Genomic DNA, 279,076 nt, shown 5'->3' with positions numbered 1-279,076 from the left:
CCAACAATGATTACACTTCAAAAAGTACTTCCTGACCTGTAATGCACTTTGAGATGTCCCTAGGCTGTGAAAGAGTTAAATGCAAGTCTGACTTTAATTTGTTTTTTTTTCCCAAATTAATTAAACTTTTCAGCAATGATTTATGTGGTTCATATATGTATCTAGCGTTTCCAACTAACAGAATTTCTGTTATTCTTTTTTTAAAGTAATTTTATTAAACTTTTGTAATTTTATACAAAAATACAAACAACAGAACACCAAAACAAAAACAGAACACAAGAACTAAAAAAGAACACAATAATCTAATCTATGCAACTCTCCCCTCCCCGCTCTCGAAACAACCCCCCCCATTTGCTCCCAACCCTGCCCCGCCCCCTACCCAACTCTAGCAGCTAACTGTGACCAATTCCTTGAAATATAATATAAACGGTTGCCATCTCGGTAGGAACTTCTGTTATTCTTAACCAGATGGTTCAGAATCTTTATAAAAATCACAATGGATGCGATTTAATGGTCGCATTGCACTTGAGCGAGAGCACGATGTGGCCATTAGATTGGGGGAGAGGCCAAAATCGAGAAACGTGGCAGGCGCCGATCGGATTGCGATCTAACCGGCCCGCTCCTGTTGGCAAAATCAGGATCCCACCTTGGCGTGGTGAGAAACCAATAATCCCCTCTTAAGGCCAATCTCCATACAATTAACAGGAACCCCCCCCCCTATCTAATGGCCTCCCGTGATCTAACGGCCTCTCAGCAAGTGGCCACACCTTTTTAAAAATGTGAAGCTGGCAGATTGACAGCTGCGGGGACCCGAGGAGGTGAGGAGCCATCTTCGCTCCCAGGCAATCAATCCGGGTGTGATGAACGGTTACTGTACTACTGTACCCTTATCATGTAAGGTGATGTCCCCTTCAAGACCGGGCTTGGAACCCTGGGGGACTCTGCCTCCGGCTCCGCCCACCTGTGAGCCGTATATAAGGGGCCGCCTTGTGGGCGGCACCCAGTTAGCACCCGTCTCGGCACCAGTTCTTAGCTTATTAAAGCCTTCTTTACCGTTTTACTCTCTAAGCGTCGTTATTGAGGGTACAACAAATTAATAAGCTAAACTACATCAGGATGGACGCAGGCCTAAAACCAGAGAAGCTCAACCTGGAAGCACGGACACCGGAGGCAAAAGAACATTTTAAATACTGGTGTCGTGTTGAGTGTTCTGATGCACAAATGATCCAACACGGCTGTAGATGGTACAACTCTGTTTTATTGTCTAATCAACGGTAACAACTAACTACTGGCTTGGGTACGTGCTTTACCAGCTAACCTGTGGACCCAGCCCTATCACTATCTTAGTGCGGCACTCAGCACATGGTCTATGTCTGAGTGGCGTGCTGTGAGCTCTGTGCTATCGCCTAGTAGAATGAGCAGGAACTGTGGTGTTCCCTGTTTTATAGTGCGTGTGCTCTCACTGGTGATTGGCTGCGATGTTATGTGTGTGCTGGTTGGTCCAACTGCCTGTCCATCAGTGTGTGTGAGATTGCACCATGATATGCTGATCTGGATATCATGACATCCCCCCCCCTTTCACAAAGGTCATTTGCCTACATGATAATAAATAGAAATGTGTACTGAGTGCATCTGAGTATGTACATGAGGCTAAACTATATACAGAGGAAGGTGTCAGGTGCAACAGAACAACGAGGTTGTACCAATAACAGAACAAATGCAATCAACAAACGACGAGAAAAAACTCTGGAACAATGAACGACAAGATAAAAAACTCGTGAACAGCACTGTAAAACAATTTAGTGAGTCCAATGTGCTAACAGGCTCATAAGTCAAGTCTCTCAGGTGGGCGACGAATTCGGGTTGACCGCCTCAAGGGTGGGTCAGGATCCACCGGCTGAGGAATGGGCCTGGCCACGTGCGAGTGAGGAAGAGGCAGAGTGGCAGGAAGCTCAACAAAGTCGACATCAGGGACAACAGGAGGGCGTGGCACCGGTGCATGATCTCGTAGCGAGCGCGGAACCAAACGAAGGGCCCGCCGATTACGGCGGCGAATAGAGCCATCAGGCATACGAACAGGAATGAGCGGGGAGCCACGTGGCGGAGAAACTCGGCGGTTGCCGACCAGCCACCCTCTGGTAGGTGTATGCGGAGATTGTCTCCAGGCGCCAGGGCAGGAAGATCAGTCGCCCAAGCGTCATGTGCCACCTTCTGCTGAGCACGCTGTTGTTGCATCCTTCGCAATACTGGAGCATGGTCGAGGTCAGGAACATGAATGGACGGCACAGTGGTCCTGAGGGTGCGACCCATCAACAGCTGAGCTGGCAAGAGGCCCGTGGACAGTGGGGCCAATGCGATAGGCCAGCAGGGATAAACAGAAGTCAGATCCGGCATCAGCAGCCTTGCAGAGGAGCCGCTTCACAATGTGGACGCCCTTTTCCGCCTTACCATTCGACTGGGGATGCAAGGTGTCATGATATTCAAACATACATCATAACACATACATAATGATAGACAGACCAACAGACCAATTAGCACACATAACACGACAGCCAATCACAGACAAGAGCAGACATAGTATAAGACAAGAAACACGACACTTCCTGGCCAGTCCATCTGGAGACAGCACAGGGCCAGGACCTCATTAGCAAGACACTCACACAGTCACAACATGCTGAGTACCAAGTCAGATGTGTAAATAGTTACTTGGAATAAAACTGCGTTGTACCAATCACAACCGTGTTGGTTCGTCTGTACCTCAGAGCACCCAACACCTCATGGTACCAGCGAGTGAATCGATACCTACCGGCAAATCTGCCATCCTGAGCCATGGACACCCGCAACAAACCGCAGCCGTTGCAAATCGCTAGGAACCTGGGCACAAATTGGAAGCTCTTCAAGCAGCGATTCGAACTGTTCATGCAAGCCAATGAAAAACAGGGTGCCTCGGACGAAACAAAGATTGCCATGCTCCTCACTACCGCAGGACATCACGCCATCGATGTATACAACTCCTTGGTGTTCGCGGAAGGCGAGAACAAATCTAAGTATGACACGATCCTCCTCAAGCTCGACAAGCACTTCAACGTTGAGGTCAATGAAAGCTTTGAGAGGTATGTCTTTCAGCAGCGCCTGCAAGGTAAGGATGAGCTCTTTCAGTCCTTCCTGACACACCTCCGCATACTCGCGCAGTCCTGCGGTTACGACACCACCTCAGAGTCCATGATCCAGGACCAGATCGTTTTTGGCGTTGCCTCCAGTGGCCTACGCCAGCAGCTTCTAAAAATTAAAGGCCTGTCCTTAGCATCAGCAGTTGAAGCCTGTGTCCTGCATGATGTTGTATGAAGTGGCAAAGGAAGATCATTCTTGATTCGCAAAGCAAGGCCCATTGTCAGACATGAAGGTGAGCGGAATTCCATGGCGAGCAAAGGTTTCTTTGCATGCCCCGGTGGCAGCTGATGACGTTGTGTCGTGCAGGCGTATGACCTCCGGATAACTTGAGAAGTAGTCAATAAGAATAATGTAGTCCCTGCCGAGCGCATGAATGAGGTCCACGCCCACCTTCGCCCAGGGGGACGTGACCAACTGATGGGGCTGAAGGGTCTCAGGGGGTTGCGCCGGCTGAAACCTTTGGCAGGTGGGGCAATTGAGCACCACGTTGGCGATGTCATCGCTGATGCCCGGCCAGTACACAGCCTCTCGGGCCCTCCGCCTGCACTTTTCAACTCCGAGATGGCCTTCGTGCAGTTGTTCGAGGACAAGCCGGTGCATGCTGTGTGGGATCACGATCCGGTCCAACTTCAAGAGGACACCATCAATGATGGCCAAGTCGTCCCGGACGTTGTAAAATTGTGGGCACTGCCCCTTGAGCCACCCGTCCGTCATGTGGCGCATCACACGTTGTAGAAGGGGGTCAGCCGCAGTCTCACGGCGAATGTGGGCCAGACTTTACATCAGTGGCCGGCAGATTGGCCGATGTGAAGGCTACCTGTGCGTCGACCTGACAAACGAACCCCTCCGAGTCGGGCGGTGTGTTGACGGCTCTAGACAGAGCATCTGCGATGATGAGATCATTCCCCGGAGTGTAGACAAGTTGGAAGTCGTACCTCCGGAGCTTGAGCAGAATGCGCTGGAGGTGAGGGGTCATGTCGTTGAGGTCCTTCTGAATGATGCCGACCAAGGGGTGATGGTCGGTCTCCACGGTGAATTGCGGAAGACCATATACATAGTCGTGGAACTTGTCGATGCTAGTCAACAGGCCTAGGCCCTCCTCCTCAATCTGCGCATAGCGCTGTTCTGTGGGGGTCATGGCCCGCGACGCATAGGCGACCGGAGCCCATGATGAGGTGTCGTCCCGTTGCAGGAGTACCGCCCCAATGCCAGACTTGCTGCCGTCAGTTGAGATCTTTGTTTCCCGTGTGGATGCACAAATGATCCAACACGGTTGTAGATGGTACAACTCTGTTTTATTGTCTTAACAACGGTTACAACTAACTGCTGGCTTGGGTATGTGCTTTACCAGCTAACCTGTGGACCCAGCCCTATCACTATCTTAGTGAGGCACTCAGCACATGGTCTATGTCTGAGTGGCATGCTGTGAGCTCTGTGCTCTGAGCTATCGCCTAGTAGAATGAGCGGGAACTGTGGTGTTCCCTGTTTTATAGTGCGTGTGCTCTCACTGGTGATTGGCTGCGATGTTGTGTGTGTTGGTTGGTCCAACTGCCTGTCCATCAGTGTGTGTGTGATTGCACCATGATATGCTGATCTGGATATCATGACAACTGGCTCCGATGTTTCAAGGCCTATCTGGACTCCTCAGAGACCCCCATCCTGGGGCCACGCAAGCTGCGCCTACTCCACGAGTCACAGAATCTCCGCCACGCTTGAAAAGGCGACTACTTATGACGAGGCGGTCGAATTACTCCACAAGCTCGTCAAACCCATCAACGAGGTACATGCCAGGCATCTGCTCTCTATCTGCCGGCAGCGCTCGGGGGAATCGCTCGATTAATTCGTTGAAAAACTCACCGCACTTGCCAGGGACTGTGACCATCAGGATGTGACAGGGGAAACCCATATGAATCTGCACATCAGAGACGTGTTCGCGTCCAGCATCCGCTCGACCTACATCCGGCAGCGGCTACTTGAAAACGGGGCAAAAGTCCTCCAGGACAAGCTAATGCTCGCCTCCTCGCTGGAGGTGGCCCGACATAATTTGGGTACGTACCCCGCGGACTCTGTGAGCCCCTCTCGGACTTCCTCAGACTCAGCCACGATACGGGCCTGCGCTGTGCGGCAACGCGCTCATACTAGGGACACACCGTGCTACTTCTGCGGGCAGGGCCAGCACCACGCCCGTGCTGCCCAGCCCGCCCCACGATCTGCAGCGACTGCGGGAAGGAGGGGCATTTTGCGAGGGTCTGCCTGGCCAGGCCCAGGGGCCAGAAAAACAAAGAACAGCCGGCCCGAAAACCAGGCTCTCAGGCCTGCAGGCCTCGCAATGCGGCTGTGCACCGACCCGATATGCCCCTTTCTGATGCGTCATCCGCCTCGTGCGAATCATGGGAGTGGCCATCTTGTCGGCGGCCATCTTCTCGACCCGACACGTGCAACCGGGTATCGTCCAGGGGACCTCAACGAGCCCCCAGATGCCCTGTCCCGCGGCACGTGCGACAACGCGCAGGAGGACCACCTGCAAGCCATCCACAATGACCTCTGCCACACGGGGGTTACCCAGCTCGTCCACTTTATCAAGTCCCGCAACCTACCTTACTCAACCAAGGAGGTCAAGGCCATGACCAGGGCCTGCCAGATCTGTGCGGAGTGCAAACCGCACTTCTATCGGCCAGACAAGGCTCGGCTCGTGAAGGCCTTGGGGCCCTTTGAGCGACTGAGCGTGGACTTCAAGGGGCCCCTCCCGTCCACCAACCGCAATGCCTATTTCGTCACCGTTATCAATGAGTTCTCCCGCTTCCCATTTGCCATTCCCTGCCCCGACATGACCTCAGCCACGGTGATTAAGGCACTGCACAGCATCTTCACCCTGTTCGGTTTCCCTGCTTATATCCACAGTGACCGGGGTACATCATTCATGAGCGATGAACTGCGTCAGTATCTGCTCAGCAAAGGCATCGCCTCGAGCAGAACGACCAGTTACAACCCACGGGGAAACGGGCAGGTGGAGAGGGAGAATGCAACAGTGTGGAAGGCTGTCCTTCTGGCCCTACGGTCGAGAGGTCTCCCAACTACCCGCTGGCAGGAGGTCCTGCCCGATGCCCTACACTCCATTAGGTCACTCCTCTGCACGGCCATGAATGAGATCCCTCACAACCGATTGTTTGTCTTCCGCAGGAAGTCTACTTCCGGGGTCTCGCTTCCACCTTGGCTGACGGCTCCGGGACCTGTTCTTCTCCGGAGGCACACGAGGGGCCATAAAATGGACCCCCTGGTCGAGAAGGTCCGATTACTACACGCAGACCCCAGTTATGCCTACGTCGAATACCCCGACGGCAGGCAAGATACGGTTTCCCTCCGGGATCTGGCACCCGCTGGTTCCCCCACTACAGACGCCCCTTCCCACGCAGCTCCCCTGCAGGACCCAGCACCCACTACAACACCCCCCCTCCCGGCCCCACTACCCGTTGGTGGGCACCTACCGCGCGCGCCCCCTAGCGCGTCCCCTCTACACACCCCGTCGGTGCCGTCACCGCTACCCCCAGCCCCACCTATTCTCCCCGCGCCCCGATCCCCTACCCCGACCCGAACCAAGGCTCCGACCACCGTGCTCCCGGACGTACCCTCAACTAAGATGTCCGTGTCCGCCGCACCACTGCCCGAGCAGAGGAGGTCGATAAGGACGATCAAGCCACCGAGATGAATGGACTTATGATAGCATGTCTCCCCTGCCCGATTTTTTTAAAAACAGGGGGTGAATGTGATGAACGGTTACTGTACTACTGTACCCTTGTCACCATGGAAGGTGATGTTCCCCTTTAAGACCGGGCTTGGAACCTTGGGAGATTCCGCCTCCGGCTCCGCCCACCTGGGAGCCATATATAAAGGGCCGCCTTCTGGGCGGCACCCAGTTATTACCCGTCTCAGCACCAGGCTAGTTCTTAGCTTATTAAAGCCTTCTTTGCCTTTTACTCTCTAAGCGTCGTTATTGAGGTTACAACACCGGGGACACTGGGGTTGCTGCCCCAGTGCTCGGGCGGGGTTGGGGGTTTCCCAGGGGCCAGCCACGGTCGGAGTGGGCAATCATCGCTGGGGGGGGGGGTTGCCCTGAGCTGGGCGGGGGAGGGCGAGTGCCTCAGTGCCCACGGGTCTGCTATGCCATTCCCTGGGTCATGTGTACCCATTACGGGGACAACCCCTGCTCTTGCTGGTCTGGGCAGCAGAGCTCGACTAAACTACAATCTTCTACACTTCCTGGGTCCGTATCCCTCTATTCCTATCCGATTCATGTATTTGTCAAGATGCTCCTTAAATGTCCCTATCGTCCCTGCTTCCACCACCTCCTCCGGTAGCGAGTTCCAGGCACCCACTACCCTCTGCGTAAAAAACTTGCCTCGTACATCTACTCTAAACCTTGCCCCTCTCACCTTAAACCTATGCCCCCTAGTAATTGACCCCTCTGCCCCGGGGAAAAGCCTCTGACTATCCACTCTGTCAGTGCCCCTCATAATTTTGTAGACCTCTATCAGGTCGCCCCTCAACCTCCTTCGTTCCAGTGAGAACAAACCGAGTTTATTCAACCGCTCCTCATAGCTAATGCCCTCCATACCAGGCAACATTCTGGTAAATCTCTTCTGCACCCTCTCTAAAGCCTCCACATCCTTCTGGTAGTGTGGCGACCAGAATTGAACACTATACTCCAAGTGTGGCCTAACTAAGGTTCTATACAGCTGCAACATGACTTGCCAATTCTTATACTCAATGCCCTGACCAATGAAGGCAAGCATGCCGTATGCCTTCTTGACTACCTTCTCCACCTGTGTTGCCCCTTTCAGTGACCTGTCGACCTGTACTCCTAGATCTCTTTGACTTTCAATACTCTTGAGGGTTCTACCATTCACCGTTTATTCCCTACCTGCATTAGACCTTCCAAAATGCATTACCTCACATTTGTTCGGATTAAACTCCATCTGCCATCTCTCCGCCCAAGTCTCCAATCAATCTAAATCCTGCTGTATCCTCTGACAGTCCTCATCGCTTTCCGCAATCCACCAACCTTTGTGTCATCTGCAAACTTACTAATCAGACCAGTTACATTTTCCTCCAAATCATTTATATATACTACAAAGAGCAAAGGTCCCAGCACTGATCCCTGTGGAACACCACTGGTCACAGCCCTCCAATTAGAAAATCATCCTTCCATTGCTACTCTCTGCCTTCTATGGCCTAGCCAGTTCTGTATCCACCTTGCCAGCTCACCCCTGATCCCGTGTGACTTCACCTTTTGTACTAGTCTACCATGAGGGACCTTGTCAAAGGCCTTACTGAAGTCCATATAGACAACATCCACTGCCCTACCTGCATCAATCATCTTAGTGACCTCCTCGAAAAACTCTATCAAGTTAGTGAGACACGACCTCTCCTTCACAAAACCAAGCTGCCTCTCACTAATACGTCCATTTGCTTCCAAATGGGAGTAGATCCTGTCTCGAGGAATTCTTTCCAGTAATTTCCCTACCGCTGAAGTAAGGCTCACCGGCCTGTAGTTCCCTGGATTATCCTTGCTACCCTTCTTAAACAGAGGAACAACATTGGCTATGTTTAAACAAGCTGCGGATAACGGAGAGACAATGCCAAAGATGGCTCAGGATGTCTGAAGAACAATAGCACCAGTCACAAACTCTCAATCCCCAGCTGAGGAGCAGTACAATGCTTCTCATGGTTTCTCAAGAGTTATAATAGTAACTTTTGTATACTGAAAACGAGGTCCTGCTGCCTGGACTGCAGATCGGTGGGTCTCTACACTATAGACCTCAAAAAGCGTCAAGGCTTATTCATCGTCTGCTGCGCCCTGCTGTGCCTCACGCAACTGCCAGCCACAGACATGAAAGAGCCACACTCCTCATCAGACAATAATGATAGGGAGGATGCCTTGTAGCAGAAACGCCTGCCTCTTGGGGCATCAGATCAGGTGAGACAGCCATGGAAAGATGCACCAGGGAGGTCTGTGGGTGTCTCATTCTGAACACTGACAGCAGAAATGAGGTCCTTGATAAGCAATGGGGTGTAGGCTTTACATCTATATGACCCCAGTAATGCTATGCAACATCAAATCCCCAATGAACACTGACAAGTCACTCTATCCAATTGCGCTCCATCTGTTTTCTCTCAGTATAGTCATCATCAAAGCGATAGAAGACACCGTCAACAGTGCTATGAAACAACACTTACACAGCTACATTCTGGTCACTGATGATCAATGTGGCTCCACCGGGCCACTCAGCTCCTGATCTCATTACAACCTGACTACAACCATGAACAAAAGAGCTGAATTCAAGAGGTAAGGTGAAAGTGCATGTCCTTGACATTTAGGAAACATTTGACCAAGTGAGGCAAAATTGAAGGCAATGGCAATTATGGGGGGAACTCTCCATTGGCTGAAGTCGCAACTAGTAAAAAGTAAAATGGTTGTGTTTGTGGGAGGTGAATCACCTCAGTCCCAAGACATTGCTACAGGCATTCCTCATGATGGTGGCCTCGGCCCCTCTGTGTACCCGAAGGCGCCTGAGTGTGGCGACGAGGGGCTTTTCACAGTAACTTCATTGCAGTGTTAATGTAAGCCTACTTGTGACAATGAAGATTATTATTATTACCTTCCCTACATCATAAGCTCAGAAGTTGGGATGTTGACTGATGATTGCACAGTATTCTGCACCAGTCACAATTCCTCAGGTACTGAAGCAATATGTGCCAAATGCCGCAAGAACTGAAACCATTCAGGTAACATTTTTACGACACAAGTGCCAGGACTGACCATCCGACAAGAGAGATTCTAACCATCCACCCTTGACGTTAAATGGCATCACCAGTACTGAATTCCCACGATCAACATCTTGGGGATTACCATTGACCAGAAACTGAACTGGACAAGCCCTATAAATACTGTGGCTATCGAGCTGGCCAGAAGCCAGGAATTCTGTAGTAAGTAACTCACCTCCCGACTGTCCAAAGCCTGGCCACAATTAACAGTGCACAGGTCAGGAGTGCGATGGAGACTTCCGGGTGCGGCGATGACCAGCTAAGTCGCACGTTTCGGCAGCTCCCGTTGGAACGGACTTTTGGGCTCTTAATAGGAGCCCCAACGGCAATTTAAACGGCCAAAAACACTGTGCGGTAAACCAGAAGGGAATCCCCCCGGACACGCATGGAAAAGGGAGAGGATAGCGGCCGGATTGCGGAGGATCCTCTGGAGCAGCGGCAAGGAAGGGAAGCTCAAAGCAAGATGGTGTCGGAAGGTGGCCGTTTGTTATGGGGCCCGGAGCAACAAGAGTTCCTGCGGCGCTGTGTGGAAGAGCTGAAGAAGGAGTTGAAGAAGGAGCTGTTGGCCCCGATATTACAGGCGATTGAAGGGCTAAAGGAGGAGCAGAGGACCCAAGAGCTGGAGCTTCGGGTCGTGAAGGCAAAGACTGCTGAAAACGAAGATGAAATACAGGGCCTGGTGGTGAAGGCAGAAACGCACGAGGCACAGCATAAAAGGTGTGTGGAGAGGTTGGAAGTACTGGAGAATAATTCGAGGAGGAAGAATTTAAGAGTCCTGGGTCTTCCCGAAGGCGCAGAAGGGGCGGACGTCGGGACATATGTGAGCACGATGCTTCACTCGCTAATGGGATCGGAGGCCCCGACGGGCCCTTTGGAGGTGGAGGGAGCCTATCGAGTTCTGGCGTGAAGACCAAAGGCTGGAGAAATACCTCGAGCTATAGTGGTAAGGTTTCTCCGCTACAATGACAGAGAGATGGTCCTCAGATGGGTGAAGAAAACCCGGAGCTGTAGGTGGGAGAACGCGGTGATCCGCGTATACCAGGATTGGAGTGCGGAGGTGGCGAGAAGGAGGGCAAGTTTCAATCGGGCTAAGGCGGTGCTTCACAAAAAGAAGGTCCAGTTTGGAATGTTGCAACCGGCGAGATTGTGGGTCACACACCAAGGGATGCACCACTACTTTGAGACGGCAGAAGAGGCGTGGACATTCATTGTGGACGAGAAGCTGGAATAGTCTGGCGAGAAAAAGAGCTTTTGGGACAAAGTGGTGGGGTGATTATGTGGGGCGAGGAAGGGGAAGGGGAAGGGGGGGGATGATTTTTCAATTTGTTAATTTTGTGATCCTGTAACTTTTCTCTCTTCCCCATGTTGGGGGGGGGAGTATGAGGAACTGTGGGAGCCGGCCATTAGGGGCGGGGCCGAGTGGGAAACGCGGGCTTTGTTCCCGCGCTATGGTAATTATGGCGGGAACAGGGATGCAGGAAGGAGGGGGCCGAGGACAAGGGGGGAAGCCGAGGTCAGCCAGAGTTCGCTGACTTCTGGGAGCAACATGGGGGGGTGCAACTACGCTAGAGGGGGATCTAGCGGAGGGGGGGGTTAACTGGGTTGCTGCTAAGGAGAAGGGGGAGCTGTTATGGGATGGGGTGGTCGAGGCTGGAGGGCACTGTCGGGGGGATATACGGGTACGTGGGACCGGGTGAGGAGCTGGGTTAAAAAAGGGGGTGGCTAGTCGACAAGGGGGGGGGGGGTAAAGAGCCCCCCAACCCGGCTGATCACGTGGAACGTGAGAGGGCTGAACGGGCCGATTAAAAGGGCACGGGTACTCGCACACCTAAAGAAATTAAAGGCAGATGTGGTTATGTTGCAGGAGACGCATCTGAAACTGATAGACCAGGTCAGACTACGTAAAGGATGGGTGGGGCAGGTGTTTCATTCGGGTTTAGATGCTAAGAATAGGGGGGGTGGCTATCTTAGTGGGGAAACGGGTACTGTTTGAGGCAAAGACCATAGTGGTGGATAGTGGGGGTAGATATGTGATGGTGAGTGGCAGATTGCAAGGGGAGGCAGTGGTTCTGGTGAACGTATACGCCCCGAACTGGGAAGATGCAAATTTTATGAGGCGTATGTTGGGACGTATCCCGGACCTGGAGGCGGGAAAGTTGGTAATGGGGGGAGACTTCAATACGGTGCTTGATCCAGGGCTGGACCGGTCGAGGTCCAGGACCAGGAGGAGGCCGGCAGCGGCCAGGGTGCTCAAGGACTTCATGGAGCAGATGGGAGGGGTAGACCCCTGGAAATTTAGTAGGCCTAATAGTAAGGAGTTCTCATTTTTCTCCCATGTTCACAAAGTATACTCACGGATAGACTTTTTTGTCTTGGGAAGGGCACTGATTCCGAAGGTGACAGGGACGGAATATACGGCCATAGCCATTTCGGACCACGCTCCACATTGGGTAGACCTGGAGGTAGGAGAGGAAAAGGAACAGCACCCACTCTGGAGAATGGATATGGGCTTATTGGCGGATGAGGGGGTGTATTGAAAGGTACTTGGAGCTTAATGACAATGGAGAGGTTCAGGTGGGAGTGGTCTGGGAGGCGTTGAAGGCGGTGGTCAGAGGGGAACTGATATCCATAAGGGCACATAAAGGGAAGCAAGAGGGTAAAGAAAGGGAGCGATTGTTGAAAGAACCTTTAAGGGTGGACAGGCAATATGCAGAGGCACCGGAGGAGGGACTGTACAGGGAAAGACAAAGGTTACATGTGGAATTTGACCTGCTGACCACGGGTAAGGCAGAGGCACAGTGGAGGAGGGCACAGGGTGTACAGTATGAGTATGGAGAGAAGGCGAGTCGGCTACTGGCCCACCAATTGAGGAAGAGGGGAGCAGCGAGGGAGATAGGTGGGGTGAGAGATGAGGAGGGAGAGATGGAGCGGGGAGCGGAGAGAGTGAACGGGGTGTTCAAGGCATTCTATGAGAGGTTATATAAGGCTCAGCCCCCGGAATGGAAGGAGGGAATGATGTGTTTCCTGGATCAGCTGGAATTCCCGAAGGTGGAGGAGCAGGAGAGGGCGGGACTGGGAGCACAGATTGAGATGGAGGAGGTGGTAAAAGGGATTGGGAGCATGCAGGCGGGGAAGGCCCCAGGACCGGACGGATTCCCGGTGGAATTTTATAGGAAATATATGGACCTACTGGCCCCGCTTTTGACGAGAACCTTTAATGAGGCCAGGGAAAGGGGGCAGTTGCCCCCGACTATGTCGGAGGCGACGATATCGCTCCTTTTGAAGAAGGAAAAAGACCCGCTGCAGTGTGGGTCCTACAGGCCCATTTCCCTTTTAAATGTAGATGCTAAGCTCCTGGCCAAGGTGATGGCGACGAGGATAGAGGACTGTGTCCCGGGGGTGGTCCACGAGGATCAAACTGGGTTCGTTAAGGGGAGACAGCTGAACACTAACATACGGAGGTTGCTAGGGGTAATGATGATGCCCCCACCAGAGGGGGAGGCGGAGATAGTGGTGGCGATGGATGCCGAGAAAGCATTCGACAGAGTGGAGTGGGATTAGCTGTGGGAGGTGCTGAGGAGATTTGGTTTTGGAGAAGGGTTTATTGGATGGGTACAGCTGCTGTATAGGGTCCCGGTGGCGAGTGTGGTCATGAACAGGCAGAGGTCTGACTACTTCCGTCTTCATAGAGGGACGAGGCAGAGGTGTCCCCTGTCTCCGTTACTGTTTGCATTGGCGATTGAGCCCCTGGCCATAGCACTGAGGGGCTCCAGGAAGTGGAGGGGAGTACTCAGGGGAGGAGAAGAACACCGGGTATCTTTGTATGCAGATGATTTATTGCTGTATGTTGCGGACACAGTGGAGGGGATGCCTGAGATAATGCAGACACTCAGGAAGTTTGGGGAATTTTCAGGGTACAAATTGAATATGGGGAAGAGTGAGTTGTTTGTGGTGCATCCGGGGGAGCAGGGGAATAGATGATTTACCGCTGAGGAAGGTAACAAGAGATTTCCGGTACTTAGGGATTCAGATAGCCAGGAGTTGGGGAACCTTACATAGGCTTAATTTAACAAGATTGGTGGAACAGATGGAGGAGGATTTTAAGAGATGGGACATGGTGCCCCTGTCACTGGTGGGTAGGGTGCAGGTGGTCAAAATGGTAGTCCTCCCGAGATTCCTTTTTGTGTTTCAGTGCCTTCCGGTGATGGTCACTGTGGTGTTGGGTGCTCTGGTGCACTGATGAGCCAACACAGTTGTATGTGGTACAACTCTATTTTATTTTAACTCTTATATACAGTTCGTTCTGGATACTCTGCACGTGCTGTCTCCCTGAGTGTGTCGTGTAGCAGGTCTGTCCTTGTCCTCGCTCCAGCTAATACTGTCCACCAGTGTTGTGTTTGTGCTTTTTATATGTTTCCTGTCTTTGTCTGTGATTGGTTGTGGTGTTGTGTGTTCTGATTTGTCTGTTGGTGTGTCTATCATGATGTGTATGTTTGAATATCATGACATCCCCCCTTTTTACAAAGATATGTGCCTACGTGGTTATAAATATAATCGTGTCGTGAGCGCATCTAAGAGTGTGTGTGTGTGTTGTGTACAGCGTGTGTATATGACGTAACTATTTACATGGGGCGATGTCGGGTGCGTCACACTAACAAGGTTGTACCATAACAAAACATGAATGCGAGAAAAAAAAACTTGAACAGTGGTCCGGTCAGACGATATCTGGAACGATAAACAACAACAGGTTATAATACAGAAGTGTTTGACTTTTTGAACGTATGAACAGCGTTATAAGTCCAGTCTAATGGGTGACCGCCTTAAGAATAGGCTGGTCCTCAAGCCGGTTCAGCTGTGGAGATTTGGGTTCACACTGGTTCACCTTGGACTGTTGGAGGTGATGCTGTTGCCGAAGTCTCTACTTTTCCATTTGTTGTACTTCGTGCAGTGCTTGGTTTTTCATTCGTGCAAATTTAACATTCATCATCTTTGTTAGTGTTGCCTTGGCTGTGGTTTGGTTCACTAAGTTTTTTGCTGGCCAGGTGAATATTGTAGCGCGTTCTAACAGCCTGTAACACAGTTCCTTCGTGTATTTCTATGTGCTGAGATGTTACTGTAATTAGTAAGGCCTTAATTATCTGCAACTGAACACCTTCGTCGGTTTGTGGTCCTTGAGAACAACCACATATTGTCTCTATAATTCTATCAATTAATTTCTGTAAACAGTCAGATGATGTGCTGACTATGCGGGGACATTTCGACTGGCATGCCAACTCAAAAGGGAGAAAATACTTGTCTGCTTCAATAAAGTTTGCCCTGGATTTGACAGGTGGCAAGGTCCCAGAAACAGCCTTAGGTTCTGCATGGGGAGGATTTTAGCTGCTGTGGCCTGGTCACGGGTGGCAATGGAAGGGGCATGATCCGTGGCATCTCCATGAAGTCATCCTTGGGAACCAGTGGAGGATCCGGCGTGTGTGCACGGTTCAGTTGCGAGCGTGGAAGGCGGCGCAAAGCTCGCTGATTGCGCCTATGCACCAATCCATCCGCCCTGCATGCCAGGAACAAGGTGGAGTCTTTTTTCTTTTTATGTTTGTGGTGGACGGCATCTTGTAGCCGATGGGTTGTTGCCATTGAAGAAGCACCATCACCAATATCATGCAAGGCGATGACTGTGCCAGATGTGGAAGTTGGCCGAGACCGTGCACGCTGGTTCCGGCCACCTGCTGTGCCGGAAGGGCGACTCCGCAGAGAAACGTCGAAGCATGTCGCCTTGGAGAGAGAATTGCTGCTCGCATCAACGTCTGGCGATGGCGCGAATTGGTGTGTCCGTCTTGGACCGCCGGTGCTGGTCGCCACTGCCGACCCGGTGGCACTGCCACGCGATCCATTCCCTGTCGCCGTGGCATCCGCCGTCACCCTGAGCATGCCATCACCGAGGCCGCGACACCGCCCGTCCGGAGCAAGGTCTGGCGTGCGCGAATCAGAGTCGGCGCTTGGCTGCTCCCCATCTGGAGTCCGGTCTGCCTTCCGTCGATGCTCCCCGTCCGGAGTCCCAACAGATTCATTGGAGGCAGCCGAGATTCCCTGAAGCTGCACTTCTGGAGTCGGAACATGCAGGAATGCACCGACCAGTGGAGAAGCTCGAGCCATCGAGGGTGGAAGCGGTGCGCCGCCACCGCAGTCGTCAGTGGTCCCACCGTGATCGTCGAGTGCCTCGGTACGCGCTAGGCGAGGTCTGTCACCTTGCACCTTTTGCATGGGAAGTGGGATGCTGTCGTCACTCATCTCACATCCCGTGGATAGATCGTCATTAGCAGCTTGCTGTTCACTAGGGTTGGGTGAATTGTCAGAGTTTTCATCTGGTGGTGCACACCATGTCGGTGGACTGTCATTGTCTTGCCGTTGTCCTTCATTTGGGCTTTTCTTCTTTAGAATTTTAAATCTTCCCCCAGACATTGCAGAACCGTTGGCCGCCGTGAATCCCACCCCCGCCGGTTGCCGAAGTCTCCGAAGGGAGAAAAGTCGGCGGGGCGTTAATGTCGGTAATGGGGGGGGGTCCGTGCCGGGGTGGAGGTTGGGGGGGGGTCCGTGCCGTGCCGGGGTGGAGGTTGGGGGGGGGCCTGTGCCGTGCCGGGGTGGAGGTTGGGGGGGGGTTCATGCTGGGGTGGAGGTTGGGGGGGGGGTCCGTGCCGGTGTGAGGTTGGGGGGGAGGTCCGTGCCGGGGTGGAGGTTGGGGGGGGTCCGTGCCGTGCCGGGGTGGAGGTTGGGGGGGGGTCCCTGCTGGGGTGGAGGCTGGGGGGGGGGTCCGTGCCGGGGTGAGGTTGGGGGGGGGGTCCGTGCCGGGGTGGAGGTTGGGGGGGGTCCGTGCTGGGGTGGAGGTTGGGGGGGGGTCCGTGCCGAGGAGGGGGATGGGAGGGCAAGTGAGTTGGTCCACCTGGCCAGGTGCCAGCCTCCAACAGTTGGACCCATGCGGTCCATGCTACCTGGCTGGGGGGAGGAGGGGATATAGGCAATGATGCCATGTCGTCGTTCCCCTCCCCCCCACCAGGCCGTCATGTTTTCAGATCATCCAGCGATGTTGGCCGCCGTGGCGGCAGCCGCTCATGTCTATGTTGCCCTGGATGAGGAGGAGGAGGAGGAGCGTGCCAGAGAGGCGGCGCAGGCTGCCGCAGGGGCAGGCGGCAGCCGCCCAGGCTGGAGGGACACCTGACCGACAGGACGAGGAGGGGGAGGAGGACGTCGCGGCCCCACGGCAACGGAGGCACCCGAGGGCGCCCCGTGTGTACCGGCCCCGGCAGTAATACCAGGACCTCACGGACCGGGAATGCAGGAGGAGACTCCGGATGAGCCGGGAAACCGTGGCACACATCTGCCACCTGCTGGCACACCTGTCACCGCGTGGCACTGGCGGGGGACACCCTTTCCCCGTTTCCGTCAAGGTTACGGTGGCCCTGAACTTTTATGCAACGGGGTCATTCCAGGCACCGAGTGGGGACCTGTCCGGCATATCGCAGACATCGGTGCACCGGTGCATCCGGGCAGTGACAGATGCCCTATATGCCATGGCGCACCGCTACATCCGCTTCCCCGTGGACCGGGCCAGCCAAGATGCCCGGGCCGTGGGCTTCTCTGCCGTGGCCGGGTTCCCCATGGTCCAGGGTGCGATCGATGGGATGCACGTCGCCGTGCGGCCACCTGCAGATAACAGGGCCGTGTTCACTAATAGGAAGGGGACCTATTCGATGAACGTACAGGTGGTCTGCGACCACCGCATGATGATCCTGCACGTCTGCGCTCGTCACCCAGGCAGTGTACACGACTCATACGTGTTGTCGCGGTCATCCATCCCCAGCATGTACGAGGGACGCCATCCCCGGCTGAGGGGCTGGTTGCTGGGCGACAGGGGCTACCCATTGCGATCATGGCTGATGACGCCTATACGGAGGCCACGCAATGAGGCGGAGAACCGCTACAATGATGCCCATGTAGCGACAAGGGGAGTGATCGAGAGGTGCTTTGGCGTGCTGAAGATGCGTTTCAGGTGCCTGGACCTCTTTGGGGGCGCCCTCCAGTATCGGTCAGATACGGTCGGCTGCATCATTGTGGTGTGCTGCGTCCTGCACAACATAGCCCAGCAGAGGGGCGATGTGCCGCAGGCAGAGGAGGGCGGAGTGGAGGAGCAGCAGGAAGAGGCCCAGTCCTCCCCAGATGAGGGGGATGGGGGCAATGGTCAGGGCAGACGGGGTAGACACAGGCGGGTGGCTGTCCACCGTTACCGGCTGGCCCAGCGGGCACGGGACAGACTGATAGACGCCCGCTTCACTGACTAGATGGGCGTGGGAATCGGGCAGTATGGCCACAGACCGCACACCATGGCAACAGCCGACCACCCCCACCCCCCACCCATCCACCCACCCAGCACCCTCACCCCCCTCCCCAACCCCACCCACCCCACCCGCATGCACACCACCCCCCCCCATTGCCGATCCACCTGCGGCAAAACGGGCCGGGCTCACACAGTTGCCGGTGGACGCGTGTCTATCGCAGGCCATGGAGGATGATGACAACCCGCCCTGCGGTGAGCTCCTGGCTCTACATCGTTGGACTATGTCTGACCCATGGCCACAGTACCACCATCCACCCGGACCATCCCTGCATGCGGCTGTGACACTGCAGCGCACGGTCCCGTCCTCTGCCCGGGGCATGTTGATGGCGGCCCAGGGGGAAGGGGGCAGACTCACCTGGGGCTGAGGTAAGACCACCCCTCACACACACACTTGCGCTCAACGTACATGACACCCCCGCACACTTTGGACAGAGCACAAATGCAGCTTTGGTAGGTGTAACATTGACTTTAATAACCAAAGGAGTTCATGCACGTGCCCTAGCCCCTAAAACTCATCTGTGCCCTGCACCCGTGCCAACTTACTCAGTGTCTAATTGTTTGGCCTTACGGGCCCTTTGACTACTGGAGGTGGACTCCTGTGATTCCTGCCCTTTGACACTGGATCCCTTTGGCGGCCGTTTCCTGGGGCGTCCTGGCCTAGATGGGCCAGGCTGCGGCCCGGGCGACTGGGATGGCGAGCTGCCAGCCTGTCCTGCCCGTTGCCCACCCGATGCACCTGGGACGGAAGGGGGGGAGTCCGAGGTGTCGCGGTGTACCGGGACCTCCCCTACAGAGGGAGCCGGGACGGACCACAACACCTCCTCGTCCCTCGGGGTGCCCGATGGCCCCCAGGCCTCTACATGGGTGGGGGATGCGAACGGACTGGCCATCCGACGCCCCCCCGACATCTGGCGCTGCCAGTCCTGGAGGCCCGTGCTGGTATCGACAGGGGTCTGCAGGTTTGCAGCCATGGAGCCCAGGGGGTTGGCAAACCCTGTCTGTGACAGTGCGACGCCGGCTCGCACATGGCCACTGGCGCCGATGCCTTCAGCGATGGCCTGCAGAGACTGGGCCATGGCCTGCTGAAACTGGGCCATGGCCTGCAGAGACTGGGCCATGGCCTGCTGAGACTGGGCTATGGCGTTGAGCGCCTCTGCCATCTGGCGCTGGCACTGGCTCATGGCCTCCTGTGAGAGGGCAGCCATTTCCTGGGCCACAGACGCCGCCTGCACGGAAGGCCCCAGGCCTCGCAAACCGTTCCCCATGTCTGACACCGTCGCACCCATTGCCTCCACCGCGGACGCCACCCGTGCGGTGTCGGCCTGGGTGGCACGCATGACCGGCACCACTCCCAGCCCCTGGACGCGGGTGGACTCCTCCACCTGCGACCGCAGCCGCCGCAAGCCGCCCGTCACCCTCTTCGCTCGTCTCCGGGTCGGTGGTTGCATCGGATCTATGTGTGGGTGTGGTAACTGCAGGAACCCGGGATCCAGCTGGGCGGCAGATGTTCGCTTGGGCTGGGCTGCCCTCCGACCGCCCGGTCCCTCTGCTGCTCCTACCTCCACGTGCTGTACCGGGACGGCTGTGTTGTGCGCACCAGTGAGTGTACCAGACGCCTCATCACTAAAGTGCCCAACCGTGGTGAGTGTTTCTGCGATGGTGGAGGGTGTTGGTGACAGCAGTGGCGTTGTGTTGTGCTCTTCGTCCCACTCTGGGTCCATGGCACTTTGGGGTGGGGGTTCGTCTCCACCCATCCACTCTGAGTCACTGTCCGGTATTTCGTCTTCCTGGGTAGTGCTGTCCCGGGTAGGGTTGTCCTGGGTAGTGGTGTCCTGGGTAGTGGTGTCCTGGGTAGTGGTGTCCTGGGTAGTGGTGTCCTGGGTAGTGGTGTCCTGGCTCGGATGTGACGGGGGCCTGTGGCTGCCCCCCTCGTCGCTGGGTGGTCGCTCCCGCACGTGACGGGGGTGTCGTCTCCCTGTTGCTCCAGGTCTCTCCGTCTCCCGTGGTGTGCGAGGGGCATCCTGCGGGCGTCGCATGCTGGAGGGTCCGGGTCTCTCCGTCTCCCGTGGTCTCCGAGGGGCATCCTGCGGGCGTCGCATGCTGGAGGGTCCGGGTCTCTCCGTCTCCCGTGGTCTCCGAGGGGCATCCTGCGGGCGTCGCATGCTGGAGGGTGCGGGTCTCTCCGTCTCCTGTGGTCTCCGAGGGGCATCCTGCGGGCGTCGCATGCTGGAGGGTGCGGGTCTCTCCGTCTCCTGTGGTCTCCGAGGGGCATCCTGCGGGCGTCGCATGCTGGAGGGTGCGGGTCTCTCCGTCTCCTGTGGTCTCCGAGGGGCATCCTGCGGGCGGTCTGCATCTGCGGGGATGGGTGCCTGGACGTTTGGTCCTGCGATACACAATGAAGCATGCATGGTTAGACATCAGGCAGTGATCAGGTGATACGGGGGAGGGGGATATAGGGGAGGGGGTATATGGGGACGGGCTGTCGGTGGCTCACTCGCTAGTACGCCCCCTACCTCTGCATCAGCAACCTCCCGGTCCTCAGGTCCGCCAGCCAGTTCTAGGGCCCTTTCCTCGTGTACGGTCAGTGGCCTCTCATCAGCGGGCCCTCCTCCAGTCCTCACATGCTCCCTATTGTTGTGTGCGCGCTTCTCCTGTGCGGGGGGGGGGGGGGCAGGGGTAAAAGGCAACAGTGTTAGGCAGGTATATGAATGCACGCCATCGGTTGCGCGTGCATTGCAGAGGTTAAGGTTAGGGCTGGATTCACTTGGGGATATGGGGGATATGGGGGAGGGGGGATATGGGGGAGGGAGGATATGGGGGAGGAGGGATATGGGGGAGGGGGGATATGGGGAGGGGAATATGGGGGAGGGGGGATATGGGGGATATGGGGGAGGGGGATATGGGGGATATGGGGGAGGGGGATATGGGGGATATGGGGGAGGGGGATATGGGGGATATGGGGAGGGGGGATATGGGGGACATGGGGAGGGAGGATATGGGGGAGGGGGGGATATGGGGGAGGGGGGATATGGGGGAGGGGGGATATGGGGGAGGGGGGATATGGGGAGGGGGATATGGGGAGGGGGGATATGGGGAGGGGGGATATGGGGGAGGGGGGATATGGGGGATATGGGGGGATATGGGGGAGGGGGGATATGGGGGATATGGGGGAGGGGGGATATGGGGGAGGAGGAGATGGGGGATATGGGGAGGGGGGATATGGGGGAGGGGGGATATGGGGTATATGGGGGAGGGGGGGATATGGGGGAGGGGGGATATGGGGGAGGGGGGATATGGGTGTGGGGGAGATATGGGGGAGGGGGATATGGGGAGGGGGGATATGGGGAAGGGGGGATATGGGGGATATGGGGAGGGGGATATGGGGGATATGGGGAGGGGGGATATGGGGAGGGGGGATATGGGGGAGGGGGGATATGGGGGATATGGGGGAGGGGGATATGGGGGATATGGGGGAGGGGGGATATGGGGGATATGGGGGAGGGGGGATATGGGGGAGGGTGGATATGGGGGATATGGGGGAGGGGGGATATGGGGGACATGGGGAGGGGGGATATGGGGGAGGGGGGATATGGGGGATATGGGGGAGGGTGGATATGGGGGAGGGAGGATATGGGGGAGGGGGGATATGAGGGAGGGGGTAATGGGGGAGGGGGATATGGGGGAGGGGGGATATGGGGGATATGGGGGGATATGGGGGAGGGGGGATATGGGGGAGGGGGGATATGGGGGAGGGGGGATATGAGGGAGGGGGGAGATGGGGGATATGGGGAGGGGGGATATGGGGGAGGGGGATATGGGGTATATGGGGGAGGGGGGATATGGGGGAGGGGGGATATGGGGGAGGGGGAGATATGGGGGAGGGGGATATGGGGGAGGGGGGATATGGGGGAGGGGGGATATGGGGGATATGGGGGAGGGGGATATGGGGGATATGAGGGATATGGGGTGGGGGGATATGGGTGAGGGGGGATATGGGGAGGGGGGATATGGGGGATATGGGGGAGGGGGATATGGGGAGGGGGGATATGGGGGAGGGGGGGATATGGGGGATATGGGGGAGGGGGGATATGGGGGAGGGAGGGATATGGGGGAGGGGGGATATGGGAGAGGGGGGGATATGGGGAGGGGGGATATGGGGAGGCTCACCCTGCCTGCTCTGACGAGGTCGTTCACCTTCTTGTGGCACTGGGTGCCTGTCCGTGGTGTCAGGGCCACAGCGGTGACTGCCTCTGCCACTTCCCTCCACAGACGCCGGCTGTGGCGTGGGGCAACTCTGCGGCCGTGCCCGGGATACAGGGCGTCCCTCCTCTTCTCCACCGCGTCCAGGAGCGCCTCCACATCGCGTGACTCGAACCTCGGGGCTAAGCGACGGCCAGCCATCCAGTCGGGTGTTGCGGTCGGGTGTTCCGGTCGGGTGGGGGGGAGCAGCGCGGCCTTATGAGCCGTCACGCCGTGCAGCGTGTATGACGCTGCATGCGTGAACCACTGCGCAAGCGCGGATCCCGTTACGTCGCTGCTCGCCCATTTCGGGCCGGAGACTATCGACCCATTTTTCCGACGTGACGCAAGTCGGATTTGCGCCGTTTCTTGCGCCGATCGGCGGACTTTCTGCCGATAACGGAGAATTTCGCCCCTTGTTTATTACCCTCAAATTCTCCCATATGTATGGTCTCGAATATAGGATCCAATGTTTCTATCGACATTGTACTATTTTCCAAAGAACATTCCGTTTGGCTTTTCTTCTCAGGTATCTTCAAAGATACATATGTATCTTTGTCTAATGTACATGCCTTCATGGTCTCTGGGTCTGATTTTGCTGGGACTGGCATGGTCACAGTCTCTCTTTTACTGTTCTCAATTGCCCACATTATACTCCCCATACATAACTGCTTAATCACTGGGGTTAGTGTGGTACAATGGATAATCGGGTCGACCTTATCTGCATCTTCACCATTAGTGGAAAGCACACTTGGTTCACTTGAAACTGCTGTGGGTTTTAAGTGCTATATCTGGCTACTCGATGTCGGTGTCCTCAGGATTCTTGCTCCAATGTTCTGCTCATTTATCAGTGGAGTGTGTATAGGTTCAATGCAATTAATGTTCCCCTCAAGGTTTGAAGAGTCATTACTGACTAACTGCTGGTCTCCGAAGTTGGGACTTTGCGGCGTTGTGTTGAAGGGAGACATTTGTCCCTGCTGTAGATATGATTCAGTTTGTGTTATTTCCATTACCTGAGGATCGATGTCTTGTCCATTTTTTCGATCCGTACTAAAACACTGGCAATTCTCAGTCTGCTCCTTGCAAGTTAAACATTCAAGTAATTTCTTTAGCAAATCCTCAGCATCCTTCTGTGACCGTGCAGCATTATTCATCTCTGTTCGGCTATAATGATCCTGAAGGTCAGCGCATAAATCTTTTTTCTTCGGGCTTGGAAGAGGCGATTCCTTTGGCTTGTCTTCAGTTGGGCTTGAACAGTCTTCAGCGCTGTGCCCTTCATTGTAGCATGAGAGACCGTCATGGTCATGCTGCTGTGTAGTGAGCATGGTAGGCGGTTATAGCCTTCTTGCTGTTCACGTGAGCATGGCAGACTTGTATCGTCTGCCGCTGGTTGGTCAGGAGAGGTTGCTAGACCCTCATGGTCTTGTTCCTGCAAGGACCGCACATTGGAGTCTTGCGTTGCTTCTATCATAGAGTCGGGAACGTTGAGCGGGACGTGGACCACGCTCTGTGTGGCAGCAGGGCGCTCTCCGTGTGCTTGCCCCGCTCCCTGTCTGTTAATGTCAGGCTGCAGCATCATCCGGTACTGATAAGTTGGGACGTCATATCTGCTGGGTTGAAGATCCTCAAATCCGAAAAATGAATCCGCATCTGCGTCGGATTCAATGTGGGGGTCGCCAATGTGCAACACGAAAGGTTCGTCCGAGTCATAGTCGTGTAGGACCACGGAGCTATCATTGGGCACGCGAGGTCCTGAAACACTGTAAAGATCGTCATCAAAGTATTCGAGGTCGGAATCATCGGCTTGTGCGTAGATAACTGCTTGTCGGAGGGTTCTTTGGAGGTCAAATTCATCTTCTGGGTCAATTTGCGGCAATGTGCTGTCATTCCAGGTGAGGGAAGGTTGTTTTACAGCTTTAACAGATTTTTGTTTTTTTGATTTGGGACGTTTCCCTTTTAAATTGGATTTGGGACGTTTCCCCTTTAAATTGGTGCGGTCTGGGGCCTCTGACATCCTGACGCTCGGTATGTAGCACGTAGGAAGCGACTGCGCATGCTCAGATCGCTGTTCCTTTACCGATGGCCGTTTTCTTGACTGCGCATGCGCAGCATCTCGCGCATGCGCAAACGAAACTTCCGGTTCTGCGCACTGCTCGCGCAACTGTGCTAGCGTGATACCTTTAGCAAGATGGCCGCCGACCTCGACCCAGCCCTCTCTCAGGCCCGGGATTTCGGCCTCTGGGAATTCGGGCTCCGGGATCCCGGCCACGAGGTGAGTACTGCCGCTTTTCTTACCTTTACTTGCCGATTGGATTGCGTTTTCTTCACAGTACTTGGAGAATTTGTCCAGGACTGCCTGGTAATCGTACTTTTGCTGCCTCCTGAAGAACCTGAACCTTGTGAATATTTCTCTTGCCCTTGCACCGGCGATGGTGAGGAGAAATTCAATTTTTTCGCTATCATCCAGGTCTTGGAGTTCAGCTGCCACCAGGAACAATTCGAACACTTGCCGGAATCGCCGCCAGTTTTTGCGGAGATCGCCGTGGCACTGGAGCGGCTGCGGAACCGGGAGCTGTAACATTTTCCCTGGGCACTGCTGGTTGTCTCTGTACACTGAGGTATGCCGGCAGGTATCGATCCACTCCTGTACCATGTGGTGTTGGGTGCTCTGGTGCACAGATGAGCCAACACAGTTGTATGTGGTACAACTCTATTTTATTTTAACTCTTATATACAGTTCGTTCTGGATACTCTGCACGTGCTGTCTCCCTGAGTGTGTCATGTAGCAGGTCTGTCCTTGTCCTCATCTCCAGCTAATACTGTCCACCAGGTGTCGTGTTTGTGCTTTTTATGTTTGCTGTCTTTGTCTGTGATTGGTTGTGGTGTTGTGTGTTCTGATTTGTCTGTTGGTGTGTCTATCATGATGCGTGTGTTTGAATAACATGACAGTCACGAAGGCTTTTTTCAAGAAAATTGAAAAAAGTGTCATGAGTTTTGTGTGTGCCGGGAAGACTCCGAGAGTGAGGAGGGGGTTCTTGCAGCGTAGCAGGGATAGGGGGGGGCTGGCACTACCGAGCCTAAGTGAATACTACTAGGCCGCCAATATCTCAATGGTGTGTAAGTGGATGGGAGAAGGGGAGGGAGTGGCGTGGAAGAGATTGGAGATGGCGTCCTGCAAAGGAACCAGCCTACAAGCACTGGTGACGGCGCCGTTGCCGTTCTCCCCGAAGAAATACACCACAAGTCCAGTGGTGGTGGCAACGCTAAAAATTTGGGGGCAGTGGAGACGACATAGGGGAAGGACGGGAGCCTCGGTGTGGTCCCCGATAAGAAATAATCATAGGTTTGTCCCGGGGAGAATAGATGGGGGATTTGGAGCATGGCAGAGAGCTGGGGTTGTGCAACTGAGAGATCTGTTCGTAGACGGGACGTTTGCGAGTCTGGGAGCGCTGACGGAAAAATATGGGTTGCCCCAAGGGAATGCATTTCGGTACATGCAACTGAGGGCTTTTGCGAAGCAGCAGGTGAGGGAATTCCCGCAGCTCCCGACGCAGGAGATTCAAGACAGATTGATCTCAGGGACATGGGTGGGGGATGGTAGGGTGTTGGATATATACAGGGAAATGAGGGACGAGGGGGAGATCATGGTGGATGAGCTGAAGGGGAAATGGGAAGAAGAGCTGGGGGAAGAAATTGAGGAGGGGCTGTGGGCTGATGCCCTACGTAGGGTAAACTCGTCGTCCTCGTGCGCCAGGCTAAGCCTGATACAATTCAAGGTTTTGCACAGGCGCATATGACCGGAGCAAGGCTCAGTAAATTTTTCGGGGTAGAGGATAGGTGTGGGAGATGCTCGAGAAGCCCAGCAAACCACACCCACATGTTTTGGTCATGCCCGGCACTGCAGGGGTTCTGGGTGGGGGTAGCAAAGGTGCTTTTGAAGGTGGTGGGGGTCCGGGTCGAGCCAGGCTGGGGGTTGGCTATATTCGGGGTTGCAGAAGAGCCGGGAGTGCAGGAGGCGAAAGAGGCTGATGTTTTGGCCTTTGCGTCCCTAGTAGCCCGGCGAAGGATATTGCTTATGTGGAAGGAAGCCAAACCCCCGGGCGTGGAGGCCTGGATAAATGACATGGCAGGGTTTATAAAACTAGAAAGGATAAAGTTCGCACTAAGGGGTTCGGCTCAAGGGTTCACCAGGCGGTGGCAACCGTTCATTGACTACCTCGCAGAACGATAAAGGAAATGGGAAGGTAACAGCAGCAACCCGGGGGGGGGGGGGCTCGAGTGGGTCCTCAGGGGTGTTTTTGTATGGATATTTGTACTTGGTTATGTATATTGGATTGTTTGATTTTATTTCTGGAGAGTTATTATTTTTGTTATGGCAGTTGCCATTTAGTTTATATATTATTTATTTATTTGTTAAAACGGTCACTGTTATTTATATTGTTTTATTGGTGTAAAAAGGAAAACCTTTGTATTGTTTTGTTTGGCCGAAAAATTTGAATAAAATATATTTTTTTTAAAAAAGGAGTGCAATGGAATATTCTCCACTTGCCAGGACGAGTGAAGCCCCTACAGCACACAAGAACAACACACCACACACCAAAGCAGCCCATTTGATTGGCACCCAAACCACTACCTTAAACATTCACTGCCAAAAATACCTTGGCAACAATGTGTTTCATATACAAGTTGCACTGTAGCAACTCACCAGGCCTCCTTCAACAACATCTGCTAAACCTGTGAAAAAAGAACCTAGAAGGAGAAGTGCAGCAGTCGATTGGGAACACTGCCTTCTGCAAGTTCCCCTCCAAACTACACAAAACTTCCTGCTTTGGAATTATATATTTTTTTATTTGTTCATGGGATGCAGGTGTCTCTGGCAAGGCCAGCATTTGTTGCCCATCCCTAATTGCCCTTGAACTGAACAGCTTGCTCGACCATTTTAGGAGCAGTTAAGATTCACCCACATTGCTGTGAGTCTGGAGTCACATGTAGGCCAGGCCAGGTAATGATGGCAGATTTCCTTCCCTGAAGGACATTAGTGAACCAGATGGGTTTTTAACGACAATCGACAATTGTTTCGTGGTCATCATTAGACTTTTAATTCCAGATTTTTATTGAATTCAAATTTCTGCATCTGCTGTGATGGGATTTGAACCCTGGTCCCCAGAGCAGTGGTTAGCACTGTTGCCTCATGGCGCAGAGGACCCGGATTCAATCCCGGCCACAGGTCACTCTCCGTGTGGAGTTTGCACATTCTCCCCATGTCTGCGTGGTCTCACTCTCACAACCCAAAGATGTGCAGGATAGGTGGATAGTCACTCTAAATTGCCCTTTAATTTGAAAACATTTTAAAAAAGGATCCCACTCAGCCAGTCTTTCCCACCATAAGTGGAAGTTTCACCTACTTCCAGATCTGCTGTCAGGACCTGTGCCACAGAAACAAAATTCCACCCAAGGAGTGATTCTTCCAGTGAAGCCTGTAATATGCCAAGATACTGTCCCGTTGACCACTGGATCACCCCGACAGGTGCCTCTTTTAGATAGAAGTATTAAATATTCACCTGTTTCTGCTCATGAATAACACTTGTTTACTAAAATGATAGATGCAACACAAGTAATAATCTTGTTGATCAAAACCCACTAATTAATTAGCCTGCAGTTGCATGTGTAGATATTTGGATACACCATTTCTTCTGACCATAAGAAAGACAGCTATTCTGTGTGAAATCAGAATGCTTAAACAAAGACACTGACAAACTCTAGTTTTCGGACCCTGTTCTTGGTGTCCTTTTCGAAAAACATTTGAGATCCAAGCTTATTCAGTATCAGGTTACATGCACACGAGGTTCATCAAACAATTGAGTACTCTGTAGATCAATGTAGATAAATCCAAAAAGCTACTATCATATAGCCAAAAGAGAAAATGCTGGAAAATCTCAGCAGGTCTGGCAGCATCTGTAGGATGAGAAAAGAGCTAACGTTTCGAGTCCGATGACTCTTTGTCAAAGCCAAAGACAGAGAAAGTGGGAAATATTTATACCGTGGAGTGAGAATGAAAGATGAGTCATAGCCACAGAAACCCAAGGAAACGGGTGCTAATAGCCACAGAAAGCAAGAGGGAAGAATGCTAATGGCAGTCCCCAGAGAGAACAAAAGGCGTGACCTGCTGAGATTTTCTAGCATTTTCTCTTTTGGTTTCAGATTCCAGTCTCTGCAGTAATTTGCTTTTATACATTTATATAGCAATGGCCTCCATATGTGTGAACCTCTGTATCTTAATGATCAACCGGTAGAGGTTGTAGATGCTTCAAGTATCTGTGAAGTATCTGGGAACATATAGACCTACAAGGAATACCGGCTGTATCTTTAAATATTCTAGTCAGCGTCTGTTCTTTATTAGAAAACTGGAAGGGTGTGGAGTGAGTCAAATGTTTTAGAGAAGATATACAAAAGTCTGGTTAAGAAAATTTTCACAGTCAACATGACAGTCTGGAAGAGTAACCCAAATGTGAAATGTAAAAGTGACCTGGCCAGAATTGTCAACACTACAGATAAAATCATTGGTACACAGCAGACATGCTGCATAATTTATTTAACAATGCAGTTAAGAGGAAAGCACAGGCCATCATCGGTGACCCCTCTCACTCTTTACATCATCAATTTGAAAAGCTCCCTTTGGGCCGGCCCTTTAAAATGTTTATTGCGGAAAAGAAATCTGGGGCGTCATTCTCCGACCCCCCGCCGGGTCGGAGAATGGCCGTTGGCCGCCGTGAATCCCGCCCCCGCCGAAGTCTCCGGTACCGTAAATTGGGCGGGGGCGGGAATCGGGCCGCGTCGGTTGGCGGGACCCCCCGTTCAATTCTCCGGCCCGGATGGGCCGAAGTCCCGCCCAGAAATTGCCTGTCCCGCCGGCGTAAATCAAACCTGGTATTTACCGGCGGAACCAGGCGGCGTGGGCGGGCTCCGGGGTCCTGGGGGGGGGGGGGGGCGCGGGGCGATCTGACCCCGGGGGGTGCCCCCACGGTGGCCTGACCCGCGATCGGGGACCAACGATCCGCGGGCGGGCCTGTGCCGTGGGGGCACTCTTTCCCTTCCGCCTCCGCTACGGCCTCCACCATGGCGGAGGCGGAAGAGACTCTCCCCACTGCGCATGCGCCGGGAAACTGTCAGCGGCCGCTGACGCTCCCGCGCATGCGCCGCATTTCCGCGCCAGCTGGCAGGGAAACAAACGCCATTTCCGCCAGCTGGCGGGGCGGAAATCCCTCCGGTGTCGGCCTAGCCCCTCAATGTTGGGGCTAGGCCGCCAAAGATGTGGAGCATTCCGCACCTTTGGGCCGGCGCAATGCCCGTCTGATTGGCGCCGTCTTTGGCGCCAGTCGGCGGACATCGCGCCATTGGGGGAGAATTTTGCCCCTGTTGTCTGTTGAGGTCTTTTGTTCCCAGTGCCATTAGCTTACTGAATAACGTAATGTAAATTTAACTTGCTGTTTTTATCTATTATAACTGTACAGTACTTCAATGGCAGAATGCAATGTTTATGCTATGGATGTATGTGCAATATGGACAAATGTATGAATGTAGGTATATGTGAAATATCTACTGTTTTTAACATGTGACTGTGTGATTGAATGTTACACTGGAGGTGAAGACAAAGACAATTTTCACCTTTTGTGTGGATAATAAGGCTCTATTCTATCCTACGAAGACTGCTTTGCTAAAGATTCTAAAACAACTCTCCGCAGAGAAGGACATATATTTGGAACGTATACATGTGGAGAGAAAATACAGCCCGACTCAATGCACAAACTGATGGAGAGCACAGTTCAATTTAATAGCACAGAGGGCAAGGGGACAATAGCTCATGTACTAAAACTTCACCAAAGCCAAAAATTCTGGAAGAAGATTATGAAACAACTGGCTTAAGGAAAGCTATCAATGTCAGTGAAAATGCAGGCGCTGCAAGCTTTGACTGTGAATTAAATGAATACATTTCAGTGTAAAACCTTAAAGGATCCCAAATCAAGCATCAGAAGGCAAAGTTAATCACTCACAGCCAAAATATATAAAGGATGTGTTATATTACGATATTGTAATATATATTATTCTTTTTGTCTGGCCGAGTTGTTGAAATATAGACATAGTTTTCCAGTGATGATAAAGTAATTTAATGAGTAATATGAAATAAACTAATGAGTTCTTTTTACTTCAATATTGAACTAGTAAACAAACAAATAACTGCAGATTAAACTATTAAATCAGATAATGCTATTGATACACCTTCAATTCACCGAGAGGCAGAGAGAGCGAGTGAACATTAGGCTTTATTAGTCATGAACATGCCTAGCCAGAGTCGGTTGTACAGATGAATGCCGCCCACAGGTGGCCGGTGTATATATGGCTCCGGTGAGGGCGGAGCCAGAGGCGGAGCCTACCGGGGTTACAGTACAGTACCTGGAAGCAGCTCGTATTACCACTTCCAGGTCATAGGTTACAGTATCATGCATGCATTAGGTGAATACATTTACCACAGCTATGTACTAATATCTATTAACTTCTTCTCTCTAGCTGTCTCCCTCCTGTACTCTCCACACTCCGAACACACTCTCCTCTAGGAAAGAGCGGGGAAACCTTTTTATAGGTCTTGGTAGTGTGGCCATCTAGTGTTCATTTGCCTGTACTTGCTTAACATTACCTGATTATGAATTACTACATACAGAGATCACTACAGGATGTCCTACTGAAGTTGGGTGATTTTCCTTTTAAGCAGGTCTCATCATATTTGAGCATATTAACAATACAGAAAGACTAGTGTATTATTTTAATAGATTTAGTAATTAGGTCTTGCTCTAATATGTATTCATAATTTATTAACAGAAAAACATTGCATTCAATACATTACATAGTAGCTTCCTGCCCCCCAACATTCAAGAACCTGACTGTCATTGAGTACAGAACAATGGCATTCATCACCAGAACTTGCCATGCCCCTAGCCAAGCTGTTCCAGTACAAATAATGGAAACGGTCCTGAAGGATAGGATTTATGACCATTTGGAAAGATGCAGCTTAATCTGGGATAGTCAACACGGATTCGTAAAAGGTAGGTCCTGCCTCACAAATTTGATTGAATTCTTTGAGGAGGTAACTAAGTGTGTAGATGAAGGTAGAGTAGTTGATGTTGTATACATGGATTTTGGTAAGGTGTTTGATAAGATTCCCCATGGTCGGCTCATGAAGAAAGTAAGGCGGTGTGGGATAGAGGGAAATTTGGCCAATTGGATAAGTAACTGGCTATCACGTAGAAGACAGAGGGTGGTGGTGGATGGAAAATTTTCAGGCTGGAGACCAGTTACCAGCGGTGTACCACAGGGATCAGTGCTGGGTCCTCTGCTATTTGTGATTTTTATCAATGACTTGGAGGAGGAGGCTGAAGGGTGGGTCAGTAAATTTGCTGATGACACCAAGATTGGTGGAGTAGTGGATGAGGTGGGGGGCTGTTGTAGGCTGCAAAGAGACATTGATAGGATGCAGAGCTGGGCCGAAAAATGGCAGATGGAGTTTAACCCTGATAAGTGCGAGGTGATTCATTTTGGTAGAAAAAAATTGAATGCGGATTACAGGGTCAACAGCAGGGTTCTGAGGAATGTGGAGGAACAGAGAGATCTTAGGGTTCATGCCCACAGATCTCTGAAGGTTGCCACTCAAGTGGATAGAGCCGTGAAGAAGGCTTATAGTGTGTTAGCATTTATTAACAGGGGCTTGAGTTTAAGAGCCGCGGGGTTATGCTGCAACTATACATGACCCTGGTGAGACCACATTTGGAGTATTGTGTGCAGTTCTGGTCACCTCATTATCATAGATTATCATAGAATTTACAGTGCTTATAGGAAGGATGTGGAAGCATTGGAAAGGGTGCAAAGAAGATTTACCAGGATGCTGCCTGGTTTGGAGGGTAGGTCTTATGAGGAAAGGTTGAGGGAGCTAGGGCTTTTCTCTTTGGAGTGGAGGAGGATGAGAGGCGACTTAAAAGAGGTTTATAAGATAATGAGGGGAATAGATAGAGTGGATGTTCAGAGACTATTTCCTCGGGTGGATGTAGCTGTTACAAGGGGGCATAACTATAAGATTCAGGGTGGGAGATATAGGAGGGATGTCCGAGGTAGATTCTTTACTCAGAGAGTGGTTAGGGTATGGAATGGACTGCCTGCTGTGATAGTGGAGTCGGACACTTTAGGAACTTTCAAGTGGTTATTGGATAGGCACATGGAGCACACCAGAATGACAGGGAGTGGGATAGCTTGATCTTGGTTTCGGACAATGCTCGGCACAACATCAAGGTTCGAAGGGCCTGTTCTGTGCTGTACTGTTCTATGTTCTAACTCCAAACCAACATCTATCCGGCAATGTTGAAAATTACCCACTTATGTCCTGTCCACTAAAAGCAGGATAAATACAACCCCGGTCAATTACTGCCCCATGAATTAACTCATAATCATCAACAAAATAATGGAATGAGTCAGAATGAGTCATCGACAGTGCTATCAAGTGGCACTTATTCATCAATTACCTGCTCGTGTAATGATATGTAACCCATGTAACCAATGAGTAATCAAAACTAGACATGTAGCCATGGGTAATCAGAACACCCAGCTGTGGCATCACCACTAGAGGGCATTACATGACCACTATAAAACACAACACACAGGCTCTCCACCTCACTCACCCTGCAGAGACTGGAGTAACAACAGGAAGATGGTTGTGATTATCTGAGATCAATCATCTCAGTCCCAGGACATCATTGCAGGAGTTCCTCAGGATAGTATCCTAGGCCCAACCAACTTCAGCTGCTTCATCAATGATCAATCATCATAATATTGTGAGAAGTGGGGATGTTCGATGGTGATTGTACAATGTTCATCACTTTCACTACTCAGATACTGAAGCAATCTGGGGCCACAATCAGCAAGATCGAGACAACATTCAGGCGTGGGCTGTGTAACGAAGCTCAGATCTCACTATATGTTATAAAATATATATACATCGATCATAGGGCTAATTTATATATTTTTTTAAACGTTCTACTTTAAAATGATTGAAGCTGCGGCTGGCTGTGACTTCCAAACAAAGGGGTTGTCCTAACTGTCAGAGAAGCTGACACTTCGTTATCTCTTAAAATATGCTAACAACCTTATGAGCTGCAACAACCAACTGCAGAGGGAGTTACACAAAGTCCATCTACATTTTCTAAATTAGGTCTGGCCAATAAAGACTACTAGTCTGCTAGATCAAAGGACCCTTCAGTCTCCTTTCACATTATTAATAGTCGAAACATTCGCAATCTCAAGCCTCCAAAGGAATATACATTCCCTGATAAAGTCAAAGTGGAGAAGTTGGCGACGTGTCACATGACCCCGTCTCCCAGAACCACTCTCTTCCTGTACTGCCAGTCAGTCTATCATCTTCCAACCAAGCAGCGGCACCAAAAAGGGCTCTGTCCAGGTTTAAAAGCCTGTCCCCCATCTATACAGTTTCTACAAGAACTTTGAAACTCCGATACCATCACCTACAAGGCTAATTCATCTCTGCGTGCCTATCTCATCGTCGAAGTCATCTAACCAGCAATAGTTTTCAACCTGCTGACGTCTGTGAAAGAATACACCATTGGATTTTGATTCTGAACTCATACGAAACAATAATAATTTTTTTTCTATGGTCGTTGTATGTAAATATTTCTTTCTCTATCCCCCTCTTTTATTGTATGAATGAAAAGAAGCCACATTTCTACCCTCCTCCTACATTGAAACTTTGCAAAATAAACTAACCTTCTGTGTTCATCCTCTCATGAGTTTACTGTCGGGTTATTAATAGAACTTGGATCACACCAAATCCCAGGGGCTAGGTGATAGACACAGCTTATAAAGGGGGGAAAACACCTTTCTGTTTATGGATGGTAGGTGAGAAGAGAAATCAGGCCTGTTTAAATGAAACTCCCCTTCGTGTATATTACAGCTGTTAAGTGGCAAGTAGCCTTCACGCCATACAAGTGGCAGGCAATTGCTGTCTCCAACAAGAAAGAACCCAACCATCTCCCCATGACATTCAATGGCATTACGAATGCTAAAACCCCCACTATCAATACCCTACGGGTTGCCATTGACCAGAAACTGAACTGGTCCAGTCACATAAATACCTTGGCTACAAGAAAAGATCAGGTGCTAAGAATCCTGCAGCAAGTAACTCATCTCCTGACTCCCCCAAACCTGTCCATCGACCGCAAGGCAAAAGTCTGGATGTGTACCATCTAAAAGATGCACTCCAGCAACTCACTAAGGCTCCTTCAACAAACCTCCAACCTCTTCCACTGAGAAAGTCAAGGACAGCAGACACATGGGAACACCACCACCTGGAAGTTTCCCTCCAAGTCACACACCATCCTGACTTGGGACTATATCACTGTTCCTTCACTGTCACTGGGTCAAAGTCCCGGAGCATATTCCCAAACAGCACAGTGGGTGTACCAACACCACACGCACTGCAGCAGTTCAACAAGGTAGCTTTGCCACCACCTCATCAAGGACAATTACGGATGGGCAGTAAAAATGCTGGCCTAGCCTGCGGCGCCCACATCCTGTACATTTTTTCTTAATTACCTGATAAAACAAGGTGATACCTGGAATGCCCTTAATCTTGGCTGATGCTAATGTATGAAGAACAAACGGTCCTAGATATGTAGGTATGATTGCCCAGAGTCAGGAATATCAGCATTCGGGTTCACTGTGGATATTCAAGAGTAGACATGAGGCGACAATCATTCTTGGAGCAGTTACTTAGGTCATCAATGATATTGTGTGCCCACATCTGCTACTCAATCTACCCATGGGCAAGGCATTTGAGAAACCAAATGGCCAAACATTTGTTTAAGGATTATAAAATGACACAAATAGAAAACTTCCACAATCCCCATAAAAACTTAAAATGCAACCTAAGTACAAGTAAATCTTGTCCTAGAGCAAAAGGCCCCAGATACTGTGGTAACATTTGGACACCCAATTTCACTCCTATATCTTAATTTAAGAATGATCATTAGGAGTAGTATCTCCCAGAAAGTCTTGGTTTGGGGCAACAAGACAGTGCTCCAACTGAAAAACGATAAGCAAATGGTAGGAAATATTTTACAACACATGTCAACACACCTTGGTAAGAATGGCCTCAGCAGCTGTAATGCTTGCTCTATGCCTGACCACAATGATGTGTTATTTCATGTCTCTGAAGCATCCATCAAACCGTCAAACCAATAACCTCAGGGCAGCATGGTGGCGCAGTGGTGGCTGCCTCACTGCGCTGAGGTCCCAGGTTCGATCCCGGCTCTGGGTCACTGTCCGTGCGGAGTTTGCACATTATCCCCATGTTTGCGTGGGTCTCGCCCCCACAACCCAAAGATGTGCAGGCTAGGTGGATTGGCCATGTTAAATTGCCCCTTAATTGGAAAAAATGAATTGGGTACTCTAAAGTTATCAAAGGTGAGAGCTCAAATGAAGTTTTCTCTTGCTCAAGATGGGAAGTATATTAGAAATTAAGATCATTGAGTCATTCAAGGTACTGAAGGAGACCTAACAGCCCAGCTTGTCCATGCTGGCTCTTTGTGGGGCAATCCAGTTCATCCAATTCTCCTGCCCCTGCTTTAATACCATAGCCCTGTAAATTTATTTTCTGCAAGTGCTCATTCATCCTTTTGAAATCATTAATTGTCTTTGCTTCCACCAACTTCGTGGGCAGTAAATTCCAGGACATTACCACTCACTGCATCAAAAGTTTTGTTGCTTACATCTTCCCTCAATCTCTTGCCCAAAATCTTAAATCCATGTCCTCTAGTCCCTGTACGATTAGCTGATGGGAAGTTTTCCTGTCTACTTTATTTAAATCTGTCTTAATCTGGTGCGCCTCCATAAAATCTCCTCTTAATTGTCTTTACTCCAAACAACAGCATCTTCTCCAGCTTTACCCTACAGCTAAAATCCCCCATCCATGTAATCATCCTGGTAAATCTCCTCTGCACCTTCTCAAAGACCCGCACTTCCCTCCTAAAGTGTAATGATCAGACTTAATTGTGACCCAGCCAGAGCTTTAAGGTTAGGCATAATTGTGCTTCTTTTCTACTCATCGCCTTTATTTATGAAGCCCAAGATTTAACACGCTGTGCTAACCGCCCAATATGTTCTGTCACCATCAAAGACCAATCCACATGCATCCCCAGGTCCTCTGTTCCTGCACACTCTTTAAAATTGTGTCATTAAATCAACACAAGTGGAATTTGTCACAAACAGAATGCTGCCGTCTGCCTCTCACACAAATGAGTAATGTGATACATGAATTTTAGTGCCAGTGTGATGCTAAGTATGTAGGCTATATGTCCTAAGCAACTATTCACAATGATCAAGATACAGACTGTACAAAACCAGTCCATGCTATCAAAACTAAAAACATTGTCCAACATTAGATGTGATTCCATGATTGGACAACATTTTCTAAATAATCTTCACTTGTGCTAAGAATTACGCTGACAACCAATTTACGGTTGTCAGTTGGACTCGCAGTGTGTAGCATGAGTGTATTGGAAGCGATATATAGTAATACACAGGGCCCTGTTCATGGCAGACAGAAAGACACACATTGTGCCTCTTTCAGCTAAGCAGAATAAGTTATAGCCATTCACTGGTTCATTGCTTAGGGAATTAGCAGAACCCCTCCTTTGCCCCCTCAGCTCAAACCTCACCTTCTCCAAGATCAAAAACTCCAACAGGTCCCCCCGCCACGCGAGGCACAGGGTGGAGAAATGGACCTCCACACCAACAGGACCCGCCCAGACCACGCCCCTCCCAATCCCCCCCCATGACCCAATCCCTGAAAACAAAGACTCAAACATAACCAGTGCACAAAAATCGCACCGCAGAAAATTGGCATGACCCTAAAGCCCAATATTCTCATACCCACTGTAGCCCATAGCAAGGGTACACTACCCTTACCCATCAACCAACCCAAAAACCAAACCCCCAATTGTCCCACCCACAAATACAAAACAAATACACATGCTGAACAAAGAGATAAGGCTGTATCCAACATTTAACCCCCCCCCCCCTTCAGTCCAAAGCCAATCCCCAGCCCCATCTCTAATTTCAACCACAATCCTTCTGCCTTCTCGAACGCCTCCACCACCTCCACATCTCAGAGTAGAAGTTTCTCGAGTTATAGGTCACCCTCAGCTTCACCGGGTAGACCAATCCGAACCTCACGCCATTGCTGAAGAGTGCCGCCTTCACTCGACTGAAGGCCGCCTGTCTTTTTGCCAGCTCCACAGTTAAGTCCTGGTATATACGAATACCAGCTCCTTCTGTAGTAATATAATTAGGGCCTAGTTTTAAGGCCGATTAAATTGGATATCTTAAATGAAAGAATTTGGCACTTTAAAAACCACAGTCTGCAGAAGCCCGCAGAATCCGAATATACAGAACAGGCTGCCAGGGCATGTCTGGAGCAGCCCCTGATAGGCTCAGGTGCCCTGTCAATAGGTCATCAACTAGATCAATGGGCACTGAGACCCTGCCTCCTGAGACTCCATTCGCCGAAGACCAAGGGCAGGTGGAGAAAGGAGGTGGGTGGCAACAAGGGGATAAAAATAGGCATCTATGGAGAAAAGACTCAAAGCAAAGACTCGGTGTGTGAGGTGATCTTGACCAGACCAGAAGGAAGGAAGGAGGCAAGCAAGGAACAAACAGACAGCGAGAATCGCCTTTGCAAAGAGGAACCAGAGGAACTTGGGGATCGGATCTACAGCTTCCCAACCACCTTTGCGGGTAGTATAGTTGAATCCTGGGTGTTTCTTGTATGTACAGTGGGTAATTTATGGGTTAACTATATTTAATAAAGTGTGTTGCATTATATCGGTGCCTGTATTTTGTTCTACTCATAAATAAAACACTTGGCTAAACGTTAATTAAGGAGCTGGTTGAAGTATCTGAATTGGACAGATACAACGTTTTGGCACCCCAGATGCTCCTTCGAAAAGAAGCGAAGTTGCTCTGAAGTCGAATCTTCAACCCAGTATTCTCCAAAACTCCATCTGAGCCTGAATTAAGAGGGCAGATTGTCCCACGTAACGGCCAGTCTTAAGTGAGTGGAGGACTAACACAGATTTCGACCAGTAAAATTGGGCCATAAATCAGGGGCAGGATTCTCCCGCAATTGGCGGGATGGCCCGATGTCGGCGCCAAGAACGGCGTGAATCACTCTGGCGTCAGGCCAACCGGAAGTTGCGAATCCTCCGCACTTCCGGGGGCTAGGCTGGCGCCGGAGGGGTTGGTGCCATGCCAACCCGGGCCGGCGCGAGTTGGCGCATGTGCAGAACCGCCGGCATGGTTCCACGCATGCGCAGAGCAGCCGACGTGTTCCTGCGTATGCGCAGGGGGGTTCTTCTCTGTGCCAGCCATGGCGGAGCCCTACAGAGGCCGGCACAGAAGGAAGGAGTGCCCCCACGGCACAGGCCCACCCGCAGATCGGTGGGCCCCGATTGCGGGCCAGGCCATTGTGGGGGCCCCCTCCGAGGCCGGTTCCCCCTGAACCCCTCGTGGACTCCACTAGATGGCCTACTAGCCAGGTCCCGCCATGTGGGACCATGTCCATTTCACGCCGGCGAGACTGGCCAGGAACTGACAGCCGCTCGGCCCATCGGGGCCCGGAGAATTGCCGGGGGGAGAGCTGCTGCCAACGGCCCCCGACCGGCGTGGCGTGAACCCCACCCCTGCCTGAAAACCGGCGCTGGAGAATACGGCAACCAGCATCGGAGCAGCGGGGCGGGTTTCCCGCCGCCTCCGGGGACTCTCCGCCCCGGCGGGGGGGGGGGGGTCGGAGAATCCCGCCCCAAATGTCTGTAACACGATGTGAACAAACTATGTATTTAGATCTAGGATGGTCAAGGGAGTGGGGTAAAATCTGTGGGAGGGATATTAGTGAAAGCCGGACCCGTAACCCAGAGGAACCCCACACAGCTGTGACAAACCCCAGGGAGAGAGAGAGAATACGACGAGTAAAGAAATGGCAGAATGCCCAGAGTGAGGAGTGACCCAAGTGGGTACTACAGTAAAATAGAAAGGGTCTGAGACCTAAAGGTCAATAAGTAGAGGTCGGACCCTCGAGGTTAAAAAGCGCAGCACAGTTGCATCAGTGCTCCTCTCACAGGGTGGTGGCTGGTTTACTCATCCCCTCCTGTACTGTTTGGTAGCGTTAACCGTCCTGTAGTCGGTAAGTTCGTTAGTATTGACGTAAATCTGGCGTACTTTCCGCATCTGTACTGATGAATAGTGACTGTAAAAATTAGCGAATGGGACCGAGATCCCTAAAAGTCATGGAAGAAGGAAAGGATATTCAAACCACCTTGTGGAAGGTGGCCAGTGACAAAAGGCTCCTCGAGGGATACTTTGTGTCAAAGGGGGAAGGGAGATATGAGTTTTCGAAGAAGTGAGTGTGGAAATATGAGTTTTTGAAGAAGTCAGTGAAATATGAGTCAGTATGGAAACATGAGTTTTAGAAAAAGTCAGTGTGGAAATTTGTGCTCTGGATAGTCTGGGATTATCCTGAGAAAAAAATAAGAGGCTAGTGAGTCTTGGTACATGAAGTTTTAAAAGTCAGTGGAGATCGGTGCTCTGGGAGCACCTTAATGTTAGAAGTTAGGAAAACGAGTTTAGCGTCTCCGGTCTGGAGAGTTTCCAGTCTCCGTCCAAAGGGGTATGATGTGTGCTTTTGAGGAGAGGGACAAGCTGTAAAGCAATTATTCAAGCAGAAGAGTTTAAACTTACTGTATATATTTGCGAGAGAATTTACCTTTTCTCTGAGTTTTAATTACAGTTTGGAGAAAGAACAATGAAGACTACTGTCTTAATCCGCTTCATTCGTTTTCTTTGAAAATTCTAATTATTTTTCCGTTTGTTGAGATTGAATGAAAGTATAATGCTTTGAATTCCTTTTGTTTGAATGGAGGCCTCCATGGAAGAATGAAGGTGTGTGTGTTTACTAAAAAAAATGGTGAATTTCCTTTGGTGGTTCTAGTTTTCACGGGCGTCATTCTCCGACCCCCCGCCGGGTCGGAGAATGGCCGTTGGCCGCCGTGAATCCCGCCCCCGCCCCCGCCGAAGTCTCCGAAGGGAGAAAAGTCGGCGGGGCGTTAATGGCGCCGCTGCCGCGGAGAATGTCACGGGTCTGCGCAAGGCAGCCAATTTTCGGCCTGCCGATATTCTCCCTCCCGGATGGGCCGAAGTCCCGTCGACGTGATGACCGTTCACGTCGACGGGAATCAAACCTCCTTTTCATCGGCGTGACCCGGTGCTCCAGGCTCACGCCGACCAGCGAGGAGGTGAGTGACGGCCTGGGGGGTTGGCTCTGGGCAGGAAATGGCGTGGCCGCAGACTGATTGCCTGAGGAGAGGTGTGTCTCGGCTTGTGTGTGTGTGCGGCGGGGGGGGGGGGGGGGTGGTTAGAGTAGGCTGGGCTCCGGGGGCGTGCCGGGAGGGGGTCCGTGCCGGGGTGGAGGTTGGGGGTTGTGGAGGGGGTCCGTGCCGGGGTGGAGGTTGGGGGGGGGGGGTCCGTGCTGGGGTGGAGGTTGGGGGTTGGGGAGGGGGTCCGTGCCGGGGTGGAGGTTGGGGGTTGGGGAGGGGGTCCGTGCCGGGGTGGAGGTTGGGGGGGGGGTCCGTGCTGGGGTGGAGGTTGGGGGGGGTCCGTGCCGGGGTGGAGGTTGGGGGTTGTGGAGGGGGTCCGTGCCGGGGTGGAGGTTGGGGGGGGGGTCCGTGCTGGGGTGGAGGTTGGGGGTTGGGGAGGGGGTCCGTGCCGGGGTGGAGGTTGGGGGTTGGGGAGGGGGTCCGTGCCGGGGTGGAGGTTGGGGGGGGTCCGTGCTGGGGTGGAGGTTGGGGGGGGTCCGTGCCGGGGTGGAGGTTGGGGGTTGGGGAGGGGGTCCGTGCCGGGGTGGAGGTTGGGGAGGGGGTCCGTGCCGGGGTGGAGGTTGGGGAGGGGGTCCATGCCGGGGTGGAGGTTGGGGGTTGGGGAGGGGGTCCGTGCCGGGGTGGAGGTTGGGGGGGGGGTCCGTGCTGGGGTGGAGGTTGGGAGGGGGTCCGTGCCGGGGTGGAGGTTGGGGGTTGTGGAGGGGGTCCGTGCCGGGGTGGAGGTTGGGGAGGGGGTCCATGCCGGGGTGGAGTTTGGGGAGGGGGGCCGTGCCGGGGTGGAGGTTGGGGGGGGGTCCGTGCCGGGGTGGGTGATGGGAGGGCAAATGAGTTGGTCCACCTGGCCAGGTTCCAGCCTCCAACAGTTGGACCCATGCGGTCCATGCCACCTGGCTGGGGGGAGGAGGGGATATGGGCAATGATGACATGTCGTCGTTCCCCTCCCCCCCACCAGGCCGTCATGTTTTCAGACCATCCAGCGATGTTGGCCGCCGTGGTGGCAGCCGCTCATGTCTATGTTGCCCTGGATGAGGAGGAGGAGGAGGAGGAGCGTGCCAGAGAGGCGGCGCAGGCTGCCGCAGAGGGGCAGGCGGCAGCCGCCCAGGCTGGAGGGACACCTGACCGACAGGATGAGGAGGGGGAGGAGGACGTCGCGGCCCCACGGCAACGGAGGCACCCGAGGGCGCCCCGTGTGTACCGGCCCCGGCAGTCATACCAGGACCTCACGGACCGGGAATGCAGGAGGAGACTCCGGATGAGCCGGGAAACCGTGGCACACATCTGCCACCTGCTGGCACACCTGTCACCGCGTGGCACTGGCGGGGGACACCCTCTCCCCGTGTCCATCAAGGTTACGGTGGCCCTGAACTTTTATGCAACGGGGTCATTCCAGGCACCGAGTGGGGACCTGTCCGGCATATCGCAGACATCGGTGCATCCGGGCAGTGACAGATGCCCTTTATGCCATGGCGCACCGCTACATCCGCTTCCCCGTGGACCGGGCCAGCCAAGATGCCCGGGCCGTGGGCTTCTCTGCCGTTGCCGGGTTCCCCATGGTCCAGGGTGCGATCGATGGGATGCACGTCGCCGTGCGGCCACCTGCAGATAACAGGGCCGTGTTCACTAATAGGAAGGGGACATATTCGATGAACGTACAGGTGGTCTGCGACCACCGCATGATGATCCTGCACGTCTGCGCCCGTCACCCAGGCAGTGTACACGACTCATTCGTGTTGTCGCGGTCATCCATCCCCGGCATGTACGAGGGACGCCATCCCCGGCTGAGGGGCTGGTTGCTGGGTGACAGGGGCTACCCATTGCGATCGTGGCTGATGACGCCTATACGGAGGCCACGCAATGAGGCGGAGAACCGCTACAATGATGCCCATGTAGCGACAAGGGGAGTGATCGAGAGGTGCTTTGGCGTGCTGAAGAAGCGTTTCAGGTGCCTGGACCTCTCTGGGGGCGCCCTCCAGTATCGGTCAGATAGGGTCGGCCGCATCATTGTGGTGTGCTGCGTCCTGCACAACATAGCCCAGCAGAGGGGCGATGTGCCGCAGGCAGAGGAGGGCGGAGTGGAGGAGCAGCAGGAAGAGGCCCAGTCCTCCCCAGATGAGGGGGATGGGGGCAATGGTCAGGGCAGACGGGGTAGACACAGACGGGTGGCTGTCCACCGTTACCGGCTGGCCCAGCGGGCACGGGACAGACTGATAGACGCCCGCTTCACTGACTAGATGGGCGTGGGAATCGGGTAGTATGGCCACAGACCGCACACCATGACAACAGCCGACCACCCACACCCCCCACCCATCCACCCACCCAGCACCCTCATCCCCCTCCCCAACCCCACACACCCCACCCGCATGCACACCACCCCCCCACTCCCAATTGCCGATCCACCGGCGGCACAACGGGCCGGGCTCACCCAGTTGCGGGTGGACGCGTGTCTATCGCAGGCCATGGAGAATGATGACAACCCGCCTCCGATGAGCTCCTGGCTCTACATCGTTGGACTATGTCTGACCCATGGCCACAGTACCACCATCCACCCGGACCATCCCTGCATGCGGCTGTGACACTGCAGCGCACGGTCCCGTCCTCTGCCCGGGGGATGTTGATGGCGGCCCAGGGGGAAGGGGGCAGACTCACCTGGGGCTGAGGTAAGACCACCCCTCACACACACACTTGCGCTCAACGTACATGACACCCCCGCACACTTTGGACAGAGCACAAAGGCAGCTTCGGTAGGTGTAACATTGACTTTAATAACCAAAGGAGTTCATGCACGTGCCCTAGCGCCTAAAACTCATCTGTGCCCTGCACCCGTGCCAACTTACTCAGTGTCTAATTGTTTGGCCTTACGGGCCCTTTGACTACGTCTACGTGGTTCCCCAGACGGTACAGCAGAACTGGAGGTGGACTCCTGTGATTCCTGCCCTCTGACACTGGATCCCTTTGGCGGCCGTTTCCTGGGGCGTCCTGGCCTAGATGGGCCAGGCTGCAGCCCGGGCGACTGGGATGGCGAGCTGCCAGCCTGTCCTGCCCGTTGCCCACCCGATGCACCTGGGACGGAAGGGGGGGAGTCCGAGGTGTCGCGGTGTACCGGGGCCTCCCCTACAGAGGGAGCCGGGACGGACCACACCACCTCCTCCTCCCTCGGGGTGCCCGATGGCCCCCAGGCTTCGACATGGGTGGGGGATGCGAACGGACTGGCCATCCGACGCGCCCCCGACATCTGGCGCTGCCAGTCCTGGAGGCCCGTGCTGGTATCGACAGGGGTCTGCAGGTTTGCAGCCATGGAGCCCAGGGGGTTGTCGAACCCTGTCTGCGACAGTGCGACGCCAGCTCGCACATGGCCACTGGCGCCGATGCCCTCAGCGATGGCCTGCTGAGACTGGGCCATGGCCTGCAGAGACTGGGCCATGGCCTGCAGAGACTGGGCAATGGCCTGCTGAGACTGGGCCATGGCCTGCTGAGACTGGGCTATGGCGTTGAGCGCCTCTGCCATCTGGCGCTGGCACTGGCTCATGGCCTCCTGTGAGAGGGCAGCCATTTCCTGGGCCACAGACGCCGCCTGCACGGAAGGCCCCAGGCCTCGCAAACCGTTCCCCATGTCTGACACCGTCGCACCCATTGCCTCCACCGCGGACGCCACCCGTGCGGTGTCAGCCTGGGTGGCACGCATGACCGGGACCACTCCCAGCTCCTGGACGCGGGTGGACTCCTCCACCTGCGACCGCAGCCGCCGCAAGCCACCCGTCACCCTATTCGCTCGTCTCCGTGTCGGTGGTTGCATCGGATCTATGTGTGGGTGTGGTAACTGCAGGAACCCGGGATCCATCTGGGCGGCAGATGTTCGCTTGGCCTGGGCTGCCCTCCGACCGCCCGGTCCCTCTGCTGCTCCTACCTCCACCTGCTGTACCGGGACGGCTGTGTTGTGCGCACCAGTGAGTGTACCAGACGCCTCATCACTAAAGTGCCCAACCGTGGTGAGTGTTTCTGCGATGGTGGAGGGTGTTGGTGACAGCAGTGGCGTTGTGTCGTGCTCTTCGTCCCACTCTGAGTCCATGGCACTTTGGGGTGGGGGTTCGTCTCCACCCATCCACTCTGAGTCACTGTCCGGTATTTCGTCTTCCCGGGTAGGGGTGTCCTGGGTAGTGCTGTCCCGGGTAGTGCAGTCCCGGGTAGTGCTGTCCCGGGTAGTGCTGTCCCGGGTAGTGGTGTCCCGGGTAGGGGTGTCCTGGGTAGTGGTGTCCCGGGTAGTGCTGTCCCGGGTAGTGCTGTCCCGGGTTGTGCTGTCCCGGGTAGTGGTGTCCCGGGTAGGGGTGTCCTGGGTAGTGGTGTCCCGGGTAGGGGTGTCCTGGATAGTGGTGTCCTGGGTAGTGGTGTCCTGGCTCGGATGTGACGGGGGCCTGTGGCTGCCCCCCTCATCGCTGGGTGGTCGCTCCCGCACGTGACGGGGGTGTCGTCTCCCTGTTGCTCCAGGTCTCTCCGTCTCCCGTGGTCTCCGAGGGGCATCCTGCGGGCGTCGCATGCTGGAGGGTTCGGGTCTCTCCATCTCCCGTGGTCTCCGAGGGGCATCCTGCGGGCGTCGCATGCTGGAGGGTTCGGGTCTCTCCGTCTCCCGTGGTCTCCGAGGGGCATCCTGCGGGCGTCGCATGCTGGAGGGTTCGGGTCTCTCCGTCTCCCGTGGTCTCCGAGGGGCATCCTGCGGGCGGTCTGCATCTGCGGGGATGGGTGCCTGGACGTTTGGTCCTGCGATACACAATGAAGCATGCATGGTTAGACATCAGGAAGTGATCAGGTGATACGGGAGAGGGGGATATAGGGGAGGGGGGATATGGGGACGGGCTGTTGGTGGCTCACTTGCTCGTGGGGCCCCGACCTCTGCATTAGCAACCTCCCGGTCCTCAGGTCCGCCAGCCAGTTCCAGGGCCCTTTCCTCGTGTACGGTCAGTGGCCTCTCATCAGCGGGCCCTCCTCCAGTCCTCACATGCTCCCTATTGTTGTGTGAGCGCTTCTCCTGGGGGGGGGGGGGTGGTGGCAGGGGTAAAAGGCAACAGTGTTAGGCAGGTATATGAATGCACACCATCGGTTGCGCGTGTATTGCAGAGGTTAAGGTTAGGGCTGGATTCACTTGGGGATATGGGGGATATGGGGGAGGGGGGGATATGAGGGAGGGGGGATATGGGGGAGGGGGGATATGGGGGACATGGGGAGGGGGGAATATGGGGGATATGGTGGAGGGGGGATATGGGGGAGGGGGGATATGGGGGAGGGGGATATGGGGGAGGGGGGATATGGGGGAGGGGGGAATATGGGGGATATGGTGGAGGGGGGATATGGGGGATATGGGGGAGGGGGGATATGGGGATATGGGGGAGGGGGGATATGGGGGATATGGGGGAGGGGGGATATGGGGGAGGGGGGATATGGGGGAGGGGGGATATGGGGGAGGGGGGATATGGGGGAGGGGGGATATGTGGGAGGGGGATATGGGGGAGGGGGGATATGGGGAATATGGGGGAGGGGGGATATGGAGGATATGGGGGAGGGGGGATATGGGGGAGGGGGGAATATGGGGGATATGGGGGAGGGGGGATATGGGGGATATGGGGGAGGGGGGATATGGGGGAGGGGGATATGGGGGAGGGGGGATATGGGGGAGGGGGGGGATATGGGGGAGGGGGGGATATGGGGAGGGGGGATATGGGGGATATGGGGGAGGAGGGGATATGGGGGAGGGGGGGATATGGGGGAGGGGGGGATATGGGGGACGCTCACCCTGCCTGCTCTGACGAGGTCGTTCACCTTCTTGTGGCACTGGGTGCCTGTCCGTGGTGTTAGGGCCACAGCGGTGATGGCCTCTGCCACCTCCCTCCACAGACGCCGGCTGTGGCGTGGGGCAACTCTGCGGCCGTGCCCGGGATACAGGGCGTCCCTCCTCTGCTCCACCGCATCCAGGAGCGCCTTCACATCGCGTGACTCGAACCTCGGGGCTGAGCGACGGCCAGCCATCAAGTCGGGTGTTGCGGTCGGCTGTTCCGGTCGGGTGGGGGGGAGCTGCGCGGCCTTATGAGCCGTCACGCCGTGCAGCGCGTATGACGCTGCACGGCGTGAACCACTGCGCAAGCGCGGATCCCGTTACGTCGCTGCTAGCCCATTTCGGGCCGCAGACTATCGGCCCATTTTTATGACGTGACGCAAGTGGGATTTCCGCCGTTTTTTGCGCCGATCGGCGGAGTTTCCGCCGATAACGGAGAATTTCGCCCCACATGTTATATTCTGCAAAACTGAGTTTTAAATAAATTGGGAGTTGTAACCTGGATTTTAATTTTCTTTTAAATTGACAGATACATCGAAATCAAATTAACTAATTTGGCTCCAGGCCGAGTGTATCTTTGTGCTTTTGTTTAAATACAGGTGAATCACAAGTCACAGCCAACGATTCTAGAGGCTTCAAGAATTCCAAGATTGCTCTGTCACAACATAGTGACAATGGGGACATTTTTCTTTTGTGGAAAGAGTTAACTCATTCAGACTTCACTGTTACCCTTTGGACTAGAGCTTGTGAAGTGTTACATTTACATTCTACACCAATTGCAATGTCTGACGATTTGACTTCTCTTAAAACTACCATGCCGGGATATAATTGTTCTCGAGATCTAATTGATTAAATGATAATTAAGGGAAAATAGTAACTAATATGGAACGAATAATTAAAAAGTTCTAATTTTGACAAATAAAGGGCAATAGGAGTTAGTCTGTATGGGTTGCTGAACTTCAAAAGCCTTTCACTGTTTGAAAGAAGGTAAATTAATCATTCTCAGTTTACAATGTCACCATTTGAAACTAGGATATTTTATATCAGTAATATTCATTTTTGTGTGTGTTGTCAATATCGAGTAAATGTTAACTCAGGTAATGATTATGTGAACATGCAGAGTCCTGGATATTTAACTACAAATAGTTTCGAAATTAATGACCTTCTGTACAAGGATAAAGGCTGTTACGTGTTCATGAGTGAGGTGATCTACAGGTGGGGAGATAAATGAAAATGAAATGGAAATCGCTTATTGTCACAAGTAGATAATGTTAAATTTGGGAAGTGTCAATGAAGCTGCAACAGATGGTGGGATTATTCAATCACTTAATCACCTGGGGTTAGGGAATGGGAGTCAAAATTTAGAAGGAAATAACAATATTTGAAATTGGGGTCTGGCTAGAACAATGGCCAGTGGTGGGCGTACACCTATGATCAATCCAAGCTTCCCAGCACAAAGAAAGGAACCTCCAACAGATCTTGAGTGATAACGTGGGAGTCTCCAGGCACAATCATTGCAAGAAGAAAGGATCCTTGGTTTCAAACCCAGAGAAGATATCAACATCAAGTGAATGTAGCCTGCCAGCCTCCTTTACTAAGTGCGGGTAAAACCTAAAGCTCAGCTGTGAGTCTGAATCATATTTTCTTGAGTAATAGAATTGTGAATCGAATTGCGTTAAACTGTGAACCTGTTTTGTCCTTTGTTCATCTCGCAAATAAGGGCACCTGAGTAAAACGTTTAAATAAACTGGTCAAATGTATCAGAGGTTTTAAAGGTACAACATTTCCCACTTCACCTCATGCCTTTGCTTCGCCCAACTCAGGACCGTTTCCTTAACATGGAGCTTGTGAAAATGAATTATGACCGCCCTTGGTGGTTCGTTTGCCTTCTGCTTGTGCCTGAGCGACCGAAGAGCCTTGTCCAACCCATATCGGGAGAGTTCTTCCCCCTCCCCCAACAGCTCCGTCAACATCTTTGTGGAGTACTCAGTCGGCTTCAGGACCTCCATCTCCTCAGGCAAGCCCACTATTCTAAAATTCTGCCGTCTTAACCTATTCTCTAGGTCCTCCACCTTGGTTATGAGTCGTTTGTTGGACTCCACCACCCTCCGCAGCTCCTCACCCATCGAGGTGAACTAGTCACTGATGTGTTGGGTGTTCTGGATCACAAACAGGCCAACAACACTGGAAGTGGTGCAACTCTATTTTATTATCTGGTTAACTATATTAACATACTCGAACTGTGGGTAAATGCAATACCAGCTTTAACTGTTGACCCTGTCCTATCACTAACTAGGTGAGGCACTCAGCACATGGTGAATGTCTGTGATGCAGGCTGTGAGCTCTGTGCTCCGAGCTGGCTGCTACTAGAATGAGCGGGAACTCTCCTGTCCCCTGTCTTTATAGTGCGTGTGTTCTCACTGGTTATTGGCTGTGGTGTTGTGGATGCTGGTTGGTCCTACTGCATGTCCATCAGTGTGTGTGTGTATGACTGCACCATAATATACTGGTGTATATTATGACAGTCACTGTGCTGCGACAAAGCTTCTTCCACCCCCTTCAACTTCTCTCCTTGCTCCCGTATCTCGGCCTATGTCTTCAACACCGCAGCCTTCACCAGGGCCATCGCCTCCTCCAACAACTCCTTCATCTCTGGTATAATCTCCTTTCGCATCACTTCCTTATGCTTTGTGAACGACCTCTCAAATTCTCTGGACATCACTTCGGTCAGAGTTTCCATTGTGAGGGGAGCGGCCCCACCAGCGATCCCACCTCCGCCATCTTCCCTACTGCCGGCTGACCCGTTCACTCGATGGCGAACCTTTGCTCGCACCCTTCTTCCCAGCGGCTTTTTTCTGGGTCTTCGACATTCCCCACTTTTCTTTTGTCTTCCTATTCAAAAATTGCTCCTGGAACCGGGCATTAAACTCCAAAAACCAGAGCCTGGAGCAGGAGCTACCCAATGTGAAACTTCCACCTGCATGCCACCATCCTTCACTTCTGATTCTCCATTCTTGCCTTGCACTCTCTCACTTCTCCTTCCTGTCTCCCTCTCTCACTTTTAAAAATGTATTTGTTCATAGGATGCGAGCCTCACTAGCTAGAACAGCAATAATTGCCTTCAAGAAGGTGGTGGCCTTCTTGAACCACTGTGTCCACATGGTGTAGTAGTACACCTATAATGCTATTAGGAAGGGAGTTCCAGGGTTTTGACCCAGCAACAGCGAAGGAATGGTAAATAGTTACAAGTCAGGATGTTGTGAGGCTTGGAGTGGAACCTGAAGATGATGGTGTTCCCATGTATCTGTTGCCCTTGTCCTTGTTGGTGGTAGAGGTCAAAGGTTTGAAAGGGGCTGTTGAAGAAGCCTTGGTTAATCCCTGCAGTTGATCTTGTAGATTGTACACACTGCTGCCACTGTTCGTCAATGGATGGAGGGGCTGAATGTCAAGCTAGTGGATGGAGTGCCAAACATGCGTGCTGATTTGTCCTGGACAGTGTTGAGCTTATTGAGTGTTGTTGGAGATGCACTCTTCAGGCAAGTGGAGAGTATTTCATCACATTCTTGATTTTGTGGAGAAGCTTTGGGGAAGTGAGTTACAGACTGCAGAATTCCCAGTTTCTGACCTGTTCTTGTGGCCATAGTATGTATATGGCCGATCCAATTCAATTTCTGGTCAATGGTAACCCCCCTTCTGCCCATCCTGAGGATGTTGGTACAACCATTGTATTTCAAGGGGTGATGGTTAGATTCCCTCTTGTTGGAGATGGTCTTTACCGAGCACAAATGTTACTTGCTACTTATCAGCCCAAACATGGATATTGTCCAGGTCTTGCTGTGTGTAGGCCCAGACTGCTTCAGTATTTGGGCAGTTACAAATGGTGCGGAACATTGTGCAATCATCAGCAAACATCCCCACTTCCGTCCTTTCCGTCCAATATTGAGGAAAGATATTAGCACAGACGATGTGGAATCTGTCTGGGTCGAGTTAGGAAACATCAAGCTGCAAAAAACATTCATAGGGATGGTATGCAGACCACCAAACTGCAATGGTAATGTTGGGAATAACATTAGACAGGAAATCAGATATGCATGTGAAAAAGGAACATCTATGATCATGGGTGACCCATATAGATTGGGTGACTCAAATTAGTCACAGTACAATAGGGGAGAAATTTCTGGGGTGTATACGGGATGGTCTTCTGGACCAGTATGTTGAGGAACCAGGGGCGTCATTCTCCGACCCCCCGCCGGGTCGGAGAATGTCCGTTGGCCGCCGTGAATCCCGCCCCCGCCGAAGTCTCCGGTACCGGAGATTGGGCGGGGGCGGGAATCGGGCCGCGCCGGTTGGCGGGACCCCCCGCTCAATTCTCCGGCCCGAATGGGCCAAAGCCCCGCCCAGAAATTGCCTGTCCCGCCGGCGTAAATCAAAGCTAGTATTTACCAGCGGGACCAGGCAGCTTGGGCGGGCTCCGGGGTCCTGGGGGAGGGCGCGGGGCGATCTGACCCCGGGGGGTGCCCCCACGGTGGCCTGTCCCGCGATCGTGGCCCATCGATCCGCGGGCGGGCCTGTGCCGTGGGGGCACTCTTTCCCTTCCGCCTCCGCCACGGCCCCCACCATGGCGGAGGCGGAAGAGACTCTCCCCACTGCGCATGCGCGGGAAACTGTCGGCGGCCGCTGACGCTCCCGCGCATGCACCGCATTTCCGCGCCAGCTGGCGGGGCAACAAACGCCATTTCCACCAGCTGGCGGGGCAACAAACGCCATTTCCGCCAGCTGTCGGGGCGGAAATCCCTCTGGCGCCGGCCTAGCCCCTCAATGTTGGGGCTGGGCCCCCAAAGATGCGGAGCCTTCCGCACCTTTGGGCCGGCGCGATGCCCGTCTGATTGGCGACGTTTTTGGCGCCAGTCGGCGGACATCGCGCCGTTGGGGGAGAATTTCGCCCCAGTAAGGGAACAGGCCATCTTGGACTGGGTGTTGTGCAATGAGGAAGGATTAGTCGGCAATCTAGTTGTGAGAGAGCCCTTGGAGGTGAGTGACCATAATATGGTAGAATTCTTGACCAAGGTGAATAATGAGGTGGTTGATTCTGAGATCAGGGTCCTGAACCTCAATAAAGGTAGCCATGATGTGGAGATGCCGGCGTTGGACTGGGGTGAGCACAGTACGAAGTCTTACAACACCAGGTTAAAGTCCAACAGGTTTGTTTCGATGTCACTAGCTTTCGGAGCGCTGCTCCTTCCTCAGGTGAATGAAGAGGTATGTTCCAGAAACACATATATAGACAAATTCAAAGATGCCAAACAATGCTTGGAATGCGACCATTAGCAGGTGATTAAATCTTTACAGATCCAGAGATGGGGTAACCCCAGGTTAAAGAGGTGTGAATTACATCAAGCCAGGACAGTTGGTAGGATTTCGCAGGCCAGATGGTGGGGGGTGAATGTAATGTGACATGAATCCCAGGTCCCTGTTGAGGCCATCCGCACTCTCAAGACCAACCGCAGCATCGTCATCAAACCAGCAGACAAAGGAGGGGCCACTGTCATACTGAACAGAACGGACTACTGCAAAGAAGTATACCGACAACTGAACAACCAAGAACACTACAGACAGTTACCCACAGATCCGACCAAGGAACACATCCGCCAACTTAACAGACTGATCAAGACCTTGGATCCAGATCTTCAGAGCACCCTACGTGCTCTCATCCCACGTACTCCCCGCATTGGAGATCTCTACTGCCTCCCAAAAATACATAAGGCCAACACACCAGGTCGCCCTATCGTTTCAGGCAATGGGACCTTGTGTGAGAACCTCTCTGGCTACATCGAGGGCATCTTGAAACCCATCGTACAAGGTACGCCCAGCTTCTGTCGCGACACGACGGACTTCCTACAGAAACTCAGCACCCATGGACCAGTTGAACCAGGGACATTCCTCGTCACAATGGACGTCTCGGCACTCTACACCAGCATCCCCCATGACGACGGCATTGCTGCAACAGCCTCAGTACTCAACACCGACAACTGCCAATCTCCAGATGCAATTCTGCAACTCATCCGCTTCATTCTGGATCACAACGTCTTCACCTTCGACAATAAGTTCTTCATCCAGACGCACGGAACAGCCATGGGGACCAAATTCGCACCCCAATACGCCAACATCTTCATGCACAAGTTTGAACAGGACCTACTCACCGCACAGGACCTTCAACCGACGTTATACACCAGATACATCAATGACATTTTTTTCCTTCGGACCCACGGCGAAGAATCACTGAAACGACTACACGATGACATTAATAAGTTCCATCCAACCATCAGACTCACCATGGACTACTCTCCAAAATCAGTTGCATTCTTGGACACACTCGTCTCCATCAAGGATGGTCACCTCAGCACTTCGCTTTACCGCAAACCCACGGATAACCTCATGATGCTCCACTTCTCCAGCTTCCACCCTAAACACATTAAAGAAGCCATCCCCTATGGACAAGCGCTCCGTATACACAGGATCTGCTCAGACGAGGAGGAGCGTAACAGACATCTACAGACGTTGAAAGATGCCCTCGTACGAACGGGATATGGCACTCGACTCATCGATCGACAGTTCCAACGCGCCACAGCGAAAAACCGGACCGACCTCCTCAGAAGACAAACATGGGACACAACCGACAGAATACCCTTCGTCGTCCAGTACTTCCCCGGAGCGGAGAAACTACGTCATCTTCTTCACAGCCTTCAACACGTCATTGATGACGATGAACATCTTGCCAAGGTCATCCCCACACCCCCACTACTTGCCTTCAAACAACCGCGCAACCTCAAACGAACCATTGTTTGCAGCAAACTACCCAGTCTTCAGAACAGTGACCACGACACCACACAACCCTGCCATGGCAATCTCTGCACGACGTGCCTGATCATTGACATGGATACCACTATTACACGTGAGAACACCACCCACCAGGTACGCGGTACGTACTCGTGCGACTCGGCCAACGTTGTCTACCTCATACGCTGCAGGAAAGGATGTCCCGAAACGTGGTACATTGGCGAGACCATGCAGACGCTGCGACAACGAATGAACGGACATCGCGCAACAATCACCAGGCAGGAATGTTCCCTTCCAGTTGGAGAACACTTCAGCAGTCAATGGCATTCAGCCTCTGATCTCCGGGTAAGCGTTCTCCAAGGCGGCCTTCAGGACGCGCAACAACGCAGAACCGCCGAGCAGAAACTTATAGCCAAGTTCCGCATGCATGAGTGCGGCCTCAACCGGGACCTGGGATTCATGTCACATTACATTCATCCCCCACCATCTGGCCTGCAAAATCCTACCAACTGTCCTGGCTTGATGTAATTCACACCTCTTTAACCTGGGGTTACCCCATCTCTGGATCTGTAAAGATTTAATCACCTGCTAATGGTCGCATTCCAAGCATTGTTTGGCATCTTTGAATTTGTCTATATATGTGTTTCTGGAACATACCTCTTCATTCACCTGAGGAAGGAGCAGCGCTCCGAAAGCTAGTGACATCGAAACAAACCTGTTGGACTTTAACCTGGTGTTGTAAGACTTCGTACTGTGCTCAATAAAGGTAACTCTGATGGTATGAGGCATGAGCTGGCTATGATGGACTGGGAATCATTACTGAAAGGAAGGACAGTAGACAGGCAATGGCAGGTATTCAAGAAATGAATAGGTGAACTCCAAAAGTTGTTTATTCCGATTTGGCACAAGAGTAAAAAGGGAACTGTGGCCAAACCCTGGCTAGCAAGGGAAATTAGATTCAAAGAGGCAGACAAATTGGCAAGAAAAAGCAATAGACCTGAGGACTGGGAACAATTTAAAATTCAGCAAAGGCAGACAAAGGGATTGATTAAGAAGGGGAAACACCATTTGAAAGTAAACAAGCGGGGAACATAAAAATTGGCTGTTAAAGTTTCTATAGGCATGTAACGAAAAAAAATTAATAAAAACTAATGTAGGCCCCTTACAGTCAGAATTCATTACAGGGAACAAAGAAATGGCTGAGGAATTAAATTTTTACTTTGCTTCTATCTTCACAAAAGAAGACATGAATAATGTATCGGAAGTCTGAGAAACACAAGTTTCAGTGAGGGGCTGAAGGAAATTAGTGTTGGTAAATAAATGGTTTTGGGAAAATTAATGGGATTGAAGGCGGACAATTCTCCAGGGCCTGATACTCTTCATCCCAGAGTACTTAAGGAAATGGCCTTAGAAATAGTAGATTGGCAGTCAGTGACTAATCGGGTACCGCAGGTGTCTGTGCTAGGACCCCAACTGTTCATATTATATGTTAATGATTTGGAAGTGAGTGGGCACATGCATGGCAGATGCAATATAATGTGGATAAATGTGAGGTTATCCGCTTCGGGAGCAAAAATAGGAAGGTAGATTATTATTCAAATGAGTGTAAATTGAGAGATGTGGATACTCAGCAAGACCTTGGTGTCCTCATGCAACAGTCGCTGAAAGTAAACGGGCAGGGAGTAATAATAATAATAATAATCTTTATTATTGTCACACGTAGGCTTACATTAACACTGCAATGAAGTTACTGTGAAAATCCCCTAGAAGCCACATTCCGGTGCCTTTTCAGGTACACTGAGGGAGAATTTAGAATATCCAATTCACCTAACAAGCACCTCTTTCGGGACTTGTGGGAGGAAACCGGAGCACCTGGAGGAAACCCACGCAGACACAGGGAGAACGTGCAGACTCCACACAGACAGTGACCCAAGCCGGGAATCGAACCTGGGACTCTGGAGCTGTGAAGCAACAGTGCTGACCACTGTACTATGTGCCACCCATGATAGTGAAATGTGAAACGTGTCACAAGTATCAGAACCGACAAGAAAAAGAACCAATGAACATAGCTCCGTGGCAAAAAAGTGTAATGGATTTATTCTACCTCAATGGCAAGGAATATCTGATAGTCATTGACTAGATTAATGCCATACTAAACATGCCCCAACCTACGGATAAAAAAGGAGTACTACGAATAATGGGCATGATCAAATTCATGGGGAAGTTCATTCCCAGTCTCTCAGCCAAAACAGTGTGTCTCAGCGACATCCTACGGAAAGTGAATGATTTTGTTTGGGCAGAACAGCATGAGCAGGAGTGGCTCCAGCTAAAGCAAGCTCTTACACTCAAGCCCAGACATCTCGCTTATGATCTCTTCCCTCTGTGGAATTTGATAATGCTCCCTTTTTAAATGTTTGCTTTCAAATCCTTGAGATCCATACAAATCCTGGGATCGTTATTCTTCTTTTTCACACACACCATTGAGTTGACCCAATCTGTAGGTTCTTCTATTTTCCTTATGACTCCGAGTTGTGACATCCTGTCTAACTCAGCCTTGAGGCGGTCACGCAATGGTGCGGGAACTCTTCGAAGAGTGTTTATCACCGGTTGAGCATCCTCTCTTAATTGTATTTTATATGTGAAAGGCAGGACACCAAAGCCCCTTGAATATTTCCGGAAAGACCTTTACAATGGACTCCACTGAGCCACTGTGTGCACTCAGTGCAGTCAGTGCTATAGACTCTTCACACCAATTGAAAAATGAAATGGAAATCACTTACTGTCACAAGTAGGCTTCAATGAAGTTACTGTGAAAAGCCCCTAGTCGCCACATTCCGGCGCCTATTTGGGGAGGCTGGTACGGGAATCGAACCATGCTGCTGGCCTGCTTTAAAAGCCAGCGATTTAGCCCAGTGTGCTAAATCAGCCCCTAGAATGCCAGTGCCTTTCACGCTTCATCACCCAATAATGATTCACGACCTTCAGCAACAATTGAGGACTTCAGCTTGTGCACTTAGTTTTTTACTTGCACGTCTAATTCGCACAGACCCAAAGTGTCAATCTTCTTACCATTGTAGTCTTTAAGTAGGACCGGTTTATTTTGATTTCTCGGCTTTAACTGCATGGTCTTAATATCACTTATACTGATTAGGTTTGTAATCGCACCAATATCTAATTCAATAGTAATTAGCAATCAATTGATAATCAAATGTACAGTCCACTTGTCCCTTGTTACTGCTGCAATATCACTTTCATCACTCTTTATACTTGTGGGCAGCATTTTATTCGGTTTGGCGTCGTATGCTGTGTCTTCATCCGACACCAGGCCAACAAAAAATGTATCACTTAAATTAGTATCATCGATCACGTTAATCGACTGCCCAGAAATAATTTTCTTATTTGAGAAACAATGTTTTTCAAAGTGATTCTTCCCTTTGTACTTCATGCATATTTTGCCAAAAGCTGGACATTGCCTTGGTAGGTGCTTATAACCACGTTGTTTACATGCAATGGCTGTATGTTCAGACCTTTTAAAATGGCTGCAGAGACCACGTTTCTTTTCTTCGTGTGCATCGCTTGCAATATTCGCGCCAAAACCTCAGGCATTAATTCTCCCCATGTCTGCATGGGTTTCACCCTCACAACCCAAAGATATGCAGGTTAGGTGGATTGGCCATGCTAAATTGCCCCTTCATTGGAAAAAAAAATAATTGGGTACTCTAAATTAATTTTTAAAATCTTCTTGCATCGAATGTATTAACATGTTACGCAGCTGGTTCGCTAGCATGGCAAATTTTTATGGCATCTTCTAATTGGAGCTCATTTTCTCATAAAAGGCGCTCTCGCATCTTAGTATCATGCAATCCAAAAACAATTTGATATCTAATCATGGAGTATTTCAGAGTCGCAAAGTTGCACATCTGTGCTTTCAGCCTAAGGTCAGTAAGAAAACTATTGAATAATTCGCCAGTCTTCTGCGAGCCCATTCGAAAATATTTCATTTTTCTTAGATGTACAATGCTCGTCAAATTTTTGGTCACAGAATCAAATTTCTTACTGTCTTCCTCTTGCTCATATGTGAATATGTTATATATTTCAATCGCCTGCGGGCTTGCTACCGTGAACAATAATGCAATTTTTCTCTGGTCCGGCTGGGCCTGCAACCCAATAGCTGAGACATACTGAAGTGCTGCTTAAACGCGTGCCAATTTCCATCCACATAAACAGTAAATTGAAGCTGTTCTGCAGCTTTCAGACCTTCCATTTGAAGAACCACATTTTTCTTGCAGGAATGTTTTTTCTTTGTTTGATGACTGTGCTGTTCAAATCACACCTGGTACCATGTTATATTTGTGTACAATGATAATAAGTGAATCAGTGTATGACAGAACACCTAGTTCAAGATTAGTTATTTAATGTTGAATAAACTGTGGGTAAACTAAACTATTGCTAACCGAACTGTGGATCTTTATAACCATGATGCTAACAGCTTCTGTAACTCTGATCAAGACTGGCTCTGTCCGGTTTCAGTGGCATCTAGTGGTCGGAGGCTATATACACTGTTACTGCATATCATTACAGAGAGTGGTGAATCTGTGGAATTCACTACCATACAAAGTAGTTGAGGCCAAAACGTTGTGTAATTTCAAGGAGGAATTAGATATAGTTCTTGGGGCTAAAGGGATCAAGGGATTGAACTTGATGATCAGCCATGATCATAATGAATGACAGAGCAGACCCGAAGGGCCGAATGGCCTCCTTTTGATTATATTTTCTATGTTTCTATAAAGCAACCAAAGGTGTTGTGCCGAGAACACTACCCTGAGGAACTCATGCAACAAAATCCGGGGATAAAATGATTGACGTCCCAACAACCACAACCATTTTCCTCTGTGCTAGGTATGACCCCAACCAGTAGAGCATTTTCTCCTGATTCTCATTGACTTCATAGAATTTCATAGAATTTCCAGGGCAGAAGGAGGCCATTCGGCCCATCGAGTTTGCACCAGCTCCTGGAAAGAGCACCATACCCAAGGTCAACACCTCCACCCTATCCCCATAACCCAGTAACCCCACCCAACACTAAGGGCAATTTTGAACACTAAGGGCAATTTATCATGGCCAATCCACCTAACCTGCACATCTTTGGACTGTGGGAGGAAACCAGAGCACCCGGAGGAAACCCACGCACACACGGGGAGGATGTGCAGCCTCCGCACAGACAGAGACCCAAGCCGGAATCGAACCTGGGACACTGGAGCTGTGAAGCAATTGTGCTATCCACAAGGCTACCGTGCTGCCCTATTTTTTATTAGTGCTCTTTACTGCCATACTGAGTCAAATGCTGCCTTGATGTCAAGGGCAGTCACTCTCACCTCACCTCTGGAGTTCAGCTCTTTTGTCTATGCTTGAACCAAGGCTGTGATGAGGTCAGGAGCTGAGTGACCCTGGTAGAACCCAAACTAAGCATCCATGAGCAGGTTATCGCTGAGTAAGTGCTGCTTGATAGCACTGTCTTTATCAGTTTACTGATGATGGAGAGTAGACTGATGGGGTAGATAATTGTTCGGGTTGATCTTTGTGTGCAGAACATACCTGGGCACTCTTCCACATTGCCAGGTAAATGTCAGTCTTACAGCTGTACTGGACAACTAGGCTAGGGGCACAACAAGTTCTGGAGCACAAGTCTTCGGTACTTTTGCCGGAATGTTGTCAGGATCAATTGCCTTTGCAGTATCCAGTGCCTTCAGCTGTTTCTCGATATCAGGTGAAGTGAATCAAATTTACTGATGACTCACATCTGTGATGTTGGGGAGCTCAAGAGGAGGACAAGGTGCATCATCCACTCGACACCTCTGGCTGAAAGTTATTGCAAATGCATCAGCCTTGTCTTTTGCTGGACTCCTCCATCATTGAGGACAGAATATTGTGGAACTCCTCCTCTATCTGTTGTTTAATTCATGAGAGGTAGAATTACAGTGCTTAGATATGATCCATACAAACAAAGAAATTCAGAGCAGGAGTAGGCGGTTGTGCCCCTCAAGTCTGTTCCACCATTTAATAAGAGAATAGCTGATCTGATTAATCTGACCTCGAGTCCTTATTCTGCCAATCCTCAAACACCTTTGACTCCCTTGTTGGTCAAGAATCTATCTACAACTACCTCAAAAATATTCATTGATTATTCCTCCACAGCTCTCTGGGGAAGAGAGTTCCATAGGTTCACGAATGTCTGATATAAAAACGTTCTTCCCATCTCCACCTTAAATGGAAGACCCCTTATTTTTAAACTGTGTGAACTACTTCTAGACTCTCCAACAAGGGGGAACACTCTGTCAAATTATTTTAGGATCTTATATGTTTCAATACTATTTGCTGGTTGGCTCAAAGGAAGATGGTTGTGGTTGTTAGAGGTCAATCGTCTCAGCTCCAGGACATCACTACAGGAGATCCTCAGGGTAGTGCCTAGGCCCAAACACATTTTGCTGCTTCATCAATGACCTTCCCTCCATCATAAGGTCAGAAGTGGGGATTTTCACTGATGATTGTAAATTTTTCAGTATCATTCGCGGCTCTTCAGACACTGAAGCAGTCCATGTCCAAATTCAACAAGACCTGAACAATATTCAGGCTTGGGCTGACAAGTGGCAAGGAACATTCATGTTCCAGGCAATGACCATCTCCAACAAAAATAATCTCTTGATATTCAATGGTATTACCATCACTAAATCCTCCACTATAGTGTAGTGTCCAGTTTCTGCATGGGGGAAACAGATAAATTTCTGCTTCTGGTTGGCAGGGACATCCGCCTGGGTGCAAGGGTAAACCCATTCCTGAAATTAATGGAAATAAGAGTCAGTGATTGAGATCATGGAATAATTGGAGGATGATGAGAAGAGGGGCATTGAATGGCAATTATTTTTGGCAAATTGACAACAGATGCCATATGGTTCCACCTCAGGTCGGCTGATAAGTACTGATACCTACTGGTGACTACTCAGACACTGAGGGCGGGATTCTCCACTCCCACGCCGAAGTGGCCGCGCTGTCGTGAACGCCGTCGAGGTTCACGACGGCGTGGAACGGCCCAGGTCCCGACCGATTCAGGCCCTGACAACGGGCCAGGATCGGGGCCGCGTCATCTACACGCGCCAGGCCTTGTCGCCCGCGTAAAAGCGGCGCCGCATAGATGACGCGGCCGGCGCCGCATAACGGGCGTCATCTGCGCATGCGCGGGTTGGCCGGCGCCAACCCGCGCATGCGTGGATGTCGTCCTCTCTAAATCCGTCCCGCAAGAAGATGGGGGACGGATCTTGCGGGGCCGCGGAAGGAAGGAGGTCCTCCTTCAGAGAGGACGGCCCGACGATCGGTGGGCACCGATCGCGGGCCACCCACATTGCAGGTGAAGCCCAGTGCAGGATCCCCCTCGCCTCCCCACAGGCCACCCCCCCAGCATTCACGCACCGCCCACGACTGCAGCGACCAGGTGTGGACAGCGCCGGGGGGAACCCGCCGTTTTGGCCTGGCCGCTCGGCCCATCCGGGCCTCAGAATAGAGGGGGTGCCGGTGAATCGCCATTTTGAGTGTCTCCGGCGATTCTCCGGCCTGCGGCCCGCGAAACCCGACCACGCCGTTCCCGCCACTTGGGAGAATCGCGGGAGGGCGTCGGACTGGCACAAACAAAACAAACATTCAAACCAGAAGATAGATACCTTTTACATTTTAGTCTTGTTTTTCCATACATCTCCTGACCGGAATGCTTTTTAAATTATTTTATGGGATGTGGGCATTGCTAGCTGGGCCAGCATCCCTAATTGTCCTTCAACCAAGTGGCTTGTTAGGACATTTAAGAAGGTATTTAAGAATCAACCACATTGTTGTGGGTTTGGGGTCACATGTAGGATGGCAGATTTCTTTCCCTAAAGGGCATTAAAGAAACAACAATAATTTCATGGTCATCATTAGACTTTCAATTCCAGATTTTTATTGAACTTAAATTTTGCCATCTGCCCTGGTGGGATTTGAACCCAGGTCCCCAAGGCATTATCCTGGGTCTCGAAATTACTTGACCAGTGACAAACTCTGTCACTGCCTGCTCTTTCATTCTTAAATGAGTGCCAAGTGCTGGACACCTTCTCCCACTATCCCCCTCCCCCAATTCCCCTTGTCCAATCACCCCTTTCCCTCCACCCAATCCCCCAAGCCCTGTCTTCACCCCCCTCCCTTTCAATACCTTCCCCAACTCAATCTCCAATCCCCACAATGTCCTCACCCAAGTGCCCTTTCCTGGACCCCCAATCCCCCCTCTCTCATCACCCGCCCAACACCCCCACAATCGCTCACCTCCAATTCCCCTCACCTCAACGTGATAATTCTCCCTCATTCCCCTCCCCTATCCCCTTGTGCACCCATCACCTCATTCCCCCAATCCCCTCCACACATCCACCCTCTCCTCACCTCCAATCCTACCACTCCTCAGCCCCTTCCCTTCATCCATGCCAACGCCCCTCCCTTTATCCTCCAAATCTCCCTTCAGCTCTTCCAATCATCTGCCAGAACCCCTCCACTAATCGCCCCCATCCTCAATCCCTCCTGACCACTGACAATCTGCCGCTCCCCTCATCCCTCTCAATCTCCCATCCCATCATCCCTCCATTTACCCACCCTTCCCCTCATCCATCCATCCCCTCTTCTCATCCCCCTTATTTCTCCAGTCATCCCTCCCTCCCCTCATTCCCTTCATCCCCAATCTCTCTTCTCCTATTTACCCTCATCTTCCTGTCATCCCCTCATCCCTCCCTCGTTGCATTACCCTACACTTAACTGACCCAATCACCCCTCATCCCTCCAAACTCCTTCTCATCCCCCTATACCCCCCTCACCCTTCCAGCCCTGCCAATTTCCGTCTCCCCCACCCACACCCCAATCTCCCTCTCGCCCACCCACACACCAATCTCCGCCCACCCATACCACAATCTCCCTCTCCCCCACCCATACCCCAATCTCCCTCTCCCTCCATACACACCTCAATCTGCCCGCACCCACAACTCAATCTCCCTCTCCCCCACCCACACCCCAAACTCCCCCTCCCGGCACCCCCACCCCAATCTGCCCCCACACACACCCCAATCTCCCCCAACCACACTCCAATCTCCCCCCACCCACACCCCAATCTCCCCCACCCACGCCCTAATCTCCCCCACCCACGCCCTAATCAACCTCTCCCCCACCCATACCCCAATCTCCCCCCGCCCAAACTCTAACCGCTCCCTACCCACTCCCCAATCTCCCTCTCCCCCCACCCATACCCCAATCTCCCTCTCCCTCTATACACACCTCAATCACCCCGCACCCACAACCCAATCTCCCTCTCCCCCACCCCAATCTCCCTCTCCCGGCACCCCCACCCCAATATCCCCCCACCCACCCACACCCCAATCTCCCCCCACCCACGCCCTAATCTTCCCTACCGACGCCCCAATCTCCCTCTCCCTCCACCCACACCCCAATCTCCCCCACCCACACACCAATCTCCCCCCACCCACACCCTAACCTCCCCCCACCCACACCCCAATATCCCCCCACCCACACCCCAATCTCCCCCCACCCACGCCCTAATCTCCCTCTCCCTCCACCCACACCCCAATCTCCCCCACCCACACCCCAAACTCCCCCTCCACCCACACCCTAATCTCCCCCATCCACATCCCAATCTCTCTCTCCCCCCACCCACACCCCAATCTCCCTGTCCCACCACCTACACACCAATCTCCCTCTCCCACCACCTACACCCCAATCTCCCCCCACCCACACCCCAATCTCCCCCACCCACACCCTAATCTCCCCCCACCCACACCCCAATCTCCCTCTCCCCCCACACATACCCCAATCTCCTTTTCCCTCTATACACATCTCAATCTCCCCGCACCCACAACCCAATCACCCTCTCCCCCACTCACACCCCAAACTCCCTCTCCCGGCAACTCCACCCCAATCTGCCCCCACCCACACCCCAATCTACCCCCACCCACACCCCAATCTCCCCACCCACACCCTAATCTCCCCCACCAACGCCCTAATTTCCCTCTCCCCCACCCACACCCCAATCTCCCCCCACCCACATCCCAATCCCCCTCACACCCCAATCTCCCCCCACCCACACACCAATCTCACCCCACCCACACCCCAACCTCCTCCCTCCCACACCCCAATCTCCCCATCTCACCCCAATCTCCCTCTCCCCCACCCACACCCCAATCTCCCTCACCCACCACCTACACCCCAATCTCCCCCCACCCACACCCCAACCTCCTCCCTCCCACACCCCAATCTCCCCCCATCTCACCCCAATCTCCCTCTCCCACCACCTACACACCAATCTCCCTCTCCCACCACCTACACCCCAATCTCCCCCCACCCACACCCCAATATCCCCCCACCCACACCCTAATCTCCCCCCACTCATACCCCAATCTCCCTCTCCCTCTATACACATCACAATCTCCCCGCACCCACAACTCAATCTCCCTCTCCCCCACCCACACCCCAAACTCCCTCTCCCAGCAACCCCACCCCAATCTCCCTCTCCCTCTATACACATCACAATCTCCCCGCACCCACAACTCAATCTCCCTCTCCCCCACCCACACCCCAAACTCCCACTCCCAGCAACCCCACCCCAATCTTCCCCCACCCACACCCCAATCTGCCCCCACCCACACCCCAATCTCCCCCACCCATGCCCTAATCTCCCCCACCCACGCCCTAATCTCCCTCTCCTCCACCCACACCCTAATCTCCCTCTCCTCCACCCACACCCCAATCTCTCCCCACCCACACCCCAATCTCCCCCCACCCTCACCCCAATCTCCCCCCACCCACACCCCAATTTCCCCCCACCCTCACCCCAATCTCCCCCCACCCACACCTCAATCTCCCTCTCCCCCATCCACACCCCAATCTCCCCCCACCCACACTCCAATCTCCCCCACCCACACCCCACTCTCCCTCTCCCCCACCCACACCCCAATCTCACCCCACCCACACCCCAACCTCCTCCCACCCACACCCCAATCTCCCTCTCCCCCACCCACACCCCAATTTCCCCCCACCCTCACCCCAATCTCCCCCCACCCAATCTCCCCCCACCCACACTCCAATCTCCCCCCACCCACACTCCAATCTCCCCCACCCACACCCCACTCTCCCTCTCCCCCACCCACACCCCAATTTCCCCCCACCCTCACCCCAATCTCCCCCCACCCAATCTCCCACCCACCCACACCCCAATCTCCCCCCCACCCACACCCCAATCTCCCTCCACCCACACCCCAATCTCCCTCCACCCACACCCCAATCTCCTTCTCCACCATCCACACCCCAATCTCCCCCCACCCACACTCCAATCTCCCCCCACCCACACCCCAACCTCCTCCCACCCACACCCCAATCTCTCCCCATCTAACCCCAATCTCCCTCTCCCCCCCACCCACACCATAATCTCCCTCTCCCACCACGTGCACCCCAATCTCCCTCTCCCACCACCTGCACCCCAATCTCCCCCCACACACATCAACCTCCGTTTCCCCCACTCACACTCCAATCTCCCCCCACTCACACCCCAATCTCCCCCAACCACACCCACACCCCAATCTCCCCCCATTCACACCCCAATCTCCCCCCACTCACACCCCAATCTCCCTACACCCCAATCTCCCCCCACCTACACCCCAACCTCCCCCCACCCACACCCCAATCTCCCCCCACCCACACCCCAATCTCCCCCCACCCACACCCCAATCTCCCCCCCACCACACCCCAATCTCCCCCCACCCACACCCCAATCTCCCCCCATCCACACCCCAATCTCCCTACACCCCAACCTCCCCCCACCTACACCCCAACCTCCCCCATCCACACCCCAATCTCCCCCCACACACACCCCAACCTCCCCCATCCACACCCCAATCTCCCCCCACACACACCCCAACCTCCCCCCACCCAAACCCCAGCCTTCCTCTCCCCCAGGTGGGGACAGTCCTATCCATGGGGCTGCTCTAATTTCAAACAAGCCCCGGCTAACTGCCGGCTCGAGCGCCTCCCCACTGAAGAGCGAGGCGTTGCCAGTGTCAGTGACAGCGAACCCGCCCGTGAACTTCGCTCAGCTAACTGACAAAAAGCATAAAATCAGGCTGGGTCCAGGGTAAAGAGAACTCGAAAGGCAACCTCCCGCCACTCTTGGTGCTTATAAGTCGTTCGTTTGTTTTTTCAGTGAAATCCTCAGTATCCTGAGTGATTTTAATCACCACAATGATAAAAATTGAAAAGACCACAAAGAATGTTTTAATTGTCAGCTTCGGATTTTTGTTGCTGTTTACAGCCTTTGGAGGACTTCAAAGTATCCAGGTAACTTTTCAACACAATAAATAAACATACGTTTCAACGTGATTTACAATTTGGAACTTCGCAGTTCAGAACAAAATCAGGAAATACTGGACAGTCTCAGCAGGTCCACATCAACAGATTCTGTCAGACCTGCTGAGATTGTCCAGTATTTTCTGATGCTGTTCCAGATTCTAGCATCCTCAGTAATTTGCTTTTATTACATTCATGGTAATTTTTTATTTTGATATGACCGTTCTGCTTAAGATGTCTTTATTTATAATGTCAAACATGTTTAAGAAGTCACCGGGTCCTGTTGCAGAGTCCAGACTATTTTCAACACTAACGTGGTTATATATTTTTTTCCACCCCAAAATAGTGTGATCATTCAATCTAGGACACGCATTGTTGTAGCTATTGATACCTGGGTACTAATTGAATGGTAACTACTAACCCTAATACTCTGTAAAGCGAGGAATTATAATAATAATCTTTGTTGTCACAAGTAAGCTTACATTAACACTGCAATGAAGTTACTGTGAAGTTTCCATAAGACCATAAGACATAGGAGCAGAATTAGGCCACTTGGCCCATTGAGTCAGCTCCGCCATTCAATCATGGCTGATATTGTCTCATCCCCATTCTCCTGCCTTCTCCCCATAACCCCTGATCCCCTTATTAATCAAGAACCTATCTATCGCTGTCTTAAAGACACTCAGTGAATTGGCCTCCACAGTCTTCTGCGACAAAGAGTTCACAGATTCACCACCCTCTGGCCGAAAAAATTCCTCCTCATCTCTGTTTTAAAGGATCGTCCCTTTAATCTGAGATGGTGTCCTCTGGTTCTAGTTTTTCCTACAAGTGGAAACATCCTCTCCACATCCACTCTATCCAGGCCTCGCAGTATCTTGTACGTTTCAATAAGATCCCCTCTCATCCTTCTAAACGCCAACGAGTACAGACCCAGAGTCCTCAAACTTTACTCATACGACAAGTTCTTCATTCCAGGGATCATTCTTGTGAACCTCCTCGGGACCCTTTCCCAGGCCAGCACATCCTTCCTTAGGTATGGGGCCCAAAACTGCTCACAATACTCCAAATGGGGTCTAACCAGAGCCTTATACAGCCTCAGAAGTACATCCCTGGTCTTGTATTCTAGCCCTCTTGACATGAATGCTAACATTCCATTTGCCTTCTTAACTGCCGACTGAACCTGCACATTAACCTTAAGAGAATCATGAACAAGGACTCCCAAGTCCCTTTGTGCTTCTGCTTTCTGAAGCATTTCCCCATTTAAAAAATAGTCTATGCCTATATTCCTCCTTCCAAAGTGCATAACTTCACACTTTTCCACATTGTATTTCTTTGCCACTTCATTGCCCACTCTCCTAGCTTGTCCATGTCTTTCTGCAGCCCCGTTGCTTCCTCAATACTACCTGTCCCTCTACAGATCTTTGTATCATCTGCAAACTTAGCAACAGTGCCTTCAGTTCCTTCTTCCAGATCAATAATGTATCTTGTGAAAAGTTGTGGTCCCAGCTCAGACCCCTGAGGCACACCACTAGTCACCATCCGCCATCCTGAAAAAGACCCCTTTATCCCCACTCTCTGCCTTCTGCCAGTCAGCCAATCCTCTATCCATGCCAGGATCTTACCCTTAACACCATGGGCTTTTAACTTATTTAACAGTCTCCCATGCGGCACCTTGTCAAATGCCTTCTGGAAATCTAAATAAATCACGTCCACTGATTCTCCTTTGTCTAACTTGCTTGTTACCTCCTCAAAGATCTAACAGATTTGTCAGACATGACCTCCCTTTGACAAAGCCGTGCTGATGCAGTCCTATTTTATCATGCACTTCCAAGTGCTTCGCGATCTCATCTTGAATAACAGATTCTAAAATCTTACCATTGACCGAAGTCAGGCTAACCGGTCTATAATTTCCAGTCTTCTGCCTCCCTCCCTTCTTAAACAGTGGTGTTACATTAGCCAACTTCCAGTCCTCTGGGACCCTTCCTGCCTCCAGTGATTCCTGAAAGATCATCACTAATGCCTCCTGTCATGTGGGAGTACCTTTAAGAAATGGATGTTTATAAATGGGGGGCTGCATAAATATCTGTAGTGAGAGTACCTTTAAGAAATGGGTGTTTACTACTGCAGTGATGATGTCAGAGAGTGGGTGGAGTTGGGCTGTCTGTCAGCTTCTTACTTTCGTTTTAGGCTGTTTGCTGCAGGGTGTGTTTTAGTTTCGTTTTCTGTGTTGGAGCTGAAGCCAGACAGAGCAGGTGTACTGTTCATCTCTCTGCCATGAAAAGACTGTCTCTTGATCATTTGGTGAATTCAGAATTATAAATGTTCTCAGTAGTGAATGTAAACCTAATGTGCTTCTGTTAAAGGTTATGTTTTTTGTAAGTCTTCTGGATGTTAAAAGGACAGCGTACACATTACTTAGTGTTGTATTCTTTGGGGGTTGTATTTGAATTGATGGTTGTTAAGATGTTTACTAATGTTTTAAAAAGGTTAACTTGAGTTCATAGAATAAACATTGTTTTGCATTAAAAAATACTTTTCGATTTCTGCTGTACCACACATGTAGAGTGGGCCGTGTGCTCCCCATACCACAATCTATTAAAAGTTGTGGATCAGGTGAACTCCATGATACACTTTGGGGTTCTCTAAACCCTGGCCCATAACACTCCACAATTTCCTCAGCTATCTCTTTTCTGACCCTGGGGTGTAGTCCATCCGGTCCAGGTGACTTATCCACCTTCAGACCTTTCCGTTTCCCCAGAACCTTCTCCTTAGTAATGGTCACTGCACTCACCTCTGCCCCCTGCTTCTCCTGGAGCTTTGGCATCCCACTGATGTCTTCCACCGTGAAGACTGATGCAAAGTAACTATTTGGTTTGTCTGCCATTTCTTTGTTTCCTATTATTACTTCTCCAGCCACATTTTCTAGTCGTCCAATGTCTATTTATGCCTCTCTCCTACCATTTATATATTGAAAAAATCTCTTCCTATCTTCCTTTATATTACTAGCTAGCTTGCCCCCCCTTATTGCTTTTTTAGTTGTCCTCTGCTCGCTTTTAAAGGCTTCCCAATCCTCTGGTTTCCCACTAATACTCGCCACTTTGTATGCTTTTTCTTTAGCCTTTATGCTGTCTTTGACATCCCTCGTCAGCCATGGATGCCTTGTCCTTCCCTTAGCATGTTTCCTCCTCCTTGGGATGAATTTCTGTTGTGCCTCCCTAATAACCCCCAAAAACTCCTGCCATTGCTGTTCCACTGTCTTCCCTGCTAGGCTCCTTCTCCAATCAACTCTGGCCAGCTCCTCCCTCATGTCTTTGTAGTTACCCTTATTTAATTGTAATACTGTTACATCTGATTGCAGTTTCTCCCTCTCAAACTGCAGGGTAAATTCTATCATATTGTGGTCACTGTTCCCTAAGGGTTCCTTCACCTTAAGTCCCCTAATCAAGTCTGCCTCATTACAGAGCACCAAATCCAGAATTGCCTGTTCCCTAGTAGGCTCTGACACAAGCCGCTCCAAAAAACCATCTCTTAGACATTCCACAAATTCCATTTCTTGGGATCCACTACCAACCTGATTTTCCCAGTCCACCTGCATATTGAAGTCCCCCATGATTATTGTAATATTGCCTTTTTTACCTGCCTTTTCTATCTCCTGATTTATTTTCTGCCCCACATCCTGACTACTGCTAGGGGGCCTGTACATAACTCTCATCAGGGTCTTTTTACCTTTGCGATTCCTCAACTCTACCCACAGAGATTCTATGCCTTCTGATCCTATATCACTCCTTGCGATCGATTTAACTTAATTTCTTACTAACAATGCAACCCTGCCTGTCCTTTCGATAGGACATATATCCTTGGATATTTAGATACCAGCCCTGATCCCCTTGCAGCCACGTCTCTGTGATGCCCACAACATCGGACCGGCCAATTTAAATGTGCGCAACAAGCTCATTTACCTTGTTCCGTACACTGTGCTCATTTAGGTACAACACCCTCAATCCTGCATTGGCCACCTCCCTTTTCACACTCTCCTCAGTCACTGTACCCTGTACTGTGGCCCTTATTGATTTTTGACTATTGCTTCTCTGCCTTACACTTTCCCCCTTACTGTTTTTTGTTTCTCCGTTTTACTTCCCTCCGACTTCCTACATCGGATCCCACTCCCTACATCGGATCCCACCCCCCTGCCACGTTAGTTTAAACCCTCCCCAACAGCTTTAGCAAACATCCAGTACAGACCGTCCGGTTTGTACTGGTCCCACCTCCCACAGTACCGGTTCCAATGCCCCAGGAATTTGAATCCCTCCCTCTTGCACCATCTCTCGAGCATGCATTCATCCTATCTATCCTGACATTCCTACTATGACTAGCTCGTGACACTGGTAGCAGTGATCCTGAGATTACTACCTTTCAGGTCCTACTTTTTAGTTTAACTCCTAACTCCTGAATTCAGCTTGTAGGACTGCATCCCGTTTTTTACCTATATCGTTGGTGCCTATGTGCACCATGACAGCTGGCTGTTCACCCTCCCCCTCCAGTTTCCACGCTGGAATCAAACCTGGGACCTGGTGCTGTGCAGCAACAGTGCTACCCACTGTGCTACCCTGCCACAATTACTGGTAATGCACTTGTCAATGTGCAACCAGGTATATTCAGGTTTAGACCTCTTGTTTGCCTTGTTCGCCTTGATTGAGTTGATCTCAGGATGCCTCAATTTGTTTTGATGTCCTCGGGAGTGGGAGATGGAACCAGCAAGGCTGGCTACTCCTGACCCTGATCTGGACAAATGACTGTTCCTCATAATGTTTAGGTTGACATGTGAAAAGGTTACCTCTTCGGCAAAGTACTGGAAGATTGTTTGTACTCAGGGGATGATACGTCAACAGAAGCAAAGGAGAAATTATGTTTAGAGAACAAAATTCCATTTCGAAGCAAGCTACTGAGCAGAAAACAAAGACACCAATTCAATATACACATGTTAATCTGTAAACATGTATCTTATCGCTTCTTGGCTAAGATGGGCATGAGGTCAGGTGTAATGCCTGGATCTGGTATGTCTCTTTCGTGGAGACCATGAATTGGATTCAATTTGAACTGGTTTTTGGAGCAGGCAAGGAGCTGGATTAGGGGTTTGCCCCTGTCCACACCCTGAGCTCTGGCTTTGTATCTCTGATAAAGAAATTAAAAAAATAAAAAATCTTTGAATGTATCTTCCTATTGCAACTTCAGGTTTTGATTCTGATGATTTGATTCTGAGGGCAGTATTTTTCAAACTTTTTTTCTGGGGACCCATTTTTACCAACCTTCGGGACCCACGCCACCCTCCTTCGCAACCCATGCCGGCTGACCTTCACGGCCCACACCGACCGACCTTGTTTGCTGCTAACAAAATGGAGGAATCGCAATTGCGCCCAAAGCACGTGATGTCGATGTTCGGGGGGCGTGACCTGCTCTCTGCCTTCCTTCAGGCAGGAAGATTACATAGAATTTTTTTTTAAATCTTCTGCGTCTCCAATAGCGCAAATTTGTGGGCAACAGCTGCAGCAGCCGGCTTTTAACGATGCCGGCTGCGAGCAGCCTTCAAAAAGGCTGCGACCATATAAATAAAATGCGGCAACACTGCACATACGTGCCTGCTCATCGGTGCGCATGGGCAAAACTCTGCGCATGCGCACCAATGAGCGGGCACGCATGCACAGTGCGGCTGCATTTTCTTTATATGGTCGTAGCCTTTTTGAAGGCCGCTCACAACCAGCATTGTTAAAAGCCGGCTGCTGCAGCTGTTGCATGCAAATTTGTGCAATCGGGAGCGCTGCAAAGAATTAGGCAAGGAGTTAAAGGCGGGGTTGTGGGAGGATGCCCTGAGTAGATTTAACGTGTCCTCGTCGTGTGCCAGGCTTAACCTAATACAATTCAAGATGGTCCACAGGGCACATATGGCTGTGGCCCGTATGAGTAGGTTCTTTGAAGGGGTGGAGGACAAGTGTGGGTGGTGTGTGTGAGGGCCCGCAAATCATGCCCACATGTTTTGGGCATGTCCGCGGCTTAGGGAGTTTTGGCAGGGATTTGATGATGTCATGTCAACGGTGTTGAAGGCACGTGTGGTTCTGATTCCAGAGGTGGTGTCGGAAGGGGTCGGAAGGGAGTCCAGGGGGCGAGAGAGGCTGATGTTCAGGCCTTTGCCTCCCTTGTAGCCCGGAGACAAATCTTATTGGCCTTGGAGGGACTTGAAACTCCCCAAACCGGGGGTATGAGTCAGTGACCTGGCCGGGTTTCTCAGGTTTGGGAAGACCACGTTCGTCCTGAGAGGATCAATGCTAGGGTTCGCACGGAGGTGGCAGCTGTTTATCGACTTCTTTAGGGAAAATTAAGCTGGCAGCAGATATAAGGGGGGAGGGGGGCAAGGCAAGAGGGAGGCATGGGGGGGATGGACATGGTGGGAAATAGTTCCAGGGAAAGGGGGACTGGGGAACTGTGTATGTAAGCCACGTTGGTTGGGTGGGTTTTATTTGTTCTGTTGTTTTTTTCCTCTTGAAAATTGTTAAAATTGTATATGCCTTAATAAAATATATATTTTTAAAAGATGATGCAAAGATAGATCCATAGAAAAGATAAAGTGAAGAAAGAAGTTGTTCAGTTAATCATGTTCGCGCCGGTTACAAATATGTCGGAAAGTAAGTTGTGAAGCGGAAAGTAAGTTGTGAAGGGGGCATGAGGAGACTACAAAAGATATAGATACGTTATGTGAGTGGGCAAAGATCTGTCAAATGGAGCATAATGTGGGAAAATGTGAAATTGTCCATTTTGGCAGGAAGAATAAAAAAGAAGCATATTATCTAAATGGTCAGAGACTGTAGAGCCCTAAGATGCAGAGGTATCTGGGTATTCTATTGTGAATCACAAAAGGTTAGTATGCATGTACAGCAAGTAAATAGGAAAGCTAATAGATTTTATCATTTATTGTGAAGGGAATTGAATATAAAAATAGGAAGGTTATGCTTCAGTCGTACAGAGCTCTAGTGAGACCACATTCTTTTCTCAGGAAAGATGTAAATGCATTGGAAACAGTTCAGGGAAGGTTTACCAGACTTATACCTGGAATGGGCTGGTTGTCTTGTGTAGCCACCTGGGTTGGCCACTTCCTGACTTAAAATGGAGATCCGCAAAGCCTACAGGGAAATTCAGCTAGGCCAGGAAAAACTAGCAAGTGCAAAGTCTCCTGTGTATTAGAACTTGCAGAATCCCAGACAGCACTGAAACTCACAGCCATCTGCATACTAATGAGCGATCCCTGGGAACAATTGAAACATGTAAGGTGAATAAGACCAAGCCAGACTCCTCGGCGCCAGCAGGAGCCAACACAAAGGAAGGCCAACGGACAACTCGGGACCGCCCAGCGATCAGGGAATGGCTCCAGTATTGGAGAAATCGATCCAAGTGATCGGAACGTAGTCAAATCACTTGGAACCAGATACGGGGTTCGCCTCGAACGGCGCGAAGCCCCTGGGGACTATAAAGTAGAGCCCCCAAGTTCAAATCGGTCTTCTTGGCAGGGTCACTCAGCAGCGAACCAACCCTTGACAGTGAACTGCCTAAGCTGCCGCATCAACCAAGTAAGTCTCCAGTCAACGCACACTATGAGATAGGCGCTCCTAGCTACCAGTCCATACCAGCTTTTGAATCCTGCAGACTCAGAATCGAACGAAAAGCCATTTGTTCCTCTGACCTGGTGGGCCAGTTGAAGCTAAGTATAGGCCTTTTAGTGATAGAGATAGCCTAGTAAATAGAGTTTTATGCATGAGTAGTGATTGACTGTGTTTACTAAATGTGTTTTGATTTGAATCTTACTAATTGGTGTGTCAAGTTATTGATCAGCACTTGAACTTGAACCTCGTGGCGGTATCATAAATATACCTGGCGACTCTAGAGCAAAGGTTATAGAAACAGAGCAAATTAAGTAAAGACACAATGGGTGACAAGTTAAGAGCCAACCAAAGTTAGCAACACTTGTTAGGAAGGATTAGACAGGCTTGGCTTGTATCCAGGGGAATTTAGAAGAGTAAGAGGTGAATTGATTGAAACATATAAGCTCCTGAGGGATCTTGAAAGGGTGGATGTAGAGAAGATGTTTCATCTTTTGATAGAATCTAGAACTAGGGGTTACTGTTTAAAAATAAAGGGTTCCCCATTTAAAACAGAGATGAAGATAATTTTTTTTCAGAGAGCCCTGAATCTTTGGATTCTCTTCCTGAAAAGGTGGTGGAAGCAAAGTCTTTGAAAATTTTCAAGACGGAACTAGATAGATCCTTGGTGAGCAAGGGGGTGGTAGGTTATCGGGGTTAGGCTTGATGTAGATTTGAGGTTACTATTAAATCAGCAACGAATTTATGAAATGACAGCAAGCTCAATGGGTTGAATGGCCTACACCTCTATTCTATGACTCTGCGACTCCATTATCTGCTCCTTGTTCACACGTATGTATGTAGTTAGGGAACAGGAAGGCAACGTCATGAGGGTCACAAAACAATACCAATATAAGAAAACATCTATTTTTTATTTTCATGTATTTTTATCAAATAAATGAGTCAGCAGTAATCCCGAAGATGTGCTTGTAAATATCCTGCACTTTGCACTACATGCAAATTGCACTAATTCCAATGGAACAAATTTCCACCAAGCAGATTCTAGTGTGCGAGGATAAGGAAGTTGGTTGTTGATCACTTTCAGCCATTGCACACTGAAAATTCCAGTATTGGACTTCCAGTGGCGGCCATGGTGTGAGTGGTCGCACACAGGGCAGCTCCTGCTTGAAGGCACAGGAAAGAACCCTATATTGGGTGGAATTTCGACGAAAAGGTGTAGTTGAAAGTCGGAGGAATAGTTTCCCCCAGGAGTGGCATGTCCGCTGGTTTTCACACCCTGCAGAAGACAGTGAGCGACCTGGCCAAAGAGTTGGAGGAAACCTGTACTGCAGCAACCGTGGAAGGATGGTGGAGGGGGAAGGGCTGATACATGGTGGGAAGCCCCAGATGGAGCAGTTGATGGCTTTGATTAAGGAAGAATTCCGCCAGCAGAAGAAGGAAATGCGGCAGGATTGCTTGAAGGCCATTGAAGGAACAGGTGGAGAAGTGTTTGGAGGAGCAGGGATCGCAGATTCTGGAGATCGAAGGAGTGATCTCAGACCACAGCGATCATGTGGTGGCTCTGGAGGTGGAGGTTGGGTTCCTAGGAGACCTTTGTAAAATGTTGAGGCAAAGGTGGAGGAGCAGGAGAATACCTCAAGAAGCCAGCACCTGCGAATAGTGGGTCTGCCAGAAAGAGTGGAAGGTGTGAGGGCCACAAGGTACGTCTCGAAGATGCTGGTAGGGCTGGTGGCAGAAGGGGTGAGGCCCTTGAAGTGGACTGCGCGCACAGGTCCCTGAGGCAGAAGCCTAGAGATGGGGAGCCGCCACAGGCGGCGATTGTGAGACCCCACAAATTTGCGAAGCACGTTCAACAGGCTGAATGACCTTCTCTGGCTTTTATGTTCCTGTGTTCCTAACAGATTTTCTCTGCACCCTTTCAGGGACCCTTACATCCTTCTTAAAATGCGGTGACAAAAATGGAAGCAATACTCCTGTAGCCTAGCCAGAGCTTTAAAATGGTTTAGCATAACTTCCCTGCTTTGTATTCCACACAATGAACAGTACAGCACAGAAACAGGCCCTTGGGCCGTCCAAGTCTGTGCCTATCATGATGCCTATCTAAACTGAAACATGCCGCACTTCTGGGTCTGTATCCCTCTGTTCCTTTCCTATTCATGTATTCGTCAATATGCCTGTTAAACGCCGCTATCCTATCTGCTTCCTGCTGTTTACTGTTATCAAGCCAACCTTTTATCTAAGCTGATGCTGTCTTTTCTATTCCATGAGTCAATTTTGTTCATTGATCTTTTATGTGGTACTTTGTCAAACACTTAAAAAATTAATTATGGACAACATAATTCCCTTCATCAACCTTCTCATTAAAAAAATTAAATTAGATTAGTCAAACATAATCTGTGTTGTACAAATCTGTGCTGGCTCTCCTTAATTAACTTAATCCTCTCCAAGTGTCCTTTGCCCCTCACTGTCGTCTCTAAAACCTTAAGTTTATTATGATTTTTAAAAAGAAATTCAGGGTTTGATTCTCCGATTCTGCGGCTATGTCTGGAGGATGCGTCTGGTCTTACGACCAGAAAGTCTGCCGTCCCCGTGTTGAATCCTCAGTTTCTTTACCCATCAGTCTGGCCTCAATAAAAGTCGAGATGGATTTGCAGGTACAGCATTAGTTATTTTATTAGACTTGCAAGTCTTTCTCAGTTCACAGCAGTACAGAACGCCTCTTGCTCTCTGTACCTCCGGAATCAAGTGAGGCTATCAGACAAAGAGCTCTGTACTGATACATTCAAATGGCATCAAGTTTCACATACTCGACGCCCATAGGTCATCCTATGTCCCTCCTGACCTGTTTGATCTATTCTGATTGGCTCACTTCCAATCCCTTCCTCTGGCCCCTATTACTCAGCATCCTTTTCTCCTACTTTGGTGGACACACCTCTTCCTGCTTTTCCATGCGGTCTGAAATCCTTTGTCTGTGAACTAACCAGAATTAGGCTGGCCTATCTCTACATTACATTAACTAATATCTCTAAAGTAACTATTTTATATCACATTCGTCATTCCCTCCTTTTATCATTCCATGATAACCGGACTATCCAATCCATAGCTACAGTTCCTCATCTAAAAAGATCCGTCGCTGCATTTCCAATTCCTGGCTTAGCCCCCCCTCATCTGCTGTACCCTCATGGATTTTAACAGTTAAGTTTTTAGGGGCGTTGATCTGATCCAGTGCACCCCGCATTCTACCCATCACACATTTAAGGATGGCCAGGCCCACAAAGATGCAGCCGATAGCCACCACTAAATACATGGCCATATTTATCAACCAGTCCTTCCAACTCCCAAATCCCCAATTACCCCAAGAGCCAGTATCCTGCATTCCGTCCAGGTGATCCCGTATGTGATCCATAAATTTAGTGATGTTAGCGGTCAAGTCCTGAACTCCCATGATACACTTGCCCTGCACTATGGCGCATACCCCACCGTCACGGGCCAGAAGATAGTCAAGAGCATACCGGTTCTGCATTGCAAACAACCATAGCTGAGACAATTCCTTGGTTATTGCCCCGAGGGCTCCCAAGGTTTCATTTCCCAAGATGGTAAGGCCACAAATAAAATAATTCCTATCACTGACAGCCAAGGAACCCCCCACACCTCCCAGTGTCAATACGCTCAGAATCCCCCACCCGGCTGAGTGGCCCTGGTTGGGTGCAAGAACCTGAGGTTTTTTCCAGTTCTCGCAAAATTCAGCAGAGACTGCCCGGCGTGCTACCTGATTATGCAGCTTCCACGCCGAAGGGCAGGGGACTGTGGTAGGGACTAGAGTCCCTATAGCAATTTGGCGGGGAAATGGGGGTGACAAAGTGTTGGTCGCTGTACCATTAAATAAAAAGTAGTATCCTTGCTCCGTGTGCAAGCTCGCATCACAATCAGTATATCGGTTGCGCAAGGACCCCCCAGTAGCCCAGTTTATCCAGCTTTGAAACGCCCATTCGGGCCGCCTAGCAATGCGGAAAGCCCTAGTCCCAACAGTGATATGAGAGACATTCGCCCAGCCACAAAGGAGCTGGAGGCCAGCGTTCAATGGAACGCAAGTGGTGTTGTAACAAACGCATTGGCCAGACGCCTGGGTGATATGGCACCTCCTGTCCGTACAGGTGGGGAACAGACATGTTATATTCGTGTCCACCTCTATCAGCAAACAGCCGTATCCTTCACTGCTGAAACAATTCTCGTACGACCGGGAATCCCTATTGGGAGTGAAGTGGCTAGGTATGTACGCCCTCCACCGTTGCAGCCTATCATACTGTGAATGGGAATTATCCCGAGGAAGGGGAAGGCAAATAGCCGGTGGTGCTGAACCCGGATCGTAAGGAAGAGTGACTTGCTCGGGCAGTGGCTCGGAATGCTGACAATGAACCACCGTTTGGGGAGTGCCCCAAAGCGGTGAAACAGAAAATAACCTAGACACCGCTGCGGGGTTCGGGTAGCAGACAACCCGTCCCTGGCCATACAAGCGGTGGTAAATCTGGTAGAAGAGATTCATACTACCCGGGTTTTCCTCAGTTTGGCCTTTAACTAACTTAAGTGTATCTCCCGGTAACCTACGTTCTAGCTATACTTCCCTTCTCACACGCTCCGTCCTCTCTCTAGTCCCTCTCTCTCTCTCTCTCACAGCCTCTTCTTACGCTCTTCTGACGGCCTGATGTTACCTTTATTGCACCAATCTTAACACATCCAAAATCGACTTTACATGTATTCCAAAAACAAGGCAATGTCCATATAATATTCCCTTCCCATCGCCGGGACCGGTGCAATTGCTTCATGAGTCCTGCATTCTCCTTAACTTTGACGACCTTCCATGAGTCAATACCATGTCCTCGTATATGGGGGCAGCGAAGAACATCACCTTTGCATAGGTGATGTATCCTTGTAGATTGGTTGGGGTTACAAATATAAATAATATTCCCCTTTTCCATGTCCGTCGCCAATAACACTCCAAGCGAAGTGAGGCCAAATATCACACAGATGGTGCGTAGCCCCTCCATCATGCTCCACACCTGTAAAATAGCACTGGAGAAGAGAGGCAGGTTAGTATCCGACCTTTTACAGTAGTGGAGATGGACTCAATTTACAGTGATGTAGGTGGACCCAAGCACTTCGCCCCTCCACTTTAACTGCTGTGGGGGTGGTAAGGAGAACTTGGAAGGGCCCGTCCCATCGCGGCTCCGACCCCTTCCTAGTCCAATTTTTGACCATGACATGACTGCCGGGCTGGACTGAAAGTGAGCCGGGTACTGGGGGCGATGGCTGGTGAGCCGCGCGGACCTGGCCATGGAGTTCCTTGAGCACTTGCGTGAGGGCTAGAACATAGGTGGTCATCTCTTCAGTCATCTGGTGAAACTGAACCAGTCTGGGAACCTGCAGGCTCCAGGGAGTTCTAAGAGGCCTGACATTAAGAATCGCGGCAGGAGAGAGCCGGGCCGGTCCCGCAGGTGTAACCCGCAGCTGGAAGAGGGCAACGGGGAGCAATTTAAGCCATGTCAGTCCCGTGCCTGCTCTTAATTTAGCCAATTTAGTTTTGAGGGTCTGATTGTGTCTCTCAACCAACCCGGCCGCCTGCGGTCTGTAAGCACAGTGTAACTGCTGGCGTATGCCCAACTGGGAGCAAAACTCCTTGTTAATTTGTCCAATAAAATGAGGCCCATTATCAGAACTTAACTGAGCTGGTATACCGTACTGGGGAATGATTTCCCGCATCAAGACTTTAACCAGAGTAGCAGCTTTACTATCGATAGTCAGATACGCCTCGACCCATCTGCTGAACACATCCACAATGACCAAAACATATTTATAACATTGACACCTTTCCAACTCAATGTAATCCATTTGGAGCATCTCAAAGGGACCACTGGGCAACGGGGTTTGCCCCATCCCACAAGGGATACCTTTTCCGGTGTTATATTGCTGACCAATCAAACACCGATTACTGATACTTTGGGCCAACCCCTGCATTTTAGGGTGCCACCAAGTGTCCAGCAACAAATCACTAGTCCCTCGAGCCCCACAATGAGTTGCAAAGTGTACACATTCAATGACCCATAAAGCCAGTACATCAGACATACAAGTCTGATGTGCTGGCGTGGTCCATAAAGAGGAAACAGAATCATATGTACAACCTAACCGTTTCCACATTTGTTTATCACTCTCAGGAGTGTCCTCCTGTAACCTTATGACGTCTTGGATGGTTGGCATTGACTTGTCAGAAGCAGACATATTTATAGTAGATCGTTTAGTCTGACTTAACATCTTAGGCACCATCACTTGCTGAATTTGCGCGGCTGTTCGCGCTGCACAATCTGCTCGTTCATTACCAACGTCAACTGGGGTCCTACCATTCGTGTGGGCAGCGCATTTAATAACGGAAATCTGCGCGGGCATAAGGAGGGCCTACAGTAAGTCATTAACTAAACCCCGGTTGGACATTTCTGTGCCTGCCGAGGTAAGGAATCCCCTATTCTTCCAGAGTTGTCCGAAGTCATGAACTACCCCGAAAGCATATCGGGAGTCAGTGTAAATATTTACCCGACGATCTCCCCCAAGTATACATGCACGGGTGAGGGCAAAAAGTTCGGCTTGTTGAGCTGAATAAGGGGTCTGGAAAGCTGCCGCTTCTAGAATCAGACCATCCTGTTCTACGATTGCATAACCGGACAGTCTCTGGCCAGTGGGGCTTACTAATGCACTGCCATCAACATACATAATCATGTCAGGTTGTTCTAACGGAATATCACTCAGTTCGTCCCTTATTGTTGTAGTTTCCTGAATCAAGGCTAAACAGTCGTGACCAGGTGCGTCCTCATGGACAGGGGGACCGCTAAGAAAACAGGCTGGATTGATAGTGGTATAGTATGTAAATGTCAGACGTGGATTGTTCAAAAGGTATATCTCATACCTATTCTGACGAGCTGCGGTAAGATGCTGAGTCTGCAGTTACCCCAATACTGGGATTACCGAGTGGGAGCTATACACCGTAATATCCTGTTGGAGAGTGATATTGGCAGCAGCCTGCAAACTATTGTATATCGCTGCCAAGATCTGGGTGCAAACAGGGTGGCCCAACGCCACTGGGTCGAGTTTGGAAGAGTAATATGCTACGGGCCGGTGCTTGTCCCCATGTTGCTGGGTGAGTACCGCTGTTGAACATCCTTCCAGAACAGTACAGTATATCTGGAATGGTCGGTCGTATAGGGGCCTACTGAGTGCCGGTGCTTGTAACAAGGCCTGCTTCAGGCAACGGAAGGCCTCGAGTGCCTCGGTGGTGAGAGTAAAGTTCCCCTCTTCACTAGTGTAAGGCGTCAGCAGCTTTGTATAGACAGCGATGTTTGGTATCCACTGCCGACAATAATTCACCATACCCAACCAATGACGAACCTCCTTGGCTATTGTAGGGGCGGGGAATTGGCATATTGGTTCAATCCTACTGGGTTCGAGACTTCTTTCTGTGGCTGTAAGTAAAACTCCTAAGAACTTAACTTTTCTCTGAGCCACCAAGACCTTTGCTTGTGAGACAACATAACCCAACGAGGATAGGTGGTTCAATAATTGGATCACATCATCCCTATTACTGGGCTCGTCAGGACTTGCCACCAATATGTCATCTACATACTGCACTAGAGTGGAACCATGCTCCAATGTCAAGGCCTGGAGTTGGGTCTGCAGACATCTGGAGAAGAGTGTAGGTGAGTTGACGAACCCCTGTGGCAGTCGGGTCCAGGTATACTGCTGCCCATTGTAAGTGAAGGCAAACAAATATTGACTTTCAGTCGCAAGTGGGAGGGCAAAGAAGGCGTGCTGAAGGTCAATTACGGTGAAGACCCGGGCTTGAGCTGGAATTTGAGCCAGTATGTGGGCAGGGTTAGGGACGAGAGCATGTAACGGCTGTGCGATGGCATTGATTGAACATAAATCCTGTACTAATCGGTACTGGTCTGGTTTGGCTGGTTTAGGCACAGCAAGTATGGGGGTGTTACATTCTGATTGGCAAGGGACCAAAATACCCTGTTTCAACAGCTCTTGAATTAATTTGTCTATTGACGGAGCAGCTTGGGATTTCAGGGGGTATTGCCCAATGGAAGGTAGCTTTACATGATCCTTAATCATTACCTTAATAGGTGTAACATTTGTCTTTCCCACTTGTGATGGGTATTCCGCCCAGACCTGTGGATTGACATATTCCAACACATCATGTCCCCTGTGATGCTGCAGTCGAGTGTTAATCGTTTCAGGGACCTCAAAATATTTTATGGTAGTGCCGTCCGGCATGTCTTGAAGTGCGTACTCTGTTGGATCCGAATGATCCACTGCCCTCCTTACCATTCGCCCCATATCCCTGGCATGGTACTGGTCGTGGTCCTGACGTGTAATATGAGGGCTTACCGAAGCTGACTGTGGCCATAAATGTGGTGATATTGTAACAAAATCGGCTGTACCTTCTTTTCCCGTGACTGTGGCTGTAACCTTGACTGGCCATTCGGTCCCAGTTAACGGCCGGTATTTGTCCTCCAACTCCCTGTTTCGTCCAGTTCTGTCATAGGCCAGGGTAACGTGATGCAGTGACTGTTCAATGTCCAACGTCCACCACTGGGGGGTGATAGAAATATAGCACTGTTGTCTCATCCTCCATGATTTAACCGTTACCCCCTCATCTCCGCACTCTAGCTGTAGCTGGAAGATACACAGTAAATCTCGGGCCAACAAGTTACAGTCCAATCCAGTAGTCACTACAAACTGATGATCTGCAGACTTATCCTCGTAAGTTCTGATTGCACTGAAGACATGGCTGCTCCAGTGTCGATTACAAATGGGTGATGTTGATCTCCTATCTGCAGAGAGATAATAGGTTCCCTGTCCGATTGGAGAGTCCTTATGACTACATTAGCTAGTCAATCCTGTGTTGGGAAAGGGTTTTCCTGGGAGAAGTCAGTGTATCTCGTCTGTCCTCCCCTTGGTGGGTACCCCCTCCTTTGGGTCGGATAGTCTCCTTCTACTGCCTGTCTTTTAAAGGGGCATTCCTGTTGCCAGTGATCTGCACGGCCGCAATTAAAACATGCATTGCTCCCTCTATATCTGCCTCGTCCTCTTCTCCCAGTAGACCAATGGCCCCTCAGAGGGGGCTGCGGTTGTAAAGCTGTTGATGCATTCGGTGGGCCATAAAAAGGAGCTGAGGGTCCCTTTGGGTGGGTTTGGTATCCTCCCCCTCGCTGATCCACCCACCCAATGTCACAATATTGGGGCTCCTGCTGGTAAACTACCATTTCTGCCGTTTGTTGGGGTCGCAGATCATCCTTTTTCATTACATACTCAGTCTTAACCTTTGTAACTGAGCCTCCTTCCTGGCCTACACCCTCCTTTCAATAAAATCTGACTGCCCTTGCCATCTGGGAAGGGTCGTTCTCTGTCCAATTCATGTTATTACATTTCACAGCAGTAGCCACAGAAGGTGGTAGGCAATGCATTAACATAGCACAATATTGAGGGAAATTCTGACCATTGTGATATAGCAAATCGCCTGACTGCCCAGGGTAGATTTCATTAAAACGCTCCAGAAATTCCTCTGGCTCTTCAATCTTCTTAGGTTTTAGGTCTAAGATAACAGAAAGATTTATGGGCTTTTGAAATGTGCTATTCAACGCATTCAGGATCTGTGTCCTTCTATCGTCGTTTAACGCATAGGCCTGCTGAAGTGCGGCATGGCTAACATAATTCAAGTGGTTAAGATAATTGCGGTACTCTGCTGGGGTTAAAACCTGCTGGACTAGGGCCCAGAGGTCCCTAGAATCAGTTTGATAAATTGAGATGGTAGTTCTCAAGGAATCCATGAAAGCAGCAGGAGATTTTTTCCTATCTGGGATTGTAGCCATAATAGCCATCATCTCACTGGGTGTCCATGGGAAGTAAACGTCTATCGTGGGTTGCGCTCCCGCAGTCGCCGCGTCAGGGTTTCGCATCTTCCTAATCGTTAACTGTCTCCGAATGTCACCAGGGGGCATTCTAGCTATTTCCCCTGGTTGTTCCAAGACTTCAACGTCTCTCCCTGTAACTAGGGGGAGTTCTTTCTCTTCAAAATCATCTGTTGCAGTTTCCTTTGTTCCCGAACCTTGTGGTTTCTCCTTAGTTTGGAGAGACCTAGGTGGTATACTTAATTGTTTCTGGTGAGGGTCAAGCCCCTCTCTCGCTGACCGAGATCTTGTCCTAGAGCTAACTGGGCTTGTGGAACAGAGCTCCTCTTGCTCTACTGATCGTGAAGATGTTAAATCAGGACCCACACTATCACCCAAAAGGGCTTGAGTTAGTGGCATATTTGGAATCTGGGGAGCAATGACTGGATATATATTATTATACTCTGGTGGTTCTGGAATGAGTGCAGACCATGCTACAGGTGCAGTCGGAACTTTCAGTGACTTTTCCAAATTATTGAATTTATCATTTTCTGTCAATTCAAGGCCAGCCATTGAACTACGTAGCTCATCTCTTGTTTGACCCGCATCTTTCCTGTCTCTACTTGCGCGTTTTTTGAATGCACATTCCTTTTTCAAGACCTGTAATGTTTTTACGTTACCCTGTTCACTAATTGAAATTCCCATTTTAAGGGCATTGTCCTGCCAACTCAACAACATGATCTTATCTCTTTCCTCTTGACAATATTGCCTCCATAATCCAATTAATTCTTTTGCTTTCATACTTTGACTCTTTTTCCAAATTTGTCCCTGGATTTTCTTAACCATTTCTAGGTCTTTGGTGCCCCCTAGTGGCCATTCATCCCCCATTTTACTTCTTAACTGTGCTGACATTTTTCGAAAATCCTTCGCTTTATCCGGATACTTATCACATAATATTTGCAGTGGCATGCCTGGATCATTTGTGCTATCCAAGGAATTCCCCATAATCTCAACTAGTCCTCGGAACTGCGTTTTTCGCCACTACAGTCCAAGGGTACAATTTTAGCTTAATCAACTATATATTTAACACACTCACACATAGAGTTGAACCATTTTCAATTTCAAATGTTGCATCAACCCTATAACCTAACCCAAACCGAATTAACTCACACATGGAGTTGAACCATTTACAATTTCAAATGTCGCATCAACACCATAACCTAACCCAAGCCGAATTAACTCACACATGGAGTTGAACCATTTACAATTTCAAATGTTGCATCAACTCCATAACCTAACCCAAGCCGAATTAACTCACACATGGAGTTGAACCATTTACAATTTCAAATGTTGCATCAACTCCATAACCTAACCCAAGCCGAATTAACAATATGAAATCCCATCAATTAAATTGCTAATCCCCAGACTGACCTTTGATTTCGTCGAGACGATCTTTCCGTACCAACCGCGAGTGACCAGACTAATCAGACAATAAGAAGAGGGGAAAAATCAATGTGCGGTCATTTTCCAGCCGTACATTGAGGGCCCTTTTTTCCCCATCCTCCTGTTCATAATCAGTCTAATTCTGATTTCGCAGTTGGTCAGAACCGTCTTGAGAAATCCGGGTTTACAGCACCAAATGTTGAATCCTCAGTTTCTTTACCCGTCAGTCTGGCCTCAATAAAAGTCGAGATTAATTTGCAGGTACAGCATTAGTTATTCTATTAGACTTGCAAGTCTTTCTCAGTTCACAGCAGTACAGAACGACTCTTGCTCTCTGTACCTCCGGAATCAAGTGAGGCTATCAGACAAAGAGCTCTGTACTGATACATTCAAATGGCATCAAGTTTCACATACTCGACGCCCATAGGTCATCCTATGTCCCTCCTGACCTGTTTGATCTATTCTGATTGGCTCACTTCCAATCCCTTCCTCTGACCCCTAATACTCAGCATCCTTTTCTCCTACTTTGGTGGACACACCTCTTCCTGCTTTTCCATGCGGTCTGAAATCCTTTGTCTGTGAACTAACCAGAATTAGGCTGGCCTATCTCTACATTACATTAACTAATATCTCTAAAGTAACTATTTTATGTCACATTCGTCACCCGCACCGATCCCCCACCCGGTGGGGGGCTAGCAGCCGTGCCGCGTAAAACCCCCGGATTTACCTGCAGGTACAGCCGCAGAATGGCCGGGTCCATTGCCGTGCATGCGCATAGTGGCGGCCTGCGGTGGCTGCGCTGTACTGCATGGCGCCGGGCACACGTGGACCCAGCCTGTCAAAAGCTGACTCCTTGTAACCCCCCTCGCCACTCCCTTGCCATCCCCCACTAGTCCCCCAGCCCCTGCTGTAGTCCCCCCTGTCAGCGGAGCGGCTCCACCCCCCCAACTGCGGAGTCTCTGGGCACAGTCCGCAGCTGCCACGCGAGGTCCCTGAAAGTTGTGAGGACTCGTGTCCCACACCGTCGGGGACTCAGCCCATTGGATCGAGCATCGGGGAGGGCCTCAGGTGACGTCCTGATGTCGTCCTGATGGCGTGCGGCGTATCGGAAAAACGGCACAGCCCCCGATTCCAGCGTAAAAGTAGATTCTCCGGCCAATCGCCAAACGCGGTTTTGGCGTCTGCAATCAAAGAATCCAGCCCTCAAACTCCCAGTTATTAACTGAGAGAATTGCAATACAAGATGTCACATTATAAATAATTTATTTTATTCGCCAAGAGTTGAACAAAGCAGGTACAGGAACCGGACAACCACATCGCAAAATTTGGAATCAAAGCTGGCAACACTCCCACCCTTGAAACTACCGTAAATCCCCATCAGATATTGCTCTCCATTATATCTTTTATTAAGAAAGGGCCAATATACAGGATTCCATTCATGGTCCTAAAATTGATTATTCTGCCACCCAACCCTGGAATTAATTCGTAGTTTGACAGTTTATTTTTAAATTTGTAAGATTTATTTTGTATGATGTACTGTGGGGGAGGGGTACTTCGGTAGCACGGTAGCACAAGTGGATAGCACTGTGGCTTCACAGTGTCAGGGTCCCAGGTTCGATTCCCCGCTGGGTCACTGTCTGTGCGGAGTCTGCATGTTCTCCCTGTGTCAGCGTTAGTTTCCTCCGGTGCTCCGGTTTCCTTCCACAGTCCAAAGACGTGCAGGTTAGGTGGATTGGCCATGATAAATTGCCCTAGGTGACCAAAACGGTTAGGAGGGGTTGTTGCGTTACGGGAATAGGGTGGAAGTGAAGGCTTAAGTGGGTCGATGCAGACTCAATGGGCCGAATGGCCTCCTTCTGCACTGTATGTTCTATGTTCTGGTATGCGAGCTGCTCCCTTGCTCTTTGGGTCTGGCCTTATTTACTTCATATCCGGATTAACAATGCGAAAGCTAGCCTGGTCCACTCCTCATCCCTTCCCTTCCTGCCATGATTGGGCCTGGCTTGATGGAGAAATCAGCCTGGCTTTAACTTTTAATTAATGGTCATCCCATCCTATCTGTTAATGCCATTGTCAACTTTGGATTCAATGTTCATGAAAGGTATTTTCAGGTCTTTGGAAAATGATGCTTTTCATGTGATGGTTTGTGAACCGCACTTAGCACTGATCATTGTGAAGGTGCAGTAAGTGAATGATTTAGTTTCTGGGCACTCCCTCAATCACTTCTTTTCAGATTCATGATTCCATAGCCATCAAACAGAGTTGGTATCATGTTTAGGCTTGCGTAATGAAGATGTTATTCAGCAACTTTTCTTCAAGACCAGTAGGACTAACTGCCGGCAAGGTATGTTACAAAAGATAGTTTGCTGAGTTGAGCTTATCTGGCTGATACTCAACTCACACTCTTACAGTTTGAGTTTCCAATATGTTATTTTAAATGGTGGTTTGCTACATGGATTGTTAAACAAGATTACTCGTGTCTTCAGGAGGCTAAGCAGGGGTAGTGCAGCCACTGCAACACCAAGTGCAGCTCTCAGACCCAGAATCAGAGCCTCCACACCCACAGACTGTGCAGCGAGGGCCCCTGGGTGAGGGTGGGTTTACTATTGAAGCAATGGTGCAGCATCTCCAACATTCCAGCTGCTGCTTCCTGGTTTCCAACAAGACCCACATCCCTAAGTGAGAGGATTGCAGGGTACTGACTTTAACCAATTACACAGCCTGAAAAAAACATTCCCGAACTTCCTCAGAGTGGGAATCACAGTGGATTGCCACACCGGAGGGACTTTCCTCTGGTAGGATTGCAAAGTCGCTGTCTCGCCTGACCTTTCTCACTCAGGGAGGGTGAGAGAGGAGCAGCGAAGTGCCTCCCAGCTGTATCAGTGTGATGCAAATGGAGTGCAGAGAGGAAGGGCATGTCCCCTTTTTATGGCAGCAGCTGCCAGAAAGCAGGTTTTTAGAGGGATTCTTGAGAGGGAGAAGGTAAGTTTCAAACATAAGGGTGTTCAGACTGTAGCCTGATGGGTATCCGTGAAGACACCAGCAAGCCTGATGGTTAAAAAAGCATAAGAATTGTGGGAGCAGCATAAACGGCTGTGATGTGCAGCCAGAGAGTGGGCACGGAAGCTGATTGCGCAGTCACTTCACATGAGACATGGCTGTTGCTCTGCCTCGAGTGGGCGGTGACTGAATGCAAACATCAGAGTGGATGGGCTCAGAAATACGACCTCCTGAGAGAAACACGATTTCCTGAGGAATCGAGACCTAAAGACAGTGATTAATTAGTGCCTGTCCTGTGAGTACGTGACTGAGAGCATGGTCAATGCCAGCAGGTTCTGGATAAATAGGAACCCAGGCTCAGACCCAGGGTGCTGCTTCACAATGTTCTACTGGAACAACCATTGTGAAGCAGCACCCTGGGTCTGAGCTCAAAGAGGATATTAGGATCCACCAAGAGGCAGACTGATTAACTCACCTCTTAATGGGTGGTTTTAGGTCCAAGCTGCTAGTTTTGATACCTTTGTAGAACAGAGTTTTAATATTTGGTATATAGGACTTTTGATATTCTTTATCATGGAGTTTTGATACTTGGTACATAGGACTTCTGATATTCTTTATCGTGGAGTTTTGATACTTTTTGGAAACCAGTAAGGTGCAATATAGGGGGTTATTGTACAATAATTTCAGTGCTTTGTCCATAAAGCAGTTGACTTCTGCTTTGGTTGACCTCATATCCGAGGTGTAACATTTGGCATCCCTGGGTGTACTCGGTATTCAACAAAGTTGACTATGTGTGATACTTAGACCGTACTAAATCTTAAAGCTTTCTGGATGTTGAGTTTTGAACTCTGTCACTGCCTAAGCAGGGGTCCGGGACCCATAGATGTAAGATGTCATGAGAATGTCACTTAGAGAAATGTTTGTCTGCTCATGTTACTGCAGTGATGTCAGAATGTGGGTGGAGCTGAGCTCTGTCTCTGCTTTTTAGTTTCACTTTGAGAAAAGCTTGGGTGTATCTGTGTTTTTTGTGGTTTCATTTCAGTGTTGTAGCTGAAGCGAGACAAAGCAGGTGTACTGTTGTTCTCTCTGCCATGAAAAGACTATCTCTTGATCATTTGGTGAATTCAGAATTATAACTGCTCTCAGTAGTGAATTTAAACCTGATCTCTGTGTTAAAAAGGTCTTTTGTCTTTTGGGTGTTGTTTGGGAATTTATTAAGGATTACTTAGTGTTGTATTCTTTGGGGGTTGTATTTGAATTAATGGTTGCTAAGATGTTCCCTGTATGTTTTAAAAAGGTTAACTTGAGTTCATAAATAAACATTGTTTGCTTTAACAAATACTGTTAGATGTCTGCTGCACCACACCTGTATTGTGGGCCGTGTGCTCCCCATACCACAATCTATTAAAAGTTGTGGGTCAGGTGAACTCCATGATACACTTTGCGGTTCTCTAAACCCTGGCCCATAACAAAGAATGGAAGGAAAGTAGTCAAGAGACAAGGGTAAACGCCATAGGCAGCTTTGAGGAGTGCATAGCGTGTCTCCTGTGCGTGACTTGGAGGGATCAGATGGGAATTTAGTGAGAGAAGACTGGTGATGAGATTTTGATAACGAGGTTTGTTTCGGAGACAACCTACCTCTTGTGTGCAGCCCGCCGCAGAGCGGAACTATTGGACTCCACACCCAGGCACTTCCTGTGTCGTTTACAAGGTCTAAAAGTATTCAACTATCTTGTGGAAGGTGACCAGTGACAAAGGGTGTTGTGGGAGGAATGGGGGGGGGGGGGGTTGCGGTAACAGATGTGCGAGATTGTTGAAACTGAGCAAGTGATATTGGGATAGTCAGCGATTATCCCCAGGAAAAAGAATCTTGATGGTGTGGGTAATGAGTTTTACAAGAAGCCAGTTTGGGAGTACCTTAATGAGCAGAAGTAAGTGTTAGAGGAAGATAAACAAGTTAAAATCTACTCTCAGTCCAAAGGGGTATGATGTGCAGTTAAAGACTGATAAAGACTATGTTGGGGACGGAGAAATAGATTGTGGAGGCATGGTGGATGAGTTTGGAAAAGCTAATTAACAATTTGGAAAAGAGCTTTCATCACTGAATTCTGAATGCAAAATGTCCGATTCAGGGAATGATTGTTTTTTATTGAACGTAAGGGGCCAGATTCTTCGTGTTGACGCCAAGGGATAATCCGTGGACTTTTATGACAGGGGAATCGGTGCTGCACCTGCACCGATTCTGCTACAGGTGAGGGGCTAGCACCGGAGCCATGTGGAACTTTATCGAATCCCATGCAAAAAGCGTGCGGGACTCGGCGGGTCTGTGATGTGTGATGGACACGCGCAGGGCTGACAAGCTGCAGCCGTGCATAAACAAACACCCCTCTCACACACTGATTGAGGCTAAAAGGATGGGACAGGTTATGCTAGAGCACCCATACAGATGCTGGGTCGGCTGGGGCCAGAGGGTACCCAGGGGGTTGCATCCGGGGAGGGTCACCTATATCACCCAGGGCACCAGGCTTAAAGCGGGCTGTCAGCGGCAGACACAGCTGCATGGCTACCTTGTCGACTGTGGTAATGGTGTTGCGTACCCGTCCACCCCGACCCTACAGCCCACCTCCTGGCACCCCGCACTGCTCCCCCGGTCTGGCAGATGCCCCCCAGCCCGCGGCACAACTGTCGGCGAAGTATGTTGGTGCTGGACACTGTCCATACGCCATCTCTCTCTCAGCACAGCAGCTACCATGTCAGGTTCACGATATTTGAGAGCACATGTGGACTGCACTGTCAGGAACTCAGCCCATCGGAGGCGGAGAATCGCAGGTGGGCCCACTAATGATATGCTGTAGCCACCTAAGTTGGCCAAGTCCCGATTTAAAATGGCGAACGGCAAAGGCTGAAGGGAAATTCAGCCAACACAGGCAGAAACCAGCAGGTGCAGGTTTGCTGTGTATTTAACTCTGCAAAAGCCCAGACAGCATCGATACCAGTGACCATCAGCATAATAATGTAGCAGCCATCTACATACTAATGAGCAATCCCCGGGAACAATAGCAACATTTGGGACACATAAAACTAAGCCAGACTCCCCGGCGCCAGCAGGAGCCAACACAAAAGAGGTTAACGAACACCTCAAGACCGCCCATCGATCAGGGAACCGCTCCAGTATTGGAGAAATCGAACCAAGCGATTGGAACAAAGTCCAATCATCTAGAACCAGGTACAGGGTCCGCCTCGAAAGGCGGGAAGCCCCTGGGGACTATAAAAGTTAAGCCCCAAGTTCAAATCGTTCTTCTTGACCGGGTCACTCAGCAACGCGAACCAATCTTTAAACTAAAGATTGGGGGGGAAGGGAAAGTCAGGGAACCAAGAGGTGAAGTAATCAGTGGGAAGCGTAGCTGCTTAGGAATACAAAAAAGCACGAAAAGACAGAACTCAGGAGAGGTTACGATTGTCCCCATCCCACAAAATATGACACAGTGTATGGAAAGGCTCAGTAAACCAAGGTCCACCACACTAAGAAAACAAAAAGGGACGGTCAATAGAGAATTAAAGGTGCTATATTTAAATGCGCACAGTGTACGGAACAAGGTAGATGAGCTTGTGGCCCAGATTGTGACTGGCAGGTATGATGTGGTAGGCATCACAGAGACATGGTTCAGGGGGTTCAGGACTGGCATTTAAACATCCAGGGATTCACAACCTATCGAAAAGACAGAGAGGTGGGCAGAGGGGGCGGGGTTGCCTTGTTAATTAGGAATGAAATTAAATCAATAGCACTAAACGACATAGGGTCAGATGATGTGGAGTCTGTGTGGGTAGAGTTGAGGAACCACAAAGGCAAAAAAACCATAATGGGAGTTATGTACAGGCCTCCTAACAGTGGTCAGGACCAGGGGCACAAAATGCACCACGAAACAGAAAGTGCATGTCAGAAAGGCAAGGTCACAGTGATCATGGGGGACTTTAATATGCAGGTGGACTGGGTAAATAATACTGCCAATGGACCCAGGCCATTCTGGACTTAGTGTTATGTAATGAGCCAGACTTGATTAAAGATCTTAAAGTAAGGGAACACTTAGGAGGCAGTGATCATAATATGGTAGAATTCAATCTCCAATTTGAAAGAAAGAAGGTAGAATCAGATGTAAAGGTGTTACAGTTAAATAAAGGTAACTACAGGGGCATGAGGGAGGAACTGACGAAAATCGACTGGGAGCAGAGCCTAGTGGGAAAGTCAGGGGGCAGAGTTGAATATGGTAGCCATCACAAAGGAGAAAGTGCTAGAGAAACTAAGAGGTCTAAAATTTGATAAATCTCCGGGCCCAGATGGACTACATCCTAGAGTTCTAAAGGAGATAACTGAAGAAATAGTGGAGGCGTTAGTTATGATCTTTCAAAAGTCACTGGAGTCAGGGAAAGTCCCAGAGGATTGGAAAATCGCTGTTGTAACCCCCTTGTTCAAGAAGGGAGCAAGGAAAAAGATGGAAAATTATAGGCCAATTAGCCTAACCTCGGTTGTTGGCAAGATTCTAGAATCCATTGTTAAGGATGAGGGGCGTCATTCTCCGACCCCCCAGAAGGTTGGAGAATGGCCGTTGGCCGCCGTGAATCCCGCCCCCGCCGCCCGCCGAAGTCTCCGAAGGGAGAAAAGTCGGCGGGGCGTTAATGTCGCCGCTGCCGCGGAGAATGTCACGGGTCTGCACAAGGCAGCCGATTTTCGGCCTGCCGATATTCTCCCTTCCGGATGGGCCGAAGTCCCGTCGACGTGATGACCGTTCACGTCGACGTCAATCAAACCTCCTTTTCATCGGCGTGACCCGGTGCTCCAGGCTCACGCCGACCAGCGTGGCGGTGAGTGACGGCCTGGGGGGTTGGCTCTGGGCAGGCAATGGCGTGGCCGCAGTCTGAATGCGTGAGGAGAGGTGTGTCTCGGGTTGTGTGTGTGTGTGTGCGGCGGGGGGGGGGGGGGGGTGGTTAGAGTAGGCTGGGCTCCGGGGGAGTGCCGGGAGGGGGTCCGTGCCGGGGAGGTGGATGGGGGGTCCGTGCCGGGGTGGAGGTTGGGGGGGGGGTCCGTGCTGGGGTGGAGGTTGGGGGGGGGGGGTCCGTGCCGGGGTGGAGGTTGGGGGGGGGTCCGTGCCGTGCCGGGGTGGAGGTTGGGGGGGGGGGTCCGTGCCGTGCCGGGGTGGAGGTTGGGAGGTTGGGGGTTGGGGGGGGGTCCCTGCTGGGGTGGAGGTTGGGGGGGGGTCCGTGCTGGGGTGGAGGTTGGGGGGGGGTGTCCGTGCCGGGGTGGAGGTTGGGGGGGGGTCCGTGCTGGGGTGGAGGTTGGGGGGGGTCCGTGCCGGGGTGGTGGTTGGGGGGGGTCCGTGCCGGGGTGGAGGTTGGGGGGGGTCCGTGCCGTGCCAGGGTGGAGGTTGGGGGGGGGTCCGTGCCATGCCGGGGTGGAGGTTGGGGGTTGGGGGGGTCCGTGCTGGGGTGGAGGTTCGGGGGGGGTCCGTGCCGTGGTGGAGGTTGGGGGGGGTCCATGCCGAGGAGGGGGATGGGAGGGCAAGTGAGTTGGTCCACCTGGCCAGGTGCCAGCCTCCAACAGTTGGACCCATGCGGTCCATGCCACCTGGCTGGAGGGAGGAGGGGATATGGGCAATGATGACATGTCGTCGTTCCCCTCCCCCCCACCAGGCCGTCATGTTTTCAGATCATCCAGCGATGTTGGCCGCCGTGGTGGCAGCCGCTCATGTCTATGTTGCCCTGGATGAGGAGGAGGAGGAAGAGGAGGAGGAGGAGGAGGAGCGTGCCAGAGAGGCGGCGCAGGCTGCCGCAGAGGGGCAGGCGGCAGCCGCCCAGGCTGGAGGGACACCCGACCGACAGGACGAGGACGGGGAGGAGGACGTCGCGGCCCCATGGCAACGGAGGCACCCGAGGGCGCCCCGTGTGTACCGGCCCCGGCAGTCATACCAGGACCTCACGGACCGGGAATGCAGGAGGAGACTCCGGATGAGCCGGGAAACCATGGCACACATCTGCCACCTGCTGGCACACCTGTCACCGCGTGGCACTGGCGGGGGACACCCTCTCCCCGTGTCCGTCAAGGTTACGGTGGCCCTGAACCTTTATGCAACGGGGTCATTCCAGGCACCGAGTGGGGACCTGTCCGGCATATCGCAGACATTGGCGCACCGGTGCATCCGGGCAGTGACAGATGCCCTATATGCCATGGCGCACCGCTACATCCGCTTCCCCGTGGACCGGGCCAGCCAAGATGCCCAGGCCGTGGGCTTCTCTGCCGTGGCCGGGTTCCCCATGGTCCAGGGCGCGATCGATGGGATGCACGTCGCTGTGCGGCCACCTGCAGATAACAGGGCCATGTTCACCAATAGGAACGGGACCTATTCAATGAACGTACAGGTGGTCTGCGACCACCGCATGACGATCCTGCACGTCTGCGCCCGTCACCCAGGCAGTGTACATGACTCATTCGTGTTGTCGCGGTCATCCATCCCCAGCATGTACGAGGGACGCCATCCCCGGCTGAGGGGCTGGTTGCTGGGCGACAGGGGCTACCCATTGCGATCGTGGCTGATGACGCCTACACGGAGGCCACGCAATGAGGCGGAGAACCGCTACAATGATGCCCATGTAGCGACAAGGGGAGTGATCGAGAGGTGCTTTGGCGTGCTGAAGATGCGTTTCAGGTGCCTGGACCTCTCTGGGTGCGCCCTCCAGTATCGGTCAGATAGGGTCGGCCGCATCATTGAGGTGTGCTGCGTCCTGCACAACATAGCCCAGCAGAGGGGCGATGTGCCGCAGGCAGAGGAGGGCGGAGTGGAGGAGCAGCAGGAAGAGGCCCAGTCCTCCCCAGATGAGGGGGATGGGGGAAATGGTCAGGGCAGACGGGGTAGACACAGGCGGGTGGCTGTCCACCGTTACCGGCTGGCCCAGCGGGCACGGGACAGACTGATAGCCGCCCGCTTCACTGACTAGATGGGCGTGGGAATCGGGTAGTATGGCCACAGACCGCACACCATGGCAACAGCCGACCACCCACACCCCCCACCCATCCACCCACCCAGCACCCTCACCCCCCTCCCCAACCCCACACACCCCACCCGCATGCACACCACCCCCCCCCCCCCCATTGCCGATCCACCTGCGGCACAACGGGCCGGGCTCACACAGTTGTGGGTGGACGTGTGTCTATCGCACGCCATGGAGGATGATGACAACCCGCCCTGCGATGAGCTCCTGGCTCTACATCGTTGGACTATGTCTGACCCATGGCCACAGTACCACCATCCACCCGGACCATCCCTGCATGCGGCTGTGACACTGCAGCGCACGGTCCCGTCCTCTGCCCGGGCGATGTTGATGGCGGCCCAGGGGGAAGGGGGCAGACTCATCTGGGGCTGAGGTAAGACCACCCCTCACACACACACTTGCGCTCAACGTACATGACACCCCCGCACACTTTGGACAGAGCACAAAGGCAGCTTCGGTAGGTGTAACATTGACTTTAATAACCAAAGGAGTTCATGCACGTGCCCTAGCCCCTAAAACTCATCTGTGCCCTGCACCCGTGCCAACTTACTCAGTGTCTAATTGTTTGGCCTTACGGGCCCTTTGACTACGTCTACGTGGTTCCCCAGACGGTACAGCAGAACTGGAGGTGGACTCCTGTGATTCCTGCCCTCTGACACTGGATCCCTTTGGCGGCCGTTTCCTGGGGCGTCCTGGCCTAAATGGGCCAGGCTGCGGCCCGGGCGACTGGGATGGCGAGCTGCCAGCCTGTCCTGCCCGTTGCCCACCCGATGCACCTGGGACGGAAGGGGGGGAGTCCGAGGTGTCGCGGTGTACCGGGACCTCCCCTACAGAGGGAGCCGGGACGGACCACACCACCTCCTCCTCCCTCGGGGTGCCCGATGGCCCCCAGGCCTCTACATGGGTGGGGGATGCGAACGGACTGGCCATCCGACGCCCCCCCCGACATCTGGCGCTGCCAGTCCTGGAGGCCCGTGCTGGTATCGACAGGGGTCTGCAGGTTTGCAGCCATGGAGCCCAGGGGGTTGGCAAACCCTGTCTGTGACAGTGCGACGCCGGCTCGCACATGGCCACTGGCGCCGATGCCCTCAGCGATGGCCTGCAGAGACTGGGCCATGGCCTGCTGAGACTGGGCCATGGCCTGCTGAGACTGGGCCATGGCCTGCTGAGACTGGGCTATGACGTTGAGCGCCTCTGCCATCTGGCGCTGGCACTGGCTCATGGCCTCCTGTGAGAGGGCAGCCATTTCCTGGACCACAGACGCCGCCTGCACGGAAAGCCCCAGGCCTCGCAAACCGTTCCCCATATCTGACACCGTCGCACCCATTGCCTCCACCGCGGACGCCACCCGTGCGGTGTCGGCCTGGGTGGCACGCATGACCGGCACCACTCCCAGCTCCTGGACGCGGGTGGACTCCTCCACCTGCGACCGCAGCCGCCGCAAGCCGCCCGTCACCCTCTTCGCTCGTCTCCGGGTCGGTGGTTGCATCGGATCTATGTGTGGGTGTGGTAACTGCAGGAACCCGGGATCCATCTGGGCGGCAGATGTTCGCTTGGGCTGGGCTGCCCTCCGACCACCCGGTCCCTCTGCTGCTCCTTCCTCCCCCTGCTGTACCGGGACGGCTGTGTTGTGCGCACCAGTGAGTGTACCAGACGCCTCATCACTAAAGTGCCCAACCGTGGTGAGTGTTTCTGCGATGGTGGAGGGTGTTGGTGACAGCAGTGGCGTTGCGTCGTGCTCTTCGTCCCACTCTGAGTCCATGGCACTTTGGGGTGGGGGTTCATCTCCACCCATCCACTCTGAGTCACTGTCCGGTATTTCGTCTTCCTGGGTAGTGCTGTCCCGGGTAGGGGTATCCTGGGTAGTGGTGTCCTGGGTAGTGGTGTCCTGGGTAGTGGTGTCCTGGGTAGTGGTGTCCTGGGTAGTGGTGTCCTGGCTCGGATGTGGCGGGGGCCTGTGGCTGCCCCCCTCGTCGCTGGGTGGTCGCTCCCGCACGTGACGGGGGTGTCGTCTCCCTGTTGCTCCAGGTCTCTCCATCTCCCGTGGTGTGCGAGGGGCATCCTGCGGGCGTCGCATGCTGGAGGGTGCGGGTCTCTCCGTCTCCTGTGGTCTCCGAGGGGCATCCTGCGGGCGGTCTGCATCTGCGGGGATGGGTGCCTGGACGTTTGGTCCTACGATACACAATGAAGCATGCATGGTTAGACATTAGGCAGTGATCAGGTGATACGGGGGAGGGGGATATAGGGGAGGGGGGATATGGGGACGGGCTGTCGGTGGCTCACTCGCTAGTACGCCCCCGACCTCTGCATCAGCAACCTCCCGGTCCTCAGGTCCGCCAACCAGTTCCAGGGCCCTTTCCTCGTGTACGGTCAGTGGCCTCTCATCAGCAGGCCCTCCTCCAGTCCTCACATGCTCCCTATTGTTGTGTGCACGCTTCTCCTGTGGGGGGGGGGGGGGGGGGGTGGTGGTGGCAGGGGTAAAAGGCAACAGTGTTAGGCAGGTATATGAATGCACGCCATCGGTTGCGCGTGCATTGCAGAGGTTAAGGTTAGGGCTGGATTCACTTGGGGATATGGGGGATATGGGGGAGGGGGGATATGGGGGAGGGGGGATATGGGGGGAGGGGGGATATGGGGGAGGGGGGATATGGGGAGGGGGAAATGGGGGGTATGGGGAGGGGGGATATGGGGGAGGGGGGATATGGGGGATATGGGGGGGATATGGGGGAGGGGGGATATGGGGGAGGGGGGATATGGGGGAGGGGGGATATGGGGAGGGGGAATATGGGGGAGGGGGGATATGGGGGAGGGGGGGATATGGGGAGGCTCACCCTGCCTGCTCTGACGAGGTCGTTCACCTTCTTGTGGCACTGGGTGCCTGTCCGTGGTGTCAGGGCCACAGCGGTGACGGCCTCTGCCACTTCCCTCCACAGACGCCGGCTGTGGCGTGGGGCAACTCTGCGGCCGTGCCCGGGATACAGGGCGTCCCTCCTCTGCTCCACCGCGTCCAGGAGCGGCCCCACATCGCGTGACTCGAACCTCGGGGCTGAGCGACGGCCAGCCATCCAGTCGGGTGTTGCGGTCGGGTGTTCCGGTCGGGTGGGGGGGAGCAGCGCGGCCTTATGAGCCGTCACGCCGTGCAGCGCATATGACGCTGCACGGCGTGAACCACTGCGCAAGCGCGGATCCTGTTACGTCGCTGCTAGCCCATTTCGGGCCGGAGACTATCGACCCATTTTTCCGACGTGACGCAAGTCGGATTTGCGTCGTTTTTTGCGCCGTTCGGCGGACTTTCCGCCGATAACGGAGAATTTCGCCCGAGATTTCTAAATTCTTGGAAGTGCAGGGTCGAATTAGGACAAGTCAGCATGGATTTAGTAAGGGGAGGTCGTGCCTGACAAACCTGTTAGAGTTCTTTGAAGAGATAACAAATAGGTTAGACCAAGGAGAGCCAATGGATGTTATCTATCTTGGCTTCCAAAAGGCCTTTGATAAGGTGCCTCACGGGAGACTGCTGAGTAAAATAAGGGCCCATGGTATTCGAGGCAAGGTTCTAACATGGATTGACGATTGGCAGTCAGGCAGAAGGCAGAGAGTTGGGATAAAAGGTTCTTTTTCGGAATGGCAACCGATGACGAGTGGTGTCCCGCAGGGTTCAGTGTTGGGGCCACAGCTGTTCTTTTTATATATTAACGATCTAGATGCCGGGACTGAGGGCATTCTGGCTAAGTTTGCCGATGATACAAAGATAGGTGGAGGGGCAGGTAGTATGGCGGAGGTGGGGAGGCTGCAGAAAGATTTAGACAGTTTAGGAGAGTGGTCCAAGAAATGGCTGATGAAATTCAACGTGGGCAAGTGCGAAGTCTTGCGCTTTGGAAAAAAGAATAGAGGCATGGACTATTTTCTAAACGGTGACAAAATTCATAATGCTGAAGTGCAAAGGGACTTGGGGTCCTAGTCCAGGATTCTCTAAAGGTAAACTTGCAGGTTGAGTCCGTAATTAAGAAAGCAAATGCAATGTTGTCATTCATCTCAAGAGGCTTGGAATATAAAAGCAGGGATGTACTTCTGAAGCTTTATAAAGCATTAGTTAGGCCCCATTTAGAATACTATGAGCAATTTTGGGCCCCACACTTCAGGAAGGACATATTGGCACTGGAGCGGGTCCAGCGGAGATTCACACGGATAATCCCAGGAATGGTAGGCCTAACATACGATGAACGTCTGAGAATCCTGGGATTATATTCATTGGAGTTTAGGAGGTTGAGGGGAGATCTAATAGAAACTTACAAGATAATGAATGGCTTTGATAGGGTGGATGTAGGGAAGTTGTTTCCATTAGCAGGGGAGACTAGGACCGGGGGGCACAGCCTTAGAATAAAAGGGAGTCACTTTAGAACAGAGATGAGGAGAAATTTCTTCAGCCAGAGAGTGGTGGGTCTGTGGAATTCATTGCCACAGAGGGCGGTGGAGGCCGGGACGTTGAGTGTCTTTAAGACAGAAGTTGATAAATTCTTGATTTCTCGAGGAATTAAGGGCTATGGAGAGAGAGCGGGTAAATGGAGTTGAAATCAGCCATGATTGAATGGTGGAGTGGACTCGATGGGCTGAATGGCCTTACTTCCGCTCCTATGTCTTATGGTCTTATGGTCTAACCCCTGAGAGTGAATGGTCCAAGCTGCCACACCCCTGAAGTAAGTTTCAAGTCGATGCTCGCTACGAGATAGGCGCTCCGAGCTACCAGTCCATACCGGCTTTGAATCCCGCAGTTTCAGATTCCGAACGAAAGGCCATTTGTTCCCCTGACCTGGTGGGCCAGTCCGAAGTTAAGTATAGGCTTGTCAGTTGTAGAAGTAGCTTAGACGTAGAATTTGTGCATGAATAGCGATTACTGTGTATAATAAATGTGCTTTGATTTGAATCTTACTAATCGGTGTGTTGAGTTATTGATCATTACTTGGACTTGAACCTCGTGGCGGTATCATAAAGATACCTGGCGACTCGAGAGCAAAGGTTATAAAACAGAGCCAATTGAACCAACCAAAAGTTAGCAACAATGCAAACGGTGATCAAAGTAATAATAATCTTTATTGTCACAAGTAGGCTTACATTAACACTGCAATGAAGATACTGTGAAAAGCCCTTAGTCGCCACATTCCGGCGCCTGTTCGGGTACAGAGTGAGAATTCAGAATGTGCAAATTACCTAATAGGCACGCGTGGCGTGCGGCGCATTGACGCCATTTTCGAGGTGACGGAGCATCGCAATTTGGCGTCAAACCGGCGCCTGCCACGATTTTGGCATCGGAAGCTATTCTCTGCCCGATCACACACCCCGATTTCGGCATCGGCTAACGGAGGATCCCGCCCAAGATATTTTGCAGACTTTAATCAAGTCACTCAGATCTGCGGTAGCTGAGTTGAACAGGAAAACTCGTGTTTGAGTAAGTTGCTGTCTATGTGATGCAGTATCTAAATGTTTTTTCTTGTCGGTGAGTCTGTTTCCAGTGCCTTTGTCACTGAATTGTATTAGTTAACCCTCTGTGGTCAGGGTCTGGTTCTGTTAGTTATTTTAAAGTTGTTTGGTAACGTGTGTATGTAGTTGTACTTTGAATTAGGTTGAGTGAGGAGAAGGATAACCTGGGATAAAATGATAGAGAAGTTGGAGAGTGGTGATTCCAGGGCAATGAAATGTGATGCTTCGGTTTACCTTCAAAGATGTGCTCAAGGTAGAGTAATAATGATTACCATTTTAGAAGTTACTTTGAACACAATTCTCAGAAAGTAAACGGAAATTTTTTTAAAAATCAAAATATATACATTGGAATTTGGAAATAACCAGTTTGAGCTTGGAATAATCCTGGGTGCTTTTAGTCCAAATTGTGGGGATGAGAAACATATCAGCCATGGTTGAATAGCGGAGCAAACTCGATGGGTCAAGTGGCTGAATTCTGCTTCTATGATTTAGTGCTCTTTATTTAGGGAGACCATGTGCTCCTTTGTTCTTTTGGTTTTTTTAAGGGTAATGACCAAAGAACAAAGATAAATACAGCACAGGAACAGGCCTTTCGGCCCTCCAGGCTTGTGCCGACCATGCTGCCCGTCTAACCTACAACCTTCTCCACTTCCAGGTTCCGCATCCCTCTATTTCCATATTATTCATGTATTTGTCAAGGCGCCCCTTAAATGTCACTTTGCACCTGCTTCCACCACCTCTTCCGGCAGCGAGTTCCAGGCACCCACTACACTCTGTGTAAAAACCTTCCCTCGCATCTCCTCTAAACTTTTCCCCTCGCACCGTAAATCTATGTCCCCTAATAATTGACCCCTTCACCCTGGGAAAAAGCTTCTGACTATCCACTCTGTCCAGACTCCTCATAATTTTGTAGACTTCTATCTGGTCAACCTCCGTCGTTGCAGTGAGAACAAACCGAGTTTATCCAACCTCTCCTCATAGCTAATGCCCTCCATACCAGGCAACATCCTGGTAAACCTTTTCTTACCCTCTCCAAAACCTCCACATCCATCTGGTGATGTGGTGACTAGGATTGAACACTATATTCCAAGCACAGCCTAACTAAAGTTCTATGCAGCTGCAGCATGACTTGGCAATTTTGATACTCAATGCCCTGGCCGATGAAGGCAAGCATGGCTGTATGCTTTCTTAACTACCTTCTCCACCTACGTTGCCACTTTCAGTGACCTGTGGACCTGAACACCCAGATCCCTCTGCCTGTCAATTCTCTTCAGGATTCTGCCATTTACTGTATATTTCCAAAATGCATTACCCCATATTTGTCTGGATTAAACTCCATCTGCCATCTCTCCAGCCAAGTCACCAACCAATCTATATCCTGCTGTATCCTCTGATAGTCATCGCAATTCCACCAACCTTTGTGTTGCTTGCAAACTTACAAACTTGCAAACTTAAACAGACCAGTTACATTCTCCTAAAATCATTTATATATACTACAAACAGCAAAAGTCCCAGCACCGATCCCTATGGACCACCATGAGTCACAGCCCTCCATTCAGAAAAGCACCCGTTCACTGCTACCCTCTGTCTTCTATGACCGAGACAATTCTGTATTCATCTTGTCAGCTCACCTCTGATCCCATGTGGCTTCACCTTCTGTACCGGTCTGCCTTGAAGGACCTTGTCAAAGGCTTTACTGAAGTCCATGTAGCTAACATCCACTGCCCTACTTTCATCAATCATCTTTGTCACTTCCTCAAAAAACTCAATCAAGTTAGTGAGATACGACCTCCCCTTCACAAAACCATGCTGCCTCTGGCTAATACTTCCACTTGCTTCCAAATGGGAGTAAATCCAGTCTGGAAGAATCCACAGCAATAATTTCCCTACCACCCACTGACGTAAGGCTGTAATTTCCTGTATTATCCTTGCTCCCCTTCTTAAACAAAGGAACAACATTAGCTATTCTCCAGTCCTCTGGGACCTCACCTGTAGCCAGTGAGGATACAAAGATTTCTGTCAAGGCCCCAGCAATTTCCTCCCTTGACTCAGTATTCTGGGGTAGATCCCATCAGGCACTGGGGACTTATGTATCTTAATGTTTTTCAAGATGCCTAACACCTCCTCCTTTTTGATCTCAACGTGACCCAGGCATCTACACACCCTTCCCCAGACTCATCATCCACCAAGTCCTTTTTAGTGAATACAGATGGAAAGTACTCATTTAATACCTCACGCTTTCCGCTGGCTCCACGCTTGATTCGCTCCCCTGTCCTTGAGTGGGCCAACCCTTTCCCTGGTTTCCCTCTTGCTCTTTATATCCGTATAAAACGCTTTGGGACTTTCCTTAATCCTGTTTGCCAATGACCTTTCGTGACCCCTTTTAGCTCTCCTGACTCCTTGCTTAAGTTCTTTTCTATTTTCCTATATTCCTCACGGGATTCACCTGTTCCCAGCATTCTAACCCTTGCAAATGCTTCCTTTTTCTTTTGGACTAGGTTCACAAAATCCTCATGATCCAAGGTTTTAAAAAAATATATATTTTTATTCTCCTTTTTCACATTTTTTCCAAAATTTACACCCAACAATAAACAATAATCAGTAACGAATACAATGTCAATCCTCATATCAATAACACCGATCTTATCCTCCCACCAAACCCCCAAACATTAGCCCGCATGTTAACATAAACAAATGACAAAAAAGAATCAGGAATCACCCATAGTCACCATAACACATACAATCCCCCTCCCCCCAACCTTCCCAGCTCCCCCGCTAATGTTCGATGTAATCCAATTCTCGAAAGTGCATAATGAATAACGCCCATGAATTGCAGAACTCCTCCATCCTACCCCTCAGTTCAAATTTGACCTTCTCAAGCATCAAGAATTCCAGCAGGTCCCCCGCCACGCCAGGGCACAGGGTGGGGAGGCTAATCTCCACCCTAATAGGAGATCGCCTTTGGGCGATCAACAAGGCGAAGGATACAACATCTGCCTCCACACCCGTTTCCAACTCCGGCTGGTCCGATACCCCGAATACGGCCTCCTGAGGGCCCGGATCCAGTTTCACGTGCACCACTTTAGCGATTATCCTAAACGGGCTGGTTTAGCACAGTGGGCTAAACAGATCGCTTGTAATACAGAAAAAGGCAGCAGCGCGGGTTCAATTCCCGTACTGGCCTCTCTGAACAGGCGCCGGAATGAGGCGACTAAGGGCTTTTCTCAGTAACTTCATTGAAGCCTACTTGTGACAATAAGCGATTATTATTATTGTTATTAAAACCTCTATCCAGTGATCCTGCAGCTTTTGACAGGACCAAAACATATGAACGTGGTTCGCGGGGCCTCCCGCGCAACATTCACACACATCTTCTACCACTCAAAGAGCTGGCTCATCCTCAGCCTTGTGAGGTGTGCTTTATACACCACCTTCAGCTGCATCAGCCCCAACCTCGCACACAAGGTGGAGGCATTCACCCTCCGGAGCACCTCACACCAGAACCCCTCCTCCATACCCTCTCCCAACTCTTCCTCACACTTTGCCTTTATCCCTTCCAGCGGCGCCTTCTCCTCTTCTAAAATAGCCCTATAAACCACTGATACAACCCCCTTCTCCCTCGTTTCCAAGGTTACCAAAACTTGCCATACTTATCCTTCTTCCTTATAGGAACATGCCAGTCATGAATTCCTATCAGCTGACATTTGAAAACCTCCCACATGCCAGATGTTGATTTACCCTCAAACATCCACCCCAACCTACATTCCAGATACCATTACATTTGAAAACTTTTATTCTGTTTTCCACAACTGGAAGATATTTTCCTATTTTCTTTTTAATTCGTTAGACATTTAATTTGCTGCTCAAGAAATTGACAAGATACATCGAGACCAAATTAACTAATTTGGCTCCAAGCCGAATATATCTTTTGGTTTTTAAAATAGATGGATCATGAATCACAGAAAGCAAGCAAGTCGAGCAGTTGAAGATTCTAGAATGTTTATTGTAACATAGCGATAATCGGGGACTAAAGGCTTTGCTGTTTGTTAAAAAAAGTGAACTCATTTCGATTTATCTGTTATCTTTTTAGCACGATTTTTTTTGTAATTAGGTTGACTTAACTTCCAATTGTAAGCGCTACTTCCATGCCTGGATATAGTTGTTCTTGACATTTAATTGACTGAATAAATTGAGTACATGGAATAACAACTCCTAAAAGGTTTAAGGGGATAAACAGATTTCAATCTTTGACAAATGGGCAACGGAAAGATATTATATATGTGTTTTGAGCGTCGAAGAAAAATAAAACTTTTATAGTTGTTTGAAGAGAGATAAATCAAACATATTCTGAGTTTATGATGTCACTATCTGAATCTGGGATAATTTTTAGAAGAGCAATATTTGTTCTGTTTTTTTGTGTTACCTATAATGAGTAAGTGTTATCTAAGGTAATGCACATGTGAACAAGTAAAATCTGATGTCCTAATTCAATGTACTTAAATCTTACTAGGTTAGGAATTCATTAATTTATGTAAGAAAGGATAATATAGAATTGGAATTAATGACTTTCTGTGAAAGGGTAAGGACTCATGTTCGTGAGCGAGGTGATCTGTAATGGGGAGATAGCGTAAAATCTGGGGAGTGTCGATGATGTTGTAACAGGTAATATGATTTTTCCATCTTTAGTAGTTATCTGGGGTTATGGAATGGAAATCAAAACCAAAACCTTAGAATACGCACTGTGTACCCTTTGTTGCCCTATTATGTATTTTCTTTTATTTCCTTTTCTTTTCATGTACTTAATGATCCATTGAGCTGCTCGCAGAAAAATACTTTTCACTGTACCTTGGTACACGTGACAATAAACAAATCCAATCCAGAAGAGGAATAAAATGCAGAATTCGCACAGATTCGTGAACTAAGAATGATCAAGAACAATGATGAGATAATGGAAGAGTTTCCTCTACAATTTATTAAAGTTGTATAAAAATAGGTTAAAATACTTTTTATCTGGACTAAGTTATTTAAACCTTAAGGGGACATAGCTTGTGTATGCTAATAAGAGACAAAACATTTTTGAGGCTATGACTATTGAGAATTTATATTTACAACAATAACTGTAACGAAGAGATTAAATAAACAAACAAAACATGTTAAAGCCGAGAACCAAATGGAATGTTTGATTGCTGAAAGGAAAAACAAATATTGTATCAGGCAGAATTGTTTTTACAAGGTTAGGCATAAAATAGGATGATTCTTACGAGGAAGTAATGGTATATCATGCCTGAATATGCGTAACCGAGCGAATAATAGTAATTGGATTAAGGTCCAAATACAGAAGTGAGGGAGACTAGAAGAGCTCAGATTTAAGATGGAGACCAGAGGTGAGCAGTCAGCTGCCACCTCCCCTATGGAAACACAGGGGCACCATGAAGGAGTGTTTGAGCTTGAAAGATGTAACAACGTTTCAATCACTAATGGGTTCTCATGTGGTGGTGTATATCTTTTTTCATTTTCTGTAAATGCACTATATGAATCAACAGATGGATACATTGGTCTATATTTGCTTAGTTGTGCACACAATAACCAGGTTAAACTTACAAATACATGTCCTTATCATTATCACTGAAGACTGCAGCCAGAAGTCTCCCCTCAGTCACCTGACAACCATGAAGATGAAGCCATGCATGTCCATCATAGTCAATTTGGGTGCTCTGTGAGACATCCACTGCTGATAGCAGTCAACCAGTGGGTTTTGGCGTTGATGGACAGGTCAGCATTTATTGCCCATCCCTCTTCTCTAAATACCCTTGCTTTTCTGAATGGAGGGCTGTGACTCATGGTGGTCCATAGGGATCGGTGCTGGGACTTTTGCTGTTTGTAGTATATATAAATGATTTTAGGACCATCTTGAACCATTGCAGTCCATGTGTTGTAGGTCCAACCACAGTGCTTTTAGGAAGTGAATCCCAGGATGGCTTGGAGGGGATGATGTTCCCATGCATCTCTGCCCTTGTCAATATGGTAGAAGTCACAAGTTTGGTCGGGGCTGTTGAAGGAGCCTTGATGAGTTGTTGCATGCCTTTTGAGGATAGAACACAGTGGCTGCCGCAGTGCTTCTGTGTTGGAGGGAGAAAATGTAAGAGTGCAAAATGGCGTGCCAATCAAGCCAGGAGATTTGTCCTGTATGGTGTCAGGCTTGAGTGTTGTTGGGGCTACATTCATCCAGACAAGTGGAGGGTATTCCATTAGGCTCCTGACTTGCGCCTTTTGCAGATGGTGAACAGGTTTTGAAGAACTATGAGCTGAGTTACACAGCTCAGACTTTCCAGCTTTTGATCTGCTATTGTAACCAAAGTAATGAAATGATTGGTTCAGTTCAGTTTTTAGCCAATGATAATCTCTCAGGATGTTGATAGCAGGGTGTTTGGTAATGGTAAGGTCATTAAATGTCAACAGCAGATGGTTAGTTTCTCTCATGTCAGAGAAAGTCATTGCCTGCTCTTGTGTGGTAATAAGCTTAGTTTAAGCTGCCCATCTTGAGTTGCTGTGTTACTGTGGCGCATCCATGATATCTGCACTTCAAGTAAAACTGCGCAAGAGCACTTGACATCATGGCAAGGCCTTGGTTAGTGACTAGACGTCGTCTTCGCCGTCTATGTGACAACTTCCAAAAAACACTTGCAGATCCCTCTGCCACAGTGCATCACGTGGACAGTCTCTCAAAACACTGATGTATAAAGTTGAAGATTTTGGCCATTGTTACGCCAAAAGGTGCAAGGACACTTTTAGATTTTCTCTCTTGTGCCAGAATGTGCATCTCCTGGAAGACGTGAGGTGCCAATGGTATCAAAGACATTTATCTAACAACAGCTGGACAGCCATTTGCTTCTAAGAGTGCATCTATATCCTCAGTGTTGCTGAGGAGATCACCTCTGTATTAGACCTCCCCTGTTTATTATGGTATCAGGTGCTGAGCCAGCTCTAGGTACTCGAAGACACCACTCATAATTTTCCCCATTGTCCCCCTCATCCTCGTGCTCACCTCCTCCATTACATCTTCATCTGAGGTAGATGGTTGCACCTCCTTCTTCACTTCTTCCTCCGATGAGTGGACTACTTCACCTGGTTCTGAATCTTGCAAATGTACAACCCTTCACTGCACCATTTTGTGCAGCATGTAGCAAGGCACTACCCTCCGAGACAATCTCACTAGGGAGTATTGTACTGCTCCTCCAAAGGGTCAAGGCATGGAAAACACTTTTTAAAATGCTCGAGATTGCCTGGGTGACTACTGAGATAACAATTTTCTGTCACCATCTCCACCTGCACAATGGAGAAAGCAGCCACCTCCTCAATGTGCAAACTTTGCTGTCCAATAGTCAGCTATGGACCTGAGCTAAAGGCTCAAAAAGGTGAAAGGTTCCACTCCCTCAAGATTAAAGATTCATGGCAGCTTCCAGGAAATTGTACACTGGTGTAGAGGAAAACCTCATTGTCGTCGCGCACAAGCTGTATGTTGATGGAATAAAATTACTTTCTAATCATATATCTGTGCACTTGCTGTGATGGTGCTTTGATGGTGATGTGTGTGCAATCTATGTATTACAGTCCCAGTCTAGACCCCAACGGTGGCTAGGATACTGCACTGTAACCCCAATATTTCAGTTTATTTGGAAGACTGTGAGGAAAGAATGATTCGCTCCAGGAGTGACTGCATGAAAAAATAGGGTTTTGGTATTTCTAAAACATGAATACAATATTAAACTTTTTAACTTCACTCCCGAAAAGAACACTTACAATCACCCCTTAACACTACTACTCAATTTCCCATTAAAATGGTACAGCAGTTATCATAGGGGATTTTAATCTACATGTCGATTGGTTTAACCAGGTCGGTCAAGGCAGCCTTGAGGAGGAGTTTATAGAATGTATCCATGATAGTTTCCTAGAACAGTATGTAATGGAACCCACGAGGGAACAAACAGTCCTAGATCTGTTCTTGTGTAATGAGACAGGATTAATTAATGATTAGGGATCCTCTCCGAAGGAGCGATCACAACATGGGGGAATTTAAAATGCAGATGGAAGGTGAGAAGGTAAAATCAAACACTAGTGTTTTGTGCTTAGACAAAGGAGATTACAATGGGATGAGAGAAGAGCTAGCTAAGGTAGACTGGGAGCAAAGACTTTATGATGAAACAGTTGAGAAACAGTGGAGAACCTTCCAAACGATTTTTCACAGTGCTCAGAAAAGATTTATACCAACAAAAAGGAAGGACAGTATAAAGAGGAAAAATCGACCGTGGATGTCTAAGGAAATAAGGGAGAGTATCAAATTGAAGGAAAAAGCATACAAAGTGGCAAAGATTAGTGGGAGACTAGAGGACTGGGCAATCTTTAGGGGGCAACAAAAAGCTACTAAAAAAGCTATAAAGAAGTGTAAGATAGATTGTGAGAGTAAACTTGCTCAGAATATAAAAACAGATGGTAAAAGTTTCTATAAACATATAAAACAAAAAAGAGTGGCAAAGGTAAATATTGGGCCTTTAGAGGATGAGAAGGGAGATTTAATAATGGGAGATGAGGAACTGGCTGAGGAACTGAACAGGTTTTTTGGGTCGGTCTTCAGAGTGGAAGACACAAATAACATGCCAGTGACTGGTGGAAATGAGGCTTTGACAGGTGAGGACCTTGAGATCATTGTTATCACTAAGGAGGCAGTATTGGGCAAGCTAATGGGGCTAAAGGTAGACAAGTCTCCTGGCCCTGATGGGATGCAGCCCAGAGTGCTAAAAGAGATGGCTAGGGAAATTGCAAATGCACTAGTGATAATTTATCAAAATTCACTAGACTCTGGGGTGGTCCCAGCCGATTGGAAATTAGCAAATGTGACACCACTGTTTAAAAAATGAGGTAGGCAGAAAGCGGGGCAGAAAGCGGGTAATTATAGGCCAGTTAGCTTAACTTCGGTAGTAGGGAAGATGCTGGAATTTATCATCAAGGAATAAATAGTGAGGGCAGACGCAGCATGGGTTCATAAAGGGCAGGTCATGCCGAACTAATTTAGTGGAATTTTTTGGGGACATTACCAGTGCGGTAGATAATGGGGAGCCAATGGATGTGGTATATCTGGATTTCCAGAAAGCTTTTGACAAGGTGCCACACAAAAGATTGCTGCATAAGATAAAGATGCATGGCATTAAGAGTAAAGTAGTAGCATGGATAGAGGATTGGTTAATTAATAGAAAGCAAAGAGTGGGGATTAATGGGTGTTTCTCTGGTTGGCAATCAGTAGCTAGTGGTGTCCCTCAGGGATCAGTGTTGGGCCCACAATTGTTCAAAATTCACATAGATGATTTGGAGTTGGGGACCAAGTGCAATGTGTCCAAGTTTGCAGACGACACTAAGATGAGTGGTAAAGCAAAAAGTGCAGAGGATACCGGAAGTCTGCAGAGGGATTTGGATAGGTTAAGTGAATGGGCTAGGGTCTGCAGATGGAATGCAATGTTGACAAATGTGAGGTTATCCATTTTGGTAGGAATAACAGCAAGAGGGATTATTATTTAAATGATAAAATATTAATGCATGCTGCTGTGCAGAGAGACCTGGGTGTGCTAGTGCACGAGTCGCAAAAGGTTGGTTTACCGGTGGAACAGATGATTAAGAAGGCAAATGGAGTTCTGTCCTTCATTGCTAGAGGGATTGAGTTTAAGACTAGGGAGGTTATGCTGCAATTGTATAAGGTGTTAGTGAGGCCATACCTGGAGTATGGTGTTCAGTTTTGGTCATATTCAGATAGGATAGATGCGGGCAGGTTGTTTCCACTGGCGGGTGAAAAAAGAACTAGGTGGCATAGCTTCAAAATAAGGGAAGTAGATTTAGGACTGAGCTTTGGAGGAACTTCTTCACCCAAAGGGTTGTGAATCTATGGAATTCCCTGCCCAGTGAAGCAGTTGAGGCTCCTTCATTAAATGTTTTTAAGATTAAGATAGATAATTTTTTGAAGAATAAAGGGATTAAGGGTTATGGTGTTCAGACCGGAAAGTGGAGCTGAGTCCACAAATGATCAGCCATGATCTCATTGAATGGCGGAGCAGGCTCGAGGGGCCAGATGGCCTACTCCTGCTCCTAGTTCTTATGTTCTTCTGTTCATTGCAGTCAAAAACCTATAACCCCAGTCCTTTTACCCTTAAATTGTCCCAATATTTAGAAGTCAACATTCGTAAAATCGTCCAGTCGTCACAATCATAACTTGCACTTGCAGAAATCCTGTGATTCACACACATCCCATTGCACTTTAGTTCTAAGACTCCGTATCTGTTGGAAAATTAATGTGTTCTTCTACCCTCGCAAAGAGGATCACTGACGTCATGCTCCTGTGGGTGGCTGACTGAGAGATGCCAGCAGAGCCCTGGAAGGATCCAACTGCATTAATGTTGAGGACCATGGTAACTTTCACTACAATTGGCAGGCATGGGCACTTGTTGTTTAAGGCATGATGTCTGCCTTCAATAAGGTGCAGACTTCTCTATTTCCAAAGACATTCTAAGGCTTCACTTATACTGCCTTTAGGGCATTTTGAGAAAACTACACCTGTACCAGTATACTCTTCCCACATTCTGCTGCCTCCACCTTTCCTCGACACATGTGAGAGGGTTTTGCACGCATTTCTTCAAACTTCCTTCCTTCATGGACACCACTCAGCACATCCAGTGAGACTGGCTATCTGTAATGTTGCCCTCTTGGCTTATGTGCCAAGAAATGACAAAAAGAAGCGCATTGTGTCATGCCTTTCCTTTTCGTCCAGACATTCTCTGAGTTATGCAGCAGTCTCCATCTAAGAATCAAATTCAACTTTCAATCTGATACCTCACACAGCTCTATATAAGACTCAGAGTTCTTTATCTCAGGCCTTCAAAGTTGTTTACATCTCAAGTAGAATGCACACAATAATATTTGCACCTTTTGACAGTCGAAGTGGGCAGTGCAAAAAGCTTGCTTCGCTGAGATCTGGCACTTTATCCCAGCTGCAAAAAAAATGTTAACAAAAAACTCTCTGACCCTCACCCCCTACCCACACCCTCAAATTCTCCATGTCCCATCCATGCCAACTTATGCCCATCTACTTTTGCCCATCATACCATCCATGCCAACCCATGACACTTCATTACCTGCGTACCAACATATGACCCCCACCCACCTCCAGAGCCCATTAAAGTCCCAATGCCAACAGGATGATTCGTGACAACACAAGCCCCCTTTGCCCTTCCACTATTGAATTTGCTATTTTAAATATCACTCTCATTGATAAAAACCCTTTCACTCAATTTAAATTTCTTCAGCTACTTTAATACTTTACAATAAAACACCTTTGTATTCATAGCCTCTCATCAAAGGCTTTGGGCACGATTTTCCCACTGTGTTGCGCCGGGTGCCAATCCTGGTGTGCTGGGTGCATAGCAGGAGAGGCCAAAAACTGGTTTCACATCGGGCGCCGAGTCGTGCGTGATCCGGATTACGCCATTGCTGGTGTGATCCAGATAATCATATTTAAATGAGCCATTACATTCATTTAATAATCTTTTTTTTATTATTGTCACAAGTAGGGTTTACGCAGCTCGTTTGAGGCAGCAGTTTCCCAACTCTTGGTAGTTACTGGCCACACCAGCCAGTTCTCACGCCGGTGCAAATTAGGACCCAGGCGCAATTCACACAAAAAATGTGTGAGTCTCAGATTCGCTGGGAGTGGGGCCTGGTGCAAGGGTGTAGTCGTATCGTGGTGTGCTGTGGCTGTCGTCATTGTGATCGCTATCACTGTCGCTGCTGGTTGAGGGAAGGGAGAGGCGGAGTCGTGCCTCTGGGGGCGGAGTTGAAGTCGTGTCTGAGGGCGGGCTGGAGTTGTTGGGGAGGGTAGGAGTATGTCATCTGTGGGCGGGGCGTGATCGTCTGCTGCTGCGAGCAGGATGTGATGTGTGTGGTTATTCTGTGAGCCGTAAACCTTGAGCTGGTTTATATGAAACCACACAGACTTACCATTGGGATAGGTTATTTTGTATACTGAGGGGCTGACTTTGTCCGAAATGGAGTACGGTCCGGAAAATTTGGGTGAGAGGAATGAACTGGGGTTGTAAAGGGAAAGCGTAACTTGTTGCCCTACTGTAAACTCAGTGGCGTGTACTGTTTTGTCGAAACAGGCCTTGCTCTGTTTCTTCCTGGTTCCAAGTCTCACTGCTGCGGCGAGTTGGGCTGCCTTTATGTTCTGTACTAGTTGTGTAACCGCATTTTCATGTGTGAGGGCTGTAACTGGGGGCTGGCCAAGTCCAGTCTTGTAAATACTCAGTGCCTTTCATGGGGTGTCCGGTCATGAGGGTGTGGGGGGTGTAACCTGTGGATATAGATACTGTGTTTCGTAAAAACATCAAGCAAATGGGAGTACTGAATCCCAGGTGCTATTATTTTGCTGTACCATTTTCCTGAGGGTGGCTTCAATGTCCTATTAATTCGTTCTACAATACCACTTGACTGGGGGTGGTATGCAATATGGAACTTCTGTCTAATTCTGAAAATCGTGAGGGCGTTTTTCATTACAAGTCCGGTGAAATGGGAGCCTTGATCGGACTCTATACTGCGTGGGAGGCCCCATCTTGTAAAGATGTGGTGTGTCAATATTTTAGCCGTTGCCTTGGCCGTATTAGTTTGTGATGGAAATGCTTCCACCCATTTTGTGAAGGTGTCTATGACCACCAACACATACTTGTAACCATTTCTGCATGGGGGTAGGGGTCCTATGTAATCTATCTGGAGATTTGTCCAGGGTCCATTAACAGGGCGGGTATGGCTAAGTTGAGCCTTTTTAGCATATCTGTCCGGATTGTTCTGGGCACAGATTAAACAATTCTCTACGTAGTGTGTGACATCGGTTTTTTAATCAGGCCACCAGCAAAGCGGTCTGAGGTGGGCTAAGGTGGGTTCAATTCCTTGGTGTCCATGATTGTCAGGGAATTGACAAATGATTTGGTTCCTGTCCTGGCTGGGAACTATATAAATGCCATCCTTTATAATCACACCGTCGTGTGTGGTGATCGCGTTTTTAAACATGTCGTACGGGGCTGGGAAGGTTCCCTTTAAAACTTCCCTGAGTTTCTCGTCCTCTTTCTGGGCCTCCACTAAATCCTGAATGTTGGTCTGTGAGACCTGAACTGCTTTCGGGGGGGTTCTAGAAATAACCATGCCTGGAGCCTGCCTTCGCTAGGGCGTCTGCTTTAACGTTTCCAGGGGGGGAAGAACGGTGATGACTGCAAACCTTAATTATTCCGTATTTCCTATCCTTCGCTGTCTCTAAGATATGGCAGAGTAATGGGGCTGAGGGTAGGGGTTTACCGTCCACGGAAACAAATCCTCTTGTTTCCCAGAGTGGTAGGAACTCTGTCAAACTATTGCAGACATACAAGCTGTCTGAATAGATGTCTGCTGGGGTCGGGAACAAGTCTGGCTGGTCTACAATATACGCAATTGCTGCCAGCTCTGCTGCCTGCGAGCCTAAGTGTCCTGGCAGTTTCAAGGAAATTTCATCTAGGGCGCATCCCTGCGCGTCCTCGACATATATACCGCAACCGGTAATTCTCTCTCCATGTAACACTGTGGATGAGCCATCCACATAAATCCTTAGGGGTGCGCACGTGTCTGTGGGCTGGGGTCTCTGGGGTGTACTACCTGTTTTCCTGGGGGGTGTTTTGGGAATAAATGTTGTGTTTAGTGGTGATGATCTCACATTCGTGAGGGGTGCCTGCATACTGCAGATTATCGGCAAGGAAGGTGTGGGTTTTGGTTCTCTTTACCGTGATGTCCCGTCCCTGCAAAAGAAGGGTCCAACGGGCTGCGCGAATTTGGCTAACTGTGCTATCTTTAAGTCGGCCATCTAACAATAGCTGTGTCGGTGTGTGTTCGGCCATCTAACAATAGCTGTGTCGGTGCGGATGGTGATGGAGTTGAGTCCTGTAATGTAGGCGAAGTATTGCACTGCCCAAAAAACTGCGAGCAGGTGCCTTCCACAGGCAGAAAATCCTTTCTCTATGGGGTAACTGGTCGTGGCGTTCATGGAGGAGCACGGCCGATAGGGTTCGGTCGGTGCTTGCTACCTGGATAGCGTACGGGGAATGTGGATCTGGCACCTGTAGTGCGGGGGCTGTGCTGAGTACTCTTTTTAAAGCGTCCACGGCATCTGTATGCTGTGGAAGCCATACCCAAGGTGTCTGCTTCTTGAGAAGTTTGGAAAGGGGCGCTGCTTTAGTGGCGAAACTGTCAATATGGTTTCGGCAGTAACCAACTAGTCCTAAAAATGACCGGAGGGTTGAGACATTGTGGGGAAGGGGCAATTTGATGATCGAGTCAATTCTCTTGTGCTCGATCTCGCGTTTACCTTGAGTGATCACAGTTCCCAAGTAAATCACTTTTTCTTTCAGAATCTGGGCCTTCTTGGGGTTGACTTTACAACCAATTTCTTTTAGGAGTGCTAGGAGTTTGGCGAGAAGCGAAATGTGCTCTCCCTTTGTGTCTGTCTGTAGTAACAAGTCGTCTACATACTGGACCAGACAATCGGGGTGGGAAAATTTTGCGAATCCATTTGCCAGCTGTCGGTGGAAAATGGAGGGGGAGTTGTGGAAGCCTTGTGGAAGGCACGTCCACGTGTATTGTTGCCCTTGGAATGTAAAGGCGAATTTGTACTGGCACGCTTTAGCCAATGGAATGGACCAGAAGCCATTACTAATGTCCAAAACCGAAAAAAATGTTGACTGGAGTCCCTGTTTGAGCATGGTCTCGGGACTCGTGGCTATGGTGGGGCTGCTGCTGGGGTTACTTTGTTCAGTTCCCGCTAATCAATGGTCAGTCGCCATGATCCATCCGGTTTCCTAACGGGCCAAATCGGTGCTTTGTTTGTGGAGGCTACTGATCTGAGTACGCCTTGATCCAGCAAACTCTCTATTACTTTGGAGATTTCTCCCTCTGCTCCCAGGGGAAATCCGTACTGCTTCTGGGGTTTAGGGTCGGGACCTGTAACGTTCACAAATCTAGTTAAACTGCCACAGTCATGCTTGTGCTGTGCAAATGCTGCTTTGTGTTCCTGCAGGACTGCCCCAACCTGTTTGTCTGCACTAATGGCTCGAGGGTCGAACCAGAAGTCTCCTACTGAGCTAATCCTATTTACGTATTCTCCTACTGTGAAAGTGGCGGGGGCTCATGTAGGTTTTGCGAATTGAGGACTGTCTCCCGGAGGTGATAGGCGAGGACCACACGGGGTTTGTCAAATGGAGACAATTGTCGGCCAATGTAAGGAAGCTATTTAATGTGTTTATGATGCCCCCGGAGGGGCAGGACATTGAAGTGGCAGTGGCGATGGATGCAGAGAAGGCTTTCGACCAGGTGAAGTGGGAATATCTGTGGAGATGCTGGGCCGGTTTGGGCAGGAGTTTGTGGACTGGGTCCAGTTGCTGTACAAGGCGCCGGTCGCAAGTGTGTGGATGAACCGGGTGAGTTTGGGATATTTCAGGTTGCACGTGGGACAAGGCAGGGGTACCTGCTCTCCCCATTGCTTTTTGCCTTGGCTATAGAGCCATTGGCAATGGTGCTTAGAGCGCCGAGAGATTGGAAAGCGATTGTGCGGGGAGGGGTGGGGGGTGGGGGGAGGTCAAGCCGAGGGTTTCGCTGTATGCGGACAACCTGCTGTTATATATTTCGGACCCATTGGGGGGCATTGGTAGCATCATGGGGATTTTGGAGGACTTTGGTAGGTTTTCCAGGTACAAGTTGAACATGGGAAAGAGTGAGGTGTTCCTGACTGGTTGGTGGAGCAGTTGAAGGGGGACTTTAAGAGGTGGGACGTGCTGCCACTGTCGTTAGTGGGACGGGTGCAGACAGTGAAGATGACGGTGCTGCTAAGTTCCTGTTTATATTTCAGAATCTTCCGATCTTTGTCCCAAAGTCATGCTTTAATAAGTTTAATGCATTGATCTCAGCGCTTGTAGGGCGGGGAAGATCCCACGGGTTTTTTGGGAGGCGGGGGGGGGGGGGGGGGGGGAGGGGAGGAGGGGGGCTGAGGGTTTGGCTCCTAATATCGATATGGTCAGGAAATGGGTGGTGGGGAAAGGGTCGGTATGGGGGAGGATGGAGGAGGCCTCTTGCAGGGGAACAAGCTTAAGGGCATTGTTGATAGCACTTCTGCCGTTCTCGACGGCCAGGTACTCTGTGAGCCCAGTAGTGGTGTCGACCTTGAGGGTATGGGACAGTGGAGGCAGCATTTGAGACTGGAGGGAGCCTCGGTGTGGGAATTGATTTGCGATAATCATAGGTCTGCACTGCACGGGGAGCTGGATGCGAGGTTTCGAGGGTGGCAGCAGGCAGGGATTAAGCGATTCGGGGACCTGTCCATAGGGGGTAGCTTTGCAAAATTAGAGGACCTGGAGGAGGAATACGAGTTGCCCACGGGGAATGGTTTAAGGTACTTGCAAGCCCAGGATTTTGTGACGACGAAGGTGCCTTTCTTTCCCGGGTTGCCACCCTTGGGGCTGCAAGATAATGTCCGAGGTATTGGGGGTGAAGGTGGCCCTGAGTCCAGAGGTAGCAATATTTGGGGTGTCGGAAGACCTGGAAGTCCAGGGGCTGAGAGAGGTTGATGTCTTGGCCTTTGCCTCCCTGATAGCCTGGAGACGAATATTGTTTGGGTGGAGGGACTCAGAACCACTGAAAGCGGGGCTGTGGGTGAGCAATTTGGCAGAATTACTGAGGTTGGAAAAGATTAAGTTTATCTTGAGAGGATCAGTCGATGGGTTCGCCTGGAGGTGGAAGCTGTTAATTGACTTCTTTAAGGAGGATTGAGGTGTTAGCAGTTGGAGAGGAGGGGTTAAGGGAGTTAAAAGGGCGAAGGCAGGATGGGAGGAGGGGGTAAGGCGGGGAGGTGTGGGGTGTTGGTTGATGCGACCATCAATTCAATCGAGACGCGAGTAGAAGTAAACTCTGGCTTTAATCAACTTAGAACAGTGCCTGGCTGCGACTGATCCAATACTGAGAACCACCTACAGGTCGCTGCTCTTTATACCTCCCTTCAAGGGGAGGAGCCATGGGTGGAGCCCATACAGGCCCCAACATGTTCCCCTATGGATAATGCCATACAATGGCCCATAGGAGGAGCCCATAAGGGCAACAGCATAGCACAGATACAAATACAAGGGCAACAGCACAGATACAAATACAATGGTGGATTATTGGCATAATACATTCACCACATTCACCCCCTGTTAAAAAAATGAAGTCCGGCGGGGGTGACGGGTTCATAAATTCCGCCGGTCCGGTGCACGGATTGTGCGCTGTGATCACCGAAGCTCTGGCGTTGTTGATGGCCCAGGTGTTGAGCTCGTCCATGCTGGCATCGGCAGTTAGGGCGCCGGTGCGGGTACAGACGTGGACTCCGGGAGAGTCTCTTCGGGAGCTTCATTCCTGTGGATCGGTAAAGGGGCGATGGCGGGCGGGACGGAGCACGGGACGGAGCACGGGAGCCAGATATGGGCGGGGGGGGGCTGGTCATGGTAGGTTGGGCGGAATATGGTGGGGGGGAAGTGGTGGTGGTGTAGGTGGGACCGGCGGGCGCCAGGTCCCGGAGGGAGACCGTATCCTGTCGGCCAGCGGGGTGTTCGATATAAGCGCACTTGGGGTTGGAGTGTCGGAGCTGGACCCTCGCTACCAGAGGATCGGACTTATGGCTCCTGACATGTTTTCTGAGTAGGACTGGCCCTGGTGTCTTCAGCCAGGATGGAAGCGAGGCCTCTGAGGTGGGTCTCCTAGGGAAAACAAATAGGCAGTCATGAGGGGTCTCGTTTGTGGCCGTGCAAAGTAGGGACCTAATAGCGTGGAGCGCATCGGGGAGACCATGGCGAAGGCGGAAGGAAAAGAATGCGCGGGGATGCCGTGAGTGGCCGCTGACGCTCCCGCGCATGCGCCGCACGGCAAAGTCAGTTTTGCGCCAGCTGGCGGGGCACCAAAGGCATTTCCCGCCAGCTGGCGGGGTGGAAATCAGTCCGGCGCGGGCCTAGCCCCTCAAGGTTAAGGCTCGGCCCCTCAAGATGCGGAGGATTCCGCACCTTTGGGGCGGCGCGATGCCGGACGGATTCGCGCCGTTTTTGGCGCCGGTTGGCGGACATTGCGCCGATTGCGGAGAATCCCGCCCCAGGTCTCTTGTGCCATTTTGGTTAAGCTGGAGTCTCTCTCTCTCTCTCTCTCGGTATTTATGAAAATTCAAGTTCCCACATAATGCAGGAATTGCAAGTAATAGGTTTCAGTTGTCTACTCAATATCTAGAAAACCTGTATTCCCTCTTTTACAATATAGTTCATATTTTATTTAAACCATTAATTTTACTTAATGCCTCCATATCTCACTCTACTCTGCTGCTCTGTCCCCAAACACCTTAACCTATGTGCTCCTCACCTCAGGACTCTCCAAACAATCAATCACCTACATGCTATCGTGCGATATCACTACTTAATTATTCTTTGCTGATTTGTACTCATGGTGCTCCCATTGATTCACACAGACTTGGTCTCGCATTTCTCATTAATTTGACATTTATTTTAAATTTAAAATCTTGTTTTGTGATCTGTTCTTCTTCTAAGATTAGATTCAATTATATTATGATTACTATTTGCAAGATGTTCCCTTGCAATAATATTGTTAAATAATTTGTGTTCATTACTCATAATCAAGTCAGGTAAAACATTAACCTTTGTCAGTTTTAAATTATACTGGTATATAAATGAGTTTGTCCAAAAATTGGCATACAAAGGGAACAGGCAGCGATCTTTTTGCCTGAATGCATACAGCCAAGGCACATGTAATGTTGGATTTCAAGCCTCAGAATCACTGAGCCAATAAGCTACAACCTGCTCCTGGGAGACCCAAGCAGCTTGTCAGAGAGGATAACGTGAAGATTACACTTCAATGCTGTCAGTAATTTCTTAAAGGTACTCAGAAAGACGGAGGGGGGAGAGGGAAACCAGGAAATTGATCAGCCTTTGTATTGGTTTAAAATTCTTTGTACAATCCAGTTATCCTTTCTACAGGGAGCTTGTCCCAGTACAGTTTAGTTTCAGCCCTGTCTCAGCAGTGCAATTCTCACTTGTCCCAGAATTGTGTCAGTGTTCCATGAAAATGAAGCCTTCTTCCCCAAAAGTAGTTTGTCAGCACAAGATTTGGGGACAGCCTACAAGGCAACCATGTGGCTATACATGCCACTGATTGCCCACTGTAAACTTAGCGGCACAGGTCTTATGGTGCCTCCCCAGGCCACCCCCCCCCCAAGGTATCCTCTGGCCCAAGCCGACCCATCAACGGGATGGGCGCAACCAGTGCCATCTTCTTGGCTGGGATGAGGGTGTGTGTGGAGTGGATTGTCTCTATGCAGTTCCTGCTTGTGAGGCTCTCCAGTGCTGATCTTGACCCCGGAGAATCACATGCCGGCGTTCGTTGGAATTCCACTAGTTCCACATGGCATCTGTGCTAGCCCATTACGATGTCCTGAATCGCTCCAAGACTGACGCATCTTTCGGGGCTGTAGAACTCTTGCGATTCAGTTCCGGCGTCAGTACTTCTGAAACAGAGAATGCAGCCCATCACCTCTCAAAGGCAGACCACTGACCACAAAGCCATAAAGAATTTGATCCTATAGTTGTAAAAGGACATATTTCCTTTGAAGTACTGAGATAAATAGAGCTTTGTTCAATGTCAGAATGTCCAAAACTATGATTTCTGGAGCTAATAGTATGTTATCAGAGCCAACTTCATGCTCACTGCTCAAACCTTCTCCAAAATTCATGGTGTTAGAGAGAATGATGGGCAAGCATTTAGGAAGTTGTAAATTAAATAAGATAATGTGCTGAAAAAGATTTTGAACAAACTTGAAATAGATCTTTCCCTGTTGCGCCGATATGGAGGGGCTTGGATTAGATCTCTTCTTAGTATACTAGATTAGGCTGTACAAAGGAGAAATGCTTGCCCTGAAATGGTGCTTTAATTCTAAATCACTTATGTGCCAATGATGTTCTAATTCTGTCCTTTAGCCCTGAACGTTCTGGTTAATAAGATGAGCACCCTGTCGGTTTAAGGATGCATCTACAACTAACAAAGTCTGAGAACTGAATGATTAGACCTGAAAAGGAAGGACAGTTTCAACTCTTGAACTCAAGTAATGACGAATGTGACCTGTCATAATATCCACTCATGTATATAATAAGATGCAGACAGGCAGTGATTGACACACAGGATAACCAATGAACACACACGACACAGAACAACCAATCACCAGACAGGACACTACCACCATAAAACACACAAGGCATTAAGACTCTCCCTCTTCTCACAGGATACAGCTACAGAGATAGTTAGAGTGCACAAGGCCGTGAGCACCGTCTCCATGTGACAGAGAGCTAGTCTGGTCAAGCCAATCAGAGGTTATCAGTTTAGGTTAATAGAGTGTCAACCCACAGCAGATTATGTACAGCAACCAGCAGGTTCAATAAAACAGTGTTGGACCATCTCCTGTGTCAGAAGCCTGTTTCTAGTCTCACTGCATCCAGTTGCAGTCAATGTTAAACCAACTCAGATAACACATCATGGTACCAGGGAACTATTAACTCTAATGAACCTACCTCGAGTGAATCTGCTACGACCAGCAAGCAACCATCCAGCGGCATGGAAAAGATCCAGCCCCCTCCGCAACTCCGGATCTCCGGCAACCTCGGCGCCAACTGGAAAGTCTTCAAACAGAAGTTCCTCCTGTATATCGAGGCCTCCGACCTCGAGGCAGCACCGGATGCCAGGAAAATCGCACTGTTCCTGTCGACTGCGGGGGATCACGCCATCCACATCTTTAACTCGCCCACGTTTGCCGATGGCGAAGACAAGACAAAGTTCAAGACAGTTCTGCTGAAATTCAACAGCCACTGCGAAGTCGAGGTGAATGAGAGCTTTGAACGGTACATCTTCCAACAGAGGCTTCAGGGTAAAGATGAACCTTTTCACTCCTTCTTGACCCATCTCCGCAGCCTAGCGCAGTCATGAAACTATGACTCGACGGCTGATTCCATGATCCGGGATCAGATAGTTTTCGGGGTCCAGTCCGACTCCCTGCAGGAGCAGCTCCTCAAAATCAAACAGTTGACCCACTCCGCCGCCATCGAAACGTGCGTTTTTTTAGACATAGAATTTACAGTGCAGAAGGAGGCCATTCGGCCCATCGAGTCTGCACCGGCTCTTGGAAAGAGCACCCTACCCAAGGTCCAAACCTCCACCCTATCCCCATAACCCAGTAACCCCACCTAATCCCCATAACCCAGTAACCCCACCCTACGGGCAATTTTGGACACTATGGGCAATTTAGCATGGCCAATCCACCTAACCCGCACATCTTTGGACTGTGGGAGGAAACCGGAGAACCCGGAGGAAACCCACGCACACACGGGGAGAACGTGCAAACTCCGCACAGACAGTGACCCAAGCCGGAATCGAACCTGGGACCCTGGAGCTGTGAAGCAATTGTGCTAACCACCATGCTACCGTGCTGCCCATGTGCGTTGTCCATGAGCATGCCAGAAATCGTTGCTCCCGCATCAGGTCGGCAAAAACTGCAAAACTAGCCTCCCACGAGGCAGAAAGGGTGCAGGCCATCGCAAAAATGCAAGGCCTGAGCATCGAGGAGAGTGCCATTTCGCGCACTTTTCCCGGGTCCCTACGCATGCGCGCCATGACTAGGAGGACGATAAGGTTGAAGACCCTACTGCGCATGTGCGAACTTCGTCCGACCGCACTGGGCATGCGCGACGGCACACAAAACGTGCTGTGTCAGCGTCATGACGTGTACAAATTGTGGCTCCGCCCATTTAAAGCGGCAATGTCCAGCCAAAGGCAGGCGATGTCTACAGTGTGGAAAGCCTGGGCATTATGTGGCCCTCTGCAGGTCCGCTCCACTGAGCAACAGCCAGCGATCCCAGCTGCAGCGCAGACGTGTCCGCTGCGTACAACAAGGCATGCAGGATTCTGATCCCGAAAGCCCGACGGACCCCGATGTTGATTGCCTCGAGTCTCCATAATGGGTGGGCAACATCACCACACGCGAGCTGGTCTCCACCACGCCTGCAAACCGCCTTTCAATCCTGAGTGTGGATCCTGACGGCGAGTGGTGTGCTGTCATCACGATCAACCAGTGTTGCATCCAATTCAAATTGGACACTGTTGCGTCTGCGAATCTCATATCACAGTCAGACCTCGACAGCATCCGAAAACAAACTAGCATTCTTCCACCAGCCTGCCAGCTCCTTGACTACAATGGCAATGCCATAGCTGCCAGTGGATCGTGTCAGCTAGGTGTATCTCACAAGGCAATCAAGGTGACGTTAAAATTCAAGATTGTCTGGCCTGACAAGGCATCCCTGCTACGCTCGCGCATGCAAACTCCTAAATCTGGTCCAGCGAGTCCATGCCATGTCCTCTACACCTGCGACTGCCTCGCCCAATTCAAACCTACAGGCTGAGATAGATGACATTCTCATGCAATACCACAATGTGTTTGATGGGATGGGCATGCTCCCACATCGCTACAAGATGCTACTCAAGCCGAATGCCACCCCAGTCATCCATGCACCACGCCGGGTGCCGGCTCCTCTCAAGGATCGTCTGAAAACGCAGCTTCGAGAGCTTCAATACCAGGGCATCATTTCAAAGGTCACGGAACCAACAGACTGGGTCAGCTCCATGATGTGCGTCAAGAAACCCTCTCGTGAATTCTGCATTTGCATCGATCCCAAAGACCTGAATCGCAACATCTTGCGAGAGCACTACCCGATCCCGAAGCAAGAAGAATTAACCTGCGAGATGCCTCATGCCAAATTCTTCACAAAGCTGGACGCCTCATGCGGTTTCTGGCAGATACAGCTGGACGAGTCCAGTCGGAAGCTGTGCACGTTTAACACTCCGTTCGGCAGGTATTGCTACAACCACATGCCTTTCGGTATCATTTCAGCTTCCGAAGTCTTTCATCGAATAATGGAGCAAATGATGGAGGGCATCGAGGGGGTGCGGGTCTATGTGGATGACGTGATCATTTGGTCCACGACGCCCAAGGATCACATAGCTCGCCTCAGACAGGTTTTCCAGAGGGTCCACGAGAATGGCCGCCAGCTAAGCAGGGCCAAATGCTCATTTGGTCGGTCCACTATCAAGTTTCTGGGTGATCACATTTCACAGCAGGGTGTGCAACCTGACGCTGACAAGGTGCTGGCAACCAATGCCATGAAGACCCCAGAGGAGAAAAAGGCAGTCCTATGTTTCCTTGGGATGATAAATTTTCTCAGAAAATTCATTCCTAACATGGCATCCCTCATCACAGCCCTCCGGCATCTTGTAAAAAAGTCCATCGTGTTCCAGTGGCTTCCCGCGCATCAAGCAGAGTGGCTTGAGCTGAAGGCGAAGCTCACCACAGCCCCAGTACTGGCGTTCTTTGACCCGACCAAGGATACCAAGATATCCACAGTCGCAAGCCAGGACGGCATTGGTGCGGTCCTCCTCCAGAGAGACGACTCCTCGCCCTGGGCTCCAGTGGCAAATGCATCCAGGGCCATGACTCCGACTGAACAACGGTATGCCCAGATCGAAAAAGAGTGCTTGGGTCTCCTGACAGAAATAGCCAAGTTTTATGACTACGTATACGGTCTGCCAAAGTTCACGGTGGAAACAGACCACAGGCCTTTAGTCCACATAATCCAGAAGGATTTAAATGATATGACACCTCGGCTGCAGCGAATTCTTCTTCATCTCCGCCGATATGACTTTGAACTCGTCTACACACCGGGTAAGGAGCTGATCATCGCGGATGCCCTATCCCGATCAATCACCACGCCGTGTGAACAGGGCGACTTCATTCACCACATTGAGGCACAGGTACAGTTGTGTGCAGCAACCTCCCAGCCACTGATGAACGAGTTGTCCAAATACGCAAAGAAACTGGCAAAGATCTTCTACTGCAGCATGTGATGCAACACCTCGCCCATGGCTGGCAAAAGGGGCAGTACCCCAGTTCTTCAACGTTAAGGATGAGTTAACGGTTGTTGAGGGGATCCTTTTTAAACTGGATAGAATTGTCATTCCCCAAAGCATGCAAACCATGGTGCTCGTGTTGATTCTCTCAATTCTTTCTCCGTCAGTCTGGCCTCAATAAAAGTCGAGATGGATTTGCACGTAAAAAGAAGTTATTTTATTCAGCTTGCAAGCTTGATTCATTTCACAGAAACATAAGAGACATCCAGTCTCCTACATCCCAGAAAGCGAATGAACAAAGAGACAAAGGGATCTCTGCAAATCAATTCAAATGGTATCAAGTTTCACATACTCGACGCCCATAGGTCAGCCTATATCCCTCCTGACCTGTTTGATCTATTCTGATTGGCTCACATCCAATCCCTTTCTCTGGCCCCTATCAATGCAGCATCACTCTCATAGACACACCTCTTCCTGCTTTCCCCATGCGGTCTAACATCCTTTGTCTCTGAACTAACCAGAGTCAAAGTGGCTTATTTCTACATTACATTAACTAATATCTCTAAAGTAACTATTTTATATCACATTCGTCATTCCCTCCTTTTATCATTCCATGATAACCGGACTATCCAATCCATAGCTACGGTTCCCCATCTAAAAAGATCCGTCGCTGCATTTCCAATTCCTGTCTTAGCCCCACTTCATCTGCCTCACCCTCATGGATTTTAACAGTTAAGTTTTTAGGGGCGTTGATCTGGTCCAGTGCACCCCGCATTCTACCCATCACACATTTAAGGATGGCCAGGCCCACAAAGATGCAGCCGATAGCTACCACTAGATACATGGCCATATTTATCAACCAGTCCTTCCATCCTCCAAATCCCAAGTTACCCCAAGAGCCAGGATCCTGCATCCCGTCCAAGTGATCCCGTATGCGATCCATAAATTTAGTGATGTTAGCGGTCAAGTCCTGAACTCCCATGATACACTTGCCCTGTACTATGGCGCATACCCCACCCTCACGGGCCAGAAGATAGTCAAGAGCATACCGGTTCTGCATTGCAAACAACCGTAGCTGAGACAACTCCTTCGTTATTGCCCCGAGGGCTCCCAAGGTTTCATTTCCCAAGATGGTAAGGCCGTAAATAAAATAATTCCGATCACTGACAGCCAAGGAACCCCCCACACCTCCCAGTGTCAAGACGCTCAGAATGCCCCACCCGGCTGAGTGGCCCTGGTTGGGTGCAAGAACCTGAGGTTTTTCCAGTTCTCACAAAATTCAGCAGAGACTGCCCGGCGTGCTAACTGATTATGCAGGTTCCACGCCGAAGGGCAGGGGACTGTGGTAGGGACTAGAGTCCCTATAGCAATTCGGCGGGGAAATGGGGGTGACAAAACGTTGGTCGCTGTACCATTAAATAAAAAGTAGTATCCTTGTTCCGTGTGCAGGCTAGCATCACAATCAGCATATCGGTTGCGTAAGGACCCCCCAGTAGCCCAGTTTATCCAACTTTGAAATGCCCATTCGGGCCGCCCAGCAATGCGGAAAGCCCTAGTCCCAACAGTGATATGAGAGACATTCGCCCAGCCACAAAGGAGCTGGAGGCCGGCGTTCAATGGAACGCAAGTGGTGTTGTAACAAACGCATTGACCAGACGCCTGGGTGATATGGCACCTCCTGTCCGTACAGGTGGGAAACAGACATGTTATATTTGTGTCCACCTCTACCAGCAAACAGCCATATCCTTCACTGCTGAAGCAATTCTCGTACGACCGGGAATCCCTATTGGGAGTGAAGTGGCTAGGTATGTACGCCCTCCACCGTCGCAGCCTATCGTACTGTGAATGGGAATTATCCCGAGGAAGGGGAAGGCAAATAGCCGGTGGTGCTGAACCCGGATCGTAAGGAAGAGTGACCTGATCGGGCAGTGGTTCGGAATGCTGACAATGAACCACCGTTTGGGGAGTGCCCCAAAGCGGTGAAACAGAAAATAACCTAGACACCGCTGCGGGGTTTGGGTAGCAGACAACCCGTCCCTGGCCATACAAGCGGTGGTAAATCTGGTAGAAGAGATTCACACTACCCGGGTTTTCCTCAGTTTGGCCTTTAATTAACTTAAGTGTATCTCCCGGTAACCTACGTTCTAGCTGTACTTCCCTTCTCATACGCCCCGTCCTCTCTCTAGTCCCTTTCTCTTTCTCATAGCCTCTTCCTACACTCTTCTGACAGCCTGATTTTACCTTTATTGTACCACTCTTAACACATCCAAAATCAAATTTACATGTATTCCAAAAACAAGGCAATGTCCATATAATGTTCCCTTCCCATCGTCGGGACCGGTGCAACTGCTTCATGACTCCTGCATTCTCCTTAACTTTGATGACCTTCCATGAGTCGATACCATGTCCTCGTATATGGGGGCAGCGAAGAACATCACCTTTGCATAGGTGATGTATCCTTGTAGATTGGTTGGGGCTACACAGATACATAATATTCCCCTTTTCCATGTCCATCGCCAATAACACGCCAAGCGAAGTGAGGCCAAATATCAGACAGACGATGCGTAGCCACTCCATCATGCTCCACACCTGTAAAATAGCACTGGAGAAGGGAGGCAGGCTAGTATCCGACCTTTTACAGTAGTGGAGATGGACTCAATTTACAGTGATGTAGGTGGACCCAAGCACTTCGCCCCTCCACTTTAACTGCTGTGGGGGTGGTAAGGAGAACTTGGAAGGGCCCGTCCCACCGCGGCTCCGACCCCTTCCTAGTCCAATTTTTGACCATGACATAACTACCGGGCTGGACTGAAAGTGAGCTAGGTACTGGGGGCAATGGCTGGTGAGCCGCGCGGACCTGGCCATGGAGTTCCTTGAGCACTTGCGTAAGGGCTAGAACATAGGTGGTCATTTCTTCAGTCATCTGATGAAACTGAACCCGTCTGGGAACCTGCAGGCTCCAAGGAGTTCTAAGAGGCCTGCCATAAAGAATCTCGGCGGGAGAGAGCCGGGCCGGTCCCGCAGGTGTAACCCGCAGCTGGAAGAGGGCAACGGGGAGCAACTTAAGCCATGTCAGTCCCGTGTCTGCTCTTAATTTAGCCAATTTAGTTTTGAGGGTCTGATTGTGTCTCTCAACCAACCCGGCCGCCTGCGGTCTGTTAGCACAGTGTAACTGCTGGCGTATGCCCAACTGGGAGCAAAACTCCTTGTTAATTTGTCCAATAAAATGAGGCCCATTATCAGAACTTAACTGAGCTGGTATACCGTACCGGGGAATGATTTCCCTCATCAAGACTTTAACCACAGTAGCAGCTTTATTATCGATAGTCGGATACGCCTCGACCCATCTGCTGAACACACCCACAATGACCAAAACATATTTGTAACATTGACACCTTTCCAACTCAATGTAATCCATTTGGAGCGTCTCAAAGGGACCACTGGGCAACGGGGTTTGCCCCTTCCCACAAGGGATACCTTTTCCGGTGTTATATTGCTGACAAATCAAACACCGATTACTGATACTTTGGGCCAACCCCTGCATTTTAGGGTGCCACCAAGTGTCCAGCAACAAATCACTAGTCCCTCGAGCCCCACAATGAGTTGCAAAGTGTACACATTCAATGACCCATAAAGCCAGCACATCAGACATACAAGTCTGATGTGCAGGCGTGGTCCATAAAGAGGAAACAGAATCATATGTACAACCTAACCGTTTCCACATTTGTTTATCACTCTCAGGAGCGTCCTCCTGTAACCTTATGACGTCTTGGATGGTTGGCATTGACTTGTCAGAAGCAGACATATTTATAGTAGATCGTTTAGTCTGACTTAACATCTTAGGCACCATCACTTGCTGAATTTGCGCGGCTGTTCGCGCTGCACGATCTGCTCGTTCATTACCAACGTCAACTGGGGTTGTACCATTCGTGTGGGCAGCGCATTTAATAACGGAAATCTGCGCGGGCATAAGGAGGGCCTGCAGTAGGTCATTAACTAAACCCCGGTTGGATATTTCTGTGCCTGCCGAGGTAAGGGATCCCCTATTCTTCCAGAGTTGTCCGAAGTCATGAACTACCCCGAAAGCATATCGGGAGTCAGTGTAGATATTTACCCGGCAATCTCCCCCAAGTATACATGCACGGGTGAGGGCAAAAAGTTTGGCTTGTTGAGCTGAGTAAGGGGTCTGGAAAGCTGCCGCTTCTAGAATCAGACCATCCTGTTCTACGATTGCATAACCGGACAGTCTCCGGCCAGTGGGGCTTACTAATGCACTGCCATCAGCATACATAATCATGTCAGGTTGTTCTAACGGAATATCACTCAGATCGTCCCTCATTGTGGTAGTTTCCTGAATCAAGGCTAAACAGTCGTGACCAGGTGCGTCCTCATGGACAGGGGGACCACTAAGAAAACAGGCTGGATTGATAGTGGTACAGTATTTAAATGTCAGACGTGGATTGTTCAAAAGGTATATCTCATACCTATTCTGACGAGCTGCGGTAAGATGCTGAGTCTGCAGTTGCCCCAATAGTGCGATTACCGAGTGGGAGCTATACACCGTAATATCCTGTTGGAGAGTGATGTTGGCAGCAGCCTGCAAACTATTGTATATCGCTGCCAAGATCTGGGTGCAAACAGGGTGGCCCAACGCCACTGGGTCGAGTTTGGAAGAGTAATATGCTACGGGCCGGTGCTTGTCCCCATGTTGCTGGGTGAGTACCGCTGTTGAACATCCTTCCAGAACAGTACAGTATATCTGGAATGGTCGGTCGTATAGGGGCCTACCGAGGGCCGGTGCTTGTAGCAAGGCCTGCTTCAGGCAACGGAAGGCCTCGAGTGCCTCGGTGGTGAGAATAAAGTTTCCCTCTTCACTCGTGTAAGGCGTCAGCAGCTTTGTATAGACAGCGATGTTTGGTATCCACTGCCGACAATAATTCACCATACCCAGCCAATGACGAACCTCCTTGGCTATTGTAGGGGCGGGGAATTGGCATATTGGTTCAACCCTACTGGGTTCGAGACTTCTTTCTGTGGCTGTAAGTAAAACTCCTAAGAACTTAACTTTTCTCTGAGCCACCAAGACCTTTGCTTGTGAAACAACATAACCCAACGAGGATAGGTGGTTCAATAATTGGATCACATCATCCCTATTACTGGGCTCGTCAGGACTTGCCACCAATATGTCATCTACATACTGCACCAGAGTGGAACCATGCTCCAATGTCAAGGCCTGGAGTTGGGTCTGCAGACATCTGGAGAAGAGTGTAGGTGAATTGACGAACCCCTGTGGCAGTCGGGTCCAGGTATACTGCTGTCCATTGTAAGTGAAGGCAAACAAGTATTGACTTTCAGTCGCAAGTGGGAGGGCAAAGAAGGCGTGCTGAAGGTCAATTACGGCGAAGACCCGGGCTTGAGCTGGAATTTGAGCCAGTATGTGGGCAGGGTTAGGGACGAGAGCATGTAACGGCTGTGCGATGGCATTAATTGAACGTAAATCCTGTACTAATCGGTACTGGTCTGGTTTTGCTGGTTCAGGCACAGCTAGTATTGGGGTGTTACATTCTGATTGGCAAGGGACCAAAATACCCTGTTTCAACAGTTCTTGAATTAATTTATCTATTGATGGAGCAGCTTGAGATTTCAGGGGGTATTGCCGAATGGAAGGTAGCTTTACATGATCCTTAATCATTACCTTGATAGGTGTAACATTTGTCTTTCCCACTTGTGATGGGTATTCCGCCCAGACCTGTGGATTGACATATTCCAACACATCATGTCCCCTGTGATGCTGCAGTCGAGTGTTAATCGTTAAATAGGATACTCACACACCTGTCCTTGGAACCCTGACAATTGCTGCGTGTGGTCGGATATTGGTAATTTAAGTGCTGATTGCACAGAAGACATAGCTGCCCCGGTGTAGATTACAAATGAGTGATGTTGATCTCCTATCTGCAGAGAGATAATAGGTTCCCTGTCCGATTGGAGAGTCCTTATGGCTAAATTAGCTAGTCAATCCTGTGTTGGGAAAGGGTTTTCCTGGGAGAAGTCAGTGTATCTCATCTGTCCTCCCCTTGGTGGGTACCCTCTCCTTTGGGTCGGATAGTCTCCTTCTACTGCCTGTCTTTTAAAGGGGCATTCCTGTTGCCAGTGATCTACACGGCCGCAATTAAAACATGCATTGCTCCCTCTATTTCTGCCCCGTCCTCTTCTTCCAGTAGACCAATGGCCCCTCAGAGGGGGCTGCGGTTGTAGAGCTGATGATTCGTTCGGTGGGCCATAAAAATGGGGTGAGGGTCCCTTTGGGTGGGTTTGGTATCCTCCTCTTCGCTGATCCACCCACCCAAAGTCACTATATTGGGGCTCCTGCTGGTAAACTACCATTTCTGCCGCTTATTGGGGTCGCAGATCATCCTTTTTCATTACATACTCAGTCTTAACCTTTGTAACTGAGCCTCCTTCTTGGCCTACACCCTCCTTCCAGTAAAATCTGACTGCCCTTGCCATCTGGGAAGGGTCGTTCTCTGTCCAATTCATGTTATTACATTTCACAGCAGTAACCACAGAAGGCAATGCATTAACATAGCACAGTATTGAGGGGAATTCTGACCATTTTGATACAGCAAATCGCCTGACTGCCCCCGGTAGATTTCATTAAAACGCTCCAGAAATTCCTCTGGCTCTTCAGTCTTCTTAGGTTTTAAGTCTAAGATAACAGAAAGATTTATGGGCCTTTGAAATGTGCTATTCAACGCATTCAAGATCTGTGTCCTTCTATCGTCGTCTAATGCATAGGCCTGCTGGAGTGCGGCATGACTAGCATAATTCAGGTAGTTAAGATAATTGCGGTACTCTGCTGGGGTTAAAATCTGATGGACTAGGGCCCAGAAGTCCCTTGAAGCTTGATAAATTGAGATGGTAGTCCTCAAGGAATCCACGAAGGCAGCAGGAGATTTTTTTCTATCTGGGATTGTAGCCATAATAGCCATCATCTCACTGGGTGTCCTTGGGAAGTAAACGTCTATCGTGGGGTTCGCTCCCGCAGTCCCTGGGTCGGGGTTTCGCATCTTCCTAATCGGTAACTGTCTCCGAATGTCACCAGGGGGCACTCTAGCTATTTCCCCTGGTTGTTCCAAGACTTCAACGTCTCTCCCTGTCACTAGGGGGAGTTCTTTCTCTTCAAACGAAGTTGTTTCAGCTTCCTTTGTTCCCGTATCTTGTGATTTCTCCTTAGTTTGGGGAGACTTAGGTGATATGCTTAATTGTTTCTGGTGAGCGTCAAGCCCCTCTCTCGCTGTCCGAGATCTTGTCCTAGAGCTAACTGGGCTTGTGGGACAGAGTTCCTTTTGCTCTTCCGGTTGTGAAGTTGGTAAATCAGGACCCACACTATCACCCAAAAGGGCTTGAGTTTCTGGCATATTTGAAATCTGGTGAGCAATGACTGGGTACATATTATTGTACTCTGGTGGTTCTGGAATGAGCGCAGACCATGCTATGGGTGCAGACAGAACTGACTTTTCCAAATTATTGAATTTCTCTTCTTCTGTCAATTCAAGGCCAGCCATTGAACTACGTAGCTCGTCTCTTGTGTGACCCGGGTCCTTCCTGTCTCTATTTGCTCTTTTTTTAAATGCACATTCCTTTTTCAAGATCTGTAATGTTAGGTTACCCTGTTCACTAATTGGAATCCCCATTTTAAGGGCATTATCCTGCCAGCTGGACAACATAATCTTATCTTTTTCCTCTTGACAATATTGCCTCCATAATCCAATTAATTCTTTAGCTTTCATACCTTGATTTTTTCTCCAAATTTGTCCCTGGATTTTCTTAACCATTTCTAGGTCTTTGGTTCCCCCTAGTGGCCATTCATCTCCCATTTTAGTTCTTAACTGTGCTGACAATTTTCTAAAATCCTTCGCTTTGTCCGGATACTTATCACATAATATTTGCAGTGGCATGCCTGGATCATTTGTGCTATCCAAGGAATTTCCCATAATCTCAATGAGTCCTCAGAACTGCGTTTTTTCGCCACTACAGTCCAAAGAGAAAATTTTAGCTTAATCAACTATATTTTTAACACACAGACATATAGAGGTGAACCATTTTCAATTTCAAATGTTACATCGACCTCTCATAACGTAACCCAACCGAATTAACTCACAAATAAAGTTGAACCATTTATATTTTAAATGTCACATCAACAATACAGCCTACCCCAGCCGAATTAACTCACAAATGAAGTTGAACCATTTATATGTTAAATGTCACATCAACAATACAGCCTACCCCAGCCGAATTAACTCTATGAAATCCCATCAATTAAAATGCTAATCCCCAGACTGACCTGTGATTTCGTCGAGGTGGTCTTTCTGTGCCAACCGCGAGTGACCAGACTAATTAGACGATAAGAAGAGGGGAACAATCAATGCGCGGTCGTTTTCCAGTTCTACATTGAGGGCCCTTTGTTCCCCATCCTCCTGTTCATAATTAGTCTAATTCTGATTTCGCAGTTGGATCAGGATCGTCCTGAGAAATCCCGGGTTTCGGCACCAAATGTTGATTCTCTAAATTCTTTCTCCGTCAGTCTGGCCTCAATAAAAGTCGAGATGGATTTGCACGTAAAAATAAGTTATTTTATTCAGCTTGCAAGCTTGATTCATTTCACAGAAACATAAGAGACATCCAGTCTCCTACATCCCAGAAAGCGAATGAACCAAGAGACAAAGGGATCTCTGCAAATCAATTCAAATGGTATCAAGTTTCACATCCTCGACGCCCATAGGTCAGCCTATATCCCTCCTGACCTGTTTGATCTATTCTGATTGGCTCACTTCCAATCACTTTCTCTGGCCCCTATCAATGCAGCATCATTCTCGTAGACACACCTCTTCCTGCTTTCCCCATGCGGTCTAACATCCTTTGTCTCTGAACTAACCAGAGTCAAAGTGGCTTATTTCTACATTACATTAACTAATATCTCTAAAGTAACTATTTTATATCACATTCGTCACTCGGACAGATCCATGAGGGTCACCTTGGGGTCGAGAAATGTCGACGCAGACATCGGCAGGCAGTTTACTGGCCTGGTATCAGCCAGGACATTGCCAACACGGTCCTCAACTGCACAACATGCCAGAAATTCCAACCATCCCAGCCCAAGGAAACACTGCAACAGCACAAGATCATGACCTCTCCGTGGTCCAAGGAAGTAGATAGACCGCTTTCACGCAAATGGGCGTAATTATGTGCTTTTAGTCGACTATTTCTCCAGCTACCCAGAAGTGGTGAAACTCTCGGACCTCACATCCAAGTCAGTCATCAAAGCCTGCAAAGAGACGTTTGCCAGGCACGGGATACCACTCATAGTAATGAGTGACAACGATCCATGTTTCTACAGCCAAGAGTGGTCCGACTTTGCACAAGCCTACCACTTCAGGCATATTACATCCAGGCCCCATTACCCGCAAGTAAATGGGAAGACCGAGAAGGGGGTCCATATTCAAGCGGCTGCTTTGCAAGGCTGCAGACTGAGCCTCTGATTTTAACCTGGCGCTGTTGGCATACAGGGCAACCCCTCTGTCGACTGGTTTGTCTCCGGCCAGCTGCTCATGAACTGCAACTTGCGGACGACTGTTCCAGCCATCCATGTTCAAGACCTTGACCACCTCACGGTGCTGCAGAAAGTGAAGCGATCTAGGGACCAGCAGAAGATCACGTATGATGCTCATGCCACTGATCTGCCTACGCTGGCTCCAGAAGATGTTGTTCGCGTCCAGTTGCCTGAGGGAGGCTGGTCAGCCCCAGCTGTTATCGTCAGACAGGCCGCCCCCAGGTCTTTCGTTGTTCAAATGGCTGATGGCTCCATTTTATGGTGCAACAGGAGGGCGCTGCGCAAAGTTGCCTGCCCACCACCTGACCGCACCACCTGACCGCCGCAGGACATCTCACACAACGTGGCCACCAATCTGGCAGCGGTCCCGCCTGTCCAGATGCCGGTGTCCCCCCCTCCACCTCTGAGGCGATCGACAAGAATTCGTCGCCCACCACAAAGACTGAATCTATAGACTTGAATCCTGTAAATTTTGTTCAGTTTGCTCTGTATCTGCACAATAGACACCTTCCCATGTACATATGTTCATTCACTCACCACTTGTAGATAGTCATACATGTATGTACAGCCACATTCCAAACTTCATTTCAAAAAGGGGAGATGTCATAATATCCACTCATGTATATAATGAGATGCAGACAGGCAGTGATTGACACACAGGATAACCAATGAACACACACGACACAGAACAACCAATCACCAGACAGGACACTACCACCATAAAACACACAAGGCATTAAGACTCTCCCTCTTCTCACAGGATACAGCTACAGAGATAGTTAGAGTGCACAAGGCCGTGAGCACCGTCTCCATGTGACAGAGAGCTAGTCTGGTCAAGCCAATCAGAGGTTATCAGTTTAGGTTAATAGAGTGTCAACCCACAGCAGATTATGTACAGCAACCAGCAGGTTCAATAAAACAGTGTTGGACCATCTCCTGTGTCGGAAGCCTGTTTCTAGTCTCACTGCGTCCAGTTGCAGTCAATGTTAAACCAACTCAGATAACACATCATGACCCTTAAAAGTGCTGTTGTACTAAAGATTTAGTTGAGCAACCTCATGAACAATGGTGCATTGAAGAATAACATCAGCTTCTCCTATGATCCCAACAGACAATCATTTAGTTTTTCTACTGGTATTCCCCAAGGTGTCCTTCCTTGGGTAAGAAATTCAAAACTGCACATAGTACACTAGGTGTAGCCTAACCAATAGCCTGTGTAATTGCTTTACTCTTAGATTGAGTTAATAAAATTTGTTGTTTGAAAACTATGGGATGGACTCCTCAGTCCCCTAGCCGTTTGTTTCTTGGCGGCGTGCCGTTCACTGGCGGCAGGATCAACATAGACAAGTTTGGCCGAAGGACCTGTTTTCATGCTGTAAACCTCTGACTAAAACTCTATGATTCTCTACTTCTGCTATTTGTCAATGGGATTTTCCATTGAAGCCATCCCATGCCGCCGGGAAACCCACGGGCGGGGGTGTGCTGCTGGCGGAGACAATGAATCCCCACGGCTGGAGAATTCTGGCCCACAAGTTTCCCATGTAAATTTCTGGTACAAATCAAGAGGTTTGTCCTCAAACTCGCCGTGCTTAGTTTTCAAATGCATTTTGAGGGTTTTACACTTGTTTGTTTGTACTTCCCTGCATATAACACACATGGGCTTTGTTTCCTGATTTGCAATGGTACAATTAATAAACGCATACCTCAAGAAATCATCTTAATTCTGCTTTATTCCTGATTTCAGCTTCTTCTTAATGGGTTGTTCATCAGAGGCCCTGTAGCTCACAGCAGCACTGCTGGCAGCTACAAAAGGGAGGAATCTCTCTCATGCCCAGAACATGTGACTTCACTTCACATGTGAAGGACACATGACCTTCTCTATGCCGCCGCTTCTGGAAAGAAGACACCATTTATTTTTAAAAAGAACCTGCTCCCGGCCTGCGCACTGCTCGGGTGGTGCACATGCGTGGGATGGCTGGCATTTAAAAAATCCGGTCACGGACATTAGGCACTTCTTCCCGCGATCAGGATGCCATGAGCGATGGCCCCGTGACCCAAAGAACAATTGCTTCACAGCGCCAGGGTCCCAGGTTCAATTCCGGCTTGGGTCACTGTCTGTGCGGAGTCTGCACATTCTCCCCGTGTATGCGTGGGTTTCCTCCGGGTGCTCCGGTTTCCTCCCACAGTCCAAAGATGTGCAGGTTGGGTGGATTGGCCATGATAAATTGCCCTTAGTGTCCAAAATTGCCCTTAGTGTTGGGTGGGGTTACTGGGTTATGGGGATCGGGTGGAGGTGTTGAACTTGGGTAGGGTGCTCTTTCTAAGAGCCGGTGCAGTCTCGATGGGCCGAATGGCCTCCTTCTGCATTGTAAATTCTATGTTAATCTATGAGTTTGAAAATTACTGCTCTATAGTATGAAAAGTCAAGGAATCAACACAACTCAATGTTGTTTCCTCAGAGACTAAACGTTAAAAGAATTATGTGTGATGTTCTCTGCTTTCTTGATAAGGATGGCTTTGATGTGTAGTGTTCAACAAAGAACATCAAGCTATGTTGATTAACAAAGCTAAATTATTAACACTACTTATAACTAGATTCAAACATCTCACCAAGATGCAAAGGTTGCTGAATAAACTATGCTATAACTCTATCTCCAGATCTCCTGAACACAAGACTGCTCTCTGTCATGTCTAAACACCTTCTCCCGGAATTAAGGATGTCATATGATCTATGTGACTGCTCTTGATCACCATCTGGTGACTCGATGCATTTACTTTTTTTCAAATAAATTTAGAGTACCCAATTCATTTTTTCCAATTAAGGGGAAATTTAGCGTGGCCAATCCACCTGCCCTGCAAATCTTTGGGTGGTGGGGTGAAACCCACACAAACGCGGGGAGAATATGCAAACTCCACATGGACAGTGACCCAGAGCCGGGATCGAACCTGGGACCTTGGCGCCGTGAGGCAGCAATGCTAACGGCTAGATGCATTTACATGAAATTGTTAACCATACAATATCCATCTTCACATCCCCCATTCTTTGAAGTTGCTTGGAAACTTGTACAAACATATACACATGGTATGATCATTGTATGCTATACATGGTATAATTGGTACTGTTAACAGTTCTTTACAGTTCACAAATTGAGTCTGCCCAGTTTCTTTTTTATGTGTGTGGACCTTCTCAACCGTGTTGGTTCAACAGATGTTGTTATCTTCGCTGCGGTAACAACATCACGCTGTTGTGCTGTAGACCTTGACTTAAGTAGCTGTGTCAAGCTCTATGTGTGGAAATACAGGTTGAGCTGTCTTCACTTTGAGAAGCGCTCTACAATTCCTTCGTAGGATTGAACTTTCTTCCATTAGAATGATGTATGAATGTGGAGCTGCCTGGCGAATCACACGTGCCATGGAAGACCACCCTGCAGCCGGAAACTGTACCCTCACATTATCTCCTGACTCTAGCATTGCTGGATCCTTCGCTGTCCTGTCATAATAACGTTGCAGGCTCTGTTTGTTTTGCTTGATTTTCTGTATAGCAGCGTCATTAGCAGGATTTGCTGTAGGCAAACATGGTAGTGTCGTACGTAGCTGTCGATTCATCAGCAGTGGGCAGTATGTCTGCATGGGTTTCCTCCGGGTGCTGCGGTTTCCTCCCAGCGTCCAAAGATGTGCTTGTTAGGCGAATTGGACATTCCGAATTCTCCCTCTGTGTACCTGAACAGACGCTGGAATGTTGCGACTCGGGGCTATTCACAGTAACTTCATTGCTGTGTTAAAGTAAGCCTACTTGTGACAATAAAGATTATTATTAGTTGCGCTGGTGTGAACCCAGTCGCTAGTGGTGTCGCTTTGTAGCTTAACAAAGCTAAGTATGGATCGCTTCTTGAATCCATTGCGTTTTTGAGCAGTTGCTTGGCTACATGTACACCTTTTTCAGCCTTCCCATTAGATTGTGGATGAAGTGGGCTGGAAGTGACATGCTGAAAATTGTATTATTGTGAGAACTCTTTCCATCATAGCTGTCAAAACATGGACCGTTGTCACTCACAACAGTTCAAGTGATTCCATGTCTTGCAAACATCTCCTTTGCCATATTTATGACCGCCTTCAAACTGGTATTGGGTAATTTAATCACCTTGGGGTAGTTCGAGAAGTAGTCTATGACTAACAGATAATCATATCCATGGAGCAAAAACAGAACGATGCCGACCTTTGACCATGGTGTCATGACTATTTCATGCCGACCTTTGATCATGGTGTCATGACTATTTCATGCAATATAAGTGTTTCCTTCTGCTGATGGGACTGGATCTTCTGACAGGTTTTGCATGTGCGACAAGGTTATTAATATCCTCATTAATACCTGGCCAATATAAGGACTGACACACTCTTCATTTGCATTTTTCCATCCCCAGATGGCCTTCATACACTTTGCTGAGCATCATGTTTCTCAAGAAAGACGGAATTACAATCTGGTCTTGTCTAAGCAGCAATCCATTAACACTGCTCAGATCCGCTCTGATGTTCCTAGAGGTGAAACAAGTTCCTTTGGGCAAACCATCTCGTATGCAACGCGGCACATGTTGGATCGTTTCACCTTTGGAGGTTTCTTCCTTGATAAGTTTCATCTTTTCATCAGAGACAGGTAGAGTTTCTTGAATCAGGGATGCCTGTGCTTCAATTACCTGGACAATATCGGTCATCCCTGGATCTTCAGTTGCACGCGACAGTGCATCTGCTACAACAGTTTCTTTACCCGGGGTGTAGACTAGCTCAAAGTCATACCTCTGATGTTTCATAACTTGGAGTCTCGGACACATGTCATTCAAGTTTTTCTTTATGATGGCTACGAGAGGACGATTGTCTGTTTCCACTGTGAAGGTGGGTAAACCATGCACATAATTATGGAATTTGTCCATCCCAGTGTGTAGCCACCTGGGTTGGCCAACTCCCGACGTAAAATGGAGAACAGCAAAGGCTGCAGGGAAATTCAGCCAACACAGGCAGAAACTAGCAGGTGCAAGTTACTGTGTATTAAACTCTGCAAAAGCCCAGACAACATCGATACAAGCAGCCATCTGCATAATGTAGCAGCCATCTACATACTAATGCGCGATCCAGGTACAATCGAAACATTTGGGATAAACAAAGCCAAGCCAGACTCCCCGGCGCCAGCAGGAGCCAACACAAAAGAGGTTAACGGACACCTCAAGACCGCCCATCGATCAGGGAACTGCTCCAGTATTGGAGAAATCAAACCAAGCGATTGGAACGAAGTCCAATCGCTTGGAACCAGGTACAGGGTCCGCCCCGAAAGGTGGGAAGCCCCTGGGGATTATAAAGTTAAGCCCCCAAGTTCAAATTGTCCTTCTTGACAGGGTCACTCAGCAACGCGAACCAACCCTTGAGAGTGAACTGTCCAAGCTGCCGCATCACTGAAGTAAGTCTCAAGTCGACGCTCGCTACGAGATAGGCGCTCCTAGCTACCAGTCCATACCGGCTTTGAATCCCGCAGTTTATCATAGATCATAGATTATCATAGAATTTACAGTGCAGAAGGAGGCCATTCGGCCCATCGGGTCTGCACCGGCTCTTGGAAAGAGCACCCTACCCAAGGTCAACACCGCCACCCTATCCCCATAACCCAGTAACCCCACCCAACACTAAGGGCAATTTTGGATACTAAGGGCAATTTATCATGGCCAATCCACCTAACCCGCACATCTTTGGACTGTGGGAGGAAACCGGAGCACCCGGAGGAAACCCACGCACACACGGGGAGGATATGCAGACTCCGCACAGACAGTGACCCAAGCCAGTGTCGAACCTGAGACCCTGGAGCTGTGAAGCAATTGTGCTATCCACAAGGCTACCGTGCTGCCAGTTTCAGGATCCGAACGAAAGGCCATTTGTTCCCCTGACCTGGTGGGCCAGTCCAAAGCTAAGTATAGGACTGTTAGTTGTAGAAGTAGCTTAGAAGTAGAATTTATGCATGAGTGGCGATTTACTGTGTATAATAAATGTGCTTTGATTTGAATCTTACTAACTGGTGTGTTGAGTTATTGATCATTACTCGAACTTGAACCTCGTGGCGGTATCATAAAGATACCTGGCGACTCGAGAGCAAAGGTTATAAAACAGAGCCAATTGAACCAACCAAAAGTTAGCAACAAGTGAGGAGACCTAAGTATTCTTTCTCTATTTGCACGTAGAACTGCTCGGTTGGTGTCATCGCTCTCGATGCATATGCAATCGATTGCCATTGCCCGTCACATGACTGCTGTAGCAGCACAGCTCCTATGCCACCTTTGCTAGCATCTGTCGATACCTTTGTGCTACTCTTTGGATCAAAGAAAGACAGGAGTAGTGCTGTGGTGAATGCTGTCTTTAGGTCAGAGCACGCCCTCTTGTGTTCTCATATTATCCATCTCAGAGCCGTGGTTCGTGATGACAGATTCGGAGTGAACTTTCCCACAAAGTTTACCACGCCTAGAATTCTAAGAACCGCTTTTTTGTCTTTAGAAGAAGACATAGAAGTAGACATTTCGTTGATGGCTGCAACTTTTTCAGTGTCTGGCTGCACACCCTGAACTGAAATTTGATCACCTAAAGATTTGAGTTTGGAGATACCAAATTGACATTTGGCTTTATTTAGTTTTAAACCAAACTTTTTGATTCGCTGCATGACTTTAAGAAGTCGTGCGTTGTGTTCTTCTTCGGTCTCTGACCATTTGATGATGTCATCAACATATACTCTCACACCTGCAACACCTTCTATCATTTTTCCATCGCTCGATTAAATATTTTGGATGCTGATATGATACTAAAAGGCATTTTATTAAAACAGTACCTTCTATATGGAGTATTGAAAGTACAGAGTTTACTGCTGGCTTCAACTTATTTCCTGTACAGATTTTTCTTTGTTAACTGTTCCCATTTTCTTAAATTGTTGCGATGTAGTTCCTGTTCTACACTGAGAAGCAAAGTGATTCAGTCTGTGACACTTCGCACAGGTTTTACCGAAGGCAGTCGCATTTTTTTACTTGGTGGGCGTGGCCACAACCTTTGCACATCATAATACTTGTGATGTCATGCGCAAAATAGCCACTGTCTGGAACATGCTTCTTTTCAAGTGCACCACAGTATCAATGTCGTCGGCCACGTTGTTCGTTTTGGTGCCACTTTCATCGACCAACATTTCAGAATACTGATTTTTTGCAAGTTTGCTTGCTCGACATATACTAATGGTGTCTTCTAACGTTAACTTTGATTATCGCAGTAATCGCCGAGCAGTTTTTCACTTTTAACTCCATTCACTATTTGATCACGCAGAAGTGAGTCTAATAAAATGGAAAAGTTACAGGTCTGCGCTTTAAGCCTGAGATCTGTAATAAAGCAGTCCAGTGTTTCACCTGCTTTCTGGACTCTTTGACTGAAAAGACATCTTTCAAAAGTTTCATTTATCTGAAGTTCGCAATGCTTGTCAAACATTTCGATTACTTTACTGTATTTATTTATCATCCTCATTCTCAAAGTGAAAATCTCTAGGGCTTGCCATTGTTAGAAATGCTATTTTTCGCTGGTCACTGGCCGCTTCGAAGTCTAAAGCTGATATACATGATGCAAACTGCTGTTTGAAATTTTTCCAGTTGACATCAACTTTACCCGATGTCCAAAATTGTTGTAGAATTTGCAAACCTTCCAACTCGCTTGGACTGGACAATTCTTCGATGTTACTAGCTTCAAGGAGATCCTTGAGATCGGGGCCTGACAGAAATTTTTTTTTTCTTTCTTCGCAAGTTTTTTTTTTCACGGAGATTTTTTCTTTCTCTCACTAAACCTTTCTATTTTACCTTAGCAAGTAGTCCTTGTACCATGTGATATTCTCTGCTTTCTTGATAAGGATGGCTTTGATGTGTAGTGCTCAATAAAGAACATGAAGCTATGTTGATTAACAAAGCTAATTTATTAACACTACTTATAACTAGATTCGAGCGTCCCACTAAGATACTAAGGTTTCTAAATAAACTAAGCTATAACTCTATCTACAGATCTCCTGAACACACGACTGCTCTCTATCACGCCTAAACACCTTCTCCCAGAATCAAGGGTGTCACGTGATAAATGTGACTGCTCTTGGTAACCATCTGGTGGCTAGATGCATTTACATTAAATTGTTAACCCTTCATCTACCATTCAATATCCATATTGTCACATTATGGGGATCAAATTTTTCTTGACATACTAAGAACATTAAATCACCTACTCGCCCAGTATATTTGCAAGAAGAGCACGCTTTCATGGAGGCAAATTTCATTCCAGCGCAGGCAGTCAGTATGTGTAATATACAATGTCATGTAACACCATCATGATAGGTATATTAATGCTACATCATATACACTGTTATTGCTATATTGTATACATTGTTACAAGATAGCCATGTACCATGAAAGAAGCACTTCAGATTATTGTGAGCAGCATGAGGGATTGGCACTGGAGATGTATCCAATTTATAAACAGAGTTCAGAAGTATGTGGTGTATATGTTATTCATAATCATCTACACTTGTAAGAAGATTCAAGGCAAAGATTTAGATTAGATTTAGATTTATTGTCACGTGTACCGAGGTGCAGTGAAAAGTATTGTTCTGTGTACAGTCCAGGCAGATCGTTCCACACATGAAAAACATAGGACCTACGATAAATAAAGAATATAAATACATAGACATTGGGTGAAGCATACGGAGTGTAGTGCTGCACAGTAGAGAAGATGCGTGGAGAGATCAGTTCAGCCTGTAAGAGTGTCATTCAGGAGTCTGGTAGCAGCTGAAAAGAAGCGGTTGTTAAACTTGTTAGTGCGTGCTCACAGACTTTTGTATTTATGCCCGAGGTTGGAAGAGAGAATGACCCGGGTGGGAGGAGTCTTTGATTATGCTGCCTGTTTTCCCAAGGCAGCAGGATGTGTAGATAGAGTCAATGGATGGGAAGCGGGTTTGTGTGATGGACTGGGCTGTGTTCACAACTCTCTGTAGTTTCTTACGGTCTTGGGCCGAGCAGTTGCCATACAAAGCTGCAATACAGCTAGGTAGGATGCTTTCAATGGTGCATCTGTAAAAATAGGTAAGAGTCAATGTGGACTTGCCAAATTTCCTTAGATTCCTGAGGATGTATATGTGCTGTTGTGCTTTCTTGGTCATAGCGTTGATGTGGGTGGACCAGGACAGGTTGTTGGTGATGTGAACACCTAGGAATTTGAAGCTGTCAACCATCTCCACCTCAGCACCGTTGATGCACACAGGGATGTGTACGACACTTTGCTTCCTGAAGTCAATGGCCAGCTCCTTAGGTTTGCTGACATTGAGGGAAAGATTGTTGTCATTACACTACGCCACTAGGTTCTCTAACACCCTCCTGTACTCTGACTCTTTGTTGTTTGAGATCTGACCCACTACGGACGTGTCATCAGCAAAGATGTAGATGGAGTTGGAGCCGAATTTTGCCACACAGTCGTGTATGTAGAGCGACGAAATTTGGAGCCTGAGTACGCAGCCTTCCGGGGCCCCGGCATTGAGGACTATCATGGAGGAGGTGTTTTTTATCCTTACTGATTGAGGTCTGTGGGTCAGGAAGTTTGGGATCCAGTTGCAGAGGGAGGAGCCAAGTCCTAGGTTTTGGGGTTTTGATATGAGCTTGGCTGTGATTATAGTGTCGAAGGCGGAGCTGTAGTCAATGAATAGGAGTCTGACGTAGGAGTGCTTGCTGTCAAGATCTCCAGGGATGAGTGTAGGGCCAGGGAGATAGCATCTGCTGTGGACCGGTTGTGGCCGAATGAGAATTGTAGTGGATCAAGGCATTCTGGGAGTATGGAACTGGTGTGTCTCATGACCAACCTCTCGAAGCATTTCATAAAGATAGATGTCAAGGCCACCGGAGGGTAATTGTTGAGGCACATTGTCTGCTTCTTCTTTGGCACCGCAATGATGGTGGTCTTCTTGAAGCAGGTGGGAATCTCAGAACGGAGTAGGGAGAGGTTGAAGATGTCCAATATGTCATATTGGTAACAATTAGCATCTTGTTCTCAGACCTCTTTAATCAAGATTATGGTAATTTTGTCCAAATATCTCCTTATGTAGCTCACTGTCAACGTTTGTTTGGTAATGCACTTGTGATACACCTTGTGACATGCTCATATTAAAGGCTTGACTTAAATTCAAATGACCAATTATCTAACGTTATGCATATAATTGCCATTATTGCACATTGTTGCAAATATCTAACCAAAAGATGCACGTGTCAGCTATCTTTGCCTGAATAGGCTTTAAAAAAATGTTGATTGTGATCTGAATTTATCTGGTGTTCTGAAAACGTATCTAATCACAGGCAATTTGAGAAGATGATTAGCGGCTTGAGAAAGTTGTTATATTTGTAGGTCTCACGGCAAATACGTCTGCGACGAATGCAGGATTTTAGGAATATTTGGCTGAGAAACCTTTCGGCAATTTAAGGGTCAAAAGCCATGAGTTATAGTGTGCTTGGCTGCAGGAGTCATATTTTTAAAAAAGGATTTTGTTTTGTTTTGCAGTGTCTGGGAGCTTTTAGGAACCAGAAAGTGAAATTGACCAGAGGAATGTGTTTTTCCGTCTGGGCTAATGCACAGTCTGGGTTTGACTCGGGAAAGTCCTGGGGAGTTAATGTGCTTATAGTCAGGAGAGTTAGTTTGTTTATCAGTTGGGGAGATTATGTCATTTCAGAGTGGAGCTAAGGGATTCAGAGAGACATTTTCAGAAAGCCTTGGAGAGTAGTTGAAGTTTGATCTGTCTGATATTTAATCCACAATTCTCTCCCAGTAGGATAGTTATAAAAAGAGTATTAGCATGTAAAGCAGAGCAGTTTTGTCTGAGGACAAGAAAGAAACTGAATCATGCCAGATCATCCACTTTTTGAAGACATTCAACCAGAGTCTGAAGGGGTTCTAACAGGAGCCAAATCTCTTCTGTAAAGATAGTATTACTCTGTGCCACGTTCATTTTAAGATGGATTGATAGCTGTATGTTTCTTTTATTGTTCAGTGGGAAATTGAGTAGTAGTGTTTAAGGGATCATTGTAAGCTATTCTTTTTGGTTGTGAAGTTAAAGAGGTTAATATTGTATTCATAATAAAGCTTTGTTTTAAAAATACCAGAACTATATTTCTTCCTGCAATAAATCCTGGAGCAAAGAATTCTTTCTGCGCAGTCTTACAAAATAAACTAAAATATTGGGGTTTCGGTCCAGTACCCTAAACATTATTAGGGTCTGTTCAGGGAATGTAATACTTCCCTTCATAGAATCATAGAATGTACAGTGCAGAAGAAGGCCATTTGGCCCATCGAGTCTGCACCGGCTCTTGGAAAGAACACCCTACTTAAGCCCATACGTCCACCCTATCCCCGTAACCACACCTAACCTTGTTTGGACACTAAGGGCAATCTTAGCATTGCTAACCGCACATCTTTGGACTGTGGGAGGAAATCAGAGCACCCGGAGGAAACCCCCTCGCAGACACAGAGAGAATGTGCAGACTCTTCACAGACAGTGTCCCAAGCCGGGAATCGAACCTGGGACCCTGGAGCTATGAAGCAACTGTGCTAACCACTGTGCTACCGTGGCGTCAGGTCGGTTCGAGATGCTGCCAATGGCCCTGGGTTGTGCACGACTGACTGCACATTCTGGCCTGAGTGAAATAGCTGCTGTAATGATACGTATATTGACTGGGATGAAAAGAGTTAACAAGTTAATGATAATGCTTCTCACCACTAGAGGGAACCACAGAACAGTCAAATATATATAAGAATTAGGAACAGGAGTAGGCCATCTGGCCCCTCGAGCCTGCTCCGCCATTCAATGAGATCATGGCTGATCTTTGTGGACTCAGCTCCACTCTCCGGCCCGTACACCATATCCCCGAATCCCTTTATTCTTTAGAAAGGCATCTATCTTTTTCTTAAAAACGTTTAAAGAAGGAGCCTCAACTGCTTCACTGGGCAAGGAATTCCAGAGATTCACAACCCTTTGGGTGAAGAAGTTCCTCCTACACTCCGTCCTAAATCTACCTCCCCTTATTTTGAGGCTATGCCCCCTAGTTCTGCTTTCCCCGACCAGAGGAAACAACCTGCCCGCATCTATCCTATCTATTCCCTTCATAATTTTATATGTCTCAATAAGTTCCCCCCGCATCCTTCTAAACTCCAATGAGTACAGTCCCAGTCTACTCAACCTCTCATCATAATCTAATCCCCTCAACTCTGGGATCAACCTAGTGAATCTCCTCTGCACTCCCTCCAGTGCCAATATGTCCTTTCTCAGGTAAGGAGACCAAAACTGAACACAATACTCCAGATGCGGCCTCACCAACACCTTATACAATTGCAGCATAACTTCACTAGTTTTGAACTCCATCCCTCTAGCAATGAAAGACAAAACTCGATTAGCCTTCTTAATCACCTGTTGCACTTGCACACCAACTTTTTGCGACTCGTGCACCAGCACACCCAGGTCCCTCTGCACAGCAGCATGTTTTAACATCTTACCGTTTAAATAATAATCCATTCTGCTGTTATTCCTCCCAAAATGGATAGCCTCACACTTGGCAACATTAAATTCCATCTGCCAGACCCTAGCCCATTCACCTAACCTATCCAAATCCTTCTGCAGACTTCCGGTATCCTCTGCACTTTTTGCTTTACCGCTCATCTTAGTGTCGTCTGCAAACTTTGACACATTGCACTTGGTCCCCAACTCCAAATCGTCTATGTAAATTGTGAACAACTGCGGGCCCAACACTGATCCTTGAGGGACCCCACTAGTTACAGGTTGCCAACCAGAGAATCACCCATTTATCCCCACTCTCTGCTTTCTGTTAGTTAACCAATCCCATGCTACCACTTTACCGTCAATGCCATGCATCTTTAGTTTATGCAGCAACCTTTTGTGTGGCACCTTGTCAAAAGCTTTCTGGAAATCCAGATATACCACATCCATTGGCTCCCCGTTATCTACTGCACTGGTAACGGCCTCAAAAAATTCTACCAAATTAGTCAGACACGACTTACCCTTTGTGAACCCATGCTGCGTCTGCCCAATGGGACAATTTCCCTCCAGGTGCCCCGCTATTTCCTCCTTAATGATAGATTCCAGCATTTTCCCTATAACTGAAGTTAAGCTTACCGGCCTATAATTACCTGCTTTCTGCCGACCTCCTTTTTTAAACAGTGGTGTCACGTTTGCTACTTTCCAATCCTCTGGGACCACCCCAGAGTCTAGTGAATTTTGATAAATTATCACTAGTGCGTTTACAATTTCCCTAGCCATCTCTTTTAACACTCTGGGATGTCTACCTTTAGCCCCATTAGCTTGCCCAATACTGCCTCCTTAGTGATTACAATCATCTCAAGGTCCTCACCTATCATATCATTATTTCCATCAGTCACTGGCATGTTATTTGTGTCCTCCACTGTGAAGACTGACCCAAAAAAGCTGTTCAGCTCCTCAGCCATTTCCCCGTCTCCTATTATTAAATCTCCCTTCTCATCTTCCAAAGGACCAATATTTACCTTAGCCACTCTTTTTTGTCTTATATATTTGTAGAAGCTTTTACTATCTGCTTTTATGTTCTGAGCCAGTTTACTTTCATAGTCTACCTTACTCTTTATGGCTTTTTTAGTAGCTTTCTGTTGTCCCCTAAAGACTTCCCAGTCCTCTAGTCTCCCACTAATTTTTGCCACTTTATATGTTTTTTCCTTCAATTTGATACTCTCCCTCACCTCCTTAGATATCCACGGTCGATTTTTCCCCTTTCTACTGTCTTTCTTTTTTGTCGGTATGAACCTTTTCTGAACACTGTGAAAGATCGCTCGGAAGGTTCTCCACTGTTCCTCAACTGCTTCACCATGAAGTCTTTGCTCCCAGTCTACCTTAGCTAGTTCTTCACTCATCCCATTGTAATCGCCTTTGTTTAAGCACAAAACACTCGTGTTTGATTTTATCTTGTCATCCTCCAACTGTATTTTAAATTCCACCATATTGTGGTCGCTCCTTCCAAGAGGATCCCGAACTATGAGATCATTAATCAATCCTGCCTCATTACACAGGACCAGATCTAGGACCGCTTGTTCCCTTGTAGGTTCCATTACATACTGTTCCAGGAAATTATCCCGGGCACATTCTATAAACTCCTCCTCAAGGCTGCCTTTACCAACCTGGTTAAACCAATCGATATGCAGATTAAAATCTCCCATGATAACCACTGTACCATTTCTACATGCATCCGTTATTTCTTTGCTTATTGCCTGCCCTACCATCCTGTTACTATTTGGTGGCCTATAGACTACTCCTATCAGTGACCTTTTCGCCTTACTATTCCTGATTTCCACCCAAATTGATTCAACCTTGTCCTCCATAGCACCAATATCATCCCTTACTATTGCCCGGATGCCATCCTTAAACAACAACGCTACACCACCGCCCTTACCTACCGTCCATTCTATCCTTTTGTATAGTCTGATACCCTTGGATATTTAACTCCCAGTCGTGACCATCTTTTAACCATGTTTCAGTAATGGCCACTAAATCATAGTCATTCACGATGATTTGCGCCATCAACTCATTTACCTTATTTCGTATACTACGAGCATTCAGGTAAAGTACACTTATGCTGTTTTTTATGTCTTTGTTATGAATCCTAACACCTTGATCAGTAACTTTTCGCAATTTATTTTTCCTCTTACCCTTTCTCCTAATTTTCCTTGTCTTTGAACCCATATCTCTACATAATAACCTGTCACGTAACCTGCTGCCTTGATCTCCATTAACCATTACACTGTCCATAGCTTTACACTTCCCTTCCCCCCAACTTGCTAGTTTAAAGTCTACTGTTGGGATTCTCTGGCAGCGGAGGTGGCTCGCCATTGTCCCCTGGTGGGATCTTCCAGTCCCGCCAATCTCTATGATGTTTTGTGTGGCTCACCGTTCCCACCTCCAGGGAACCCGCTGCAGGGGATTGCCTTCGGTGGGACTAGAAGACCAGTCGGCAAGAAGGGCCGTAGAATCCTGCCCTAAGTGTGGAGAGGGAAACCATTTGGCCTATTCTGCCTTACCAGCTCTTTGTAAAAGCTTTCCAATGATTGCTTTTTGCCCATAGTCTTGTGACTTTTCCCCCATTCAATTACGTAAACAATTCCCTTTTGAAAATTACTCTTGAATCTGTATGCACAATCCTTTTTGATAGTGCATTCACATATATATCACTGTCTGAAAAACCATTATCTCTGACTTTTTAGCCAACTACCTTAAACCATATTCCTCTGGTTACAAACCCTTTTATTGCCAGTGTGAGCAGTTGTGACCAATTTAATTGGTCTAATTTCAGCATTTCTTTATCGGTAGAATTTCCTCGGTGGTTATAGTTAGAATGCTGATTTTTGATCGTTCATACGCTATTACTAAATTCCTGTCCCATCAGTTGAGCAGTGACTATGTGGCTGAATGAATTCACTCCATTGTTGTTTCTGAATTAGATTGGCTGGCTTACTAGTCTGTATTCCTTTCACCAATCTTCAGGTTATTGCTTTGCTTCACAAATTTGGTCTAATACCTTTGCACCACTGTTTCACAATAGCTGTTCAGCCATATTATTGATATCAGAAGTCCTGGGAACTCTCACAAGATTTAAGGAGCATCTAGATGTCATAACACACATGGCTACGGACCAAGTGCTGGAAAATGGGATTAGAATAGATAGGCCGGCAGAGCCACAATGGACAGAAGGGACTCTTTCTGTGCTATAAAACTCAATGACATTGAACAGACACCTTTTACGTCTTCTGCTAGAAATCCAGCATCAACTCCTTCCATTTCGGACAAGACAGATTCTCCAGAATTGATTCATTCACCACACTCAGAACAGTTTATGGATGTTCAAGATATTCTTTCCACTTGCTTATTCTTCCTCAATTATCTGATCATTTTGGTATTTTGGTGATGTGCATGACAGGATGAAGCACAAAAGCATTATGGGAGTTCAGGCATGGTCACAGACCTGGGTCTGGATTTTCATGTGTGCTTGGAAAAAGCAGTTTGCACTTTCCAAAATGCACACCCAACCCATGTGTGAATCTGTCCTGGGTTTTTGTCTTTAACAAAGTGGTGGTGTTTGTACTGCATTTTGTGAGGGGCAATGGAGTGAATGAGGAGGGTGGGGGGGCGTGTGGAGGCAGGCTTGTTAAAAGGCCTAGTTCAGTCCTCTAACAGCGCAGTCCAGGTCTGAACATTTAACAGTCCTCTAAAATGTATCTCCACCCACCCTGATGACTCCTCAGATCACCAATGCCACTTCCATGCACCCCTGTATAATCCATAGCCACTCCTCCAGTACTCACGAATATAGTCCTCAGAAGCCATGCAATACCAATTGAAATTATTTTGAAATCATTAGAAAAATAATTAAACCACTTGCAATCTAATAAAACTTTGAATTCAAACACACCGGGCTGGATTCTCCATTTCCGAGACGAAGGGCTGGATTCTCCGTCCGGCCGCGGTAGATGTCTGGGGCTGTATTCTCCATTTTGGAGACTAAGCCCCACGCCGGCGTGAAAACAGTGGCGTTTCATGACGGAAAAATCATCGTGAAACAGCCACCAATTCCCTGTTTCGGGGAGTGGGCAAGCAGCCAGGCAGCGTAGAGCACCCGGCTCTCAGTGCCAATACGGTTGGAGAATTGTCGGGTCCATGGCCGCGCATGCGCAAGCCGGCGGCCTACAGCGGCCGCGCCGTGCTTCATGGCGGATGCTGCTCGTGGACCTGGCCCGCGGAATAGTCCCCCCCTTCGGCCGGCTTGCGCGCCCTGGAGCGCCCCACCACAGTATCCCCAGCCCCGAATATGTCCACCCCTGCCCGCGGATCGGCCCTCCCCCGAATATGGCAGTGCTTGACTAAGCCCGCAGCCACCACGCAGAGTTCCCGACAGGTAAGACCACACTATCCCACGTCATCGAGAACTCGGCCGGTTGGGGGGGGCGGGTCTAAGCCCGTGCGAGTACGCCGATTTCCAGGGGGTGAAAGCGGCGCAGCTCCCAATTTCGCCATCATCGGGGATTCTCTGCCCCGTCGCCGAACGCGATTTTGGCATCGGGGAATTCAGCCGAATGGCGGTCCGTGCCTGGACACCACCCCAGTCCCGTGGCGGGCGTTATCGCGACGACTCGGCCGGTTCCACTGTCACCCCCCATCTCTCTCCCGGCCTTGGTTGCCCCCCTGCCCTCTCCAGCCAGCCTGGCCAATGTGCAGACCAGCAGCCCATGGACGCACCTCTCTGTGTCCTACCTCCTCTCTCTCTCTCATCAGCCATGACGAAAGTTTTATGATTTTTAAAAGCACAAGTGAACCACGCAGTCGGGAACTCAGCCCATCAGAGGCGGGGATTCGTGGAGGCCCCGGAGATTACCGGGTTAGGCCTGCTAGTGATATGCAAAGGGTGTTCACTGTACCTGCATTCTGGACCGCATTGACGCTGCTGTTGCGCCGACGGGTAATTGCGATTTGGCATCAAATTAGCTCCCGCCGAGATTTTGGCATCGGAATCGATTCTCCGCCCAATCACGTTTCCCGATTTTGGCGTCACCAATGGAGAATTCCTGCCCACTATCAATGATACTGAGAGAGAACAATACCTATTCCAGTGCAAAAAATTGTAATTATTTAAGTACCTATTAGGTTTGTAAACAAATACAAGGTTCCCTGGTGGTGGAGGGAAACCCCATTGACAGTGGCGGAACCGGAAGATCCTATTGGCCAATGGCAGGCCACCTCCACTACAGTGAAACACACTGCGAGGTGGGAGCGTAAAGTCCCGCCCAATGTGAAAGACATATTTTGTTATCAACATCCTGGGAGTTACCAACATCCTGGGAGTTACCATTGATCAGAAACGGTACTGGACTAGCCATATAAGTACTGTGGCTACCAGATTAGGTCAAAGGCTAGAAATCCTCAGGTGAGAGACTCACTTTCTACTCCCCAAAACCTGTCCACTATCTACAAGGCACAAGTCAGCAGTGCAAGGGAATATTTTCCACTTGCCTGGATGAGTACAGCTCCTATACTCAAGAAGCTCGACACCATTCAGAACAAAGCAGCCCGCTTGATTGCTCCCCCTTCCACAAACATTCAAACCTTCCAGCACTGACGAACAGTGGCAGCCGTGTGTACCATCTACATGATGCACTGCAGTAACTCACCAAAGTTCCTCAGACAGAACCTTCCAAACCCACGAACACTACCATGTAGAAGGACAAGAGCAGCAGATACCTGGGTAGCCCACCACATGGAGGTTCCCCTCCAAGTCACTCACCACCCTGACTTGGAAATATATCACCGTTCCTTCACTGTCGCCGGGGCAACATCCTGGAACTCCCTCCTTACAGCACAGTGGGTGTACCTACACCTCAAGGATTGCAGCGGTTCAAGAAGGCAACTCACCACCACCTTCTGAAGGACAACTTGGGATGAGCAATAAATGCTGGCCTAACCAGCGATGCCCACATCCCGTAAATTAATTTTTTAAAAACTCAGTGCTGTACCCCAGATGATTTTTTTGGTGAAAATTTAAAGCATTCAGCTTCCATCTGGTCCTGATGTACGTTTGTCAGGATATCTACAACCCAGGGTGATTTCAAATATCATACAGATAATCTCATGGGCAGTACATTCTGAAACAAATTGCTTGGGATTATTTGTGAATATAGAGCTTCCTCTTTTAAATAAAGCTACCCGACACCATTTAACCACACACATCAGTTAATTGCTATTTGAACATTCGATAACTCGCTGTAGTCTTATCAATAGGAAGCAAAACGTTGACATGCTTTTTGTTAGCACTTCTGCCAGCCTGTCTGATCGGCCCATTATCTCTTGCAGGCTTTTCTGTGAATGTACACCTCAGCGAGCAGAATCTCACATATTAATTCAGAGTGCCACATAACACAACTTTCCCTGATTAAATCTCCAACTTCAACCTTTCATAGAACATAATTTATTTGGTGGATTGTTTTCAAGTTGTCTGGATAAAGCAGATACGACAGCCGGAATAGTGTTTTGTGGTTCTGTGCTTTCTTTTTTTTATTATTAAATAAGCAAACCTGATGTGACTTGCTTTACGTAGTGCCTGAGTGTCTTTAATTTGCATTTTGTTACTTACGTTTGCATGATGTGATTTATCTCACCTCTTGTTTTGTTACTGTTTTGCAGAGCAGCCTGAACAGTGATCAAGGCCTCGGCCTGGCCTCGTTAAGTGTCATCTATGCAGCTCTTATCCTCTCATCAATGTTCCTTCCACCTCTGATGATAAAGTACCTTGGCTGTAAATGGACCATTGTTATCTCCATGTGTTGCTACGTTTCATTTTCAATTGGCAATTTTTATCCAAGCTGGTAATAATATAAAATCTTCATACAATTTTACAAAATGGTCGGAATCGCCGAGATTGAAGGAGTAATGGACTGCACACGAGCGGCCATTGCATCCCTTGATCAATGCCACCATCTGCATCAATAAGAAGGGATTCAACTCTCGAAGGGGAAGGATTTTAATGGGAAGGTTGTGTGTGTGGATTGAGATGTAGGTGGGGGTGAAATCCCACGAATATGCAAGTGCATCAGGAATCCGGCTCCAACACTCTCACTTCCACATTTAACTTAGTGTGTTAGGCTGCGTGCAAGCAATTTCCTCAGGAGACAGGTTGTCAGTTTCAATATGATGACCAGCCATATTTAGAGTTTAACTATTTCTGCACGAGTTTTCTGGGCTTCCTGGGACTTGCCAGTGAAAACAAAGGGCGGCACAGTGACACAATGGTTAGCACTGCTGCCTCGTGGCCCCGGGGACCCGGGTTCAATTCCAACCTTGGGTGACTGGGTGGAGTTTGCACATTCTCCCTGTGTCTGCGTGGGTTTCCTCCGGGGACTTCGGTTTCATCCCACAGTCCAAAGATGTGCAGGTTAGGTGGACTGGCCAAGTTATATTTCCCCTCGGTTCCCAAAGATGTGCTGGGTTACGGGGATAGGGCGGGAAAGTGGGCCTGGGGGGGTCGATGCAGACTCGATGGGCCAAATGGTCCCCTTCTGCACTGTAGGATTCTATAGAAAGTAACAATTGAGATGCTGAAGTAATTGGGAAATATATCAATGGACTACTTGTACTTGTTTTCTTACGTGCTTGTGTGAAAGGAATGATTCACAGTACTTAGCTGGATGTTACTTTACATACTTTGATGGTGTCATATATATATGTTGGAGGCTCAATAATCTGTTTGCACTTGCAAACTGATCAGTCATGTCAAGTGGCTCTTTCATTGTGCTACGTTGGTCCTCAGATGAGGACCAAGTTAACCACTAGAGCATTGAGAGCAACAAATCTGTAACAGCAAAAACCTGCAAATCAGAGACCTGCAGCTCCAGAAGAGAAGGAATCAGCAATCAGCAGCTCAGAAGGATTTACTTGGCAGACAGGATTACAGAGGGCAGGATCTTCCAGCCCCTCCCATTGACAGGATCTTTTGATTTTGCCAAAATTGACCCCTCGAGGCAGATTCCCCGGCAGTGGAGCAACGCAAAAGTCGTAGGCTTTGGTGAGGCCAGAAAATCCCATTGGCAGTCAATATCTCGCCGCATCTGCCATGGAAAAACCTGCCATTAGAGGGGGAGTTGGAAAATCCAAGCCAGAGCATACATTTCCGTGACATGTCAGAACACTAGTATCTCACGAGGGTCAGTGTTACATGTCAGGTTTTAGCAGTAATTTGCAGCCTTCAGGAATGTCATATAACTCCCAACCTCATAAGCCTTATCATGTGCAATCAACTTTAATTGGCAGCTTATCGAATGTTTTCTGCAAATCCAAATACAGTTACATCCGCTGCTTCCCCTTACCTCACTTGCTAATTACATCCTCAAAAGATTTGCAAAATCTTTAAGAGAACCATGCTGATTCTACCCAATCATAGAATGATTTTCTACATGCCCTGTTATCACTTTCTTAATATATTTCCATCATTTTATTGATAACTCCCACCTTTCTTGAATCGTGGTGTTACATTTGGTACCTTCCAATGAACTGGGACTATTCCAGAATCAACAGAATTCTGGAAGATCACAACCAGTCCACTCACTTGTCGGCAGCCGTCTCTGAGGAAAGGGGCTGGATTCTCCGGCTATGTTCGCAGGATCCGTCTGGTCTGACAACCATAAAGTCGGCGCCACCCCTGCACCGATCCTCCGCCCGGTGGGGGCTAGCAGCCGCGCAGCGTAAAGCCCCCGGCTTTACCTGCGGATACGGCTGCAGAATGGCCGGGTTGTGGCCGCGCATGCGCACGGTGGCAGCCTGCGGCGGCCGTGCCGTGCAACATGGCGCTGGCCACGCACAGACCCGGCCTGCCCCCCTGTGACCAGCCTCGCAGCCCCAAAACCACCCCCCACCAGTCCCCCCAGCTCCCTGCAAAGGTCCCTCTGCCAGCGGAACGACACCCCCCCCCTCCCCCGAGTGGCGGCGCTGGACTCATTCCGCAGTCGCAACACGAGGTCCCAGGACGGTGTGAGCATAAGTGTCCCACGTCGTCGGGGACTCAGTCCATCGGGGGAGGACATCAGTTGACGTCCTGAGGCCGTCCATATGGCATACGCCGTTTTTGAGGGGGCGGAGCATTGCAAAAACGTCTTTTCCCCGATTCCGGCATAAACGGGGATTCTCGAGCCAATTGGCGAATGCGATTTTGGTGTCACCGATCGGAGAATCCCGACCAGGGTCTCGAGAAAGTAGGCTATCAGGTGCAGAGGATTTATCTGTTTTAGTCCCATTAATTCTCCGGAATGTTTTCTTTGCAAATATTGATTACTTGGTTTCCCATTATTTCTGGGGACGTTGGAGTTTTTATTTATTGCAAAGACAGACGCAAAATACTTGTTCCATGCCTCTTCTATTCCCTTATTCTGCATTATAATTTCTCCTATTCCAGCCTCTAAGGGAGTCATGTTGGCTTTCATCGTCTCTTTTGGAACTGGCTGATGACACCGCTCAGAAACCTGAGGAATGAGGTACAAGAGGGATACAGTAAATGCCATGAGATTGCCAGAAGTGTGATGGAGTCATTGACATGTTGTGATGCACTTCAGGTGTCTGGACAAATCTGGAGATGTTTGTCAGTTCTGTTACAGTCCCCTGGGCTCGTGCATGGTCAATTCCAGCCCCACTTGACCCGGAGTCGCAACGCAATTGAAATGAATAAATATTCCTCGGAAAACCCACCAAAGTCTTTGGCCCTTAGCTGCCGAATAACTACAGTCACCAGGTTTGTAAATTTAAGCACAATTAAGTTAATTACTAACAATAACTATAATTAAATATGCAGCAAATACAGCTAGTTAAATATTATCCAATTTCTTTCCCCCCCCACCCTCCCCCGATGTGTTGGGTAGGCTGGGTCGATGTGGACTGCACTTGATGTGGTGTAGCAAGAGACAGACCTCCAACACTTGATAAGATGCAACACGATTTTATTTAACATCTAAACTATTATACATGTTCAACTGTGGGTTGACACTATGCTGACTTGACAGAAGACCTGACACTAGCCTAACCAGACTTACTAGCTACCACATGGTGTTTGCACTGGCCAGCTCACTAACTCTGACTGTCTCAGAGGCTGGGTCCCGAGAGAGCGGGAAAACTGGTGCTCTCTGGCTTTACCGTGGCCGTGTCCTGTCTGGTGATTGGCTGCTCTGTTCTGTGTGCTTACTGGTCATCCTGTGTGTTAATCACTGCCTGTCTGCACTCCATTGTATACATAGATTTATGACATCTCCCCTCCTTTTTTTTTCTGTATTGCATGCGTTGAGATAATAAATAGTAAGGTGCATGTGCGTGTGGATGTGTATATGTGCGTGACTATATACAGAATGTGCTAAAATGACCTTATGTACACAGGAAGGTGTCGCTAGTACAGATATAGGGCAGATGAAACGGTAACAACGATATTTACAGATGTCAAAACGATAAGGTAACATAGTTGTGCAAAGGTTCAGTCTATAAGTTTAGTCTCTGCGGCGGGCGACAAATTCTGGTTGACCGCCTCAAGGGTGGATCAGGGGCCGCCTGCACTTGGATAGACGGGACCGCCGCCAATGCAGTGGTCGCAGAGGTCAGCAGGATTGCTGGTAGATTGGTGGCCTCGTGGTAGGGCATGTCCGGAGGAAGCATTATGTGAGGCGGGACATCATGGTTAGGTGGCGGGCATGGAACTCTGCGCAGCGCCCGTCTGTTGCGTCGTAGGAAGAAGCCATCAGCCATGTGGCCGAGGAACGATCTCGGGGCCACTTGCTTGACCACCACAGCTGTGGCGGACCAGCCGCCGTCAGGCAACTGCACACGAACACGATCAGTTGGGACCAGCTCGGGGAGATCCGTGGCATGAGCGTCGTATGCTGATTTCTGTTGGGCCCGAGACTGCTGCATCATTTGTATGACCTTGAGGTGGTCAAGGTCTGAGGTGGATGGCTGCAACCATGGTTCGCAGAGTGCGATTCATGAGCATCTGCGCTGGAGACAACCCAGTGGACAGCGGGGATGCTCTGTGTGCCAGCAGTGCCAGGTTGAAGTCGGAGCCTGAGTCTGCAGCCTTGCATAGTAATCTCTTGACGATATGGACCCCTATTTCGGCCTTCCTGTTTGACTGCGGGTAGTGGGGGCTGAAGGTTATGTGACAAAAGTTGTATAGGTGGGCAAAATCAGACCATTCCTGGCTGTAAAAACAGGGACCGTCGTCACTCATCACTGTGAGCAGTATCCCCTGCCTGGCAAACGTTTCTTTGCATGCTTTAATCACCGCCTACGACGTGAGGTTGGACAGTTTCACCACTTCAGGGCAATTGGAGAAGTAGTCGACCATGAGGACATAGTCACACCCCTTGGCGTGGAAAAGATCGACACTGACTTTGGACCATGGGAAGGTCACAATCTCATGTTGCTGCAGAGTTTCTTTGGGTTGAGCTGGCTGAAATTTCTGACAGGTGGGGCAGTTGAGGACCGTGTTGGCCGGACAATAGACTGCCTCTCGAGCTCTGCGTCGACATTTCGCGACCCCCAGGTGACCCTCATGGAGTTGGCCGAGCACCATAGCTCGCATGCTCTGTGGAATCACAATCCTATCGAGCTTCATGAGGATGCCGTCCACCACCGTCAGGTCGTCCTTGACGTTGTAAAACTGGGGATCCTGTCCCTTCTGCCAGCCATTCGTGAGGTGCTGCATCACACGCTGTAGCAGAGGATCCTTGGCCATTTCCTCACGAATTTGGATGACCCTCTCATCAGTGGCCGGAATGTTGGAGGCACGCAATTGCAGCTGTGCATCGATTTGGCAGACAAAGTCAGTTTGTTCACACAGTGTGGTGATAGACCTAGAAAGGGCATCTGCAACAATGAGTTCTTTGCCTGGTGTGTAGACAAGTTCAAAGTCAGAGCGGCGTAGCTTGAGAAGAATTTGTTGTAACCGAGGCGTCATGTTATTCAAATCATTCTGGATTATGTGGACTAGTGGCCTGTGGTCCGTCTCAACCGTGAATTTTGGGAGGCCATACACATAGTCGTGAATTTTGTCGATTCCCATTAGGAGGCCCAGGGATTCCTTCTTGATCTGAGCGTACAGTTGCTTAGTGGGTGTCATGGCTCTGGAGGCATACGCAACTGGGGCCCATGAGGAGTCATCCCATTGGAGGAACACCGCCCCAATACCGTCCTGGCTCGCGTCAGTGGATATTTTGGTCTCTTTGGTAGGGTCAAAGAACGCCAGAACCGGGGCAGTGGTGAGTTTTGCCCTCAGCTCACACCATTCGTTCTCATGAGCGGGCAGCCATTGGAATTCCGTTGACTTTTTGACGAGATGGCGGAGGGCTGTGGTGTGTGCTGCCATGTTGGGAATGAACTTCCCGAGGAAGTTGACCATCCCTAGAAAGCGGAGGACCGCCTTTTGCCCTCTGGGGTCTTCATGGCGTTGATCGCCGAGACCTTGTCAGCATCTGGCTGCACGCCTTGCTGCAAGATGTGGTCACCAAGGAATTTGATTTCTGATTGACCGAATGAGCACTTGGCTCTGTTGAGTCGGAGGCCATGCTCATGGATTCTGTGGAATACCTGCTTGAGGCAATCGATGTGTTCTTGAGGAGTTGTGGACCAGATTATGACATCGTCAACATACACGCCCACCCCCTCGATACCCTCCATCATCTGTTCCATGATGCGGGATATATCCAAGGATTCTATGGGAAGCAAGAGATGAAATTGCAGAGCCGTTGGCAATGATCTTTTCGTCCTCACTGTCAACAGGGGTGGTACCAGGGGATTGGAGAGTGGCGAATGTCGTGCCCCTGTTCAAAAAAGGAACTAGGGATAACCCTGGGAATTACAGGCCAGTTAGTCTTACTTCGGTGGTAGGCAAAGTAATGGAAAGGGTACTGAAGGATAGGATTTCTGAGCATCTGGAAAGACACTGCTTGATTAGGGATAGTCAGCACGGATTTGTGAGGGGTAGGTCTTGCCTTACAAATCTTATTGAATTCTTTGAGGAGGTGACCAAGCATGTGGATGAAGGTAAAGCAGTGGAAGTAGTGTACATGGATTTTAGTAAGGCATTTGATAAAGTTCCCCATGGTAGGCTTATGCAGAAAGTAAGGAGGCATGGGATAGTGGGAAATTTGGCCAGTTGGATAACGAACTGGCTAACCGATAGAAGTCAGAGAGTGGTGGTGGATGGCAAATATTCAGCCTGGATCCCAGTTACCAGTGGCGTACCGCAGGGATCAGTTCTGGGTCCTCTGCTGTTTGTGATTTTCATTAATGACTTGGATGAGGGAGTTGAAGGGTGGGTCAGTAAATTTGCAGACGATACGAAGATTGGTGGAGTTGTGGATAGTAAGGAGGGCTGTTGTCGGCTGCAAAGAGACATAGATAGGATGCAGAGCTGGGCTGAGAAGTGGCAGATGGAGTTTAACCCTGAAAAGTGTGAGGTTGTCCATTTTGGAAGGACAAATATGAATGCGGAATATAGGGTTAACGGTAGAGTTCTTGGCAATGTGGAGGAGCAGAGAGATCTTGGGGTCTATGTTCATACATCTTTGAAAGTTGCCACTCAAGTGGATAGAGCTGCGAAGAAGGCCTATGGTGTGCTCGCGTTCATTAACAGAGGGATTGAATTTAAGAGCCGTGAGGTGATGATGCAGCTGTACAAAACTTTGGTAAGGCCACATTTGGAGTACTGTGTACAGTTCTGGTCGCCTCATTTTAGGAAGGATGTGGAAGCTCTGGAAAAGGTGCAAAGAAGATTTACCAGGATGTTGCCTGGAATGGAGAGTAGGTCTTACGAGGAAAGGTTGAGGGTGCTAGGCCTTTTCTCATTAGAGCGGAGAAGGATGAGGGGCGACTTGATAGAGGTTTATAAGATGATCAGGGGAATAGATAGAGTAGACAGTCAGAGACTTTTTCCCCGGGTGGAACACACCATTACAAGGGGACATAAATTTAAGGTGAAAGGTGGAAGATATAGGAGGGATATCAGAGGTAGGTTCTTTACCCAGAGAGTAGTGGGGGCATGGAATGCACTGCCTGTGGAAGTAGTTGAGTCGGAAACATTAGGGACCTTCAAGCAGCTATTGGATAGGTACATGGATGACGGTAAAATGATATAGTGTAGATTTATTTGTTCTTAAGGGCAGCACGGTAGCATTGTGGATAGCACAATTGCTTCACAGCTCCATGGTCCCAGGTTCGATTCCGGCTTGGGTCATTGTCTGTGCGGAGTCTGCACGTTCTCCCCGTGTCTGCGTGGGTTTCCTCCGGGTGCTCCGGTTTCCTCCCACAGTCCAAAGATGTGCGGGTTAGGTGAACTGGCCAATGATAAATTGCCCTTAATGTCCAAATTGCCCTTGGTGTTGGGTGGAGGTGTTGAGTTTGGGTATGGTGCTCTTTCCAAGAGCCGATGCAGACTCAAAGGGCCGAATGGCCTCCTTCTGCACTGTAAATTCAATGATAATCTATGATTAATCTAGGACAAAGGTTCGGCACAACATCGTGGGCCGAAGGGCCTGTTCTGTGCTGTATTTTCTATGTTCTATGTTCTATGTTCTATACGGTGAAATACCTCTGAAGCAGAGATGATGCCAAAAGGCATCCGGTTGTAGCAGTAGCGACCGAACGGGGTAGTGAATGTGCACAGCTTGCGACTGGATGCATCCAGCTGTATTTGCCAGAACCCCTTGGAGGCGTCCAGCTTTGTAAAGAGTTTGGCATGAGCCATCTCGCTGGTCAACTCCTCTCGTTTTGGTATCGGGTAATGTTCCCTCATGATGTTGCGATTTAAATCCTTGGGGTTGTTGCTCTTCTTAGCCTTAGTTTTATTAGCTCTAATTCTGTCACCTTTGCTCACGAGTCGCCAGGTATCTTTCTGATACCACCACGTGGTTCAAGCACGCGTTACGATTAATAAGACAGCACACCACTTAGTAAGATTAAAATCAACGGTCATTTATTATGTACAGCAATAAATACTTACACAATAATCCTACTTTCTATATCACTACCTACCACTACTGGCCAATACTTAACTTTTGGAAATGGCCCACCAGGTCAGGGAAACGAATGGCTTATCGAATTGGGTCTGGCCTGCGGGATTCAAAAGGCTGATACAGGTCGATGGCTAGGAGTCTCGATCGGGTAGCGATCGCTGGAGTCAAACTTACGGTTGCTGGTCGATGTTTCTTGCGAAGGTTGCGAGCAGGAGAAGAAGGGAGAGAAGGGTCGATCTGAACTTGGCCCCTATTTTTATCGGGCCCAGGGGCTTCCCGCCTCTCGGGGCAGACATTGACCCTGAGTCCCAAGTGATTGGACTTGTTCCCAATCACTGGGTTCGATATGCTCCAATAATGGGGCGATTCCTTGATCGGGGGGTGGTCGTTCACCTGTCTTTGTCTCGGCCACTGCTGGCGCCGAGAGGTCTGGCCCGGCATTCAATTGCTAATATGTTCCAATTGTTCCCGGGGATAGCCGATTAAACTGCAGATGTCTGGGTCGATGTGCTGCTAATGGTCGCAGGTATCGATCTGGGCCGACTTCCCCAGAGCCGAATACGCTATTCTGTCTGCAGCTGTCCGTTTGTGCCCTGGTGGCTGCTTTTCCCATCAGCCTTTTCGGTTAGCCATTTTATAGCGTGTTTTGGCCAAATTAATCGGGAATCAGCCATTTTAGGTGGCTACAGGGTCGATGCAGATTAGAAGCTCCCGACGGCTTCTTGACGCAGACCATGGAGCTGACCCAGTCCGTGGGATTTGTGACCTTTGATATGATGCCCTAGTCCTGGAGGTCCTGTAACTGCTGTTTGAGGCGGTCCTTGAGGGGAGCCGGCACCAGACGTGGTGCGTGGATCACAGGGGTGGCGTTTTGTTTGAGCAGGATTTTGTATCGGTATGGGAGTGTGCCCATTCTGTCGAACACGCTGTGGTACTGCGTGATGATGTCATCAGGTGAGGCCGTTGCCTGTGAGGATGACATGGTGTGGACTCGCTGAACCATGTTCAGGAGTTTGCAGGCCCGAATCACAGTGTCGCTCTAAATGACTTATTGGAAACTCCGAGTTGGCATGAGCCACTGGCAGCTATGGCATTGCCATTGTAGTCAAGGAGCTGGCAGGCCGGTGGAAGAATGCTTGGTCTGACGCGGATGGTGTCGAGATCGGATTTGGAGATGAGGTTCGCCAATGCGCCGGTGTCCAGTTTGAACTGGATATAAGCCTTGTTGACTGTGAGGACAGCACACCACTCATTGTCGGGATCCACGCTGAGGATCGGGAGGTGCTTCGCTGTCTTGGAGAAAGGCAGCGCATGCTTCGTAATGATGCCCACCCAGTATGGAGATTTGAGGCACGCAGCATCAGGATCTGTTGGGCTGTCGGGGTCGGAGTCTGGCATGGCCTGCTGTATTGAACGGATGCTTCTGCGCCGCGGCTGGGATCGCTGGATGCTGGGCAAGGGAGCAGATCTGCAAAGGGCTGCGTAGTGGCCAAGCTTGCCACACTGTCGACACCGATTTTGCCGCACATTGCCGCTTTAAATGGGTGGAGCCACAATTCGGACACGTCATGATGCCAATGTCAGCGCGTTCCGTGCGCCTTCGCGCATGCGCAGTGCGGTCGAATGACGTACCGACCTGCGCAGTCTGGTCGTTGGTCTCGCCGTCCCCTCGGTCGTGGCGTGCATGCGCAGGGGCCCGGGAAAAGCACGCGGAATGGCCACTCTCGTCGATACTTAGACCCTGCCTTTGTGCGATGGCCTGCACGTGTTCCGCCTCGTGGGAGGTTGGCTTTGCCGTTTCTGCCGCCCTGATGTGGGAGTACCGATTGTTAGCATGTTCGTGGAGAATGCACGTTTCGAAGGCGATGGTGAGGGTGAGCTGCTTGACTTTCAGGAGCTGCTGGCGAAGGGAATCGGAGTGGACCCCGAAAACAATTTGATCCCGGATCATGGTATCAGTGGTCGAGTCATAGTTACATGACTGCGCTAGGATGCGGAGATGGGTCAGAAAGGATTGAAAAGGTTCATCCTTACCCTGAAGCCTCTGCTGGGAAACGTACCGTTCAAAGCTCTCATTCACCTCAATGTCGCAGTGGCTGTCGAACTTCAGTAGGACTGTTTTAAATTTTGTCTTGTCTTCTCCTTCAGCGAATGTAAGGGAGTTGTAGATGTGGATGGCGTGGTCCCCGGCTGTGGAGAGGAATAGTGTGATCTTCCTGGCGTCCGATGCGGCCTCGAGGTCGCTGGCTTCTAGATAGAGTTGGAACTTTTGTTTGAAGATCTTCCAATTTGCACCGAGGTTGCCGGCGATGCGGAGCTGCGGAGGAGGGCGGACGTTTTCCATGTCACCGGATGGCTGTTTGCTGGTCAACACTGATTCACTCAAGGTAGGTCCGTCAATTTTCAGCATCACTCACTGGTACCATGATGTGTTGGGTAGGCTGGGTCGATGTGGACTGCACTTGAAGCAGTGTAGCGAGAGACAGACCTCCAACACTTGATAAGATGCAACACGATTTTATTTAACATTTAAACTATTATACATGTTCAACTGTGGGTTGACACTATGCTGACTTGACAGAAGACCTGACACTAGCCTGACCAGACTTACTAGCTACCACATAGTGTTTGCACTGGCCAGCTCACTAACTGACTGTCTCAGAGGCTGGGTCCTGAGAGAGCGGGAAAACTAGTGCCCTCTGGCTTTATAGTGGTTGTGTCCTTCTGGTGATTGGCTGCTCTGTTTTGTGTGCTTACTGGTCATCCTGTGTGTCAATCACTGCCTGTCTGCACTCCATTGTATACATAGGTGTAAATTATGACACCCCCCACTTTTATCTCACCCTCTACACACAAGACAGACAAACACAGAGGGGAGAAGAAGGATGAAAAACAAAAAGTTAAAGTAAAAGATAAGGGGTGGGGTTCTCCGTCGGCCGACGCCGGAATCGGAAAACGCGATTGAGCGAAGAATCGGATATGACGCCAAAATCATGGCGGGTGCCAGCTTCGCAACTCTCCGGTGCCTCGACAGCGGCGTCAATGCATTCCACTCCGCACATACAATAAACAGCGTTGGCATATCATTAGCGAGCCTGACCCAGTGTTCTCTGGGACCTCTGCGATTCTCTGCCTGCACTGGGGGGAAATTCCCGATGGTGAGGTTCACTTATGCTTTTAAAATCAAGAAACAGGAGTGACAAGGGGACGGGCCGTGCAGCCGAAGTGACCCCCCACGGGACTGGAGCAGTGTCCAGGCACGGACTGCCATTGCTGCGGTCTGCAAGGCAGCCATCTTGCTGCACACCCCACTTACCACCCACCTCGGTCCCTGGTTCTGTAGATTGACACTGGCCATATGGGTGGCATCACCCCCCACACCCCAGCCCCCACCCTCTACTCCCCACCCCGGTACCCCTGCCCCCACCATCTACCCCACCTCCCCTGCATCCCACCCTCCGCAATACCACCCTCCCAACTGGCCGCCACCTGCCGCAGGGCTTTACATGGCCCACTCGAGGGCAATGCCCATAGTAGTCCCTTCAGGGGGGTGCCGGATGGGGGCTGTGGAGTGTACCGCTGGCTCTGGCAGCTGATGGTACACCTGGCAGCAGGGACGGGCGCCACAGCCAGAGGCCACCAAGGTGTGGGGCACTGACGGGGCCCTGGATGAGAGGATGGGGGAGGGGGGACATGCTGGAGCAGAGTCTGCAGTGCCAACCGGTGCCAATATGCAGCCCGTTGGACCTGGTTGGGCAGTGGGTACGCACCATGCTAAATTGTCGGCCTTTCACCCCCTGCAGACAATGGATATTGGAATAGGACCAGCAATGGTGGCCTTCCTTCTGTTCGCCGCAGCCCTGGGGATGCACTGCGGCTGAACGAGCTGGAGCTGCTCAAGGAGGAGGAAGCTACAGCAGCGGAACCTGCCCCAGAGGAACAGGAGGCAGCCGGCCAGGATGGAGAGCCGGCTGCCTAACAGGCTGAGGAGGGGGAGGAGGTGCAAAGGAGGCGCCACATGCGGCCCCGTCTATACCGGCAGCCCCTGTCATTCGAGGACCTGGTGAACCGAGCATGCCGTCGATGACTCCGGATGAGCAGAGGGACAGTGTGACATATCTGCCAGATCATGGTGGAATGGCACCGTGGGAGAATGGGGGAGGACACCCACTCCTTTCAGGTGCTAACTGGGGTTCTGACCGGGATCTGACACAGCTCGGTGCACAGGTGCATCCGTGCTGTCACAGAGGCCCTATATGCATAGTCAGCACAATACATCCATTTCAATGTGGACCAAGCCCACCAGGGTGCCCGGGCATTTGGGTTCACCACCATCGCCGAGATGCCCCGGGTCCAGGGGGTGATCGCCGGGATGCATGTCGCCCTACGAGCACCTGCAGATGACAGGCCGCTCTACACAAACTGAAAGGGGTTCCACTCGATGAAAGTGTGTGACTATCAAATGCTCATCATGCACGTCTGTGCCCGATACCCAGGCAGTGTGCTCAACACCTTCATACTGGCACACTCGATGATTCCCGGCCTCTTTGAGGCACACCCCCAGCTGAGGGTTGACTCCTGGGCAACAGCAGTCGCTGCAGTTCTGACTGATGATGCTTATCTGGAGGCCACAGGCCGATGCAGAGACCAGCTAAAATGACGTCCATTCCATGACCAGGAGCATGATCGCGTGGTGCTTTGGCCTCCTGAAATGCGGTTCAAGTGTCTGGACCGTTCGGGACTGCCCCTCCAGTTTGGCGCTGGGACAGTCACTCACATCATGGCGGCCTGCTGTGGCCTCCACACATCATGCAGCAGAGGGGTGACATGCTACAGGATAAGGATGAACACCAGTCTTCGTCCGATGAGGAGGATGCGGGGGAAGGCAAGAATGGCAGGACATGGGGCCCCAACAGACACAGGAGGCCACACAACGTTTGTGCCAGGGCCAATGTGCAAGGGATGCTCTGATCGCCTCCAGGTTCATTGACTGGGCGGTGGGGGGGGGGGCGGGGGGGGGGGGGGGGGCACTGGTCGGGGACACTGGTCGGGGACACTGGTCGGGGGCACGGACATGGGAGCGGTGAGCGTTGGCTGAACTGCGTCCCTGAACCAGGCCCGATGGTGGAATGTGTTGCAGACAGCTGTGACGGGAAATCTGTGTCATCATTAGACTTGAGCTCCGGGGTGTCCTGGGTCTCGAGTATGTGGCTCCCATCTGTTTCAGTTTCCTCGTCGCCGCTCAGCACCTGGGTCTCTGGCTGCAGCTGTGAGCAGGGGATACCAGAAGGGCCCACGCCATTACCAGCAGCTCCTGCAAGACACAAGACAAGACGCATGATTAGCCATGGGCTGGGTGGTGGGGGGGGGTGGGGGAGGTGGCGGGGCTGTGTGGAACGAATGTGAGGGGGTAGTGTAGGGGTGATGGTGGTGTGAGGGTGGTGTGGGGTGAGGGTGATGTGGATGTGGGGGGAGTGTTGGGGGGGAGTTGCAACTCACTTCCTCGCCCGACACCGATCTCCACCCCAGCGACTGCACTGCCCAAGGCCCTCTATTCTGCCGCAGTGAGAGAGCGCAGATCCGGCGGTCCCCCTTCTCGCACTCCCGGTGGTTATGGGCGGCCTTCTCCTGGGGAGGGGAAGACAGAAATGCACAGGGGCTGGCTAGCTGGTGGCTTCAATTGCCAGGGCACCTGGCAATGGTGGCCGATATGGGTGATGCCACTTGATGCAGGGTAGGGGATTTTGATGCCCTATTGGTGGATGGTAGGGTTACGGGTGTGTGGGACGGTGGTTGGTGTCGGGACACAGTGCTGCCTACTCACCCTGAGGAGATTGTGCAGCTTTTCCTGGCACTGCTGGCCAGTCCTGTTGATGTTGCTCGTGGTGCTGACAGCCTTTGCCATTTGCGGCCAGACATGGCGAATGACGGTGGCTGGCAGCCTCCTTCGCAGGCTGTAGTGCAGCGTCACTCGCCTCTGCTTCACGGCGTCCAGCAGCATCTCAAGCTTGGCGCCCCTGAACATTAGTGGCCCACGCCTTGCTGCCATGTTGTTGGCTGGGATGGTGTGTGTAAGGAGTGAAGTGGTGGCCATGGAGTGAGTGGCTGCACATTTGGCAACTCCCGCCCAAGGCGGATTTTTCAGACCTTTTCCTCATTCAAAGGGTGAAAGTTTTTTTTTAAAGGGGGCAGGAGTGATTGGAGAAAGCGAGACTCCACTGGTGGGGCTTGTGGATGGATCCACGGACCAGAAGTGAGTTGAAAAGAAGAGAGCAGTTGGAGCAGGAGAATCGTTGTGTGCCACAGGTGAAGATGGCGTAGGGTAAAGGGCCTTTTCTACCCGGCCAGTGGTCAACAGAGCAGCTGGTGGACTTTTTAAATGAGAAGTTCTGCCAGCAGAGGATGGAAGCCCAGCAGGACCTAGTCAGGGTGGTAGAGCCGCTGAAAGCGGGAATTGACCTCATGGAGCAGAGGCTGGAGTCCCAGTGCCAGGCGATTCGGAGAGTGAAGGAGACGGTGGGAGAGCACGAGGAGCAGCTGTCCTCATTGGTGGCCAATATGGGGGTGATGCAGGAGACCCAAAAGCGGTTGAAGGAGAAGGTGGAGGACCTGGAGAATCGCTCCAGCAGACGAAATCTGCGAATCGTGGGGATGCCTGAAGGCTGTGAGGGAGTGGACGCCGGCACATATGTGGCTATGGTGCTGGAAATGTTGAAGGGGAGGGGGGCCTTCGACTCGCCTCTGGAGATTGACCAGGCTCACAGGGTGCTGATGCGGTATCCGCAGGCGAGCTAGCCGGCGAGGGCGATGGTGATGCGGCTGCACCGTTTCCTTGGCAAGGAAAAGATTTTGAGATGGGCGAGGCAGACAAGGAGGTGCACCTGGAAAGGGAATGAGTTGTGGGTATACCAGGGCCTGGGCACAGACCGGTGAAGAGGAGAGTGGGTTAAACTGGCTGCCCACTTTAAGAACGGGATGTAGTTTGGAATGTTGTACCCGGCCCGCCTCTGGGTGACCTTCCACAACTGAGACCATTATTTTGGAAAACCAAAGGAGGAGATGGAATTTCTGAGGGACAATAGACTGGCAGGAGGAGGACACTGAACTTTGGAGGAGCTGTGAGGATGTGTTTGTTTTTCTTGTCTTCTTTGATGGTTGTTGGGAGAACTTTTCTCCTTTGAGATGTTTTGTTGGGTTTGGTGGCCGGATGCTTGGGGATCGTCAAGGGTGGGTGCATCTTTTCCTGTTTCTTTGTTTTTTGTTTTGTAGGGGAGTGCGAGCGGGGAGGAGGGGAATCAGCAGGGGGTAGGTTTGGAGACCGTGGGAGGGGGCTGCCATGGTAGCTGGGCGAGCTAGTTAATGAGAACAGTGGGGGGTGGTCGGGTGGTTGGTGCAGGGGAGGGGAATGGGGTTATTTTGTTTGGGAGAGGGGTGGTGGAGGGGAGGGGGGCTGCTGACCAAGGTGCAGCTGCTGTGGCGCAGCAAGAAATTGAAGATGGCGGTGGACATCTGAGGGTGGGCCTGGAGGGTCTTGCGACACGGACCGGGGGCTGGCCAAAAAGTGATATGGTTGATCAACAGGGAAGGGGGGGCAGGGTGCCCCCCAACCAGGCTGGTCATGTGGAATGTGAGAGGGCTGAATGGGCTGGTCAAACGGCCACGTGTGATCGCGCACCTGAGGAGTTTGAAGGCGGACGTGGGTTTTCTACAAGAGACGCATTTAAAGATCGGGGATCAGACAAGGTTGAGGAAGGCATGGGTAGGGAAGATCTTCCATTCGGGATTGGACATGAAGACGAGGGGGGTAGTGCTGCTGGTAAACAAATGGGTGGCGTTTGAGGTGGGGAACATTATGGCAGATTTGGGGGGGGGAGGTTCGTAATGTGAGTGGGAAGTTGGAAGGGATGCTGGTGAATTTGGTGAATGTTTATGCCCAAAACTGGGATGACGTGGAGTTTATGAGGTGGATGCTGGGAAAGATCCCGGATCTGGACGAGCACCGGCTGATTATGGGGAGGGCATTTTAACATGGTAATTGAGCCAAGCTGTCAAGCTTGGACCGGTCGCTTTAACAGGGGGTTAGATCACTAATATAAAAACCCCAACCTGGGATCAGGCCGGGGAGGGAGATCCTTCAGGGAGTGGAGAGCTGGTAAATCGTAAATAAAACCAAACATTTGTTTCTTACCTGCTAGGTTAATGCATGCTGCTATATCGGATTCTACACTGGCGACGAGAATAAAGTGGAGCTGCCGACGATGCCAGGTTCTACGTGCCGGAGCCACATCATCTCGGCCTAGAGAGGCCTCTCATCCATCCTCCAAAATACCACACATCGGTAAACTGAAACCATTTCACGCAGGTGTCGATGACGGGGCAGTATGTCGAGCACGTGCAATATTTGTTCCGTACCAACGGGATTGTCAGGGACACACGGCCTGCGGTGAGCCCACATACAGCCTCATAAAGAGCCTCACCCACCTGCATGTGCCAGATACCTGGTCGTTTGCTGCATTGGTAGCCATTTTGACCTGCAACTGCCGTTAATTGTCCAACGATTCATATGGCCATTCAGACATAGTCGGAATCAACCAGCGACTTCCTGGCTCACCTCCCCAAATTATTAGCCGAAACCTGCAAATTTTGTGCCATGCTCAACGAGTCATTGCAAGACCGATTCACATGTGGAATCCGTGATACTGACTGCAAAGGAAACTGCTGTTTGTGACGGACCTGACTTTCCAACGCACTGTGGAAATCGCCATCTCCTGTGAGAGCGCAGAAAAAGGGGTCCAGGAACTCAGAGGAATGGCGGTGCTGAGCCTTGGCCGCCAAACCACACATTATCAGGGTCCAGCTGGCATCTCCTTCTGGTCATGCCCGGAGGGCAGTAGGCCCAGACAAGGTCCTGCGCCCCGTCGCTCCACTAGGCGCGACCACCACCCCAGGGAGCAGATTCACTTCATGGGTGATGAAGAAGAGGTCTATTGCAGCCTGCATTGCGTGACTTTGTCTCGGGTCGCCCCATTCAGCTTTCACTGCAAGTGAATGGGCATTCCATCCACATGGACAGGGGTGCGGCGGTATCCGCAGTCAACCACCATACCTTTGATCATATTCGTCTGGTCTCCAGACAGTGACCCTCCGGGACATCAACCCCCGTTTCGCTACATCTACTGGTGAACCGCTGGCAATTGCGGGTACATCCATGGTTTTGGTTGAATACGGTAGATAGATGGTACACCTGCCATAGGTAGTCGTAAATGGCAGTGGCCCGAGTTTGTTGGGATGTGACTGGCTGCGCCATCTCAGGTTGGACTGGGAAAGAGTTTGATGAATATACCCACATGGCCCTGAGGGAGCCCTGGCCAGGTCCCCGATCATGTTTCAGGAGGGGATGGGCACCGTCAGAGAAGCTGAAGCCCGCGTCAGTGTCAACCCGAATGCCCAACCGAGATATTTGCGTGCCCGGCCTGGTCCCCTGTGCATTACGGTCGAATATGGATGCAGAGTTGAATCATCTCGAAGATTTGAAGATAATACGCCATGCCCAATGCCCTGACTGGGTGGCACCAGTCTTGCTGGTGATGAAGCCCGACGGCTCTGTCCGCCTCTGTGGGGACCATTAGATGATGGTCAAGATGTGACGAGGTAGTCTCCTATCCGGATCACTACCTCACCCTTTGTATTGAGGGCCTATACACCAAACTGAGCGATGGACTCACTTTTTCCAAATTAGACATGTGCCTTTGGTCCGATTGTGACTATTAACACGCAGCGGGGCTACATGACTATACCTGCTTCCTTTTGGGGTTTTGTTCACTTGCACTATCTTCCAGCGGGTGATGGAAAACATCTTGTGTTGACTCCCGAGAGTGGCGGTATACCTTGGTGATGTCCTGATCACTGGATCGTCTGACCGGGAGCCCTGGCTGAGATTCTCCAGCGTTTTGAAGAAATGGGTATCCGCCTCCACAGGGAAATACACCCAAGGTCACCTACCTAGGCGATTGTGTGGATTGCCATAGATTGCACCCCATGGAGGAAAAAGTACAGGCCAACCGTCTGGTCCCAGTGCCAATCAGACCAACAGAACTATGCTCATTTTTTGGCTTACTAATTTACTATGGCAAGTTTATTCTGGACCTCACCACCGTTTGGCCCCCCTCCACTGTCTGCTAAATAAAGGTCAACGTTGGGAATGGCCACAGGCCCAGGAGACAGCTTTCATGTCGGTGAAGAAGCAGCTATCCTCTTCCCGTCTATCGGCTCACTTTGACCCAACCAAGCCGCTGTTGCTGATGTGCGATGCATCCACCTGGGATCAGGACCGCCCTCACCCACAGAATGGATGACGGGTCGGAACGCTCCATAGTATTCACATCGCAGGCATTGGTGGATGCGGAAAAAAAGTATGCACAAATTGAGAAGTAAGGCTTGGCAATGGTGTTTGGGGTAAAAAAAATTCCATCAGTGCATCTACAGGCATCCTTTCACCATCTACACCAATTATAAGCCCCTCTTGGCATTCTTTAAAGAAGACCGGGTGATTATCCCCATCACCTCTGCCATGATCCAGCAGTGGACGCTACTATTAGCAGTATGAGTATGCATTGGAACATCGCTCTGGATCTGCGATCCCGCACACTGATGCGTTGAGACACCTCTCTCTTTCCACCCGACTGCCTGCACTGGTGGCATTCGACGAAGTGATAGCCACCCTCCATTTTATGGATTCCTTGCCGGTCACGGTTTCCTACACCCGGGGATGGACTCAGACGGATCTGCAGTTGTCCCGGGTATGGCATTTAATCCAGTAAGGGGCCAAAACTGCACTTTGCCGGGGCACATGAAGGCGTACACTAACAAGATACCCGAGTTAAGCATCGAGGACGGTGTTATCACGTGGGGAATACACATGGTGGGTTCCCGAGCATGGGAATGCACCACTCCTGCAGGACCCCCACAATAGACACCCGGGTGTCAAAGATGACGATACTGGCCCACAGCTACGTATGGTGGCCAGTCCTTGACGTTGCTATAGAGAAGGTGGCCCAGCGTTGTACTCAGTGTGAGGAGCACCAGAAGCTGCTACCGGCGGCGCTGCTCCACCCATGGGAAAGCCCGGGCCATCCTTGGCCCAACCTCCACATAGATTTTGAGGGACCATTCCAGGGGGCAATGTTCCTCATCGTCATAGATGCCCACTCAAAGTGGATGGGGGTCCATGAAATGCAAAGCACGACGTCTTGAGTCACAATTAACAAACTGCGGCAATCTTTCAGCACGCACAGAATACCAGAAGTGCTGGTCTCGGACATGGTACAGCGTCCGCGAGTGCGGAGTTTGGGGCATTCATGACCGCAAACGGCATACAACATGTACATACTGCCCCACACCACCTGGCACCCGAATGGGTGAGCGGAGCGTGCAGTCCAGATGTTCAAAAACAGAATGAGAAAGCAGACTTTGGGGTCCTGGGAGACTCGGTTGGCATGATTCCTTTTTGCTACCGGACCACCCCGCATGTCACGATGGGAGCCCCTCCGGTTGAGTTACTGATGGTGGTCAACTTCGTATGTGTTTGAGTTTGGTTCTCCTGGACATTGCTGGGAAAACTAGCCAGCGCCAGGATAGATCCGAGGCTGACGCAGGCCGGTGTACGTCTTTGCCCCCCTTCCCTGTAGGAGATCCAGTGTACATCCGCAACTCGGGAATGCGCTACATGGATCCAGGCGTCGTGTTACCCCAGACAGAACCAGTCTCTTATCGAGCGAGAGCACGGGTGGAGGGGGGGCAAATTGAATCAGAATGTGGATCACCTCTGTGGGTGCATCCCTGAAACACCAGATCTGGGGCGTCATTCTCCGACCCCCCGCCGGGTCGGAGAATGGCCGTTGGCTGCCGTGAATCCCGCCCCCGCCGAAGTCTCCGCTCCCGGAGATTGGGCGGGGGCGGGAATCAGGCCGCGCCGGTTGGCGGGACCCCCCGCTGGATTCTCCGGCCCGGATGGGCCAAAGTCCCGCCCAGGAATTGCCTGTCCCGCTGACGTAAATCAAACCTGGTATTTACCGGCGGGACCAGGCGGCGTGGGCGGGCTCCGGGGTCCTGGGAGGGGGGGCGCGGGGCGATCTGACCCCGGGGGCTGCCCCCATGGTGGCCTGGCCCGCGATCGGGGCCCACCGATCCGTGGGCGGGCCTGTGCCGTGGGGGCACTCTTTCCCTTCCGCCTCCGCTACGGCCTCCACCATGGCGGAGGCGGAAGAGACTCTCCCCACTGCGCATGCGCGGGAAACTGACAGCGGCCGCTGACGCTCCCACGCATGCGCTGGGAAACAGACAGCGGCCGCTGACGCTCCCGCGCATGCGCCGCATTTCCGCGCCAGCTGGCGGGGCAACAAACGCCATTTCCGCCAGCTGGCGGGGCGGAAATCCCTCCGGCGTCGGCCTAGCCCCTCAATGTTGGGGCTAGGCCGCCAAAGATGCGGAGACTTCCGCACCTTTGGGCCGGCGCGATGCCCATCTGATTGGCGCCGGCTTTGGCGCCAGTCGGCGGGCATCCCGCCGTTGGGGGAGAATTTCGCCCCTGATTCTGGAGGCTTCAGACCAAAACTGCCCCCAGCTCAAGTTTGTACCTCTGCCCCAGCTGCTGCCTGTGGCCTCAGCCATACCGACCGTGGAGAAGCCAGTTTCAGACATCGAGGTAGCCGAAATGTTGGGCAAGGTCCCGCTGAGCTCCGATTCCGAAACTCAAAACAATAAGAAAGATGAATTAACCTGACCTTGACACATCAAAGGTTCAAATAATAGTGAAACTATGATATTAAAAAAAGGTTACAATTTTAGGAAATAATTTAAATATTGCCAACACTAACAAAGGTTGGTTGGAAATGCTAATCATATCTATCTACATTGTTATTACCAATTAAGGTTGCCAATCCACAACTTTATAATTTATGTTTATTTTGAAAAAGAATCTTTTCTAGCCCAAACACTAGATTTGAACCCATCACTAAATTGAATGGGTACGAATGGGTCACCTAAATGGATGTTGCACGGTGCTGGCTTGGAAAGGGTCCAGGGGAGGTTCACAAGAATGATTCCCGGAATGAAGAACTTGTTGTATGAGGAACAGTTGAGGACTCTGGGTCTGTACTCGTTGACGTTTAGAAGGATGAGGGGGGGATCTTATTGAAACTTACAGGGTACTGAATGGCCACGATAGAGTGGACGTGGAGAGGATGTTTCCACTTGTAGGAAAAACTAGAACCAGAGGACAACATCTCAAACTAAAGGGACGATCCTTTAACGCTGAGATGAGGAGGAATTTCTTCAGCCAGAGGGTGGTGAATCAGTGGAACTCTTTACCACAGATGGTTGTGGAGGCCAAATCACTGAGTGTCTTTAAGGCAGAGATAGATAGGTTCTTGATTAATAAGGGGATCAGGGGTTATGGGGAGAAGGCAGGAGAATGGGGATGAGACAATATCAGCCATGATTGAATGGCGGAGCAGAATCGATGGGCCGAGTGGCCTAATTCTGCTCCGATGTCTTATGGTCTAATGATTAGCGCCATTAAATAGATGTAGGGTGCAATTTAGCCGGAAAAAATCTATGTCCGGTATCAGGAAAATTTAGCAAGGTATTTCTCGGTGGCTGCAGCCAGCTATTCAATGGCACTTTGCTCTTTTTTTGACCTCAGGGAGCTCCTCTCCGCTAAGGCCGGACTTAAAGCCATTTCCTGCTGGCGAGCTGGAAAGGCTCCTTGCAGACCGGGGCGCCTTTCAGCAACCTTCCTGCCCTCCCCACAGTTTTCAGGTCGCCCTCCCTCCCAACCTGGAGGAAGCCCCAGGAACACACCCTCACTCCACCTGCTTCGGCCCCCACGGGCCCGATCCCTGGCAGTGCTAAACTGGCACACGAGCACCCTGGCAGGGTACCAGGCTGGCATTGCTAAAGTGCCTGGGTTCCAGAGGGTGTGCCAGGGTGCCAGCCTGCCCTGTTCCCGAGCACCCAGAGATCTCTAATGGCCTGGGAGACCCCCTCCCCCCCAGTGCGATTATGTCTGTTCTATGTTTGTGGAAACCAATACTAAACAGTGCCCTGGTGAGGTCTCACTAGGGTTGCCGTTAGTTCCCAGGTGCTGGGAGAATCCGGTGCATGCGTATTTAAATGCGCCTAATGCCTCATTTAAAAATGCTGAGATGGATCTTGCCCAGCACGAGAGACATCCAGATCTTGACATCTTGTGAAGTTCAGTTGAATCTGGCAAGATGCCTCGAGCGTCGGGAATCTCATAAGGCACAGCCTCTTCCGACAGCAAGTCGGGAGTCACGAGCCATTAAATCATGCCCATAATCTATTGCAATGTTCTTGCCTTGTAAAATAACAAATGTGACAGGTTAAGAAATGTTTTGTATCCTCAAATGGCTTCAGTGATGTCATTGTGTGGTTGGAGCTAGGCTGTGGCTCTGGGATTTTAGTTTAGTTTTTGAACTGGGAGCTGGCTGTGACTCTGGGTTATACTTTCATTTACACATTTTGGAAGCTGGATTCAGACAGAGAAGACTTGTGTCTTGTCTTTCTCTCTCTGTATGTTAAAAGGTGTCTCCAGATCACTTGATAACTTAAAAGTGATAACTGTTTTCTGGAAGGAATTCAATCCTACTGTTTTGGGAAAAGGGCTTTCTGGTTCATGGATGTTGTTACTGGATTGAAACAGTTAAGTGAAGTTATTAAGGGTTATATTTAGAGTGCTGTAGCTGTGTGGGGGTATTTATGTTTGTAGTTGATAAAAATGCTTACTGTGTATATTTATATAAATGTTAACTGAATTCTTGGAATAAACTTTGTTTTGATTAAATGTGCTGAAATTGGGGAAAAGAGAAATACTCAAGTGGTAAAGGTCAAGGGGATCTGATAGGAGATCATAACGAGAGTGAACCTCAGATTAAAAAAGAAATCCAGGAGGGTGGAAGAGAAATGAAAAGTTTCAGATGTTTTTACTGTAATAAACTAGGCCATGTAAAGTCACAGTGTTGGGTGTTGAAGACAAGCACGGGGAAGGCTGATATGGTAAAACAGGATAAGCCAGTGGGGTTTGTTAAAGTTATAAAGGAAAGCCCAAGTGAAGCAAAGAAGATGCAAAAGATTGTACAGCCTGATCAAGAGGTGATTGATTAGAAGGTGCCAGATCACTTTAAAGAATTTACTTGTGTGGGTAAAGTTTACTCATGTGTATCAGGAGGAGCAGATAAAGAAGTCACAATTTTAAGAGATACGGGAGATAGTCAATCTTTGATGGTAAGAGATGAGGAGTTATGTAGTTTGGGAAGAATGTTGCCAGAAAAGGTGGGATTATGTGGCATTCAGGGTGAGAAGAGCAGCGTTCCATTATATAAGGTAAGGTTGTCTTAACCTGCGACCTTGTTACTACACAAACTGGAAAAATCCCAGGATATTCGTCCTTCAACACTTCAGTTGTGTGATTTTTCACTGGCTTATCAACAACAGTAGGCATCACTCCCACCTGTGATTCAGCTATATCATTACCCAAGATAAACTGTATTCCTGGACAAGATAGTTTCTCTGTTACTCATACTACCACTTCACCACACTTCACTGGACTTTCCAACCTTACCATATATAATGGAACACTGAATTCCACATATTACCACTTATTGAGGCAATATTCCTCCCAAACTACATAACTCCTCATCTCTTACCATCAAAGATTGACTAACTCCCGTCTCTTAAAATTGTGTAGTAACAAGGTCGCAGGTTAAGACAAGAGGAGAATTCAAAGAGTGAAGATAAAGTTGAAGTTCAACAATTTTTGATCAGATGGTTGGAAAAGAACAAGAACAGGTGAAGGATGAGGCAGATATTTTTGTTCAGGAAAATTGGCGGAGTTACAACAGAAAGAATCAGAAATAAAACGGATGTATCAGAAAGCATACATGGAAGAGGAATCTGAGTGTTTTCCAGAATGTTATTACCTTAAAAATTATGTCTTAATGAGAAAATGGAGATCTTTACATATGCAGGCAGATGAAAAGTGGGCAGAAGTTCATCAAGTGGTATTGGCGGTAGGGTATAGAAAGGAGGTGTTCCGAGTAGCACATGAGGTACCAGTGGGAGGTCATTTGGAAGTAAGGAAAACTCAAGTTAAAATACAAAAACATTTTCATTGGCCTGGACTACATAAAGATGTAGATCATGTCACACATGTCAAGTTATAGGGAAACCTCAAGCAGTGATAAAACCAGCACCTTTAATATCCATTCCAGCATTTGAGGAACCTTTTACAAGGGTCTTAATTGATTGCGTCAGACAGCTTCCTAAAGCAAAAAGTGGGAATCAATATGTTTTGACTATAATGGATGTGTCTACTAGGTTTCCAGAGGCCATTCCAGTACGCAATATTACAGCTAAAAAAATTGTGGAGGAGTTACTTAAATTCTTTACTTGATATGGACTATATACAATCGGATCAAGGATCAAATTTTACCTCAAGGTTATTCAAGGAAGTTATGGATAGCTTAGGATTAAAACAATTTAAATCAACTGCCTACCATCCGGAATCGCAGGGAGCGTTAGAACGGTGGCATCAGACGTTAAAGACAATGTTGAGGGCTTATTGTCAAGATTATCCAGAGGATTGGGAGAAAGGAATTCCATTCATACTGTTTGCAATTAGGGATGCATCTAATGAGTCAATCAAATTTAGTCCTTTTGAACTAATTTTTGGTCATGAGGTAAGAGGACCATTTAAATTGATTAAGGAGAAATTGGCAAGTGAGCAGTCTGAAATACATTATTGGATTACGTGTCAAATTTTAGGGAACGATTAAATAGAGCAGGTGAATTGGCTAGACAACATTTAAAAGTTGCACAAAATGTGATGAAATGGGTAGCAGATAAGAAAACAAAGGTTTTTAGTTTTGCAAGTGGAGATAAGGGGCAAAATTCTCCCCCAACGGCGGGATGCCCGCCGACTGGCGCCAAAGCCGGCGCCAATCAGACGGGCATCGCGCCGGCCCAAAGGTGCGGAAGTCTCCGCATCTTTGGCGGCCTAGCCCCAACATTGAGGGGCTAGGCCGACGCCGGAGGGATTTCCGCCCCGCCAGTTGGCGGAAATGGCGTTTGTTGCCCCGCCAGCTGGCGCGGAAATGCGGCGCATGCGCGGGAGCGTCAGCGGCCGCTGTCAGTTTCCCACGCATGCGCAGTGGGGAGAGTCTCTTCCGCCTCCGCCATGGTGGAGGCCGTAGCGGAGGCGGAAGGGAAAGACTGCCCCCACGGCACAGGCCCACCCGCGGATCGTTGGGCCCCGATCGCGGGCCAGGCCACCATGGGGGCACCCCCCGGGGTCAGATCGCCCCGCGCCCCCCCCAGGACCCCGGAGCCCGCCCACGCCGCCTGGTCCCGCCGGTAAATACCAGGTTTGATTTACGTCGGCGGGACAGGCAATTCCTGGGTGGGACTTCGGCCCATCCGGGCCGGAGAATCCAGCGGGGGGTCCCGCCAACCGGCGCGGCCTGATTCTCGCCCCCGCCCAATCTCCGGGAGCGGAGACTTCGGCGGGGGCGGGGGCGGGATTCACGGCGGCCAACGGCCATTCTCCGACCCGGCGGGGGGTCGGAGAATGACGCCCAAGGTTTTAGTATTGTTACCAGTGAACCTTTAAAAGCAAGGTTTTGTGGACCTTATTGGATAGAAAGGAAATTGAGTGAGGTGAATTATGTGGTAAGAATGCCAGATAGAAGTAAAACTCACCGAGTGTGTCATGTGAATATGCTTAAAAGGTACTTTGAAAGGGAAGGAGAGCAAGAGGAGGAGGTTTTAGTGATTCTAACTCAAGGTGAAGAACCAAATCCATGTGACTCTGAATTTGACATTCCTCAAATTAAATTGGATAACGAGGATGTTCTTAAAAATTGGGATAAATTGTTAAGTTACCTTCCAGAGGAAAAATTAACTAACCTGAAAGAGTTATTCATATCACATGGGCAAGTTTGTGGAGATAAGTTGGGAAGTACTAAAATGGCTATATATGATGTAGATGTGGAAAATTCTGTTCCAATTAAACAACATCCATATAGACTTAACCCTTTACAATTGGCACGGGTTAACAAAGAAATTGAAAGTCTGCTTAAAAATAGCATAATTGGAGTGGGTTGCAGCCAATGGAACTCACCTATAGTGATGTTACCGAAACCAGACGGTACCCAACAATTGTGTGTGGACAATAGAAAGGTTAATGCAGTTACAAGAGCAGACTCTTGATTTGATTGACTGATTTTGATCTTGGTTTGATTTATTGTCACATGTACCGAAGTACAGTGAAAAGTATTTTTCTGCGTCCGAGGAACGTACACAGTATGTACATAGTAGACAAAAGAATAATCAATAGGGAACATTGACAAATGATCCATCGACAAAACAGTGATTGGTTACAGTGCGGAACAAGGGGCCACACAAAGCAAATACATGAGCAAGAGCAGCACAGGGCATCGTGAATAGTGTTCTTACAGGGAACAGATCAGTCCGAGGGGGAGTCATTGAGGAGTCTTGTAGCTGTGGGGAAGAAGCTGTTCCTATGTCTGGATGTGCGAGTCTTCAGACTTCTGTGCCTTCTGCCTGATGGAAGGGTCTAGAAGAAGGCAATGCTGACTGCCTTCCTGAGGCAGCGAGAGGTGTATACAGAATCAATGTGGGGGTGGCAAGTTTGTGTGGTGCCTTGGGCTGAGTTCACCACAGTCTGCAATTCCTTGCGATCTTGGACTGAGCAGTTGCCATCCCAGGCGGTGATGCAGCCGGATAGGATGCTCTCTATCGCACATCTGTAGAAGCTTGAGAGAGTCAATGCAGACATGCCAAAATTCTTTAGCTTTCGCACGAAGTAGAGACATTGTTGGGCTTTCTTGACTGTTGCATCAATGTGAGTGGACCAGGACAGACTGTTGGTGATGGTGACCCCCAGGAACTTAAAGCTATCGACCATCTCCACTTTGGAGCCATTGATGCAGACGGGAGTGTGTGTCGTGCTGCGCTTCCTGAAGTCGATGATCAGTTCCTTGGTCTTTCCAGCATTTAGAGAGAGGTTGTTTTCGGTACACCATGCAACCAAGTGATTTATCTCCCTCCTGTAGTCTGATTCATAGTTGTTTGAGATGCGGCCCACCACAGTCGTATCATCCGCAAACTTATAGATTGAGTTGGAGTTAAATCTTGCCACACAGCCATGGGTGTATAGGGAGTACAGTAGAGGACTGAGCACACATCCTTGCGGGGCCCTGGTGTTGAGGACTATTGTGGAGGAGGTGCTGTTGCCTATCCTGACAGATTGCGGTCTGTTGGGGAGGAAGTCGAGGAGCCAGCTGCACAGGGAGGGGTCAAGTGCAAGATTGCGGAGTTTGGTCATTAGTCTTGTTGGGATAATGGTGTTGAAGGCGGAGCTGCAGTGTATGAACAGCAGTTTTACATAGATGTCCTTGTTGTCGAGGTGTTCGAGTGTTGATTGCAGAGCCAGTGAGATGGCGTCTGCTGTGGACCGGTTGCGGTGATAGCGGTGATCCGTCTCATGACTAGCCGCTCAAAGCATTTCATGATAACAAATGTTAGGGCCACCGGTCGGTAGTCGTTGAGACAGGCTACCTTGTTCTTCTTTGGTACTGGTATTCTGGTGGTCTTCTTGAAGGAGGTGGGGACCTCAGAGATGAGGAGTGAGGTGGTGAAGATATCTGCGAATACACTCGCCAGCTGGTCTGCGCAGGCTCTGAGTGCTCGCCAGGGACTCTGTCGGGGCCCGTCACTTTCTGCGGATTCACTTTCAAGAAGGCAGCTCTTCTCTCTGCGGCTGTAATAGTGGATATGGGTGTGTCCAAGGCTGTTGGGCAGGTGGCACTGATACATTGGCTGACTGCTCAAAGCGAGCATAGAACTTGTGCAGATCATTGAGTAGGGATGCTCCAGCCCCAGATATTCCGTCTGGCCTTGCTTTATAGCCTGTGATCTTGTGTAGGCCCTGCCATAGTCTTTGTGGGTTAGTGTCGTTGGCCTGGGACTTTAGTTTGATGCGGTATTGTCTTTTTGCTTCCCTGATGGCTTTCCGTACGTCGTACCTGGATTTCTTATATAGGTCAGGGTTGTCAGACTTGAATGCCTCCGTCCGGAACTTCAGCAGGGAGTGAACCTTTTGGTTGAGCCAGGGTTTCCAATAGTGGAATACCCGACTCTTATCTGACTCACGCTTGGAGGACTGCATTGAGACGGTGGGACAATCAGCTTTCATTGCCTAGCTGGATTTACTTAATGGTTACAGGCAGGTACCTTTATCCAAAAGGGCAAAGGCGATTTCAGCTTTTGTGACTCCAGGTGGTAAAGACCAATTCAAAGTTATGCCATTTGGCATGAAAAACGCCCCAGCCACATTTCAACGGTTAACTAAGAAATTAGTTTCAGGATTACCCAATTGTGCGGTACACATAGACGATCTGGTGATTTTTATTCAGACATGGAAAGAACATTTGAAGCGTATGATGGAGTTATTCGATCAACTTCAGGAGGCGGGTTTGGTGGTAAACCGAGACAAAAGTGAATTTGGAAAGCCCAAGTTACGTTCCTTGGTCATACAATTGGACAGGGTCGAATTGTCCCACGGGATGTGAAAACAAAAGTTATTGGGGAGTTTCCAATACCCTCAACACAAAGGGAAATAATATGATTTTTTTGGCATGAGTGAATTTTACCGAAAATTTGTGCCGAATTTTAACAGCGTGGTTGCTCCACTGACAGGCTTGCTGAAGCAGTGTAGCAAATTTCAGTGGACGGCGGAGTGTCAACAAGCATTTGACTGCCTGAAGGCTGTGATAACCACTGCTCCTGTGTTGGCCACCCCAAATTACACTAAACCACTCAAAGTGGCTATCGATGTAAGTGATGTGGGCGTAGGTGCTGTGCTCTTGCAAGAAGAAGACGAAGGAATAGAGCAGCCGATTGTATATATATAAACTGAATAATTACCAGAGGAAGTATTCAACGATTGAGAAGGAGACTTTGAGCTTGGTGTTGGCTTTGCAACATTTTCATATTTATGTTACCAGCAATTCTTCTGAAACAATTATATATACTGATCATAATCCATTGATGTTTTTGGAGCGATTCAGGAATAACAATGCCAGACTGTTTCGATGGAGTTTATTGTTATAGCCTTTTCATTTAAAAATTATACATGTGCCAGGATGATAAAACGTGAAAGTCGCTACTTTGTCACGAATATGATGAAGAGAAGCAGGTTCGATGGTGGATGAAGAGGGAGTAAAATGGACTGTATTACTATTAGTGATTGCCTGTTTTGTTTTTGTTTAAAAATAGTATATTTATTGTCAATTTTTCTTAAAGGAAAGTGAAAAGGTGAAAAATGAAACCATCTTTGAAGTTGGAGGTCTATTTTTTTTTCTTGAGGGGAGGTGTCATGGGAGTGTCCCTTTAAGAAATATTTTGTATTATAAATGGCTTCAGTGATGTCATTGTGTGGGTGGAGCTGGGCTGAGGCTCTGGGTTTTTAGTTTCGTTTTTGAACTGGGAGCTGGCTGTGGCTCTGAGGTTTACTTTCATTCATACATTTTGGAAGCTGTTTTCTGGAAGGGATTCAATCCTACTGTTTTGGTTTATGGATGTTGTTACTTGATTGAAACAGTTAAGGGAAGTGATTAAGGATTATTATATAGAGTGCTGTAGCTGAGTGGGGGTAGTTATGTCTGTATTTGATAAAAGTGCTCACTGTGTGTGTTTATAAAAATGTTAACTGAATTCGTAGAATAAACATTGATTTGATTAAATGTGCTTTAGGCCTCTGTTGAATAATACCTGAAAGGTAGACCCTTGCGCTCCTCATAACCAAAATCTATAAACAGGTGTAGGTCAGGTGATCTCCATGATATACTTTGGAGTTTTCTAAACCCTGGCCCATAACACAAGTTACTATTGCATGTAAACACAGGATATAGTAGTCCAGCCAAATAGGTTCTGCAAAACCAAATTTACATAGAGTATAATATTAATTAATCAATCCTTGGTGTGATTTATGAAGATTATATGACTCATATAAATGAATCTTAACGGGCAGCATTGCGGCGCAGTGATTAGCCCTGTTAATTCATGGCACAAGGACCCGAGTTCAATCCCGGCCTCGGGTCACTGTTCGTGTTCCACGCGCATTCTCTCCATGTCTGCGTGGGTCTCACCCTCACAACCCAAAGAAATGGTAGGTCAATTGGCCACGATAAATTGCCCCTTAATTGTAAAAAGGGAATTGGGTACTGTAAATTTTAAAAGAAACAAATATATATTTTTTTAAATCTTAATGACAGTGAGTAAGACATAAAAGGTGAATCATATATTTCAAATGAAAATATTATTTTTTACAGGTACACACTTATTCCCACTGCAATAATCCTTGGAACAGGAGGAGCTCCGCTTTGGTCTGCTAAATGCACCTATCTTACCATTTGTGGTTATCGATACGCAACAAAATACAATAAGGTTGGAGAAAATATAGTAAACCACTACTTTGGTATTTTCTTCCTTATATTCCAGTCGTCTGCTGTTTGGGGGAATCTACTGTCATCATTAATATTTCAATATACTTCTGGAAAAGGTAAGAAAACATAATCGGTTTGGAAGTACTAGAATATATACTAAATGTCTATTATCTATTAAAACAAACAGGATACCACCTCTTTTAAAAAGAAGTAACCAAAGGAATTTGGTATGACTGCATTGTGCATCACTGACCATAATGACCACTTTTATTTCCGTAGAAAATGTGCTCAGATACTCTGTGGGATTGTTGTTTCTGAAATATGTCCGTTATTTTTAGGCTATGGCAGTGTACAGCGGGATGGATACTACTTATTTGTATTTAACAGTGTTGGAGGGACATCTGAGAACATTCAATTCAAAAGTGAAGGTCTTGCATGTGGCATAACCCAGAATCCTTCCCTTCTTCCTTTCAACACAAAGATATGGAGCTGATCTTTGTCTCCCATTGGAGGCAAGAATGAAGTTGGGAAAGCTGAAATCTTTAAATATTTGGCAGAAAAATGCATTTCTCTTCTCTGCCCTGTGTTGAATGGTTCAATCAGCCATGATTGATTGGCGGAGCAGACTCAATGGACCGAGTGGTCTAATTCTGCTCCTATGTCTTATAGTCTTATGGTGTTATTTTCTTGTGGCCTTTCCTTGAGCCGAAAGGCCTTGGGTCATGAGGCTGCACATACATCTGCTGATGTCAGATTTGCCATAATAAAGGATGCAGCAAATTCTTTATTCTTGATGAGCAATAATGTTGTCTCCTGTGGTGCAAAATGCAAACCTTAAAAAGCACATCTGCTCAATGGTCATAGAATGATCTTTGGTCATAGAATGGAATCCCGACAGTGCAGAAGGAGGCCATTCAGCCCATTGAATCTACACTGGTCCTCCGAAAGAGCACCCTACCTAGGCCCAATTCCACGCCCTATCCCTGTAACCCCACCTAACCTTTTGGACACTAAGGGGCAATTTAGCATGGCCAATCCACCTAACCTGCACATCTTTGGACTGTGGGAGGAAACCGGAGCACCCGGAAGAAACCCACCCAGACACCGGGAGGATGTGCAAACTCCACACGGAGAGTCACCCGAGGTCGGAATCGAACCTGGGTCCCTGGCACCATAAGGCAGCAGTGCTAACCACTGTGCCATCATGAATTTGAGCATTCACCACATGCATGGTCCAAGGGAAGGAGGAAGTAAGACACCTACAATGAGGTGTTGAAGGAGGTAGTACCAAGCTGAAAGAATCTGCAGCAACAGATCACTTTCTTGAACATGAGTGAGAGACAATGCCGGAGCAGATTGTGTATTTCTTGAGATGTGGTGGCTGAGCTTTGCATCCTTCTGCAAGAAGCCCTCCAACCATGGGGACACCAGGAACATACATTCCCAGTGACATTGAAGGTCACTGTGACCAAAATATATTTGCTAGCAGCTAATTTCAAGGCACCACCGCCAAGCTGTATGGCACATCACAGGTGCATCCACTGAATCACTAATGCCCAGACCATTGGGTCATTCGCACTTTAAAAGTTTCCGAGAATTATTGTAGCTTGTTGCATGCTCCAGACCTTGGCAAAGAGAAGGGGTTTGGTACAGGACAAGGAGAACAGTGATGAAAAGAACTTCTCCTCAGATAAGGAGCAACACAAGGAGAAGAAGAGAAGAAAGAATTTCAGGAGGGGGAGAAGAGGGAGGATAAAGGTCCACAGGAGGGACCCCAGAGACAATATCACTGTTGACGGGATGAGAAGGCCATGCAGGATGCTGCCACAGCTAGAAATCTGCTGATACAACAGTGTTTTGCATGATGGGAACATTCAGAGAGTGCAAATGCTGACCTAGATGGCAGAGGATGGCAGTGGAGAGACCAAGGGGATGGCATTGGAAACATTGGCCTCGATTTAACAGCCATGCTAGCCATGGGCACAAATCTTGTAATGGCTGCTGGACAAAAACGGGATTTGTGCCATTGAGAATTCTGAGCATGATCTTCCCAGGACCCCCTCCAATGATGCAATCAGGTTCACACCCAGGAAGGGCGTGAGCCTGATTAGCGTAAATTATAATATATTTTAATCTCATTAGCAGGCATCACACCGCTACTTCCACCCTCAATGTATCATCCCACCCAGACTACACTGGGGATGCACAGGAAGATATAGCCCCCGGGTGATGAACGACATGCCTGGAGAGCCCCAATGGGTGGTTCCTTTTATGTGTGATGAGATGGGGAATGCCCCAATGCCAGTGAGAACAATGCCTGTGAGGCGTAGGGGGAAGTACCCAAATGCTTGCATGGTGGGGGAGGGGCACCCAATGCTTATGGGTAGCCCTCAGTGGGGGGTGGGGGATATAGGGAGTTCATTTTCAGCAGAGGTCTGAGTGCCATTATTAAAAGACTGAACCCCACCCTCTTCCCTCCCCCCATTCTCTCTGGAGATGGCCTTGCCGGCTCTTCAGGCCACGTCCTGGCAGAATGTCAGTGCAAACCACACCCCCAGATTCTCAGTTCACTGAGTGCCAGAAAAACCTAGAGTGAAAGCCAGTATGTGCCTCTGGAGAGATATAGTCTTAAACTGACACCGTGACAAATGTTGGGAAAATGTAGCCCATCTTGCGCACAACCACATATGCGGAATGAAGGCCGACTGAATCCTGTGCATAGGTGTCAGGTAATAAACTAAAGACTTTTGACGGCATATAAAGTACCATATTTTGTAAATCATACAATTAAAATCCCCATATTGCTCATTTTTCATTTTCACACATGTGGGTTGTTTCACTACATACATAATCCACATCATTATCCACACAACTACACTTACCTGAACATCACAATGTGTAGTGCCTCCCTTGATGCCTCAGAGGAAGTGGAAGCAGGGTGCTCTTTTCTTTGGCTCTGTGACTGTGCTGATTATTTTGGTTGGCCTCATCCTGCAGGGACTTGGGGCTTTCCCTGTGACAGCATTTCCTGTTTCTTTGCAGCGACAGCCATCCTCGCTTGGATGCAGCTAGCATATACTGCAAAGGCTCTGGGCCCTGACAATATTCCAGCAATAGGACTGAAGACTTGTGCTCCAGACCGTTGCCGCACCCCTAGCCAAGTTGTTCAAGTACAGCTACAACACTGGCATCTACCCAACAAGTGGAAAATTGACACGGTGTGTCCTGTACACAAGAAACAGGGCAACTCCAACCCAGCCAATTACAGCCCTATATGTCTACTCTCCGTCATCAGCAAAGTGATGGAAGGGGTCATCAGCAGTGCTATCAAGCAGCGCTGCTCAGCAATAACCTGCTCATGGATGCTTAGTTTGGGTTCTGCCAGGGTCACTCAGCTCCTGACCTCATTACAGCCTTGGTTCAAACATGGATAAAAGACCTGAATGTCAGAGGTGAGGTGAGAGTATCTGTTCTTGACATCAAGGCAGCATTTGACCGAGTGTGGCTTCAAGGAACCCTAGCTAAACTGGAGTCAATGGGAATCAAGGGGAAAAGTCTCTGCTGATTAGAGTCATACCTGGCACCAAGGAAGATGGTTGCGGTGGTTGGACATCAATCATCTCAGCTCCAGGACATCAGTGTAGGAGTTCCTCAGGGTAGTGTCCTAGGCCCAACCATTTTCAGTTGCTTCATCAATGACCTCTCTTCCATCATAAGGTCAGAAGTGGGACGTTTGCGGATGACTGCACAATGTTCAGCACCATTCGCGACTCATCAGATAATGAAGCAGTCCATGTCCAAATGCAGCAAGACATGGAGAATATCCAGGCTTGGGCTGACAAGTAGAAAGGTGCATTTGCACCACACAAGTGCCAGGCCATGACCATCTCCTACAAGAGAAGATCGAACCATCACCTCTAGACATTCAATGGCATTACCATCGCTGAATCCCCCACAATAAACATCCTGGGGGTTACCATTGATCAAAATCTGAACTGGACTAGCCACATTAATACTGTGGCTACCAGAGCAAGTCAAAGGCTAGGAACCTTACGATGAGTAACTCACCTCCTGACCCCCCCAAAGCTTGTCCACCATCTACAAGGCACAAGTCAGGAGTGTGATGGAATTCTAACACAACACTCAAGAAGCTCTACACTTACCAGCACAAAGCGCCCACTTGATTGCTCCTCCTTCCACAAACAGTCAAACCCACCACCACTGACAAACAGTGGCAGCCGTGTCTACCATCTATAAGATGCACTGCAGGAACTCACCAAGGTTCCTTAGACAGCACATTCCAAACACACGACCACTACCATCTAGGACAAGAGCAGCAGACACCTGGGAATCCCACCAAGTCACTCACCACAGAGTTGGAAATATATCGCCGTTCCTTCACTGTCGCTGGGGCAAAATCCTGGAACTCTCTCCTTAACGGCACAGTGGGTATACATACACCTCAAGGACTGTAGTGGTTCAAGAAGGCAACTCACACCACCTTCTGAAGGGCAACTAGGGATGGGCAATAAATGCTGGCCTGACCAGCGATGCCCACATCTCACAAAATGAATTTTTTAAAAATCTGGCTGAGGGACCGAGATCTCAGAAGACAGTGAGATTCCTCAAAATACATAAATCCCTCATACTCCTATTCCGATTGCTCTGCTACAGAGATGGTGTCCAGGTGGCTGGAGCGGTGTGGTGCTCGGGACAGCTATTAACCACCTCGAGTTACCCATCTGCCACCCACAGGACAGTCCTTCATCTGGTGGACTGCACACTGACATCTCTGCTTCTGACACCTCTTCCTGCACACTGGTGCTCTGATCATCACACGGTGATTACCACTCCATATCTGCACCTGTTAGCAGTTGTGGCTGACTCTCAATCTGAGGATGATGTCTATTCAGGGCCATGGGTTTGTGCCTTAAGTTTTCATGTGACTGAACAGGCTGATTCTCAAATCACTGATCTATGTGCATATGAGCCAAGATATCAATGAGGTAGTGGGATATGGGTGCATGTTTTTCTTCCTATTTTTTCTTTCTCTGCCGCTGGTCTGCCTCATCATTCGGAGCTTTGACAAAGGGTCACCTAGACTCGAAACATTAGCTCTTTTCTCTCCCTACATATGCTGCCAGACCTGCTGAGATTTTCCAGCATTTTCTCTTTGGTTTCAGATTCCAGCATCCACAATAATTTGCTTTTATGCTTTCATCATTCAGATGTTGTGACTCAAATTGTGATGCAGCTTGATGGAAACATTGTCACCACTTTGAACGATTGGTCGAAAGCTTCTTCCAGTTATTAATGTCAATTCTGCCTCGTTTCAAAGACAGATTCAGAGCGCCTTTAAAGTGTTTCTTTGGTCCTCCCTGGAACATTAGCCATTTAAGACATTTTTCGGCCATTTGGACGATGTGTAGTCTTCTGAAGTTGAATTTGCAGGGGTTTTGCTTGTAGAAGGGCTTCAAGTACAATTTGATTAACTGCCACCTTGATGAATCCAGAGGATGAGGTTTAGGCATTACTGGTGAAAATGTTCTACTGCTTTTATGTGTTGCTGATGCACAGTCCATGTCTCACTGCAGTACAGGAGTTTGATGATGACAAATGTTCTGTACATTAGGGGCACAATCTACCGGCTATGCCCGAGCGGGAGTGCGGTGTGGCTGGTAAACGCTGGGGCAAGCTTCCTGCAGGCTTCCCGGCAGCCACTATGCCTCGCGAGGATCTGCCCAAGTCCCACGAGGCGGTGCAACCAGAATTAATGGGACCAAGCCGTACTTGCTTAAGTAGGCCTTAAACCTAACTAAGGCATACTCACCTGGGATCAACCGGCCTCCTGGCCTCTAACGGCTTCCCCAGGGAATCCTCAGCGGGGCGCCGTTCAGCACTGGTCCATACAAATGTGGACCAGGCGAAATGGCACCTGAGGGAACTTCCAAGCCATCAGAGGCCCCTGGGGGGCCAGGGACAGTGCAGAGTGGTCCCTTGGCCCTCCCTCTGTAACATTGGCACTGCCTAGATGGCACCTTGTCATTGCAACCCTGGCACTGCCAAGGTGCCCAGATGGAACTGCCAAGGGTCAGGGCCTGAGGAGGGGGGCCATGCTGATGAAAGGAGGGAGGAGGGGGATAAAAAGGTTGGGGGAGGGTGTGCAGGGCATGTTAGAAGCGGCCTCTGGGAGGTTGGGGTGGTGACGCATGGAGGGGAGAGTGTCTCTCAGGAGGCACGGGAGGCCTGAACAGGGCCCAGGAACCCCAAAATAGGGTGTCCTCATTTGGGGGTGTAGGGTTATGCCCATGTGTGTGTGTGTGGGCTGACATTGCCCATAGGTGGGTGGTGTGGACACACTCACGCTTACTTAGAGATGAGGGCACCCTTTCAAAATGGCGATCTGAACTCGGAGTTCAGCTCGAAGGTGATGAAAAAAATTCTAAGGGCGGGCTCTACCGGTTGAGTTGCGTGCAAAATGCAACCAGTAGATCGCACTTCCGGGATCTACCTGGCTCACCAAGCCTCGCGTGATCGATGTGAGGTGAGCCTGCGCGTTGTGGGCGGAATCATTTTCTGGATAATTTGCAAATTAAAGACTAGCTGTCTCACTCTAATATGCATTCCTGAGATCCACCCAAGGCGTGGGATCTAGCTCCTGCGCCTTGGAGACCTCGGGTGAGTGCCGTTCAGTGCTGATCTCCACAAACGGAGGCTAGACGTGAGGTCACCCAGGGGATCGGAGGCCCCCAAATGGATGCTCTCTGGCACATTGGCAGTGCTACCTGGGTGCCAGCCTGGCACTGCCAAATTGCCCGGATGGCACTGCCAGGTGAGATGGGCACCGCCAGGGTGCCAGGTTGGCACTGCCAAAGTGTTGCGCATGCTATTGGGCTACAGTTGCCCTGTGTGGGTGTTGGGGGGTGGGTGCAGGGGGTTGCAGGGGGGACTCGACAATCCTCCCATTATGTGTTTGGACTGGGGAGAAGGTCGGGTATTGTTTTGGGGGCCTCGAAGATCGGGACGCCATTGAAAAATGATGCCCTGATCTCTCGCTACAATTGGGAGTTCAGGCGCGTGGAACTCCCCACTGTACAAGACTAGGCTATGTGCAGCCTCGGCCACACATTCCCATTCAGGCCCCTTATTCAATGCAAGTTAAGTTGATTAGCCCTGCGTTTCTCAGCACTGTGAGAGCGGCAGGAAACACGCGGCTAAATGTGCTCGCTAGGGGACTTTGTTCCTTTTTGGGAGAATAACACCCTAAGTATCATTAGATAGCGGTGGATACTTCAAGCAAAACCCACCACAAATGACACTTAGAAATCTTTCTGTTACATCGTGCCCTAAGACTTTTGTTGACTTGTGGAGGTCTTTATTCATTGCTTTAGTATGTAGAAGGCTGAGGGTGTTGAGCCGATGTAGTTTTGGTCTTTTGAGAAAAATGAATGCCAAGGTATGGGAAGTGCTCAACATATTCCTGACTCTCTCTATCAATATATATTGGAGGTGAAATATTGGACTGACTGACAAATCCCAAATTTATTTACCCGTCAGTCTGGCCTCAATAAAAGTCGAGATGGATTTGCAGGTACAGCATTAGTTATTTTATTTGACTTGCAAGTCTTTCTCAATTCACAGCAAGTACAAAGCACATCTTGCTTCGTACACCTTCGGAATCAAGTGAGTCTGTAGGACAAAGGGATCTCTACTACTCACACAACTGGCATCAAGTTTCACATACACGATTCCCATAGGTCATCCTATACCCCTCCTGACCTATCCATACACTCTAATTGGCTCACTTCCAATCCCTTCCTCTGGCCCCTATTACCCAGCATCCTTTTCTCCTCCTTTGGTGGACACACCTCTTCCTTTGATTTGTCATGCGGTCTGAAATCCTTTGTCTGTGAACTCACCAGGATGAGACTGGCCTATCTCTACATTACAGTAACTAATATCTCTAAAGTAACTATTTTATATCACATTCGTCATTCCCTCCTATTATCATTCCGTGATAACCGAACTATCCAATCCATAGCTACAGTCCCTCATCTAAAAGGATCCGTCGCTGCATTTCCAATTCCTGGCATAGCCCCCCATCATCTGCTGCACCCTCATGGATTTTGACAGCTAAGGTTTTAGGGGCGTTGATCTGTTCCAGTGCACCCCGCATTCTACCCATCACACATTTAAGGATGGCCAGGCCCACAAAGATGCAGCCGATAGCCACCACTAAATACATGGCCATCTTTATCAACCAGTCCTTCCAACCTCCAAATCCCCAGTTACCCCAAGAGCCAGGATCCTGCATTCCGTCCAGGTGATCCCGTATGTGATCCATAAATTTAGTGATGTTAGCGGTCAAGTCCTGAACTCCCATGGTACACTTGCCCTGTACTATGGTGCATACCCCACCCTCACGGGCCAGAAGATAGTCAAGAGCATACCGGTTCTGCATTGCAAACAACCGTAGCTGAGACAATTCCTTGGTTATTGCCCCGAGGGCTCCCAAGGTTTCATTTCCCAAGATGGTAAGGCCACAAATAAAATAATTCCTATCGCTGACAGCCAAGGAACCCCCCACACCTCCCAGTGTCAATACGCTCAGAATCCCCCATCCGGCTGAGTGGCCCCGGTTGGGTGCGAGAACCTGAGGTTTTTTCCAGTACTCGCAAAATTCAGCTGAGACTGCCCGGCGTGCTAACTGATTATGCAGCTTCCACGCCGAAGGGCAGGGGTCTGTGGTAGGGACTAGAGTCCCAATAGCAATTTGGCGGGGAAATGGGGGTGACAAAACATTGGTCGCTGTGCCATTAAATAAAAAGTAGTATCCTTGCTCCGTGTGCAGGCTAGCATCACAATCAGTATATTGGTTGCGTAAGGATCCCCCAGTAGCCCAGTTTATCCAGCTTCGAAACGCCCATCTGGGCCGCCTAGCGATGCGGAAAGCCCTAGTCCCAACCGTGATATGAGAGACATTCGCCCAGCCACAAAGGAGCTGGAGGCCGGCGTTCAATGGAACGCAAGTGGTGTTGTAACAAACGCATTGGCCAGACGCCTGGGTGATATGGCACCTCCTGTCCGTACAGGTGGGGAACAGACATGTTATATTCGTTTCCACCTCGACCAGCAAACAGCCGTATCCTTCACTGCTGAAACAATTCTCGCACGACTGGGAATCCCTATTGGGAGTGAAGTGGCTAGGTATATACGCCCTCCACCGTTGCAGCCTATCATACTGTGAGTGGGAATTATCCCGAGGAAGGGGAAGGCAAATAGCCGGTGGTGCTGAACCCAGATCGTAAGGAAGAGTGACTTGCTAGGGCGGTGGCTCGGAACGCTGACAATGAACCACCGTTTGGGGAGTGCCCCAAAGCGGTGAAACAGAAAATAACCTAGACACCGCTGCGGGGTTCGGGTAGCAGATAACCCGTCCATGGCCATACAAGCGGTGGTAAATCTGGTAGAAGAGATTCATACTACCCGGGTTTTCCTCAGTTTGGCCTTTAACTAAATTAAGTGTATCTCCCGATAACCTACGTTCTAGCTGTACTTTCCTTCTCACACGCCCCGTCCTCTCTCTAGTCCCTCTCTCTCTCTCACAGCCTCTTCCTACGCTCTCCTGACGGCCTGATGTTACCTTTATCGCACCAATCTTAACACATCCAAAATCAAATTTACATGTACTCCAAAAACAAGGCAATGTCCATATAATGTTCCCTTCCCATCGCCGGGACCGGTGCAATTGCTTCATGAGTCCTGCATTCTCCTTAACTTTGACGACCTTCCATGAGTCGATACCATGTCCTCGTATATGGGGGCAGCGAAGAACATCACCTTTGCACAGATGAAATATCCTTGTAGATTGGATGGGGTTACAAATGTAGATAATATTCCCCTTTTCCATGTCCGTCGCCAATAACACTCCAAGCGAGGCAAGGCTGTAGATCACACAGGCGGTGCGTAGCCACCCCATCATATTCCACACCTGTAAAATGGCACCGGAGAAGGGAGGCAGGTTAGTAACCGACCTTTTACAGTAATGGAGATGGGCCCAATTTACAGTGATGGAAGTGGACCCAAACACTTCGCCCCTCCACTTTAACTGCTGTGGGGGTGGTAAGAAGAACTTGGAAGGGCCCGTCCCATCGCGGCTCCGACCCCTTCCTAGTCCAATTTTTGACCTTGACATAACTGCCGGGCTGGACTGAAAGTGAGCTAGGTACTGGGGGCGATGGCTGGTGAGCCGCGCGGACCTGGCCATGGAGCTCTTTGAGCACCTGCGTGAGGGCTAGAACATAGGTGGTCATCTCTTCAGTCATCTGGTGAAACTGAACCAGTCTGGAAGCATGCAGGCCCCAGGGAGTTCTAAGAGGCCTGCCATAAAGAATCTCGGCAGGAGAGAGCCGGGTGGGTCCTGCAGGTGTAACCCGCAGCTGGAAGAGGGCAACGGGGAGCAACTTAAGCCATGTCAGTCCCGTGTCTGCTCTTAATTTAGCCAATTTAATTTTGAGGGTCTGATTGTGTCTCTCAACCAACCCGGCCGCCTGCGGTCTGTAAGCACAGTGTAACTGCTGGCGTATGCCCAACTGGGAGCAAAACTCCTTGTTAATTTGTCCAATAAAATGAGGCCCTTTATCAGAACTTAACTGAGCAGGTATACCGTACCGGGGAATGATTTCCCGCATCAAAACTTTAACCACAGTAGCAGCTTTATTATCGATAGTCGGATACGCCTCGACCCATCTGCTGAACACATCCACAATGACCAAAACATATTTATAACATTGACACCTTTCCAACTCAATGTAATCCATTTGGAGCGTCTCAAAGGGACCACTGGGCAACGGGGTTTGCCCCATCCCACAAGGGATACCTTTTCCGGTGTTATATTGCTGACAAATCAAACACCGATTACTGATACTCTGGGCCAACCCCTGCATTTTAGGGTGCCACCAAGTGTCCAGCAACAAATCACTAGTCCCCCGAGCCCCACAATGAGTTGCAAAGTGTACACATTTGATGACCCATAAAGCCAGTACATCAGACATACAAGTCTGATGTGCTGGCGTGGTCCATAAAGAGGAAACAGAATCATATGTACAACCTAACCGTTTCCACATTTGTTTATCATTCTCAGGAGCGTCCTCCTGTAACCTTATGACGTCTTGGATGGTTGGCATTGACTTGTCAGAAGCAGACATATTTATAGTAGATCGTTTAGTCTGACTTAACATTTTAGGCACCATCACTTGCTGAATTTGCGCGGCTGTCCGCGCTGCACAATCTGCTTGTTCATTACCAACGTCAACTGGGGTCTTACCATTTGTGTGGGCAGCGCATTTAATAACGGAAATCTGCGCGGGCATAAGAAGGGCCTGCAGTAGGTCATTAACTAAACCCCGGTGGGATATTTCTGTTCCTGCCGAGGTAAGGAATCCCCTATTCTTCCAGAGTTGTCCGAAGTCATGAACTACCCCGAAAGCATATCGGGAGTCAGTGTAAATATTTACCCGACGATCTACCCCAAGTATACATGCACGGGTGAGGGCAAAAAGTTTGGCTTGTTGGGCTGAGTAAGGGGTCTGGAAAGCTGCCGCTTCTAGAATCAGACCATCCTGTTCTACGATTGCATAACCGGACAATCTCCGGCCAGTGGGGCTTACTAATGCACTGCCATCAACCTACATAATCATGTCAGGTTGTTCTAACGGAATATCACTCAGATCGTCCCTTATTGTGGTAGTTTCCTGAATCAAGGCTAAACAGTCGTGACCAGGTGCGTCCTCATGGACAGGGGGACCGCTAAGAAAACAGGCTGGATTGATAGTGGTACAGTATTTAAATGTCAGACGTGGATTGTTCAAAAGGTATATCTCATACCTATTCTGACGAGCTGCAGTAAGATGCTGAGTCTGCAGTTGCCCCAATAGTGCGATTACCGAGTGGGAGCTATATACCGTAATATCCTGTTGGAGAGTGATATTGGCAGCAGCCTGCAAACTATTGTATATCGCTGCCAAAATCTGGGTGCAAACAGGGTGTCCCAACGCCACTGGGTCGAGTTTGGAAGAGTAATATGCTACGGGCCGGTGCTTGTCCCCACGTTGCTGGGTGAGTACCGCTGTTGAACATCCTTCCAGAACAGTACAGTATATCTGGAATGGTCGGTCGTATAGGGGCCTACTGAGGGCCGGTGCTTGTAACAAGGCCTGCTTCAGGCAACGGAAGGCCTCGAGTGCCTCGGTGGTGAGAGTAAAGTTCCCCTCTTCACTCGTGTAAGGCGTCAGCAGCTTTGTATAGACAGCGATGTTTGGTATCCACTGCCGACAATAATTCACCATACCCAGCCAATGACGAACCTCCTTGGCTATTGTAGGGGTGGGGAATTGGCATATTGGTTCAATCCTACTGGGTTCGAGACTTCTTTATGTGGCTGTAAGTAAAACTCCTAAGAACTTAACCTTTCTCTGAGCCACCAAGACCTTTGATTGTGAGACAACATAACCCAACGAGGATAGGTGGTTTAATAATTGGATCACATCATCCCTATTACTGGGCTCGTCAGGACTTGCTACCAATATGTCATCTACATACTGCACTAGAGTGGAACCATGCTCCAATGTCAAGGCCTGGAGTTGGGTCTGCAGACATCTGGAGAAGAGTGTAGGTGAGTTGACGAACCCCTGTGGCAGTCGGGTCCAGGTATACTGCTGTCCATTGTAAGTGAAGGCAAACAAATATTGGCTTTCAGTTGCAAGTGGGAGGGCAAAGAAGGTGTGCTGAAGGTCAATTATGGCGAAGACCCGGGCTTGAGCTGGAATTTGAGCCAGTATGTGGGCAGGGTTAGGGACGAGAGCATGTAACGGCTGTACAATGGCATTGATTGAACGTAAATCCTACACCAACCGGTACTGGTCTGGTTTGGCTGGTTTAGGCACAGCAAGTATGGGGGTGTTACATTCTGATTGGCAAGGGACCAAAATACCCTGTTGCAACAGCTCTTGAATTAATTTGTCTATAGACGGAGCAGCTTGGGATTTCAGGGGGTATTGCCCAATGGAAGGTTACTTTACATGATCCTTAATCATTACCTTAATAGGTGTAACATTTGTCTTCCCCACTTGTGATGGGTATTCCACCCAGACCTGTGGATTGACATATTCCAAAACATCATGTCCCCAGTGATGCTGCAGTCGAGTGTTAATCTTTTCAGGGACCTCAAAATATTTTATGGCAGTGCCATCCGGCATGACTTGAAGTGCGTACTCTGTTGGATCCGAATGATCCACTGCCCTCCTTACCATTTGCCCCAGATCCCTGGCATGGTACTGGTCGTGGACCTGACGTGTAATATGAGGGCTTACCAAAGCTGACTGTGGCCATAAATGTGGTGGTATTGTAACAAAATCGGCTGTACCTTCTTTTCCCGTGACTGTGGCTGTAACCTTGACTGGCCATTCGGTCCCAATTAATGGCCGGTATTTGTCCTCCAACTCCCTGTTTTGTCCAGTTCTGTCATAGGCCAGGGTAACGTGATGCAGTGAATGTTCAATGTCTAACGTCCACCACTGGGGGGTGATAGAAATATAGCAATGTTGCCTCATCCTCCATGATTTAACCATTACCCCTTCATCTCCGCACTCTAGCTGTAGCTGGAAGATACACAGTAAATCTCGAGCCAACAAGTTACAGTCCAATCCAGTAGTCACTACAAACTGATGATCTGCAGACTTATTCTCGTAAGTGACTGTCACAGGTTCAGAAATAGGATACTCACACACCTGTCCTTGGAACCCCGACAATTGCTGCGTGTGGTCGGATAATTGTAGTCGAAGTTCTGATTGCACAGAAGACATGGCTGCTCCAGTGTCGATTACAAATGAGTGATGTTGATCTCCTATCTGCAGAGAGATAATAGGTTCCCTGTCCGATTGGAGAGTCCTTATGACTAAATTAGCTAGTCAATCCTGTGTTGGGAAAGGGTTTGCCTGGGAGAAGTCAGTGTATCTCGTCTGTCCTCCCCTTGGTGGGTACCCCCTCCTTCCGGTCGGATAATCTCCTTCTGCTGCCTGTCTTTTAAAGGAGCATTCCTGTTGCCAGTGATCTGCACGGCTGCAATTATAACATGCATTGCTCCCTCTATATCGGCCCCGTCCTCTTCTCTCAGTAGACCAATGGCCCCTCAGAGGGGGCGGCGGTTGTAAAGCTGTTGATGCATATGGTGGGCCATAAAAAGGAGCTGAGGGTCCCTTTGGGTGGGTTTGATATCCTCCCCCTCGCTGATCCACCCACCCAACGTCACAATATTGGGGCTCCAGCTGGTAAGCTACCATTTCTGCCGCTTGTTGGGGTCGCAGATCATCCTTTTTCATTACATACTCAGTCTTAACCTTTGTAACTGAGCCTCCTTCCTGGCCTACACCCTCCTTCCAATAAAATCTGACTGCCCTTGCCATCTGGGAAGGGTCGTTCTCTGTCCAATTCATGTTATTACATTTCACAGCAGTGTGGTAGGTGGTAGGCAATGCATTAACATAGCACAATATTGAGGGGAATTCTGACCATTTTGATATGGCAAGTCGCCTGACTGCCCACGTTAGATTTCATTAAAACGTTCCAGAAATTCCTCTGGCTCTTCAATCTTCTTAGGTTTTAGGTCTAAGATAGCAGAAATATTTATGGGCTTTTGAAATGTGCTATTCAACGCAGGGTTTGGTATCTTCCTAATCAGCAACTGTCTCCGAGTCTCACCAGGGGGCACTCTAGCTATTTCCTCTGGTTCTTCCAAGACTTCGACGTCCCTCCCTGTCACTAGAGGGAGTTCTTTCTCTTCAAAATCATCTGTGGCATCTCCCTTTGTTCTCGAAATTTGCGGTTTCCCCTTGGTCTGGAGGGATTTAGGTGGTATGCTTAATTGTTTCTGGTTAGGATCAAGCCCTTCTCTCGCTGTCCGAGATCGGGTCCTAGAGCTAACTGGGCTTGCGGAACAGAGCTCCTCTTCCCCTACTGATCGTGAAGATGGTAAATCGGGACCCACGCTATCAACCAAAAGGGCTGGAGTTACTGGCATGACTGGAATCTGGGGAGCAGTGACTGGATATAAATTATTATACTCTGGTGGTTCTGGAATTAGTGCAGACAATGCTACAGGTGCAGTCGGAACTTTTACTGACATTTTTAAATCATCGAATTGATCATTTTCTGTCAATTCAAGGCCAGCCATTGAACTACGTAGCCCATCTTTTGTTTGACCCGAGCCTTTCCTGTCTTTACTTGCGCGTTTTTTGAATGCACATTCCTTTTTCAAGACCTGTAATGTTTTTTGGTTACCCTGTTCACTAATTGGAATTCCCATTTTAAGGGCATTGTCCTGCCAACTTGATAACATGATCCTATCTCTTTCCTCTTGACAATATTGTCTCCATAATCCAATTAATTCTTTTGCTTTCATACTTTGACTCATTTTCCAGATGTGTCCCTGAATTTTCTTAATAATCTCTAGGTCTTTGGTGCCCCCTAGTGGCCATTCATCCCCCATTTTACTCCTTAACGTTGCTGACATTTTCCTGAAATCTTTTGCTTTATCCGGATACATATCGCATAATATTTGCAGTGGCATGCCTGGATCATTTGTGCTATCCAAGGAATTCCCCATAATCTCAACTAGTCCTCAGAACTGCGTTTTTCGCCACTACAGTCCAAGGGTACAATTTTAGCTTAATCAACTATAGATTTAAAACACTCACACATGGAATTGAATCATCTTCAGATTTAAAAACACTTATCGAACTGAACCTTCATCTACTGAAGTCACATCAGCCTTAAAAACACTTACTTAACTGAACCTTCATCTACTGAAGTCACATCAGCCTTAAAAACACTTACTTAACTGAACCTCCATCTACTGAAGTCACATCAGCCTTAAAAACACTTATACTTGGAATTGAATCATCGTTTTAGATGTCCCATCAACCCAAAACCTAACCCAAGCCGAATCAACAATATGAAATCCCATCAATTAAATTTCTAATCCCCAGACTGACCTTTGATCTTTCCGTACCAACCGCGAGTGACCAGACTAATCAGACGATAAGAAGAGGGGAAAAATCAATGCGCGGTCATTTTCCAGCTGTACATTGTGGGCCCCTTTTTCCCATCCTCCTGTTCATAATCAGTCTAATTCTGATTTTGCAGTTGGTCAGAACCGTCTTGAGAAATCCCGGGTTTTCGGCACCAAATGAGAAATCCCAAATTTCTTTACCCGTCAGTTTGGCCTCAATAAAAGTCGAGATGGATTTGCAGGTACAGCATTAGTTATTTTATTTGACTTGCAAGTCTTTCTCAATTCACAGCAAGTACAAAGCACATCTTGCTTCGTACACCTCCGGAATCAAGTGAGTCTGTAGGACAAGGGGATCTCTACTACTCACACAACTGGCATCAAGTTTCACATACACGATTCCCATAGGTCATCCTATACCCCTCCTGACCTATCCATACACTCTAATTGGCTCACTTCCAATCCCTTCCTCTGGCCCCTATTACCCAGCATCCTTTTCTCCTCCTTTGGTGGACACACCTCTTCCTTTGCTTTGCCATGCGGTCTGAAATCCTTTGTCTGTGAACTCACCAGGATGAGACTGGCCTATCTCTACATTACAGTAACTAATATCTCTAAAGTCACTATTTTATATCACATTCGTCATGACCAGGTGTGGGTTGATATATGAACTTGGTTTTAGAATTAAAGAGATCAAGAGGCTTGCAAATATGGTGCAAAACGAGTAATGGCACTGCAGTCATCTGTAATCTGTAGACCATGTGTGCCCATGGTGGTCAGTTTAGTTTTGGCATGGAGGCTACTGAGGTAGAAGAGTTTTCGCTCCAGGTGGCATTTAATACTCACACCAGAATCTTTGCCATTCCCTTACACTGTTTTAACCTGTCAGTCTCTCGCGCTGCTTTCTCTCAGGCTTTCTCCTTCTGCCCTCACCCCGAGCAAACGGTATCGCCCAAGTCTTGTCCGCTGCTTGGATTAGGACCTCCAATGTGGCATTGGAAAGCTGAAACATCCAATCCCCAGATTCTGTTGTCATTTCAATCTTCACAAGCATTCCTTTCTATTTGTGGCCAGTTTGCAGCTTCTTTCGAAGGAGCTGGTTAATTTAAGTGACGTCAGGGACACCCAATTTCCCAACACTCCAAGCACTTCCATGACTAATAAGCAGTACACAAAGCACTGGCTGCATGCCTTGTCCAATAGAATGATGTCCCAGCATCAATTCTGTACTTTCAGGCACAGCTGCATTTCTCTGCAATATCAAAGCCCTTGGCTGTAATTTTGGCTAAAGTTGCTAACTCTAGTTCTATTCACTGATAGCTTTAATTGCATTCAGTCAATTAAGGTTATACTGAAGCCAGATTCTAGGTACAATTGCTTCTTGCGTTGCAAAGAAGCATTCAAAGAAATGAACACATCAGAAAGTCATATGTGCTTCACAATATTAATTTAACTTCTATGACGATACATGAGGTGTAAACTGTGACTGTATTTGTAATTTATGTAGATAAGTCTAATGAACATATTCAAAATTGCTGATGCTCTCTTGTCAATATGCAATGATGTAATAACAAAGAAAGTCCGGATCCTGCAACAAAATTTGAATTTGTGCTCTGGCATCCAGTCAATCACATTCTTCGGTTTCAGCTAACATCACTGACGATATTTTAGCATACTGTGGACCCAACAATTGCCCACAAAATGACCCGATGGTAAATCGCAATGTAACGTCTGCTCAGCATTCAATGTCCACAATCCACACCCTCTCAGGAATTTATACTGGTAAGTAAAAATTATTTGAAGTAAATCTAACAGTGTAAATCTCAAATAAAAGCAGAAAATACTGGGTAAACTTAGCAGGTCTGGCAGCATCTGTGGAGAGAGAAACATTATTATGTGGTGAGATTCTCTGGCCTCCCTGTGCGCGGCAGGTTTCTCGGTGCGGAAGATGACCCACCATTGGTCAGTTGTAGGATCTTTTGGTCCCGCTGCTATCAATGGGACTTCCCATTGAATCCACCCCACGCCACCAGGAAAGCTACTGCAACATGCTTATTCAGAAGATGAAGTGATGTTTTTCCAGCTTGCATTGGCTTCACTGTAAACCTCGAGATTCTTCTCATTTTACTTCATACTAGAAGTTTAACTTCCATTGGGCAATTACCCTGCACCTGGCATCATATGAAACTCTGATTTATATCAGAGACTTTGGATGATTCCGACTCTATTCTGGGCAGCACGGTAACACAGTGGTTATTCTGGGCAGCACGGTAACACAGTGGTTAGCAATGTTGCTTCGCAGCGCCAGTGTCCCAGGTTCGATTCCCGGCTTGGGCCATTGTCTGTGCGGAGCCTGCACGTTCTCCCCGTGTCTGCGTGGGTTTTCTCTGGGTGCTCTGGTTTCCTCCCACAAGTTCCGAAAGACATGCTTGTTAGATGAATTGGACATCCTGAATTCTCTCTCAGTGTACCCGAACAGGCGCCGGAGTGTGGCGACTAGGGGCTTTTCACAGCAATTTTCTGTAGTGATAACGTAAGCCAACTGGTGACACTAATAAAGATTATTATTGTTAGAATAGTTACCCAGGAAAAGTTAGAAGGCTTAAAACCGCTTCTAACTCCTGGGTAACTATGGTACAGACTGCACCCATCCCTCCCCCTGCCATGACCTGGACTTCCGACTACTCTCCACCTTCCTACCTTGCCTCTACCCCTCCAACTAATCCCAAAACTATCTCCCTTCCCATCCTGATTACTCCACACCATCCCCTGACCATCCTACCTTCCACTGGACTCCCAACTATCCCCTCAATCACTGGCCCAACACCTGCCGACCCTCATAAATTAACCATTGCTATTCTCCTCAACTATTTCTTGTGATTGTGAGTTTCATATTCTTATCATTCTTTGGATAAAGAAGTTTCTCCTAATTCCCTATTGAATTTGTTGATGACTATCTTATATTCTTGGCCCTTAATTCTGGTCTCCTCACCAAAAGAAAACATAAAATTTGTATTCACCTTGTCAAACCCGTGCATAATTTTAAAGACCTCATGAAATCATCCCTCAGTCTTTCTTTGCATCTGCATTACTCTGGCACATGAGTCAACAGAACATACAGGGTTCTTGTCACAGCTACAGCTAAAGCTATCTGTGACTAGAGTTCCACATTCTCATCAACCACAATATCCTTTGATTCCCTCGCCTAAAAATAATCTATCCACCTCTGCCTTAAAAATATTTAATTATCCTGCTTCCACCGCCTTCTGAGGCAGAGAGTTCCAAATCCTGTGAGAGAAAATATATTCTCCTCATCTTTGTCCTATAAGGGCATCACCACATAGTGACAGTGTGAGGGAAGGACAACCATTCAGCTGACACCCTCGCAGAAAGGAGATGGAGTATGCGCCGTTATTGGGCATCCAGCTTATACGCGGAGGATGGCAGTGCATGCTGCAATGAAATGAGAGCGGGTGATTTTGAATACATAAATGGTTGTGACATCAGTGCTCACTATCTTATCACCCATGCCCACGGTGTGGCTTTCATTTCTTTCTCTTCATTCCCATTAAGCTATGCCAAGGTGTTTCACCAGGATCCATATCTGAGGCGAAGGCGGCCTTCTGTCTGCCTATTGCCTGAGATTACCTTGGTAGGCGTCCCCTGGAAGGCTGGGACCTTGAAGGCCTCAGCCTGTTTTCAGGCAGCACAGCTGTTGTAGTGTCCCCCTCCTCTGTGTGGGTCTGGAGTTTTGTCGGTCACAGGAACGGACGAATCAGATGGCCTGGACACCCTCAGGGTCTCCTGGACGATTCTCCTTTCTGTGGGTGCCTGGGGCCCCCTGGGCTCCTCTATGATATAGAGGGGCAGCTGGAGTGACATCCAGGATCCCTGCTGTCCTCTGGCATTGACATTGCAAGAGTATATTGCTCGGCTGCTCCCAAACGATTCATGCAGTAGAAATTCATCTTGAGAACTCCAACTGCCTGCTCAATGGTGTTTCTGATGAGCAGATGGCCCTGGTTAAATCACATCAGTGTCTTTGTTTGGGACTCTTGTAGGAGGACTGCACCCCCCCCCCCCTCCCCCCCCCCCCACCTCCCCACCCCCTGCCGTGACATGGACTTCCGACTACTCTCCACCTTCCTAACTTGGCCCTACCCCTTCAACTATCCCCCAAAGTATCTCCCTTTCCACCCCGATTACCCCACATGTAGATGGATGAGAGTAACCATTTCTTCAAGAGAAATACCTTGTCACTTAGGATCCATTGAGAGACTTTGGAGGTTGGAGTGACGAGCAGTTTGGCCTGCAGTGAGTGAAGAACTCATTGCAACTGTCGGGATCGGGAGTGCACTCATGGAGTAATCTCTTGTTGTGGGCACAGATCAATGGAATTTTGATGGAGTGGAAGCCCTTTCTTTTAATGAATCTGAGTGGGTGATCACTGGGTGCTTTGGTAGCCACTTGGGCACAATCAATGGTTTCCTGCATCTTGAAGAATCCAATGAGGCAATGAATCCAATACCCTCTGTCAATGTGAGGCTGTGTCTATTCTGAAATGAATATATTGTTTATCACTGGCAAATGGAATATCAGTGACTGGTGGAATGCAGTGGGAATGCAGTAGTATTCTGTTATTTGTGCAATGCTGCCAAGGTCCATGTGGTATTATCAGGTATTGCAGTACCCGAAAGGCAGAAGTTCCATTGGTTAAACCTAGGGGTTTACCATTGGCTGTATAGTATGTAGCTCCGCCCTGATAGGTGGGGTATAAGAATCAGTGCCGTCCCAGCAGATCCTCATTCTGTATCTGAGCTGCTGGGGAACAGTTCTATTCTATTGAAGCCTTCAGTTATGCTTCAACCTCGTTTAGTAGTTATTGATCATGCATCAATTTAATAGACTAAACTTAAGTAGAAAAGGATGGATCTCCGAATCAAGCCGGAGTGTCTGCAACTCAGTCCCCACGCAGCGAACTCAGCGGCGATTTTCAAGCACTGGCTGGCGTGTTTCAAAGGCTACCTTGAGACGGCTGGAGGCACACCCTCGGGGGAGCAGAAACTGCATCTCCTGCACTCAAGGGTAAGCCCTGGGATCTACACCCTCATTGAGGAGGCGGAAGACTTTGATGCAGCAATCGAACTTTTAAAAGGACATTATATCCGCCCAGAAAATCAGGTCTACACACGTCACCTGCTTGCAACGAGACGACAAATCCCCGGGGAATCGTTGGAGGAGTTCTACAGGTGCTGGGCAGAAGCTGTGGCTGCCCGCAAGTTTCGGCGAGCGAGCACACGGAACTCCTAGTCCGGGATGCCTTCGTAGCAGGTATGAGCTCCTCAGAGATCCGCCAGCGTCTTTTAGAGAAAGACACCCTGGGACTTAGGGAGGCATGGGCCCTGGCAGGGTCCATGGACGTTGCCTCCAGGGACGCACAATCCTACATGTCCGACTGCGCGGCGGCCCCCTGGGCAGCGTGGAATCCCGCAGCGGCACCCCCGCAGACATTCCCCGTGTCCCCGCAAGCCTGCGCTGTAAGGCGGCCCACCAACTCCGATGAGCCCCGCTGTTACTTCTGCGGGCAGGCAAAGCACCCCCGCCATCGCTGCCCGGCCCGCACATCCACCTGCAAAGGGTGCGGCAAGAAGGGCCATTTTGTGGGGGGTCTGCCAGGCATGAGCGGTGGCCGCGGTCTCCAGCGGCAACTCCAGACTGCCACAGCGAACTTCTCCTCGGGCCCCAGGTGGCCAGCAGTCACCTAGGGCCTATCCTAGGGCCACGTGTGGCCCACGGGCGCCGCCATCTTGTTCCCCGGACACCATGCTGGACGGATGAGCGCCGCCATTTTGTCCATCTCCGACCACCATGTGCGACCCATGGGAGACGCCATCTTGGATGGGGCCCCAAGACCCCAGCCCGGCCGACTACACACTGCCTGATCAAAATTCACAACTACTGCATCTGGTCTCGGTGACTCTGGACCAAACCCGACCTCGGACACTCTCAACAGCAATGACGACAGTCTTCATCAACGGCCACGAGACGTCCTGCCTGATCGACTCTGGGAGCACGGAAAGCTTTATACACCCCGACACGGTAAGGCGCTGTTCACTTTTTACTCAACCTGTAAATCAAAGAAACTCCCTGGCCTCCGGTTCACACTCAGTGGAGATAAAGGGGTTCTGCCTAGCAAACCTCACAGTCCAAGGCAGGAAATTCAACAATTTCTGCCTTTATGTCCTTCCGAAACTCTGCGCGGTACACTCCTGGGTTTGGACTTCCAATGTAACCTGCAAAGTCTGACCTTCCAATTCGGCAGCCTTTTAACCCCCCCTTACTGTCTGCGGCCTCGTGACCCTTAAGGTCGACCCGCCTTCCCTGTTTGCGAACCTCACCCCGGATTGCAAACCCGTCGCCACCAGGAGCAGACGGTACAGTGCCCAGGACCGGATCTTCATTAGGTCGGAGGTCCAAAGGCTACTGAGGGAAGGGGTCATTGAAGCTAGCAACAGCCCCTGGAGAGCCCAAGTAGTGGTGGTAAAGACCAGGGAGAAACATAGGATGGGCATTAACTACAGTCAGACCATCAACAGGTTTACGCAGCTGGACACGTACCCTCTCCCCCGCATATCCGACCTGGTAAACAGGATCGCGCATTATAAGGTCTTCTCAACGGTGGATCTCAAGTCCGCCTACCACCAGCTCCCCATCCGCACTAGTGAGCGCAAATACACTGCCTTTGAAGCAGATGGGCGGCTCTATCACTTTTTAAGGATTCCCTTCGGTGTCACTAACAGGGTCTCGGTCTTCCAACGTGAGATGGACCGAATGGTTGACCGGTACGGCTTACGTGCAACGTTTCCGTATCTCAATAACGTCACCATCTGCGGCCATGACCAGCAGGACCAGGACACCAACCTCCGTAAATTTCTCCAGACCGCTAAAATCCTTAACTTAACGTACAATAAGGATAAATGCGTGTTTAGCACCGACCGTCTAGCCATTCTCGGCTACATAGTGCGAAATGGAGTTATAGGCCCCGACCCTGAACGCATGCGCCCCCTGATGGAGTTACCCCTCCCTCACTGCCCCAAGGCCCTGAAGCGCTGCCTCGGGTTTTTTAGCTACTACGCCCAGTGGGTCCCCAACTACGCAGACAAAGCCCGTCCCCTGATCCAGTCCATAACCTTCCCCCTGTCGATAGAGGCCCGCCAGGCCTTCAGCCGCATCAAAGCAGATATTGCAAAGGCCACGATGCACGCCATCGACGAGTCCCTCCCCTTCCAGGTCGAAAGCGACGCGTCTGACGTAACTCTGGCGGCCACCCTCAACCAAGCGGGCAGACCCGTGGCCTTCTTCTCCCATACCCTCCATGCTTCCGAAATCCGCCACTCCTCAGTTGAAAAGGAGGCCCAAGCCATAGTAGAAGATGTGCGACACTGGAGGCATTACCTGGCCGGCAGGAGATTCACTCTCCTCACTGACCAACTGTCGGTTGCGTTCATGTTCGATAATGCATAGCGGGGCAAGATAAAAAACGACAAGATCTTGCGGTGGAGGATAGAACTCTCCACCTACAACTACGAGATCTTGTATCGTCCCGGGAAGCTAAACGAGCCTCCTGACGCCCTGGCCCGCGGCACATGTGCCACCGCACAAGTGGACCGCATCCGAGCCCTCCACGAGGACCTCTGCCACCCCGGGGTCACTCGTTCTTTCCACTTCATTAAAACCCGCAACCTGCCCTACTCCATCGAGGAGGTCAGGACAGCCACCAGGGACTGCCAAATCTGCGCAGAGTGCAAACCGCACTTCTACCGGCCAGAGAGGGTGCACCTGATAAAGGCTTCCCGTCCCTTTGAACGCCTCAGCATGGACTTCAAAGGCTCCCTCCCCTCCACCGACCTCAACACGTATTTCCTGAACGTGGTTGACGAGTACTCCCGGTTCCCATTCGCCATCCCCTGCCCGGACATGACCGCCACCACCACCATCAAGGCCCTCCACAGTATCTTTACGCTGTTCGCTTTCCCCGCTTACAGACACAGCGATAGGGGGTTTTCCTTTATGAGCGGAGAACTGCGTCAATTCCTGCTCAGCAAGGGCATCGCCTCGAGCAGGACGACCAGTTACAACCCCCGGGGAAATGGGCAGGTAGAGAGGGAGAACTGTCCCTCTGGAAGACCGTCCTACTGGCCCTACGGTCCAGGAACCTCCCAGTCTCCCGCTGGCAAGAAGTCCTCCCGGATGCCCTCCACTCCATCCGGTCACTGCTCTGTACAACCACCAATCAGACACCTCACGAACGTCTCATTGTCTTCCCCAGGAAGTCCTCCACTGGGACCTCGCTCCCGACCTGGCTAGCAACACCCGGACCCTGCTCCGAAAACACGTGCGGGCGCACAAGGCGGACCCGTTGGTCAAAGGGTCCATCTGCTGCACACTAACCCCCAGTACACCTACGTGGCGTTCCCTGACGGCCGACAAGATACGGTCTCCCTATGGGACCTGGCCCCCGACGGAACCCCATGCGCACCCCAACCCCCCCCCCCACCCCCCACCCCCCTCCACAGCACCTCACAGGAGGGTCAGTCCTCCTGCCGCCCCTGCCTAGGCCCCCCCACCCACCGACGCCCCCTACAGGCGCCCCCCTCCCAGGTCAATCGTTTTCCCCGCCAGCATCGTCTAGGGGTGACAAAGCTGCCATGGAGGCCGAAGTCACGCTCCCAGAGTCGTAGGTGCCCGGACCCCCACTGGAATCACCACCAAGGCTCAGACGATCCCAGAGGACGACCAGGGCACCCGACTGACTGATTGCTTCATTTTAACCGATCTGTAACTGTAAATAATAAACACTGACTGTAAATATCTGCCATGACTGTAAATATCCTCTCAACACTGCAAGGAGGTATCACGGTACCTCCATATCTGATCATACCATGTTGAATAGATTTGTAACCGCTGGCCACCACCCCCGCCGGACTCTTTTTTAACAGGGGTGAATGTGGTAATACCAGGTATTGCAGTACACGAGAGGCGGAAGTTCCATTGGTTAAACCTAGGGGTTTACCATTGGCTGTATAGTATGTAGCTCCGCCCTGATAGGCGGGGTATAAGAATCAGTGCCGTCCCAGCACTGAGCTGCTGGGGAACAGTTCTATTCTATTAAAGCCTTCAGTTATGCTTCAACCTCATTTAGTAGTTATTGATCGTGCATCAGTCCACAGCTAATCCTTGGAAGGACTCAGAAGCAAACCAGCTCATGGTTACAGTGACTTTAATGAATATTGACGGAGTATGGTAACCAATTTTGCTCAGAGTAAGTCTCTGGTGCTGACAAATGACTGTGACTATCTGCCTGAAGAGGAGTATTTTCTGGTTTTCTGGCATCTCACAATAGCTTCTTCTTTGCCAGTAGATTATCTGCTGAAGGATATGCGGCAGGATTCTCTGACCCTGTTCTGGATCGGAGAACCGCCCGGAGGGGGGAAGGGGGGGGGGGGGATGTGATTCACGCGCGGCCGCCCCAACGTTGGTATGCCGATTCTCCGGTGACTGGAGAATCGCCGCCATTGACACCGGGGCGGTCAGGGGCCGCTCTATGCGGCCCTCCCCCCCCCCCCCGGCGATTTTCCGCGCGCGATGGGCCGAGTGCCCGCCGAGTTAGGCCGAGAGTCACCAGCGCCATTCTCGTATGGTCCTACCCGGCGGGTCCTCGGCATTAATGTTGAGGGGGGCGGCCTGGTGGGGGGGTAGGGGGGATCCAACCCCAGGGGGGGTCTCCACGGTGGCCTGGCCCGTGATCGGGACCTACCAATCGACAGGTGGGCTTATCCTGGTGGGGGCCTATGTTCATCCGCACCGTGCTCCTGTAGCTCTCCACCATGTTGCATCGGGGCCGGTGCAGAGAAGGCAACCCATGTGCATGCGCGAACTCGTGCCGGCCATAGTGCACATGCGCAGACCCGCGCGCCCGTTCTGATGCCGGTATCGGCAGCTGAAGCAGCATGAGGCTCTCCAGTGCCGTGCTGGCCCCCTATGCGGCGCATGATCGCTGCTCCTAGGGGCCTGTTGACACCACCGTAAAACTCTCCAGCGTTTATGACGGCGTCAACACTTAACCCCAGGACCAGAGAATCCCGCCCATAGTCTCCATTTACTTCTTGCTCCTTGTCCCTCTCCCTTGCCTCTTGATACCAGAGCTCTCTACTTTTTCAGCCTCTGACTGGTTCCACACTTTGTCCTTGCCTCCCTTAACCTGGTCTGCCCCAGACAGCATGCATCGCACGTGAACCCATGGGAAAATCACAACATTCCCCCATTAATGAGTTTTCAATGAGTTCTTTAACCAGTTTAATTGACCGTAATCAGGGATTGGGTAGAATTTCCCCTGTCCTGATGAGCATGGCCAGCACTGGCCATGGTATCTAGTAACTGGCATGCTGGCCATCTCTGTTCCATCCCTGTGCAACCCAAAAATCCAGCCCCTTACATATGATGGCCATGTGAAAAATCATTGCACACTTCGAAGGAGTTACATACAGACTCAACATGAAAGCTATTGTCCCCAATCATTTCACTCCCTATATGATTTTACACTCATTGTTAACAGTCTTTCAACTTCGTGCTTAGGAAAGCTTACAAAGCCTTGGAGAGAAGTGTCCCTGATTTTTCATCTGCTTGTTCTAATACTGCCTTTTACTTCCTATAGGTGTTGGTATAGCTGGAGTAATCCTTATTGCTTTTTTTCTGGATCAACTCGATCAGGACGACATGAAACATTTTAAAGGGAAGGACATAAATTTATTGTCTGTCCTGGTGGCTACTTTCACACAGTTAAAGGACAAACGCCAATGTCTGCTCATTGTCATGACAATGTACAGTGGATTTGAACAGGGCTTCCTTGCTGGTGATTATACAAAGGTACAAATTCTAAAAGCATTTACGAATATATAAATATCCTCCAAGGTATTGATATCCAGATAATTCCACATCACATGTGAATGAGTACTGAAACAGGATAGTGCAGCTGATGAATAACTCAAAATATGCAGAAGGGAGGGTTTTAGATGTTTGGGCATTGGGACAGGTTGGAGGGGAGGTGGGCCAAGTCATGTAGATTGCAGCTCAACAGGCCTGGGACCAATATCTTGGCAGGAAGATTTGGGGAGAATTTAAACTCGTTTGGTAGGAGGGATAGGAACCCGAGCATAAATTCGGAAGGCGGAGAAGCAAAACTGGAAATAGAAGGAAGAAAATTAATAAGCAAGTGTGTGAGAAATGAGAAATCAAAGAGAAAAAAGTAGAGAACAAAGGAGTTTTTCAGTGATTAGTTGTGCATTCTTCAATACAAGGAGCCCAGCGAACAAGGCAGGTGGGCTGAGAACACAGATAAACAGTTGGAAGTATCATATTATCGCTATTACTGAAACATGGCTTAAGAATGGGCAGGAATGGCAACTCAACATTTTTGATTACAGGGTTTCCTGCAGACAGGATACAGAGAGGAATAAAAGAAAGTAGGCAGGGTCACAATATAGGTTTTAAAAACTATCCTTATCAGGTGGGATGATATTGGTCATGATATTCAAACACACACATCATGATAGACAGACCAGCAGACCAATTAGCACACATAACACGACAGCCAATCACAGACAAGGACAGAGACAGTATAAGACAAGAAACACGACACCTGGTGGTCAGTCGATCTGGAGACAGGACAAGGACAGAACCTGATTAAAAAGACACTCACACAGTCACCACGTGCTGAGTACCAAGACAGATCTGTAAACCACAAGTTGGAATAAAACTGCGTTGTACCAATCGCAACCGTGTTGGTTCATCTGTACCTCAGAGCACCCAAAACCACATGATACCAGTGAGTGGATCGATACCTGCCGCCATACCTCAGCGAACAGTGACAACCAGCAATACCCAGGCAAGATGTACGAGCTCCCGGTTCCGCAGCTGCTCCAGTGCCACGGCGATCTCCGCGAAAACTGGCAGCGATTCCGGCAAACGTTCGAATTCTTCCTGGTGGCAGCCGAACTTCAAGACCTGGCCGATGATGAAAAAATAGAGTTTCTCCTCACCATCGCCGGTGCCAGAGCAGAAGAAATCTTTTAAAAATTCAAGTTCTCCAAGGGGCAAAACAGGTACGACTTCCAGGCAGTCCTGGACAAATTCGGCAAATACTGTGAGGAAAACACACTCCAATCGGCAAGGAAAGGTAAGAGAAGTGCCAGTACTCACCTCGAGGCCGAAATCCCGGACCAGAGAGCGATTTGGGTCGAGGTCGGTGGCCATCTTGCTGAAGGGATTACACTAGCGCAGTTACACGAGAAGTGCGCAGAACCGGAAGGTTTGTTTGCGCATGCGCGAGACGCCGTGCATGCGCTATCAAGAAAACGGCCATCAGTAAAGGAACAGCGATCTGCGCATGCGCAATCGCTTCCTACGTGCTACGTCACGCGCGTCATGAAGTCAGAGGCCCCAGACCGCACCAATTTAAAGGGGAAACGTCCCAAATCCAATTTAAAGGGGAAACGTCCCAAATCAAAGAAAAAATCTTTTAAAGCTGTAAAACAACCTTCCTTCACCTGGAATGACAGCACAATGCCTCAAATTGAACCAGGGAATGAATTTAACCTCCGAAGAACCCTGCAACAAGCAGTTACCTACGCACAAACCGATGATTCCGATCTCGAATACTTCGATACCGATCTTTACATTTTTTCCGGAGCTCGCGAGCCCAATGACAGCTCCATGGTCCTAGACGGCTACGACCCGGATGAACCTTTCAGGTTGCACATTGGCGACCCCCGTATTGAATCCGACGCAGATGCGGATTCACTTTTCGGTTCTGAGGATCTTCAACCCAGCAGATACGACGTCCCAACTCATCAGTGCAGGATGATGCTGCAGCCTGAAATTAAGAGACAGAAAGCGGTACAAGCCCACAGAGAGCGGCCTGCTGCCACACAAAGCGTGGTCCACGCACTGCTCAAGGTTCCCGACCCTACGAGGGAAGCAACGCAAGACTCCAATGCGCAGTCCTTGCAGGAACAAGACCATGAGGGTCTAGCAACCTCCTCTGACCAACTAGCGGCAGATGATGCAAGTCTGCCATGCTCACGTAAACAGCAAGAAGACTATAACAGTCCACCACGCTCCAGTGCACAGCAGGACGACCATGACGGTCTCTCATGCTACAATGAAGGGCACAGCGCTGATGACTGTTCAAGCCCAAATGAAGACAAGCCAAAGGAATCGCCTCTTCCAAGCCCGAAGAAAAAAGTATTATGCGCTGACCTTCAGGATCATTATAGCCAAAGAGATATTAATAATGCTGCACAGTCACAGAAGGATGCTGAGGATTTGCTAAAGAAATTACTTGTATGTCTAACTTGCAAGGAGCAGACTGAAAATTGCAATTGCTTTAGTATGGATCGAAACAATGGACAAGACATTGATCCTCATTTAATGGAAATAACACAACCTGAATCATATCTACAGCAGGGACAACTGTCTCCCTTCAACACAAAACCGCAAAGTCCCAACTTCAGAGACCAGCAGTTAGTCAGTAATGACTCTTCAAACCCTGATGGGAATATTAATCGCATTGAACCTCTGCACACTCCACTGATAAATGAGCAGAACATTGGAGCAAGAATCCTGAGGACACCGACATCGAGTAGCCAGATAAAGCACGTAAAACCCGCAGCAGTTTCAAGTGAACCAATTGTGCTTTCCAGTGATGGTGAAGATGCAGATAAGGTCGACCCGATCATCCATTGTACCACATTAACTCCAGAGATTAAGCATTTATGTCTGGGGAGTAGAATGTGGGCAATTGAGAACAGCAAAAGAGAGACTGTGACTATGCCAGTCCCAGCAAAATCAGACCCAGAGACTATGAAGGCATGTCCATTAGAAAAGGATATATGAATTAACTGAGAAGAAAATTGAAACGGACTGTTCTTTGGAAACTAGTACAATGACGAAAGAAACATTGGATCCAACATTTGATGCCCTACATACGGGAGAAATTGAGGGAAATGAACAAGGTTCTGTAATGTCTGGGGGAAGATTTAAAATTCCAAAGAAGAAAAGCCCAAATGAAGGACAACAGCAAGACAATGACAGTCCACCCACATGGTTTGCACCACCAGATGAAAACTCTGACAATTTACCCAACCCAAGTGAACAACAAGCAGCTACTGAGGATCTACCCACGGTATGTGAGACGAGTGACGACAGCATCCCACTTCCCATGCAAAAGATGCAAAGTGACAGACCTCAGCTAGTGCGTACAGAGGCACTCGACGATCACTGTGAGGCCACTGGTGACTACGGTGACATCACACTACTTCCACCCTCAATTGCTCGAACCTCTCCACTAGTCAATACATTCCTGCATGTTCCGACTCCAGAAGTGCAGCTTCAAGAAATCTCAGCTGACTCCAGTGAACCTGCTAAGACTCCGGACGGGGAGCATCAACAAAAAACAGACCAGACTCCAGATGGGGAGCAACCAAACGCCGACTCTGATTCACCTAAGGCAGACTTTACTCCAGACAGGCAGTGTCGCAACCTCGGTGATGGCACGCTCAGGGTGACAGCAGATGCCACAACGACAGGAGATGGATCACGTGACAATCACACTGGGTCAGCAAAAACAAGCAGCAGCTACAGTCCAAGAGGAATACACCAATTTTCACCACAGCTATGTCCACACATTTGTTCCACACCAGCAGTGCAGCCAATGACAGCTCATGCTGGACAAACCCAGTATTCAGGCATGCTGCAGCCAGCAGTCTATGCAGCATATTCTCAAACAGGCCAGCGATACGGATTGCCCACTAATGGAATCAAGACCGAAGGAGGACTACCGCCAGTGCAATCTGCACTACAGACTGGATGCCTTAGTTACTGCCCAGGATCTGCTGCACCACAGCCTGGCCAGATAGCGTTTTCCTATCTGATGCAAGGTTCTAGTTTCACACCATCACCAGACATTGATGCGAGCAGCAATTCTGTCTCCAAAGCGACATGCTTCAACGCTTCTCAGCAGAATCACCCTTCCAGCACAGCATGTGGCCAGAACCAGTATGCACAGTCTCACCCGACTTCAACATCTGGCACATCCATGACCTTGAATGATATTGTTGATGGTACCTCTTCAATGTCAACGACCCATCAGCTACAAGATGCCATCCGACAGCACCACCACACACATAAAAAGAAAAAGACTCCACCTCGTTCCTGGTACGCATGACGGATGGATTGGTGCGTAGGCGCAATCGGCGAGCCCTTCGCCTCCTTCCACGCTCACAACGGAACCACACACAGACGCCGTGTCCTCCAATGGTTCCTGATAGTGACTTCGTGGAGCTGCCATATACCATGCCCCTTCTATCGCCGTCCGTGGCCAGGCTCGCACCTCAGCCGGTGGTTCTCGACCCACCCTTGAGGCGGTCAACCCGAATTCGTCGCATATCTATTAGACTGGACTTATGAGACTGCTCACACGTCAAAGTTTAGAAACTATTGTATTGTAACATGTTACTGTTTTATCATTCCAGATCTCGTTTGACCGGACCACACTTCAAAGTTTTTCTTCTTTTGTTATGGTACAACCTCGTTAGCATGCCACACCTGACATCGCCCCATGTATATAGTTACGCCACATGTACATGCTGTAAATATCACGCACACACACCATTAGCTGCACTCAGGACACATTCATATTTATAACCACGTAGGCACATAATCTTGTAAAAAAGGGGAGATGTCATGATATTCAAACACACACATCATGATAGACAGACCAACAGACCAATTAGCACACATAACACGACAGCCAATCACAGACAAGGACAGAGACAGTATAAGACAAGAAACACGACACCTGGTGGTCAGTCGATCTGGAGACAGGACAAGGATAGGACCTCATTAAAAAGACACTCACACAGTCACCACGTGCTGAGTACCAAGACAGATCTGTAAACCACAAGTTGGAATAAAACTGCGTTGTACCAATCGCAACCGTGTTGGTTCATCTGTACCTCAGAGCACCCAAAACCACAATATTCATGAAGTTATTCATGAAGGCCTTGCCTTCTCAACCTTGCCCCTTGCCTGAGGTGCGGTAATCCTCAGGCTAAATCACCACCAGTAGGCTCTTCCCCTCAATGGAGAAAACAGCCTGTGGTCATCTGGGACGATGGCGACTTTACCTTATGTCATGGTTAGCACTGTTGCCTCACAGTGCCAGGGTCCTGGGCTCAATTCCGACCTCGGGTGACTGTCTGTGTGGAGTTTGCACTTTCTTCCTGTGTCTATGCGGGCTTCCTCCGGGTGCTCCGGTTTCCTCCCACAGTCCAAAGATGTGCAGGTTAGGTGGATTTGTCATGCCAAATTGCCCCTAGGTGGCATTACTGGGATAGGGTAGGGATTGGGCCGAGGTCGGGTGCACACGCGATGGGCTAAATGGCCTGCTTCTGCACTGTATCTTCCCCAGCAACCGCCTCATAAACACCACATCGTCCCAATATGGGGCATAAATGTTTACCAGGACCACTGGCATCCCCTCCAGCTTCCCACTCACCATCACGAACCTTCCCCCCAAATCTGCTACTATATTCCCCACTTCAAACGCCGCCCGTTTATTTACCAGCACCGCTACCTCCCATATCTTCATGTCTAATCGCAAATAGAAGGCTTGCCCTACCACCCTTTCCTTAACCTTGTCTGATCCCCGATCTTCAAGTGTGTTTCTTGTAAAAAGACCACGTCCGCCTTCAAGCTCCTCAACTGTACCCCTTCTTAGGCCAGCCCCTGACCCGTGCCACACTTCCCTCCAGGCCCACTCTCGGATGTCCACCATCACCACTCCCTCCCAAGGTATGCCACAACAACAACACCTTTGTCAATAGCCCCCCCTCCCCTTCCCCTGAACAAAACAATTACCTCATCCCCCTCTACTTCACTAAGCACCTGATCACCCCCAACTGCGCTCCCGTTAACTAGCCCACCCAGCTAACCTGAGCATCCTACCCCCCCACTGATTCCCCTAACCCCGGCTCGCACACCCCACAAACCACAATGAAACAAGAAAAAAGGTGCACTCACCCTCAACACAATAAAACATCTTGAAGGAAAAAAGTTCTCAACAACCAACAAACAAGAAAAAAGATTCAAGAACTCCTTCACAGTTCAATGTCCTCCTTCTCCTGCCAGTCCATTGTCTTTTAAAGACTCTTTCGCTTCCTCTGGTGGTCCAAAATAATGTTTTCGGCTATTAAAAGTCACCCAGAGGCGGGCCGGGTACAACATCCCAAACTTCACCCCTTTTTAAAGAGGGCAGCCTTCACCTGATGTAACCTGGCTCTCTTCTTCGCCAGGTCCGTGCCCAGGTCTTGGTACACCGAAGCTAGCTCCCCTCCCAGGTGCATCTCCTCGTTTGCCACGCCCATCTCAATATCTTCTCCTTGTCCAGGAACCGGTGAAGACGCAGCACCATCGATCTCGGCGGCTCATTCGCCTGCGGCTTCCTCATCAGCACCCTATGCACCCGGGCAACCGGGTCGAAGGCCCCATCCCCAGCATCTTGGCTACATACATGCCAGCGTCCACTCACTCGATGCCTTCAGGCATCCCCACGATTCTTAAATTCTGTCTCCAGGAGCGATTCTCCGGGCCCTCCACTTTCTCCTTTAAACGCTTCTGGGTCTCTGGCATCAGACCCACTTCAGTCACCAACGAGGTGAGCTGCTCCTCGTGCTCCCCCACCGCCTCCTCCATCTTCTGAATAGCCTGGCCCTGGGACTCAATTCCTGCTTTTAACGGTTTCACCGAGTTGGCTCGATCCTCCTGGGCCTCCCTCCTCTGTCGGCTAAACTTCTCATTTAAGAAGCCCACCAGGTGCTCCTTCAACCATTGGGTAGGCAAGGCAGACCATTTACCCTCCGCCATCTTGACCTGTGTCGCACAAAGATTCTCTTGCTCCAACTGCTCCCTTCTTATCGACCCACCTCTGGTCCACCCTACATCCACCCTACAAACAGGGAAATGGTCCGAAAAAACTGCCTCAAACAGGAGCTGCCAAATGTGCTACCACTCACACCATGGTCGCCATCGGAAGTCGAGGGGTTTATTTTAAACTCTGCGGTCAATTTAATTTAGCTAATTTCTTGGCTGCGGTCAGCTGTAGATATTGCATTTAGTACGATATCTTGGTTTGCTGGTAGCGTTGGCTTCTCAAACTCAGTAACACTTTTATTCCAAAAGAGAGAGGGAGAAACCGAGCAGTCCTCTACTGAAGACTTTCTGCACACCACTTGCGTCACTTGCAATCTCTCTCAAGTGCCTGGCAGCTTTGCCTTGAAAAATTTAATCCATTGTGTATTTCCCAGAGGTTTTGTGTGGATCTGTCTGTAACAGCCATTGCTTCAATATCCAGAACGTTGCATATTTAACAATTCTTCCTTCAATGGTTACGAGTTTCAATGGATATCTGGATTGTAGCAAATGTCTCACTTTGCGCTCCCCTGAGGATGATCTGTTGGTTTCTCATCTTCATCTTGGAATGCTGCCATCCTATTTAAGCAGTTTGCTCTGTCTCAGTTCAAATTGCAAAAGTTCCAGTCATTTGAAAGATAAAAAAACATATTTTCAAAAATAAAGGGGCATAGCCTCATAATGGTGTTATCCAAAAGCAGCGGAATTCTCCGTCGGCAGGATCCTTCAGTACGTTGCAGCACACCCGCGCCCGCGGGTTTCCGAACAGCGTGGGGTGGGAAACGCCATTGGCTGGCTGCAGGAATGGCGTATCCCGCTGCCAGTGGGAGCGCACCACACCGGAATACGCGGCTGGTGGACCAGAGAATCCCGCCCATGGTCTTTCAAAAGGACTTTTATGTGGTTCTGATCAGCAGATTATTCCCAAAAATGACTTGGGTTGGTAATCGATTGGGAGGTAGAAAACAAAAGTAGGGCTAAAGAGAATGTTTTCTGATTGACATGATGTGACAACATATGGACTTAACAGATGCTCTTAGTCTTTATTTTCTACCTGCAGGCGTATGTCACTTGTACTATTGGAATACAATATGTTGGTTATGTTATGATCTGCTTTGGTGCTTCAAATTCCATTTTCTCTGCAATTTTTGGAAGAATATCAAGATTTACTGGACGAATGTTATTGTTCGCCTTTGGTGAGTAAAGTTGGATTTTGTACCTGAAGATGTCAAAATTCAAAAGAGCATTTGAGTCTGCTTTATAAAACATATCATATATGGTTGAGAAATCCAAAAGAAAATAAATTGGTATTATAATAAATTAACAGCCTTCATCAACACAGAGGCAAATATACACGCCCACTCAAGAAAAACGAACCAAGCCCCCCCCCCCCCCCCGCCGCCGCCCCAGGTTGCTGCTACTGCTGCCCATCTTCTAACGTTCTGCCAGGAAGTCGAGGAACGTTTGCCACCGCCTGAAGAACCCTTGCACCGATCCCCTTAAGGCAAATTTCACCCTCTCCAATTTAATAAACCCCGCCATATCGTTGATCCAGGATTCCACGCTTGGGGGCCTCGCATCCTTCCACTGAAGAAGAATCCTTCGCCGGGCTACCAGGGACGCAAAGGTCAGAATACCGGCCTCTTTCACCTCCTGCACTCCCGGCTCCTCTGCCACCCCAAATATTGCGAACCCCCAGCCCGGCTTGACCCTGGAACCTACCACCCTCGACACTGTCCTCGCTACACCCTTCCAAAAGTCCTCCAGCGCTGGGCACGCCCAGAACATGTGGGTGTGGTTTGCTGGGCTCCCTGAGCACCTAACACACCTGTCCTCGCACCCAAAGAACCGGCTTATCCTGCCCCGGTCATGTGAGCCTTATGCAGCACCTTAAATTGTATGAGGCTGAGCCTCACGCAAGAGGAGGAAGTATTCACTCTCCCCAGGGCATCCGCCCACATCCCCTCGTCAATCTCCTCACCCAACTCCTCCTCCCACTTACCCGTTAGTTCCTCCACCGAGGCCTCCTCCCCCTCCTGCATCACCTGATACGTTGCCGAGATCCTCTCCTCTCCAACCCACACCCCCGACAGCACCCTGTCCTGGACCCTGCGTGGCGGCAACAGTGGGAACTCCACCACCTGCCGCCGAACAAACTCCCTTACCTGCATATATCTGAAGGTGTTCCCCGGGGGGGAGCCCAAACCTCTCCTCCAGCTCACCCAGGCTCACGAACTTCCCGTCCACAAACAGGTCCCCCATCCTTCTAATACCTGCCCTGTGCCAGCTCAGGAACCCTCCGTCCATCCTCCCCGGGACAAACACTGGGGACATAGTTAAAGAACAAGTGAAGAATACACCCATAAGAGTGCGTACCTCTGCCATGTTGTGTTAAAGCCTCATTGTTACAAACACACAGCGCTTCCTTGAGGTATTTCCCTGCCTGTTGATGCTCTGTAACTGCAAAACTCAAAAAATAAATCTTTTTAAGAGCTTCCATCTCCCTGAGGAGGCTTCAGGCCAATCCATATCCAATAACTTGATGTGAAAACTCAGCTCATATTATGCCAGCTGTGACAAATTCCACTACAGCAGCTTTGATAATCGTAACATTATAAAACAGCCAACAACATTCTCATCAGTTCTTCCTAAGGACATACCCTATTGTGCAGCAAATTTTGTTGAAATTCATCCATAACTATTTGAAATATATTGGCCCATACCTTCTGTGGAGTGGCAATTCACTCCTTATTTACCTGGAAATGAAACCAGGTTCCTTAGGCCTTGTGTCAAGGGCAGGAAAGTGAGAAGTAAGGAAGCCATGCCCCACCTTTTTACAGTACCAGCTGTCATAAAGTAGCCAAGTTTAAAGGTGCAGCCACTTTGAGAAGCTCGGGAGAAGGTACGTTTGTACGGTAAGGAACGTGTATGTGTGTGTGGGGGAGGGGGAGTGGGGGCCATGTGACTCAGTAGTGGAGTGTTAGATGTTAGGGAGTCAGGTGGTCAGTGGGGGGTCAGTGGTAGGCTGGTCAGGGGGGGTAGGGTGATCAGTGGTGTGTGGTCAATGGTTGGGAGATCAGGTGCACAGAGACTGGTCAGTGGGTGAGCGAGGACTAGTCAGTTGAATGGTGGGATGGTCAGTGGAGGGGAGGTCAGTGGAGGGGGGTCAGAGGGGGTCAGGAGCTGGTTTAGCACAGTGGGCTAAACCAGTAATGCAGAACAAGGCCAGCAGCTCGGGTTCAATTCCTGTACCGGCCTCCCTGAACAGGCGCCAGAATGTGGCATCAAGGTGCTTTTCACAGTAACTTCACTGAAGCCTACTTGTGACAATAAGCAATTATTATTATATTATTATTATGATGGGGTGATCAGTGTGGAGGATATTGTCGTGGTAGGGGAGAGTATTTGGGAGGTGCGTGGTGGTCAGCGGAGGTGGGATGCAGATTGGTGAGTAGTCATATGGGTTCAGGGGTGTGGGAGGGAGCCTAGTGTGAACTTGGGGTTCAGGGTGATTCCATGGGGGTTCTAGTGTGGTTGGGTGGGGGGAGGGCGGTCCTATGCGGGGTCAGGGGTGGGGGAGTCCCTCTCTGTTATCTAATCAATAAATAAAGTTACTCACTACATTCAACATCCATTCCCTTCACTACTGACACACAGTGGCAAGCGTGTACAATATACAAGATGCACTGCAGCAACTCACCAACGATCCTTCGATAGCACCTTCCAAACCCGTGGTATTTACCACCTAGAAGGACAAGGCAGCAAATGCATGGGAATGCTCCCAGCTGCAAGTCCTTCTCCAAGCACTCTGGCTTGGAACTATATTGCCATTCTTTCACTATTGCAGGATCAAAACCCTGGAACTCCATCCTCAGCCAAACTGTGGATGCCCCTGCACCAGAGGGACTGCAGCGGCAAGAAGACAGATCACCTCCAACGACTCAAGTACAATTATTATGAGCAACTGGCCTTGTCAGCAACATCCACATATCAGGAAATGTTTTAATGAAGTACTCTGTAGAAGCAGTAGTACTCTGCCCAGTGTGCGTCTCCTGTGCTCATTATAGCAAGAATTCCAAAGAACTGAGGCAAATCCTACTTACCAGGTTACAATTTCTAAAGTCTTCTAAAAAAAATAATTTACGGGATGTGGGCATCGCTGGTGAGACCAGCATTTATTGCCCTTTAGGGGGGCACGGGAGCACAGTGGTTAGCAAAATTGCTTCACAACTCCAGGGTCCCAGGTTCGATTCCCGGCTGGGTCACTGTCTGTGCGGAGTCTGCACGTTCTCCCCGTGTCTGCGTGGGTTTCCTCCGGGTGCTCCGGTTTCCTTCCACAGTCTAAAGATGTGCAGGTTAGGTGTCTTGGCCATGATAAATTGCCCTTAGTGTCCAAAAAGGTTGGGTTGGGTGGGGCTACTGGGTTACGGGGATAGGATAGAGGTGTGGGGTTAGGTAGGGTGCTCTTTCCAAAAGGGCTGGTGCAGACCCGATGGGCCAAATGGCCTCCTTCTGCCCTGTAAATTCTATGATTCTATGATTCCCTAGTTGCCCTTCAGAAGGTGGTGGTGAGTTGCCTTTTTTGAAGTCCTTCAGGTGCAGGTACACACATTGTGCTGTTAGGGAGGGAGTTCCAGGATGTTGCCCCAGCGACAGTGAAGGAACGATAATATATTTCCAAGTCAGGATGGTGAGTGACTTGGAGGGGAACTTCCAGGTGGTGGGGTTACCAGGTACCTGCTGCTCCTGTCCTTCTCGATGGTAGTGGTTGTGGGTTTGGAAGTTCTGTCGAAGGAACCTTGGCGAGTTGCTGCAGTGCATCTTGTAGATGGTACACACGGCTGCCACTGTTCATCGGTGGTGGAGGGTTTGAATGTTTGTGGAAGGAGAAGCAATCAAGCGGGCTGCTTTGTCCTGGATGGTGTTGAGCTTCTTGAGTGATGTTGGAGCTGCACTCATCCAGGCAAGTGAAGAGTATTCTATGACACTCCTGACTTGTGCCTTGTAGATGGTGGACAGGCTTTGGGGGGATCAGGAGGTGAGTTACTCGCCATAGGATTCCTAGCTTTTGACCTGCCTTGGTAGCCACAGTCCTCACCGAATTAACTTTACTGCTGGCACAAGCAAGCAGCTTGTTTATCACTAACTGATACTGTCAAAGAAACTACAAAGTTAAAGTTAAGTTAAATATTAAATGCAAAACTTGAGTAGATTTTAGAAAGAGATCAACCATTAAAACACTTCAAATTCCCTCTCACCAAATTCTCGAGTTATGTACCCTGTAGAAGCATTGAAGTGGATCCCACGCTATTTGAAAACAAAGGTGGGAATATTAAAATCCAGCACACCATTCCGTCATTATGTAAGTGACTGTGCCATTAATTCAGCAAACATGACCTCACCATTGATTGTACACTGTAACTCCTGCTGTCGAACAGGAACAAGAACTCAATTCTCATTCCATAAGGTTTCTCCCACTGCTGAAGTCCTTATGTGCATCTGCCTTCCACTTCCCGCTCCCGCCTGCTGCCCACCATCTATTCCACAGCTTCCAGTTGTTGTGTTATGCTTCTTCATGTTGCATAAGCTGCTTCCTCAATGTGTACTATGACAAAGGAAGGTTCAGACTTGGAGATAGGTTTAACACATTTATTGAACAGTTAACAATTCTCCTACTTGAGTTCGACTCTCCTGCTAATCTTGCTATAGTAACTCAATCTAACAAACCAGCCTGCTCTAAGCCATGCGGTGGGTGTGATGCTTCTAATCTGCCCCTGTCCTTCTCTCTGAGTGTCGCCTGTGGAAAGAGAAAGAGCATGTGTGCCCTGTCCTTTTATATGGGTTGCCCCCTTGCGGTAGTGTCACCTCTGGGTGTCTTGACTGCCCATTGGTCATGTCCTATTCTATGTGTTCATTAGCTGTATGTCTGCATGTCATGATGTCTCTGGTGCTCCCTCTAGTGTTTACTCAGTCTTAGTGTATTTACATTAACCCCTTGTGTGTTTACAGTGATGCATATCACCACATCAGTTTCCTCCACTGCCCTCCACTCCCTCTTTTTCCCTCTTGCCCTCACTTCTGCTCTCGTTGCTTCTCCCTTCACCACTGGAAGCAGATAACACAGCTGGCAAATGACGGAAATAGGAAGAAGCAGGAGGAAACGATGAAGCGAGCAATGAAGAGAGCCAGGGAAAGTGTGGAAAGACACATGGTAAAGAGAGTAGGGGGAAACAGCAAGGGCAGCTGCCAAAGAGAGTAGGAAAGTCAGAGGGATCAATGAGGCGAGCGGAAGAAAGTGAAGGGGCCAGCGAAGGGAGGCAAGCAATGTGGGAGGCAGACAATGAGGGCAGGAGAGAGCGGGAAGCGGCAAAGAGAGCAGTAGGGAACAATGTTGTGTGTCCTTTTGCTATTTGTTTGGTGTGCGCTATGTTTGACGCAGACAGTTACCTGTGATGTCAGTGACTTCACAGATGCTGCAATTTCATGTGGGGAGTGCACCCTCTGCAGTTACGACATCAGTCTGGACATTAAAGGGGGAGCTAAACTATGATTATTAGGTGTTCAACTCTTTTGACATCGATCTATGTGAAGCAGCTTAAAAGTCCCAGAAAGTTATGGCGTGATGTACATAATGGAAAAACACACAATATAATTTTTGCAACATAGATGCACCATATCCTGGTGAAGACTTTCAGCAAATTCAGGCCCATTATGATATGCTGGAAAGATCTAATGCATGTTCTTGTGCTGTATCTGAAATCATTTTTATTTGTTTCATGCCACAGCAACCATTACGAATCTGGCATCAATAATTGCCCTGTTTTTATGGCATCCACAACTGGAACAAATGGCAGTGTTTTTTGTGTTTCCTTGTCTTTGGGGAATGGCCGATGCTGTTTGGCAGACACAGACCAATGGTATGTTGACCGTAGTAAGTGACAATATATTTATTGTTAATTTTGCATTTCCATTTTACTATTCTATCTGAATTACTGTAGCAATACTACAAGAACAATGATGAAATAGACCTCTGACATAAGACTGTATTCCACTTGTTTTCATGGTCAATAGTTTTGTCCAACTGGAAATATTGAAGAAGCTTATACAATAGTCATTGTTCACAACAGACATTCAGGAGTGAAAAGGTTCATGGTTTTCATTGTCACAACTACTAATCACCTTGCCTGGCTCTGGAAGAGTGTGTCAGTCAAACAGGGCAATTTTTAGTCTTGTTACTTGTATAAAAATCTGGTGGGACAGATCACCACTTGGTTTAGAACCTGTGTGGTTGGAATAAGGATTGGGCAGAATCGGCAACAAGCAGAAAATCCACTCCATCAGCTTACTGCACAACTGGCGAAGTTATAACGCTCAGTTCAAGTGCTAGCTATCACATTTAAATGATTGAATATTAGAAACAAAAGCAGAAGCCTTTTCCACCATTCAACAAGATCATGGCTCATCTTCTGCAACAACAATTTGTGAATCTCTGTTTTGAATATAGTTAACGACTGGGCATCCACAGCTCTCCGGGATAGACGGTGCCAAAGATTTACAATTCTCTGAATGTCCTAAATGGCTGACACCTTATTGTGAGACTGTAGGTAGAACTTTCTCATTCCTTAAACGATGGACTGGAATGTGGGTGGGAACGTGTTTGCACAAGCCACAATGTTCACACAGCTGCTGAATTTTGCCGGAGGGGCCAGACTGCTAGCTGGAGACAGTGTTTCTGATGGAGGGCCGGCAATTGATCCTCAGAAGCTGATTACCAAACAATTTCCCAGGGATTTGAAATTTTACCAGGGGTGCACATGAAGAATGGAGCTTCAGAGCCTCGCCATCCATAAGGAGGCAGGGGTTCAGCAGCAGGTCAGTATTGGCTAGAGTTGACAAGCTGCAGCATTCAGTGTGGAGAAAATAAGAGTGATTAAATCACAGGATTGACAAGCCGGAGGCACACTGAAGACATACAGATTGAGTGTGCCCTCTGAGGTGTAAATTTTTGCAAATTAAGTGGAGCGGCCTTGAGAAGTGAGCACTGCTTGGGTCTCATGCACTCCAGTTTTGATACCTCCAGTGAGAAGGAACAAGAGAGAGTGAGTGAGGTGCATTCCTCGGAAGGACTGCAATATCCAGAGGGGCAGAAGGGTCAGGATGGTTGAAGGGTCTGTGGATGACGATGGCACAAATAAACACACAACCAACCTTGTGTGCAGAAGACATGACCCACCAGAGGGTTCACTGAAAGAAGCAGTGCAGATGTCAGAGGATCAGTGATGCAGAAGACTGCAGCTGTCCAGTGAGGTGGACCCAAGCTGTACGTAATGATGGCGGTGGATCCGAATCCAGTGGGAAGTGATGGGGGCCCATTGCCTGCAGTGGCGAAGGTCAGGGTGTCACTGACGTTTTACACCTCAGATCATTGGAGGAATCCTTTGGAGATATCCTTTGATATTTTCCAATCTGTGGCTACATCAAGGTGGTCACAAATATCATCTTCAAGAAGACCAACAAACATACGCAGTTTCACAAGGATCTGTTCAGTCATACAGATGTCTAAGATTTGGGCCATTGCTGTATTTTCCCAGGTGCAGGGTGTAATTGGCTGCACGGGACTTCCAGTGGTGATCCCCACTGAGCTGAGTGCTGAGCGGACGCACGAAAGGTGGCTCTCCGGCTAAGAATTTGAAATTAGGCACTTTCAGTCAAAAATAGAACTTTGGTCGGAGGAGAGTCCTGAATAGGGATGTCTCTCCAAGCTCTTGCCAACAGCGCTCTCATCCCCATCAGCCAAGCACTCAACAAGCCCAGTGGTAATAGCAACACTCCAGGCATAAAATCAGCTAAGGCAACATTTAGGCCTGACCAAAATGTCCACCGTGGCCCCCATCTGCAGCAATCACAGGTTCGCGGCCAGCCACAATGGATGCCACCTTTAAAAGGTGGAGACAAGGTGGGGGAACATTGACAGTTAGTGACTTTTACATGGACAACAAACTAGCAATGCCAGAAGAACTGATGGAGAGGTTTCAACTACCCAAAAGGAACGAGCCAAGGAACATGCAGATCAAAATGTTCCTTCTTAGGGAAACGATGAAATACCCATGGATGCCAGGACACCCACTGGTAGAGGAGCTGTTAGATGCAGTTGATTTGGCAGGGGAAGGTTGGGGTAACTGCGGGGACCTGTATCGGTGACTGTTGGAGAAGGCACTCTCCCAGCTAGACGAGACAAGGGAAAAATGGAGGATGTACTTGGAGTAGAAGTAGGGTGTGGACTCTGGAGCGAAATACTGAACAGGGCAAACTCCACCTCCACATGCGCAAGGCTAAGCCTAATGCAGCCAAAGGTGGTGCACAGAGCACACCTAACGAGAGCCCGAATGAGCAGGTTCTTCCCGGAGGTGGAAGACAAATGTGAATGGTGCCAGCGAGGCCCAGCCAACCGCACCCACATGTTTTGGGCTTGCCCCAGACTTGTCGGGTTCTGGACAGCCTTCTCCGAGGCAATGTCCAAGGTTGTGGGGCTGAGGCTGGAGCCGTGACCAAATGTGGCGGTCTTCAGGATCTCAGAACAGCTAGAACTCTTAATGGGAGGAGGGCCTTTGCCTCCCTAATTGCTCATCGAAGAATCCTGTTCGGCTGGCGATCAGTCAGCAACACCCAATGCTGCAGACTGCCTGTCTGATTTTCTCTGGAGAAAATCAAACTTGCCATCCGGGGACTTGTTCCAGGACCTATTTGTAGCCAATAGAGCTGGGGGGTGAGGCGCATGGTGGAATCCACAGAGGAGCTTCAAAACACAAAGAAAAGGGAAGGAGACATGGGAGGGGAAGGGGAAGAAGGGGGGAATGGGGGGAAAGGAAGGAAGTCTATTGAGTCTGCACCGACCCTCTGAAAGGGTACCCTACCTCGGGTCAGGCCCTCACCCTATCCCCTTAAACCAGTAACCCCACCTAACCTAACCTTTTGTACCCAAAGTGGCAATTGATCATGGCCAATTCACCTAAGCTGCAGATCTTTGGACTGTGGGTGGAAACCAGAGCACACAGCGGAAACCCACACAGACACGGGGAGAAAGAGCAAACTCCTCAGACAGTCATCCGAGGCCGGAATTGAACCCAGGGCCCTGAGCAGTCAGGCAGCAGTGCTAACCACTGTTGCGCCGTATCGCCCGGTTCTCATGAGCCTTGTGAAAAATGTAATCTTCTATCTCCTTCAGCCTTGTTGGCATTTCCTTCAATGTTCCTTTTAGGCCTATCATAACAGGCCAAGGCATGGATACGATATTGACCTCATGCAGTCATGGCTTTTCCATCACATTTCTTCCAATAGCATTCTAGCTGTTAAGGACTCAATGGTGCAGAAGTAAGTACAGAAATCATTCTGTAGTGCAACAGATGACATTTCAGTTCTCACATTTAAGCAACAATGTGGGATATATGCAGTGCTTGTGGGTGCTCTAAAACTGTACTTCAACTGCAAACAACAAAGACTCCAGGCTCCTCGTACCCTTCTTGCTTAGCCATTGCTCCCTAGAGCTCCTGGAAGAGGTGATGGCATGCAGGTCAGTACACATATAAATTGTACACTGGGTGGTAAGCTGGACGTAGCTCTCTAAGAAAGTTGCCATGCTCTCAATCAAGAAGATAAATACCCCAGAGACAGGTCTGCACTCATGGCCTGGATGGATTAGCCTCTGGGAGCTGCTGCTCCAGCAATTCCCATCTTGTTGATGTCTTATGATGTCATTAACCTGAAGATGAGCATCACTGCGCCTTTCCATAGACCTCCTCCTGGGAGTAGTCAGAAGTATCCCTGCTTCCACCAGCTGCTTGGGCACATCTGTGCTTTGGTTGCCAGATGGTGCTATGATTCTCATACGCATTCAAATACCCGCCAACATAAATGTATCTGCGATGGTGGAAGATGTGGTTAAAGACAAAGTCCTCCAATTGGGGCTTATGTCAAAATGGTGAGAACTGTCCCACAGACTAGTCAAGCAACATCCTGACACAGTCACAGACAGGAGAGATGGTGGCATAGTGTATCACTGGACTAGTAATCCAGCGCAATTCTCTGTGGACTTGGGGTCAAATCCCACCTCGGCAGATAGTGAAATTTAATAAAAATCTGAAATTAAGAATATAATTATGACAATAAAACCTTTAGTCGCAAAAATCCATCTGGTACATGAATGTCCTTCAGGGGAGGAAATCTGCCATCCTTACCTGGTCTGGCCTACATATGACTCAAGATCCGACGCAATGTGGTTGACTCTTAAATACCCTCTGAAATGGCCTTGCAAGCCACTCAGTTGAAGGGCAGTTAGGGATGGACAATAAATCCTGGCTCAGCCAGTTACACCAACATCCCAAGAACAAATACAAAATAAAATATTTACAGAGAATCTCTCAGACACCACCGTTGCCATCTCTGGGTATGTCCTATCCCACCGGCAGGACAGACCCAGCAGAGGCACCGCGGCACAGTGGTGTACAGTCAGTAGGAAGTTGCCCTGGGAATCCCCAACATCATATTCGGACCCCATGAGGTCTCATGGCATCAGGTCAAACAACACATAGTTGTGATGAAGGGTCATACGGACTTGAAACATTAACTCTGTTTCTCTCCCTATAGATGCTGGCAGGCCTATTGAGTTTATCCAGCATTTTCTGCTTTTATTTCAGATTTCCAGCACCCACAGTATTTTGATTTTTTTAGGACATAGCAGTTGACAGATTGGCTCTGTGGCAGGGGTGAGGGAACTAACAAGAGGGAAAAACATATTTGACCTCATCTTCACCAACCTGCCCGTTGCAGATGCATCTGACCAGTGCAGTCCTTGTGGAGATGAAGCTCCATCTCATGTTGAGAATATCCTCTATCGTGTTGTGCGACACTACCACTGTAATGAGTGGATAGATTTTGAAAAGATCTAGCAACACAAGACTGCATCCATGAGGCGCTGTGGGCCATCTGCAGCAGCAGAAATGTATACAACCAGAATCTGTAACCTCCTGGCCCGATATGCCCCTCTCTACCATTACCATCAAGCCAGGGAATCAACCGTGAATCAATGTACAGAGCAGGGTGATGCGACCATCAATTCACACGAGATGATTAGTAGAAGTGAACAGTGGTTTTAATAAGCTAGATCTGTGCCTGCCTGCGACTGTTCTGTACTGAGTGCTGCCTACAGGCTGCAGGTTTATATACCACCCCTGAGGGGGCGGAGCCACAGGCGGAGCCCACAAGAGCATCAACATAATACAATACAATACAGTGGTGAATTGCAGTAGCAATACGTTTACCACATTCACCCCCTGTTAAAAAATTTGGGGCGAAATTCTCCGGAAACGGCGCGATGTACGCCGACTGGCGCCCAAAGCGGCGCAAATCAGACGGGCATCGCGCCGCCCCAAAGGTGCGGAATGCTACGCATCTTTGGGGGCCGAGCCCCAACCTTAAGGGGCTAGGTCGGCACCGGACGAATTTCCGCCCCCCCAGCTGGCGGAAAAGGCCTTTGGTGCCCCGCCAGCTGGCGCGGAAATGACATCTCCGGGCGGCGCATGCGCGGGAGCGTCAGCGGCCGCTGATGGCATTCCCGCGCATGTGCAGTGGCGGGAGTCTCTTCTGCCTCCGCCATGGTGGAGACCGTGGCGGAGGCGGAAGGGAAAGAGTGCCCCCACGGCACAGGCCCGCCCGCGGATCGGTGGGCCCCGATCGCGGGCCAGGCCACCGTGGGGGCACCCCCCGGGGCCAGATCGCCCCGCGCCCCCCCCAGGACCCCGGAGCCCGCGCGCGCGCGCGCGCCTTGTCCCGCCGGTAAGGTAGGTGGTCTAATCTACGCCGGCGTGACAGGCATTTTAGCGGCGGGACTTCGGCCCATCCGGGCCGGAGAATCGCACGGGGGTGCCCGCCAATCGGCGTGGCGCAATTCCCACCCCCGCCGAATCTCCGGTGCCGGAGACTTCGGCAACCGGCGGGGGCGGGATTCACGGCAGCCCCCGGCGATTCTCCAACCCGGCGGGGGGTCGGAGAATTTCTCCCTTGAAGTCCCGCGGGGGTGAAGTGGGCTCACATATCGAGTCTGTCCGGAGCCTTGATCGTTCTCTGTGATCGCCTCAGCTCTGGCTTCGCTGCGGGCACGGGTGTTGGGCTCATTGACTCCGGGAGCGTGTCGTCTGGAGCTTCATCACGGTGTGTCGGCGATGGGGGAAGGGGGGGTGTAGGCCGTGTAGGGGCGGGGGCAGTGTTCAGGATCCCCAGGGGGAAGCTGGTAGCCCGCCGTGATGGATTCGGTTGGTGGTGATAGGCGGTGTAAGGGGGGGTGAGTGGCATAGGTGATGGTTGCTGGGGAACCGGCGGGTACCAGATCCCGGACGGAGATTGTATCTTGTCATCCGTCGCGGTGCGCCACGTAGGTTGGCATGCAGGAGCAGTAACCCTCTCGACCAGGGGGTCAGACTTATGGCTCCTCACGTGCTTCCGGAGGAGGACAGGCCCCGGTGTTGTCAGCCAGGATGGAAGCGAGACCCCGGAGGTGGACTTCCTGGGGAAGACAAATAGATGGTCATGAGGGGTCTCGTTCGTGGCTGTGCAGAGGAGCGACCGAATGGAGTGGAGCGCATCGGGGAGGACCTCCTGCCAGTGAGAAACCGGGAGACTTCTAGACCGTAGGGCCAGAAGGACGGCCTTCCAGACCGTAGCATTCTCCCTCTCCACCTGCCCATTTCCCCGGGGGTTGTAGCTGGTAGTCCTGCTCAAGACAATGCCCTTACCGAGCAGGTACTGACACAGCTCATCACTCATAAACAAGGAGCCCCAGTCACTGTGGACGTAAGTGGGGAAACCGAACAGGGTGAAGATGCTGTGCAGGGCCTTACTGACAGTGGCCACGGTCATGTCGAGACATGGGACAGCAAAGGGGAAGTACTCGTCGTTGAGAACGTACACATTGCGGTCAGTGGAGGGGAGGAGCCCTTTGAAATCGACGCTGAGGTGCTCAAAGGGGCGGGAGGCCTTCACCAGATGGGCCTTGTTTGGCCGATAGAAGTGCGGCTTGCACTCCGCGCAGACCTGGAAGTCCCTGGTCATGGCCCTGACCTCCTCGGTGGAGTAGGGCAGGTTGCGGGCCTTGACGAAGTGGAGAAACCGGGTGACCCCCGGGTGACAGAGGTCAATGTGGATGGCCCGAAGTCGGTCATCTTGCACGCTGGCACATGTGCCGCGGGACAGGGCATCTGGGGGCTCATTGAGCTTCCCAGGACGATGCACAATACCGTAATAATAGGTGGAGAGTTCGATTCTCCACCTCAAGATCGTATCATTCTTGATCTTGCCCCGCTGTGTGTTGTTGAACATAAAGGCTACCGACCGTTGGTCGGTGACAAGGGTGAACCTCCTACCGGCTAGGTAGTGCCTCCAATGCCGCACAGCTTCCACAATGACTTGAGATTCCTTCTCGACAGAGGAGTGTTGAACCTCGGAGGCGTTGAGGGTACGGGCAAAGAAGGCCACGGGCCTGCCTACCTGATTAAGGGTAGCGGCCTGGGCGACATCTGACGCATCGCTCTCCACCTGGAAGGGGATGGACTCGTCCACCGCATGCATCGAAGCCTTGGTAATGTCTGCCTTGATGCGGCTGAAGGCCAGGCGGGCCTCAGTCGTCAGGGGAAAGATGGTGGCTTTGATAAGTCGGCGGGCTTTGTCTGCATAGTTGGGGACCCACTGGGCATAATATGAGAAGAACACAAGGCATCTTCGGCATGTCCACATTAACTCTCACCAACTTTTACAGATGCACCATAGAAAGCATCCTATCGGGCTGCATCACAGCCTGGTATGGCAACTGCTCGGCCCAAGACCGCAAGAAACTTTAGAGAGTTATGAACACCGCCCAGTCCATCACACAAACCTGCCTCCCATCCAGTGACTCCATCTACACCTCCCGCTGCCTGGGGAAAGCGGGCAGCATAATCAAAGATCCCTCCCACCCGGCTTACTCACTCTTCCAATTTCTTCCATCAGGCAGGAGATACAAAAGTCTGAGAACACACACGGACAGACTCAAAAACAGCTTCTTTCCCGCTGTTACCAGACTCCTAAATGACCCTCTTATGGACTGACCTGATTAACACTACACCCGTGGATGCTTCACTTGATACCGGTGTTTATGTATTTACATTGTGTACCTCGTGTTGCCCTATCATGTATTTTCTTTTCATGTACTTAATGATCTGTTGAGCTGCTCGCAGAAAAATACTTTTCAGTCGATTTCAGCGGGAGCGGAGCTGGTTAGTCAATTTCAGCGGGAGCAGTGCGGAAGTGATTTCTGGGAGGTAAGTCTCTCCTTTAAAAACACTTATCTTTGCAGGGGCAGGCCAGTCGATTTCAGCGGGAGCGGAGCTGGTTAGTCAATTTCAGCGGGAGCAGTGCGGAAGTGATTTCTGGGAGGTAAGTCTCTCCTTTAAAAACACTTGTCTTTGCAGGGGCAGGCCAGTCGATTTCAGCGGGAGCGGAGCTGGTTAGTCAATTTCAGCGGGAGCAGTGCGGAAGTGATTTCTAGGAGGTAAGTCTCTCCTTTAAAATCACTTACCTGGTCCCGTTTTCGGTCCCTCTTTGCTGTTTTAAAAAAAAAAAAATTTAGTGTTTAAGGCGGGAACAGGAAGTTCGACCCGCGGACTTCTGGGAAGACCCTCACCAATAAATTCTGGTGGAGAGGAAACCCGAGACACTACACGTGTAGTGTCTCCCACCCGCCCTCCTCCTCTAACCTAATAATAAAACCCATTGGTGTGAGGTAAGTACCATATTTTATTATTATTATTATTTTTTTTTAAATTTAATTTAGTTGTTAGCCAGATCTTGGTAGAAAGTTAGAGGGATGGCAGGGAAGGGAGTGCAATGTTCCTCCTGCAGGATGTTTGAGGTGAGGGATGCCGTTAGTGTCCCTGCTGATTTTACCTGCAGGAAGTGCTGCCATCTCCAGCTCCTCCAAGACCGAGTTAGGGAACTGGAGCTGGAGTTGGAAGAACTTTGGATCATTCGGGAGGCAGAGGGGGTCATAGATAGCAGCTTCAGGGAATTAGTTACACCAAAGATTGGAGATAGATGGGTAACTGTAAGAGGGACTGGGAAAAAGCAGTCAGTGCAGGGATCCCCTGCGGTTGTTCCCCTGAGAAACAAGTATACCGCTTTGGATACTTGTGGGGGGGGGGGGGGGGAATTACCAGGGGTAAGCCATGGGGTACGGGCCTCTGGCACGGAGTCTGTCCCTGTTGCTCAGAAGGGAAGGGGGGAGAGGAGCAGAGCATTAGTAATTAGGGACTCGATAGTCAGGGGCACCGATAGGAGATTTTGTGGGAGCGTGAGAGACTCACGTTTGGTATGTTGCCTCCCAGGTGCAAGGGTACGTGATGTCTCGGATCGTGTTTTCCGGGTCCATAGGGCGGAGGGGGAGCAGCCCCAAGTCGTGGTCCACATTGGCACTAACGACATAGGTAGGAAAGGGGACAAGGATGTCAGGCAGGCTTTCAGGGAGCTAGGATGGAAGCTCAGAACTAGAACAAACAGAGTTGTTATCTCTGGGTTGTTGCCCGTGCCACGTGATAGTGAGATGAGGAATAGGGAGAGAGAGCAATTAAACACGTGGTAACAGGGATGGTGCAGGCGGGAGGGATTCAGATTTCTGGATAACTGGGGATCTTTCTGGGGAAGGTGGGACCTCTACAGACAGGATGGTCTACATCTGAACCTGAGGGGCACAAATATCCTGGGGGGGAGATTTGTTAGTGCTCTTTGGGGGGGTTTAAACTAATGCAGCAGGGGCATGGGAACCTGGATTGTAGTTTTAGGGTAAGGGAGAATGAGAGTATAGAGGTCAGGAGCACAGATTTGACGTCGCAGGAGGGGGCCAGTGTTCAGGTAGGTGGTTTGAAGTTTGTCTACTTCAATGCCAGGAGTATACGAAATAAGGTAGGGGAACTGGCAGCATGGGTTGGTACCTGGGACTTCGATGTTGTGGCCATTTCGGAGACATGGATAGAGCAAGGACAGGAATGGATGTTGCAGGTTCCGGGGTTTAGGTGTTTTAGTAAGCTCAGAGAAGGAGGCAAAAGAGGGGGAGGTGTGGCGCTGCTAGTCAAGAGCAGTATTACGGTGGCGGAGAGGATGCTAGATGGGGACTCATCATCCGAGGTAGTATGGGCTGAGGTTAGAAACATGAAAGGAGAGGTCACACTGTTGGGAGTCTTCTATAGGCCTCCAAATAGTTCTCGGGATGTAGAGGAAAGGATGGCGAGGATGATCCTGGATAAGAGCGAAAGTAACAGGGTAGTTATTATGGGAGACTTTAACTTTCCAAATATTGACTGGAAAAGATATAGTTTGAGTACATTAGATGGGTCATTTTTTGTACAGTGTGTGCAGGAGGGTTTCCTGACACAATATGTTGACAGGCCAACAAGAGGCGAGGCCACGTTGGATTTGGTTTTGGGTAATGAACCAGGCCAGGTGTTGGATTTGGAGGTAGGAGAGCACTTTGGGGACAGTGACCACAATTCGGTGACGTTTACATTAATGACGGAAAGGGATAAGTATACACTGCAGGGCAAGAGTTATAGCTGGGGGAAGGGCAATTATGATGCCATTAGACGTGACTTGGGGGGGATAGGTTGGAGAAGTAGGCTGCAAGTGTTGGGCACACTGGATAAGTGGAGCTTGTTCAAGGATCAGCTACTGCGTGTTCTTGATAAGTACGTACCGGTCAGGCAGGGAGGAAGGCGTCGAGCGAGGGAACCGTGGTTTACCAAAGAAGTGGAATCTCTTGTTAAGAGGAAGAAGGAGGCCTATGTGAAGATGAGGTGTGAAGTTTCAGTTGGGGCGATGGATAGTTACAAGGTAGCGAGGAAGGATCTAAAGAGAGAGCTAAGACGAGCAAGGAGGGGACATGAGAAGTATTTGGCAGGAAGGATCAAGGAAAACCCAAAAGCTTTCTATAGGTATGTCAGGAATAAGCGAATGACTAGGGAAAGAGTAGGACCAGTCAAGGACAGGGATGGGAAGTTGTGTGTGGAGTCTGAAGAGATAGGCGAGATACTAAATAAATATTTTTCGTCAGTATTCACTCAGGAAAAAGATAATGTTGTGGAGGAGAATGCTGAGCCCCAGGCTAATAGAATAGATGGCATTGAGGTACGTAGGGAAGAGGTGTTGGCAATTCTGGACAGGCTGAAAATAGATAAGTCCCCGGGACCTGATGGGATTTATCCTAGGATTCTCTGGGAGGCCAGGGAAGAGATTGCTGGACCTTTGGCTTTGATTTTTATGGCATCATTGGCTACAGGAATAGTGCCAGAGGACTGGAGGATAGCAAATGTGGTCTCTTTGTTCAAAAAGGGGAGCAGAGACAACCCCGGCAACTATAGACCGGTGAGCCTCACGTCTGTAGTGGGTAAAGTCTTGGAGGGGATTATAAGAGACAAGATTTATAATCATCTAGATAGGAATAATATGATCAGGGATAGTCAGCATGGCTTTGTGAAGGGTAGGTCATGCCTCACAAACCTTATCGAGTTCTTTGAGAAGGTGACTGAACAGGTAGACGAGGGTAGAGCAGTTGATGTGGTATATATGGATTTCAGCAAAGCGTTTGATAAGGTTCCCCACGGTAGGCTATTGCAGAAAATACGGAGGCTGGAGATTGAGGGTGATTTAGAGATGTGGATCAGAAATTGGCTAGCTGAAAGAAGACAGAGGGTGGTGGTTGATGGAAAATGTTCAGAATGGAGTTCAGTTACAAGTGGAGTACCAGAAGGATCTGTTCTGGGGCCGTTGCTGTTTGTCATTTTTATCAATGACCTAGAGGAAGGTGCAGAAGAGTGGGTGAGTAAATTTGCAGACGATACTAAAGTCGGTGGTGTTGTCGATAGTGTGGAAGGATGTAGCAGGTTACAGAGGGATATAGATAAGCTGCAGAGCTGGGCTGAGAGGTGGCAAATGGAGTTTAATGTAGAGAAATGTGAGGTGATTCACTTTGGAAGGAATAACAGGAATGCGGAATATTTGGCTAATGGAAAAGTTCCTGAAAGTGTGGATCAGCAGAGGGATCTAGGTGTCCATGTACATAGATCCCTGAAAGTTGCCACCCAGGTTGATAGGGTTGTGAAGAAGGCCTATGGAGTGTTGGCCTTTATTGGTAGAGGGATTGAGTTCCGGAGTCAGGAGGTCATGTTGCAGCTGTACAGAACTCTGGTACGGCCGCATTTGGAGAATTGCGTACAGTTCTGGTCACCGCATTATAGGAAGGACGTGGAGGCTTTGGAGCGGGTGCAGAGGAGATTTACCAGGATGTTGCCTGGTATGGAGGGAAAATCTAATGAGGAAAGGCTGATGGACTTGAGGTTGTTTTCGTTGGAGAGAAGAAGGTTAAGAGGAGACTTAATAGAGGCATACAAAATGATCAGGGGGTTGGATAGGGTGGACAGTGAGAGCCTTCTCCCGCGGATGGAAATGGCTGGCACGAGGGGACATAGCTTTAAACTGAGGGATAATAGATATAAGACAGAGGTCAGAGGTAGGTTCTTTACGCAAAGAGTAGTGAGGCCGTGGAATGCCCTACCTGCTACAGTAGTAAACTCGCCAACATTGAGGGCATTTAAAAGTTTATTGGATAAACATATGGATGATAATGGCATAGTGTAGGTTAGATGGCTTTTGTTTCAGTGCAACATTGTGGGCTGAAGGGCCTGTACTGCGCTGTATTGTTCTATGTTCTATGTTCTACTGTACCTCGGTACACGTGACAATAAACAAATCCAATCCAATCAACCTGGTGAAGCTACAACGCAGGACTACCTGCATGCCAAACAACACAAGCAGCATGCGATAGATTAGAACTAAGTGATTCCACAACCAAGAGATCAAATTTAAGCTCTGCAGTCCTGCCACATTCAGTTGTGAATGATGGTGGATAATAAAACGACTAACAGGAGGAGAGGAGCCTCCACAAATATGACCATCCTCAATGATGGTGGAGCCCAGAACGTCAGTAAAAAAGATAACGCTGTAGCATTTGCAACATCTTTGACCAAAAGTGCCAAGTGGATGATATACCTTGGCTCCCTTTGGACGTCCAGAGCAGCGCAGATGCTGTCTTCAGCCAATTTGATTCATGCTACACAATATAAAGGAAGAGATGAAAGCACTGGATACTGCAAAGGCTATGGGCCCTGACAACATTCCAGCAAAGGTACTGACGTTTTGTGCTCCAGAACTTGCCGCTACCCTAGCCAAGCTGTTCCAGTACAGCTACAACACTGGCATCTATCCATCAATGTGGAAAATTGCCCAGGTATGTCCTTCACAAAAAACAGGACAAATCCAACCTGGTCAATTGCACCCCATCAGTCTACTCCCAATCATCAGTAAAGTGATGGAAGGGGTCATCAACAATGCTATCAAATGGCACTTACTTAGCAATAACCTGCACACTGATGTTCAGTTTGGTTTCTGCCAGGATCACAGAGCTCCTGGACTCATTTCAGCCTTGGGTCAAACGTGGGCAGAGGAGCTACATTCCAGAGGTAAAAGTTACTGCCCATTATTGATCATGACATCAAGCACCCAGCAAAATTGGACTCAAAGGGAATCGGGGGAAAGCCTTCTTTCTGCTGGTTGGATTAATAACCAGCACAAAGTGATATCATTGTGGTTGTTAGAGGGCAATTGCTTCAGTCCCATGACATCACTGCAGGAATTTCTCAGGATAGTTTTTGAGGCCCAACCACCTTCAGCTGCTTCATAAATGACCGACCTTCCATCAGAGGGTCAGAAGTGGGATGTTCACTGATGATTGTACAATGTTCAGCACCGTTTGAGACGACAGATACAGAAGCAGTCTATGTCCAAGTGAAGCAAGACTTTCACAATATCCTGTCTTGGGCTGCCATGTGGCAAGTAAGATTGATGTCACACAGTGCCAGGCAATGAGCATCTGCAACAAGAGAGAATCATAACTATCGCCCCTTGACATTCAATGGCAAATCCTGCATTGACCAGAAACTGAATTGGACTAGCCATGTAATTACTATTGGTGCAAAAGTAGGTCAGAGGCTAGGAATCCTGTGCCAGGTAACTCACCTCCTGATTCGCAAAGTCTGCCCACCATCTACAAGGAACAAGTCAGGAGTGTGATGGAATACTCTCTACTTGCCTGGTTGAGTGCAGCTTCAACAACACGCAAGAAGCTTGACACCATCCAAGGACAATGCAGCCCATTTGATTGGCACACAACCACAAACATTCGCTCTCTCCACCAAGATGCACCACAGGAACTAATCAGGACTCCTCAGACAGCACCTTAAAAACCTACAACCACAACAATCTGGGACAGGGACAGCAGATACATGGGAACACCACTGCTTGGAAGTTCCCCTCCAAGCCTCATCCTGACTTGGAAATATATCACCGTTCTTCATTGTTGCTGGGTCAAAATCCTGGAACTCCCTCCCTAACAGCACTGTGAATGTCCCTACACCAGATGGACTGCAGTGGTTCAAGAAGGCAGTTTAACACCACCTTCTCAAGGGAAATTAAGGAAGAGAAATAAATGGTGTCCTAACCAGCAATGCCAACACCCCATGAATGAATATGTCAAGAAAAATTGGAGTCAGCACTGCAAAATATGGCACACGTCCTTCAATTCCTCTACTTTCTCTGTCGTGAGCTCTCATCTGCAAACATAGAAATACACATTCTAACTTGTCCAACATAGCCGCAGCACACCCGATGTTGATAAATAGATACATAGAAGATACGAGCAGGAGGAGGCCTTTTGGCCCTTCGAGCCTGCTCCAAATTCATCACGATCATGGCTGATCATCCAACTCAATAGCCTAATCCTGCTTTCTCCCCATAGCCTTTGATCCCATTCTCCCCAAGTGCTATATTCAACTGCCTCTTGAATATATTAAGACTTCCGGGTGCGGCGATGACCAGCTAAGTCGCACGTTTCGGCAGCTCCCGGTGGAACGGACTTTTGGGCTCTTGATAGGAGCCCCAACGGCAATTTTAACGGCTAAAAACACCGTGCGGTAAACCAGAAGGGAATTCCCCCTGGACACGGATGGAAAAAGGAGAGGAAAGTGGCCGGATTGCAGCGGATCCTTTGGAACAGCGGCAAGGAAGGCAAGCAAAAACCAAGATGGCGTCGGAAGGTGGCAGTTTCACATGGGGCCCTGAACAACAAGAGTTCTTGAAATGCTGCGTGGAAGAGATAAAAAAGGAAATGAAGAAAGAGCTGTTGGCCCCGATACTACAGGCGATCGAAGGGCTAAAGGAGGAACAAAAGACCCAGGAGCGGGAGCTTCGGGTCATGAAGGCGAAGGCAGCCGAGAATGAGGACGATATACAGGGCCTGGTGGTGAAGACGGAGATACAGGAGGCACATCAGAAACGATGTGTGGAGAGGTTGGAGGCACTGGAAAACAACGCAAGGAGGAACAACCTGAGGATTCTCGGTCTTCCTGAAGGTGTGGAGGGTGCGGACGTCGGGGCATATGTGAGCACGATGTTGCATTCGTTAATGGGAGCGGAGGCCCCGGCGGGTCCGTTGGAGGTGGAGGGAGCATACCGAGTTATGGCGCGAGGACCGAGAGCAGGAGAAACTCCCAGAGCCATAGTGGTGAGATTCCTCCGTTTTAAGGATAGAGAAATGGTCTTTAGATGGGCGAAGAAAACTCGGAGCAGTAAATGGGAGAACGCGGTGATCCGCGTTTATCAAGACTGGAGTGCGGAGGTGGCGAGAAGGAGGGCGAGCTTTAATCGGGCCAAGGCGGTGCTTCATAAAAAGAAGATAACATTTGGAATGCTGCAACCGGCAAGACTGTGGGTCACATATCAAGGGAGGCACCACTACTTTGAGACGGCGGATGAAGCGTGGACTTTTATTGTAGAAGAAAAACTGGAATGAGTGGATTATTAAAAAGAACGTTTGGACAAAGTGGTGGGGCGAATGTGGGGGGCGAAGAGGGGTTTTATGTTCTAATCCTGCGGTGTGGTAACTTTTCTCTCTCCCACAGGGGGTGATGGGGGGAGGTGGGGAGGGAGAGGAGATGGGGCGTTGGCCATGGGGGGCGGGGCCAAGGGAGAAGCGCGGGCTTGGCTCCCGCGCTATGATAATTATGGCGGGAATAGAGAAGCAGGAAGGAGGGGGCGTCGCACGGTGCGAGCCGTGGTCACGGGGGGAAGCCGAGGTCAGCCAGAGTTTGCTGACTTCTGGGAGCAACATGGGGGGAGTAATTACGCTAGCGGGGGGGTCTAGCGGGGGGGGGTGGGAGGGGGGAATTACTGGGTTGCTGCTGCTGGGGAAAGGGGGGAGCGGATATGGGAGAGGATGGGCGGGGGGGCACCGCCTGGGGGAGATACAGCTGCGTGGGAACTGGGTGAGAAGCTGGAAAAAGATGATGGCTAATCAGCAAGGGGGGGGGGGGGTGGGAAGCCCCCCAACTCGGCTGATCACATGGAACGTGAGAGGGCTGAACGGGCCGATAAAGAGGGCACGGGTACTCGCACACCTTAAGAAACTTAAAGCAGATGTGGTTATGTTACAGGAAACGCACCTGAAACTGATCGACCAGGTTAGGCTGCGCAAAGGATGGGTGGGGCAGGTGTTCCATTCGGGGCTAGATGCGAAAAACAGGGGGGTGGCTATATTAGTGGGGAAGCGGGTAATGTTCGAGGCAAAGACTATAGTGGCGGATAACGGGGGCAGATACGTGATGGTGTGTGGCAAACTACAGGGAGAGACGGTGGTTTTGGTAAACGTGTATGCCCCGAACTGGGATGATGCCAATTTTATGAGGCGGATGCTAGGACGCATTCCGGACCTAGAGACGGGAAAGCTGATAATGGGGGGAGACTTTAACACGGTGTTGGAACCAGGGCTGGATAGGTCGAAGTCCAGGACTGGAAGGAGGCCGGCAGCAGCCAAGGTGCTTAAAGATTTTATGGAGCAGATGGGAGGTGTGGACCCGTGGAGATTCAGTAGACCTAGGAGTAAGGAGTTCTCGTTTTTCTCCTATGTCCATAAAGTCTACTCGCGCATATACTTTTTTGTGCTGGGTAGGGCATTGATCCCGAAGGTGAGGGGAACGGAGTATACGGCTATAGCCATTTCGGATCACGCCCCACACTGGGTGGACTTGGAGATAGGGGAGGAAACAGGAGGGCGCCCACCCTGGAGAATGGACATGGGACTAATGGCGGATGAGGGGGTGTGTCTAAGGGTGAGGGGATGTATTGAAAAGTACTTGGAACTCAATGACAATGGGGAGGTCCAGGTGGGAGTGGTCTGGGAGGCGTTGAAGGCGGTGGTTAGGGGGGAGCTGATATCAATAAGGGCACATAAAGGGAAGCAGGAGAGTAAGGAACGGGAGAGGTTGCTGCAAGAACTTTTGAGGGTGGACAGACAATATGCGGAAGCACCGGAGGAAGGATTGTACAGGGAAAGGCAAAGGCTGCATGTGGAATTTGACTTGCTGACTACAGGCACTGCAGAGGCACAATGGAGGAAGGCACAGGGTGTACAGTATGAATATGGGGAGAAGGCGAGCAGGTTGCTGGCACACCAATTGAGGAAAAGGGGAGCAGCGAGGGAAATAGGGGGAGTGAGGGACGAGGAAGGAGAGATGGAGCGGGGAGCGGAGAGAGTGAATGAAGTGTTCAAGACATTTTATAAAAAATTATATGAAGCTCAACCCCCGGATGGGAGGCAGAGAATGATGGACTTTTTGGATCGGCTGGAAATTCCCAAGGTGAAAGAGCAGGAAAGGGTGGGACTGGGAGCACAGATCGAGGTAGAAGAAGTGGTGAAAGGAATTAGGAGCATGCAGACGGGAAAGGCCCCGGGACCGGACGGATTCCCAGTCGAATTCTATAGAATTCTACAGAAAATATTTGGACTTGCTCGCCCCGGTACTGACGAGGACCTTTAATGAGGCAAAGGAAAGGGGACAACTGCCCCCGACTATGTCTGAAGCAACGATATCGCTTCTCTTAAAGAAGGAAAAGGACCCGCTACAATGCGGGTCCTACAGACCAATTTCCCTCCTAAATGTGGATGCCAAGGTCCTGGCCAAGGTAATGGCAATGAGAATAGAGGAATGTGTCCCGGGGGTGGTTCACGAGGACCAAACTGGGTTTGTGAAGGGGAGACAGCTGAACACGAATATACGGAGGCTGTTAGGGGTAATGATGATGGCCCCACCAGAGGGTGAAACAGAGATAGTAGTGGCGATGGATGCCGAGAAAGCATTTGATAGAGTGGAATGGGATTATTTGTGGGAGGTGTTGAGGAGATTTGGTTTTGGAGAAGGGTATGTTAGATGGGTGCAGCTATTGTATAGGGCCCCAGTGGCGAGCGTGGTCACGAATGGACGGGGATCGGCATATTTTCGGCTCCATAGAGGGACAAGGCAGGGATGCCCTCTGTCCCCATTATTGTTTGCACTGGCGATTGAGCCCCTGGCGATAGCGCTGAGGGGTTCCAAGAAGTGGAGGGGAGTACTTAGGGGAGGAGAAGAACACCGGGTATCTTTGTATGCGGACGATTTGCTACTATATGTGGCGGATCCGGCGGAGGGGATGCCAGAAATAATGCGGATACTTGGGGAGTTTGGGGATTTTTCAGGGTATAAATTGAACATGGGGAAGAGTGAGTTGTTTGTGGTGCATCCAGGAGAGCAGAGTAGAGAAATAGAGGACCTACCGTTGAGGAAGGTAACAAGAGACTTTCGTTACCTGGGGATCCAGATAGCTAAGAATTGGGGCACATTGCACAGGTTAAATTTAACGCGGTTGGTGGAACAGATGGAGGAAGATTTCAAGAGATGGGATATGGTAGCCCTGTCAATGGCAGGGAGGGTGCAGGCGGTTAAGATGGTGGTCCTCCCGAGATTCCTCTTTGTGTTTCAGTGCCTCCCGGTGGTGATCACGAAGGCTTTTTTTAAAAGGATTGAAAAGAGCATCATGGGTTTTGTTTGGGCCGGGAAGACCCCGAGAGTGAGGAAGGGATTCTTACAGCGTAGCAGGGATAGGGGGGGCTGGCACTACCGAGCCTAAGTGAGTACTATTGGGCCGCTAATATTTCAATGGTGAGTAAGTGGATGGGAGAGGAGGAGGGAGCGGCGTGGAAGAGATTAGAGAGGGCGTCCTGTAGGGGGACTAGCCTGCAGGCTATGGTGACAGCCCCATTGCCGTTCTCACCGAGGAACTACACCACAAGCCCGGTGGTGGTAGCTACACTGAAGATTTGGGGACAGTGGAGACGGCATAGGGGACAGACTGGAGCCTTGGGGGGGTCCCCGATAAGAAACAACCATAGGTTTGCCCCGGGGGGAATGGATGGGGGATATGGAATGTGGCAAAGAGCAGGAATAACGCAACTGAAAGATCTATTTGTGGATGGGAAGTTCACGAGTCTGGGAGCGCTGACCGAGAAATATGGGCTGCCCCAAGGGAATGCATTCAGGTATATGCAACTGAGGGCTTTTGCGAGGCAACAGGTGAGGGAATTTCCGCAGCTCCCGACACAAGAGGTGCAGGACAGAGTGATCTCAAAGACATGGGTGGGGGATGGTAAGGTGTCAGATATATATAGGGAAATGAGGGACGAAGGGGAGACTATGGTAGATGAACTAAAAGGGAAATGGGAAGAAGAGCTGGGGGAGGAGATCGAGGAGGGGCTGTGGGCAGATGCCCTAAGTAGGGTAAACTCGTCGTCCTCGTGTGCCAGGCTAAGCCTGATTCAGTTTAAGGTATTACACAGGGCGCATATGACTGGAGCGCGGCTCAGTAAATTTTTTGGGGTGGAGGATAGGTGTGCGAGGTGCTCGAGAAGCCCAGCGAATCATACCCATATGTTTTGGTCATGCCCGGCACTACGGGGGTTTTGGATGGGGGTGACAAAGGTGCTTTCAAAAGTAGTGGGGGTCCGGGTCGAACCAAGCTGGGGGTTGGCTATATTTGGGGTTGCACAAGAGCCGGGAGTGCAGGAGGCGAGAGAGGCCGATGTTTTGGCCTTTGCGTCCCTAGTAGCCCGGCGCAGGATATTGCTAATGTGGAAAGAAGCCAAGCCCCCGGGGGTGGAGACCTGGATAAATGACATGGCGGGGTTTATAAAGCTAGAGCGGATTAAGTTCGTCCTAAGGGGGTCGGCTCAAGGGTTCACCAGGCGGTGGCAACCGTTCGTCGAATACCTTGCGGATAGATAGATGGAAGGGGAAAAAGAAGGCAGCAGCAGCAGCCCAGGATTTGGGGGGGGGGGGGGGGGGGGGGGGGAGGGGTGGGGGGGTGGGGCGGGGGGGGTGTAACTTGTGACAAGGCAGTTGCCAATTAGGGCTAGTTTTCATTTTTGTTATTTAATATTCATTTGTTGTTTATATAAAATAGGTCATTGTTATTTGTGCTGTTATAATATTGTGTAAAGGATGCACAATGTACTGTGTTGGTTGACCAAAAATTTTCAATAAAATATTTATTAAAAAAAAAAAAGAATATATTAAAGTTTCGGTTGTGGATAGCACAATTGCTTCACAGCTCCAGGGTCCCAGGTTCGATTCCAGCTTGGGTCACTGTCTGTGCGGAGTCTGCACATCCTCCCCGTGTGTGCGTGGGTTTCCTCCGGGTGCTCCGGTTTCCTCCCACAGTCCAAAGATGTGCAGGTCAGGTGGATTGGCCATGATAAATTGCCCTTAGTGTCCAAAATTGCCCTTAGTGTTGGGTGGGGTTACTGGGTTATGGGGATAGGGTGGCAGTGTTGACCTTGGGGAGGGTGCTCTTTTGAAGAGCCGGTGCAGACTCGATGGGCCGAATGGCCTCCTTCTGCACTGTAAATTCTATGAAAACTACTTCCTGTGGTAGTGAATTCCACAGGCTCACCACTCTTTGTGTGAAGAAATGTCTCCTTATCTCTGTCCGAAATGGTTTACCCTGAATCCTCAGACTGTGACCCCTGGTTCTGGACACACCCATCATTGATAACATCTTCCTTGCATCTACCCTGACTAGTCCTGTTAGAATTTTATAAGTCTCTATGAGATCCCCCTTATTCTTCTGAACTCCAGCGAGAATAATCACAACCTAGTCAATCTCTCCTCATATGACAGTCCCGCCATCCCTGGAATCAGTCTGGTAAACCTTCGCTACACTCCCTCGAGAGCAAGAACATCCTTCCTCAGAGAAGGAGACCAAAACTGCACACAATACTCCAAGTGTGGCGTCGCCAAGGCCCTGTACAATTGCAGCAACACATCCCTGCTTCTATATTCGAAACCTCTCGCAATGAAGGCCAATATACCATTAGCCTTCTTTACCGCCTGCTGCAGCTGCATGCTTACCTTCAGCGAATGGTGCACAAGGATACCCAGGTCCCGTTGCACACTCCCCTCTCCCAATTTACAACCATTCTGGTAGTAATCTGCTTTCCTGTTTTTGCTTCCAAAGTGAATAACCTCATACTTATCCTAATTATACTGCATCTGCCATTGATTTGCGCACTCGCCCAACCTGTCCAGATCATGCTGACGGATCCCTGCATCCTCATCACAATTCACCCTCCCACCTAATTTGGTATCATCTGAAAACTTTGAGATGTTACCTTTTGTTCCCTCATCCAAATCATAAATATATATTGTGAATATCTGGGGTCCCATAACCGATCCCTGTGGTACCCCACTAGTTACTGCCTGCCAATTTGAAAAGGACCCATTAATCCCTACTCTTTGTTTCCTCTCTGCCAACCAGTTTTCTATCCACCTCAATACATTTCCCCTAATCCCATGAGCTTTAATTTTGCACAATAATCTCTTATGTGGGGCTTTGTCAAACGCCTTCTGAAAGTCCAAATATACCACATCGACTGGCTCCCTCTTGTCGACTGTACTGGTTACCTCTTCAAAGAATTCCAACAGATTTGTCAAGCATGATCTTCCCTTCACAAATCCATGCTGACTCTGACTGATCCTGCCACTGCTTTCTAAATGTTCCGCTATAAAGTCCTTGATAATGGATTCAAGCATTTTCCCCATACCGATGTTAGGCTTACTCGTCTATAATTCCCTGCTTTCTCTCTACCTCCCTTTTTGAATATCGGAGTGACGTGAGCTACCCTCCAATCTTCAGGGACAGTTCCAGAGTCTATAGAATCCCGGAAGATGACCACCAATGCATCCACTATTTCCAGAGCCACCTCCTTAAGCACTCTGGGATGCAGATTCTCAGGCCCTGGGGATTTATCCGCATTCAATCCCATCAGTTTTCCCAGCACCATTTCTCTACTAATGTTGATCTCCTTCAGTTCTTCCCTCTCACTAAACCTTCCATTCTCCAACATTTCTGGGATATGATTTGTGTCCTCATTTGTGAAGACAGAATCAAAGTATGTTTTCAATTGCTCAGCCATTTCTTTCTCCCTTGTTATGCATTCCCTGTTTCTGTCTGTAGGGAGCCTACATTTCTCTTTCTCTTTACATATCTATAGAAACTCTTAGTGTCAGTCTTTATGTTCCCTGCAAGCTTCCTTTCGTACCTGTACTTTCCCCTTCTTAATCAACCCCTTCGTCTCGTAAAGCCAGATTGGCAATGATTCCCTTCTCATTACACAGTACCCAGTCTAAGATGGCCTGCTCTCTCATTGGTTCCTCCACATATTGGTCAAGAAAACCATCCCGTATACACTCCAGGAATTACTCCTCTATGGTATTGTGGCCAATTTGATTTGCCCAATCTTGTGAAGATTGAAATCACCCATGATCACCAATATTCCCTTGTTACATGCATCGCTAATTTCTTGTTTAATGCCATTCCCAAACTCACCACTGCAGTTTGGGGGTCTATATATGACACCCACAAATGTTTTTTATCCCTTGGTATTTCTCAACTCTACCCATACAGATTCCAAATTTTCAGAGCCAATATCCTTTCTCACTACTGTTTAACCAACAGTGCCACACCACCAGCTTTTCTTCTATGCCTGTCCTTCCTAAATACCGAAAACCCTGGGACATTCAGTTCCCATCCCTGTTCACCCTGCAGCCATGTCTCCGTAATCCCAATGACCCTCCCCCTGACACCATCTCTTCAGCCACGTATTCATCCTATATATCCTGTCATTTCTTTAAAAAAAATGTTTATTAAGAATTTTGAACAAAATTCTCAACCATACAAAACAACCCCCCCCCCCCCGCCCCCCCCCCCCCACCCCGCCCCACCCCCTCACCCCGTAACACAAAAGAAAGAAAGCTCGTATAGCAAGACATGAACACGGCAAGTCAATATGATACAGAACTTTGTACATTGGATTCCTCCCGTACATATCAGTTTCCCGGATCATTCTTGTATTTTCTTGCTCAAATGCCCCCCAGAAAGGCCCCCCTTCCCCCTCCCTCCCTCCACCCCCCCCCCCCAAGAAAGATGTCCCCCGCTGCCCCCCCCCCCCCCACCCCCCTCCCCCCGGGTTGCTGCTGCTGCTGTCCGACCTTAATCTAACGCTCTGCGAGATAGTCTGGGAACGGTTGCCACCACCTGTTGAACCCCTGCGCAGACCCCCTCAAGGCAAACTTAATCCTCTCCAACTTTATGAACCCAGCCATATCATTTATCCAGGCCTCCACGCTGGGGGGCTTCGTCTCCTTCCACATTAGCAAGATCCTTCGCCGGGCTACTAGGGACGCAAAGGCCAGAATGCCGGCTTCTTTCGCCTCCTGCACTCCCGGCTCGTCCGCTACTCCAAATAGTGCTAGTCCCCAGCTTGGCTTGACCCGGACTTTCACCACCTTAGATACTGTTCCCGCAACTCCCCTCCAGAACCCCTCCAGTACCGGGCATGACCAAAACATATGGACATGGTTCGCCGGACTTCCTGAGCACCTCCCACATCTGTCCTCCACCCCAAAGAACCTACTCAGCCTCGCCCCCGTCATATGCGCTCTGTGAACTACCTTAAACTGTATCAGGCTTAGCCTGGCACACGAGGAAGAGGAATTAACCCTACTTAGGGCATCAGCCCACAGCCCCTCCTCAATCTCCTCCCTTAGCTCCTCTTCCCATTTACCTTTCAGCTCCTCTACCAAAGCTTCCCCCTCTTCTTTCATCTCCTGGCATATCGCCGACACCTTGCCCTCCCCGACCCATACGCCCAAGATCACCCTGTCTTGAATCCCCTGGGCCGGGAGCAGCGGGAATTCCCTCACCTGCCGCCTCACAAACCCCCTCACTTGCATGTTGCTGAAGGCATTTCCCGGGGGTAGTCCAAATTTCTCCTCCAGCGCCCCTAAGCTCGCAAACGTCCCGTCGATGAACAGGTCCCCCATTCTTCTAATCCCTGCCCGATGCCAGCTCTGAAACCCCCCGTCCATCCTTCCTGGGACAAGCCGATGGTTATCCCTGATCGGGGACCACACCGAGGCTCCCATCGCCCCCCTATGTCGTCTCCACTGCCCCCAGATCTATAACGTTACCGCTACCACCGGGCTCGTGGTGTACCTTGTCGGTGAGAGCGGCAGCGGTGCCGTCACCAGCGCCCCCAGGCTCGTTCCTTTGCAGGACGCGATCTCCAACCTCTTCCACGCCACCCCCTCTCCCTCCATCACCCACTTACGGATCATCGCCACATTGGCTGCCCAGTAGTAGCCACCTAGATTCGGCAACGCCAGCCCTCCTCTATCTCTGCTACGCTCCAGGAACCCCCTCCTTACCCTCGGGGTCTTGCTCGCCCACACAAATCCCATAATGCTCCTGCTTACCCCCTTAAAGAAGGCCTTGGTAATCACAATTGGGAGGCATTGGAATACAAAAAGAATCCTCGCGAGAACCACCATTTTAATCGACTGTACCCTGCCCGCCAGCGAGAGTGGCAACATGTCACACCTTTTAAAGTCCTCCTCCATCTGTTCCACCAGCCGCGTCAAATTAAGTTTGTGCAGTGCCCCCCAGCTCCTAGCTACCTGAATCCCCAAGTATCGAAAGCTCCTTTCCGCCCTCCTCAATGGTAGGTCGTCTATCCCTCTTCCCTGATCCCCCGGCTGCACCACAAAGAGCTCACTCTTTCCCACATTGAGCTTATAGCCCGAGAAGTCTCCAAACTCCCTTAGGATCTGCATGACCTCAACCATCCCCTCCACTGGATCCGCCACATACGGCAACAGGTCGTCTGCGTACAGCGACACTTGATGTTCCTCTCCCCCTCGGACCACCCCCTTCCATTTCCCCGACTCCCTTAACGCCATGGCCAAAGGTTCAATTGCTAATGCTTAAATACTCCGACCTCCGCCGGTTCGTGACCACACTCGCCACCGGGGCTCTGTACAGGAGCTTAACCCAACTAATAAACCCTCCCCCGAACCCACACCTCCTCAACATTTCCCAGAGATACTCCCACTCTACTCGGTCAAAGGCCTTCTCTGCGTCCATGGCTGCCACTATCTCCACCTCTCCCTCCACCGATGGCATCATTATCACATTTAGGAGCCTTCGCACATTAGTATTTAGCTGCCTAGCCTTTATGAATCCCGTCTGGTCCTCGTGAATCACCCCCGGGACACAGTCCTCAATCCTCGTAGCCAACATTTTTGCCAGCAACTTAGCATCTACGTTGAGGAGCGAGATCGGTCTATACGACCCGCATTGCAGAGGGTCTTTATCCTGCTTCAAGATCAAACAGATTGTCGCCTCCGACATTATCGGGGGCAGGGTCCCCCCCTCCCTTGCTTCATTGAAGGTCCTTACCAGCAACGGGGCTAACAGGTCTACATACTTCCTATAAAACTCCACCGGGAACTCATCCGGCCCCGGGGCCTTCCCTGCCTGCATGCTCCCAGTCCTTTAACCAGCTCCTCCACCCCAATGGGCGCCCCCATACCAGCCACCTCCTGCTCCTCCACCCTCGGGAACCCCAGTTGGTCCAAGAATCGTTGCATCCCCTCTTTTCCCCCTGGGGGCTGGGACCTATACAGCTCCTCGTAAAAGGCCTTAAATGCCTCATTCACTTTCACCGCACTCCGCACCGTAGTTCCCCTGCCATCCTTGACTCCACCTATTTCCCTCGCTGCCATCCTCTTACGGAGATGATGTGCCAGCATCTGACTCGCCTTCTCCCCATATTCATATATCGCCCCCTGTGCCTTCCTCCACTGTGCCTCTGCCTTCCCTGTGGTCAACAGGTCGAACTCCGTCTGGAGACTTCGTCTCTCCCTGAGTAGTCCCCCATCAGGAGCCTCTGCATATCTCCTGTCCACTCTTAAAATCTCCCCCACTAACCTCTCCCTTTCCCTGCCCTCTCTCTTCACCCTGTGAGCCCTGATGGAGATTAACTCTCCCCTGACCACCGCCTTCAGCGCCTCCCATACTACTCCCACCTGCACCTCCCCATTGTCGTTGGCCTCCAGGTACCTTTCGATGCACCCCCGCACCCTCCCGCACACTTCCTCGTCTGCCAGCAGTCCCACATCCAACCGCCAATATCCTGTCATTTCTACTCTGACTAGCACGTGGCACCGGTAGAAATCCTGAGATCACTACCTTCGAGGTCCGATTTCTTAACTTCCTTCCTAGCTCCCTGTATTCTGCTTTTAGGACCTCATTCCTTTTTTTACCTATGTTGTTTGTACCGATGTGTATCACGACCACTGGATGTTCACCCTCCCCCTCCAGAATGTCCTGTACCCGCTCCGAGACATCCTTGACCCTAGCAGCAAGGAGGCAACATACCATCCTGGAGTCTCGTTTGTGGCCACAGAAGCACCTGTCTATTCCCCTTACAATTGAATCCCTGATAACTATTGCACTGTCACACATATCACCCCTCCCCTCTGCAGCAGAACTGTGGTGCCACGAGTTTGGCTGTTGCTGTTTTCACGAGAGGCCATTCCCCTCAACAGTGTCCAAAATGGTATATCTGTTCTCCAGGGAATGGCCACAGGAGATTCCTGCACTACCTGCCTCGCTCTCTTGCTCTGTCTGGTGGTCACCCATTCCCTTCCTGCCTGCCGAATATAAGCCTGCGGTGTGACCACCTCTCTATACGTGCTATCCACGATGCTGTCCGACTCGCGGATGCTCCACAGTGTCTCCAGCCGCTGCTCCAGCTCTGAAACTCGAGCTTCCTGGAGCTGTAACTGGAGACACAAATTGCATCATTGCACCACAGAGATGCCTACTGGATTCAGGTATTCAGTATTGGCAGTAAAGCAGTGAAATCTGACTGATGAGGGTCCTCCACTGAGAGACGGCTGTGCATCTGGCATTGAATGCTAGTGCCTGATGATGGCAAGTGACTGAGTGGGCATTTAATGTGCACCTTTTTTGACATTCAAGGCTGCAAGCTTAATGATATGATTTAAACACATCTTTCCTGACCTGACTAGGTACATTCCAAAAAGGGAGACAGGTAAAAGAACTAAAGCTAGAGTTCTTTTAATGATGAAGATAGTGAATATGATGAATTAAAACAAAGTGCGTGTATGATGTATATCATGAGAATTATTCAAGCGTGAACTGTGCCAAGTATAAATTGAGCGGGAAAGTGAAGAAAATAAGATTGGAAAAGAGAGAATATGAGAATCGAAGGCAGTCAACATAAAAGGGAACCCAAAGATCATCTACTGGCATTAAAATAGTGAGTAGTAATATGAAGTGGAGTCTCTTAGGACAAAGATGTTATATATGCTTAGCAGTGCAGGGTGAAGCAAGGGAACTTAATGAGTATTTTGTTTTGGTGTTTACTAAGGAAGGGATCTCAGTAGCAAAATGGTACAGGTTATGGATGGGTAAAACTGATGTACTGGATAGCCTGACCATGCTTAGAGTCGATAAGTCACTCGGTTTGGACTGGTTATATCCGTAGTTGCTAAAGGAAGTGGGAGTGGAGATAGTGGAAGGGCTAGTCAGAATCTTCCAATCTTTCCTATATACAGGGGAGGTGCCATAGGATTGGAGAGCAGCGAATGTGACACCCTTTAACCTTATGAAAGGTTCAACTGCAAAGTTAATTTGGAGAAGCTGGTGTTTGTCGTCTTGGAGCAAAGAAGATTGAGGGGAAGTTTGAGAGAGGTGTACAAAATTATTAGTTTTAGGTATGTTAGGCAAAGAAAACTTGTTCCCATTAACTGTTGGACAAGGACTAGGGGACACAATTGAATGTTTTCGGCAAGAGATGAAATGAGGGATGTGAAGACCATGGGCTGGATTCTCCGTTGGCGGGGTCTTCCACTTTGCCGGCAGTGCACTGACACCTGCAGATTTCCCGACGGCGTGGAGTGCCAACAATGTGAAACCCCATTGGCCGGCTGGCAGGACGGAGGATCCCGCTGCCAGCAGGGGTGGGCCATGCCAGAAAACAGTTGCGGCAGGATGGAGAATCCCGCCACATTTTTACGTGGACAACCTGGAACTCACTGCATATAAGGGTGGTGAAAGCAGTGACGCTGAATGATTTCAAAAAGAACCAGATGGGCATTTGAGAAAAATAATGCTGCAGAGCTGTGGGGTTTGGCACCGACATGCAGGAATTGGGCTGCTTGGATTTCTCTGCAGAGAGCCTGAATGGGTTCAATGGGTAGAAAGGCCTATTTTGTTGCTGCAGTATCTCAATGACCTGTCTGTGTCCCTCTGCAGCATCTTAATGTCTTTGTCACTGATCACTGTCGCACTTCAATGAATCCCCTACAAATCTAGATACATTACACCTCATTTCAATTAATATAGATTGTAAATTGCTGAGACACAAGGATTGATCATAGAATCATAGAATCCCTGCAGCGCAAGAGGTCATTCAGCCCATTGAGTCTTCACTGACCCTCCGAAAGAGCACCCTACCTCGGGCAACACCCCCCTCACATCCCCATAACTCTAGCTAACTTTTGGACACTAAAGGGGAATTTAGCATGGCCAATCCAGCTAACCTGCCCATTTCTTGACTATGGGAGGAAACCGAAGCACCCGGATGAACCCACGCAGACACGGGGAGAACGTGCAAACTCCACACTGACAGTCACCCAAGGCTGCAATTGAACGTGGGTCCCTGGCACTGTAAGGCAGCAGTGCAAACCACTGTGCCACCCATAATCCTTGATCCTTGTGGTGCACAGCTAGTTACAACCTGTCAATCCAAACATGTCCCATTTATTTCTACTCTCTATTTGTGCATTAACTAATCTCAATCTATACTGTTTTATAATCCAAGGAATTCAAGATCAAAACTAATGCATCCATTATCTTTGCAGATAGCTCTTGCAAAGCCCTCAGATATAGGTCATCAGGGATTTGTCGCCACATAGTCCCATTCATTTTTACAGTTCTATTTGTTTGACCAGTTTGTCTCTGATGGGCCCACATTTACTTTCAGTAACTTTCCTGTTTGCATGCCCATTGAAATATTTATAATCTATTTTTACGTCTCTTGCTCATCTACTCTCATATTCTCTTTTCTCTTTCCTTATCAATTTCTTGGTTCTCCTTTGCTGAATTCTAAAATTTCTGAATCTTCAGGCTTACTATTCTTTTTGATCAAATTATGTAAGCTTCTTTTTTTGATCCAATACTGCCTTTAACTCCTCCTAGTCATAGTTGCGACGCTTTCTGTGTAGGGCTTTTGCACCTTAAATAATGTATATTGTTGCAAGTTATGTACTAATTCTTCAAATGCTAACCATTGCATCTTTTACTATGGTTTCCCAATCTACCGGAGCCATTTTGCCCCTCATACCCATATAGTTTGCTTTGTTTAGGTTTAAGGCCCTTGGGCAGCACGGTAGCATAGTGGTTAGCACAGTTGTTTCACAGCTCCAGGGTCCCAGGTTCGATTCCCGGCTTGGGTCACTGTCTGTGCGGAGTCTGCACGTTCTCCCCGTGTCTGCGTGGGTTTCCTCCGGTGCTCTGGTTTCCTCCCACAGTCCAAAGATGTGCAGGCTAGGTGGATTGGCTATGCTAAATTGCCCTTAGTGTCCCAAAAAAGGTTGGGTGGGGTTATTGGATTCCGGGGATAGAGTGATGGTGTGGACTTGGTGCTCAAAGAACAAAGAACAAAGAAAAGTACAGCACAGGAACAGGCCCTTCGGCCCTCCAAGCCTATGCCGACCATGCTGCCCGTCTAAACTAAAATCTTCTACACTTCCTGAGTCCGCATCCCTCTATTCCCATCCTGTTCATGTATTTGTCAAGATGCCCTTTGCCTCGTACATCTCCTCTAAACCTTGCTCCTCGCACCTTAAACCTATGCCTCCTAGTAATTGACCCCCCTACCCTGGGAAAAAGCCTCTGACTATCCACTCTGTCTATGCACCTCATAATTTTGTAGACCTCTATCAGGTCACCCCTCAACCTCCGTCGTTCCAGTGAGAACAAACCGAGTTTATTCAACCGCTCCTCATAGCTAATGCCCTCCATACCAGGCAACATCCTGGTAAATCTCTTCTCCACCCTCTCTAAAGCCCCCACATCCTTCTGGTAATGTGGTGACCAGAATTGAACTCTATACTCCAAGTGTGGCCTAACTAAGGTTCTATACAGCTGCAATATGACTTGCCAATTGTTATACTCAATACCCCGGCCAATGAAGGCAAGCATGCCGTATGCCTTCTTGACTACCTTCTCCACCTGTGTTGCCCCTTTCAGTGACCTGTCGACCTGTACACCTAGATCTCTCTGACTTTCAATACTCTTGAGGTTCTACCATTCACTGTATATTCCCTACCTGCATTAGACCTTCCAAAATGCATTACCTCACATTTGTCCGGATTAAACTCCATCTGCCATCTCTCCGCCCAAGTCTCCAAACAATCTAAATCCTGCTGTATCCTCTGACAGTCCTCATTGCTATCCGCAATTCCACCAACCTTTGTGTCATCTGCAAACTTACTAATCAGACCAGTTACATTTTCCTCCAAATCATTTATATATACTCCGAACAGCAAAGGTCCCAACACTGATCCCTACGGAACGCCACTAGTCACAGCCCTCCAATTAGAAAAGCACCCTTACATTGCTACTCTCTGCCTTCTATGACCTAGCCAGTTCTGTATCCATCTTGCCAGCTCACCCCTGATCCCGTGTGACTTCACCTTTTGTACCAGTCTACCATGAGGGACCTTGTCAAAGGCCTTAGTGAAGTCCATATAGACAACATCCATTGCCCTACCTGCATCAATCATCTTTGTGACCTCTTCGAAAAACTCCATCAAGTTAGTGAGACCCAACCTCCCCTTCACAAAACCATGCTGCCTCTCGCTAATACGCCCATTTGCTTCCAAATGGGAGTAGATCCTGTCTCGAAGAATTCTCTCCAGTAATTTCCCTACCACTGATGTAAGGCTCACCGGCCTGTAGTTCCCTGGATTATCCTTGCTACCCTTCTTAAACAAAGGAACAATATTGGCTATTCTCCAGTCCTCCGGGACATCACCTGAAGACAGTGAGGATCCAAAAATTTCTGTCAAGGCCTCAGCAATTTCCTCTCTAGCCTCCTTCAGTATTCTGGGGTAGATCCCATCAGGCCCTGGGGACTTATCTACCTTAATATTTTTCAATACGCCCAACACCTCGTCTGTCTGGATCTCAATGTGACTCAGGCTATCTACACACCCTTCTCCAGACTCAACATCCACCAATTCCTTCTCTTTGGTGAATACTGATGCAAAGTATTCATTTAGTACCTCGCCCATTTCCTCTGGCTCCACACAAGGGCTGGTGCAGACTCGATGGGCCGAAAGGCCTCCTTTGCATTGTAAATTCTATGATTCTATGATTCAGACTTATCTATATTATTTACAAACTCAATATAAAATTATTACCACATTATGATCGCTCTCCCCTCAAATTAGTATGAAGTTATTATTTAATATTTTTTCATGGCACAATACTTGATCCAAAATAGTCTGTTCCCTCGTTGGCTCCTTGACGTATCAACCTTTAAAACTATCATGTATACTTTCCATGGACTCATCCTCTACACGATTGCTGCAAATTTGATTTGATATATGAAGAATAAAGTCCTCCGTAATTATTGTATTACCCTTATAATAAGTGCCTCCATTTTCTGATTGATACTCTGCCTTACACTGCAATTACTGATTGGGGGCCTGTAAACAACTTGAATCCATCCGACCAGTACAGTCAATTGGTCAGAATTGGTCCAAATATTCCAGGAATCTAAAGTCTTCCCTCCTGTACCATCTCTCCAGCCATGGATTTGTCTGCCCTATCCTCCTAATTCTCTTGTTGCTGGTACCAGGAGAAATAGTTTAACCTTTTGTTTGTTGATTTCCTTCCTGGTTCCCTAAACTCTGTCTGCAGGACCACATCCCTCTTACTGTCTATGCTGTTGGTATTGATCGATACAGGCCATCACTGCTGGCTGCTCACCCTCACAGTGCTAATTGACTTAATTTGTTGTGAATGATTCATGCATTCAAATTTAGCTTTGAATTTTTTCAAATTTTCCAATGTCACCTAGTCACTAATTAATACCTTTGTTACACTCACTGGCTCTTCCTGGCTCATTCCGTTTATTTTTACCTCCAAAAATTGCTCTGCCCATGGCGGCATGTGCTACAGTGGTTAGCACTGGAACTGCGGCGCTGAGGACCTGGGTTCGAATCCCAGCCCTGGGTCACTGTCCATGTGGAGTTTGCACATTCTCCCCATGTCTGCGTGGGTTTCACCCCCACAACCCAAAGATGTGCATGTTAGGTGGATTGGCCACGTTAAATTGCCCCTTAATTGGAAAAAAATAATTGGGTACTCTAAATTTAAAAGAAAAAATTGCTCTGCCCCAGAACCTGAACATTGCTTGCTGGTTTTGAATTTGAAAATAAGATGAACTTGAAAATACTTTCGACAGTATAAAGGCATATATTTGACTTAATAATTGTCCTTTCTCATTCAAGCCCTTTATGGAGTTCTGTTTCTGGAGAACAAAGAAGCAGCATTTGCCAACTACCGGCTGTGGGAATCTGTGGGGTTTGTTACAGCATTTGCCTATGCAAACTTTCTGTGCATAAAAGTCAAGTTGATTATCTTGGTGATAGTCCTCATACTGGGCATGGCATTGTACGGAATTGTGGAATATACTGAATATGTTCAATGCAGAAATGGAGAGCCTTATACTATTTCACAAATATTACGTGGTGTATACCTAAGAGCGAAAAAGCCAGAGCAAGTGGAAGAGGAATTGAAAGAGGAAACAGAAACCACTGATGTAAAATCCATTGATGAAAATGATACCAAAAGCTCTGAGACAAAGTTATAAAATCAGCATTTTCTGATTTCTACAGACGCTTCAGCAAATGACAGCATCTATATTCTTCGAAAGAACAACTATCCACGTCTAAATGTACTGATTTTATAATTAGTTTAAAATTAAAATAGTATTTTCTGAAGATAATATGAACTTTACAAAGACAAGGACTGTCTTTGGTAATATTCTATCTTTTATTGAATTATATAACGTATTTGAACTGTAACATTATAGGTGGAATTTTATGCCCCCATTTTGACAGGGACAGGAATGTAAAATGTGGCGATTTGTTCAAAAGTCCATTGACTTTGGCAGGGGTGGAAGGTCCTGCTGGTGGGAGTGGCGATAAAGTTTTGCCCGATATTTCAGTGTATGTGATGTAACATTCTTAAGTGCACCCATGATTTGGCCAAGAATACAGATTTTACTTTACAGGATATTTAATCTGTTTATAGAAACTCCTATCTAACCAGGAACACAAGTAAATGTGTTGAAGAAAATGTCCAAACTCTTTAACGCAAGAAGATTTTGCAGACGCTTATATTGCAACACCCCATGCAGAGTTTTTAAATATATGCTACTTTTGATCCATAAATCTGTGTTTCACAGTTTGTTGAATATCCTATGATACATTAATATTTTTGTCTTGGAGGTTAGTCAACAAATTCCTATTTTCATGCTCAATGTTTTGCAATGCGTGTAGCCTGAAATAAATATCTCCTGAAATAAATGTCCTGAGAGTGAGATAGTAAATTTGCTAGTAATATTTGGTTATAAGCGAAGCAAGAAGATCAAGGGGCACGATTCTCCGCTCCCGCGACTAAGTGCAACGGCGCGAAACGGCTCCGATCTCAATCGATTCAGGGCCTGAAAATAGGCTAGGATCGGGGCCGTGAGAAACTCGGGGGGCGTGGCGCGAAAGCAGCGTTGTAAGCGCGTGACGCCCGAATGAGGCGGCGCTGCGCCATAAATGGCACTATCCGCGCACTGAAGGACCCTGGAGTAGGAGATGGAGGAGAGATGGCTGAGCCCCGACGAGCCGCACCGAGGTTCCGGGACATGGACCTGGACACCCTCCTAGATGAGGTGGAGAACCGAAGGGCCACCCTCTGCCCAAGACGTGGGCATCGCCAGCCATCCAGCACGGTGAGGCATGGTTGGCGTGAGGTTGGCACCGCTGTCAGTGCTGTGGGGCACATCCCCCGGACCGGGGAGCAGTGTCGAAAGAAGCTGCACGTCCTCACTCGGGCTGCCAGGGTAAGTGCCATGAGGGTGCCCCGGGTCACAACCAACCCCCCCCCCCCCACCCCCGGGCACGAGGGGGGGAAGTGGGGGGGGGGGGTTCAGGGTGCACAACGATTTACTCGACCCACATGAGCCCCAGGACCCCCCCTGGAGAGATGCCATGGCGTGGCTCCAACTGTCTTCTCAACCAGCATTAATGTAGCTTATATCTGCACGCCCTGATGATACCCACCTAATTGTGATGCCAAGGAAGTTTCGGCCAAGAGACAGCCGACCATCTCCAACCTCAAGCGCACCGAGAGACGCACGCCAGAGGGTGGCAGTCGGTCGGACAGGAGGGCAATCCTCTCAGTATGGGACGCTGGACGGGGACGCACAAACGATGGACAGAGACAATACTGAGGGGCACAGGACGGACAGTGACGATGATGCACAGAGACCGGCCACACAGTCCACGGATTCACCTGGAGGTCAACACGACATGCCACGCATGCAGCTTGCGCCGGGCCATGAGGGGGAGCAGTACACACCAGACTTCCTAACGGACGATGACTTAGAGCTAGCGGCACTGCTGTCTCCCACACTATCTACCATCGCAGAGACACTCACCTCGGTTGGCCAGATAAGTGATGAGGCTCCCGGGTCACGGTCTGGTGCGCACCCCACATCCGACCCGGTACAGCAGGTGGAGTTTGGAGCAGCCGAGGGGCTGGACGGTCAGAGGGCAGCCCAGGCCCAGCAAACAGCTGCCGCCCAGGCGGTTCCCGAGTTCCTGGATGACCTTGACCCAACCGATGCATGAGGACATCGTGGGACTGAATAACGGGATGAGGGCCATCTTCCAGGACCTGCACATGCAGTTAGAGGAATCCATTCGCGTCCAGGAGCAGGGAGTGGTGCCGCTCATCGCAGCTACCCAGGCTGACACCGCACAGGTGGCGTCCGCGGTGGAGGCAATGGGTGAAGGGGTTTTGGCCATGGGTCAGGTTCTGCAAGGCGTTGGGCTTCACGTGCACGTGTCATCCATGGCCCAGGAGCGGGCTGCCCTCTCACAGGTAGCCATGCGCCAGAGCCAACACGACATTGCCGCCGCTCTCCGGGCCCTGGCCGAGTCTCACCAGGCCGTGGCCCGGTCCCAGCAAGCGATGGCACAGTCCCAGCAGTTAGTCGAGGAGAGCATTGACTGGCTGGCATACGTGATGGATGGCGTAGCTCACTCACAGGTTGAGATAGCACAGTCCCTGGCAGGAATGTCGCACTCCCTGAGCTCCGTCTCTGCGAACATTCGGACCGCGGTCGATACCTCTGAAGGCCTCCGGGACTGGCAGCGCCAGGTGTGGGGTGGTGCGACGGGGCATGTCTCCGATCGCATCTCCATCCCACAGTGAGGCCCCGGGGCCACCGGGCTCCCCGAGGGAGGAGGAGGTTCTGGGGCCCGGCCCGGTACCTCCAGCAAGGGACGTCTCGGAACACTCGGCCTCCCTCCGTTCCGTCCCTGGCGCATCTGGTGGGCAGCAGGCAGGACAGAGTGGCACCACGCCATCCAGCACGCCCGCCGAGCAGCCTGGCCCATTGAAGCCGGGCCGCCACAAGAAACGCGTGCCGATGGGGAGCCATGTCGAAGGGCGTGATTCTCAGCAGTCCGCCTCCACTCCTGCTGTACCATCTGGGGAGACACCTAGACGTAGTGGTAGGGCCCGTAAGGCAAAGACATTAGGCACATAATAAGTGGGATGGTCGCGCTGCAGATAAGCAGCCAGCCTAACACCTGGTCACTGTCTGCATCCAACGGTCAGTTCACACCCTCCTCCTCACCAGTGTGCCAGTCGCCTGTGCCCATCAGCCACACAACAACCTGCCATATCAGGGCGGCTGACATGTGGCATCCGCGAATGGACCACACCCTCCACACTCTCCCTCACCCCCCTCTCACCTCCACACTCTCCCTCAACACCTCCCACCTCCACTACGCTCCCTCACTGCCTCCCACCTCCACTACGCTCCCTCACCCCCCTCACCTCCACACTCTCCCTCACCCCCCCTCCCACCTCCACACTCTCCCTCACCCCCTCCCACTTCCACACTCTCCCTCACCCCCCTCCCACCTCCACACTCTCCCTCACCCCCCCCCACCTCCACAGTCTCCCTCACCCCCCCACCTCCACACTCTCCCTCACCGCCTCCCACCTCCACTACGCTCCCTCACCCCCCTCCCACCTCCACACTCTCCCTCACCGCCTCCCATCTCCACTACGCTCCCTCACCCCCCCTCCCACCTCCACACTCTCCCTCACCGCCTCCCACCTCCACTACGCTCCATCACCCCCTCCCCCCTCCACACTCTTCCTCACCCCTCCCTCCTGTCATGATATTCAAGTGAATATCACAGCACATACATACATACATAGTGATGGACAGATCAACGGACCAATTAGCACAAACAACACAACAGCCAATCACAGACAAGAGCATACACAGTACAAAACAAGGAACACAACACTTCCTGGGCAGTCCAGCAGGAGACAGCTCAGGGCAAGGACCTCCAAGCCAGACACCCAGACAGTCACCATGTGCTGAGTACCAAGTTTGTTATATAAATAGTTAAAAGAAATAAAACTGCGTTGTACCAATCGTAACCATGTTGGTTCGGCTGTGTGTCAGAGTACCCAACACATCATGGTACCAGGAGTGAATTAAAACCTACCCACAAATCTGCCATCCTGCGCCATGGACACCGTCAACACACCGCAGCCGTTGCAAGTCGCTGGGAACCTTGGCATAAATTGGACGCTGTTCGAACAGCGCTTCAAACTCTTTTTGGAAGCCAACGAAAAACAGAGCGCCTCGGACAAAAGAAAGATCGCCATCCTCCTCACCACCGCAGGTCAGCACGCCATCCATGTCTGCAACTCCCTGGTGTTCGCGGAAGGCGAGGACAAATCTAAATACGACACAGTCCTCCTCAAGCTCGACCAACACTTCAACGCTGAGGTCAACGAGAGCTTTGAGAGGTATGCCTTCCAGCAGCGCCTGCAAGGCAAGGATGAGCTCTTTCAGTCATTCCTTACGCATCTCCGCATCCTCGCACAGTCCTGCGGTTACGACACCACCTCAGAGTCCATGATCCGGGACCAGATTGTTTTTGGGGTTGCCTCGGGCAGCCTACGCCAGCAGCTTTTAAAAATAAAAGGCCTGACCGTAGCATCTGCAGTTGAAGCCTGTGTCCTGCACGAGAACGCGACTAGCCGCTATGCTCAATTTCAGGCGACCGAATCGGCACGAGGGGGTCCTACGCGACTGGATCGGCGAGCCAGGTGCCCCACGAGGCCGAACGGGCCCAGGCAATCGAGTTTCTCCCGGTCCGCGGCCCGGATGAGGGCGGCCGTTTCGCGTGCTTTTCGAGGCCTCCCGCGCTTGTGCACGCCAAAAACTACGGCAACACTGAGGGATGTGATGCGCAGACGCGCTCGACGCAAGACCGAACTGCGCATGCGCAGTGGCGCAACGAACGACATGACGTCACGATGTGCAGCAACTGTGGAGCTGCACATTTAAAAGGGCAATGTCCCGCAAAAACCCGACAATGCCTACGCTGTGGCAAGGTGGGCCACTACGCTGCTTACTGTCGAGCAGCTCAACCTGTCGATCTTCCACATCTCCGACAACCTCGCAGGAACGTGCGGACCATTCAGCCTCCACATTACGACATCCAGACCGATGACACAGATGACCGAGACGCCTTCCGGGTTGCGGTCATTGATGGGAGCCGAGTCAACACAATCAATCTGGGTGATGAATGGTGTGCCACCCTGACGGTCAACCGATCGCAGATCAGTTTCCGCCTGGACACTGGCGCCTCCGCCAACCTCATAGCATGGTCAGCCTTCTACGCCATGAAGGTCAGACCACCAATCCAGCCATCCCGGTGCAGGATGGTCGACTACAATGGGAACGTTATCCCGGCTATGGGATCCTGCCAGCTCCAGGTGACACACAACACACAAACGGCCACACTCTCGTTCGAGATAGTCGGCTCATCGAAGGACTCCCTGCTGGGCGCACAGGCATGCAAGGCTCGCCACCTCGTGCAACGAGTCCACTCTCTCTCTCCAGACGGCACATCTGAATTCCCGGATGCAGAGTTCAACGCACAGCTCCAATCGCTCCTCGCCCACAACCAGGAGGCATTCGAGGGCATGGGAACACTGCCATACACCTACCGAATTTGCCTCAAACCAGATGCCATCCCGGTCATTCACGCACCTCGCAGAGTCCCTGCTGCGCCACTCAAAGACCACCTCAAGCAGCAGCTGCAGGATCTCCAGGACCAAGGGGTCCTATCCAGGGTCACAGAGCCCACGCCGTGGGTCAGCTCCATGGTGTGTGTCAAGAAGCCCTCCGGCGAGCTCTGCATATGTATTGACCCAAAATACCTCAATAACAATATCATGAGGGAACATTATCCCATACCCAAACGGGAGGAGATCACAAGTGAAATGGCCCAGGCGAAAATATTTACGAAACTGGATGCCTCTAAGGGGTTTTGGCAGATCCAACTGGATCCGTCCAGCCGAAAGCTATGCACCTTCAATACCCCTTTCGGCAGGTTCTGCTACAACCGGATGCAGCACAAGGCTAAATCGCTGGCTTTGAAAGCAGACCAAGGCAGGCCAGCAGCACGGTTCGATTCCCGTACCAGCCTCCCCGAACAGACACCGGAATGTGGCGATTAGGGGCTTTTCACAGTAACTTCATTTGAAGCTTACTTGTGACAATAAGCGATTTTCATTTTCATTTCATTTCATTTGGCATCATCTCGGCATCCGGGGTCTTTCATAGGATCATGGAGCAGATGATGGAAGGCATCGAAGGGGTGCGCGTATACATGGACGATGTCATCATCTGGTCCACCACACCACAGGAGCATATATATCTCCAACGCCTTTTTGCCCGCATACGGGAAAACGGCCTGCGCCTCAACCGAGCCAAATGTTCCATTGGCCAAACCGAGCTGAGGTTCCTGGGGGACCATATCTCCCGGTCAGGGGTCCGTCCGGATGCAGACAAGGTGAGCGCCATCACAGCCATGCCGCAGCCGGCAGACAAGAAAGCAGTGCTACGCTTCCTTGGCATGGTCAACTTCCTGGGGAAGTTCATTCCCAACCTTGCCTCCCACACGACGGCTCTGCGCCACCTCGTCAAGAAGTCCACGGAGTTCCAGTGGCAGCACACACACCAACAGGAATAGGAGGAGCTCAAACTTAAGCTCACCACAGCCCCGGTATTGGCGTTCTTTGACACGTCTCGTGCCACCAAAATCTCGACTGATGCCAGCCAATCCGGCATTGGAGCAGTGCTCCTGCAGCGGGATGACACGGCGTCATGGGCCCCAGTTGCCCCCACAGAGCAGTGCTACGCGCAGATCGAAAAGGAGTGCCTGGACTTGCTAACCGGTTTAGACAAGTTCCATGATTATGTATATGGTCTTCCCCGGTTCACTGTCGAAACTGACCACCGCCCCCTGGTCAGCATCATAAACAAGGACCTGATCGAGATGACCTCTCGCCTCCAGTGTATCCTACTTAAACTCAGGAGGTACGACTTCCAACTGGTCTACACACCAGGGAAGGACCTCATCGTGGCGGATGCCCTATCCAGAGCAGTGAGCATGCCGCCAGATTCGGAGGGGTTCGTATGTCAGGTCGAGGCGCAGGTGGCCTGCACATCGGCAAATCTGCCAGCTGACGACTCCAGTCTGGCCTGTATTCGCCGAGAGACTGCGGCCGACCCCCTTCTACAACGTGTGATGCGCCACATGACGGGAGGGTGGCTCAAAGGGCAGTGCCCGCAGTTCTACAATGTCCGAGACGACCTGGCCGGCATTGATGGTGTCCTTCTGAAGCTGGACCGGATTGTGATTACGCACAGCATGCACAAGCTGGTTCTCGACCAACTACACGAAGGCCACTTGGGGGTCGAGAAGTGTAGACGGAGGGCCCGAGAGGCGGTATACTGGCCGGGCATCAGTGACGATATTGCCAACATGGTGCTCAACCGTCCCACCTGCCAAAGGTTTCAGCCGGCGCAACCTCCTGAAACGCTTCTGCCCCATGAGCTGGTGACGTCCCCATGGGCGAAGGTGGGTGTGGACTTATTTCGCGCGCTTGGCAGGGACTATGTCATCATCGTTAACTACTTCTCCAACTACCCAGAAGTCATACGCCTGCACGATTTGACGTTGTCTGCTGTCATAAGGGCTTGCAAAGACACCTTTGCTCGCCACGGCATTCCGATGACTGTCATGTCGGACAATGGGCCCTGTTTCGCCAGCCAGGAATGGTCATCGTTTGCTGCCTCGTATGGCTTCACACACGTGACGTCCAGCCCTCTGCACCCCCAGTCAAATGGAAAGGCGGAGAATGGCGTTCACATCGTCAAGCGGCTCCTCTGCAAGGCTGCTGCTGCCGGGTCGGACTTCTGCCTCGCCTTGCTGGCCTACCGCTCGGCCCCACTAGCCATTGGTCTCTCACCAATCCAGCTGCTGATGGGTCGTGCCCTCAGGACCACTGTGCCTTCCATCCTGGCACCATGCTCCGGCACTGCACAGGATGCAACTGCAGCGCGGTCACCAGAAGAGGTCATATGACACACGGGCAACTGATCTTCCCGCCCTGGCCCCTGGAGACGACATCTGCATCCACCTACCAGAAGGTGGCTGGTCAGCACCTGCCGAAGTTCTCCGACGCGTGGCTCCCCGCTCGTTCCTGGTTCGCATGCCTGATGGATCCGTGCGTAGGCGCAATCGCCGGGCTCTTCGCCTACTTCCACGCTCGCAATGAGACCTTACACTGACACCGTGTCCTCCTGTGGTTCCTGATAGCGACTTCGTGGAGCTGCCTGCTACCATGCCCCTTCCGTCGCCACCCGTGGCCAGGCCCGCACCTCAGCCGGTGGTTCCAGACCCACCCTTGAGGCGGTCAACCCGAATTCATCGCCCACCTACTAGACTGGACTTATGAGACTGTTTACACGTTGAACTCATGCAACCACTGTTTTAACATGTTTATGTTCTTATCGTTACAGGAATTCGTTTTATCGTTCCACATTTCCACGTTCTTTGTTATGGTACAACCTCGTTATTATGTCACACCCGACATTGCCCCTTGTATATAGTTAAGCCCCATGTACATGCTGTAAATATTACACACACACACATTTACCTGCACTCAGTACACATCTCTATTTATAACCACGTAGGCACTTAATATTGTAAAAAAGGGGGATGTCATGATATTCAAGTGAACATCACAGCACATACACACATACATAGTGATGGACAGATCAACGGACCAATTAGCACACATAACACGACAGCCAATCACAGACAAGAGCATACACAGTACAAAACAAGGAACACGAAACTTCCTGGGCAGTCCAACAGGAGACGGCTCAGGGCAAGGACCGCCAAGCCAGACACTCAGACAGTCACCATGTGCTGAGTACCAAGTTTGTTATATAAATAGTTAAAAGAAATAAAACTGCGTTGTACCAATCGCAACTGTGTTGGTTTGTCTGTGTCTCAGAGTACCCAACACTTCACCTCCCACCCCCCCCGTTGGCCGCAGCATTCTCGGGGAAGCCGACCCGGTCTCGAGGAGCTGCGGAACAGTCCGCTCACCTCCTTACTGCTCAGCGTCAGCCAGCACGACTGGCTGACGACTTTATTTTGCAGGTGTGAATGGCGACAGCGTAAACTGGGGTCATGCCATTGGGACTTCGGCCCATCCGGGCCAGAGAATAGTGGGGGTAGCGGAGAATCGCTATTTTGGGTGTCTCGGGCGATTATCCGGCCTGCGCCACGCAGAACTCGACAGTGCCGATCTCGCCACTTGGGTGAATCGCGGGAGGGCGTCGGACTGGCGTCGCGGGAAAAATGGCGCGATCGGCGATTCTCCCAACCGGCCTCCCAAGGTGTATGTTTTGCATCATTACAGATATGTAAACTTTTAGATTCTTCAATAATAAGCAACCGGAGAAGGGAAAGATGACCAAAAAACAAAATTGGAGGGGTATTTTTATAGAAACCTTGGAGGCTGGGAAAAATGCAGCCTAGACTATGATTGAAAAATGGCTGAAGACTCTACCACAGATCATACATTGGTGGGTGCACAGCACATAGGAATGAAGAAGGATGCAGATGTAGGAAAGTAATGATTTGAAGGTATGGATGAGGATTTTAAACTCAAGACAGAGTTCATCAGTGGGTGGGTGAGTGAACTACAATGTAGTTCTAGCTGGATTGAAATTTATGTAAAAGTGGAACATTTGATTAAAGAACAGTCACAGAAGTTTGGTAAAAGTGGGCAAACACACTTTCAATTTCAGAGGCTAAAGGGGCTTCCGTTTTTATGGTTGAACTCCATCTTTAGCTTCCAGCACTTTACAGTTATGTAAGGAGTTAATGCTGACAAGGTCAGAAATGATTACATAGGCAGCAGTGTTTTTAATAATAAATGCAATATTCCAAAACTTCTGAGCTTTTGGTTGAATTTTATTTTGAACACTCTGGATGTTCTTGAATTGAGTGAATTACGCCTGATTCTCTATGCAGATATACATTTTATGTTGAGATTCATGCCATTCTGGATGATTACGGCACACACAGGAGTTTCATTTCTAAAGCCTTGAAAAGGAAAAGTGAAAATGCCTGAAAGTCATCATGGTAAACTTTCTAACTGCTTCAAAATCGGATTTGTAGAGGAAATATTTGGGAAAACTAAGGATGGACTTTCTGTTTCCAGCACTACAACATGGCTTGTTACTCCAAATTGGAGAAATGAGTTCCAAAGTGATGTCCGTGAACAGAAAGAAGTTCTGCCATTTGATAATTTAGAGTACTCCAAATCCAATGTTGTTCTTATTGGAAATTAGGTAGGTTAGGGTACACAGATTTATCGATTTATGGGAGGGACCCACAGACAATTACTGGCCGACAAAAATATAATATTTGAAGCATAGTTGATCGCATGCTAGTCGTGGAGCAAAATGCTTGTGGAGTTCCAGCCCCATGTCAATAGACGTGAGCATAAAATCCAGTTTGACACTGCCATGCAGTACTGAGTGGATGCTGCACAGTTGGAGGTGCCAAGGCCCGCTTGACGTCTCAGGTGATGTATAAACTCGCATTGCACCATCTCAAAAAATGACTGGGCAGCTATCCTTGGTACTCTGGACAATATTTCTCACTTAAATCAACATCACCAAATCATTATCTGATCATTGTCACTTTGCTGTTTGTGGCAGCACTACCCAACTTGTGTTTGTTACATTACCAACAATGATTACACTTCAAAAAGTACTTCCTGACCTGTAATGCACTTTGAGATGTCCCTAGGCTGTGAAAGAGTTAAACAAATGCAAGTCTGACTTTAATTTGAGGTTTGTTCCAACTTAATTAAACTTTTCAGCAATGATTTATTTGCTACGTACATGTATCTAGCGTTTCCAAAGAACAGAATTTCTGATATTCTTTTTTTAAAGTAATTTTATTAAACTTTTGTTATTTTATACAAAAATACAAACACATCTAAAAAAGAACACAATAATCTAATCTATGCAACTTTCCACACCCCGCTCTCAAAACAACCCCCTCCCCAAAAAAACAACCCCCCCCCCCATTTGCTCCCACCCCGCCGTGCCCCCTATCCAGCTCTAGGAGCTAACTGTGACCAATTCCTTGAAATACAATATAAACTGTTGTTATTCTGAACCATATAGAATCATAAATTTATAGTGAAGAAGGATGCCATTCGGTCCATCGAGTCTGCACCGACTCTTGGAAAGAGCACCCCATTTAAGCCCACACCTCCACCTTATCCCTCTAACCCAGCAACCCCATCTAACCTAAGGGCAATTTATCATGGCCAATCCACCTAACCTGCACATCTTTGAACTGTGGGAGGAAACCGGAGCACCCGGAGGAAACCCACGCAGACACGGAGAGAACGTGCAGACTTTGCACTGACAGTGACTCAAGTGGGAATCGAACCTGGGACCTTGGCACTGTGAAACCATAGTGCTAACCATTATGCAACCATGCTGCACAAATAGTTCAGGATATTTGTAAAAATCACAATGGATGCGATTTAATGGCCGCATTGCATTTGAGCGAGAGCACGAAGCGGCCGTTAGATTGGGGGAAGAGGCCAAAATCGAGAAACGTGGCAGCCGCCGATCGGTTTGCGATCTAGCCGGCCCGCTCCTGTTGGCAAAATCAGGATCCCACCTTGGCGTGGTGAGAAACCAATAATCACCTCTTAAGGCCAATCTCCATACAATTAACAGGAAAAAAACCCTATCTATTGGCCTCCTGTGATCTAATGGCCTCCCAGCAAGTGGTCACGCCTTTTAAAAAATGTGACGCTGGCGGATTGACTGCTGCGGGGACACGAGGAGGTGAGGACCCATCTTTCCTCTCAGGCAATGAGCCCCGGTTGTTGCCCCGTTGCACGGGAGGGGGGTCCCAGGGGGCAAGCCTCTGTCGGGGTGGGCAGCCATCGGTGGGGAGGGAGGTTGCTGAGCTGGGTGGGGAGGGTGAGTGTCTCTGCGTCAATGGGGCTGCTGTGCTATCCCCTGGATCATGTGTACCCGTTATGGGGACAACCCCTGCTCCTGCTGGTCCCGGCAGCAGAACTCTCCGCCGGCCTGCTCCGGGTCCAGGAGGTAATAGATGGCACACATGTCACCCTGCATGCACCGGGCCATCAGGAAGTTCAGGACATTAATACGAGGGGATTCCACTCCCTGAACATCCAGCTCGTGTGCGACCACCACCTGAAGATCATGCATGTTTATGCATGCTTCCCAGGGAGTGTGCATGATGGCTACATCCTGAGGCAGTTGGACATACCCAGCCTCTTCGAAGACCCCCTCAGGATGGCCGGTTGGCTCTTGGAAGATAAGGGGTATCCGCTAAGGACCTGGCTAATGACGCCAATATGGAGGCTGGTGACCGATGCGGAGACCCGATACAACGAGGCCCATGGAACCACCCGGGCTGATATTGAGCAGTGCATCGGACTCCTCAAAATGTGGTGCCAATGCCTCAACCACTCTGGTGGTGCCCTGCAGTATACCCCCCAGAGGGTCACATGCTTTGTGGTGGCTCTGTGCCCTCCACAATGTGGCACAGCAGAGGGGCGACGTGCTGGAGGTGAAGCGGGATGAACATGAGGCCACCTCCGAGGAGGAGGAGGAGGAGTTTTTGGACCAGGAGAGGCTGGAGGACTAGCCTGGGGAGTTCTGCTGGACCAGCCAGTGGATGGAGGACAGACAGCAGCGTTGAGAGTCTGGCAAGCCCGGAGGGCCAGGGAGGCCCTCATCCTCGCCCGCTTCACATAGGACGTGGCCTTGTCTGTCATCACAACGACATTAGATGAAATACAACACAGTGGCCAGAGGCCAACAAGGGGCAACATCAGACATTGAGGCTGATCGGGATGGAGCCAACTAGGAGCCAGTATTGTGACGAATAACGTTGTGTCATAGAGTCTACTGCATATGTTTAAACCAGCTGCGGATAACGGAGAGACAATGCCAAAGATGGCCCAGGATGTCTTGAAGAAAAAAGAACAATACAGCATAGGAGGCAGTTTGTGACCTGTGTGCTTTCTTCCAGGAAGACCTGCAGTCCTGTGTCTTGGAAGCGATACCCATGCCAATGGCACTAAAAGTAACTGCAGCATCAAACTTCTTTGCCGCCGCTCCTTCCAGGGCTCCATGGGGGACATGTGTGGCATCTCACAGACAGCCACACATCGCTGCATCAGAGAGATCACGAATACATGTGCTTCAAAATGTTCCCAGAGAGGCAGGCCGCAAATCAGTGTGGGCTTCAGTGCCATCATCTGTTTCTCATAGAGTAATCGCATATGCAGCAAACAGTACTTCCGGCTGTTACGATTCCAGTTCATTTTAAACATACATAGAAAATAGAGGCAGCGATAGGCCATTCGGCCCTGCTAACCTGCTCTGCCATTCATTACAAACATGGCTGATCATCAAGTTCAATACCCTGATCCCACCTTGACCCATTTAGCCACAAGAGCTATATCTAATTCCTTCTTGAAATCACACATTTTGGCCTCAACTACTTTCTGTGGTAAAGAATTCCACAGATTCACCACTCTCTGGGTGATGAAATCTCTCCTCACCTCAATCCTAAAAGGTTTAACCCTTATCCTCAAACTATGACCCCTAGTTCTGGACCATCGAGAACATTCTTTCTGAATTTAGCCTGTCTAATCCTGTTAGAATTTTATAAGTTTCTATGAGATCCCCTCTCACTCTTCCAAGCTTCAATAAATATAATCCTAGCCGACTTAGTCTATCCTGATATGACAGTCCCGCCATTCCAGGAATCAACCTGGTCAGCCTTTGCTGCACTCCCTCCATAGCCAGAACATCCTTTCTCAGATAAGGACATCGAAGCAGCACACAATACTCCAGGTGTGGACTCACCAATGCCCTACACAATTTCAGTAAAGCATCCCTATTCCGATACTCAAATCCTTTCGCTATGAAGGCCAACATACAATTTGCCTTCTTTACTGCCTGCTGTATCTGCGCGCTTACTTTCAGCGACTGATGCACGAGTACATTAGTAACTGGATAGGAAGAACCTAGAATGGAAGCACAGTTCAAATGACCATAACTTGTATTTGTTTGCAGAAAACAGGGAGGAACAGAGTCACAAGACTGCCAATTCGCTTTTAACAACAAGAAAAAAAACATTCATTCTCATAAAAAGTTTGACTCTAGTACAATACTCCTCGCTCTCCCCTTATCTTCACAAATGTACTGAGATTTCAAGGTAACACAGGTCAACAATACATCTTATGCTATAATGTTCTAAACACACTGCCACTGCAACCCAACAGGCTAGCTGTGGTCAGACAACACCACATTCTGAAACCCCACGATAGATGCCACTCAATCGGTCTTTAGTGGATTTCTTCTCAAAATCCCCCCAGTTTAGGCGTCACACGAGTGTTTCCAGACTCCATTCTCAAAAAAAGTGCTTTCCATCAGCTGTTTGCATCAAAGATTCACTTCCAGGTTTTCCAACTATTCTTTCAAAGAGTTTCTCTCAGCTGTTTTAGCAAGGATCTGCCTCCAGGTTTACCAACTCTCATTTCTGTATTCCTTTGTCTTGAATCGCCACAAGCATCCAAACTTCTACACAAAATGCAGGTACTTAGTTCCCAACTGAAGGTTATTGTTTCCAAATAATGGAAATCAGCACACCAAAATAACGATTCCTTCAGGTGTCTGACTTTTCCCCGCCAACTTCACTCAGATCTGCACTTACAGCTCTGACTTTAGCTTCAGCCATGATTGAATGGCAGAGCAGGCTCGATGGGCCGAATGGCCTAATTCTGCTCCTATGACTTATGGTCTTCAGTGAGCAGTACCCTGTTGCAATGGTCAATCCTCTTTTTGGAAGATGTTGGTTTTTGCCAAAATCAAGGTTTCCCCCCACCTGTGGTTGACAGGGCACTCAACCGGGTTTGACTCATTTCCCAAACCTCTGCTCTCACCCCTTCCCCTCCTTAAACAATGAAATGGTTCCCCCCTTGTGTTCACTTTCCACTCCACTAGCCGCTGCAGTCAAAGAATCATCCTCTGCCATTTCCGCCAACTCCAGCTACCACATGATGCTACCACAAAACACATTTTCCCCTCACCACCCCCACCTCCATCGTCAGCATTCCGCAGGGATTTCTTCCTCCATGATACCCTGGTTCACTCTTCCATCACGCTCAACTCCCCATCCCCTTCCATGGCACTATCCCTTGAAATCACAGAAGGTGCAACACCTGCCCCTTCACCTCCTCCCCTCTCACCATACCAGGCCCTAAACATTCCGTTCAGGTTAAGCAGTTGCACTTTCTTCAATTTGGTTCATTGTATTTGCTGCTCCCAATGTTGTCTCCTCTACAGTGGAGAGACTAAACGCTGACTGGGTCAGGCCGCAGGCATGTCCCCAACTTTCCTGTTGCTTGCCATTTTAACTCAGCACCTTGCTCTCATGCCCACATGTGTGTCCTTGGTCTGCTGCAATTCACCAGTGAAGCCCAGCACAAGCTGGAGGGGCAGCATCTCATCTTCCAGTTGGGCATGTATTAGCCCTTGGGACTCAATGTTGAGTTTGGCAGTATTAGACTATGATCTTTCTCCTCCATCTTGACACCTTTTTGAAAAGAATTCTACAATGTACTGCATGAATGCAAATCCCCCCTCCTCCTCATCTGTCTTTTGTTCTTAAAATTTCTATATTTGGTTGCAATCTCTCACAGCTACACTTTAATATCTAACGCATTCTTCCTTTTTTAGTTCTGATGAAGAGCCGAAAGGACTCGAAACGTTAACTCTGCTTTTTCTCATTACAGATGTTGCCAGACCTGTTGACTTTTCTAGCATCCTCTGTCCTTGTTTCAGATTCCAGCGTCCACATTATTTTGCTTATTTTATTATGGCAGTTGTTCTTTTTTCCCTTAACTTCCAACTTCCTGGAAACTTCCAGTTTCTAAAACTAACTGTCCTTTAGCTTTTCTGGACCTTGCTTTCATGCCCATTACTCTATTGCATAACTTTCCTGATTCTAGAAGAGCTGAGAGCAGCTGTTCCCTCTCTTGCTTCCCATCTCCAACTGCCTCTGATTTCAGTTTAATACACACTCAAAAAGCCTTTTTACCCTCAAGGTGCCCAATGTTGCTAAGCAACATCTCATTCTTTCATCAAGCTCGTGTTTACTTTTCTCTTCGTAAGCCCACTCTCAGCACAAGAGAAACAGTTTAAACTGAAACCAAAAACCTCCATACATACAAACACCTTTGTTTAACATGAATCTAACCAGAGTTTTACTCTTTCCTACATAAAATACTAAATTAAAACCACTTAAATCCATCTCTTAGTTCTAAAATTAATAATACAAATATAGACACCTGCCTCCGTTTCCTGAAACTGCAAACTTCATAAAATAGAAAGGGCTGCCACTCAATTAATGTGCAACTGGTCTGCGGTCACTGGAAATGGATCTTCCAGATGTGTGCTCAGCAAGTCCTTATAATTGATACATCCTTTGAAATTCCCAGATGCTACAACTATTCTAGCCCCCTGTAAACCTATAGGGATAGATCCAGGGTGACACGGGCTATCCACTCAAGACCTGGCTGTTAGCACCAGTCACAAACTCTCAATCCCCAGCTGAGGAGCAGTACAATGCTTCCCATGGTTCCTCAAGAGCTATAATAGTGACCTTTGCATACTGAAAATTATGTCCTGGTGCCTGGGCTGCAGATCGGTGGATCTCTACAATATGGACCTCAAAAAGTGTCAAGGCTTATTAATAGTCTGCTGCGCCCTACAGAGCCTTACACAATAGAGAGGAGAGGATTGCCAGGCACAGACATGAAAGAGCCACACTCCTCATCAGACAATAATTATAGGGAGGATGCCTTGTAGCAGGAACACCTGCCTCTTGGGGCATCAGATCAGGTGAGACAGCCATGGAAAGATGCACAATGGAGGTCTGTGGGTGTCTCATTCTGAACACTGACAGCAGAAATGAGACCTTGATAAACAATGGGGTCTAGGCTTTATATCCATGTGACCTCAGCAAAGCCATGCAACACCAAATCCCCAATGAACACTGACAAGTCACTCTATCCAATTGCGCTCCATCTGTTTTCTCTCAGTATAGTCATCATCAAAGCGATAGAAGACACCGTCAACAGTGCTATGAAGCGACACTTACACTGCTAGATTCTACACCGGGCCACTCAGCTCCTGATCTCATTACAACCTGACTACAACCATAAACAAAAGAGCTGAATTTAAGAGGTAAGGTGAAAGTGACTGCCCTTGACATTTGACCAAGTGAGGCAAAATTGAAGGCAATGGGAATTATGGGGGGAACTCTCCATTGGCTGAAGTCGCAACTAGTAAAATGGAAAATGATTGTGTTTGTGGGAGGCGAATCATCTCAGGCCCAGGACATTGCTACAGGCATTCCTCATGATGGTGGCCTCGGCCCCTCTGTGTACCCGAAGGCGCATGAGTGTGGCGATGAGGGGCTTTTCACAGTAACTTCATTGCAGTGTTAATGTAAGCCTACTTGTGACAATAAAGATTATTATTATGATTACCATTCCTATATCATAAGCTCAGAAGTTGGGATGTTGACTGATGATTGCACAGTATTCTGCACCAGTCACAATTCCTCAGGTACTGAAGCAATATGTGCCAAATTCCGCAAGAACTGAAACCATTCAGGTAACATTTTTACGACACAAGTGCCAGGACTGACCATCCGACAAGAGAGATTCTAACCATCCACCCTTGACGTTAAATGGCATCACCAGTACTGAATTCCCACGATCAACATCTTGGGGATTACCATTGGCCAGAAACTGAACTGGGCAAGCCCTATAAATACTGTGGCTATAGAGCTGGCCAGAAGCCAGGAATTCTGTAGTAAGTAACTCACCTCCTGACTGTCCAAAGCCTGGCCACAATTAACAGTGCACAGGTCAGGAGTGCGATGGAATACTCTCCACTTGCCAGGGTGAGTGAAGCACCTACAACACACAAGAACAACACACCATACAACAAAGCAGCCCAGGCTGGTTTAGCTCAGTGGGCTACATAGCTGGTTTGTGATGCACAATAAGGTCAGCAGCGCGGGTTCAATTCCCGTACCAGCTTACCCGAACAGGTGACTAAGGACTTTTCACAGTAACTTCATACTTGGGACAACAAAAGGTTATTATTATTATTGATTGGCACCCAAACCCCCACCTTAAATATTCACTGCTTCCACCACCAAAGCACCTTGGCAACATATACAAGTTGCACTGTAGCAACTCACCAGGCAGCAGTCGATTGGGAACACCGCTTTCTGCAAGTTCTTACCAAATAAGGGTAATTATTTGGAATTATATATTTTTTCATTCATTAATGAAATTAATGAAACAGCAGGTGTCTCTGGCTGGGTCAGCATTTGTTGCCCATCCCTAATTGCCCTTGAACTGAACAGCTTGCTCGACCATTTCAGGGAGCAGTTAAGAGTCAACCTCATTGCTGTGAATCTGGAGTCACATGTAGGCCAGACTAGGTAAGAACAGCAGATTTCCTTCCCTAAAGAACATTAGTAAACCAGATGGGTTTTTACAACAATTGATAATGGTTTTGTGGTCATCATTAGACTTTTAATTCCAAATTTTTATTGAATTCAAATTTCAGCATTTGCTGTGGTGGGATTTGAACCCTGGTCAGACATTGCCCTGGATCTCTGTATTGGTAGTCCAGCGACAATGCCACCGCACCATTGCCTCCCCATAATATATCTTGTCCCTTCACCTCAGGTGGATCAAAATGTTGAAAATACCTTCCAACTAGCACTGTGGGTACACCTGCACCACATGGAATGTAACTGCTTAAGAACATGGCTCACCTCAAAGGGAAATTAGTGATGGCAAATAAATACTGGCCATGGCAACACCCAAACCCCATTAAAGAGTAACAAATAAAATCCTTGCCATCCCAATCGCTGAGTTATCAATACTTAGCCCTCATCCATACAGGTTAGCCAATTCTCATGCAAGCAATTGACCCAATAGCCAAGTCCCAGCAACATTAATATTCACCTCATATGATTGAATGAAACCAAACTACTTAATGCTTCACAAACATATAATGTAATGTAATACTGAATCAAGGACGGCTCCTTTATGAAACTACAAAATCTTACATTTACACTTACAGTCGCTATTGTAATATGTATATGTGTATATAACTAAAGGGTTAATTATAACATCTAGCTGTAACACTACCACTAGAGGGCACCACTAGATCCACCTATAAGTATCAGCTCCCAGAGGGTCTTGCTCTCTTTTAACCCAGGAGTGTTTAGTAACGCCCACATCCCATGAAATAATTTTTTAAAATGTAAATGATCCCATGGTTCAGTGTCTCGGAGGAATGCAGAGTCTGGAGGTGAAGGAAACAATCCTTTGGTTCTGCAGCAGTTTCTGCAGAACAGGTGTTTCCAGCCGGTAGGCAATGGATGCATGTTTGTGTTATATTACTTGTTAGTAATATGGGATTACTCTTTGCTTTATATTTCCAGAATCATCTTTTGCTTTATATTTCCTGAATAATTTTTTTTTAAACATTTTTTTCTGAGGTGTAGCAAAGGAAAAATGTATAACTATAATATAATAAAACTTGGTATGTATATCTTTACAAAGCAAAATGAGTAATGATCATACACTTGATTATGAATATTTTACAAGTTCAGTCTATTTGGTTTCTTTTATCGTCTTGTCGATCTTCTGAGTTGACAAGGAGGTGATAATGAAGTTAACTGTTTTATGCATGTCATCATTACTTCTGGCGTTTGTTAATGCGTCATGAAATAATGTTTCATTGAGTTGCAATTCTGGAAAAATTTGTTTGTTTAGTCAAATCTTTTGTAGTGCACGTCAATTTCTTTGTAGAATTGTTCCTTCAGCCGCTTTTACAATGTATGAGCGTGGTGAAATGAAATTAAATGAAAATGAAATGAAAATCGCTTATTGTCACGAGTAGGCTTCAATGAAGTTATTGTGAAAAGCCCCTAGTCACCACATTCCGGCGCCTGTTCAGGGAGGCTGGTATGGGAATTGAACCGTGCTGCTGGCCTGCCTTGGTCTGCTTTAAAAGCCAGCGATTTAGCCCAGTGAGCTAAATCAGCGGGGTGCTGCTTGTCTTATGATTTTGGCAGGAGCAGACCAACCTCCATCTGATTTT

At 49.5% G+C, this 279,076-nt stretch overlaps 1 protein-coding gene across 1 annotated transcript; it reads left to right on the top strand.

Moving 5' to 3' along the window:
• Window positions 1–65,951: 65,951 nt before the first annotated feature.
• On the top strand, window positions 65,952–259,709 carry LOC140419577 (protein unc-93 homolog A-like). The gene is made up of 8 exons (XM_072503503.1): window positions 65,952–66,163; window positions 153,692–153,873; window positions 184,479–184,708; window positions 202,306–202,440; window positions 211,373–211,584; window positions 219,746–219,881; window positions 225,471–225,602; window positions 258,630–259,709. Exons 1-8 carry the CDS (start codon window positions 66,068–66,070, stop codon window positions 258,989–258,991), a joined length of 1,485 nt encoding a protein of 494 aa, XP_072359604.1. The 5' UTR covers window positions 65,952–66,067; the 3' UTR covers window positions 258,992–259,709.
• Window positions 259,710–279,076: the final 19,367 nt, after the last annotated feature.

This window comes from Scyliorhinus torazame, chromosome 1 (genome assembly GCF_047496885.1).
Source record: "Scyliorhinus torazame isolate Kashiwa2021f chromosome 1, sScyTor2.1, whole genome shotgun sequence".
Lineage (NCBI taxonomy): Eukaryota > Metazoa > Chordata > Chondrichthyes > Carcharhiniformes > Scyliorhinidae > Scyliorhinus > Scyliorhinus torazame.
The sequence above is the reverse complement of the archived record's forward strand: the minus strand, read 5'-3'. Positions and strand labels throughout refer to the sequence as shown.

Bases quoted from the DNA above. Each gene is read 5' to 3' on its own strand.
- LOC140419577 (XM_072503503.1), top strand. From the start codon at position 66,068: ATGATAAAAATTGAAAAGACCACAAAGAATGTTTTAATTGTCAGCTTC. The intron at 211,585-219,745 runs GTACAAATTCTA...TTCTACCTGCAG, and splicing joins TTGCTGGTGATTATACAAAG to GCGTATGTCACTTGTACTAT. The intron at 219,882-225,470 runs GTGAGTAAAGTT...TTCATGCCACAG, and splicing joins AATGTTATTGTTCGCCTTTG to CAACCATTACGAATCTGGCA.